The 222,422-nt window shown below is 45.6% G+C and overlaps 9 protein-coding genes, 1 long non-coding RNA gene and 1 other non-coding gene across 26 annotated transcripts; 5 read left to right on the top strand and 6 right to left on the bottom strand.

Annotated features, from left to right (window-relative positions):
- The first annotated feature begins 760 nt into the window (after nt 1-760).
- LOC148757590 (pyruvate dehydrogenase phosphatase regulatory subunit, mitochondrial-like) lies at nt 761-19,220 on the top strand. Its single transcript, XM_088800755.1, has 7 exons — nt 761-910; nt 3,777-3,860; nt 6,215-6,349; nt 11,969-12,086; nt 12,819-12,968; nt 13,976-14,168; nt 17,161-19,220. Exons 1-7 carry the CDS (start codon nt 761-763, stop codon nt 17,192-17,194), a joined length of 864 nt encoding a protein of 287 aa, XP_088656881.1. The 3' UTR covers nt 17,195-19,220.
- PDPR (pyruvate dehydrogenase phosphatase regulatory subunit) lies at nt 14,971-49,374 on the bottom strand. Of its 6 annotated transcripts, XR_012490129.2 has the most exons (19): nt 49,149-49,374; nt 42,105-42,389; nt 40,829-40,962; nt 36,913-36,994; nt 36,652-36,815; nt 35,870-35,991; nt 34,973-35,090; nt 34,088-34,237; nt 32,887-33,079; nt 31,453-31,577; nt 29,394-29,549; nt 29,075-29,208; nt 28,574-28,722; nt 27,980-28,092; nt 26,783-26,877; nt 25,357-25,446; nt 20,889-21,071; nt 16,288-19,826; nt 14,971-16,029 (listed from the first exon to the last, which is right to left on the bottom strand). XR_012490129.2 is itself a non-coding variant. In XM_074314579.2 (18 exons), the coding sequence occupies exons 2-18, from the start codon at nt 42,326-42,328 to the stop codon at nt 19,422-19,424; spliced, it is 2,637 nt and encodes an 878-aa protein (XP_074170680.2). In that variant the 5' UTR covers nt 42,329-42,389; nt 49,149-49,374; the 3' UTR covers nt 14,971-19,421. The 6 variants fall into 6 exon arrangements, 5 of the variants coding, with proteins under 5 accessions (XP_074170680.2, XP_074170681.2, XP_074170683.1 ...); XM_074314579.2 differs by having other exon boundaries at nt 14,971-19,826; XM_074314580.2 differs by having other exon boundaries at nt 14,971-19,826; nt 48,722-49,161.
- A 7,271-nt stretch (nt 49,375-56,645) lies between these two features.
- LOC109433791 (C-type lectin domain family 18 member A-like) lies at nt 56,646-70,145 on the top strand. Of its 5 annotated transcripts, XM_074314588.2 has the most exons (13): nt 56,646-56,663; nt 56,789-57,024; nt 57,648-57,739; nt 59,840-60,079; nt 64,893-64,990; nt 65,405-65,526; nt 65,664-65,771; nt 66,522-66,614; nt 66,991-67,097; nt 67,710-67,839; nt 68,118-68,214; nt 69,156-69,247; nt 69,750-70,145. In XM_074314588.2, exons 2-13 carry the CDS (start codon nt 56,886-56,888, stop codon nt 69,785-69,787), a joined length of 1,356 nt encoding a protein of 451 aa, XP_074170689.2. In that variant the 5' UTR covers nt 56,646-56,663; nt 56,789-56,885; the 3' UTR covers nt 69,788-70,145. The 5 variants fall into 5 exon arrangements, with proteins under 5 accessions (XP_074170689.2, XP_088656366.1, XP_074170690.2 ...); XM_019710308.3 differs by lacking the exon at nt 56,646-56,663 and having other exon boundaries at nt 56,678-57,024; XM_074314589.2 differs by lacking the exons at nt 56,646-56,663; nt 65,664-65,771 and having other exon boundaries at nt 56,677-57,024.
- Nucleotides 70,146-70,287: 142 nt separating this feature from the next.
- LOC109459256 (RNA-binding Raly-like protein) lies at nt 70,288-83,854 on the top strand. The gene is made up of 7 exons (XM_088800243.1): nt 70,288-71,074; nt 74,125-75,114; nt 76,983-77,061; nt 80,522-80,575; nt 80,653-80,798; nt 80,946-81,059; nt 81,403-83,854. Exons 3-7 carry the CDS (start codon nt 76,991-76,993, stop codon nt 81,591-81,593), a joined length of 576 nt encoding a protein of 191 aa, XP_088656369.1. The 5' UTR covers nt 70,288-71,074; nt 74,125-75,114; nt 76,983-76,990; the 3' UTR covers nt 81,594-83,854.
- Nucleotides 79,089-79,159, bottom strand: TRNAG-GCC (transfer RNA glycine (anticodon GCC)). The gene has a single exon. It is a non-coding gene; the product is annotated as a tRNA-Gly (tRNA).
- Nucleotides 83,855-83,973: 119 nt separating the features above from the next.
- On the bottom strand, nt 83,974-85,425 carry EXOSC6 (exosome component 6). Its single transcript, XM_019710295.3, has one exon. It carries the CDS (start codon nt 85,237-85,239, stop codon nt 84,421-84,423), a length of 819 nt encoding a protein of 272 aa, XP_019565854.2. The 5' UTR covers nt 85,240-85,425; the 3' UTR covers nt 83,974-84,420.
- A 933-nt stretch (nt 85,426-86,358) lies between these two features.
- On the bottom strand, nt 86,359-145,748 carry AARS1 (alanyl-tRNA synthetase 1). 4 transcript variants are annotated; one of them, XM_074314578.2, is made up of 22 exons: nt 145,488-145,748; nt 142,934-143,111; nt 103,579-103,743; nt 101,065-101,253; nt 100,562-100,707; nt 98,601-98,792; nt 97,928-98,072; nt 97,418-97,563; nt 96,714-96,822; nt 96,408-96,558; nt 95,607-95,731; nt 95,013-95,157; nt 94,022-94,200; nt 93,241-93,354; nt 91,764-91,970; nt 91,062-91,246; nt 89,601-89,709; nt 88,802-88,915; nt 88,052-88,171; nt 87,836-87,922; nt 87,308-87,421; nt 86,359-86,903 (listed from the first exon to the last, which is right to left on the bottom strand). In XM_074314578.2, exons 2-22 carry the CDS (start codon nt 143,060-143,062, stop codon nt 86,718-86,720), a joined length of 3,057 nt encoding a protein of 1,018 aa, XP_074170679.2. In that variant the 5' UTR covers nt 143,063-143,111; nt 145,488-145,748; the 3' UTR covers nt 86,359-86,717. The 4 variants fall into 4 exon arrangements, with proteins under 4 accessions (XP_074170679.2, XP_019565839.2, XP_019565847.2 ...); XM_019710280.3 differs by lacking the exons at nt 142,934-143,111; nt 145,488-145,748 and adding an exon at nt 107,161-107,250; XM_019710288.3 differs by lacking the exons at nt 142,934-143,111; nt 145,488-145,748 and adding an exon at nt 106,903-107,170.
- LOC141567488 (uncharacterized) lies at nt 110,726-113,809 on the bottom strand. The gene is made up of 2 exons (XR_012490130.2): nt 113,518-113,809; nt 110,726-111,781 (listed from the first exon to the last, which is right to left on the bottom strand). It is a non-coding gene; the product is annotated as an uncharacterized LOC141567488 (long non-coding RNA).
- Nucleotides 113,808-136,279, top strand: LOC109433760 (ATP-dependent RNA helicase DDX19B). Of its 2 annotated transcripts, none has more exons than XM_074314585.2 (12): nt 113,808-114,018; nt 122,521-122,569; nt 123,456-123,509; nt 124,234-124,369; nt 124,694-124,786; nt 127,446-127,548; nt 128,118-128,232; nt 129,968-130,145; nt 130,513-130,750; nt 131,270-131,432; nt 131,919-132,110; nt 132,553-136,279. In XM_074314585.2, the coding sequence occupies exons 1-12, from the start codon at nt 113,845-113,847 to the stop codon at nt 132,612-132,614; spliced, it is 1,557 nt and encodes a 518-aa protein (XP_074170686.1). In that variant the 5' UTR covers nt 113,808-113,844; the 3' UTR covers nt 132,615-136,279. The 2 variants fall into 2 exon arrangements, with proteins under 2 accessions (XP_074170686.1, XP_074170688.1); XM_074314587.2 differs by having other exon boundaries at nt 113,832-114,018; nt 123,456-123,648.
- A 67-nt stretch (nt 145,749-145,815) lies between the features above and the next one.
- On the top strand, nt 145,816-161,678 carry LOC109459251 (ATP-dependent RNA helicase DDX19A). Of its 2 annotated transcripts, XM_074314583.2 has the most exons (12): nt 145,816-145,983; nt 148,518-148,566; nt 149,816-149,866; nt 150,355-150,490; nt 152,826-152,918; nt 154,130-154,232; nt 154,600-154,714; nt 156,268-156,445; nt 156,813-157,050; nt 158,570-158,732; nt 159,222-159,413; nt 159,853-161,678. In XM_074314583.2, exons 1-12 carry the CDS (start codon nt 145,927-145,929, stop codon nt 159,912-159,914), a joined length of 1,437 nt encoding a protein of 478 aa, XP_074170684.1. In that variant the 5' UTR covers nt 145,816-145,926; the 3' UTR covers nt 159,915-161,678. The 2 variants fall into 2 exon arrangements, with proteins under 2 accessions (XP_074170684.1, XP_074170685.1); XM_074314584.2 differs by lacking the exons at nt 145,816-145,983; nt 148,518-148,566; nt 149,816-149,866; nt 150,355-150,490 and adding an exon at nt 150,803-150,858.
- An 8,359-nt stretch (nt 161,679-170,037) lies between these two features.
- On the bottom strand, nt 170,038-213,679 carry ST3GAL2 (ST3 beta-galactoside alpha-2,3-sialyltransferase 2). Of its 2 annotated transcripts, none has more exons than XM_088800242.1 (7): nt 213,301-213,679; nt 181,188-182,577; nt 178,657-178,850; nt 175,356-175,535; nt 173,757-173,802; nt 173,351-173,470; nt 170,038-172,521 (listed from the first exon to the last, which is right to left on the bottom strand). In XM_088800242.1, exons 2-7 carry the CDS (start codon nt 181,524-181,526, stop codon nt 172,348-172,350), a joined length of 1,053 nt encoding a protein of 350 aa, XP_088656368.1. In that variant the 5' UTR covers nt 181,527-182,577; nt 213,301-213,679; the 3' UTR covers nt 170,038-172,347. The 2 variants fall into 2 exon arrangements, with proteins under 2 accessions (XP_088656368.1, XP_019565796.1); XM_019710237.3 differs by lacking the exon at nt 213,301-213,679 and adding an exon at nt 212,715-213,008.
- Nucleotides 213,680-222,422: the final 8,743 nt, after the last annotated feature.

A 222,422-nucleotide genomic window follows, 5' to 3' on the forward strand; every position in this document is an offset into this window, starting at 1 on the left:
CAAAACCTCCCCCACCCCCCACTGCTACCCCACTCCCCTATCATTCCAGGTCTAGCCCAAGCGCCTGGCGGATGATGCTTTCCCCAGCGACCTCTCCCCTTCTTGGTGCCCTCCCATCACTCAGGCCTGTATTCTTCACAGGGTGGGGGTGAGGGGTCCACAGGACTGTGTGTCAGGTGCTCTGGCCCCTGGCCTCCAATGCTCTCCCCAGCCTAAGAGGCCCCTCCTTCATGGGCTCCTAACCACATATATCTGTTGGGCAGCCCCCACCCATATTAAAAAAGGGAGAGAAGAGGCTCAGGACCTGGGGGAAGGAGAAGGGAGGACTCACCTGAGGGAGAGCAGCAGCCAGAGCCGCAGAGCCCACCCAGCCAGGCCCGAACATCATGGCTCCTCTCTGAAGCCTTGGTTGGGTTACCATCTCCATATCAACCCTGGAACAGAGGGTGCAGCACTTCTCAAACTAAGCCCTTCTTGTGGCCCCAGAACCGGGGACTTGGTATGTGCTTCCTCCCTAGGCATGGGGGGGGGGGGCGGCAGACACAGGTGTAGTACAATTGTGGGCCAACCCAATATCTGGGTCTCTCAGCCCCTAGTCTGGGCTCTGGAGGGGAAGGAATGGGACATCTTAGTGCTGGGGTGAAGCGCAGAGCATGACTTCATTTGCAAAGAACACAAACCCAACTGCAATTCACTTAAGCAAAGGAGGCGGTTTATTGGCCTATAAAACAGAAGTCCTGGGGACGTCCCAGCTTCAGGCATGGCTGGATCCTTGGACTTCAACTGTGATGTCAGAAACACATCTCTTTCCTTCTTTCTACTCTGCCTCCCTGTTTGTTTGATCCTCAAGCATGCTGTCTACACGTGGTGGATAGATGTCCACCAGGTACCCAAGACTCGAGTCTGCCAGGTTAGCCACCCCAGGGGAAAAGGAAAGTGTCCTTCCTGTTCCCTGGAGCACAGGTCCAAGGCTGATGCTGGTTGACCTAACCTGGATAATGTCTTTGCCCAAACCAATCATTGGCGCACTCACTGTGGGCAGGAAACTGCCCAGGCCTGGGTCCCTTGTGCCCCTCTAGAAGCTAAGAGGGAGGGGTAAAAGGAGGGCAATGTCAGCTAATCTTTGAGGACTTCAAGTTGCAACATGGTGATTCCCAGAGGGAAGGATTCAATTACCAAAGGATGATGGCAGGCGTCTACCTGTCCAAAGGGACTAATAGAGCAACAGAAGAGGAGACCACCTTCCAAAGAGGCGGTCTCCACCTCACTGCCTCTCCATGTTGCTCCCTAAAGGGCGCCTCTGTTTCCTTATGGATTCTAAGAAGTGGGTAGCAGTTTCTCTTACAGCTCAGGTGGAAAAGCCCCAAGGTCCTGGTCACCAGAGCCAAGACACTCTTCCCTCCCAAAGACCAAAACCTCATGGCTCAATGATAATCAAAATAATAATAATAGTAATAATAATAAATAATTGGCCATCTGCTCATCACCACCTCAGGTGGGGTTATTGGGCGACTCAGTGACAGTACTGTAAAAGCAGCTGCACACACGGTGCCTGGCATGTTGGAAACACTTGGTGAATGAGATAGGTTGTATTTTCCAAGATGGCTGCCACAACACATCCCTCCTACATGCCCTTCTTTCTTTTCCACCCTAGTAATGGTGATTTTTAAAATTGAAATATAATTAATGCACAGTAAACTGCACATATTGAAAGTGTACAATTTGGTAAATTTTGACATGTATACACCTGTGAAACCGTCACCGCTCTCAAGAGATTGAACATATCCATCAACCCCCAAAGTGTCCCCATGCTCCTTGGTCATTCTTCCCTCAGCCCCATTCTTAGCATCTCTAGACAACCACTGGTGTGCTTTCTGCCACTATAGGTTACTTTGCATTGTCTAGACATACATAAATTGAATAATACTGCACATACACTTTTGTCTGGCTTCCTTCACTCAGCATAATAATTTTGAGAGCCATTCATGTTGTTGCATGTAGTATCAATAGTTAATTCACTTTTGTTGCTGAATTGTATTTCATTGTATAGCTTTACCATAATTGACTAAACCATTTACCTGTTGATGGACATTTGGGTTGTTTTTCATTTGGGGATAGTTCAAATAAAGCTGCTATGAATATTCATGTGTAAGTCTTTGTAACAGACATGTCCTTTCATTTCTCTTGGGTAAGTACCTGGGAGTTGCATGGCTGAGTCGTATGGTAAATGCGTGTTTAACTTCCTAAGAAACTGCCACGCCATTGTCCAAAGTGCTTGTATGAGTATCCTCGACAACACTGGGTGTGGTCAGTCTTTTTTAGACATTCTAGTAGGTGTATAGTGGTATCTCATTGTGGTTTTAATTTGCATCCCTAATGATTAACGATGCCACCCAGTCGCTGTCCTAGCAGGAAGCCAAGCAGCTGCGGAAAGATCCAGCATCTAGTGTTCGGCTGACGACCAGCTTCAACCGCCAGACGTGAGTGAGCAGACTTTCAGATGATTCCAATCCCCAACCCCCCAGCCTCCCCTGCTGATGCCACATTGAACAGAAACAAGCTGAGCCCACCAGGCCCTGCCCAAACTGCAGATTCGTAGGCAAAATAGACAATTGGTGTTTTAAACCACTACATCTGGGTTGGTTTTGTGCAGCAGTAGGTAACTGGAACCACAAGTCTGGTAGCTGTGATGTCATTACTACTGACCTAGTTCTGTTGATCCGTGTGGTTTCTATTTGTCCTCAAACGCTCAGGAGATACACGTCATCTCTTTCATTTCTGGAGTCCTAGCCCCAGAACCTTGCTTGTGGCTCTCATGTCTTATCCTTTCGGGTCTTACCACCTGCCCCCTCCATATGGACACCTCCCTCCCCAGTCCCAGCACGTTCTCCGTGTGTATTACATCAGCTCCCTCTTGCTTGCCCAGCTTCCAACCCTTCACGTTCTCTTAGCCACTTCCCCAGGGGACAGAGGCGAGTATCAAAGAGCTTAGGCTCTCCTGCTGGACTGCCTGGATCTGAATCTTGTCTCTGCTACTTCTAAGAAGTTGACCAAATTCTTTAACCTCTCTGAGCTTCAATTTTGTCTTCTATAAAATAGGAACAGTAGCGCCTACCTCAGAGGATGGTTATGAGGCTTATGTGAGGGTCCAAGAACTTAGCAGAGTTAGTTTGGCACCTGCCACTGTGTTTTACTACAGTGTTGTATAAAAACACCCTCTCTCGCTCTCTCCTGGGGAGCTGGTTTGCCCAGCTCGTGATGGAAAGGCATCAGGTCTATGGGTGGGAGGGGTTAATATCAGTTGTTCTAGGAGATTCACAAACATGTAATCACTTGGGTTTTTTAATTCTGGCTTCTCTCCTTTACACGTTGTGTATTGCCAGGCAAAATGTTCTACCTCTCTGAGCCTGCTTCCTGCCGGCAGAACAGGGGTGACACTGTCTACCAAACGGGGGTGAATGTAGTGATGTTGTAAGAAACCATCCTGACTCAAAGTAAACCCCTGATCAGTAGGAGCTCTTCACACTAATAGTAGCTTTTACCCCATAGGGCAAAAGGCAACAGGTTAGGTTACTCAGGAAGGAGAACAAGAGTGGGGGACGACTTTTAATGCATATTTTTTTGGAGCTTTTTAAATTTTTGTATTATCTATATTTTTAAAATTAAGTCCAATTTTAATAAATTTTTATAAATTCAAAAATTATGAATATCAGGAAAAATGTAAATACAATATACTATACTATATACCCGATAACTATTTTTACCCCGTTTTATAGACAAAGAAACCAAGTCGCAAAGAGTGGAATAACGTGCCTGGGATCAAGCAGCCGGCCAGAGCCGGAGCCAGGATGAGAACCCAGGTTTGTCTGAATGTAACACTGTGGCCTTTTCCAGATCTCACTGTCTGGTCTCTGGGTAAGCAGCACTTTGGTGGTCAGGCAACATAATGGATGGGAGTAGCTTCCTGAAACTGGCTTCCCAGTGAGTAGCTGGCCCATGCCCATCCTCCTTAGACTTCTGAAGATGGGGGTCTCCTCTGGAAATCTTCTAGCAAGGTGTCCCAGCTTCCTAGCCCTCCCACATTGGCTCCACAGGGTTCCCACCTCTTTGACAGCTGTGTTTAGAATTGAATAGGTCCCTTCAGAGGTGTAGACAACTGCCTGCGGACCGACCCCCTCTCCCAGGCCCACTAACTCATAGTCTCATATGGGCAACAGTCCAATTCCCAGAGCCCGAGTGGTGACACCCCTGGGGTGGGGGGAAGTTTGGGAGGGCCTTAGAACGCCCATAATCTCCATCAACATCTTCCCCCAAAATAGTGAAACAGCTTCAAAGCAAGTCCTCAAATCTCCATTGCTCAACGCCCCTCATTAATTTCTACTGCATATTCCATCTGTGACTGAAGCCAACTGCTTCCAGAAGCCTGACACAGTGGGGCATCTCTAGGTTTGAGAGCATGAATCCCTCCTGAGCAGCAGAGTGCTGTGGAGGGGGCTGCTGGAGGCTAACACTGGAGAATTTTCTACTGCTATCACTCTGCTGTGGAGAAAAGGAAGAGGGTGAAAACCGTTTGTAAGTGGATTCCAATGTTGGTTTGAACCTCCATCAGTAGCTGTCTCCTAGTTGCTCACTAAAGGTTCATCTACTTTCTAGACAGTATTCAATTATCCTTTCTTTTATTCAGTTACAATTTGTTTCACTCAGCTATAGTTGCAACTTAGAGGAAAGAAAACATGCATTAGAGATCCTAACTGAAGAACAAGTCTCTAAGCAGAAACTGAGCCAGGACAAGCGGACTTTCCTTGGGACTCAGGGAGGATGAAGAGCCAGTTCAAGGATGGGCATTGGTGAGCCTGTAGTGAGGGAAGGGAAGACATTACGGTGGTATTTGAGTCTTCCTGAAAAGGTTAGGTGTAGTCACTTAGCCAGCAGGGTGAGAGACACAGGAAACAACTGAAGAAAGAATTCCCCTCGACCTCTGACTTAGTAGGAGCTTCTCAATGTGAGGCATCCTGTTGTCTGGCGAGGGTAGGCATCTTCAAAGTGGAGGCAAAACAGATTTTGCTCAATGACGCACCATCAACATAACTGTCAGTGTCCCAAAGTGTTCACAGGGGCAGCAGTGAAACGGATTGAGTAACACTTTGAAGGGCAAAGAAGATTCTGAGAATTGACACAGGTGTGACACAGGAAACCACCGCCAAAGGAGAACTGTTCTAACGGATCCATCAGCAGATAAAGCCTCTTGGCTTAGTGTAAACACCTTGATAGTAGGCTGCCATTAGAGAGCTTAAAGCCTAACCCCACGGGAAGGGAAAGCTTTGGGAGAAAGAAACGCAAGAGATTTCACATTGTAAGTAGGCAAATTTTAAAATAAGTATTGCTTTAAAGAATAAAGCATACATATATATCATTATGTCCCAAAAATTGTATTAAAAAGGAAATAGCACACGTTTTTCATTATAAGTAAATTCTACAAAAAAGAAAAAACTAAACATTGAACTCTAGTTAATGATATGAAAGCCTAAGTATTTGAGGCGGGAGCGGGGCCGGCATCAACTTCTATTATGGAGGAGAAAGCGCCTAAAAGATCATCCCACAAACGACAATTAGACACTTTGGACAAAATACAGAAAATAACAACCTGAGAGCTCTGGAGACTGAACATGAGCAGGCAGTTTGGGGAGGGAAGTCAAAACTTGGAGCAAGCAGCCTGAGGCATTTGGCAGCTAAAACTCCAATAGTAAAACCCACCATGTTTCTGGAGACCAGGTAATGAGCCTTATAGGACCCCAGGCTGCTACTGAGTGGGCGGGGAGAGACTCAGAAAAAAGACAGTCTCAGAAAATGAACTCCCGATTTCACATGTAAACTCACCCAAGTCTCTGGGCGACTCTGGAAATGTGCATGGGCTATGCACACTAGAAGCAGCTTGTAACTAAGATTTAAAGAACTGAATTAAAATAGGAGTCACTACTGATCACGGGCATGAAAATCTGCAACTTGGGGGTAACAGAATTCATTACCGGCTGAAAGCAACACATCAACACTCTTTGGAGCAATATCACAGAATTTAGATTCTATACAACACAACAGTCACGGCGCTGACGTCACGGCGCGCGCGTGCGCGAAGGAGACCAGCGGCCGACGTACGCTCGCTCGGTGGCCGTAAAGCGCGGAAGGTCGCGGTCCCCGCTTACCCGGAACTCTTTAGTCTCTCCGCCCCGCCCCCTGCCATTCCCTGTGGGGGCCCCCCTTTTCCGGCCCCCGGCAACCCTGGCAACTGCTGTGGCGGCCGCCGGGCTTGTACCCGCTAACGCGGAGCGCGCAGCCGGTGGGGACCCATGAGGTAAGGCGACAGCTGCGGGGCCGCTCTGGCCTCCGGTCCGCGCGGGCCTCAGCGCCTCGGGACCCGCAGCTTTCCCTCTTTCCACTTCGGTCTCGCTCAGGGGTGGACCCGGCGGTCCTTCGTTCCCGTCGGTTCTGCCTGGTTCCCTCGGGACGGCGCGTCCTGGCGCCAGGACTCCGGCGACCCGGGCCGAGGGCGGTCCGCTTGGTCTCCCTCAGCCTCTGCGGCTGTGTCCTGTCCGGCGGAGGTTGTCCGGGCCTCGGGAATCCTCGCGCCGGGCTGCCGGGCTGCCGCGCACCGGGCCGGGTCTTCCAGGCGTCCGCCGCTCAGCTCGGAAGCCCAGGCGGCCGGGTGACCTAGCTTCTGGCTCCCCACCGCGGCTGGCACTGCCCCGCAGTACAGGCGAGGCTCGTCTAGCCCGGTCCTCCTCTGCAGGTGCAGTTGTTCTCCCGCGTCGAGACGTGCTTTTCTAACCAGTAAGACTGCTGCAGAGTGAAGTTACCTGGAAGAATCTAGGCTGGGCCAGTGCGCTTTCTTCTTAATGTTTGTCCCGTTCGGTCTGATGTGAATGACACTCAGATTTGATTCAGGAATCTTCAAGTCCGCTTTGGACTTGCGTGTCAGCATGACATCATGCGGCGATGCTTTTGTGTGTGTTTGGTGGGGCGCGGGGGCCCAAGGGCACTCTGTTCCAGTGCTAGGGATTTATAATAATTTTTTAAACTTTCCTGATCACCTGGTGCACTTGTTGAAAAATCCAGCAGGATCAGAATCTCCAGACAGGGAGCCTGGGAATGTTGCATTTCAAGAGAGGTGTCCCGGGGGGGGGCCTTATGCCCCGGCAGGTGCGGGAAGGGTTCTCTTACTCCATCTGTACTCGCCCTGTCTTCCTGGGTCCAGCTGCCCTGTTGTACACGGCGCTGTACGATACAGAGGAACAACTGGGAGCGTGTTAGCGCCGCCCTGGCGGTGGCGGTGGTGTAAGCAGATCTGAGCGTAACCCGCCCAGTATTGAGCTTGTTCAGCAGAACTTACTCAGGTAGCAGAAAATATTATACAATCGTCTTATTTTTCAGAAATTTAATTTTTTTGAACCAGGTTATGTGTGGGATTTGCCTTTGAAATCTTCAGTTTCTTCTCTACTGGCTTGGTTTTGCTGCCGAAGCTACTAGAATAGACTCTGGTTCCTTCCCTTCCTTCATTGTTTGCCTCCACTTTGAATTTTCTTTTTTCTTTTTCCTCACTCTTCCCTGACTGTTTGAATGTCATGATGAACACAAGGTCAAAAATCCTCTTCTTGGTTCTTAACATCTTGGGCATTTAACACCTTGAACTTCACCTGGTACTATGTTTCTTCTGTCACCTTTGCAATTCCCTTTTTCCTGCTAGGGGATGTACCCTGTGGTTCTGGCCTCACAGCTACCCTGTCTTTACTCATCCGGTTTTATTTCTATTTTAATTAAAAATCTTTTTTCAACTACAGTTGACATTATTATATTAGTTTTGGATGCACAACATAGTGATTAGACATTTATATAACTTATGAATAACTTTAGTACCCATCTGACACCATACATAGTTATTATATTATTGATTATATTCCCTATGCTGTACTTTACATCCCTGTGACTGTTTTTGTTTGTTTTTATATTTTGTATTGGGGAGCAGTGTGTTTCTCCAGGGCCCATCAGCTACAAGTCATTGCCCTTCAATCTAGTTGTGGAGGGTGTAGCTCAGCTCCAAGTCCAGTAGCTGTTTTTCTATCTTAGTTGCAGGGGGCACAGCCCACCATCCCATGTGGGAATTGAACCGGCAACCTTGTTGAGAGCTGTGCTCTGTGCTCTAACCAACTGAGCCATCCGGCCACCCCTCCCGCAGCTCAGCTGCACCTTGTTGTCTTCAATCTAGTTGTGGAGGGCACAGCTCCCTGGCCCATATGGGAATCAAACCAGCAACCCTGTTGTTCAGATCTTGTGCTCTAACCAACTGAGCCATCGGGCCGCCCCTCTGTCACTGTTTTCATAACTGGATATTTGTACATACTTCTTAATCTCTTCACCTTTTTCATCTATTCCCCCCAAACTTTCCATCTGGCAACTGTCAGTTCTCTGTATATGAGTGTCTGTTTTGTTCATTCATTTTGATTTTTAGATACCACATATAAATGAAATCATGTGGTATTTGTGTTTCTCTGTCTGACTTATGTGAATTAGCATAATATCCTCAAGGTCCATCCATGTTGTCACAAATGGCAAGATTTCATTATTTTTTATGGCTGCGTGATATTCTATTGTATCTATGTACCACATCCTCTTTATCCATTCATGTCTCAGTGGACACTTAGGTGGCTTCTATATATTGGCTATTATAAACAATGTTGTAGTGAACATAGGGGAGCATATGTCTTTTTGAGTTAGTGATTTGGATTTTGGAGGAACCTCCGTACTGTTTTCCATAGTGGCTACACCAATTTACAATCCCATCAACAATGCACAAGAGTTTTCTCCACATCCTCGCCAATACTTGGTTTTTGTTGATTTATTGATGATAGCCATTCTGACAGGTATGAGGTGATATCTTATTGTGGTTTCAATTTGCATTTCCGCGATGTTGAGCATTTTTTCATATGTCTATTGGCCATCTCTGTGTCCTCTGGAGAAATGTCTGTTTGGGTTTCTGCCTATGTTTTGAGATTGTTTCAGTTTTTTTGGTGTTAAGGTCTATGCATTCCTTATATATGTTGCATATTAACCCCTTATCAGATGTATCATTGGCTAATATCTTCTCCCATTCAGTAGGTTATTTTTTAGTGTGGTTGATGGTTCCTTTGCTGTGCAAAAACTTTTGAGTTTTATGTAGTCCCATTTGTTTAGTCGTTTCACTTGTCTGAGGAAATATCCAAAAACATATTACTAAGAGCGATGTCCAAAGAGTTGACTGCCTATATTTTCTTCTAGGAATTTTATGGTTTCGGGCATTACATTCAAGTCTTTAATCCATTTTGCATTTATTTTTGTATATGGTGTAAGAAAGTGATCCAGTTTCATTCTTTCGCATGTGTCTGCCCAGTTTTCCCAATACCATTTATTGAAGAGACTGTCTTTACCCCACTGTGTAGTCTTGCCTCCATTGTCATAGATTAATTAGCCATACAGGGTTTATTTCTGTGCTTTCTATTTTGTTCCATTGGACTATGTGTCTGTTTTAATGCCAGTAGCATGCTCTTTTGATTAATACAGCCTTGGACAGTTTCATATCACGTATCGTGATACCTCCAACTTTGTTCTTCTTTCTCAAGATTGCTGTGGCTATTCGGGGTCTTTTGTGGTTCCATGTAAATTTTAGGATTCTTTGTTCTAGTTCTGTGAAAAATGCTTTTGGTATTTTAATAGGGATTCCATTGAGTTTATAGATTACTTTGGGAAGTATGGACACTTTAACAATGTTAATTCTTACTTTCCATGAACACGGTGTATGCTTCCATATATTTCTGTCTTCTTCAGTTTCTTTCTTCATTGTCTTACAGTTTTCTGAGTACAGGTCTTTTACTTCCTTGGTTAAATTTATTCCTAGGAATCTTAATATTTTGATGTAATTGTAAATGGGATTGTTTTCTTAATTTTTCTTTCTGATAGTTCATTATTCATGTATAAAATTGCAGCTGATTTCTGAATATTAATTTTGTATCCTGCTTTAATGAATTCATTTATTCTAATAGTTTTTTTGGTGGAATTTTTAGTGTTCTCTATAAATTGTATCATGTCATCTGCAAATAATGACGGTTTTACTTCTTCCTTTCCAGTTTGGATGCCTTTTATTTCTTGCCTGATTGCTTTAGCTAGAAATTCCAACAGTGTTGATTATGTGGACACCCTTTTCTTGTTCCTGATTTTAAAGGAAAAGCTTTCAGCTTTTCACCCTTGAGTATGATGTAAGCTGTGGGTTTGTCATATATGGCCTTTATGATGTTGAGATATGTTCCCTCTATCCCCACTCTGCTGAGAGTTTATATCATAAATGGATGTTGGATTGTGTCAAATACTTTTCTGCATCTGTTGATATGATCATATGATTTTAATCCTTCATTTTGTTTATGTGTTACATTAACTGATTTGTGGACATAGAACCAGCCTTGCATCCCAGAAATAAATCCCACTTGATCATGGTGTAGAATCTTTTTAATGTATTGCTGAATTCGACTTGCTAATATTTTGTTCATGAAATTTTCATCTATGTTTATCAGGGATATTGGCCTTTAATTTTCTTTTTCTGTGGTGTCTTTGTCTGGTTTTGGTATCAGGGTAATGCTGGCAGGAACTATGTCAGGAGGAACAGTCTGCACAAATCCTGGAGGTGAAAGAGACAGTTCATGCCTGACATGTTCGAGGAATTACACGTGGTTCGATCTGGCTTGATTAGAGTGTGAGAGAAGAGAAATGAGCCCAGAGATAAGAAATGAGCCAGATAGTGAAGGATCTTGCAGATCGTATTAAGGAGTTTGACTTTTTCCTGAAGGCATCAGAAGGTCATTGAAAGGTTTTAAGCTGGCACTTGAAACAGGATCTTCATTTTAGAAGACTTGCTCAGACGGCTGTGTAAAGAGTGGAGGGGGGAGGGGGGAAGGAGAATGCTGTGCAGAGTCGAGGCTGGAGCCCTGTCAGGAAGCTTCTGCAGTCATCTGAGTGGGAAGGGATGGGGGCCGGTGCTCAGGTCATGGCAGTGGGGATGGAGGCGTGTATAGGCCTAATGGGAATTTCGAGTGTAGCACTGTTAGGCCCTGATGATTGACTGGAGAGAGGAGATGAGAGAAAGGGAGGAATCGGATCATACCTGAGATTCTAGCATATGGTGTCACTTGGGGGACACTGGGTTTCTCATCTAACTTTTAACTCGGGGGTTTTTGGTATAGAGACTTAAAGATTATATAGTGACAGGCAAACAGACGTCAAGGACCACACTGTTCCTCGTGTGGACTGGTAGACCCCGAGTTCCCGTATTCCCAGTCAGACACTGACTCCTCCTCAGATAGAGCCACGGTGACCCTCTCCTTCGTCCACCCTGGGGACATGGTGCTCTCCTGTCAGGCGGGCATTGACACAGATCCCTGGCATTGGAACTCTCGGTGGTGTTTCATTGCATCCTACAGCCTAGCAAAGTAGTAGGGTATTTCATTGTCTCAGTACGTGGATTCACTTTCCAGAACACTGAGCTGTTTCTACTCTTAAGGCAAATTGGTCCCTTCCATCCACTCTACAGTCTTAAGGTGTCCTAAGAATACTTCGTGTCGTGGGAAGTTCATTTATGATTGAGGGGTATTTGGGGTTGGTAGTTGAGCCAGGCATTTTGTTAAGAGGCCTCATTGGCTCCGCATGAGCTCCTTTGACTGGCTAGTGAATCTGTCTTCCTTTGACCTGAAAGGAAGTTTAATGGTTTAAAGAGTACAGTGCTGCTGCCCGTCCAAATAATTAAACTAAAACAGGCTGAAACTTGGCTTCCCATACCCAGCACTGTAGCAAGAGCAACACAACCCACTTGAAATCAAACTTTTTCAAGCGGCTGCACTTGCTCATTTGTCTCTCTGTTCCTCTTCCACCCCCAAATCCATCTGTCCATCCGCAGTGGGCATACGAGCTGGGTCTGTCCAACGAGGAGCCGATCAGTATCCCGTTACATGCCTGCGAACACTTCTACCTTCTGACTCGCCCCTTGGAGACCCCTCTGCAGAGCAACACACCAAATGAGGGCCTGCGCTTTGTTTGTAATCTTGTTTCCTTGCCACTGTTCTGTCCTCTGACGAGGGCTTTCTGCTAAGGACGGACTGTTCCCGGGAGTCTTTTCTAGGGCATGTTACAGGGAGGTGGACCCAATTCTAACTGTTCTAACCCAGTTCGTCCTTTCTTGTGAAAGGATGGCCACAACGGGTGTTTCACTGAAGCAATTATTTGTGTTTGTGTTGCTTTGCAAGCTATTTTAGTCCCAGGCAGAGGTCTAAATTGAGAATATTTAGAATGTAACCTGGAGTCTTTGACTGGAACACTATACATTATGGAAACGTCATAAGTAAGCTTTAAATTAAATTCAGGGTATTCAGTGACCCCGAGTGCGGTAGGAGACGGTTTGGTAGCACTTTGCAGGAGGTCGTAATCCCTGCAATGGGCTCGGCAATCCCGCCTTTTCTTAGGCCGTCCGTGGCTCAGCGGCAGTTACCGTAGTTTGGTTGTGAGGCCTAGTCAAAGCTTCTAGGTAACTGATGGGTTAGGGACGATCAGAGAAACAGTCTGCCCTGTAAGGCTGCGAGGAGGAGCCTGCCCCGTGACCTGGAAAGCTGTGCTCCCGGGATGCTGTTTCGTTACTAAAGCCAGCAGTGGGTGTTTCCCTTTGCTTTTTTCTGTCCACTTAGAAAGCTGGCATACCTCGAAACCCCGTTTTTCTCTTCTACTCCCCACTCCCTTGTCATTTCTCTTCTCAGCTATTGTGGATGCTGATGGAAGAATTTATATTCGGAACTGGCAGGGTGGCATCTTGTCTGGAGGCTTTGAGAAGACCCCAAAACCAATTTTCACTGAGGGCAAGAACCAGCTGGAGATTCAGAACCTGCAGGAAGACTGGGATCACTTTGGTGAGTGAACTAGATAATAATAGTGATGCTCTTATTTGTCTAAGCTGTTGTTGCCTTTTCCAAAGCATTTTCAAGAATAGCAGCTTATTGGCTCTTTGTAACAGCCGCATGTGGAGGTTCCAGAGGGCCGGCTACCGAGTTTGCCTGGTCTCAGGACATGTTACTGGGTGGCTAATTCCGGGGATTAGGTCTTGGTTAACGGACTTTTGGCTTAATACGGACTTTTGGCTTAATACTTGTTCACCTAAAATCACTGCTGCAAATTAGGCCGGGAGGAAACCTCTTCCTTGATTTCATACAGGACTGAAGAAATTTTTAGAAAGCAGTCTTGTTTTGTTAGTATGGTCTTTCACTCAAATTTAAAATAACTTTATTTATTGAATAGTTAATATAGTCACACGCTTCTAAATTCAAAAGATATGGAAAGGTCTGTAATGACGAGTTTCATTCCCGCCCTTAATGGACTTTTAAAAAATAAACGTTTTGTTATGGAAAATTTCACACTTTCCAAAGTGGAGAAAATAGCATAACGAAAGCCCATGTGCCCGGCAGCCAGCTTCAGTCTGGCGTCTTGTTACCACTGCGCCCGGATTCCTCCCAGGTGAAGGATTTCCTTTACCGCAGGCTGAGCGCCTGTCTTCTGCAGCTATTCCAGCCTAAGAGACCTGCCCTCCCCCTGCATCGCTCTGGGGTGCCATGTAAGGGCTTTTGCCCGAGTGCTGAGCCCTTCCCGATTCAGATCTGTAGCCACGTGTGTTTGCTCTTCCATAGCTCCTTTCCTTGCTAAAGAGTGTCTTCTTTCTCATCTTCGTGCCAAGCGCTCCATAGGCATGCCCATAATTCCACCAGGGTTTCCGCTTTCTCATAAATAGCCCAGCTGGCTCTTCTTAGGAAACCTCTTCCAAGAGATTTTATGAAAAGAGAGGGAATCGAAAAGTATGAGGAGTTGAAAGTGTTTTAATTCCCTGAAGCTGAGAACTCCGTTTGGGTTCGTTTCCATTGCTCAGAGCCCCTGTTGAGTTCCCTCCTGCGCAGGATGCCAAAATTGGAGACTCTGGAGATCATGAAGTTGGTGAATTGCCCCGAGACCTTCACACCAGACATGAGGTGCATCATGGGCGAGTCTCCTCTGGTACAGGGCTACTTCGTCCTGGCAGGAATGAACTCTGCTGGCCTTTCGTTTGGTGGAGGAGCTGGAAAGTAAGTCTTTCTCACTCAGACTCAGCTTGCTGGGCTTCTTCCTTTCTAGAGTTACTTATTAATATGGTATGTAGTACACTTAATCGGCTAATAAGAAGTTACGAGTACATGTAATTTGAGAGTGTCCCCTTCAAAGTAATCACTGAGGGCGGCTCTCCCTATACTCCTGAAAAGTCATTGTGCAAAATGGTTTGGAACTCCTCTTGGTGTTAGCTATGGAAAAACTAGGGTGATGTTGTGTAGTCTTTCAGTTGTAACAAATGTCAGTCTATGATGAAATTGGAAAAAAAAGGAGTAGGTTTAGAACCAAGGGCGAGATTGTTATAGACACATTAGCCTGTCTAGGTTCCCAGATGTAGTTGCTCAAAAACAACTGGATAAAACCGAGTAAAGCCCAGTGAATAAGTTTGTGAATGGAAGCTCAGTGTAGTAAAATATCTGAGACTGCTTCTCTCAGATAACGTCCTTCTCTCCCACAGGTGTGACCCAGAATGCACATGGGCTCACAGGTAGTCAGTGATAAGTCAAGCCCCAGGTTCTTACAATGAAGTCAGTTGTAAGGCAGGATATCAAATTCAATGACAGCGATAGTAACTTCAGAAGGACGAAGGGAGGCTTTCTCTCTCCAGCCAGGCCACCCTGCATAATGCCTGTACATGCTTTATCTCAGTTTCCAAATTCTGTTTTACACTTGGTAGCACAGCAATAAACAGGTTTACGTATCATGTTTCTCTTTTGTGATGGCAAATACATACACCGACTTATACAGGTATTAAGAATATTCACAAGCAGACCGACAGGAGTAATTCAAATGTCTGTTTATTCATTGACAAACCTAGTAACATGAACAGAAAATCTGAATTGAAATCTGCCTTGATAGAAACACAGTGCACAATATTAGTACCGTGTTCATGGCGGGCAGAAAGGCTTTAGGCTGTGTGCCTAAAGGCAGCAGGGGTCTTGAGAAAAGATCCCATTTACCTCAGTGCCTGAACACCTTCAGGACCACATGCTAACTCGATACAGAAAAAGGAAGGGGCTGAACAGAACTGCACATTTACAAATGCAGACAACGAGTTACAATTACTGTGGCTCTACGATACATCCCAAGAGTTGACCAGAGTAAAGTGGGAACTGTGCTGCTAGAAGCCCTTCATTGAAACGAGCTGTGGGAGCTTTCTACCCCACACCCATTTGTTCTGGGGAAGGAGGAGGTATACGGGGTGATGGAACCCTCACACTGAAATGGAGTTACTTTCTTTTTCGTCCTTCCTCTCTCCACCCACCATGTGACATTCTGGAGTGTAAGGCACGAAACCTGGCGTGGAGAAAAGAGGTGCTCTGAGCTCCAGTGTGCAAAGGAATTCCTGGCTCACATCTTTTGAAACAGATGCTAAAAATATCCTCCCCACCTCTTGTAATTACTGTCCTTGAGAGACAGAAAAAGGAGATGGCAGAAGAAGGTTTGCAAAGGATAAAAATATCATGAGAAAAACAGCCCATGAGAAATGTGTAATTCTCCAAGGAGTGCCGACACTCTGCTGAGAGAAGTCAAGAATCATATTATACAAGGAACAACTCTAGTGTTTAATGGACAAAGGCAAAGATATATAAAAATACTCAGTCCTCTTGAAAAATAGTGCATTTATAGTGATGCAGGACTGCAAATGTGAGCCCCCTCCTGACAGTGAAGGAGCCGTACAACTGAGCACCTTAGTGTGGAGGCAGACGGGAGGCGCCGACAGGCAGACAACCCTCAGTCGTTCACAGCTCACTGCTGGCCAACGTGGTTAATGCCAAACATCTTATACTTCATCTACCATGTCTTCCTCTCAGCTGTGCTTCTCCTGAATCCATGAATCTGCAAATGACGTGTGTGAGATGAAAATGCTTTACTCACATGAAGATTTCCCCTAACTCATGTTGATAAAATGCTGCTTTTATCAAAACTTATGAGGTATGGGGGCGGGATGAGGGGTGCAAAAAGTAAATGAACAAAAGGTACTTTTCAGTATTAAGCACTGTTGACCAAAACATCTCTCTTAGATACTAAAGAGGATCCTTGCTGAGTACTGGTCAAAAAGCAGTGAAGAAATCTAAACATGAACCTGTAGCTTACCCTGACAGCAAGCCAGTGCAATTCTTCTTCTAGGGCCTGAGCCAAGACCGCAGGTCAGAGAACATTCCCTTTCGTCTGCCTCAGGTTCTGAAAGGATGGTGAAGGATGTGTCCATAAGCCAGAGCCCCAAATCCAGGCGGTGCGTCATCTCTTCAGTGAAACAAAACCACTTTAGAAAGCTGCGATCATTCCTGCCACATAGGTGGGGGGCAGGGGGCAGGTTAACACTGCAAAGGCAGGTAGGTAATGGAGAAGACTGAAGCATGTTTTACATTTTAGTCACTTTCTTGGACACAACAGCCCAAGAGAGAAGGGAAGCAGGTAAAATGCTTGTTCTGTACAAGGAGCTAGAGTCCAGGGACCTCATGCCTCCTCCTGAAGGGAATCAAAGTGACTGTGCTCTCCTCGTGCAGAAATGGGATCTTTGGGCCAAAGTGAAACTGGGTTCATCACTGGGCCGAATGGTCTTTGGGTCCTTAGCCTGAATGGCATCCCACATTTGGGGGTACAGGGACTCCCCAGAAGAACTCTGTGGATATGTAGTGTTCACTTCTCTGCTGGAGCATGTCTGGCCCATGCAGTGAATGTGCATCACACAGACTATCCAAGCAGGTAGTTTTTGTCCCTGTTTGCTCTTCACACTTTCTGGATTAGAGCCTCTGACTTCTGTGACATTATTGTGGACAGGACATCTTTCCGATGCAAGCTGCGGTGGCAGTCCGATGAGCATGGCAGTGCCAGGAAACAGGACTTACATGTGGCATGAGTGACGGGGCTCAGGCGGCATCTTCAGGGAGGCCAAGGCCCCCAGGAGGCCTGCAGCCCTGGCCTTCATCTCTTTGAGGCTAACATACTTGGACTTTTTGCTTCTAGGGTCGAGATGCTTCAGTCGAATGTGCTGACATGACAGAAGTGTGCAGAGCCCCTCTCCCAAGAGAACACAAGAGGTGACAACAGATCATTTCAGAGAGAAAGGTACCAACCACCTAAATAAAACTAAAGTCCAGCCACCCAGTTCGAAGAGCCCAGAACCAGGGAGAGGTGAGTTGTCACACAAGGCAAGCATGTGACCCCACTGCCCAAGGGACGGAAATGACACACAGATGTTTGATTGTCAATTTTGCTAGAGGTAAAGTCACCCCTTCAGATTTAAGACCAAACAGAAAACTACTAGATTTCACACTACCTATATCCGAATGAGCCAAGAGACTTCAGGATGGATTTTAAGGTGCCAAATGATAAGTATGTGTGCTTCAGAGCACCCAATAAAAAAGTGAAGCCTCAGAAGAGTACCAGCTTGCCAGTCTTGGGTATGACCTCTACCTATGGACAAGGTGACATTTATAACTCTACAGTTTCTTTTGGATTCAAACCCAAGTAGATTTTCACGTACACAGAGGACTTTGGAATTGTGCAGAGCACGGATACCCTTAGCTCTAAATCCTGTTTCCTTCTGACACCTGCCTTGGCCAAGGGCCCACTCTCCACTCCCCTGAGCCCTTCACGGGGCTGGGCACCCGTCTCCTTCCTCCTCCGCCTGAGAGCAAGTGCTGTCAGCTAGTTAAGTGTATGTCTGCACCAAAACAGCAAGGCCCCAAGCAGTTCTAGTCACTTGCTCCCTTAATAAACTAAAACCTCCTAAAAAGGTGGACACTGAAGTCAGGAATCAAGGAGGTGTGGTCTGGCTGGGAAAATAGCAAGAAATGTCTGGAACAAAACAAGCCCGTCAGATTTAGTGGGTAAACGGAGATGCCAGACCAGGCAGACACCTGAGAATTTTAAGCTGCTCTAATGAAGTAAGAGGATCTTTAATATATTTATAGATCTATCAGAGCTACTGCTTCTAAGATACCAAGACAAAGGCTACAGTTTAAGTAGTTAAAACCTCTAACAGCAGGTTAGGGCAGCTTATGTCAAGGAAAAAGTAAATGCTAAGTTGGCAAGCACAGCCTGGGATATCTGAATTTCTCCCTTGGAAAACAGAGACACTACATAATTGTGCAGAGCCCTTATGGGGCACCCCAAGGTTTCTATTCCAGAGGATATGGAGAGATGGCTCAATGGGGAAAGAAAGGAAGGAAAGCAGTCTGCTAGGCTCACGTAACATACGCCCTCCACACTGAATTCTCTGGGTCTGTCTGTTCTGTGCCAGAAGCAGCCGCATGGGTCACTCGCTCAAGATGGCATGCCCTACCCTACCCCCCCTTTTTCTGAAGGGGGAGAGACGTTTGCTGAGCTAGTGGGCCTCCTGCTGAAGGGATAGGTGAGGCTGAACTGATGAGGAAAATCAAGGTAGGATGATGGAACTTTGACTAGCTGGAAGAAAAGCAGCACTGTTTTAACAGAAAGCCCTGCATTGTTTGGTGGTGGTACTTTCTCAGGTCGGACCCTTTCAGTTGGGAAAAGCAACACAAAAGGCAACATGGTTTACTCAGCTAAACCAACAAAACCCCTCATTATAGAGATTAAAAAGAGATGAAGAATAGAGGCAGGTGGCCCTGGCCCTATGGTCTGATAACTGGGACCCGGCTTGGCAGGGAGGCTGGGGGTGGTGCCAGGTTAACGATTTATCTCTGCTACAGACAATGTCCACGTGATGCCTCCCATCAGTGAGGTAGATGGTCATCATTTTTGCTAGAGGTATCAGGGTGCCAACCACAGCGCAGGAGAATGGGCTGCCTGGCTGAAAGGCACAGACTGTTCCACAGCGCCGCAGCAAACATACAGCAACCCACCGAAATTAACAGGTTTCTCCGAGAAGACTGAGCCCCACGGAGACCCGCTCTTGCCCTGAGGCCCGCACACCACCAGCTTCCCTTACCTCGAGACTAACATTTATAATCAGACTGTCACCATAAGCCACTTCCACAAGAGGATCATGTTTGTCACCATGAGAATCAGAGTGGTGGAAGGACAAGATGAACAGCCCAGAGTGAGTATCAATGGAAGGGGAACTGCAAAGGGGACGAGGAGAAGATGGAAGGACAAGAGAGGTTGCAAAGCAAGAAGTTTAAAAGAAGGCAAAGTTTAAAATTACATCCAGGAGATACGAGATGGTAGGCAACGGTTAGGGACGGGATCAGCAGGAGAGAAGCTCTTAGAGGATAAGATGGGGAGGAAGGGACTGCCTGGCATTACTTCCCATGCAAGTCACTTAGCTCCACGTCATCCTTTCGGCGCTTATGGGTGTAGAGGGAGGTGACCGGGTAGAGCTTGGCCTTGGCTTGGAACCGGTGTCCTGCGATGTCAATCTCATACTCTCCCCGGTTGATGAAATCTGGGGTCACCACTTGCTCTTCCCCAGTGTCCTCAGAGAAATTGTGCACGAAGCCCAGGCAAACGTGGCGCTCCATGGTGTAGCTATAGGCACTGCTGGTGGTCTTGCCAACGTACTGCCCGTTTCGGTAAATGGGTTCTCCCCACCACGGCCAGAGATCCAGGTCTGTGTCGTGGTCGTCCAGGATGAACATAGTGAGGCGTTTATACACCCCGTTCTGCTTCTGCTGCAGCAGGGCATCTCGACCAATGAAATCCATCCCCTAGGAAAGAAAGGCAACACTCAGACGGCGTCTACTCTCTGGCTCTCAGCACTATGAGCAGCACAATGGGAAGGGTCCCCTGGTGTCACTACAGTGAATGCAACGCTTTTCCCCACAGCCCTGCAGGCTTTGGGGAAAGTGACAACTTCAGAGACTAACAACACAGGTACTCATTTTTCTTTTTTGTTCTATAAACACAGATTTTCATCACAAGACCACACAAAACAAAAATATTTAGGACGAAAAATTACTAAAAAATATTTGCTAGAATTTTTAGAAAAACATTTCTATATAATCCCCACAAAAAGTCAATGCATATATATATATATCTGTATTCAGTGCATGTTTATATATGCATATGTATAAAACAAGAGCATGATCAAGTAAACAGTAATTATCTGAATAGATACATTATGATTTCAATTTTCTTTTTTATATTTTTCCATATTTTCCAAAATGAGTATTTATTACTTTTGTAATTGCTGAAGAATACTGTAGATTTACTGTACTGATACTAAGTGGAAAAAGCAAGGAGCAATATAGCAAGTGTGTGATATCCAACCATCTAGGTTAAAAAAACTGGCAAGGGGAACTACATACTCATCTGTTTGCAACACACTGATGCTCGCTAAAGGTGGCAGTGAGATGGGTGGGTTCAGAGATGAAAAAAAGACTTCACTGAACATCTCTTGAACTACGATTTTTTAAAAATCGTGTTTATATAGTACTTTGAAAAGAAACAAAAAATTAGGCAGTTGAGTGTAAGGTGACTAATTTGTACAAATAATCGTGGCATGCTAACGTATCACCATAATCAATTCAGAAAAACTCCCCAGAAAGCACTCAGTCTAAAAGAGAACAGGATGCTCAAAACAAGTGTTGTGTCATATTAAGATGTTTTACCCCATAGATGCTTTTCATTCTAAGGACATCCTAATTGTCGCTGTTCACCTGATGCTATCGCTGAGGTCTCAGTATGTTTACACTTTTGCTTCCACATCAGCTCTTCTTCCTGTTCTAATGCAGATTTCCTGCTTGGGAAGCTGAGTGACGGACACATACCTTCTCTAATTTCACCCGAGATTCGCGTCCACATTCCAGGGGCGTGGTGAGGGTATTTAAATCCTGACCCCAAAAAGCAAAAAACTTCTCAATTCGGAGACTACGAAGAGCATAATAGCCAGCATTCCGGATTCCGTACTTCTGCCCAACACTCATCACTTCATTGTATACATGCAGGGCATACTAGGAGAGACAAAAGATCGGTAAGCAGCAGACCTTCAAATTTCAACATGGACTGTGTCTGGAGTGCCTGATGGCTGCCACTGTTAACCTGGATGGGACTGCATGAAATTCTCAGGATATCTCAGCCTCAACAAACCAAACTGCTGCAGCCCAGGAGGAATGAACGGGGGAATCACCCTTACTCCAGACTTTGGCACCATGAGAGCAGCATCCATCTCCAAATGTCTAGGAGAGTGACCTAAGTACTGAATATGGCAATGACTGAATAATCACTCAGAAAAGCACTCTTACCACCCAGTAAATGACCAATCTCAGAAATGCTTCCTAAATAGCCCACTCATCCTCTACCAGCTTTGTTCTAGCTCTGGCTTTGTTCTCTTGCCCCAAAGCCCCAACCTTGTCCTTCTCTTATGCGCTGGCCCGTGCTATGAAACGTGTTACACGTAATTCCAGATGTGAGTGTACCACATCTCATTTTTCACACAGATTATAACACATCTTACGAGACCCAGAACGAGTCACAGAAGAGCCAGAAAGCAGCGCTGTCCTACTGACGTCCCACGATATCTGGCCTCTCATATTGTTCTTTTCTTGGTTCCAAAAACATGTATCAAATAAATGAACAGAAAGTTTTCCAAATTGAAAGCAAAAGATGCAGTCCCTATCTAAACATACTGTTAAGTCTAAAGCCCAGCAACAAACTACACTGTTTGCTTTAAAAACTGAATAACAAAAAACAGAAGTAAGTCAGAGAAAGACAAAATACTGTATTATCTCTCTTATAAGTGGAACCAAAAAAGAAAAACAACAAACTCGTAAAAAAGATTTGTGATTACCAGAGTAGGAGGTAGGGTAGATTGGAGGAAAGTGGTCAAAAAATACAAACTTCCAGTTATAAGTAAGTACTAACAATGTATAGCTAACACTGCTGTATGGTACATACGAAAGTTAACAGAGTAAATAAATCCTGAGTTCTCATCACAAGGCAAAAAAAAAAAAAAAATTTGCTCTTTGTTTTTGTATCTATATGAGATAGACGCTAACGGCAGTAATCATTTCACAATGTAAGTCAATCCATTATTTTGTATACTTTAAACTTATGCAGTGATGTATGTCAATTATATCTCAATACAACGAAAAAACAAGCAGAAAAAGTGGTGGTGTTATTTGAGCTTCACTGGTATTATAATTCTTTATCCTGGCAATGTATGTTGCTCTATAAATTACACTACTGCAGCTGATCAGGCATCTACTGAACAGACCACTGCGGTCAAGAAAACTTTAAATGTGGAAAAGGAGAATCAAAGCTATTGAATATAACACTGCCTGTGTTGTAGGTGTGAAACACCTGGATTAGCAAAGGTGGGGACAGGAGACCAATGGAAACTGGCAGGGAAGGAGACTGGTAAGAGCCAGTATCTCTGGTGGGTTTGGTACTTTTCTGTCTCAAGCTGAATACTCTGTACTTGAGGTAGGCAAAGGAGGAAAAACTTAAAGCAGGTGACTAGTCTTAGGCCAGAAGAGAAGAACAAAGGGAAAAGTGGGTCCCTAACATTTACTAATTTTCTCACTAAATGCTGGGGATTTAATGTGAACAAAACAAAAACCTGCCATCTGCCACTATGTTTTGGAAGACATCTCAGAGACAAGTATAAGCTTCTTGAAGACAAAAGCCAGCTTGAAAAGAACCCAGGCATGGCACAGATTACGTCTTGGACTCATGGAAAATCAGAAGGCAGAAACCAGGGCTTCCGAGTAGTGAAGCTGCTGGAGCCACAGAGCCTCCCCTCAGGATGGAGTCTGGCCAATCAATGACATGGTCACCCAGGTGATAACACCTGCATGACCGTATGGCACTCCAGAATTAGTCTGTCTGTACAGGCAAAACACATCATGCTCCATCTTAATACTGTTATAATATTTCCGTGTGGAAAGGCAGATAGAATTTCATGGGCTGATAAATTCGTGCTTTATTCAACAATTAAAAACCTAAGACTATAAGTAATGTGACTAACGCCTACAATCGCTGCTACCTGTCGCAACTGGGCAGGGAATCTGTAGGAATAAAAATGTTAAGAAGAAAAATTTACTATTTGTATATGGTAAGATTGAACCCTGGAAATTCCAGAGAATCACCTAAAAATACAATAAAATAATTTTGTAAGGAATTAGGTTAAATAATTAATATACAGAAAAAAGCTTTCATAAATCACAGTCACCTGAAGATAATGGAACAAAGACACCCTTCCCATTCATAACAGCAATAACAAAATATTATTCAAATAAACTTAAGAAATGTAGAACATCTATATGAAGAAAACTTCAACAGACCTCTGAAGGTCACCAGAAAAACTTGAATAAAAAATGCATACTTTGTGAGATTAGACACTTATTAAAAGAATGTCAATTCTCCCTAATTTATAAATATAACACAATCCCAAAAATAGGGTGTTGTTTTAACTACATGATTATAGAGTTTACAAGGGAAAATAAGGAAACAGGAATTGTTTTTCTTTTCTAGTTTTCCAAGCTATGAGGAAGCTAACACTTCCAAATGTTAAAATATATAATAAAGATTTAATAATTGTGATCCTAGACTATGAATAGATAGGCCAACAGAACAGAGTAAAAGTCAAGAAATAAATCCAAACACATATAGGAATTTAGTATCTGATAAAAGTAGAATCTCAAATCAATTGATTATCCATGTGGAAAAAAATAATTTGATCCGTATCTCATAAAGTACACCAAGAGGAACTGTAAAAGGATGGAGCATTTAAATACTAAAAAAACAAACAAAAAACCCCATAAACCTATAAACAGCAACAACACAAACTATAAAAGCATCAGAAGAAAACTGGAAAAATTTTATACCCCTGGAGTGGGGAAGCCCCCTTCTATGTAACAAACTCTAGAAGCCACAAAAGTGACCAATTCAACTACATAAATTTTTTTTTAAATTTCTGCAACATAGGAAACATTTTCCATAATAAAAAGTAAAATTTAAAAATCCTTCTACATGGCAAAAAACACAACAAATCAAAACACAAATGGCAAACTGGAAAAAAATTTAGAACTCAACAGCAAGGACTGTCTGATTCAGAGAATATCTACAAATTGGCAAAAAGACCAATTACTCAATGCAAAAATGGACAAAGGACCAGAACATTCATTCATGCAACATGTATTAAGTATTTACTGTGTGCCAAGTTCTTCTCTAGGTGCTGGGGACATAAAAGTTAAAACAGACTAATATCCCTGCCCTCAGGAAACTTACATTGAAACGGGTAATCTGTAGAACAAAGTAAAGAAACTATTTTATTAGACTGGGTAAGCACTATGGAGGAAAAAACAGGGAAGGAGGATAGGCAGAACTGGGGGTGGGGCTCATCAAGAAGGTGACGTGTGAACAAGACCTGAAGCAGCTATGGCTGTGAACTTGGGAGCATCCATCTGGGAGGACACGCCAAGGGAAGCGGAAGAGCAAGCGTAAAGCCTGAGGCAGAAGCAGTCTAGCATGTTCAAAGACTAGCAAGGGGTGCGAGAGGCAGAGAAGACATTCGGATGTGATCAGAAGAGAACAAGTGGAGATCGGGTAGGCAGAACTGCAGGCCCTGTACATGGGATTTCACTTGGAGGGCGATGGGTTTTGAAAGTAGCTCAGTCTCAAACACAAGGGAAATTAAAACTGCACTGACAAACTATTTTGAACCTCTCAGACTAAAGTCTGACAACTCCCTGTGTTGGTACGTGCAATAAGGAAAAAGACACTTGCACACTGCAGTTTTTTATCGTTGCAAAGGACTGGGAACAGCACAAATGTCTATTAGTACCAGACTGGTTAAATAAATTATGAATCAACTGTATGATGGAATAGTACACCACTGTTAAAAAAGAAAGGAAAAAAGAAAGAGAAAGCTCTTTTTACGTACTCACAGAGAAAGACCTCTAAATTGTTAAAAAAAAAAAAAAAAATCAAGATGAAGAATAGCAATATGCTTCTCTACGTGTTTCTAAAAATGGGGTTAAGAATATATCTTTGAACTGCTTCCATATGCACAAAAATGCCTGGCACGACATAAAAAACTAACACTGATGGTGGTTGGTAGGAACTGGTTGGGTGGCACTGAATACTTTGGGATTTATCTTTAAATCATGTGACTGTGTTACCTATTCAAAAAAAATCACTTAGTTTAAAATGTGAAAATCTCTTTCAGGCCCAATCAGAGGTGCTGAGCAGGTGGGGGACAGCCCGCACCCCTGGCACAGCTGTCTGGCTGCTCACCTCTATGGGGATGTACAGCATGAAGCCCGGCTCGCCCGTGTGAGTCATGCTCATCACCCGGATCCCGTTGGCATAGCCCACACTCATCTCCTGTGGAAACAAAGGGAGACAGTCAGCACCGAAACTCCTCAAGGGAAGTGGGCACTCAGTGTTTGTTAAAGGAATGGATGCCCGAGGCAAACCCCTCATTAGCTCTGCACCCTGTGACCCTAAAGGAAAGACACGTGAATGAAACAATTTCATCCTCAAAATGGTCTGTTTCCAGGTTTTGAGGTGCTTAGGGACGCAGCACAGCCTTTACAATATCTCCTCTCGTGAATATCCATTTCAGGCGTGCTAGCCAAGCTACTGGTGGGAAGTAGAGGCAGTCTTTGACAAGCATGAAATATTTCTTTTGCAAAGTCCTGCTGAAGATTTGTTTTAGTCAAGGGCATTGGGAGCAATGAAGACCAGACAACTGTCTTCTCTGGGGGACTCGGCAGGGAAGTCCTGCGCACCTGCCCACAAAAGATGCCTGAGACTCACAGAACGCAGTTCACCTGCTACCCTGGGCTCAGAGACCAGGCTTCTAAAGTTCAAAACACGTTCAGAGCAACTCAGTTAACTAATGGTCTCTGATTCAATCACTGTGCTTATAAAGGGCTAGGTCCCAAGTGGCACTAAAGCACAGTTCCACAGGAAGCCCAACACCACGTGGTCCTCTCTAGACACATATATGGATCACTCCTTCGGGAAGCATAGAAAGTGCTGTGAAGGAGCCTGCTAATGGCCCAGTGAGTTTTCTCTCGCCCTCACTCTGCCGTGGAGAAAAAGGAAAACTACAATCAGTTAGTTGGTAGATCCCAACTTTGGTTTGAATATCAGTAACGGTCCCCAAGCTGCTTGTCACAGGTTGACAAAATGTCTGTTAGGATCTCTAATCAACCTCTTACTAGAGAGTATTCAGTTACCATCTCTTTTGTTCAGTTACAATGTGTTTTACTCAGCTATCGTTGCCAACATAAGAAAGAAAATAATGTAAGTTGTTTAATCTAAACCATTTCTTAACCTGAAGATGCCACATACACAGTGGTTACTCCGTGTAGGGAAAAACAGGAAATGCTGCATGGAAAGGGGGGCTCTGACTGGCATTTTGGGGGCATCAGTGTCATAATCCTATAACTTATGATTTTAATCTGCTATAGAAAATAAATATATAGAACTGATATTCAAAGAAGTTAAATCCACTTCAAAGATATCCTAATGCTTATTAAATAAAGAGACCTTGAAGGGTGAAAAATAATGAATTTATTTTGTCATTTGTCTGCTTAATAAAAATCGGAACATGCTGTGTGTGTGTTAATGCCATCATAAGAACATGTAATTGCCATCTCTATAAAAGAAACATTCCTGCCCACCTAAAAACTAGAACTTTACTCTCACCCACCTTGCAAAAGAGACTTGGGAAGTGGTCTGAAGTCATAGGGGCATAGGACAACTCGGACAGCACATCCACAGCTCGAGGACCAATCAGATTGAGGGCTAAATGGAAAAGAACAAGAGATGTCTGGCCACTCCAGGCGAACAGCTGAACCAGTAGGAAAGGTCTGTTGTGGACTTGCTCACCTATGGCCAGGCCTGGGCGGCAAGACCATTAAAGCATCCCTTTGCTTAGGGATGGACAGAGCACCCCAATTCTGGAAAACACTCCTCTCCCGACAGGCCTGCTCAGTGCAGCTACTGACTACTGTCATCAGAGAGCCTGGAGACTGTGTTTCCTCTCCCTAGGCTCACAGGAAGGCAACATTCCATAGCCTCCTTCGTAGTTACACAGGATCAAGAGACCAAGTCCTGGCTTATGGGACAGAGCCCACTTCCAGGGCCAGTCACAATCCCCCAGCACAATTCCTAGTCCCCTCTTCCCGGTGTAGCTACATGATGGGAAAAGCCCAAATCAGGACCAGGAGGAAAGCCCTGAGGGAGAGCTACCCAGCCACCCTGGATTCTGTCATGTTTGTGACAGTAGTGTGTGCTAATGACACATCAACTACCCTCATATGGGCTGGACAACAACTTTGATTCAATAAGATTCTGTAGTTTGCCAATCTAGTAGCGAAAAGTTCATTGTATTTGCTGCTATGATGAATTGAGAACGAGGGCCTGGTGGGGCGAGGGGCAGGAATCAGTTAAGTGCTGGAGAGGGGTTAGACCTGGAATGGAGGCAAAAGAAGAGCGCTGCTCCCCTGACAGAACTGCTGAGATAATCAGGAAATTTAAGTATCCTTAAAAATTACTCATTTCAAAAAAGGGGGGTGGGAGAATCTTGAAGAAAATAAATACTTGGGTAATAAATATAAAAATATTTTTTTTAAATGATTTACTCATTCATTCAACAAGTATCTGCGCTCCTACCTGCTGGCCGTAGGGGACATAGCAGTGAACAAAACAAACTGAAGCACTAACTCGTTCCATGCTTCACTGAAAACACGACATATTCGAGATCAATCTTCTATGACCAGAGAGCCTCTCCCACGCTTCTAATTCTGACACTCATTTTTGAATGTCAAATATAACAAAGGCAAATGGGGAAGACATCTGCACTGGCTGGCCTTTCTGGTTCAGCTGACCCCAGAGGTCACCTTACCAGTGTATTTCCAGGTGACATCCTCCAGAACCAGGTTAGAGTCTTTCGGCATGTGTTTCTTAAGCCAGGCCCAACAGTGGACCTGCTGGTCAGTTGGAGAAATCATGAAGAAACTGGAAGAAAGACGCAAAAGTAATCAAAACCAGGCAGTAGAAAAAGGATCCGGAAGCAATTAAGTTCTCAGCTAGTTTCAAAGCAATAAGTAGAATACTGGCAAACGAGCTCTTAGCATTCAGGGAGGGCCAGTAGCACATAATTCTAGGATATGCCACATAAGGACAAACAGAAGATTCTGGCTTCCTGGTACTGCCAAGAAATTACACAGACCTACAAACATAAGAGAAGGTGTCTTCTCCCAGTAGGGTAACTAATTTTTCCACATCGAATTTTACACCGTCTGGTGAGTTTTAGTCTTTTTTTTCTGGTGATTTCTTCTTGTACTGGGCTGCTAATAAGCTGGCCATACGTGAACGAAATGGTTTTGTCCTTGGTATAATTATGGTTTCCTGGAAAAGTGAGCTGGGTGCTGTGCTGCCACAGTACTCTTAGGAAGCAGTGTGCTGGCGGGAGCAGAGCGGACGGCGCTGCCCTCACCTGCGCTTGTTCAGGCGCGCTATGCTGCAGTCGTTTTCATACCCTCCAGCCTCGTTGAGCATGCCAGTGTGCACGATGTGGCCCACGGGCACGTCCAGGTCATTGGAGAAGAGGTACTGTAGAATCTCTAACGCCTGATCTCCGGTGGACTGTAGGGTTAAGGAACACAAGAGCATTTGGCTAGGTACCACGGCCTGATGAGCAGTACGACTTGCTGAGAAAATTCAGTCAGCTAGCACTCGTGCAACAATTTTTGCAGATTTATGCCACTGCAAGAAGCGCCAGAGAAAGCTAGCTATTGATTCTAATGATAAATGGACCTCTGCAAGCAGATTAAAAACCAGAAACAGAGCTAAAAATTCAGAAAAATGTTGTAATAAAGATGACATTAAAATATACCAGGTTTCTTAAATAATCAGTTTTGAAGAGACATGAAAAAAGGAGACATTCAACAAATACACAAAGTTTCTTAGTCTGTTTTACTGGTTCCCAAATACTTACAGTTATTTCAAACTTCGTGAAAGAAGACATGTCAATGACACACACAGCTTCCTTACAGCACTTGACTTCCGACTCCACAATATCAAACCAGTCTGGCTTGTAGAACGTCTTGCTCTGCTCCAATGCCAGGAGGTCTGCGGAACAGAAAACACGAGAGAGGAAAGGAGGGGATTTCTACGGAGCAGTCTCCCTGTATAGTTCAATGCAGTATAAGAGACTTTTATTATTTATTCTTCCAGGAACACATTCTAGCTACATACATTGAAAAATAAGTTTTATTCTCAGGGCAAAAAAGAAAAATCAGAATGTGCCTTTTTACCCTTGTCTGGTGGCACAAAGTACTTTGGCCTCTCAAATCCATGTTTCTCCATCCATCTGGCTCCCTGTGCATCCAGCCGGTCATAGAGAGGAGATGTGCGTAACTGCCTCCCTGTCTGGAAGTCCCACCGGGGAACCTTCAGATCATACAGCAGAGCTAGAACAGATAATAACAGTCTATGAAAGCCCAAGCCACAGAGCTGAGTACCCAATATCCACTAGACTCTGGAGCTGCTCCTATTCAAAAGAACATCCTTTCCAGGCTCAGGTAGCCTAATTTGCCAAACAGTACCCAGTATAACAGGCATGCTCCAAAAGAAAGAATAATACTGCAAGAGCTGTTTTCATCCCTCCATAGTTATACAGCTATGAGTCACATAATAGCTGTAGGTCTCTGTTCACAATTATTCCAAATTAGTAGGGAGAAATAGGAGAAAGTGCAGAGTTCTAAACTTTGCTAAGCTCCATAGCAGAGATGAAGTTATATTTAAGATGATCACAAGAAGTTACAAAGTGAAAAAGAAGTTAGTTACAAAGTGAAAAAATGGCACTTGATTCTTTAAAGTGCCTGTGTTGTTGGGATCTCGGACCTGTATAGACATTTCCTCTCTAATATTTAGCCCATTTCTGAAGTGAAAGGGCACACAGCATACCTTGATTTAATTGGCTCTGCAATCTGACAGGTTGCATAGTACTATCCCAGTGACATTATTTACATAACAAAGCTAGAGTCAGAATTCAATTCTCCTAATGTCCAATCTGCAACAGCAATGAGTAAAAGCCAGAAAGAGTGTGATCATCTCTAGTCCCTTCCAGAGAGAAGACCTGACACCATTCAAGACAAGAGGACATTGTAGTGAGGGAGGCTGGAAAACTAAAGAAAAGGAAGCCACACTGGTTTCCTTATACTGTGACAAGTTGTCAATCTCTGGTATTTTAAGTTCTACTTCCCCTTTCCCATTTTCTGTCATGTCTGCAATTTCTATTTTATGAAAATCAGAGAAGGCCACCAAACATGTCATATCATCAAGGAGAAATTCAAGCTCAATTATGATTTATATAGGTTCTAGAGTAACTATGGATGGGGAAATCTAGACTTAATGGTAGTTCAACATTTTAACCAAAATATATGCTAAAAATAAAGAAGCTTAGCAGTTACACATACTGCTGCCAGGTCCTATATCTCCCACAGATATGAGTTCTCTGTCACAAGCCAAAAGTGAGCACACAGGTGTCAAAGGTCATCCAAACGCTCATCATGAATGGAACCTCCAATGACTAAACCAGCAGTTCATTCTTAAGAGTGGTGGTCACAGCCAATGTAGAAACTTTACTCCTGAGCATAAATATGCCCAAAATATTTAGATATATTTTGGCAAAATTTGAGAGTACTTCCTCAGTATAGGAAAAATGCAATTACAATCTCATTTGGTTCAATTCCTGATACAAAAGCTGTCCCAAAAGGTTAACTAGAAAATAAATCAGAGACAAGGTAAGGTAACAAATTCCATTAAAATGAAGAGGCCAATCCTTCAAAGTTGGAGGGAAGCAAGAACAAGAACAAAGAGTAGGAATGTATGTTTTGTATTTACATGAGAAGTGGTTTCCTAGCTTGCCAATGTATAATGGGTTAATGACAAAAATCACTCGGAGAAGCCTGAAGCTTTAAGAAAAACTTGGCAAATTCTCTGCCTTGGAAAGCAAATCATGATCTCAAAGACCAAGTGGGAAACGAGAACATTCATTTTGACATAGGGTTTTCCAGGCACAGTGGAAAGCAGGCAATGCTCGGAACGTAAACTGCTAGATGGAGTCTGACAGGAATTACCACCTGTAAGTCCTGTTCTCCTTTCCTGTCCTGTGAAGTAAACAAAGTACGATATACGAAGGAAAACATTCCATAAATATCACATGGGGCAATGCTCCCAACACAGGCCTGAAACAGTCAAACATCAGAAGCCCAAGTGGAAGCAGTTACTAAAGAACTGAGGAAAAACCTGCCCATCAGAATGCTAGTAAGACACCGCAACGAGGTACAACTGGGATAAAGCTGCACTGACGCATGACTTCCATGACGCGATGGCGCAGAAAGGTGCGGCTGCTCTGGAGGGCTCCGAAACGCTTCAAGTCCAACTCCCAGACATTTTCTGAGGGATAGCCATGCACCATCCATTCAGCGAGGTACCTGTTTAGATAAAGGAAGATGTTGGGCCTCAGATGTGATACTCTCAGCGTTATACCACAAATCAAGAACCAACAGAATCAAAGATCCTATCTTGTCAGGGAGTGGTGGAGCAATTCTGACCAATTTCCTTAACTTTTCTGGAAGAAACAAACATGCACCCATCTACTGCTCTCACAAGACCACTAAGAGGATTTTAGCTCTAATAACAAGAATTCCTAGAAACTGTTTAAGACGTGGGCACATATCTGAAGAAATAAAACTAAAATATATATACAAATGTACTCTAATTTATTCATCCAATGGGTCTTGTTTTTGTTTTTCCTGTAGAACAGTCACCTCAGGAGGTTACACAGTTATCCGATCACATCTCTGCTCCAAATGTTTCTGGTAACTCCACTTACATAACTGTTTTCAGAGCCATTCTACAAGTCACTCAAGAAAAATGCCCTCCTTAATTTAAAAAAAATTTTTTTAACTTTTATTTATTTAGGTGTGTTTTTCTAGGACCCAGCTCCAAATCAAGTAGTTGTCTTCAATCTAGTTGTGGAGGGTGCAGCTCACAGTGGCCCATGTGGGGATCGAACCGGCAACCTTGTTATTAAGAGCACCACGCTCTGACCAAGTAAAGTTTTCTAATTGTGGAAATACACATAACATAAATTGACCATCTTAAGCCTTTTTAAGTGCAAAGTTCAGTGTCATTAAGTAATTCACATTGCTGTGTGACCACCACCACTATCCATCTCCAGAACTCTTTTTTTCAACTTCCCAAACTGCAACTCTTTATCCATTAAGCAGTCACTTTCCATTTCCTATCCCCAGCCCTGGACAAACACCCTTCTACTGTCTGTCTGCAAAAACTGGACTACTCTTAAGTATTGCATATAAATGGAATCACACAGTATTTGTCCTTTCACGACTGACTTATTTTTTATTACCACCTATTTTTCAATAAAAACTGGCAATACTCAGCATGATCACCTATCTTACTCACAACACTTGGAAGTTTCCAAATTCAAGTACACAAAAAGGACCCATTTTTGTTACAACTGAAAGAGTACACAGAACATCCATTCATCCTACAGGATCAGTGCCTAACTCTAAAAGACAAGTTCCAAACCATTTTGCACAATGACTTTTCAGGAGTATAGGGAGAGCCGCCCTCAGTGATTACTTTGAAGGGGACACTCTCAAATTACATGTACTCGTAACTTCTTATTAGCCGATTAAGTGTACTACATACCATATTAATAAGTAACTCTAGAAAGGAAGAAGCCCAGCAAGCTGAGTCTGAGTGAGAAAGACTTACTTTCCAGCTCCTCCACCAAACGAAAGGCCAGCAGAGTTCATTCCTGCCAGGACGAAGTAGCCCTGTACCAGAGGAGACTCGCCCATGATGCACCTCATGTCTGGTGTGAAGGTCTCGGGGCAATTCACCAACTTCATGATCTCCAGAGTCTCCAATTCTGGCATCCTGCGCAGGAGGGAACTCAACAGGGGCTCTGAGCAATGGAAACGAACCCAAATGGAGTTCTCAGCTTCAGGGAATTAAAACACTTTCAACTCCTCATACTTTTCGATTCCCTCTCTTTTCATAAAATCTCTTGGAAGAGGTTTCCTAAGAAGAGCCAGCTGGGCTATTTATGAGAAAGCGGAAACCCTGGTGGAATTATGGGCATGCCTATGGAGCGCTTGGCACGAAGATGAGAAAGAAGACACTCTTTAGCAAGGAAAGGAGCTATGGAAGAGCAAACACACGTGGCTACAGATCTGAATCGGGAAGGGCTCAGCACTCGGGCAAAAGCCCTTACATGGCACCCCAGAGCGATGCAGGGGGAGGGCAGGTCTCTTAGGCTGGAATAGCTGCAGAAGACAGGCGCTCAGCCTGCAGTAAAGGAAATCCTTCACCTGGGAGGAATCCGGGCGCAGTGGTAACAAGACGCCAGACTGAAGCTGGCTGCCGGGCACATGGGCTTTCGTTATGCTATTTTCTCCACTTTGGAAAGTGTGAAATTTTCCATAACAAAACATGTATATTTTAAAAGCCCATTAAGGGCGGGAATGAAACTCGTCATTACAGACCTTTCCATATCTTTTGAATTTAGAAGCGTGTGACTATATTAACTATTCAATAAATAAAATTATTTTAAAATTGAGTGAAAGACCATACTAACAAAACAAGACTGCTTTCTAAAAATTTCTTCAGTCCTGTATGAAATCCTAGGAAGAGGTTTCCTCCCGGCCTAATTTGCAGCAGTGATTTTACGTGAACAAGTATTAAGCCAAAAGTCCATAGTAAGCCAAAAGTCCGTTAACCAAGACCTAATCCCCGGAATTAGCCACCCAGTAACATGTCCTGAGACCAGGCAAACTCGGTAGCCGGCCCTCTGGAACCTCCACATGCGGCTGCTACAAAGAGCCAATAAGCTGCTATTCTTGAAAATGCTTTGGAAAAGGCAACAACAGCTTAGACAAATAAGAGCATCACTATTATTATCTAGTTCACTCACCAAAGTGATCCCAGTCTTCCTGCAGGTTCTGAATCTCCAGCTGGTTCTTGCCCTCAGTGAAAATTGGTTTTGGGGTCTTCTCAAAGCCTCCAGACAAGATGCCACCCTGCCAGTTCCGAATATAAATTCTTCCATCAGCATCCACAATAGCTGAGAAGAGAAATGACAAGGGAGTGGGGAGTAGAAGAGAAAAACGGGGTTTCGAGGTATGCCAGCTTTCTAAGTGGACAGAAAAAAGCAAAGGGAAACACCCACTGCTGGCTTTAGTAACGAAACAGCATCCCGGGAGCACAGCTTTCCAGGTCACGGGGCAGGCTCCTCCTCGCAGCCTTACAGGGCAGACTGTTTCTCTGATCGTCCCTAACCCATCAGTTACCTAGAAGCTTTGACTAGGCCTCACAACCAAACTACGGTAACTGCCACTGAGCCACGCAGAGCCTAAGAAAAGGCGGGATTGCCGAGCCCATTGCAGGGATTACGACCTCCTGCAAAGTGCTACCAAACCGTCTCCTACCGCACTCGGGGTCACTGAATACCCTGAATTTAATTTAAAGCTTACTTATGACGTTTCCATAATGTATAGTGTTCCAGTCAAAGACTCCAGGTTACATTCTAAATATTCTCAATTTAGACCTCTGCCTGGGACTAAAATAGCTTGCAAAGCAACACAAACACAAATAATTGCTTCAGTGAAACACCCGTTGTGGCCATCCTTTCACAAGAAAGGACGAACTGGGTTAGAACAGTTAGAATTGGGTCCACCTCCCTGTAACATGCCCTAGAAAAGACTCCCGGGAACAGTCCGTCCTTAGCAGAAAGCCTTCCTTGTCAGAGGACAGAACAGTGGCAAGGACACAAGATTACAAACAAAGCGCAGGCCCTCACTTGGTGTGTTGCTCTGCAGAGGGGTCTCCAAGGGGCGAGTCAGAAGGTAGAAGTGTTCGCAGGCATGTAACGGGATACTGATCGGCTCCTCGTTGGACAGACCCAGCTCGTATGCCCACTGCGGATGGACAGATGGATTTGGGGGTGGAAGAGGAACAGAGAGACAAATGAGCAAGTGCAGCCGCTTGAAAAAGTTTGATTTCAAGTGGGTTGTGTTGCTCTTGCTACAGTGCTGGGTATGGGAAGCCAAGTTTCAGCCTGTTTTAGTTTAATTATTTGGACGGGCAGCAGCACTGTACTCTTTGAACCATTAAACTTCATTTCAGGTCAAAGGAAGACAGATTCACTAGCCAGTCAAAGGAGCTCATGCGGAGCCAATGAGGCCTCTTAACAAAATGCCTGGTTCAACTACCAACCCCAAATACCCCTCAATCATAAATGAACTTCCCACGACACGAAGTATTCTTAGGACACCTTAAGACTGTAGAGTGGATGGAAGGGACCAATTTGCCTTAAGAGTAGAAACAGCTCAGTGTTCTGGAAAATGAATCCACGTACTGAGACAATGAAATACCCTACTACTTTGCTAGGCTGTAGGATGCAATGAAACACCACCGAGAGATCCAATGCCAGGGATCTGTGTCAATGCCCGCCTGACAGGAGAGCACCACGTCCCCAGGGTGGACGAAGGAGAGGGTCACCGCGGCTCTATCTGAGGAGGAGTCAGTGTCTGACTGGGAATACAGGAACTCGGGGTCTACCAGTCCACACGAGGAACAGTGTGGTCCTTGACGTCTGTTTGCCTGTCACTATATAATCTTTAAGTCTCTATACCAAAAACCCCCGAGTTAAAAGTTAGATGAGAAACCCAGTGACCCACTGTTGTTGCTACCCTACCTGACCAGCACAGTTGACAAAATACTGGCATTCGATCTGTCCTTTATCTGTCTCCACGCCGGTGACTTGCCCTTTTTTGACCATCACATGAATAACGCTGGTCCGGTCATAGATCTGAACACCTGTTCCAAGGTAATGAAGGAGTTGCTGCATCCGTCCCCTGAGGGGCCAGAACCAAGGCATCTGCGCCCGATCCTCAACTCTAAGAAACACTGAAAAGGCCTGGTCGCTGCTTTAAGAAAACAAACAACTCCTAGGAACCACATGCTGAGACTGTGAATGGGACTTTCCCAAGATGGGAAACGCCAAAGTAATTTAAACACCGACTTCAGTGCACAAATTCCAGGAATCATGAAAGGGGTAAGGGGGAGAGAGGTTCAAACAAGGCACCTTCAATCCTAATCTACCCACAACACAACAGTTCGTCCAAAGTGCACAGCACCGTGGACACTGACGTGTCCTCCCCTCTCTCATTCCAACACCAGGACGTGATCCAAGCTGTGGATTAAATCTCCAAGGTGCTTGCTAATCTTGGAGCTTCTCAAGTCCAGTGCGGGAGAGGACTCCCTTCAGTCTGAAGTGCACTCATCAGTACTAAAAGCAGCTCCTTAGAACGTTAATAAAACTAACGTGGTCTTGAGGGAAAATATTTATTAACAGATACTGAATTAAAACAAAAATGGTAAGAGCCCGTGTTCAAAACCAGAAGCTGAGCTGGTGTCCCTGCCTGTTATCAGACTCTGTCTCAGACAACCTCTTCCTTCTTCCCCACACCTGCTTACCGTTCTGGGAGGCAGCACTGGCCAGGGCAAGAGCCACGTCGGCAGAGGACACCACCGCATCCTCCGGGACGTGCATGGCCCCCACCAGGTCGTGAACATTGAGGAGAGGGTGAAGTTCGGCCACTCTCTTGAGGGAGATGATCTCAGAAGGGATGCCTATAACACTGCCACAGAACACAAGGGGACAATGACATTCACTGGCCCTCCGGCAGAGGTCAGTGTAACCGCAAAGCCAGGACAGGCTTCTAGCCTCATACGTACTTCAGCCTTGAGTTGACGCGCTTCAGGGAGATCAGCCGGTCCTGATTCTGGGCCAGAAAGATTGAGCCCGTCCTTATGTAACCTGTAAGAAAGACCAGCCCTGACTCAGACACACCAGACCAAACGTAGGGTGGCAAGCACACTAGACTATATGCTGCAGGACCTGTGGTGAGTCCTGGGACTGCCACCATCCTAACATGCGCAGCTCAGTTTGATGAGGAGCAAATGAGATTTTAATGCACATAAAATCCTTCTTAAAAATAAAAGACACCATTGCCAAAAAAATCTCTTGGAGGGAAACGTAACCCAGAATCCATCTCTATCCTTCACTCTTTTTAGACTTTGTCCCTCTATTTTTGGTGGGACTGTAACCTTTCTAGTTTTGGTGAGGACCACTCACTACACCAGCCTCCAGGGGGCAGGACCCTCCCTCTCCTTCCCCAGTACAGCCAGTGGGCATATGACCTAAGCTCAGCCAATCAGACCCCCCGGAACACTTGGTGTTGAGCAAGTAGGTGAATGGCTGGACGTCACTCATCTTAGGAGCAGCAGCATCCAGGCCAGACGGTTCCTGTTCCAGCTGAGAGACTGCCTGCTGTGAGGTTCCCAGGTCCTGGCCTCCACGCTGCCTACAGCTGTCAATCTCTTGCCAACTCTATAAGGCCCCCAGTGGCCTTCCAGCAAACTCCTTTTTACCCAAGGTAACCAGAGTCTCATTTTCTGTTGTATGCAATCAACATACCTGACACAGCAATGATTACACTTGGGTCAATGACAATCCTCCTAAAATGCAATGACTCCAAGTTCTTACCGTGTTTCCCCGAAATAAGACCTAGCTGGACCATCAGCTCTAATGCGTCTTTTGGAGCAAAAATTAATATAAGACCCAGACTTATATTATAAAAACCCATCTTATATTAAAGTAAGACTGGGTCTTATGTTAATTTTTGCTCCAAAAGACGCATTAGAGCTGATGGTCCAGCTAGGTCTTATGAAGAAAGAGTTGAATCAATCAAGCATCTTTTCCAAAGGAAAGTACAGTGAGAATAATTTACTTTCTCAATTTCTTTTGCAATCATCAGATAAATCTGCTCTTCGCTGACATGACAAGAATGTCCCAGCTGCAGAGACCGGCTTTTAAAAGTGGTAGGAGGGGGCTGGCCTGGTGGCTCAGGCGGTTAGAGCTCCACGCTCCTAACTCCGAAGGCTGCCGGTTCGATTCCCACATGGGCCAGTGGGCTCTCAACCACAAGGTTGCCAATTCCTCGAGTCCCGCAAGGGATGGTGGGCTCTGCCCCCTGCAACTAAGATTGAACACAGCACCTTGAACTGAGCTGCCTCCCGAATGGCTCAGTTGATTGGAGCGCAGGCTCTCAACCACAAGGTTGCCAGTTCGATTCCTCAACTCTCGCAAGGGATGGTGGGCAGCACCCAACCACAAGGTTGCCGGTTCGACTCCCGCAAGGGATGGTGGGCTGTGCCCCTGCAACTAGAAAACAGCAACTGGACCTAGAGCTGAGCTGCGCCCTCCACAACGAAGACTGAAAGGACAACAACTCAAAGCTGAACAGCACCCTCCACAACTAAGATTGAAAGGACAACAACTTAACTTGGATAAAAGGCCTGGAAGTACACACTGTTCCCCAATAAAGTCTTGTTCCCCTTCCCCAATAAAAAAATCTTTAAAAAAAATAAAAAAGTGGTAGGAGTTTAGACCGGTACAGCTGATCTAGGCCAGTGATTTGTGGACTAATCACACTCTGAAATTCAAACGAAGGCTTTGGCAGTTATTTTCTACTCACTACCAAAGATTAGATACAGGAGAGTACCACTGTTTATGTTCCTCTGAATCCACTACAGAATTTTTTGTAACTGAGTTGTCACTGACTTGAAAAAAAGGCTCAATATTGCTGCACCTGGGTTTCTACATCTGTAAAAAGAATGACCCTTCCTCATTATGACATCAAATAATATGTGGAATACTTTCAAAATTACTGAAACTTTTAGATTACTATTTCAGTCACTTGACAAGAGTTATGTCACATGCAAACTGAAGCACTGCAGACACCAGTCTTCACACACTTGTGGAATGAGGACTCTTGGCGTCTTTCAGTAAGTCTGATTGAATAGTGGTGAACATACACCTCAAGTAAATGAACTGTTTGCAGAGGAGAGGATGAGCGTGTAATATCTCATGAAATCTAGGTATACATATGTCACTTCATCTTTATTTAGTGACTCAGTAGCAGTCCACTGAATGAAGTGGCCGTGGGAGGGAGGGCACACTGCTACACGAGACTTCTCCATCACGGAGGCCCAGACGTCCCTTTCACAGCACCTCTGGTTGGCAACAATGGGACTGGTTGAGGGTGATCCCCTTACTCTCCTTGGCCTGGCCCCACAAGCATCAAGGAGAAGTCAGGCCCAAGAAGTGTTCCAGACGGTGACCTAGAGTGAAAGCTAAGCTAACTTACCTTACAGAAAACGTAAAGAAGCCTGACCTGATTCCTCGGGAATCCAGCCAGCTGAGCGACGGGAGGCTCAGCAAAGTAGAAATGGAAATGTTATAAAACCTTACATTGTGATCAAAATTTCAAATAATTCAAATCTCACCTTCCAATTTAAAATGTTGTCATTTGTCATTTAATTTGTAAATTGGCTGGCTAGGTAAACCATACACTGTCCTTACACTCTGATCACAAAGCAGAGCCACTGTAGTTGGCAAACAGAAGAAGCTACCATCCTTTGTCATGATTAGTCTTGAATTATGTGTGATTTGAATTATGCAAGGTCTTCAAAAGAGCAACCCTCACATATGGAAGTGTCTGGTATTTCATCGCTGGGCTTCGCTACCCCCTATGATAATTAGTGTACTCACCAAATGGTTTCTATCAGCCATGAGAGCACGCTTGACTCTGGGCTTCTGGCTAATCCATCACCTTACAACAAACTGACAGCCATTCTCTCTACCTTGTGATCGTAGGGGACCATAGTGTAGATTAGTCTTCCTCTTCTTGGAACAGTTCCTACTTATTCCAGTGCTAGTTAGCTTACAACTCCCTGTGTCCTTTTCCCCCTAATGACACAGATATGGAGAAATACAGTTATGCTTTAGAGTCAGAAATATCCTTAATAGCAACTGGTGAAGTTCAGTGGGTCAAACTATAATTTCACTATCAAGCCCCTAAACTGAAGTTCTTCCTCCTCCTTCTCTTCACTTAGCAGCCAAGTCCTACACTTACTGTACTCACTGCACTTACTGTACTCACTGCACTTACTGTACTCACTGCACTTACTGTGCTCACTGCACTTACTGTACTCACTGCACTTACTGTACTCACTGCACTTACTGTACTCACTGCACTTTACTGTGCTCACCGCACTTACTGTGCTCACCGCACTTTACTGTGCTCACCGCACTTACTGTGCTCACCGCACTTACTGTGCTCACCGCACTTACTGTGCTCACCGCACTTACTGTACTCACCGCACTTACTGTACTCACCGCACTTACTGTACTCACTGCACTTACTGTACTCACTGCACTTACTGTACTCCAGTAAGTGAAACAGATAGGAAATGGCTCAGGAAAACTTTCATATTCAAGTGTGAGGGATAAAAATGATAAACGTCTAAGTTTTGCTTTGTCTTGTGCACCTGAAACTAATAAAATAAAATAAATAAATAAATAAAAAGAATTACGGCTTCTGAAAAGGATCTGGGATACTGACTGAATCCCCATTTAAAAATAGAAAAATTGAAGCCAGCTCAAAAGCGAAATGCCTTGCCCACGGTAAGACCTGCCTGACTAGTGGCAGAGCCCGGACTGCAGGTCAAGTCTGAATTACCAAGCACCAGGTAAACTCATGTGGGACCAGGTACAGGACCGAGTAAGAGTGGCCGGTGGTCTGCTTACCTGTGTGGATCCCTGTTTCCTGCTCTAACTGATGGTAGAGCTTGTTTGAATAGTCTGCCATCTTCTGCTCTATGGTCAAGTGCCTGGCGGTGCTTAGGATGCCGGCACAAAACCTCGTAGAGCCAGCCGCCAGCCTGCAGGACGAATCCAAAAGGCTATTAGGTGGACTCACAGAGCTGTGAATGCACCAAATTCAAGGTTCCTCACTACAGCTTTGTTTGTAGTATCAAAAGATGGAAACAATCTATATGTCTATCGACACTCTTATCTCAAATGTTGGCGTTTGCCTGTACAATGGGATACTACGCAGCCATAAAAAAGGAATGAGAAAGTTTTTATACAACAATCTTAATGAGAAAAGAAGGTAAGGAACAGTGTTTTAAGGAATGCTATCACTTATATAAAACAAGAAAAAGATTAATGAACACCTACATAAACATATGCATACTGACCAATACACATTTCCTCATATACGTAGACCATCTGGATGGTACACGAGGAACTTAACTTGCCTCCAGCGAGGGAAACTTGAGGCTGGAGGTCAGGGACAGAGGGACGCTTTCCCTCTACACTGTTCTACAATTTTCCATTCTCAATTCGTGCACATGTACTACCTACTCAGAAATAAATATTAAATCTTTAAAATGCTGTCCAATTTGTGGTGGACAATAGAACGTAAAATGCCTGAAACAGAAAAAGGACACGGGGGAAAAGTGAAGAAAACTCAATAAAGTATGACGTTTAGTTAATAATAATGTATCAATATTATTTTGTTAATGAAACAGTAACACTAATGTGTTATTATAAGTGAAACTGGGGCTGAAGTAGATGGGAACTCCTACTATCTTCTCAATTGTTCTGTCAACATAAAACTGTTCCAAAATAAGTTACGTGAAAAAAAGGAATAGAATAGGGCAGAAGGTAGCCAATTTCATTTCGGCTCCAAGAGGAAGCTCTTGCCCTAAGGATTTCTGTTGCTCAATGACTACAAAAAAGAGAAAACACGATGGTAAGACGTGCTGTGCAGCTGAAATAAATACATCTCTCAGAGACTTGGTTTGTTTGGAATCTGCCAACTCTCTAAAAACCAGAAAACAAGAGTATTAGGCTTCGCCATACAAAGCAAAGTACAGAATTTTCACCTGTGATTCTTCTCGTGCTACTTAGCAACACTGATTCGCTAGTGGTGGGACAAAATTACCCAAAGGAGAGGGAATGAGGGATCCCATACAATGAGTGAGGTGTAGACCCACGTCACGTCCAGTTTGGTCCTTACCTGCCCTGCTCCAAAAGGACAATATCCTTCCACCCCATCTTGGAGAGGTGATAGGCCACAGATGTGCCCATGATTCCCCCACCACAGATGACCACCTGTGTCTGGGCAGGCAGGGCGACAGAATGCGCCTCGGCAGCTGACGCACCGCTTCTGGCTGGGGACCAGTTCTGCCATCCTTGGCTGGTTCTTTGTCTTTGGACCACCGACAGCAACCGGTAAAACATCACGTCTGTCAGCAATGGGAGATGTTCTCTCACTCAGCTAAGGAGATCCCAAGAATTCGAACTAGACAGAGAAACCAAACATATTTCATTCCACTGAGTTCAGTGCATAGGATTCATGAGAAAAGAACGCAACAAAACACAATCATCATTCATTCAGCAAATATGTCAGGACCTACTGAGTCCCAGGCACTGTGCTAGGTGTCGATACAGCTGAAGCCAAGAATGAGGAGGTCGCTGCCTTTAGCAACTTACATTTAGGGGAGGAGGAGGGGAACGGGGGCAGCAATACACGAATAAAACAAGTAACAGGAGTAACTAGGAACATCCTTAATACCAAGGTCAGAAAAGAAGGTGACATTTGAAGAAACCTAATGGATGGAATGCAACCAGCTGCATGAGTGTTCCAGACAGAGGGATGGGCACATCAAAGGCCTGAGGTGAGACAGGCCTTGATGAACCCAAGCACAGAAAGGAGGCCCATGTGTCCCCAGCACGAGGAACAAAGGGGAGACGATCTAAGAAAAAGCCCGAGAGGCATAGGAAAGAATTACACACTATCTTTGGATGCCATCACCAGAAACGGGGATTTTATTCTACTGCCAAGGAAAATACTAAAGCAGAGAACGAAATGACCTGATATGTTTTCCGAAGATCAGAATAGCTCCATGGTGGCGAGTGGATTGTAGAATGAGAAGAAGAACAGAGATGGGTTAGGAAGCTACTGCACTAGTCCCGGGGGACACGGTGGTGGCTTAGACAAGGGTGTTGTGGCAGTGGAGTCAGAGCATGACTGCATTTTCTGGGAAGCAGAAATGACAGAACTCACTTGCCAACAAACTGGATGCTAAGATGGGAACAAGGGAATAGTAAGGACGTTGGCTATGTTTCTGGGTTAAGCAATGGGGGCCACTCACTACAGTGTAAGGACAGGAAAGGGGAGGGAGGCTGGGAATGTGTGTGTGTGTGTGTGTGCGCGCGCGCGCACTCAAATGTTCAACTCTTAGATGTAAGTGCAAGACCCGCATCAGGCACCCACGCGGAAACACCAAGCAGCAGCTGGATACACACACCTGAAGCTTGGGAAGGGGCTTTGGGAGTCCTCAGCAGATACACAGTATTTAAAGCCCTAGTACTTTGGGAACAAGAACTCTGAGGCGCCCCAGCCATTACAGGTTGGGAAGAGAAAGAAAAGACTAGAGACAGGACAGGATAGGATACTATGGCAGAATCAGAGTGTACAGATAAAGACAAGTGGCTAAAGAGACGAATAAGGAGTGGTTGTAAGATGGAAAGAAAACCAGACAGGTGTCACAGAAGCCTAGACAGGAAAGTTTCAAGAGGAGGCAAACTCCAGAAGGTGCTGATGGGGGGCGGGGGGGAGCAAGTGGCCAAGTGTCCACCGGGATTTGACAACAGACAGTCCTTCGTGTGCTCAAGAACGTTTTCAGGGGAATTGTAGGGATAAAGCACAGAAGAGAGCAAACTGAGAGGTAAGTGAGATGTGGACGTGTGGACAGCCCCCTACAGTCTGTCCTGGCAGGGAGCAGAAACATGGAGCAGAAGCAAGGGAGGGCTTGGGTAGAGCAAGGTTAGCTGTTTGTTTTTAAAGACGGGAGCTGTTGAGAAAATTTCGCACTGTGGGATGACCCAGTAAAGGCAAGGAGCTGGGTGAGAAGGAGGTAGTAACCAAGTCCAGTCCTGGGGAAGGAACGAGACCTGGGTTCGCAGTCCTAAGGGAAGGATGGGTGGCCTTCCATAGGTGAGGCGCTGGAGGTTTAAGGCACAAGACATATCTTCTCGAAAGCAGAGGATGACTGATCATGCTAGGCTGATCGCGTACACACACAAGTCACATGCTATAACCAAGCACACGTTTCTGCAGGACAATTAATATTGTACGTTAGAGCAGGAAGAGTATAGGCCACAGCCAGTGCAGAGATATCACACAGAAAGTAGGACTTACGCTGAGCTTTGCAGGGGTAAAATTTGGACAAAGAGAGACAGGAAGCACACACAAGTGGGAGACCCTGTGTGCTTGTGGATGACAGTAAGGGACCTGGCTTGGAGGCTTCAATCTCTATGAGTGTTAGTAGCAGGAGCTGAAGTAAGGTGGATTCAGACCACGGAAGACTCTGGGCACTTGGTCTGACTTGGTCCGCTATACCGTAATAAATTGTGACAGGCTGAATCTGACAAAGGCAAGGTTTGTACAAAATTAATCTAACAGCAAAACAGAGGACTGTTCAAGTTACAAGAAAGGGGAGAAAGACATGCCGGCAGACTAGGAGTCATTGAAGGAGAAGAAGATGTAGAAAAGCAACATCCATTTATGATTAAAAAAAAAAAAAAATCTCTTAGAGTGGTGACAGAAGGAACATCTCAATATCATAAAGGCTATATATGAAAAACCCACAGCCTACCTCACACTCAAAAGGTGAAAAACTGAACACTTTTTCTTTAAGATCAGGAACAAGATAAGGGTGTCCATGTTACCATTTTTAATCAACACTGTTGGAATTTCTAGCCAAAGCAAACAGACAAGAAATAAAAGGCACCCAAATTGGAAAGGAAGAAGTAAAACTGTCATTATTTGCAGATGACATAATACGATTTATAGAGAACCCTAAAGATTCCACCAAAAAACTATTAGAACTAATAAATGAATTCTGTAAAGCAGCAGGATACAAAACTAATATTCAGAAATCAGTTGCAATTTTATACACCAATAACGAACTATCAAAAAGAGAAATTATGAAAACAATCCATTTATAATTACATCAAAATAATAAAATTCCTAGGAATAAATTTAACCAATGAGGTAAAAGACCTGTACTCAGAAAGCTATAACAATGTAGAAAGAAACTGAAGAAGATACAAACATATGGAAGCATATACTGTGTTCATGGATAGGCAGAATTAATATCATTTAAGTGTCCATACTTCCCAAAGTAATCTATAAAGTCAATGCAATCCTTATTGAAACCAACAGCATTTTTCACACAACTAGAACAAAGAATCCTAAAACTTATATGGAACTACAAAAGACCCCGAATAGCCATAGCAATCTTGAGAAAGAAGAACAAAGTTGGAGGTATCACAATACCACATATGAAACTATCCAAGGCTGTATTAATCACAACAGCATGCTACTGGCATTAAAACAGACACATAACGTAGTCCAATGCAACAGAAAAGAAAAATAAACCCTGTGTCGTCAATCTATGACAAAGAAGGCAAGAATATAAGTGGGGTAAAGACAGTCCTAAAATAAATGGTATTGAGGGCCGGCCCGGTGGCTCAGGCGGTTAGAGCTCCATGCTCCTAACTCCGAAGGCTGCCGGTTCAACTCCCACATGGGCCAGTGGGCTCTCAACCACAAGGTTTGCCAATTCCTCGAGTCCCGCAAGGGATGGTGGGCTCCACCCCCTGCAACTGAGATTGAACATGGCACCTTGAGCTGAGCTGCCACTGAGTTCCTGGATGGCTCAGTTGGTTGGAGCACGTCCTCTCAACCACAAGGTTGCCGGTTCAACTCCCGCAAGGGATGGTGGGCTGCGCTCCCTCCAACTAGCAAGGGCAACTGGACCTGGAGCTGAGCTGCGTGCGCCTCCACAACTAAGACTGAAAGGACAACAACTCAACTTGGAAAAAAGTCCTGGAAGTACACACTGTTCCCCAATAAAGTCCTGTTCCCCTTCCCCAATAAAATCTTTTAAAAAATAATAAATGGTATTGAGAAAACTGGGCAAACACATACAAAATAATGAAACTGGATCATTTTCTATACAAAAATAAACTCAAAATGGATTAAAGACTTCAAGGTAATGCCTGAAAGCATAAAATTCCTAGAAGAAAACATAGGCAGTCAACTCTTTGACATTGCTCTTAATGTGTTTTTGGATATGTCTCCTCAGGCAAGGGAAATGAAAGAAAAAATAAACAAATGGGACTTCATCGAACTAAAGAGTTTTTGCATAGCAAAGGAACCATCAACCACTAAAAAATAACCTACTGAATGGGAGAAGATATTAGCCAATGATACATCCAATAAGGGGTTAATATGCAACATATACAAGGAACTCACAGAACTTAACACCAAAAAAAAACCAAGCAATCTCATTCAAAAATGGGCAGAAACCTGAACAGACATTTCTCCAAAGAAGACATACAGATGGCCAATAGACACATGAAAAAATGCTCAACATCACTAACCATCATGGAAATGAAAATTAAAATGACAATGAAATATCACCTCACACCTGTCAGAATGACTATCATCAATAAATCAACAAACAATGTCTTGGTGAGGATGTGGTGAAAAGAGAACTCTCATGTGTTGTTGGTGGGATTGCAAATTGGTGCAGCCATTACGGAAAACAAAACGAAGGTTCCTCAAAAAATTACAAACAGGACTACTGTATGACCCAGCAATTCCACTTCTGGGTATTTATTCGAAGAAATTCAAAACACTGATTTGAAAAGATATATGCCCCTCTATGTTCACTGCAGCATTATTTACAACAGCCAACATATGGAAGCCACCTAAGTACCAATCGATATATGAATGGATAAAGAGGACACATTGGTACATAGATACAATGGAATATCACTCAGCCATAAAAAAGAATGAAATCTTGCCATTTGTGACAACATCGACGGACCTAGAGGATATTATGCTAATTAACATAAGTCAGATAGAGAACACAAATACCATATGATTTCATTTATATGTGGTATCAAAAATCAAAATGAACAAACAAAACAAATTCATAGATACAGAGAACAAAGTGACGGTTGCCAGAGGGGAGGAAACTTGGGGGGAATGGGTGGAAAAGGTGAAGAGATTAATAAGTCAAATTTCCAGTTATGAAAACAGTCACAGGGGTGGCCAGATGGCTCAGTTGGTTAGAGCGTGAGCTCTGAGCAACAGCGTTGCCGGTTCAATTCCCACATGGGCCAGTGAGCTGCGCCCTCCACAACTAGATTGAAGACAACGAGCTGCTGCTGAGATTCCAGAGGGGCGGCCGCATGGCTCAGTGGGTTAGAGCACCAGCTTTCAATAACAAGGTGCAACTAAGATTGAAAACAGCAACTGGACTTGGAGCTGAGCTACATCCTCCACAACTAGATTGAAGGACAACGACTTGGAGCTGATGGGCCCTGGAGAAACACGCTGTTCCCCAATAAAAAATTAAAATAAAAAAAAAGTCACAGGGATGTAAAGTACAGCATAGGGAATATAATCAATAATATAATAACTATGTATGGTGTCAGATGGGTACTAAAGTTATTCATAAATTATATAAATGTCTAATCACTATGTTGTGCATCCGAAACTAATACAATAATGTCAACTGTAGTTGAAAAAAGATTTTTAATTAAAATAGAAATAAAACCGGATGAGTAAAGACAGGGTAGCTGTGAGGACAGAACCACAGGGTACATCCCCTAGCAGGAAAAAGGGAATTGCAAAGGTGACAGAAGAAACATAGTACCAGGTGAAGTTCAAGATGTTAAATGCCCAAGATGTTAAGAACCAAGAAGAGGATTTTTGACCTTGTGTTCATCATGACATTCAAACAGTCAGGGAAGAGTGAGGAAAAAGAAAAGAAAAAATCAAAGTGGAGGCAAACAACGAAGGAAAGGAAGGAACCAGAGTCTATTCTAGTAGCTTCGGCAGCAAAACCAAGCCAGTAGAGAAGAAACTGAAGATTTCAAAGACAAAGACCACACAAAAAAAATTACATTTCTAAAAAATAAGACGATTGTATAATATTTTCTGCTACCTGAGTAAGTTCTGCTGAACAAGCTCAATACTGGGCGGGTTACGCTCAGATCTGCTTACACCACCGCCACCGCCAGGGCGGCGCTAACACGCTCCCAGTTGTTCCTCTGTATCGTACAGCGCCGTGTACAACAGGGCAGCTGGACCCAGGAAGACAGGGCGAGTACAGATGGAGTAAGAGAACCCTTCCCGCACCTGCCGGGGCATAAGGCCCCCTGGGACACCTCTCTTGAAATGCAACATTCCCAGGCTCCCTGTCTGGAGATTCTGATCCTGCTGGATTTTTCAACAAGTGCACCAGGTGATCAGGAAAGTTTAAAAAATTATTATAAATCCCTAGCACTGGAACAGAGTGCCCTTGGGCCGGGCTCCCCCCGCCCCCCCAAACACACACAAAAGCATCGCCGCATGATGTCGTGCTGACACGCAAGTCCAAAGCGGACTTGAAGATTCCTGAATCAAATCTGAGTGTCATTCACATCAGACCGAACGGGACAAACATTAAGAAGAAAGCGCACTGGCCCAGCCTAGATTCTTCCAGGTAACTTCACTCTGCAGCAGTCTTACTGGTTAGAAAAGCACGTCTCGACGCGGGAGAACAACTGCACCTGCAGAGGAGGACCGGGCTAGACGAGCCTCGCCTGTACTGCGGGGCAGTGCCAGCCGCGGTGGGGAGCCAGAAGCTAGGTCACCCGGCCGCCTGGGCTTCCGAGCTGAGCGGCGGACGCCTGGAAGACCCGGCCCGGTGCGCGGCGGCCCGGCGCGAGGATTCCCGAGGCCCGGACAACCTCCGCCGGACAGGACACAGCCGCAGAGGCTGAGGGAGACCAAGCGGACCCCCCTCGGCCCGGGTCGCCGGAGTCCTGGCGCCAGGACGCGCCGTCCCGAGGGAACCAGGCAGAACCGACGGGAACGAAGGACCGCCGGGTCCACCCCTGAGCGAGACCGAAGTGGAAAGAGGGAAAGCTGCGGGTCCCGAGGCGCTGAGGCCCGCGCGGACCGGAGGCCAGAGCGGCCCCGCAGCTGTCGCCTTACCTCATGGGCCCCCACCGGCTGCGCGCTCCGCGCTAGCGGGTACAAGCCCGGCGGCCGCCACAGCAGTTGCCAGGGTTGCCGGGGGCCGGAAAAGGGGGGCCCCCACAGGGAATGGCAGGGGGCGGGGCGGAGAGACTAAAGAGTTCCGGGTAAGCGGGGACCGCGACCTTCCGCGCTTTACGGCCACCGAGCGAGCGTACGTCGGCCGCTGGTCTCCTTCGCGCACGCGCGCGCCGTGACGTCAGCGCTGCAGCCCCGCCCCTGCACGTGAGGCTTGTTTGGGTCTTCTCGCTTTGTCCCTCCTTTGCCTCCGCCAAGGTGAAGGCGATTTGGAGGCTTGGCCTCTCAAGGCCTCTTTAGAACCCGAACCTTTGGACCCTGCTCATTTCTGCAAGTACAGACGGGTCTTCCGAGATGGGTGGCATCCCCGCTGAAATGTGGGGAGCGCTGAGGTTCTCTCTACCCATAAGGCGTGTGGCGAGGGAGGGCCTGCGGGGTCTCTGTTCCCGCTCCCCACATAAGAATGCAGGATATGGTGAGGCCAAAAAGGAACACCCATGGAGCCATAGATAGGGGAGTCATACCGCTATATTCTCTCTGGCGGCTGGGTTAGAGACAGGAAGCAGGAGCCACACAATTTTCAAACCTCATTGCGCTGCTTGCAGGCTCAGCCACCATCTTCTTGCTAGCCCCCATTTTCTGCTAGCGTAGCCACAGCAGTTATATTAGTGGCTAATGGCTCACTGGTTACAGCTGACGGCCAACTAGCCACAGCTGATGGCCATCCAATCACAGTTGATGGCCATTTACTACCTGAGCCAACACCTTTGTATGTGAGGCCGAGAGCCTGGAAACTGCTTTCTGGGGCTCTGTCCCCACAAGGCGCGTTTCCAGGGCTGGCCCCCTGTGTGTCCGCAGCCCTAACCTACTCTAGTCCAGAGCGTTAAAAGGCTTCTTGGACTGACAGTCACTTTGTTTCTTGGAAACCATTGGGATCTTCCTGGGCGAGGCTCTAGCAGAGCGGATTGGAATCTGGTCTGCTGTCCTGCCTCGACCTGGGAGGCAGGGTTAGAGGACCTGAGTTCCGGACCAGATCTTACTCTGCACCTTTTTAGCGTTTCTGGACCAGGGGAAGAGGAATCATTCACTCCCTCATCTGAGAAGTCCATCATGCACCGCTCCCTTTCTGTCACATCGCCCTGTTTCCTTTCCTGTATAGAACGCACACTATGTAGAGTATTTGCTTGTTGAGTGCCTTCCCCGCTGGTTGCAAGCCCTGCCCTCTCACTGCCGAACCTCAATCTAACATAGGGCTGTATTCTCAGCACTTAGGACACTGGCACATCGTCCAGTAAATCTTCCTTTAAATGGATAGCAATCTAATGGTACAGCCGCCCCTGCGTGTCGGGCCACACTTTCCAGTTCCCATCCTTTGGATTGAAGCCCATCTCACCCCACAAGCCAATCTCTTTTTATTGATGGCCTCTTGTGGCCAGGCTCTCTGTTAGGTGATGGGATTCAGCAGTGCAAAAGAATGGCCTTCTGCCTTTAGGGAGCGGCAATATAACGCCAGGGACCCCTGTCACCGTGCCAGGGCACAGCCTGCATACTTTATATACCACACAGTTACCAATTAACTCCGCAAAGCAGCCGACCATGAGGTCTGGCTGCCTGAGAACAAAACCTCTGCCTCCTGCCACTGTGCTTCATGAAAGTTCAAGCCATGCTGGGTTTCTGTCCTAGATAAATGCTGTAATATTTCAACTAAAGGCTTAAAGCCTGGGGTCACCTACCTGCCAAACAAGAAGGACTAGATAAACGCATCTGCGGTATATTCTTGGGGAAACTTTTCCTGATGCGGCTATCTCCCAGATGTGGCAATTTCAGGAGAAAAACTTCACTTTTTTTTTAAAAGATTTTATTGGGGAAGGGGAACAGGACTTTGTTGGGGAACAGTGTGTACTTCCAGGATTTTTTCTATGTCAAGTTGTCCTTTCAATCTTAGTTGGAGGGCACAGTTCAGCTCCAGGTCCAGTTGTCATTGTTAGTTGCAGGGGGCGGAGTCCACCATCCCTTGTGGGCCAGCAACCTTGTGGTTGAGAGCCCACTGGCCCATGTGGGAATCGAACCGGCGGCCTTCGGCATTAGGAGCACGGAACTCCAAACACCTGAGCCACTGGGCCGGCTCCCTTCACAACATTTTTTTGATGAGCCATCTGCCTCATACCATTACCAGCCATGAATTCGGGAGAAACCTAGTTGTGTGTATGAAATGGTAGGTGAAATAAAGTGATATTTAATACATTAATTACATTCTGTGTACACGCAGTAAGTAGTGAAGTAAGTATATAGCTTTATATAGATTTCTGCCTGCTTCCTCACTCATCACTATTTTTGGCCTCCACTTTAAAATGCTAAGTATTAATGCTTCTTTCATTGTCAATGTTGATTTGTACTTTGTATGTTCTCATAATGACCAATGCACTATTTTAAGAGGATTTAGTATGCTTATGCATTTGACTTTTTTTCCATAAAATGTCAGTTATTCTTTGTGAGATTCTAGATTTCTCAGGGCATCCTTTGAAAAATTACACAGTTTTCATGATCCATTTTTCTCATGATATTTAGATGCAGCTATTTTTATCCTTTGCAAACCTTCTTCTGCCATCTCCTTTTTCTGTCTCTCAAGGACAGTAATTACAAGAGGTGGGGAGGATATTTTTAGCATCTGTTTCAAAAGATGTGAGCCAGGAATTCCTTTGCACACTGGAGCTCAGAGCACCTCTTTTCTCCACGCCAGGTTTCGTGCCTTACACTCCAGAATGTCACATGGTGGGTGGAGAGAGGAAGGACGAAAAAGAAAGTAACTCCATTGCAGTGTGAGGGTTCCATCACCCCGTATACCTCCTCCTTCCCCAGAACAAATGGGTGTGGGGTAGAAAGCTCCCACAGCTCGTTTCAATGAAGGGCTTCTAGCAGCACAGTTCCCACTTACTCTGGTCAACTCTTGGGATGTATCGTAGAGCCACAGTAATTGTAACTCGTTGTCTGCATTTGTAAACGTGCAGTTCTGTTCAGCCCCTTCCTTTTTCTGTATCGAGTTAGCATGTGGTCCTGAAGGTGTTCAGGCACTGAGGTAAATGGGATCTTTTCTCAAGATCCCTGCTGCCTTTAGGCACACAGCCTAAAGCCTTTCTGCCCGCCATGAACACGGTACTAATAATGTGCACTGTGTTTCTATCAAGGCAGATTTCAATTCAGATTTTCTGTTCATGTTACTAGGTTTGTCAATGAATAAACAGACATTTGAATTACTCTTGCCGGTCTGCTTGTGAATATTCTTAATACCTGTATAAGTCGGTGTATGTATTTGCCATCACAAAAGAGAAACATGATACGTAAACCTGTTTATTGCTGTGCTGCCAAGTGTAAAACAGAATTTGGAAACTGAGATAAAGCATGTACAGGCATTATGCAGGGTGGCCTGGCTGGAGTGAGAAAGCCTCCGTTCCTCCTTCTGAAGTTACTATCGCTGTCATTGAATTTGACATCCTGCCATGCCAGAGGAACAGCCTTGCATGTCTTATGTCTCAAACTTTTGGAATATTAAAACTGGGCAAAATAACCTTTGGACTGGGCCTGAAGCAACCCTGTTTTCCCAAAGAACTATTTGCAAAGATAATAAGAAAGCAATTATTACAACTACTGGAAAATTTAAAACATTGTTTAGAGTTAACATCACTATGTTATGTTATCTGCACCAATAGAAATGTCTTTCTTCTATTGATGTAATTGTTCCCCTTCCCCTTCTCATAAACACCCATTGCCTTTGTCTCCTAATTGAAACGCTATTTAAGGTTCTGCCTGAATGAATGTGTCCCAAATTCTTATTGTTATCAAATAAGCGCTTGTTGCCTCTCAGTTTGAAAGGCCTTTTTATTTTTAGATTATCAAATGAATTGGAGAAAATGAAGAGCAAACCTCTGTTTGCCCATCTGTGAAATAGGGCTGATGCTGTAGTGATCTCGGTGATCAGATGTGATTCATTTACTGCCTTTGGTCATATTAAGTAACCAGTAGGTGGCGCTGTTGCACATGAATTGAGGTTACTGGGTGCCCAGGGCCCCTCATGAGGAGTGCACTATGAAAGGATTAAATAGAAACCTACATTAGACTAATAAAATTTATCCTTGAGAGGTGATAACCCAGTGTGGCCCCTGTGGCACAAAAAGGTCTAAGAAGAGGCTCCTTTGGTGCAACCTTGAAAAGAGGGATGTGCCCTTTCCCTCCCGCTATGGTACCAAGTGTAAAGGCTCTGTGGAGTTAGGGACCCTCAGACACTTGGATCCGGGGCATATTTGGACTCAAGCCCCTCAGAGTCTGAGAGGAAAGGGTTTGTCACAGTTGGCCAAGAGCATGACTTTGGAGCTGACCTGGCCTGCACTAAACACCAGCATTCAAGTGTTCACGTATTCTCTGCTGACTTGGAAGATGATTTGGTTCTCACATCACACACATCATTTCCCCTACGTGCCACCTATTTTTTTAACTTGCTTTTTATCTTCCTTTTTGGATTAAATCACTATTACTTACATTGTTTGAATTTATAAAAATTATTCTCAGTTGAACCATGTCATGCATTATAATCATATTTCCTTTTTCCTATTTTAAAGATTTCCAATATACTGCCAAGTTACAAGAATTTTACAGTGAACACCCAAATACCTAATGCTAGATTCTACCATTTTACTGAACATCTTTATCACATCTTTATTCATCTATTCATCCTTATATCCATTCATTAATCTGTCTTGGTTTTGGTACATTTCAAAGTATATTGTAGACATCAGTATATTTCACCCTAAACACTTATAGTAGCTTTGGTGTTGGTATCAGTGTACTGCTGGACTCATAAAATGAGTTGGTTAGTGTTTCCTATGTTTGATTGTGTTTGTTTTTTAAATTTTGTTTGTTTGTTTTTTATTGGGGAATATTGGAGAACAGCGTGTTTCTCCAGGGCCCATCAGCTCCAAGTCGTAGTCCTTCAATCTAGTTGTGGAGGGCGCAGCTCAGCCCAAGTCCAGTCGCCGTTTTCAATCTTTAGTTGCAGGGGCGCAGCCCACTATCCCACGTAGGAATCAAACCGGCAACCTTGTTATTAAGAGCTCTCGCTCTAACCAACTGAGCCATCTGGCCGCCTCTCCAGAACCTCAGCAGTAGCTTGTTGTCTTCAATCTAGTTGTGAAGGGCGCAGCTCACTGGCCCATGTGGGAATAGAACCGGCAATGCTGTTGCTCAGAGCTGGCACTCTAACCAACTGAGCCATCTGGCCGCCCTAAAAGAAAATTTTAAATTGTACAATCATGGTTATAGCAACTTTATTGATAATACACAAAAGCTTAAAACAACCCAAATGTCCATCAATAGGAGAATGAACATATAATGAAACACTACCAGCAGTAAAAAACAAGAACAACAAAAATAACCCACTGATATAGACAACATGCATGAATCTCACAGACATTATGTGAAGCAAAGGAATCCAGGCCCCAAAGTGTGCATAGTCTATGAATCTATTTATATGAAATTTGAAACAAATAAAACTAATATCTGACTAATATTCTGACAGAAATCAGAATAATGTTGCTTATTGGGGAAATTTGCCTTGCAAGAAAGGGGATACCCATTCTCCAAACCAACCCCGACCACTCAGCAGGGTCCTATAAAACGTCTGGACCAGGAGGAAATACCATGTAAACCAAGGTGCAATGCCCTGGTGAAGGAGTCCAGCATAGGTTGTCATCCCTGCTTTACACTGAGGCCCAGGGCGGAAGTGACAATCCTAGGGACATACAGAGCATCTGGGTGAGAACCTAAGCCCTCAGATATCTGGTTTGTGATTTATCTACTCAGCTGCTCTTCTGGCTCCTGAAGCTGGGCTCACCCTGACCTCCTCTTATAGTGAACCAGGGCCCCTCAAAAGTTGTTCTACCCCAGGCCCCCAAATGTATTTTCCTCCCACCTATCCCAAGTACCTGGCACTGTGCTATATGGGAAAACTAGCCATGTTTATCTTCGAAGCCCAGAAGCAGGAAATGGGTCTTTTGTTAACAGAATAGAGCTGGGCTGTGGAAATTGAACTCAAAAGGCCATGATGCGACTTATAGCAGTTATGCACCAGTGTCTGGGAATGTGAAGACCCTGGATTAGCTGGCATGAACCACGTGCTCTCTGGGTGAGCCTGGGCAAGTCCCTTATGCACACTGAGCCACGCTTCCTCATCTACAACATGGGTACCACATCTGCTACTGTACAGGGTTGTTGAAACAATTAAATGAACTCACATACGTGAACGTGATTTGTAAGCTCTACAGAAAAATCTCGTTATTATTAAGCATTGCCGGGATCCAGACGGGATAAGTTAAAGGTTGTCTGGTCATACGTTTGAGGGAGAAGAAACTCCTGAGTCCCTGGGTATTATGGGGAGACTGGCAACCCCAGGCTGGCTTAGGGGTCCTTATGGCTGGCCCCGTCTCCACTCCCCAGTGCCCTAGATGATATCCATGTTCTATCAGTGTTTCCCCCAGAAAACAAAGCCCACTTGCATCTCAGCAAAGCTCCCAGGGAGCTGACACCTGGCTCTGACAGGATGCCAGCCTAGGGGTCAGCAGTCACACAAACTCTAGAAGGAGGAAGGAGTTGGCTTGCAAGGCTGTCCTTTGGCATGGCTGAATAACCTTTGATCTGCCCTGAGAGGTATGTAGGCATTTGCCTGTGGCCTGCAGGATAGCCTTTTATTTTCTAAAAGGCTGTGAGCTGTGGTGCAGATCTACTTCAACTTAGTCTAGTGGGCTTGTGTAGGCTGTGGCCAGGCCCTGAGCATCATGCATTTCGCTGCCCCCCTATCTGCACCGCCAGTTTGTCTAGAGGCCAACTTGTTCCCAGCAGGACTCAAGTCCGCCAAGGCATCACGTGCTCTCCTCCCGCTTGCCTGGCGCTTTCCTGGTCCACAGTCACGTGGCTGAAGGTGGGGGCTACCAGGGCTGGGGCCCAGCCCCCCACACTGCCTAGGCAGACTGTCCTACAGCAGCCATTTCCTACCACAGGTACAGCCCTAGCTGACTCCCCTAGAAGCCCACAGCCCTAGCACCCCCACCCACTGGTGGCACCTGTCTGGTGTGCAGTTACCACCTGCCCATGTTTAATTCATGGCTGGGGGTTGGGACCAGCTTCCCAAGAAATGAAAGAACTCCCCTGGGGTCTTGCCCAGTTCCAGCCCGCCCGCAGGGCACACAGCTGAGGCTGTAGCCTCCTGCTCAGGCCTGGGGCTGGGAGTGGAAGCCGCTGATGGGCCTGAAGGACACTGTTCCAGCCAGGGCATAGCCATCATTCGTTAATCCACAGCCCTGGAATGTCTGCGGGCCAATCAGCAGGGTCTCCAAGGGCTCCTGAAGGGCTCTAATAATCCTGCAATGATTAGCAGGGGCCACGGGGTCAGTGCACACCACTTGGTCGGTAGGTCAGTCGGTTGTCGAAGGGGTGGCTGGGATTGAAGCTGTCTGTCTCTTTTCATGCCAGCCCAGATGGGAGGCTGTTTGGACACACCAATTACTCACCAGCCTCCCCCTTTTGTCTGCCAGCCCAGCCTGACTCCTTGACATTGTGAATAGCTCCATCCAGCCTGGGAAGTGAGCTGGACGGCTGCCCCAGGCTGCTCCTGGATCGCCCAACAGGCCCATGCTCCGGCTGGAGCCCTCCTCTGGGCTGGGGGGCCACAGGCCTGGCCTCCTGCCCGTGCTCCTGGCTGTCCTTGGCATGGCCTGGGCAGAGATGCAGCCGCTCCAGCTGCAGGAAGAGCAGGCTCCAATGCCCGGAGGTAAGGGGCCCTGTGTGAGGACACTGATGGAGGAGTTACGAGCTCTGCAGAGGCAGTCTAGGGGGCTACTGGAGTGAGTTTGAGGTCTGAGCCCTGGGCATGCTGGTGTGGTTTAAAGAGTAACCCTTGGACAGTCCAGGGCAGAGACGGATGGGGGAGGCTGGGCTGGGGAGGAAGAAGAATGAAGGGGAGTGGGCCCAGGCTTGGGGGTTAAGGAGGAATACCAGGAACCTGCAGCCGGGGCCCTAGGAGAGACTCAGTAGCCGAGAGGAGCCCCAGCCAGGGGGCTTCTGAAAGCCCGGCTGGCCTCCTCCTCACACCCAACCCAGCCCCCATTCCCGGCTATGACGCCCACCCCCAGCTCTAAGCCCAAGGGCTCCTTTACACCTCAGTCTCTCTCAACCCCCACTCTTCTCCACCTCTCTTAGTCTTCCCGTCTCTCCGCTCCCACACACCCACCATCCTCCTGGCCCACCCTAGGGTCTTGCCCAATTCCAGCCCACTTAAGTCTCATTTCCTAAGGTCAGGGTCGCATTCTCATCTTGCCATGGTGACCCCCACCCCATCACCCAGGGCACAGGCCCAGGTCCCACTGCTCAGGTGGGCCTGACCTTGTCTTCCAGCTCTGAGCAGGAAGGAGAGTTTCCTGCTCCTCTCCCTGCACAACCGCCTGCGGAGCCAGGTACAGCCCCCTGCAGCCAACATGCAGAGAATGGTGAGTGCCCCCAGCCTGGGCTCATGGAAGGGGCAGCTGGAGGACAGCCTTGAAGAGGGCTCAGGAGGCCATGCTAGTACCAGACGCCCTTCCACCTGGGCTGGGCAGAAGGGGCAGCCAGTCAACTTGCTCACAGCTGGGACTGGGCCTGGTTGCTGGCGGCTCTGCAGCTTCCTGCTCCCCAGAAGGGCAGTCCTTTGGCCTTTCCTCACAGCCCATGCCGTTGCCCTGGAGACCAGGAGGCATGGAAGAAGCTGGGAAGGAAAGAGGAGCTTCACAAAGGAGTCCCAGCAGGATGGAGGGGCTGGGGACCAGGAGGGAGAAGCATCCTGCTGAGTGTGTGTGTGGGGGGGGGAACCGGGGTGGTTGTGTGGGACCAGAATCCAGTTCTTCATGGGTTTATCTGGGGTACTAGGAGGGGCCCCTCCAAGTTCCACCCCTCCATGTTCCTGTTCATTCACTTGGAGGGGGGCATCACCCCTGATTGGGCTGCAAGGTTGGAGGTGTCATCCTGAGGCCCAGAAACGCCACCCCCATAGTGAGGGACCCCAGCTGCCACAGTCTATGTTAACAGGCCAGGGAGTGAGGGCGGCACAGGATGGGAGCTGGCAGAGTTCCCCATGGCTGCCTCCCACAAACTCCTCCTAGGCTGGCTAAGCAGTAGTGACCTTGAGAGCTCCCGGGTCAGTTTCCCAGGAGGTGGGGGTGGGGCGGGCAGACAGGAGCGGGTCACTTCTTCCCCTTCCCCTGCTTTGTAGTTGCTCTGCCCTTCCTCCAGGTCCAGGTCCTGGCTCCCACTCCCCACTTCCCACACTCCAAGCCTTAGCGCCTGGTGTGGGGGTACTCCTGATCAACTGGTCAGCAGTTTCTACACCTTTCATGGCCCCTTTTGGCAGTCATAGAAAACAGCCTTTCATAAAAGGTGCAAGTGGAGTCCCCAATCAGTCTCCCTCACCTCTGGCTTTGGCCCTAAGCACCGCTGTGGGCCTCGAGGGCTTTTACCCAGTGGAGGCTGAGGCCCTGGTGGGGGCTTGTGGGGCTGCTAGCAGCCTAGCTGCTCTCAGCTTCAGCCCTCATTAGCAGCAAAATCACTGTGACCCCACACCCCACCCCCAACCCCTGCCAGGGCCTGCAGTGGGTCAGGCCCTGAGCAGAGCACTCTACTCCCTGCATCCATTTAATCCTATCGATTTAATCCTCCCAAGAATTTTAGCCTATAAATACCTTACTGTCCCCATTTTACAGATGAGGACAGTTGAGTGTAGTGGAAATTAGGGGAATACTGGAGCTCACACAACGAGAATGAAGTGGCTAGGCTGGACTAGGGCAAGGAGATGGGGTGACACACCATTATCCTGACTGCTGTGCCCCTCATTTCAGAGGAGGGGGACTGTCGAGTGGGGGTGGTAAGGGGAGGTCAGCTGGTGCCTGGGTGGGAAGAGCAGATTAGACGTGCGCCAGAGGACTGTGCTCACTGGGACCAAAGCATTGAGACTCAGGAAACCTCTAACACCCTCTCTGATCCTGTTTCCCTGTAGAGGCCCTACACACTCCAAAGCCAGGGTGGGAGAATAGGACATAGTGGCATGGCTGCTGGGGCTTTTGGCATCGCAGAAGGGAAACCAAGTGGGAGCAGCCGACATGATAATGGCCAGAGGCAGGTGTGCCTAACGGCAAACACAGAGCCAGTGTACAAGGCTTGGGCACTGCCCAGGGCTGACATTGCCAGGTGGGAAAAACGACTGCAGAAGCCCATCCCATTGCTTGGGCTGGCACCCCTCCCTCGGGAACACTGTCCCTCACAGGGTAGTGGTGCCATGGTCAGGGCCTGAGGGTACCCACACAGGAGTCAGGAGGATGGAGACTCACAGTCCTGGGTGGAGGTGGGCTCGGGGTCAGGGGTCCAACCTAGAGCTCTGGGCAGAGCTGGTCTGACCTACCCTGGCCCCAATTAAGTGGGTAAAACCCACTCAGAGCGGTCAGGCAGCCACGCAGGACCTCTGGGCCAGTGTCTCTTCCCTGCAGGACTGGGCACCCTGGGATGTGTGGGAGATAGGCAATGGAGGGACCCTTGCTGATGTTTGTTTGTGCTACTCCCAGGACTGGAGTGAGAGCCTGGCCCGACAGGCTCAGGCCAGGGCAGCCCTCTGTGGTGCCCCAGCCCCTAGCCTGGCGTCCACCGGCCGGGCCACTCCACAAGTGGGCTGGAATGTGCAGCTGCTGCCCACGGGCTCAGCATCCTTCCTCCACGTGGTGGGCCTGTGGTTTGCAGAGGGCCAGTGGTACAACCATGCGGCAGCCGAGTGTGCCCACAACGCCACCTGCACCCACTATACTCAGGTGAGGCCAGGGTACCAGCTCTGACGCCCCTGTGCTGCCTGGGTCGGCTCAGAAGGGCTACAGTTTGTCCTAAAATCAGTGGCTGCTTTTGTTCCAATTTGTGTAGTTTTACTTTTTTCAGCTTTAAATATGAAATATTTCAAACATAAATCAAATAATGGACTCCCTCTTACCCACGACTTAGATTTAGAAAATGTTAACAGTATTCGTTACTCATCTCTTTAAAAAAACATCTCAACTAAACCATAGCCCTACTCCTGCCCTTTCCTCTGTCCCTCCCCAGAGGTGACCTTCCTGAAGTGCAGGTGGATCACTCCCAAGCATGTTTCCTTTGTTTTTCTCCTATATACCTGGCATTGTTTAGGTGCTAGGGGACAGCGCTGAAAAGCACAGGCAAAATCCCAAGCATGTTTTCACACCTTTACTACACGGGGAAGTGTTTTTATACCCTCCCTCCCTGTGCAGGTGGGTTGTGTGTTATTAAATCCTACATAAGTGCTCCGTTTGTCTCCTTTTGCATTTGTGTTTTCGCTCCAGACCACACTTACAAGATTTACCTCCATCCATCCAGATCTCAATGGGTGATTCACTATGAACAAGCCACAATTTACAGGCATCTAGGTTATTTTTACTTTTTTACTATTAAAAGTCATACCTCGATGCACATATCTTGTTTGGGATCTTCTTGTACGTATGTACCCAGAGTTTCACTAGGACACACTTGGAAGGGGACTTGCTGGGTCATAGAGGGCATGCATCGATAACCTTGCTAGGTATGGCCAAAGTAATCATGCCAATGGTATTCCCACCTGCAAACCAGTTGCTGCTTACTCGGTATTGTCAGCCTCCTTCATCTTGGCCAACTGAAGGCTAGGAAATGCCACCTCACTCTATTTTTAATTTGCATTTCTCTGATTACCTGGGAGACCGAGCATATTTATGTTCTGTTAATTGCCTGTTCATAACCCTTGCCCATGTATAAAATATGCTGCCTCTTTTCCTTCTTAATTTGTAAGCATCCTTTCTATATTTATTAATACATATTGTTGGTCATCTGGGTTGCAAATACCTTTTCTAGCAAATGGCCTGTATTTTTCCTTTGTTTATATTACCTTTCGTGTATGGAAGATTTTAATATTAATGTAACCCATTTTCTCAGTTTTTCACTTTATAGTTCATCCATTTGTTGTATCATGTGTAAAGAAATTCTTTCTACTCTGACATCAGAAAGGTGTCATTTTCTTCCAAAGTTTAAATGTTTTTCTGTTTCGTATTGAAGTCATTAAGCCACCTGGAATTTTTTGTGCATGGTATGACATTGGATTTAATTTTTCTACATAGACAATTTTAACTGAGTACTGAATCTTTCCCCCACTGACTTGTAATGCCGCATCAGTCATATACTAAGCTCACAGATCATCACAATTCTGTTGCTGAGTTCTCTGTGTTATTCTGTTGGTCTTTTTGTTTACCCTGCATAAATAATGTTTTAATTACGGCATTATAAAAAGTTTTGCCAGGAAAATCCCCCATATTATTATTATTCAAAAACTTCTTGGCTATTCTTGGCTCCTGATTCTTTCTATGAATTTAATAAATACCCTTTATCAGGTTACATTTCCTTCTAATCTAAGTTTGTTAACGATTTTAAAAATCATGAATAGGTCTTGCATTTTATCAAATGCTTTTACTGCACCTATTGAAATAATCATATGGTTTTTCCTTAACCATTAAAATGATGAAATACATGAATAATTTTTTTGTGTGTGTACAAAGCTGGTATATGACACTTGATCTCCCTGGTCACATATATTTTAAGTTTTATTATAGAAAATTTTGAACATATACAAAGTGGTCAGAATAATATAATGAACCCCCATGTAACCATCATCCAGCTTCAACAATTATCAACTCATGGTTTCATGGCTCATCTTGTTTCATTTATATCCTTACCTATTTCCCTCTCCTCTTATATTATTTTTAAGCAAATTTCAGATGTCACATATATTTATCCATAAATAAGTAGATCTCTCTAAAAGACAGTTCTTTTTAAAGAAAAACAATTACAATACCAACATTCATCTAAATATTTTTAAATGTTAACTCTTCCTTGCCTTCCTACTTACAGGGCTGTAATTTATCTGTGCACCATATGTTATAACAGTTACTCAAATGCTAACAAACTTATTTGTGAACAATCACTACTCCAAGTTCCCAGAATGCACCTGGCCTAGCCTCTTCCCTGGGACTCCTAGGATTTTTCCTATAATCTAGAGCCAAACAGGGAATGCCAGGCACAGTAGTGGATCTCTAGGATCTTGCTCGAGCCCAACATCTCTTCTGATTGGCAAGTACCGATGCCTACTGGCTATTAAATACTTTGAGTATCTGCCTACTTGGCATGTCATGTGATGTAAAATGTGATGGTGTGTGTGTGTGTGTGTGTGTGTGTGTGTGTGTTGTATTTCGTTTTTAATTCATTGCTGGATTTGGTTTGCTAAATATTTGATAGTAAAATTGTCCTCTGAGTTTCCTCCTCACACTGCCCTTACCTGTGTTATAGCAATGCTGTCCTGACCTCATACGACAACTAGGAAGCTTTGCCTCATTTTCTGTTTCCTGGAATAGTTTCTATAATATTTGCTATAACTGTCCCGTAAAACTATTTGGATCTTGTTCTATTTTTTGGTTGTTGTCTGTGTGTGTGTGTGTGTGTGTGTGTGTGTGTGTGTGTATGCATGGATTCTTAACTACTGATTCAACTTCTAGAAATGGTTGAAATCATTTCAGATTTTCTGTTTCTTCTTGAGAGAGTTTGGCCACATTCTATTTTCTAGGAAATTGTCCATTTTATGTTTTCTAATTTATTGGTCATAATTGTTCTTTTTTGAAAATTTTTGCAACGTTTAGTTTATGAGTTAGTTGTAAATACAATAGTCCAATTCATTATCTTGACTTTTAGAACTCTTAGTCTTTCAGATTCTAAAAAAATAAATTGATAATGGAAATAAAATGAGTTGGTGGCTCGCTTTTCATTAACATTTAGTTTCAAATGTAATACAAGCTACTTGATTCCATACAATAAAATGGCAGACAGATTGTGACAGGGAGAAAAATTAAAGTCAAACTTCAAAATTGTTCATTATTTAACAGAGATTTAAAACTAGAATTAAACAGAGATTTAAAAAGTATTTACTCTGTCTATAGTGAATGTCCTTTTAAAATTCCCAACTTTATTTGTGCCTTCTCTTTTTAATGCTTTACCAATTTTCCCAGAGGTTTGTCTATTTTAACAAATCAGTTTTTTTGTTTGTTTTCATTCTTTTTTCTTTTTATTAATTTCTGCTCTTATTTTTATTTTCTTTCTTCTGTTTTATTTGTTTTACTCTGTTATTCTTTTTATATTCTTTTTTTTATTTATTAGTTTCGGGTGTACAAAACAATACAATAGTTAGACAGTTGACCCCTCACAAAGTGATAACCTCTTTCTGTATTCTTGATATGGGTTCTTAGCTCATTAATTTTTAAGTCTTTTTTCATTTTCCTATATGCATTTAAAGCTACAGATTTCCCTTTAAACTTTATTAGCTGCATCCCATTAGTGTTTTCATTGTCATTTAGGTCTAAGTGTTTTCTATTTTCTATCATGACATTGTCTTTGAATTTGAAGTGTATACTTAAATTTCCAAACTAAGCTTTCTTCTTCACCTACTTCTAAATTACTTACTCTAGGTTTTATTACATTGAATTTATAGAATGTGGCCTGTAGGATACTGGTTCTTTGATATTTGATGAACCTTGCTTTGTGGCTTAGTGAGGGGCCAATGTTTGCAAGCATTCCATGCATTCCTAAAAAGAATGTATATTCTTTAATTATTGGATACATATAGATGACCACATGTTCATCTCTCCCTGCCTCATACTTGTCATTTTTAGTGGCTACCAGAGTTTGCTTAGCTCTTCCTGTGTTTTGACCATTTCAAGTTGACACTGATTCTAAAACATTAAATCTAAGTTTTGAATATGGTTAAAGACTTGTATCCATTACTTTTTGCTACAAGACACACTACCCCCAAATTTAGCATCTTACAATTCTGCAGGTCAGCAATTTGGGTTGGGATCAGCTGGGAGGTTCTTTTGGTCTTAGCAACTGCAGTCAGCTGCTGGGTTGGCTGGAAGCTGGCTCTCCAGAGTGGCCTTAAATGGTTCATCTCTGCCCTAGAAGGTCTTTCAACCTTCAGCAGGCTTGTTCATATGGTGGCTTGAGTATGGTTTTATGAGAGGGAGTAGAAATTGCAAGGGCCTCCAGAGGCCTAGGTTCAAAACTGGCTCAATTTCACCTCTGCTGCAGTCTGTCGGCCAATGCAAGCCACAGGGCCGGCCAGATTCAAGATGTGGGAAAGAGAGTCCTTCTAGTGATGCAAACGGCTGCAAAGCCACATTTAAAAGGAGGCTATAGAGAGAAGTGTGGCCATTTTTGCAATCTGTCACAAGGCCTTTCATGTCAAGTCTTTCTTTTGCTGTTCTCCACCACCCATGCACAATCTCCCCTCCCTTCAGGTACCTGCTGACCCTTCCCCCACCACTCCCTCCCACCCAGAAAACCTTCCTAAACTATTCCCACCCACCCTCATAGCTCTGCCTAGTACAGCTGCTGCTCCTGAGACCCTAGGGAGGTAAGGGAGCTGCCTGCCTGCCTGGTTTGGGGCCAAGTTATGTCCTCCCTCCCCAGGCAAGCATCACCTGTGCTGCGCCCCCAGATGGGGAATGGGGGTGGCCCAATAGGATTTCTGAGCCACTGTGTCTCCCACAGCTCGTGTGGGCCACCTCAAGCCAGCTGGGCTGTGGGCGACATCACTGCTCTGGGGGCCAGGCTGAGACGGAAGCCTTGGTCTGTGCCTACTCTCCTGGGTAAGTTCCCACCACTGCTGGGCTGTAGGGGTTGGGGGGGATGCTTTCACCCAGGGTGTGACGCCCATCCACCCACCCACCCAAAAGACCTCTTTGTCTGCACCCTTGGTGGGAGAGAGAAGAAGGGGGATAGGGAGAGGGTGCAGAGGTGGGCAGCACCCACAATTCTGGCCATGTGAAATGTGGCATCTTCTCAGATGCTCCTTCCTGGAAGCACTACCAGCTTTCAGGGAATTTGTCCAGTATTCCTTTGGGGGTCTTTTCTTTCCTAGGAAATCTCTCAATCTCCACCAGCTCCCTGACTCCCAGGCTGGGCCTTAAGGAGCTGAAGGGGCCGGTGGGGCAGGCAGCAAGGCCTGCCGCTGCCATGCCCAAGGCCAGGTCATTCCAGCCCTCTGGTGCTTGCTCTCACAGAGGCAACTGGGAGGTCAACGGGAAGACAATTGTCCCATATAAGAAGGGCGCCTGGTGTTCACTCTGCACGGCCAGTGTCTCAGGCTGCTTCAAAGCCTGGGACCACGCAGGGGGGCTCTGTGGTAAGTGCTGGGGCAGTGGGTATATGACAGCTTGCTCTGGTGACCCTAGAGGAGGAGGGCAGCATCCTGAGAGGCTGCTGCTGGAAGGCACTGCCTAGAGGAGGCACTCTGCTCGAGTTCCCTCCCTATCCAATCAGAGGTCCCCAGGAACCCATGTCGCATGAGCTGCCGGAACCATGGACATCTCAATGTCAGCACCTGCCACTGCCACTGTCCCCCTGGCTACACGGGCAGATACTGCCAAGGTGAGGGGCACCTGGAGTTCCAGATCATGACAGCCCGGGGGACCCAGCAAGTGGAGTCTAGGCCCAGCTTACATGCAGGCAGCCTCCAGGGGATGAGAGGGACTGAGCCCAGATGTACACACACACATACACACACTTGTGTGGTGTGTCCAGGGGCCGTGTTGCACTCACTGAGTGAGTTTTGAGGGAGTGCCATAGGTGCTAGGGGTGCTGACTGTGTACTTGCTGATCTGCACGTAGCATGTAATCATTCAGCAAGTATTCATTGAGCACCAACTGTCTGCCAGACCCTGGGCTGTGCAGGGGATTCAAAGTGGAATCAGATGTGGCCCTGTAGGCTCTGGGGTAGTAGGAGGAAGATAGAATTACCATGTTTCCCCAAAAATAAGGCGTAACCGGAAATTAAGCCCTAGCATGATTTTTCAGGATGACATTCCCTGAACATACACCCTAAGTCTTTTGGAGCAAAACTTAATATAGGACCCAGTCTTATTTTCGGAGAAACACCGTAGGATCCAGAAGTAGATTCTTTTCCCACTGTCCTCCCTCCCCAGCTCTGTGACCAAACCCCAATTTGCTTCTCTCTACAATGAGATCAAACCAAAGACTCGGAGTGTGCCATAGGTTGGGAGCCCTGGGGTTTCCATCCCTGAGGGTGGCCAATCCTCGCATGTCTGCAGCCTGTGAGGGGCAGAAGGGGGTCCGGGATCTGCCAGCTGATCCCTGTCCCCTCTGGCCCCGTCCTGGCAGTGCGGTGCAGTGTGCAGTGTGTACATGGCCGTTTCCGGGAAGAGGAGTGCTCCTGTGTCTGTGATGTCGGCTACGGGGGAGCTCAGTGTGCCAGTGAGTCCTGACCCTAAGCCCTGGGGTCAGGCCCCTCCCAGGACCCCTGCGATGGAGTACTGGATCGGGTTGGGACCAGCTCGCAGTTGCCCACTATACACATCTCTTCCCAATTCCCTATTCAGTAACATCTCATTGATAGCTTGAAATGGGCCACATGGGGGTATTTACACCACAGAAATTGGCAAATGCTACAAATCACAGACCTCCTTTTGGGAGAGGGAAAGCTGGTTGTTACACATTTACTAGTACACCACTGACCCCAACCACTCTCCAGCTTGGGGCGGGTAGCACCTTGAGCTCAGCTCCCTGGCAGGGCAGGAGGGGTCATGATTCTGAGATCCCCACACTCAAACTCAGGCTTGCCTCTCCCTAGCCAAGGTGCACTTTCCCTTCCACACCTGTGACCTCAGGATCGATGGAGACTGCTTCATGGTGTCTTCGGAGGCAGACACATATTACGGAGCCAAGAGGAAATGCCAGGTGACAGTTGACCCTTGCCTTCCCAGGGACCCCTCTAGGTTCTCAAGCAAGATTCTTAGTGATGGTTCCTTCAATGCCACTGGACCTCATTCTCATCATTAGCATAAAGTAGGGGTCCACTCAGAGGCCCATGGAAGCCAAGAGGTCACTTAATGAGCTGCGGGCCCAAGGACGAGGCCCCTCCTAACCCCCATCTAAGGAGCCATCCTGACTCAGCTCCAGCTGCTGGCTGATGGCAGGAATACAAGTGCAGGGAGGCCAGAACTCAGGATTTTTCAGGAGAACCAGAAATCCAGATTTTCATTGGCATCTCTAGATTTATCAATGTTGGCAACCAATTCAAATGTATTTAAGACACTGAGCAGGTGAAACAAAATCTTTCCAAGAGCAGGACCCTGCCAGTCTGGGCCCCTGTGTACACAGAAAGGAGGTGCAGAAAAGGAAGAGGAAGGGGGACCCCTACTCTAACAGGCAGGAGGCTGTGGTGGGGTGGTGATGACAGCCCAACCAGCACACACATTTGCCATCTATGGCCATAGTGGGGTGGCAGGAAGGGCTGGCCTGAGATCTGGGGCCCTGCCTGCATGACCCAGAGTGGGGAGGGGGTTACAGGGAAAAGGAGGCGTCCTCGCCCAGATCGAGAGCCAGAAAGTACAGGACATCCTTGCCTTCTACCTGGGCCGCCTGGAGTCCACCAATGAGGTGACTGACAGTGACTTTGAGACGAGGAATTTCTGGATCGGTGAGTGACAGGGCTGGGATATCCCACAACGCTCCAGGAACCTGGGCCCTGGGAACCCAGAGTCCCCGCTAACAAGGGTTTGGAGCCCAGAATGGGGCCAGTAGTCAGGCTGGCAGCCCCCTTCCCTGGGGAGAGAGCTGAAGGGAGGGAGCGCCACCAGGGACACTGGAAGAGCTGGGAAGGGGTCTAAGGGCTGGGGCAGGACACACATTAGGCAGCAGGCTCGGGGCTCGGGACTTTCTCGGGTCATGAAGCCAACCTAGGCTTCTGCGGCCCAGGGCTCACCTATAAGACCACTAAGGACTCCTTCCGCTGGACCACCGGAGAGGACCAGTCCTTCACCAGTTTTGCCTTCGGGCAGCCTGACAACCAGGGGTGAGTCTGGGATGCCCTCCCTCCCCTGGGCCCTCCTGCTCACTGAGCTTTCAGACACCACTGAAGAAACTCCACCCAGACTGTGGCCTGGACAAGACCTTTGAGGGTCTGAGCCTCACCTAATACCCAGGTGCTCAGGAAGTCAGGGCACAGCTGGTGTGGGCACGTACTGAGGCGACGCACCCCAGGCCTCCAGCAGCTCACATAAAAGAGAGAGAACCCAAGAAGGTTCCGTCTATCTACCCATCCCCGTGGTCCCCTCCATCCACGATCCATCTTCCGCCTTCCCCTACCACACCCCTCTGCCTGTATCAACACACTCAGTCCGGAATTCTTTAGCTATCCACCCACCTGTATTTGTTCACACAGCATCCAGCCACCAGCCAGCCTGTACTAAGGACCTTTTGGTTATGTGGCTCTGCCCTGGTCTTCAAAGCCTGGGAATGCCCAGGCAGGGGTGGCCTGGGTGGAGGTGGTCAGGATATATGGCCACTAAGGGCTCCAAATATCTCACCCAGCCCTCCCTCGACCTTCTTGATGGCAGCCAGGGGTATACCCCTGGCCCATCACCTAGAGGAAGTCGGCCTGGTTTGGCTCCCAGGCACACCTTCTCCCTGCTGGGAGGGAGGACGTGGGCCTGTCTGCTCCAGGTCCCCTCCCCAGCCCCCCATTGGCTGGCGTGGCTGAGTGCTAGGAGTGGGTAGGTGGAGTGGCTACCCCTGCTAAGGGGTGTGCAGAGACCTCCGGGCTTCTCTGGAAAGTGGCCTGGGGAACAGGAATGGGAGCTCGGGGTTGGGTCTGTCTCGCAGAAGCTCCATATACTGATGTGTGCACTGAGGTCTCTTAGGTGCAGGTGGCCTGCTGAGGTGGAGGGTTTAAGCCTCTCCCAGACTCTTAATTTCATTCCTCTACTCTGAACACCTGACATCCTGTCCCAGCAGGTTTGGCAACTGCGTGGAGCTGCAGGCATCAGCTGCCTTCAACTGGAATGACCAACGCTGTAAAACCCGGAACCGTTATATCTGTCAGTTTGGTGAGGGTCCTCCCATGGCTCCGCTTCTGTGTTCCCTGTCCCCTGGGGTAACTGCTGGCCCAACCCAGGCTGTCAGGATATCCAGATCACAGGCCTAGAGTGTCTGAGCGCTCAGGGCCATCAAGGACATCCTGCTCAAGAAGGGTACCTGAGAGGCCCAGAGGGGGAAGATGGGCCCAGTTTCACGTAGCATGTCCATACAGTGGCAGGACAGGAAGTGTAGCCCGGCTGGGGCTTTCTCCAAGGTCTCTTTCCTCCTGTCACTAACGCTGCTATTTGGAGAACTGTTGAGTTCCTCAGTGTTACCTGACTCCCTAGAGCCCAGTAAACTCTGGTGGGAGCAGAGGTGAAAGCTGGCTGAGAACCGGCTCCCAGCAGCTCCTGCTGGACGGGTCCACGTGGGACCATGGCCATGGGTACTTCTGTACCAAGTGCGGCAGAGTCCCTATTCCAGGACTGCCGGGACTGCCATCAACCCTCACTCTGTTCTGCTTCCTTCCAGCTCAGGAGCACATTTCCCGGTGGGACCCAGGGCCCTGAGGCTCGGCCATGCCTCTGCCCTGTCAGCCTAGGGGTACCAGCCCTGCTTGCCTGTCTGCCTACCGTCTGAAACAAGGGCCTGCCCAGGACCGCAAGCACAATATCCAAAGAGGTCACAGACCTTGCAGGAAATGGTGCAGGGGGTTCAAGTGAGGCCGATAGGGAGCCTTGCATAGGGGGAGGGGAGCCTAGGGCCCCCTCAGCTGGCTTTGGATTGGAAGATGGGCCTCATTTAGGTGCTGAAACAGGGGCCGGGGCCAGTGATTAGAAGAGCCCCCCTCCATGTGAGCCGGGGCACATGCAGGTTCCTTGCTAGCCAGGATGCACCACACAAATGATTAAATTAAGTTATGACTCAGCCAAACTTGTGAGTGCTCATTTTGAAGAAGAATTCAGATGAGCCAGGATGGCCCTGGAAGACGAGAATGTGCCTGCAGCCTCACTGCCATTGCCTCCTGCCTACCCCCGGCCCCTCCCTCATCACCCAGGTAACCAAGGACACCCTCTGGGAATTTTCAGGCCCCTAGTCCCTGAATAATGCATAGATTTAGAAGCCTCGTTTGCATCCCCAATTTCCTGCTCCAGCTCCTCTCACCACTGCCTCTGTTGGCTTTGTGTTTCTGTTCACACTCGTTCCCTTTATTCATTACGCCTGCTCCACGTGTGTCTTCTCTCTTTATGATCATCTAAACTGCTCTGTTGTGGCCCCATCCCCCTTCTTTCCCACAGTGAGAGGGTGGACCCGGGCAGATAAAAGACTGGGAGGTGCTCTCATTGGTGTCCAGAATACACCTTGGCCCACCTGTACACTGCTGTGTGCCCACGTTAAGTTGCTTTGCTCATTGGAGGTAGAAGTATAGCCTGGGACCGTGGAATGGGGAGAAGCATATCAGTCACAATTCTTAGTTGCAACCAATAGAAACAGCTCTGGCTAATCATGGCAGAAAAGACATTTATCAAAAGGACAATGATTTTTAAATGGGCCAAAGGCTTGAACAGACAGTTCTCCAAAGAAGATATACAAATGACCAACAAGCACATGAAAAGATACTCAACATCACTAGTCATTAGGAAATCCAAACCAAAACCACAAGATACCACCTCACCCATTCGGATGGCTGTTATCAAAGAAACAGAAAACAAGGGTTGGTGAGGATGTGGACCGGCTGGAACCCTCACACCCGACTGCTGGGAGTGTAAAATGGTGCAGCCACCATGAGAAACAGTTTGGCGATTCCTCAAAAAGTTAAACACAACTACCACATGACCCAGCAATTCCTTTCCTAGGTATGTAACCAAGAGAATTGAAAACAAGTCCTCAAACAAATCCTTATACATAAAGTTCATTTCAGCATTATTCACAGTAACCAAAAGGTAGAAACAACCCAAATGCCCACCAGTGGATGAACACATAAATAATTGTGGTGTGTACATACAATGAAATATTATCCAGCCATTAAAAGGAACGAAGGGCTGATACATACCACAAGGTGGATCAACCTTGCAAACACTGTTTTAAGCAAAAGAAGCTAGTCCGCCATTCATATGAAATATTCAGAATAGGTAAATCCATAGAAACAAAACAGATTGGTGGTTACCAGGGTGACAAGAGAATGAGGAGTAACTACTTAATGGGTATGTTTTATTTTGGAATGATAAAAATGCCGTAGGACTTAGATAAAGGTGGAACTTAGATAAATCACAACATTATAAATATATTAAATGCCACCGTACTGACAGATTTCACGTTATGAAAAGTTCACCTTAATTAGATAAAAAAAAAGAATGATGGCTGGTCCCAGTATCTTGGGGAGAGTCAGAGAGCCAGGTTGGAGGCCAAAACGGCCAAAAATAGTGGTCCAAATTCTTCTGCAAAGACACTGTGGGTAGACTCCTGTGTCACTGCTGCCAGGATGGGAACTGCAGGGCATATTCCGGCAGCAGCGACCCTGGAGCCATCTTTGTGACAACCCCACCTCTGCTGTGGCAGCTAAGGCTGGCAGTCCAGTGCCCTTCTGAGCCTGAAACCCACCCAACCCCAGATTCCCATTCAGATGCAGCCTCTCTGGGCAGCACTCCTAGTGTTATTGCATATCCCTCACCAGTGTATTTCTCAGTTCTGCGGCAAAGGACACGCCTTTAGGGACAGCTCAGTGTTCATGGGGGGAGGTGGCAGTAAGCAGGTCCTACCTGAAAAGTCCATTGCGACCTTCTCATCTGGAGGCAAGCAGCGCAATGCTGTGGTTCTCCATGCCAGTCCGCGGGCTGGCAGCCTTGGCATTACCTAGGAACGTGGTAGAAAAGCAAATGCTCAGCTGCCCCAAATCTACTTTTGTCCCTGGGGAACTCCGTAGAGGAGGCGGGCTCTCTGGGTTTTAACAAGACCTCCAGCTACTTCAAATGCAGGCTCTCAGGTTTGAGAACCACTAGCAGAGTTTCAATCTTGTGAGGCCATGCTCTGCCACTTAATAACTGAGTGACTTTGGGGAAGTTAGTTAACACCAACGGGGACCAGTTGTCCCAGTTTGTCTGGAACTGTCCCAGTTTTAACACTCAGAGTCCCATGTGCTGGGAAACCCTTCCGTCCCAGGCAAACTATAACAGTTGGTCACCCTAAAAACATCTCTCTGCTTCATCTTCTGTAAAATAGGGATAATAAAATGAGTTAGTACATTAAAGTGTTTGGAACGTGCCAGGTGAGACTGGTAAACACTGATGAATGTTCGCTCACCTGAGCTTGTGCCTTAATATTTTTATTCCTTCATCAACATTATACCGTCTAAACCTCATTTGTTAACTAAATGAATTTTAAATAAGCACAGTGCTTAAAACTGTGCCTGGTGGATAGTAAATGCTCAGTAAGTCTTAGTTATTCTCATTCTTATTATTAGCTATTAGCTAATATCATTTGGCCACAACTGAGTCCAGGTTTCAAGCAACCATCAGAGCAAACCATTAGAACCACCTCAGATACTCAAGCTAGCCCCACAGACTCCTAAATATTACTAATACATTCAACCCCATCTAACGTTATTTTCTTCCTGTCCCATTCTCCGTACTCAGAATGCACTCCCAGATCACTTTGCCAAGTTTTTGCCCATATAAATTAGCAAAATCTCACAGTTCTTTTGGTGATTCAATCCTCCTCCCAAATTTGAAGTCATTGGCCCCCTGGGGCCTGCAGCGACCTGACTCATTATTTCAGTCTGGAGAAAATGAAGGGTGGTGGGGTAGGGCACACAAAGGGACTGCTTCAGGGCCAGGTCATTGCAGGGTGCATTACACAAGGAAATGCTAGCTGCTGGCCATGTTTGCACATGTGCAAGGGGGGAAGGGAGAGCTCAGGCTGAGAGAATCCCTGCCACCTGCAGCCCATGCTCCCAGCTTCCCAGCTCACCCAAGGTGTTAGCACTCAGGTAGCCAACTAAGGAAGCAGGACAGTGGACGGTCACTCAGAAGATGCTATGGGCGTGGAGTGGCACACATTCCGCCCACCCATCATCATTGCCACCCTTCAGACACGTAGCACATTACCTACAAGGCAGGTTGGGAAACTCCACCTAGATGGGTGCCCAGGAAGAAAGGGATATGGATTTGGCAAAGAGCTAGTGAGTTTCTGCCACCAGGACCTTCAGAATGACCAAGAGGCATCACTTTGGCCAGCAAGGGAGGCTGTATGGGGTAGGATACCTATGGTCTCCACATCTACACACAGCCCCATTGTGACGACCTCTGCTCTCCATTCTCCACTCTTTCCCAGAGAACTAGTGAGGGTGTAAAGCCATCGGATGGTGTCATTTTATAACCATTGATCAAGCTTTCAATTTGATTTACTCTCGCTCAGCCTTGTAGCTGCAAGATATAAAAATTCCCTGGTGTTCTAACCATGCGTTGAGGGAGAATTTAGACTTTGAGCTTGTCTTTCTTTCATTTAAGCTGTGTGGTGCCATTAGCCCAGCGCCCTGCCCAACAGAGCTTGACTTCAGGGTCATCTTTATACTCTTTTATGGCAGGGGCCGCCAGGTCCCCAAAGCCTTGCCTTTGATGGAAACTTTGTTCTGGGGGAACCACAGGATTAACTGCCTCACCATAGCATGCCAAGGGCTGCGGGTGTCCTGTCCCTTAATACTAGCTGGATTTTCACTGTCCTCTGACCTGTTGCCAGCCTTACATCACACCACCCAACACCCCACCCCTTTTCTCTCAGGATTTCTTGCTCCGTCCACTCCTAGTCCTATTTTTGTATCAATCAAGGTTCTTAGCTTTAAGCAATAGAAACTGATTCTGGCAACTCTAAGCAGAAAGGGAATTTGTTGAAAGTACTGGTTATTTCCCAGGAGATCCAGAAGGTTGGAGGATCAGATCTGGAAGAGACCCACAGCTTCTGCTGGGCACAGACGTCACAGTTGGCACTACCAACATGGGCTGGAGGTGCCACCACCCTTGAAACCTGGATGTAGCTGCTGCCAATGCCACCATCAATATTGGGGATGATACAGTGACCCTTTCCTTTTTTCCTGGGAGCTCTTATAAACATAAATGAACTGCATTGTGTCCATCTGATGAATTCAGGGTGGATGTGTCTGGGTGTCAGCTCGGGAATTCTGGGGACCTGTTGTTTAATATGTCCACCTTTTTGCTTCTCTCCTTTTTCCTATTCTTGTTCTTCCATCCATTTGGCCTCTCTGTTTCAGTTTTCTGCTTTCTTCCCACCTGATTGCCGATCTCTCTTTTTACATCATCTGCTCTCACTCTTTATGACTCCCATTCATTAACTATCCTACCTGTGTTCCATGCAGTCAAGCACTCACAGCCTGGGGGAATGTTCCTCAGGAAATCTGCGTGGGGGTCTTTGTGAGAGATGAATATGGAGCAAAGACCTCCACCCCACATCCTGGCACTTGGCCCCTGCGATGGTTAATTTTATATGTCAACTTGACAGAGAATGCTTCCATGGGGTGCCCAGATCTTTGGCCAAACATTATTCTTGGTGAGTCTGTTATGGTGTTTGTGGACGAGACTAACGTTTGAATGGATTGGCTGAGTAAAGCAGATTGCCCTCCCTCATGTGGGTGGGCCTCATCCAATCAGTTAAAGGCCTGAATAGAAAAAAGATTGACTTTCCCATGAATAAGAGGGAACACTTCCTGCCTGACTGCCTTGAGCGGGGACATCAGCTATTTCCTGCCTTCAATTTTGAACTGAAACTTCTATTCTTTTTGAGTGTGGCTCCTGCTGGTCTTCAGGCTGGAACTATATCATTGGCTCTCCTAAGTCTCCAGCTTGCCAACTGCAGTTCTTTAGGATTTGTCAGCCTCCATAATCATGTAAGTCAATTCCTTATAATAAATGTCTTTCTATCTGTATATGCATCCTATTGGTTCTGTTTCTCTGGAAAAGAACCATGACTAATACAGCCCCTGAATGGGGGTGGGGCCCAGCCATGACCCCATGCTTGCCTGCTCTGGGTTGCAGATGGCAGGTGCCCAGGAAGATCCCACCATACACTTGACCATGGTTTGCCATTGATGGTGAACTTCCTAGACACTCCACCAGCCCCTCGTGATAACTGGCCCTGATTGGCAACCTGGTGGCCATTGAATGGTTTTTCCCACACAACCCAAAGATTGGTCTCATGATTAAAGCCTCTTGAGTATTTCTAGTTTTAGGGGACAGTGATGATATATAGACCAAAGGAAATGGCAAGCTTATTTTAATGCTGAGCCTTCTACCTTGGGCATAGCAGGCTTTTCTAAGTGCCCATGCACTGTTGCCTGGTATGGTGGACGTGGGTATAGATTTCAGTCCCCTCTGGACACTGCAAATGTGCAGGTGACCACAAGTATGAATATGCTAAAGGGACAGACAGCAGGGAAGTGCAGTTGTTTACCTTGGTGCACGGGCGTTTTTTTAACACGTTCTTGAATGGATGATTCCGAGTCATGAATGGAAGAGTAGGGCCAAGGGTGGGGACGCAGAATCTCCCGTCTGGGGATGCAGAATTAAACACTCGATCTGGATTGTCAGCACCTCAGGGACATTGTTGCAAGTCTCCTAACCACAGCAAGACGGTGCCCTTGGTGATTGTGTTGCAGGAAGTCTTGAGAACAGAAAAAGAAGGCTCACATTTATTACTGTCTTCACAGCCAAGATGAGCCATGGATGATAACCATAGATTTAGGGAAAAGGGGTGCTCGCTTCGGCAGCACATATACTAAGATTTAGGGAGAAGGGGGTGGGATCCAGGAGGGGCATCGAAGTCACAGGTGAAACTCTGGGGTCTGAACCAAACCCACAAACAAAAACCAGAATTGATTTAAGGAGCTCCTTTCGTGTATTCAGGAGACATTAGCTGAGCACCTTCTAAGTGCCAGGCCCTGAGAGGGTGGTAGGAATACAGCAGTGAGCAGGATTCCCCTCCATCTTCCACGGGTATAGAGCTGTTCTCTTGAGTAGTGAATGCTGAAGGAGCCCAGAAACAAGACAATATGCCTGTGACTGGTGCTCAGATGGCTGCATTGTTTGACTTCTCAGCTCTCCTCTGAGTTGGGTTCAGCTGACTCTTGACTCCCCCACCGAGAGAGGGCAGCAGGGTATCCACTCCCCAGCCCAGGCCTGCTGCCCAGTTGGTTTCTCACTCAGAGCACTCTGGCCACTTCAGATGCAGCCAGCCCAGGGACTTAGCCCAGAGGCAGGTGTGGGGCGTGGGCCTGGCAGTGGGCCGGCAAGTGGGTGGGCAGACAGGCAGCAGGGGAACCCTTGAGAATTAACCCGGACCCGGGCTGCGTGTCTCCTCAGAGGACACAACGATCACAGACATCCCCCTTCCTGTCTTTTGAAGGTACCACCCCCCAAATTCCAGGGCCTGGGCACTGTGTGGGGTCTGAAGGAAACAGTAGAGCACCCTCCTCACGCTTTGGGGATCTCGTCTCAACCTCACGCTCCCCTGGGGATGCAGACAGCCCCTCTGGAGGCTGAGCCCAGCTCTGGATAGGGGGCCCAGGGTCTGTAGGAGGCCAGGCCGGGCTGCCCATTACTGCCTCTCAGTGGGCACTGCCTTTCTCAGAGCTGAGGCGTAGGGAAGAGCCAGCCAGGAATCAAGTGGGCCCATGTGAGCTTGGCACTTCCTCCTGCATCCACCCTCTCTCCTTTCCTCCCTCCTCTCACTCTCTGCCTGCTCTCTTGCTCTCTCCAGACTTAGACATGGCTAGAGAGACCAAGCTCAGCCCTGCCCAGACAGGACAGAAGAGGCCGTGGGGCAAAGCCATCTCCTGGTGAGTCTGCTGGGGAGGGAGGCTGCTCCCCATCTTCTTTGGGGCTCCGGGTGCCCCGGGACGGAACATGGACCCCAGCTCAGGCTGTTCATCCTACTCACTGTGGCACCGGAGGAGGTCACGTCTCCCTTGGACTCAGGTTTTGTCTGTAAACTGAGGGAGTCGACCTAGCTCATTCCAAGTCCCCTTCTCACTGATGTAACCCAGCCACCATCCTGGCAGAGGAGGGTGCCCTCACCTCCCCCCGGAGCCAAGGGGCATGGGTCCTCCCAAGGGAGCCTCGCCTGTGGGGCACTTGGGGGCTTTTTCTAGGTATAGATGCTTGAGAAGTAACAAATGGAAACCTTTCTGGATGAAATCTTGGCCCTAACCTGGGACTCTTAAAGAAATTTTCAAGAAACCTTAAAACATTTTCAGAAAGGAGCTCACCAACCTCTGCCAGCCAACGTACCATTTTCATAGGTGTCGTGACGGTGTGTGTGAACATGGTAGCCCTTTTGTCCCTCAGCTGGGCATTTATGACAACAGAGCTCAGCTCTGGGGTCCTTCTGTGGACATTTGGGTGGTTTCCGTTTTGCCTGTGGGGGAGGTGGGGAAGCAGCAGGCAGGTGGTTGCTCTTAGGAACAACACCCGTGTAAACACCCTGGTGCCGAAGGTTCCGGTTTCTTTTGGATTTCGCCTCAGCTCATGTCCCCGGAAGTTGGGATAGCAGGGCAGGGCAGGGCAGGGGGGTGGGGGCTGCTCTGACAAGTCTCTGCATCTCCAGGATGACCTCCAGAGACATCAGGCCAAATCTCTCCCTGCCAGAGGCAGCCCGAGGGTCTGTGGCACCTTGTGAGTGCCAGCGTGAGTGGCCTTTTCACTGCCTTTGTTTTGGGCTAAGTAGATGTTTACTAGTGGGTAACTCATACTTTTTTAAACTTGCATTTCTTCAGTGATGTAAAACTGTATATGTGGCATGTTGGTTGGCTGTCCAATGTGTGAGACTCTTACCTACGGGTATCTGTTGACAGTTTTATAATTATCTGACGGGAGATAAGCAGTTTTCACACGTGTTTTTTTAACACAGCCACTTTGGAGGCTGAGTTCAGTTCTTAGTTCTGGTAACGTTCTTCAGATTTCATATTCCTTCACCAGCACCGCCTTGCCCAGCAGGCTCAGACCCAGTCCTCTTTGGCCCTCTGAGGGGTGCAAGTGTGGGAACAGGGAAGCAATGGGGAGTGATGACAGCTGTCATCATTTAGAGGGGCTCCAGCATTCAAGGCCTGGGGTAGGGGTGACCTTAATACCCGTTTGTCCCCAGGGGACTCCAGTGGGGAGAATGAAGTGCTTCCCCGGTCTCGGGCAGCGTGGGTCTGCGGGCAGCAGCGGGTGGGCAGCTAGGAGGGACAGGTTGGTGATGGGTTTGGTGGCTGCTGTGCTGTTGGATGACCTTTTCATGAAAACTGGTCAAGTCCAGGCAACGTGATTTGAGCCTCAAAACGGAATGTGTCAACCTGGAGGAAAGGATTTGTGGTGGAAGGATTGCCCCAGGTCCCCTTCCCCTGCCCTCCCACCCCACCTTTGCCCCTGGCCCTGAGGACACTTGAGGAGGTGGCCTGACCTTTGCCCACAGCTCCATGCCGAAGGTGCATTTTATTTCTCTTTTTGTAGTAAGTCCCGGCTAGCAGACGGTAACCATTAGCCCAGACCAGGGGACTGAGGCGGCTGCGTACCTGTGACCAGCCCACTGCCCTTTAGGGACAAAGGGGCAATGCCTTAAGCCTGGAGCACAGGCATTCACCCGACAGCAGGGAAGCCCCCAGACCCGAAGGACCCCCCCCACCCCCCCACCCCCGTCTACTGCATGTGCTGCTGTACCTGTGCATGCGGTGGAAACCCTAGCCCCTCTCATCCTGCCTGTCTCAATTTGAGCAGCTCCCAAGTCTGTGCTCAGCGGTCAGTGAAATATCATTTATCATTCATTTTTGGCTACTTTAAAACGCCATTTTAAGAAAAAATTAAGAGAGGACAAAAGTTACACCTGTGCATTGGCCGGGAATCGAACCCGGGCCTCCCGCGTGGCAGGCGAGAATTCTACCACTGAACCACCAATGCTTCGGTAAGATGAAAGTCGCCATGGCAACTCAGGTGGTCAGCCTCAGCGCCGCCACCACCACCACCACCCTCCCCACCCTCCCGGTGACTGGTTTCTAATCCAGTCTTAACCCAGTGGGTAGGAGGCAGCCCCCGGCCAGCCTGAGGGGGCTGGAACAAGCGAAAAATTTCCCTCAGCAATGGTGTTCAGCTGAGACTTGTCACTTTGATTTCTGTCCTTGCTGGTCCATTCCTGGGCGTCAGGGCGCTGCCTGTTTCCTGCATGGCGCCCGGGACCCAGACCCCGAAGCGCCTGGGGGTGGGTACCCGCCCTCCCTGCGCTCCGCAGGCTTCCTTTCCTTTCTCCAAGTATGGGCCGCCCACCGCCGGAATCAGCATCCCTGCGGTTCCCGGGCCGCCCACCCAGACCGCATGAAGCCAGAAAGCGGGGGTGAGGGTAGCCGGAAATGTCACCAGCAAGCCTGGAGACCCCGCGAGATGAAGGGGCAGAGGACCCCCAAATGTCCTCCATTCCGCCTCAGTCTTTGCCCCTCATGGGCTGGGCCTGAGCTGGATTGTGGGCACACAGTACCAGAAAGTTGTTCCAGAAACTGCCATCCCTAGCATATTACCACTCTTCCCCCTCAATTCATAACCCGCCACAGACACCCCTCCCCCACGCCCGCCCGCCCGCCCGCCGCAGGCAGCACCTGAAGCTCCCTTGGCTGTGTCCCTGCAGGGCCTTTCTGGACCCAGTTGTCCCTCTCCACCGATCTCCCCATGCCTCCTGGGTATCAGTTCCCTGGAGGTGATGGTGCATGAGAGAAGGGGGTGAGACCCCACACTGAGAGCCTGGAACCTTCCAGGCTCGTCCTCTCCCTCCCAGCCTGGAGCAAAGGGCAAATTGGCCTGGCCACAGCCCTAACCCTGCCTGGCTGGCCCTGCCAGTGCTGGGCCCTGCATCCTGGCGATTCCCACGCAAGGCTTAGAGGCTCTCACACACCCACAGGGGTTTGGGCCCTGACTTAGCTCTTCCCTTTCATCCTGTGCCAGACTAAGATCCAGAACATCAGCAGTGCCTGGGTCAGGCAGAGGAGCCTTTGGAGGACCCTACTCTGGCTGGTCAGAAACCTGCGGGCAATTGTCCCCCTCCTGCCACCTGGAGCCACCTGGAAGGTGCCTCTTATCAGAGGCCAATCTTAGGGAAGCTGGTTTACTATGGTCTCCCAAAGTGACCTTGGTCAAGTCCCTAGGGGCTCCTCCAGTGGAGATTCCTGGGATTCTAAGGAAAAGCTGCATACCTGTTTCCCCAAGTTAAACTGCAGTCTGGGCAAGGACTCTGGCTGTGGACGGTGACCCCTTCCCTATTTGTCTCTGCCACAGCAGCAGTAATTATGACCTGGACTACAAGCTGTACAGGAACAATGTCCCCTACAGGTGAGTGGGTCCTGCCTCCTTCCTCTGAGCAAACAGGTGGGGCTGGTTGGCTTGACCCTCTCTGTCCTGTCCCATAGGGTGTATGAATACCAGAGCATCCCTCCACTCATCAACCACGTGCCTGTCAAGATCCGGAAGAACCATGTGGGCATGGGGGTCAAGAGCAGTTTCAGTCCCCACAAGGCCCCCAGGAATAGCCACGCGGCCCCAGGGCAGATAAAGTGTGAGTGAAAGTGTACAGCCCTCACCTGCAGGGCAAGGGAGGAGCTGGGTGGTCCTTAGCAGTGAGGGCAGGCCTGGGAGCCCTGGCGCCACTGCCCTCTGCCTCCTGGGCCTGGTGGGACACCAACTCTGGGCCCTCTCTCAACAGTCCAGACGGAGGAGCTGCACTCCATTAGGGGAGAGCTGAGCCAGATCAAAGCCCAGGTGGACCGCCTGTTGGAGAGTCTAGAACGCATGGACCAGCAGAGGGACCAGCTTCCAGGTTGGGCACCCCAGTTAGTGGGCTCCGGCTTTTCCCACTCTTGAAGGTACCAGGGGCACCTGGAGTCCTGCTTTGGGCTTTCGTGTCTGCAGGGTTCCCCACCCCCACCCCCCAGCCCCAGAGTCCCTGTAGCTGGCTATTCCTGTGGCGTGAGGATCTTTGTGGCTTCTAGGTTGTTCTGTGACTCCCACCCACTCAGTAGTTATCTGGAGCCAGAGGAGCGTCCAGCCCAAAGCCATCTTGTCCTCTTAAGCCCTAGATCAGTGACAGGTTTCAAGTGGCCTTTCTGGGGTCAGCTGGGGCCTCCAAACCCAGCGATTAACTGGTGACTCTCCATGCACAGGGACAGAGAGCAATGAAGAAAACAGGGTCCCTGGAAGTGAGGGTTCCTCACGCAGAACCACTGCACCCCAGCAGGAGCCCAGGGGCCAGAGGGCCCATCCAGAAGCAGACAGCTCCAAGGAGGGCACAGACCAGGAGGAAGCAGTGAGTGGCCTGGCGTTTCCCCCCATTCTCACCGTGTTTGGGTCCTGATGCCTCTTTGTGAACAAGGGAGAGCCTTGGATTTGTGCGGGAGGCCACAGTGGTGGTTGGGGGAGGCATGACATCCATCACAGGCAATACCCAGAAGATGGACTATGCCCTGCTTTTCATATCCTCTTAACTCAGGGTTGGTCGGCTCAGCTGGACAGTCCTGGGCTGAAATGCTATCTCCTCCTGGAAGGGGGTGGGGGTGCCTTGAGTATTGTTGAGGGAATGTCACAGGTATGCCTCATGGTCCCAGACCCCTTGCCTAAGAAGCACCTGGTAAGCTTGTTAAAACTCTTTATTTCTGCCCTTTTTCTGATCCTACTTGCTGCCTGTCTTTAAGCTGTCCACGTACCATGCTCCCCAGGAAAACTGGACAACATACCTTCCTGGATGGAGAATATCCAAATCTGGATCTGATAATAGGCCTTTGTGCAGCATTAAAGAGCCTGAATATTCCCTGCCCTACCACATCTTCCTCCTCTCGTTGGTGGTCTCTGAGGTGGGCCAAGCCCCCACTACTGTTTGGGCCATCTCAGCAAGGCTGGGGCTGCTGGGGAGTTGCCAGTGATGTGCTTCCCTTCCTTGACCTGCCAGCCCTGCCCCTTGGTCTGCTGAGCCCCAGAGGGCCCTTTGCTGCTGCCCAGGCCCGAGTCACATCGGGGAAGACTGGGCTAGAGGAAGAGAATGCTTTCTTTTGTCTGGTGATTCTAGGTTCCCAGGTCTCAGGAAGAATCTAGAATAGCATTGATCTTCTAAACCTGCCAAGGGAGGTGGGTGGAGACTGGGGTGTTAGCAGATGGCCCTCCCTTTCCTAGCCATACAATGCCTCTCAGCCCTCCTGGCCAGAGTCCTGCTTCTGTTTTTCCTACAGGTGAAGAATCATGCAGCAGACCAGGAGGGCAGCCAGTAGAAGGTTGGAACCCCTTCAGGCTTCTCTGCTCTAGGCACCTACCTGGGTGGCTCCCTTTATTGCCTTGTGTGGCTTTTTGAAGGCCTCCTAGGGGCACCTGTGCAACCAGAGACACCCATTCTGGAGTGAGGGCAATGGAAGTAGAGGCACCACTCGGCCAGACCAGCCAGGAAGCCTCCCTGCTAACAGTGGCTTTAGCTTTGCAGCTCGTGTTTCCAGATGGTAGTCCTGGGGCTGGCAGGGGTGAGAAGAGGAGGCGGGCAAGCTCACCCAGGACCAGCTCACCATCCTCATGAAGTTGGGGCCCCGTCTTGCAAGGAGCAGCTAGACAGGGCCCCCAGGAACCCTGACTGCTCTTCTCCCCTCACGAGGCCCCACCAGTCCTGTCTGGGTGTGGAGCAGAGCACAGCAGCACGTCCAGGCAGCTTTTTCCAGCCACAGCAGTGTGTACAGGAAATATCCTACTGGCCCTTTGTCTGAAACTAAGCTTTAAGGTCCTCAGCTTGTGCCCCACATAACCCTTTTGGTTCCAGATGCCCCAACTACCCTGCAAAACCATCTTTCAGGATAGGGGTATCATTTCTACATCCTGCTTCTATCTTGTCTCTTGCTGGTGATACGTTGTATTTCAGATCAGCTCTGGAAATATGTATTATGCCAGAAGGGGAAAAATACAATTTGTATTTTCCCTGGTCAGGGATGCTTGGTGTGGTCTGAGCCTCATTCTGGTCCTTGGACTGCGCCAGGCTAGCCCTTCCTAGAGAAGTAAGCATGCCCAAGACACTCAAATCCAGAAGCTCCTATCAAAGTGGGACACAGAAGGGACCAGGCTGCCCTGCCTTCCTCCAACCCAGACCTGAGCACAAACCCGTGGGGTTCAGGAGCCACACAAGGACAATCCCACCCTGACGGTCAATCAGCCAGGCCGGCTCTGCCCTACAGAATAGCTAGGGTGCTGGGTTACCAACATCCAGAAGCTCTTCCTCCTGGCAGTTCATCTGCCCTCTCCCAGAAGCCGAGACTGGATAAGAGACACCAGGTAATGCAACCAGCCACGACTCCCACTTCAGTACAGGAGGCCACTGGCTGTGTTGCTCTGCCCATGGCCAAGGATGAGATCTAGCTTTCACCAAGTCAAACCCTTTCCAGCTTCCCAATCTTGAGCTGTGGTCTTGCTCAGTACCAACCTAGATGCTTCTGGGGCCACACAACCCTCCCTACTCTCTTCACACCTCAGCACTGGCCCTCTGGTGTATGAGGGGCAGCTTCTCCTCCAAAGCACCTTTCCCTATTATCACCCCTGCAGCTCCTTCCGTTTCAGCCTGTGTCTTCTGCTCATGTTACGCTAAGGCACAGGACACATTTAAGACAATGCTGTCCCTAGCCCTTGATACCAGGAGTCCAAAAACACATTACCCAGCTCAGAAAAGCCTTGCTCTTTTAAATCCTGTACCAAGAACCACAACGGAAGGCTTTTTCAGATATAAAAATACTTTTGTTTAAGCTCAGATATGTGAGAAGGCCCAGGCCCCCATTCTCTCAAAAGCAGCCCGATTACATAGGAGGGAGTCATTGGCTGGCCTGCATAGGGTCCATCCCTTACAAGACAGGAGTAGCTCCTAGACTTAACAAGTGAGTCCAGCTGAAGTCCTTTCCAACTTGGGTGCATTCATTCGCAGGTTTCTTCACCTGGGTCGGAGCTGGGAACCAGGTCAAGTAGAAAAATATCTTTAACGGAACAGTTTGTAAGAAATCATTCCAACACAGCTGTCCAGTGCAGCAGTTCTGTGAGCGCCTCTCAGAGGCTCTCCCGTGCTCTGAGATCTCAGTGCAGCGCAGTCTGGAAGCCTACGGTGCAGGTCCTTCCGGGGCGGGGGGACGGCACGGTCCTAGGTGTCTGTCGTGGCTCAGACTTATGGTTCAGGGCGGGGCGGGGGTGCCCCTCCGGCGGGCAGCCCTCACCAGGCACTGCTGCAGTACGGGGTAGAGGCGCTGGCAGCCTTCGATGCCCATGCGCACGGCATCGGCCCAGCTCTCGGTGGAGCTGCCCTCCCCGCTGCCCAGCAGTCCGGCCACCTGGTTGAGAACCGGCATGAGCGCCACGGTGAGGCCGGCGGCGGCGCGCTCCTCCTCAAGCCGCGTGGGGTCCAGCAACCAGGTGGACGGGGACCCCAGCACGCGGCTTAGGCCGCAGCCCACCACCAGGTCGTACATCTCGACTCCCGCGTCCGCCAGAGCGAGCGCGGCGGCCGTGAGCGCGGCGGCCAGCGCCGAACCTCCATCCTCCAGCAGGAGCGCCGACACCTCGAGCTGCGCGCGCGGGTAGCGGCCCAGGCGCACCGCCGGCTCGAGCGCCTCCTGCAGGGCCAGCGCCAGCTCACGTTCTTCGCCGCCGCCCGGGGGCGCGCGGCGCCGGCGGCCCGCAAAGGGCGCGCGGCGAAAGTCACAGACCAGGCGGCCCCGCAGCGCGGCAGGGGCTTCGCCGCCCGCTCCCGCCGGGCCGCCGCCGCGCTCGCCGCCCTCGGCCTGGCGCGGTCCGGACACGGCGCACAGCACCTTGGTGCCTCCCGCCTCCAGGTAGGCCGAGCCCTTGGCCTGGCTCAGCAGCCCGGCGCGCGCGTACACGGGCCGCAGCCGCGTCGGGTCGCGGGCGGCGGGCTCTTCCTCTTTGTCCGCTGCGTAGAGCTGCGGCGGCTGCGACTCCTCGGGCCCGCGGATTCGGCGATGGTCCCCGGGCATGGCGTCTCCTGGCGTGCGAGCCGCTTCCGCTGAGCCCTCGTGAGGGCTGTCGGGATAGCGGCGGCAGCGCCGCCCCGCCCCCCACCGCTTTGGAGGGAAAAGGGCGAGCGTTGTAGAGCCCGCGGAACAGCAGTGACGGATGTCCAGGGTGATACATGGATTGATGGATGCACCGGGCAGGCCTATAAGTGGGACCTGAGCTCCAGCCTCCCGGACCAGGGCAAATGTCTTCTTCCTTTCACTTATAAAGGTTGTAATTATTTTAATTTGACACTTATTTGTGTGATGATTTTATATGTTCCCCACTGTCTTGCCCAAGAGGGCATTGTCCTTTTGTCTTGGTCACTCCTGTACCCTTAGTGCCCTGACTGGCATAAATGCTTGTTGAATGATTGGAATGATATCTCTCCTGCGCAGGATTGTGTAAGCGCTTTGTATCCCTAACACTCACCTGGCATGCGCTTGTCGAAGCCAGGACCTCAGCACCCTCCTTCTGTGACAGCTAGCCTCTGCTGCTTCTCCCAGCATAGACCTGTTTTTCCTCCTCCCTCTACTTCAGCAGGGCTGTGACCCTGGACCCCAGAGCCAGCCTGCTATACCCAGGGGACAAGAAATCAGTTGGAGCTTGTACAAGTTAGCAGTACTTTTAACCTCCCCGCACACCACTGTTTCCACACCCAACTGTCTTCAGATTTGGGTGAACGTGTCTCAGGCCCAAATCTGGAATGATGATTCCTTGGGGTCAAGGAATCAGGAATGACGGGCAAAGGTGTCGGGGGAGGTAACTGAATACCTCCTGCATCAGAATGCCTCAAAAGAGAGGGGAAGAGGGACATGGGCCTTAGAGTCCAAGAAAGGAGCGTCTCTCTCTGCTTCGACAACCCTGTGGCTCATCTTCTACTGAGTGATTAATGCCTCTCTCCATCTCACACTGCCAATGTGGCCTCTCTCCACAAATGTCTTGAGGCAATCCTAGGAGCCATTCCCAAAACTCAGGGGTCTGGGTCTGGACTCGGCCAGGACTGCAACCAGAAGCCACAGCATTTATTCTACAGCCAGGGAGCCACAGGCACTTATGGAGGTTTGGAGGGGAGGGTAGAGAATTCATGTATCATCAAATATTGCACGTGGTCCTTTTATTCTCTGCAGCAAAAATGATTCCTTCCTGCAGACCCACAGCATCGGGTCTGCAGATAATTATCTATAGACACGAGCATGACAATGATAAATAGCAATCCAAGGATAGTGGTTCTAGACAGATGGCGCTGACATGTAGGGCTCCAGGCGGAAGTGTAACGTAGGCATCGAGTCACAGGCCGCACCCAAATGAGTTCCAGTTACTACTGGGTTAGGAGGACAGATGGGGCTATTTAAAGGTCCCAAAATTCAAATGTCCCTGTAGTGGGTGGAGAGCTCCTAGCTGGGCGGATGCTTCCAGGTGTGGGGGAGATACTTCCCGATGGAAGCTGCCCCTCCCCTCAATTCTTCACATCTCCCAGGCGGAGCTGGGCAAAGGAAGTGGCCAGCTGCAGCGCCTCCTGTAGGCAGCCCACGTTCTTGCCTGTGGCCTGAGCGGACACATCTTTGCCACCACCTTTGCCATCCATCAGACCTGACACCTGCTGCACCCACTCACTGGCTTTCAGGCCCCGGTTGGCTGCATTCTGGAAGAGAGATGGTGAAGTGGGAGTCAGGACAGAGGATAGGACCGAGGGAGGCATGGAGTTAAGGAAAGGAAAAGGGTAAGGGAAGCACGGACACCCACTCTTGCCCTGGGTGGTACTGCTGGAGGCTGAGGCAGACCGTACTGGTTTCACAGCCAGGGCAAGGCATACCAAGTGGCAAAGCCAGGTATCAGCCAGCACAGTTAAATACATCTACCATGAAGAGGGCCACAGGGGAAGAGGTGCCGGAAGTGACCAACAGGTGGGCAGGAGAAGGGCATTGCTAACGGGTTGCACAAACACACATGGGGATTGTGAAAACAACTGTAAGAACCGAGCTCCCTCAGAAAGGCTACAGACACCACACCACTTTCTACTGGCACAGGGATGCAGCATATTCTGACCTGGGGAACTTGACACAAGCACGTGATCTTGCCAGCCTCATTATCCACTGTGAAGAGCATGGCAGACGTCTGAGGAGAATGTGTCTTGAAGAGCTTCAAGGCTTCGTTCAGGGCCTGTGGGGGAATCTGGTGTCAGGCCATGTTCCTGGGGGAAGGGGCCATGCTCTCCAGCGAGTTTGCAGAGCTCAGTTCTCAGAGCACTCCCGGGCCCCCATCCCCAAGTCCCTCCCAAGAGCAGGTGCTGGTCCTAGGAGCCTACATAGTGAAGGACCCAAGCACAGGGCCTGGCCCGCACTCGTGACTCTAGGCTTTGCCTTCCACCTCCAGGAGCCGTAGCTCTCCAGTCACCAGATCTCTCCCTCACTCAGCTTAACCTCAATCCCAGAGAGTGGGACCTCAGGTGACCACTCCACTTAGAGCCACAGAGCTCACACTTCAGCCACGAGAGGACTGATGAGCCCCCGAGAGAAAAAGACAAACAGCAGAACAGGCATAGAGCAGGGTCTGGAGCCCCATCCCCTGGATTGCCTTGGCTGAGGCGCCGCTCTCCATCTCCAGGATGACAAGGGGCTGGTTGGGATTGCTGTCAATGAGCTGCTTTGTCTTCTCCAACACCTGCAAGGAAGGAAGTCCAGGAGAGAGGTCTCAGGTCAAAGGCCCAGACTGAAACAGAGCAGGCTGCACTGCCTTTGCTGGGTCAATGCTCTTGATTCCCTTCCAGCCAGCAGCACTGCCAATACTCACTCGCTTCTGGACATCGGCTTTGCTAGCCCGGTCTAGGTCATCCATGATCTTCTTCAGGGATTTGAGATTCTCCCGGAATTCATCCTTCTGCCACTGGGGGATGACTGCTGTGGCCAGGGCCTGGAACCAGAACCAGAAAACCATTCAGATCTGAACCACAAGGAGCTGGGATGTGAGGCTCCAGCCCACCCCACCCTCTGGCTTTGAACACTAAAGTCATCCCTGACCAGTGTCCAGGAGAGAAAACAAAAAACAAAAAGGTATCCCTGTCCTGGAGATCAGTCACTATGCAAGTAACTACAGCAGTTGTAACGCTCAGGGCTGGAGAGAAAGAGACAGAAAAAAGAGCTTGGACTCTTGTAAAATCTGGCCCCTACCAGGCAGTGAATACAGCCCGTGAAGGGCTTATGGGAAGCCCCCAAATATTAACAAACACCAGAAAGCCTGGAAACTGTGGGCACCCATCCCATGGTACCTCCCCAACTCCCTCAACACCAGTGCCCACTCATGCTTGGAATGCGCTCCCCTGCCATTGGGCAATGGGGGCAGTAGGCAGGTTCCAGGGCTCCATCGGCCAGGATCCATTGAGTCCCCTTTGCAAGACTGCAGGACAATACAAGTCAATCCAAAGGCCCATTGCACTGAGAACCAGCACTTGAGTGTTCTTCAAGAACAGGTAGTGTTTGATTCCTCAGGCCCAGGATCCAGCACTGAGCAGGCCGAGACAGGAAGGAGGCTGGCTGCTCCTACCTCACCGAGGTCAGCAATCTCCCTTTGCACGTCCTTGTTTGGCGCAGTCTGGGCCTTCACTTTGGCCTCCATGACAGAGAGAGATTTCTTCAAGCTTTCCGCTTTCCTGAGGGCCTGGGAGGGGGATAATCAGCGTTGCAAACTACAGGTAACTTTCAGCTTCACTAGTCTGTCTATACACAACTGTGGCAAACACGGATGGCAGGCTATGAAACAAACACATCCCTAGGACACCAGTTTCTCTTCCTTCAGGGAGGCAAGTGTTTGCAGCCTCACACCCCAGAAAGGAGCACCTTCCTCACATGCCTGGCTGGTAAAAAGGCTGCACTAACTCAGCTTCAGGGCGTAAACAAGAACTCATGAATCAGGAGTCCTTCTTACCCAATGAAATGATCACCCCTCAGGCTTCAGCACACGTCAGGTGCAAGCTTACAGTCCCCACCCCCAGAGCAGCTGTCCCCATACTCCATGCATTTCACACAAGGCATGTACCCCAGGGAGAGGTGGGTAAGCCCTGAGGGCACAGCAAAACTCTGGCTTATCCTTCTAGACACAGGTATATTACCAGGTAGAAGGCAGGATTTACACACACTTTTAGACATTAAACATAAGATAGCTATGAAATTTTGTGCGTTGGTGGCTTTCTTCTGCCAGGCAAGGTAACTATACGACATTTGTGGGTAGCCCTGTACTTCCGCTTCTGACTACAGCGGCCACATTACCATCTGCACTATGGATTTGCAGATTGAACTCCTCTTGTCTTGTTCAAATAAGCCACAAATTAGTGTGATCTGCTCACCTTCTGGGCTTCAGCACCTGTGACGGCCACAATCCTCCGGATGCCCTTGGCAATAGCTTCTTCACTCACAATCACAAAAGCTCCCGCGTGACTTGAATTCTGCAGGTGCCTGATGGCAGAACACAAAGTCCGTGGGGATGAGGAAGTCCAGGCACGCGGGTCCCCCAACTGCCTCCCGAGACCCCTGGCTCCCCAGCCCTGAGCCTTCTGGGGTAAGTCGCTCCTACAGAAGCTCCCTCAAGGGGATGGTAGAAAAAGGCCCTTCATGTTTTAGGGTAATTTCAGAATCCAGCTCTGGCCAGGAAAAGGAAGAGAAGGCTTGGGGCTGAGAGCCCTGACACTAAGCAAGACACCAGCTTTCTGAGCTTCAGTTTCGTCATGTATAAAATGGGGGTAATGCTCCCTCACAGGGCTGTTGTCAAGATCCATGAACGTGCTTTGCAGTCCCTAACACCCAATACAACGTTACTGCTGCTGGGCTCTACCTTCATGCATGTTTTTGATTCGCTCTGGTGCAACATAAACTATATTCTTCTAGCCCAGCTCACTGGAGGTTGCCTTTAAAATCTTACCACAACTCCTTAAACAAATAGGTTTTTATTCTCCAGTTGCTCAAAGAACCTCAAATGCTCATTACCTCAATCATTTTGTGAGAGTGGCATGAAGTTGTTGAAAGCTGTTTTCTTGTGCCTGAAGAGTGTCATGCAAAGAGTTAAGGCAGAAGTGGGACTCATCTGAAGGCCTAATTTAGCTGGACAGAGGGAGGCCTGGAACCTGGTCCCTCAAATTACATACCCCACCTCCACAGGCCCTCCTGCTCCCTGCCTGCATGAGGCTGGCAGTAGGTCCTTGGTGGACTCTGGTCTTAAGAATGTTTTCACCAGGCTTCCTTCAGAAGCAGGAATTTCCCAGGCCACTATGACCGTCCCAAAAAGACCCTATGGAGGTTCCAAGTGCTATGGAGGAATCTAAGTTGGCAGAAATAATTGGCTATCCCACGCAAAACTGAGCTAGGCCTTCTTGGGGCCTGCCTCAAAGGCTCTGAGACAACGGGGTTAAGTCCCCAGATGCCATTCAAACTGACAAAGGTTGCTAAATGAGGTCCCAGGAATGGAAAGGGGCTGGGTCAGATCAGGAGATGGTGAGCACTCCTAGGCCTTGCTGAATCCTGAATTCACAGGCCAAGAATCCTGATTCCTGTTGGGACCAGCCCAGGGAACAAGAGCAAACAATGATGTGATAAGTGCTTCCTTTTCCTAGGAAGAACATTTCATCACAAAGCCAGGGAATGTTCAAGTCAGACACAAGCACTTGGATGCTAAGATTCTTGGGAATACTGTTTGCCAACTGTACTTCCGAGGACTTCATTCCAACCTTAAATAAACAAGAGTTGGTCTAGTACCCACATCCTCCAAGGGTAATGCCGATGACCCCCTTTAATGCTCCCCCTGAGGTACTCACGTTCCCCCACAGAACTCAACAGAAGTGAGTGAGCCAGCAGGACCGGAGGGGTCATCCAACAGCTCAGACACTGGGACCCCAATGGAGACGACTCGCACAGGGTCTGGGTAAGTTTCATCAAACACAGCCCGCAGGCCCTGGATGGCTTTAGCTGCTGCCAGGGGACAATCCTGGGTGTAGACGGGCTGCATGGAAAGAAGACAGAAAATAAAACCGGGAAAAGGTCTTCTCTGGAGGTGCAGCAGGAAGCACCACGCAGAGTGTGGTCTTGCAGGCAGGACTCTGCGTTTCTAATCCCAGCTCTGCCTGTCGTGTGCCCTACGCCTCCTGAAAGAAGGCGATGAAATAAGAATGTCCACCAAATATTTTGTTAAACTGTGAACTAAATCTTACGTGGCTGCGCTAAATGTAAAACAGACTTACCTAGAAGAGCTCTGGCTGTCCTAAGCAGGGGGTGGAGCAAAGACCTCTCTCCGCTCCTCCCCAGAAGCCCTCAGGCCCCTCCACTGAACACCATCACTGCCCCCTACCCAGTGCAGTTTGAGAACCATTGTTGTAAGGAAATCTGTGTGCAGGACAGAATATGGTATGACGGGCTAAGAGCACTTGGGCCACTGAAGCTCCGTGGACAGAAAGTGATGGTGTGGGAAGGGGTGACATGTGAAGTTCATGACCCAAGAGCTTACACATAACCCAACCTACCTTGGCTGCCTCAATCATCTCGTTAGCAAGCTCCTCGGCCTTCTTGATCTGTTGGCTGGACATGGCTCCCTTGGCAGTGAAGTCAAACCGAAGGCGGTCAGGAGCCACTAGGGAACCTCTCTGGTCAGCTTCCCCAAGCACAGAGCGCAGGGCGAAGTTCAGAATGTGAGTAGCTGTGTGGTTGCTCATGACAGGTCTCCGTCGGGGCTGTAAAGGGCAGAGCCGACTGGTGGAGAGGTTTGCAACAGACTACTAGTTGTTTCCCAATACCTGCTCTCACCTTCTTCCCAGGTACTAGAATTTTTAGATGGACACATAGCTTCCTAGAATAAAGACTACATTTCCCAACTTCCTTTGCAGCTAAGTGTGGCCATGTGACTAAGTAAGTTCTGGTCAATGGTTTGTGAGCAGAAGTATATCCTAAAGGGAAGGGGCATGCCCTCCCTTCCTCTTTCCCCCTGCCTAGAACAGGAGTTGGCAAACTATGGCCCATTGGTCAAATCAGGCCTGTCATCCATTTTTGTAAATAGGTTTATTAGAACACACCCACACCCACGTGTGTACATATTGTCTATGGTGCTTTTGTGCCACAATGGCAGGGTTGGGTAGTGGTGATAGAGGCTATTTGGTCCAAAATTCTAAAAATATTTACTGTCTAGTCTTTTATGAAAAAAGTGACAACCCCTGGCCTAGAAAATGGATCTGACTACCTTCTTGGACCATGAAATCAAGGGCAACACCCCAGGAATGATGGCAGAGCAATAAGCAAAGAAAGACTGGGCTCACTGACTTTGTGTGGCAGAGCCTCTGTATTAGTTTGGACTTTTAAGTGAGAAACACATTTCTATCTTGTTTTAAGCTACTGTGTCACACATAACAGAATCTATTTCTTAATTAATACAGGCTGGCTCCTGAAGAAGTAGTTGAGGTTAACCTAGAGAAAGGCAATCTCCAGGTTCTGCCCTGTGCAGCCCCGACAGAGACCTGTCATGAACACAAGTCTATAGGATCTCAACCGATCATTGTGGTCTAATAGGGGAACATACAGTTTTAACTCTCAGTTACATCCCTCATAAAATTTACTCCTGCACTCTACTTATAAAAGTCTACTTATAATTTTACTTGGGAGTGACAATATGATTTTAAAGCCAAGGAGGACATGAATTCTTTTTACAATGTATAGTAAGTATATCAAATCACCATGAGGTACATACAGTCATGTGCTACACTGACGATTTTTCCGTCAGTGACAGACTGCACATACGACAGTACCCATACAGCCCAGGTGTGTCGCAGGCTAGACCATCTAGGCTGCGTAAGTGCGCTCCATGATGTTCACAGTGACGAAATCGCCGAACAATGCATTTATCGTTAGGTGGCACATGACTGTACTTTAAATATCTTCTATATGTCAAGTGTACCTCAGTAAAGCTGAAATGAAAAAGAAAAAAATGCTAACCAGCAAAATGCAACTCACCTCATCAATAAACAGCCGGACCTGATCCCCCACTTTCAGGTTGCCATAGATTGTTCCTATGTGGAGCACATACCCGCCTCGCACCTGAGTATTCTTCACTGTAAACTCGGTTTTCTAAGGGGAGTCAAGGAGGAGACCAATACATAAATAAACCCATAGGTATGTAAATATACAGAGGGTGCCAAAAAAATGTATACACATTTTAAGAAAGGAAAAAACCTGTATTAAAATTGTAATGCTCAATATATACCAACAACAAAAGATGAGTACAAGTCATGTGTATATATTTTGTTGGCAGCCCCACTATATATACACCATTAATACCATTATGCATATATCACATGCACCACTATACACACGTATTTACCATTATATATATACACTACTTTACACGTGTATGCATATTTTGGACTAGGTCACTCATCTCAGACCACAGAGTCCGCAATGCCAAAGCTAGCAGCCGAGTTTTCAACAAGGATGTCTGCCCTTCAGAGAGCTGCCTCTCCTCATTTACGAGGGAAGCGTGGAGGAACTGAGGATCAACCTATGCAGCCCAGCTGCAAGGATCCTGCTACGAGGGGCCCCAGTGGCTGTGAAGGCAACACGGTGCAATAAGCAGCTCCCTTGGCTTCAGAAACACTGACCATAGAACACAACCCAAAGGTCAGTCGTGTCTGCTCCCCAAGGCCTGGATTGTTGAGAAGCCAGAAAAGTTACCCTGGTCCAGGCCTAGCCCTTTTTTGGACCCCCCTCTCTGGCTAACAAAGAAGTATGGGCTCACGTCTTCACTGCTGTCATCAACCTTCACCAGGTAGCCTTCGTCATAGATCTGCCCTCCTTGCTCAGCATAGAAACAAGTCTTGTCCAGCACGACTCCACACTCCTGGCCCGTGGACACCTCTCCCACGAACATCTTATCCCTGCGCAGAGCCAGCACTGTAGCCACTGCACTCTCAAAGGCTGCATAGAAAGGGGGAAAACAGGGTCAATGACTTCATTCACATGCTTAGCTGGCTTTTGATGGATTGTATTTCTCAAACTCTCTTTAGGGCCTAAGTATCTAATTTTGTTTTGGAAACAAACCCACTAGACTCCATGAAAGGGCTCCACCAGAGAATGCAACACTTGGTAGGGTGTCCAAACTGTCCCAGTTTGCTTGGGACCAAGGGGTTTGCCAGGATGCGAGACTTTCAGTGTCAACACTGGGACAGTTCTGGGAAAACTGGGACAGTTGGTCACCCTAACTCTGAGCTACCCAGCAGAAACTTGGTGGTAAATCTGATTAGGAGGTCTTTAAGAGTAGTAACAAATTCCCTACTTCAAGGTCAATTCACAAAGAATGTACTGAGCTGGCCTGGTATCTCTGCTGGAGCAAAAGAGTAAAATAAAGATATGTATTGCCTGTTTCTTTCAATTCTTCTTAGCTTTAGAATGCTACTATTGCCAATGCAAAATTCAATGGCCATGCAGATTCTATCAATGTCAATTTCCTGGTTTCCTACAAGATGTTACAAGGGAAAACTGGGTAAAGAGTACAAAGAATTGTCCCGTAAACTTCTGTTTAAAAAACAAAACAAAACAAAAAAAACTTCCTGTGAATCTATAATTATATCAAAATAAAGAGTTAAGGAAATCAATCGCCAAGGGTCTCTATGAGTATAAAATTACACAGCATGACTGTACAACACTACAGGAGAGGCTACCATAGATACCCCAGGTACCTAATCGTGAGGCCTGTCTCAGAAAACCCCCACTTGAAGACAGTAACATACTATAGCTCCCACTGGAGTCTGAATGGTAGTTGTACTTGGGGGAATCGTCTGTTGCCTTCAGACTCTTTTCCCGGAGCTCTTCAATAGCATAAATGTCCAGCATAATGTGGTCTTCCCCACCAGCTCCCTTGCCCTGTGATTTCAGCTGCCAGTAAGAGAAATAAGCATAGTTATCCTCATGTAGAAGAAAAAGAACTCTGACGTATTTCAAAACTGCTAAACTATGCCTAATGTAAAGCTCCCGAACAGGGTTTATCAATCTGGGCACTACTGACATTTAGGGCCAGATAACTCCTTGTTGGGGGAGGCTGCCCTGCGCATTGTAGGATATTGGCAGCAGCCCTGGCCTCTACCCACCAGATGTTACCCACTAGCTGCCAGCAGCATCCTGCCCCCACTTTGGAAACCAAAAATGTCTTCAGACATTGTTGCCAAATGTCTCCTGGGGGGGCTAAAATGCCCCTATTGAGACCCACTGGTCTAGCGAAAAACAGAATTTCAGAGACTTTAATGGAAGGAAACTCTTGCTTGCTTTGCAACCAAGTCCTGCCTTGGTAAGTGTTGGGTTTCCTGCTCACTCCCCAAATTCTTTACCTGGGCCATTTTCCTCTCTTCTTCAAAGCCATCCATATCTACCACCAGGCCCTTCTCTTCAGCAATCAGTCCAGTGAGATCCACTGGAAAACCATAGGTGTCATAGAGGAGCCAAGCAGTATCCCCTACAGCACAAAGGAATTGTGTCAAGTAACATGGACGACCCCATTCTTTTCCACCCCAAACCTTTCCCAGAAGGACACTGACAGTGACAGAAGGGATTAAAGAGACAAGACAAGTCAGTATTAGTTCTGTGCCCTGGTCAGAAAATCCATCAAATCTTTTGGAGATGACTTGGAGAAAGCACAAGAGGTCTCTTAGTAAAACTGTGTTTCTTAAACAAGTGTGTTCAGTTTGTGAAAATTCACCAGGCTTTTTCCATGTACATTATATTATATTTTGATAAAAGGAAAAAAGCTTTCAAATTTAATTTTCCTGTCTGGTAAAAAATAAAGCAAATTGCAAAAACCAGTATATACCATATGTTCCCATTTTTGCTTGAAAACACCTACACGCAAACAAAGTCCTGAATACTCCGAGCTCTTAAGAGCTATTACCTCTGAGAAATGTGTTTGGGAAAGACACTTTTCACTTTTTCTTCTACGCTGTCTGAATACTTTACCATAACAATGTATTTTATAATTTTAATATAAACCCCATTTTACACCAAAAGTGGTTTAACTAAGTTATGTTCTGCCTTTGGAGACATGGGAGTCCACTCTCAGTTTGTGAAAAAAAGGGCTTGCCTCTTCCAGAAAGATCAAACAGCCTGGATGGAGAAAGGAAAAAACTAGTTCTTACCGGGAATGGTCTTGCTATCTCCCAGGCTCTGAATTTTCCTGTCCAGGATGCGACGCCCTCTGCTGAGAGTCTTGAGAAATTGCACTTCCTCTTCATTAATAATGTCCTTCACCATATCTGGGTCCTTCTTTAACTCAGGAAATGCATCTCCCTGTCAAAAGGGAAACAGAGATGTGGGCCCGATGAAGCCAGGGACTATTCCATGATCCACCTAAAAATTCTCATTAACAGTATGCTATCTCCCACCCTAGCCCTCTTACGGTATGCACGTTAGTGCAGAAGAAGCAAGCAGGGAAATAGACCTACCAGGGACTGGACGACAACATCTACTAGTGTAGCAAAGAAACCCTTGCTGGCGTTGAGTTTCTCATGGGAGTATCGAACAGCCCGGCGGAGTATCCGTCTCAACACATACCTGTAAGAGGCAGAACCCAGTCTCCTGCTAGACAGCATTCCCAGGTAAGCATTTTGTAGCAGTTCTTTGGAATTTGACCCAAAGCAACATGGTCAACTTTTTGTCTTTCTCTTCCAGAGACTTTCTCTTATCCTATGATTGCTTCTTTTTGTATTTCCCAAGGTCATTAAGATGAATTCCAGCATAAAACTCAGTAACATACCTACGAATACTCATCAAGGGATGACCTGGGGTAACCCCAGTTTGTTTTCCTAATCCAGTGATGAAGGCAAGAAGGTACAGACCAGATGGACTTGATGCCATGATCCCAGACCCTGCCTGTCAGTAATGAAGTTGCCCGGGGCTAGTCAATACCTACCCCTACCCCGCCCCTGCTAACCGTCTATCAGTCCTTATCATCCTGTACTTCACAGCAAAGATTTAACATAGTGACAACTCTTTAGTGTGACCTGAAACTCCCTTCACCCCTAAAGAAACAAGGGCTCCCTCCAACTATTTAAAAGACAGAGAAAACAATACTAAAGTGCAGTTTTAAGTTCCGACATCATAAAACTCAGTGTCAGTCCTAACTCTGCCCCATGTATAGCACACTTACCCCCGCCCTGTGTTGTCAGGCCGGCCGCCATCAGCTAGAGCCACAGTGATGGTCCGAGCATGGTCAGCCAGCACCCGGTAGGCCATATCGATCCCATCAGCATCATCAGCACCAACTTTCCCACTGTATGGCCGAGCACCTGTGCCCTGCAGATAAAATCCAGGAGGCCTCTCATCAGGAAGCAGCCTTTCTGGCACTGCCGTGCCCTAGGAGGTTCTGAGAGGCATGGGGGTGGCGGGGCATTAGGAGAAAGGACAACCCTCTTGCCAGATCTTAGAACCCCAAGAAAGGTGAGAGTAGTGGGAGTAAAGAGCCTCCAGTCAGCCCCTTACACTCAACAAATCACAGTGCCTTGTGCCTAGAGCCTCGTATAATTAACAGTAAAGTTGGCAGATGGTCACATGTACCCTCAGCTGGCAAAGCACCTGGTTACTATCTTTGACAGCACTGCTAAGAGTCCAGCCTGGAGACTTCCACAGAAATTTGCAATGTTTGCAAAAGGACCAGTACCTTCTGAATGGCTTCAAAGTAAGGGACAAAAAGGTCAGTGTCATAGTTCGACATCTTATTCTGCAGCACAGACACCAGTCGCTCCAGGCCCATCCCTGTGTCAATGCTTTTCTTAGGAAGAGGTTTCAGAATTCCATCGGTTTCCCTACATGATCCAGAGAAAGAGGAAAATGAAACAAGGACTCAGGCTGCCATGTGTCCCTGCGATTATAACTCACTGACAGAGCAGTTGGCAGGCTGTGACTATTCGCCATTGGCCTCTGTTGGTTTGGTGGAAGGAGGGGAGTGGAGGGAGAAAGGGAAGAAGTACTCTGAGGTCCATTGAGGAGTGAGGTCAAGCTTCAAGGAAATGAGCTTTAGAATGGCAGTCCAAATTACAGCAAAAATGATGTTACAGGAATAGGCCTTAAGCAGGTATCACAGGGAATAAAACTAGTTTATAAAAGAACAGGCCTAGCCCTAATCCAGAGATCAGAGGGAAAACTTAAATAAAATTCTTAAAATGTGCCACAAGATCCCATGATGCCTTCAAGTGCCTGCTTTAGCACTGCTCCACTGTCCCCACAGACAAGAATGAGAAGACAGCCATGCGCTCTGAGGGCCTCTTTCTCCACTCAGCTCGAGGGAAGGTGCTGCTACGGTTAGCAGGAAGGGTGCAGGACCCCAAGGCCACCTGTTGTACTGGATGAACACGAGGTTCCAGATCTCCAACACATTGGGGTCATCCTGGTTGACAAGATGTGCAGCATCCCGACCACCAATCCGGTCATAGTGGATCTCACTGCAGGGACCACATGGGCCTGTGTCACCCATCTCCCAGAAGTTATCCTTCATGTTGCCAGGGAGGATTTTGGTCTCATCCAGCCTGTAAACAGCAGGGAAGATAAGTAGAGTTAGAGCTACTGACAAGGATTCTGCATCTACCAAAGATAAGCACCAGGTTATTATCTTTGACAGCACTGCTAAGAGTCCAGCCTGGAAATTCAAAAGGAGATCCTTATGAATTTGTAGAATGATGACACACTCTTTGGCAATTAGTAATGCTAGGCCTGTATACAAATCCTGCTAAAGAGGCAGAACAAGAGTGACAACAAAATATAAAATATACATATGCTCCAATCATAAATAAATAAATCAATAGGAAAAGATACACATAAAGCCTAGAAACACATAAAAATGAAAAAGTTTATGCTGAATATCACCAGAATTTAAGCAAATATTTTTTTGCAAGTGTTTCTACATTATATGGCAGTGTGTTAAAAAAAAGCTGCTGATTATTTAAAATTCACCTCAATACTGCAACTTAGTCGTGTCTTCTACCTTACAATGATACCAAAAAGAATTCCATAAGATTAAAACATTTACAAAATAGTTGACTCTGCTGAAAGTTGCTAGATAACAAAGCACTCAAAGCCAAGTAAAACAGGTTCAAAAAGTCAAGGTTAGTATTTAAGTTTTGCAGTTACCACCCAAAATGTCCAAGTACATTTAGACTATAGAGTGTAACCAAGCAGGGGGTTCAGACCAAGTATTATACAAGGGAAAGCTGGACTGGAGTAATATACTTAAAGTAAAAGTAATAAAAAACAAACAGAGGGGCCGGCCCGGTGGCTCAGGTGGTTAGAGCTCCATGCTCCTAACTCTAAAGGCTGCCGGTTCGATTCCCACATGGGCCAGTCGGCTCTAACCACAAGGTTGCCGGTTCAACTTCTGCAAGGGATGGTGGGCTGTGCCCCCTGCAACGAGAAATGGCAACTGGACCTGGAGCTGAGCTGCGCCCTCCACAACTAAGACTGAAAGGACAACAACTTGACTTGGAAAAAAGGCCTGGAAATACACATTGTTCCCCAATAAAGTCCTGTTAAAAAAAAAAAAAAATCATAAAAAAAAAAAGCAGAGAAGCAGCACTGCTTAAATATACTAAAAAGCTATGCATTAAAGGACAAGAATAAGTAAAAAGAATGAGAAAATGAGACGACATTGACTATCCCAGCTGTCTATAGGGTATATCATCCCACAGTCAGATTCCTTTTGATGTACCATTTCATGAATTCTATTCAACTCAAAGCACAGAACTCATACAGCTCATCTATCATTGTTACCTTTTCTGCTACAGGATTTTACTTTAGAAGTATATTACATAAAAGAAAAAAACTTCCCTTGTCCTAGACCTGTTTGATGCCATTACATTTCCATAAAAAATAAACCATTTCATATAAAGAATACTATTCTGTTGAAAAAGACACACACATACCACACAGGGACATACAAATATGAAAAAGGCCTGGAAGACTATATATGGGGTATCAAACTACCAACAATAATTAATCTTAGAGATCTTCTACTTCTTATTTTCACATTTCTATATTGTTTGAATTTTTATAACATGTGCCTTATATGTGCAATTTCTAAAAATATATAAAAAGAAAGAAAAAAAAAAGACAAGAGACTTGTTGGCTTTCAAAACCAGAATGATTATGCAATGAATGTACCAAAGGGTAAGTACTCCCAGTCACCCCCTCCTCCATCTCAAAATGTACATCCCAAATTGGGAAATGGCAGCGCCCACTCTGGCACTAAGTTTAGGAATCATTTTGTTCCCCAATACTTTGCACGTGTAACCTGTGTTCTTACCCCAAGTCTTGCCAGATCTGTTTGCACTCCAGGTCCGGTTCTAAGCCAGCTGCTTCATCCCCACCAAAGTAGGTAACATAAAGTCTTTCAACGGGAATGCCAAACTCTTGTGTGAGAAGTTCCAGAGCCATTTTACATGCCAATTCCTACAAAAGAACAAAAAGAAAAGATGTGGAGCATGGCCAAACCAGTGTTTGGTTTATTATACTATTTAGTATGAGTACAAGAAGTCCAGATCCTCGAAACATGGATATAAAATTACAATATCTTCACTATAAACTCAGCTGAATTCAGGATCAATTTATGCAAGAAATCCAAATGTGAACTGAACTCAGCAAATTATAGGTACTGCTTCCAGGAAGTCACAGAGTCAATAAATGCTCTTCACTCCTGAATCTCCTAAACGATATTTCATACTTTAAAACAAGCCAAATTAGAACCCACTTCTCTCAGTGGTAAGGACTATTTTGCACAAAACCCCAACAGATCTGCTTTGAGCTTACCTTAAAGTAATCTCCAAAAGACCAGGAGCCCAGCATCTCAAAGAAGGTGTGATGATAGACATCCTTGCCCACGTCGTCCAGGTCGTTGTGTTTGCCTCCAGCCCGGATGCATTTCTGGGTATTGGCAGCTCTGCTCAGCTTTGCCATAGGGTGAGACGGGTCAATAGTGTTCAGGAAGATGGGTTTGAACTGAAAAAAAGAAAGGGAACATTTCAACTTTTAAAGAGCTGCAGGTGTATCAGGTGGTCACACACTGGCAGGAAAAAGACCACACACAAACTGTACAGTTTGTGATTTAGCCTGGAATACCGAAGCTTATCAGAGGCAGGTGGCCCTACAGGGCTGCAGCACAGGCAGCCTATCTTGGAGCAACTTCTCCCTGGTCCTAGTTCTCCAAAGGTCCCCACCACTGCCAGTGACACCACTTGCACAGGGGACAGGTCTGCCAGATCTGAGAGAATAGCCAAAGATTGGATGCAGTGAAACCTGTGCTTCCTTGCAAGTCTCTTGACAGTGAGGGCTTATGCCATCTTTCTGGAAGAACTTAATCTAAAACTGATGTGCTGGCTTGATAGTAAAGGTGATAAGGAAGAAAAACGTTTGAGATCTATTAAAGGAGTAAAATCAGTATAACTTAACGAATGACTGGATGCACTAGGGAAATAGTATTATCTTGCTCTGAGGAGTTATCAACTTATACTTTGATATATCATTGTTATTTGTGTAACTTTACCTTATTTTTCCCACTAGACCTATCTAATTTGGTAACTGCTAGCCACTTGTGAATACGTAAAATTAAATTAATTAAATAATTAGTAATTAAAAATTTGTTTAAATGAAAAATACTATTCCTCATTCACATCAGCTCAATAATTACACATGGCTGGTAATTATTAGCCATAGTGGGCAGCACAGATATAGAACATTTCTATCACTGTAGAAAGTTGGACAATCCTGTGCTAGACCATGAATTCCTTAAAAGCAAAAACTATCTTACTTATATCTCTGTATATATCCAGCACCTACCATAGTACCTGAAAAAGAGCAGATGCCTAACAAATACTATTGAAAAAAAAAAAAAAGCAAACAAAAAAGTCTAGGTATTTAAATCTAGGTATTTAGATTAAGAGGCAATATAGCACAAAAATTAAACAAATGACTGCCTGGGTTCAAATCCACACTCCAGCATTTATCAGCTATGTGAACTTGGGCAATTTTCTTGAGCTTTCAGTGTCTCAGTAGGATGGTATAAAGTGAGGATTAAATGAGTTAATATACGTAAAAGCCATAGAACAGTGCCTAGCACATAGTAAGTGCTACATGTAGGGTAATAGTTACCGTTATTCAGAGAATGTTTATAAACATTGGGCTCCCATGGTTCTTCTAACAAGTATAGTCAGGACATATGGGAGAAGACAAACAAGTATGTAGGTATATCTGAACAGAACAGAACCTTTCCAGTATTCTAGAAAAACCATCACCTTGAAAGAGTTCACCTAAAATTAGTGCCCCCAATTCCAGGTATATGCATAGGACTCATACATAAAACTGAAAACATTTTTATAATGCCATAGTTAATGTTATACAAGATGAGAAATGTTCCATTGCCTTTAATTTTCTATGCCAGAAAAGAGACCTGAGAGAAAAGATGTCAAGTTATCCCAGAATAAGGTGCATCCTGAGGGCTGGTATGTACACTGGGCTAAGTAGGGCTCCTAGAGAACAGCCAAAGGAAGGCCCTGAGGGCACCAGCGAACCTGAATCCATTTCCAGTCCAGGACCAGCCTGGTAAATAGTTTTCAACATCACAGGCACAGGTGGAAGAAAGGGGGGAAAAAAAACAAAAACAAACAATAAAACTGTGCATGGCCTTGAATGGGAATGAAAGCAAAGCTCTGAAAGAACCCTAAAAAAATTGACTTGTTTTATAAAGAAAAGATAACGACGAGATGAAGGAGAATTGCAATAGCCAAGTTAAGAAATCTCTTCAGGGCTCAGCAAGATTAACTCAGCTTCTGATGCTAATAAAACATAGGTTTTTCCTTAGGAACAAAAAGAAGGCAAAACTTTACAGACTAGACGCAGGCTGTATTTTTCTTGAGAGGCATACAAGTTTTAGCTGTGGGTATCAGGGTCTTTCATCACAATTAAAAATAGTAATAGCTAATGTTTGAGTACCTACTCAAATAACGAGCTAAACTTTTTTAATGCATTACTTTATTTACTCTTCACTGCAACCTAAAGGCAAACACTATTATTATTATTCCTCAATTCTCCAAGAAACAGAGGTTCAACCACATAAAGTATTAGGTTGGTGCAAAAGTAATTGTGGTTTAAAAGGTTAAAAACATTTGCAAGAACTGCAATTACTTTTGCACAAACCTACGAAGTTCTGTAATGTCACACAGCGAGTGACAGAGCCAGGATCTGTCTGACTCTAGGAGCTTTGCTTTCACCACTGTTCCACTGCTGCTTCTGTGAACAAAGAGCCAAGAGGAAGGGACAGATCCTTACCTGGTTCATGCCTGCGTTGGCAAAGAGCAAAGTGGGATCATCCAGTGGGATGGTAGCAGATGAGTGAACATAGGTGTGCTCATTTCTCTTAAAGAAATCTATAAATCGCTGCCGGATTTCACTGGCTGTGAGGGTTGAGTCCATCTTGAAAGCAACTCTACAGAACTAACCAAAGGAAAAAAAAAATTGACAGAAAATTAGGGAAATTGAAACTAAGAAGTAAGTAGGCATTACACAACACTCCTGGCTTTTCAGGCCAAGTCAAAGGACACGGATGAACAGTTTGATCCTAAAACCTATGTCCTAATGTCCAAGGCTAAAGTCATCATCAAAGCAAAACTTGTTGCACCAGCAGACAGCAGCCGCATTTATTCTTCCTTCCCATGTGAGACAATACACCATCACACCAAGTAGAGCAGGAAGTAGTTTCTTCATGTGTTTATTCATGAACACAAATTGTATGGAGCATCCATTCTGTGCCAGGCCCTAGGCCAGGAGTTAGGAAATGGGAATAAAAACACTCACAATTTATAGTCTAGCAGAGAAGCCCACTGAGGATGGGGGCAGGCCCAGGAGACCTGGTTCCAGTCCTACCTCCAAGTCCTTAAGAGAGTTACTTCACTTCAACAAAGGAAGTGCTCAAAGTAGATGAACTCTAAGGATGCTTCTAGTTCTGTCTACATGCCTAGAAATGTGAAAAGTTTCCTTATCCCCAAAGCCAGGGTCTCTAGGTTTGGCCTGACATCTTGGAGAGGTGCTGTCAACAGCAGTGGACATGGGGATGGGCCTATCTATACAAGGGACTGCCTGCAAGTTGCAGGAATTTACATACCTCCACCTAGCCTCAGCACCCCCAGAACCACAACTGGTAAACTGCTGACTTCCCAGCAATTAGATTAGTAGGGAGTCAGGATGTCATAGCCACACTGAGGAGGTCAGTGAAAGAGAAAGGGAATCAGAAGAGAGGAAAATTAGGAAATATCACAACTTGACAATTTCAAAGCTCTTTCACATATGTTAAAAGTTTCTGAGAGGCAGGTTGGGAAGAAGTGACAGGCCTTGGTGGACGGTATCAATTAATGGCATGTGCTGTAGTGCCACACAGCACTGGGCATCCAGAAAAATGGGAACCATCTCATTCACAACATTATCTAAGTCTCTAGAATTCTTGAACCAACTCTAAACTTTAAATAAGTCACTTTGTCATTTGTTTCCTTTTTGGTAAAAAAGTAATATCTCCTCTGCCTACTCCATCGGGAAGGAAGGGGCCGTTGTAAGGCTCAAAAACCATCCTGTATTAGGAAGCAATTTGTAAACTGGAAAGCCCCAAAGAAACAGAATGAATTACTATTACTTTCAGTCACTTAGGTCAAAGTTTTCTTCCTTCTTATGAGTAACAAGAAAAAAAAAGTCTGAGTTGTTCTAAACTAAATTATAGCAGGCCAGAGAGTGAACGAGCAGTCAGACTATTAATACCTAGCTGGGGGCCAGCGAAGACTGCTCACATTCCTGAGTGTATGTTGGAACTTCACATTAACTTTTGGGTAGCTACTTCTGAAATTATCTCAAAAACAGAAATGCCATTCACCATCAAAACCCCAGCAGGCGTTTGCTTCTTGTTTACTCATGAATTTTCCAGACTGTTGCCCACCACCAACCCAAAGGAGCAAACACTTCTTTCTTACGGACTCTGCACCTATCCCAGACCTAGTCCCACTTCACCTTCTCCCACCTCCTTTATCTACAGTCAATGTAAATTCTTTCGAAACAACGTACATCTTTCTCCCTCACCCCCCACCTGATGTATGAAAACGCTTGCCAACTCCAGGACGGTGGACATGTTGCCTTTTCCACCTGGCACTGCTGCTGGTGGTTTAGACTTCATGCCCCAGGACCTGGTCTTTTTTTTCTTGCTAGCAATGGCCCAATAAACCCTTTCTTTTTAAAATATTTTTCAGCCAAGAATGTTAAAATTTTAACATAAAAAAGATACAATAAAGATGTATACAGTCATGAGACTCTGATTCTCAGATTTATGTTTAAACACAATTTCAATTGATTTATTCACAGCTCAATGAACTTATTCAAACAAAAACCCTTTGGGAGAAAAGATGGTGAAACTGGCTGACTAAAATTCCCACAGATGAGGACTCTGCGTCCATGCTAAAGAGGCAAGGGTTTTTGGAAACTTTGTCACACTGTCTTCTTCCTCATCCCTTCTCATCATGGCTCTCAGTGAATCTCAATAATGGTGGCAAAAATAAATTTACAGTGGTAATTCTAAGCAGCACCATTATAGCTATTTCAGAATGTTCACTGTTCCTCCTTTAAATGGGCTAGTTGAGGCAAATAAGCAGTTAAATTCTGAGACATGTGAATTTTCCATTTTTGCTTATTCATCAACTTATTGAATGCATACTCCGGTGCTAGGAACCAAGGTGAAGGAGTCTACGTCCTTAATGAGGAGACAGTCATATAGAGAAATAACTGTACGATGTAAAGGAATCCAGTATATTGACAATAAGAAGCCCAATGCACGCTGGGACTATTAAAAGCTGTGTTACTACCACCACTCATTCATCTATTCAGTATAAACAAACTGGCAAGCTGTATGGGATACAGAGGTAGCACAAAGGAGGGACCTCAGATTCCACTTCCCAGCAGGAGCTGTAAAAGTCTTGAGCTTACGTCACACTGGCCTTTGGGTTTAAGGACCTTTCAACATGCTCTTCATTTGCCAGGTAGTCTGTCTACTCTACCCCCACTCTTTCCCTTTTCCTAGTTAATTTCTCACTTTTGCTATCTCAATTTCAAAAAGACGTATTTAAGGAAGCATTCTTCTTCTTGATCAGATTCTTCCTATTTTATGCTGAAAGCCCCAGGTGTCTTCCTTCCTAATTTCATGCATTCGATGGCTTGTTTAATGTCCATCTTCCCATCAGGCTTTAAGTTCCATCCCAGTGGGAATCACGACTGTTCTTTTTGCTCACCATTATAGGTATAGCTTCAGTATCTGGTACACTGGTTGCTAACAATAATTTCACGATTAGATATTAATCCTCTAAGAGCAAACTCTGAATGAAAAAGCACACCAGGAAGTACAGACTGTATGAAAAAGTAACAGTTAAACATGATGGGTAATGGAAAGTGCTTCCAGGTGGTTCTGGACCAGTATCAGTTATTTATCTAATTTTAAGAATTTAAGGAATGGCTCACGGAGGGATTCCACCCATCTTCACCACCCTCCCCCACTTCCGCTTGCCCCTAGGAGGTTAAAACCAGGGGAAATAAAACCTCAGTTTTGGGTGGGTAGTCAGTGGCAACCTTGATCCTCCCAAGGTCTTGGTCTTCAGCGCTCCGGCTGCCGTGTCGCCAGGCGGTTGCTCTGGCCCTGGGCTCCAGCCCAGAGTCCGGTTCCTCGCGAGGCCTAGCCCAAGGACCCAAAGTGGCCGCGGCACTTTCAGACCCCGGGCCCAGCCACTTTGGCGGCACCGCAGAGCTTTCTGAAGCCCTCCTGCTTTTCCCGAGGGTCGCAGTCCTTCAATCCTCCCTCTGAGCCCACCGCCAGTAGCCCGGGATTACCTGTTCCCGCAGACACGCAGATGCACCAGCACCAAGACACAGCGGCCGCAACCCGCCCCGCCCCGCCCCGTCCAATCACAGGGAGTCGATGGAAAGTGCCCCGCCGCACATTACCTCTATGAGATATTATTGGTCAAGAAACAAGCCAATCAATCCAAGCTTCTTAGTTGAGTTCTGGGAAGGCAGATCTAAATTGGCTGATGCAATGGCGGGGAAAGAAGGGATGGGGTGTGTCACGTGACAGGGTAGGACCCGGACTCCGGAGACTGACATTTTGGTTTCCATGTGCAAACTCCTAATAGTTGACATGGTTAATAAGGGTAACATGTATGTGGTAGAGGCCACAGCTCTTGGTATAGTTTTGTTCATTTTAGTTGCAGAATGGTATGCAAACCTGAAGATTCAGATATATTGTGTCTATGGATACACTTGTCCTTATCAGATCTTGGTTTTAGTGTGGAAGTGACATAATCGTTGAGGGACAATTGATTTGGCATCTGGCCCTCGATTTGCCTTTGAAAAATAATAGTTAATATTTATATGCGAGTCATTGTATTGTAAACATTTCACATAGATGACTTCATTCAATTTTTAAACTGTATGAGGCTGGTCAACTGGCACGCCCTTTCAAACTGAAGAGTAAGTTGCAGAGCCAGGATCCAAACCTACGTCTCTCTGATACGGGAGAGCCCCCTCACTATAGAAATTTTAAGTCTCCTTTTCCCTAGTTTCTTAGCTCCTTAGCCCCTGGTCTTAATCACTTTTCTAATCAGTTTCTTAATCCTAAAGATTGCTCCTAACCTTAATCACAGAATGTCTCTTATTCCTGCTTAATAATTACTTAAAAGCCTATGAGCTATAATCATTGTGGCCCAACATTCCCCCAAGCCATTCCAGACCTATGTCTTGGATAAATAAACACCATCCCATAGACTACCCTGTTTCCCGGAAAATAAGACCTAGCCGGGCCATCAGCTCTAATGCATCTTTTGGAGCAAAAATTAATATAAGACCCGGTCTTATTTTACTATAAGACCGGATATAATATAATATAGTACAGAATATAATATAATATAATATAATATAATATAATATAATATAATATAATATAATATAATATAAATACCAGGTATAATATAATATATATAATACCGGGTCTTATATTATTTTTTGCTCCAAAAGACACATTAGAGCTGATGGTCCAGCTAGGTCTTATTTTCAGGGAAACACGGTAAACAGATTTTAACACTCGTCCAGACCTGGGTTAGTCCATACCTAACCCCTGGGTGAAATTAATATAATTGGGTTTCGAGTCCTATTCCTGGAGTCAGTGCTTTTAATTTATTAACTAACATTTGTCTCTCCTCATCTAGGGGCTGTCAGGGTACGAGTTGTGTCCCAGTAAGGCTTCCAGTGCACCCCAAGGCAGAAATGAGACCCCATTTTTTAAAAAGATTTTTTTATTGGGGAAGGGGAACAGGGCGTTATTGGGGAACAATGTGTACTTCCAGGCCTTTTTTCCAAGACAAGTTGTTGTCCTTTTAATCTTAGTTGTGGAGGGTGCAGCTCAGCTCCAGGTCCAGTTGCCGTTTTCAGTTGCAGGGGGCGCTGCCCACCATCCCTTGCGGGACTCGAGGAGTTGAACCGGCAACCTTGTGGTTGAGAGCCCACTGGCCCATGTGGGAATTGAACCGGCAGCCTTCAGAGTTAGGAGCATGGAGCTCTAACCGCTTGAGCCACCGGGCCGGCCCTGAGACCCCTTTTTTCATTTAAGATCAGATAGGGTGAGAGTTTCGTGAATTCTCATTAGGTAGGGACAGCTCTACCCCCTTCTCAGCTTGAAGCAGATACAGAAGAAGAGACCTCCCATCCCTCAACTCCCCACAGAAATTTATGGAGATTACCTCTCTCAGGAAAAATAAGACAGGCAGTTAGAGACAGGTAATTGGGTCTCTGCATTCCTGCACATCAAACATAATCTATGGGGAGCACAGGCTGGAGACCTCCTGAATTTTTTCTTATCTGCTCTAGCCATTAGCCACTGTGAGGATGTAACTAAATTGGACCAGTCGCTCACACCTGCATGGTAGAAGGCCACCACTTCCATCTCACCCTACCCTCATTATACCATCATTGTAATGCCACACCTATGCCCAGTAGTTCATTAATATCATTATAACAGACTGAACTCTATGAAGGGACATGCACAGTCTAAGAAGATGAGGTAATGGCTCCTTATCAATCACAGGTGTCAATCAAGTGGTCCCACACCTGGAGAGGAACAACCCATCCTGGAGAAAAAAAAGACAAAACCCCTACGCTCCCATGAGCCACCGCCCTTGAGCCCTTTGAGCCTTTTGAGCAGCTTGTTTTGTACCCTTTGGAGTGTACTTCTGCTTCTAACAATGGGCTTTGAGCCGCTTTTCTTTGTGCTCAGCCCACTCCTAATTCTTTGGAGTGTACTATCTCTTCTAATAAACTTATTTCACCACTTTACGTCTGTGTCTCATTCAATTCTTTTCTTGAGATGCCAAGAACCTGGACACCATGCTGAGGAGGGCCCACCCTCTGGTAACGTAGCAGCTAGGATTCCCAGTTTTCCTCCCCAAGGCCCGGGTTAGACCCTCAGTGTGAGAGACAAGCCCAGACACTGCCAGGTTCGACCCCCAGTGTGGAAACCAAGCCCAAGCATCTCACCAAGAAGGGCCGGCCCCCTCTCCAGCAACAACTCCAAACCCCATACTCTTACCCATTCCACTATTACTTACATCATCTTACATGTCAAAACACATGGGTATAAAATTGCGCTACTGGTCATAACAGGGTTAAAGATATTGCAGAAAAATATTGACTTTCCTTATGTAAAATATAACAGCATCCTACTCAAATAGAAAATCAAGCTCAAAAGCCAATGAGAAATAAATCACCTGAATTAACTTCCCAATTCACAGCAACTCATTAATAATTATTATTACACCTAACATTTGTTGAGCACTTCATATGCAGCAGGCACTGATCTTAGCTTTTGATCCGCATAACAACCTTATAATGAGTTACTGTTATTATTGTTTTTAACACTGAGGAAACTGAGGCAGTAAGGTTAAGACAGCTAAAGGCAAAAACCAAGAGAGACAAGAGTTTGTTCTGATCCAAATGGGCCCCAAAATGTTAGGCATATTTAGCCTAAACAATCTGAGAAATGGGTCAGATTTATGTGCCACCACAATTAAAATGGAAAGCCAAAATTGTACCAATTGTGATTTCAAAGTAAAAGAAAAGAATATAGATTGTAGTCTCAATAACTTTGCTATGTTGCCAGAGTTGTTGCTGTTAGCATAGCACCTTCACTAATGAAAGACTTCGAAACAAATTAAAAATAGCTTTTTTTCATTCACTCAGTGGCATATGAGGAGAAACTATAATTGAGGACCCAAAGTCACATTCTTCCAAACATGAATTTTCTACAGGAATTATTCAGATAATTATCCAGTTCTCCATGATATTTTTCTCTCATAAATAACGTCAGCTATGTAATAGAAAGCTACCTTTTTTTTCTGGTTTATACTTAATTTTTTTAAAATGAAAGTTTATTGGGGTGACGATCGTTAGTAAAGTTACATAGATTTCAGGTGTACAATTCTGTATTACATCATCTATAAATCACATTTTGTGTTCACCACCCAAAGTCAATTCTCCTTCCATCGCCATATAATTGATAATCGAAAGCTGTCTTAATGCATCATGCAAATTGCATATTTTAGGAAACTTCTTATTCTGGACTAAGCAAATGGGCCTGTTGGTAAGAGTGAGTGCTACACATATGGCTTGCTTGGCAATAGAACATTGGTAGAACCTCACCTTGGGGCACGAGCAAGATAACAGGGGTTCAAGATGGTACAATTAAAATACTTCGTTTTGGAAAGATGTAGTCCTAGTTCTAACTCTCCCATGGCACCTAAGCTACTTTTAGCATCTATAGAATGGACTTAGAATGTTCATTTATTTGCTATCAGATCAAGTGGGGTTGACCGAATAATTGTTTTCAGATCATAAGGTGCTATAGGAATTAGCTGGGATCCTGATTTAGTAGGTCTGAAGTGGGGCCTGAGATTCTACATTTGTAATAGGCTCCCAAGATATGTTATCTATGCTGCTGGGGGATCACACTTGGAGTAGCAGGGCTGAAACTGGAGCATGAAGTTTTTCATCTGTTTGTTCAAAGACAAAGATTAAAAGGTTTGATGGGGGAAGGGGTGCGGAGGGGTTCGTTCCCCATCTATTTATTCACCAAATGAGTGTCTGTTATGCGTTAGTCCCTGAAGATAAACATTAAAGAAAGCAGACACTGCCCTGCCCTCATGGAGTTCCCAGCCTAACCAGTGAGAGCTACATTTAGTGAAAAATGACAGAACTCACACAAAGGCACCCCCCTGCTGGAGCCTAGAATTATCCATTTGCCCCAAGGTACCTGGGTGCGTTGATTGGCTGGCGGCACTGGCTTCCAGGCTTCAGCCAATGAGGCTCGGGCGGCTGTTAGTGGAGGTAACCGCCATGCACTAGGGCGATGGCTGGGGATGCTGGCCACGTCCGCGATCGTGCCCCGGAGCGCTTTCCGTTTGCCCTACCGGTGGGAGATGTGAGTATCGTAGAGGGTGGACATGAGATCCTTTTTTCTACATTTAGTTATGGTCCTTGCCCCCACCCCATTAACTGTTAATAATAACAGCTAATATTTATTGAGTCTTCGCTATAGACCAGGCACTGTACCAACGGCCTTAACCTTGTGATCTCACTGAATCCTCGAACTGTGAGACAGATACTTAGTGGTTTCAGAGGAGGTGGAGGTTGCCTAAGGTCATGTGGGAATAAATGCTGGAGGCTGACTTGATATCCAAGATGCTCTTATTCCTGAGTCCTCTTCCCGCACTCCACTTTGGAGACCAGATTCCTCCTTAACAGGACTTTCACATTGTGCAGGTGTGGGGGGTGGCATAGGAGGGTCTAGAATCCTGATGCTTATTTTTAAGCTTTTTTTAAAATAGAAAAAGCAACACATGCTAAAGGCATTTATGGGAAGGAGAGCTGCTGTCTCTTGGGATAGCTATGCAGGCAACTTCATTTGAGTCTTATTTTATTTCTTAAACCCTGAGGGGAGAACCTAGATGTTTGTTATATTATTACCTTTCTTATTTGTCTGAAATACTCACATGCACATGGAAAATAAATTTCAGAGTATAAAGTGTACACAACAAAAAGGAAGTCTCTCTCATCCCAGATTTTCTGAAGCCCCTCACTAGAAGCAGCAGCCACTGTTATCAGTTTTGTGTGTAACCTAAACATTTTGTATAGTAGGTACAAGCATATACGTGAGTTTGTTTTGTTTTGTTTTTGCACAAGTGGATCCTATTATATACATTCTAGCGCCTTGGCTGATTTATTTTTTAACCTCATTAAACTTGAAAAAATTCATTAATTTCCTTTAGCCCTGTGATCAGTATAATTTCTCTGGAAAAATATTCCCGGGGTTGCTTCTGACATGACGAGATGTAGGTCACGGCTTCCCCAGCTGTGCGTTTGCCTTTTTCTTTTTGCAAATCCTTACCTATAGGTTCTAAATAAATCTTCCCTAAATTAACCCCTAGAGGGTGCAGGAGAATAAGAATCACGGCAAGTAAAGGATTGACGGTAACTGCTTTATCCTTTCCCAAACATTTTTGCTAATAATCTCCAGGTAAAATTCCACATAGAGCTCACTACTGCTTGAAATTAATTTATCATAGTGGAATATTGGCAAAGTGAGAGATGTGGGGATTAATTTTTCAAGTTGCATGAAAATGCACAGCTTCTTTCTAGTGAAATAACAAAGGGAGAGAAGCTTGTATGATTAATGTTAGAGAAAAGCATCTGTCATACTTAATCCTATTTTCACCTCTTCTAAAAGCATAAGGTATTTTTGCCTTTTTAAAAATCCTCCCAGTCACACAACCCTTACACAGGAGAGCTGGGATTCTAACCTAGGCACGGTTAACGTCAAAAGTCATGCCCGATTGGGAGGGGTTCCCTGGAGTGAACTCTGCTCGTTAAGCTTCATTGACCTACCGACTTCGTCATCCCTGGCTCTTGTCAATCCCTATAGAAATTCAGTTGTCTGTTCAGCTCCACAAACATCCCTGCTCTTTTTTGTCACCGATCCTCTACCTGGAACACATTTCCCAAGTACCTTCCTGGAGTATTTCTCAAGGTGAAATTCCTGTAAGTCGTGTGGCCACATACTCTGTGGGACAAACTTTTAACCAGTGTCTGAGACGACTGACTCCCAACACCCTGGCCAACACCAGGACATTTGAAATTACCAACCTGAAAAGTGAGAAAAAAAAGATCTCGTTTCAGTGTGCGATTTGGTGACATATATTCAATCTATGTGAGCTGCTTCTGTGCCACTGTGCTGGGCTCCGGGAATGGGGTTGTACTCTTCGGTTGGAGAGCCAGTTTACAAGAGCTTAGGCACTTTCAGATAACTACCTCAGCCTGCGGTTCTGGATGTTGGATAAGAAAGCGTGAGCCAGGCAGGGGTGAGGGTGGGGGTCAGAAGGCGACAGAAGCGACAGCCCCAAGGGGGTCAGGGCCCGCGCGGCCTCCGACGTCACTGCGGCGCGCCGTTTCCGGTCCCCAGCGCCGAAGCGAATGACTTCCCCCTCGGTGGCGCCGAAGCCGGGCTTGCTGCGACCCCCGGGAGCCCACGATCGCGCAGTGCCAACCGGCGAGTCCGCCAGCACCAGCGTCCCACCTGCGCCTGGGACCATGGCCACCGATTCGTGGGCCCTGGCGGTGGACGAGCAGGAAGCGGCGGCCGAGTCGGTGAGTTGGCTTCAGCTGCAAAAGGGTCAGAGGGCCAGTTTTGGCTGGGGATCAGATCTCTGGGAAAGGACGCTGCCTGGGCTGGTCAGGGCCGGGGCGGGGTGCGGGTGGGGATGGAGCCTGGACTCTGAGCTCGCTTTGTTTACCCATCCGCTTCCCAGGTTACGTAAGCGCGGGTAAGTGCTCCCACGGATAAAGAGCCCAGCCGCCTGCCTGTCTTCCTGTAATCCCGATTGGTCGAAGGTTGATTGCACTCAACGACCTGGATTGTAATCCATTTTGTAGGTGTCAGTTTCCACCTCCCGATTCTGAGCTTCTTGGGTTTAGGGACCATGGGCTATTCAGATCTGTGTGCTTCCTCAGCTTACTTAGTGATGATGAATGAACCACTCAGTAGGTCTGGCAGTCAGTAAATCCTCTCTTGATCTGCTTAACTTTGTTCTGGGCCTGACACCCAGTAAGCAAGATACGTGTTAAACGTTACTATCTAGAGTTAATTTCTCCCACGTAGGCATTCTCAGTTCTGATAGTGCTTTGAACTTCTGTTAGCACTTATTTCTGTGAATTCCTGGAGAATAGGGACTTTGTCTTATTTTCTATAACTGATAAAAAATAAGTGCTAGGCACGGCTGGAGGAATGAGTTGGAATGAGTTGCGGGAGACCAAAATTGGTCTATCAGAATTTATTTGGCATGTCTGAGCTGCGGGAGGTCAGGCTAGAAAAGACCATAAACTTCCTGAGCAAAAAGGGGTGTGGAGTTTTACAGGAGGGGGTAAACGAGGCTATTCACCCTTCAGTGCTTCAGGGGGGTTTCAGGGTAGGATCAAGCCCTCAGGTTCCACATTCTAGCCCCCAGGCCTGCTGATCCTAAGCCCCTAGGAGACAAACAGGAGCCAGCAGGTACAAAAGACAAAGCAAGACAGATGGCTTTTAGGATAAGAAGGTTTCTGCTCCTGGCCTAAATATGGCCTAACAAGTAATAGGCACATAGTTCAAAGAGTCAAAACTTTTAAAAACTGGTTCCCACCAACACCACCAATTTTTTTTCCTTCCCAGAGACAACTGCTGTTTCTCTTGAAACTGATTTACAATATTGACCTTCTTGTTCCCTAAATAACATGCTTGTTTTGCTACTTCTTGAATTTGTAGCTCTAGTTATTTATTGATTTTTGACTCTTTCCTCCATCCCACCACACAAGCACACCTTCCCATTCCTTATCTTTTCATTATATTATATTTTAGTTACATCAGTATTTCAGGTTTATATTAGTAATTTATGAATATTTTCACTTTCCTGTAAAACTTTTTGTTTTTCCTTGGAATTTATAATTGCCATGTGTTTTTGCTTTGTGTTCTCTGTACTTATCACCAAATTCAACCCCAAGCTCTTTGCTAGTGAAACAGGGCCCGACTGGCACCCCCATAGTAAGGGCCTCTCCCGACCTTGGCCTCACCTTTCCTTGACCTACCTATAGCTTACTAACAATAGATCAACCCCCTGTGGCTGGAGCCCAGAATGTCCCCTGTCCCATCCAGTTCCCTGTTTTAAATTACCCTGACCCTTAGGCTTATTGATCACAATCTCAATTGTCTAGTATTCTTTCCAGGCTAGTCCCATCATTGGTCCTGGGTTCCTGACTCCACCGGAGAATATCACAATAGCCTCTGGAAGAACACCCAGATTTTCCTTCAAATACCCACAGCCGGACTGAGAATGTTAAGGTAGTTTTTGGAGGTGTTAACCTGCTTCCTTCTCAGACCACAGGTGCTCTGATAATAAACGCTTATTCTATGACCCAATTCCTGTGTTGGTCTATTGGCTGAGCGGTCTATTGTCTGAGCGGTGCACGCCGCACAAGCCGCAGACTTGTTTAGCCTCTGGTTTCACTACCGTGTTTCCTAGAAAATAAGCCCTAGCATGATTTTTCAGGATGACATCCCCTGAACATAAGCCCTTAATGCGTCTTTTGGAGCAAAAATTTATATAAGACCCAGTCTTATTTTTGGGGAAACACGGTAGTTCTCTATCTTAGGATGTACAGACACAGCAAGTATTTTATCAATTCCACTTTTCCCAGGTCTTTTAGCCTGCTTCATATTGAACTAGTTCCCCCTTTGTTCAAAGCACAATGATTTTGGGGGATGGAGGGGAACAGGGCAGATTTCCCTTTGCCTTCATTCTGGGGATTCTCTCCTCTTCTGTTGTATTGTAGTCCCTCCTTTCTCTATCCCCTCTCTTCATCTTTCTTGATTTGGTGGAGCCATTCATCAGCTTTCTGGAGGTGTATCGGAAGTAAACTTTTTTGTTGCATTTCCAAAAACATCTTATTTTGCCCTGTCATTTGGTTAATAGTATGGCTGGGTGTAGAATTGTAGGTTGGAAGCCATTTTCCTGCCAAATTTTAAAGGCATTTTTCCATTGCCTTTTAGATTTCTGTATTTGATGTTGAGATGTCTGAGACCATTTTGATTCCTGTTGTGACCTGTTTTTCCCTTTCTAAGCTTGGAGAATTTTCTGTTTATTTCCAGTATTCAGAAAATTCATGATGATGTGTCTTGGTAGGGGTCTATTTTTATCCATTTTACTGGGCACTGAGTGGGTCCCTTTCAATCAGGCAAATTCTTGGCCTCTGTTATGGGAAATAGTCTTCAAAATTTCATTGTTGATTTTTTCCCCCATTGTTTTTTCTTCATTCCCTTTTTCAAGAATTCTTATTAGTTGAATGTTGGATCTCATGGGCTGGCTCTCTAATTTTTTTAAGTCAAACTTATTGAGGTATAATATATAGTAAAATTTACCCCTGTTCTGTGAATTTTGACAAAGGTATCCAGTTGTGTAACCACCATCACAATGAGATTGTCTCAACTACTTTATAACCTATTTCATGTTTCATTTCTATCATGTCTTTAATTTCAAGAGCTAACGATTTTCTTTTGTTGAAAGAAAAGAAAACTGTTCTTTTTTTTTTTTTTACAAACAATACCGTGTTGCTTTCATGGCTATAATATCCTCTCATCATTTTGAGGATATAAATATTAGTGTTTTTTTCTCTTTCTCTCTGCACAGTCTGTTTTCTATAAGGTGCTTTTATCTATTTCATATCTATTTTTTCATGATGAAGACTTCTTTTGTCTTTTTTTATATGTTTAATTCTTAATTGTCTACTCATATTTAAGAGTAGGTGATTAAAAAGGTAAGTGGAAGCTCTAAACACATGAATGGGGCTTGCCAATTTTGACCTTAACACTTTCACTGCGATGTTCATCTCTAGTGGAATGATATTTCCATGCTGCTGACTGCGGCGTTTGACTTTACCCCACGAGCTCAGTGTTCCAGAAGGGAAGTTTAGGAAAGTAGATTTACATTTTTCCCTATTTTTGTGTTTTTCAAGAATGAATAACAATATGAAATGTTATACTTTAAAGTAATCATTTAATAAAATATAGCACCTTAACTATATTTACTTAAAAATATAAATACTGTAATTATTTTCTGTGGATTTTTGACACATTTTGGAGAACAAACTTGAAATCAATTAACACAGTGAAAAGGTTAACTGTATCTCGTTAGTGTCCTGAGAACGTTCTCCTGACTGGCCAGATTTTGCAGAGAGGGATCCTCAAATTTCCTGCTTGGAGAGTAGGTATGTGCTTGGAGAGTAGGTAGCTCCCTGAACTGAGTGGAAGGGGAAGGTGGAGGCCTCAGCACTCAGTAGACATGTTTCCACTTTTAATGCTGCCATTTTCATTATGGCATCCCTTCCCTCTACTGTGGCCTTTAGCTTAATTGAGTAAATGAGTGATAGTCTGTTTTTCCATTACATGGCTGTTGGAAAGAAACTTTTGGACATATACTCTCAATATACACATTATTTAGAAATTGCATACTGTACTATTTTGTTAACTATATTACGTACATTATAAAACATACACAAAATAAAAGCTGAGATAAAGATAAAATAAACAATGTTTTATTGTGCTTCCTTGTGCTGGCTTTACACTTTCATTAGCTAATATCTCAAGGCACAATATATACTTAGAAAAAAAACATATCATTAGCCACTGTATGAATATATATTTCAAGTAGTTTTAATAGTTTTGAATTTTTTTGATTAACTTCTTGTCAAATCAGATTAGACTGTCATTCTCTTAACCTATTAATTATCTAAGAGTTTGTTAGGAGTAGGTAGTTTTGTCATTTTCTTTTTTGCTTGCATTAGCATTGTTAGAATTATCTTTAAGATAGAATAGAATCCCACCGTAGGCCCCAGCTGACCATATGGATGTGAACCAGCTCAAGAACACTACTGTAACTACTAATCAATAAAACCCAGGGTAAAAAAAAAAAAAAAGGACAGAACAGGAACTCATAATATCATCCTGTCTAATGAAAATTCAGGTATAATATGATTAGCTCTTGTCATTTTCAGCAGGTCTATACTAACCATTTTATTTACCTTACAACAAAAAACCCATGTATTTTACAAAACTGAATCTTGGCACCCTATTTTTAGAGCATTATGATGGGGTTTTGCCCTATTATCTTTTTCTACATAACAGCTTTATTGAGATAATTACGTACCACACAATTTATTCATTTAAAACTTACAGTTCTCTGGGTTTTGGTATATTCAGAGTTGTGCAGCCACGACCACAGTTTTAGAGCCTTTTGATCACCTCAGAAAGAGACCCTGTATGCTGTTGCTCCCCATTTCCCTGCAACCTTCCAGCCCTAGACAACCACTAGTCTACTTTGTCTCTTTAGATTTGCCTCTTCAGGACAGTTCATATAAATGGAATCATATAATATGCGGTCTTTTGTGTCTGGCTTCTTTCACTTAGCAAATGTTTTAAAGGTTCATCCATGTTGCAGCAGGTGTCAGTATTCATTCCTTTTTATTGTCAAATAATATGCCAGTGCATAGATGTCCCACATTTTATTTATCCATTCATCATGTCCACTGATGTTCATCATTTGGATTATTTCTACTTTTTGGCTATTATGAATAATATTGCTACGATCATTTCATGTACAAGTTTTTTTTCTGTAGACATATATTTTCAGTTCTCTTGGGTATATATCTAGAAGTGACATTGCTGGATTTTAGATAGTAACTCTGCGTTTAATTTCTGTTTTTCAAAGCAGCCACACCATTATACCATCCTTAGATTATTATTTTCTTTGAGATTGTCTCTTGAGAGGAACTATTGTGTAGAGGTTAAGACCTCAGACTTTGTAGCCAGAGTTGGATTTGTATTCTGGATCCCTCATTATTGCTTAACTTTTCTGCGCCTCAGTTTCCACATCTGTAAAATTGGGATAATTATAGTACCTACCTCACTGAGTTATAGACAAGTGCTATGTAAGTGATAGCTATTATTGTTATTATCCATAATTCACAGTTTCTTTGCAGGAATCTTTTAAATACTTATCCGTATTGTACGGATTAATTGAACTTGCATAAAATCTGTGAATCTACTTAACCATGCACAGGTAAGTCATAATAGATCACAATATTCTAAAACTGGACAAATAAGTAAAGACACCTCTGTTACCCTCTACCTTTATAGAACTCCTGCTGAGGATCCCCACAGGCATTGCATGACAGGTGACTATGACGTGTACCGTGCAAAGTGACTGAATTTTAAATATTCATTAAGCTTCATTTCTTATTCATTTTAGATAAGAAAATTATTAGAGTCTATTTATTTCCTCATTCCCCAGTGGCTCTGCTTTGTTCCCCTTTGTTCCATTGGAGATTTCAATTTAGAGGCTAGTAAACGGATTAGAAAACTAATGGAGTAAGACTCCTACTTCATCATTTTGCCTAAGGCAATCCCTATTCAGTATAGTTCACTTAACATCAAATCTTACTTCTGTCTCAAGATCCTTTTTCAAGTTGCTTTTGAATAAAATGCAATGTGTTAACTCTATAATTTTCAATTATTTTAACATATCTTAAAAACTGAAATATTAATTAAGGGCACTGAAAAAATGTGGGTATTATAAAGTGGATGTTTTTGCTTTTTTGCCTTTTGGTTAATTTTCCGAATTTCAAAATAATTTCTGATGAAGTTGCAAGAGAAATTGGTTTCTCATTTTCGGTCCAAATAAACAGAGCAAAGGAAGGTAACCTGAACTAACTGTGCTTTCAACCTAAGTTTCAGTGTTCAGCTCACTCACACACCCTGCGTGGGGTAATACAAACTTCACTGTTCTGATGCTTTTGCCTTATGGGCTTTGAAATCCTTATAAGTCAAGGGAGGGCTGAGTATATTTTTAGATTCTGCTGGAACCTCTCCAGAATTATGATACATTATAATCAAAATACCTATTTGTTTCATTTATATTGTTGCTATCAACTTTTACTACACATTGCATTTTAGTTAATTTAACTATTACTTTATTTACTCTGTTAACTTCCATTTGAACAATGTATCAACAAAAGAACGGTTTGTCTTTTTACCACTGAATATTAAAATGCTGTACAGAATGGATATTTCTAACTCATTTATACCTTATAACTCATTTATACCTCAGCCTTATCGTTTACTTTAGGTAGTATTTATCACCCCAGGAGTGAGTACTATTAACATCACTCTTGTAAATACTGCCAATGAATCAGTCAGTCTGTTTCTCTTTTTTTTAACAGCCCTGAGTACTACTAGATTTAAACTAGATTCATTGGCAGGATGTGGAGGAGGAATGCTTTAGTGAAGAACGAAATATATTGAACAAAACTAGTATATATCATGCACTGTGCTGGTTGCTTCATGCTCAGTACCAGTTAGTTCTATCCTTCAGAATTAATGAAGAATTTTTACTGCTCTATGATGACTTCCTTTTTTGCAGATTTCCTATCTTGCCAATTTCTCCAGCTGCTTCCCCCAACACCAAAGCAAGCAGACATTGGAAACTCCCCTTTTCAGTTTCCATCAGTAGAAGTGAGGTTTCTCCATCCCTAACTAACCACCCATTAAAACAATAATTTTTTAATTGCTCCCTTCTCTTTCCCCCTTCTTGGACTTAAGAGGAAAGACAGAAATGAACCTCAAGAACCTGTGTGTTGGGTCGGCCGGATGGCTCAGTTGGTTAGAGAAGAGTGTGAGCTCTGAACAAGAGGGTTGCCAGTTCGATTCCCACATGGGCCAGTGAGCTGTGCCCTCCACAACTAGATGGAAGACAACGAGCTGCTGCTGAGCCCCTGGTGGGGCGGCTGAATGGCTCAGTTGGCCGGATGGCTCAGTTGGTTAGAGCATGAGCTCTTAACAAGGTTACCGGTTCAATTCCCGCATGGGATGGTGGGCTGCGCCCCCTGGAACTAAGATTGAAAACAACGACTGGACTTGGAGCTGAGCTGCGCCCTCCACAACTAGATTGAAGGATAACGACTTGCAGCTGATGGGCCCTGGAGAAACACACTGTTCCCCAATATTCCCCAATAAAATTAAAATAAAATAAAAAAAGTACCTGTGTGGGTGGTATTTTAAGAAATAGCCATTTGTTCAAATATATGGTGATGGAAGGAGAACTGACTCTGGGTGGTGAACACAAAATGTGATTTTTAGATGATGTAATACAGAATTGTACACCTGAAATCTATGTAACTTTACTAACAATTGTCACCCCAATAAACTTTAATTTAAGAGAAAAAAAGAAATAGCCATTTGATTGGTGATTTTCATTCTTTCACCCTGTATTAGGTAATGTCTTAGGCCCCACAAAGATTAATTAAAAATAAAAATATCTCCAGTCTTTAAGGTATTTCCCTTTTCCCCCCAGCTTTATTGAGGTATAATTGACAGATGGTATTTTACCTAAAAAGGTGTCTTCATTCTAATAGTAGAGATAATTCCTGCCAGGATATCTCTAATTTACAGTGTTTGATCAAAGTCCTGGTAATTCTTTCTTTGAAATGTCTCTTTGCTCTCTGCCTTCCTCTCTGTTCCTACTTCAGCCTGCTGGATATTTTGATTACAGTGTGCCACAATGCTCCAGGCTGTTCCCAATTTAAAATACCAGATGTCCAGCACAAGGCAACCTGAATGTGAGGCTGCATATATCGGTATACTGTGGTCCTGTAGCTCAAACATATCCTGCGACATAACTGATGCATTTTCCAATATCTCTTTAAATTTCCTCTTGTTTGGAATATGAGAGAATGACAACTCAAATGATATTCTACTGAGTCTTTATAATCAGAGCATTAAGCAAACTCACAAATTATAATTCTCTCTAGGGATTGTAATTAGGAATTTAGGTATTATGATTAGGATTTTTAGCTATTGTGTAACCCACTTTTTTCTACTGTATTTATGGGAAAGTTTGTTTATTCTCACTCATTTAGTAAACAAAAGAAGCCCAGCAGAACAACCTAATGAATAGGTCTTGAGAGTGGCTCATTTCTCCCCAGCTTCATTGGGGTGGCTCTGTTGATTCAAAATCTCCTAAGTAATTTTCCTAACACTTTTTCTCCCCCCCCCCATAATTCTCCATTTAGTTGAGCAACTTGCATCTTAAGGAAGAGAAAATCAAACCAGATGCCAATGGTGAGTAACTAAAAGCTAGTTTGAAAACAAATGTGATTTATTTCAGTATTTCTGTTTTGACATAACTATCTTGAAAAATATTATATATGTACCAGACATGAGGCTGGCACATACTGGCAGTAATTAGATTTGGAAATCAACAAACTGAATTGTTGTATTTTATATTGTGCTTAATGTAAACATGAGGACGCCTAATTGGATTATAAGTTATTATATTTATTACTAACTATGAGACTATACTGCCAAAGATTATTTGTTGTTTTTAAAAATATTTCTCAATTTGAGATGAGATAGACAAAGTATGAGCAACCTGAGAGTTAACCTATTGTAATTATTCTGAAAGCATGTATCAAAAATCTAAGATTTTCAGTTTTTGTTGATGTACTTAATTTTATGGATGGGGGTGGGGGTGGAACTGTAACATTCACCTCACTCTGAATTCACCTAAAATCTGTTTTCTGTATATTTTTTCATAACTACAACATTGTTTGAATATACATTTCTATTAATCAATTTATATACGTAGAATCTTAATGGCATTGAATTCATATATATTGATGAGATTGGATTTGCATAGATATTCCTCTATTGAGCATCAAGGTGACTTCTGATCATTGACTTCTATAATCATCTTTCTATAATATTTTATAAGTATTGATGCTGTGAGGGAAATCAACATTAATTTTTGAGGTACGGTGAGAGGACTCCAAATAGGAAAGGATTAAAATATAAGCAACAGTGTTCATACCTTTGTTTATTTAGGAACAATAACATGTTTTTATCGTGGCTTGGTTTCCTCATTGTTTTTGTCTCATAGAATTGAATTGTCTCAGCTGTTGGGTATAGGATGTGATTTTGAATGACAGCCACTTTGTGTCTGATAAAGGTGCTGTTGTCAAGACCAATGCTAATGCAGAGAAGTCAGATGAAGAAGAGAAAGGTAACACAGCCTGAGAGCTATATACGTAAGGTTCTACAGTCTAAGAGAATGGATTGTTAAGAGGCTTCATTTTTCACACCCAACTTGGCTTGACTTTAATGGGAGTCACAGTGCTAATAGAAGTTCAACATAGTCATTGGTGAGGAATTCTAATTGTTTACATTTTAGAGAAATTTTACTTTGAACACTGATGAACTTCAGCAGCAGCCGGAAATATTCCTTATGAGTATCTTGTACAAGGCATTATAAAATAAATTTAAATTGTATCCCCATTGTCTAATAAAATTAAACCTAATGATATTTTGACACATTTAACATGAATAACAAGATGCGAATAGCTTATATGATGTCAAGATATAGACTTTGTTTTTTTTACATTGTGATATGTTTGTTAAGCTAATCATTTTAAGTTTATATTGAGTGCAAATTGGGGAGTAGATATTTGGTTCTAGATAGGAAGAATAGATAACCTCAGGAAAGGAGGGTTGTTAGGAATAGTTCTGAAGAAGAATATGAGGCCCAAGTGGATGATATGAACATCATAACCTTTGTCTTTAATACAAACGATTTTAATTATATTTATAAATCAAAACTATGATATACCTTGAATTAGAAGTCCCAGTACAAATGTTTTTGCTTAAAACACCAATGGCATTTGAATTCAAATGAGCTCATGATGGATTTCATGGACTTTTAAAATTCTTTGCTTTCTTTTTTTGGACAGAGGACAGAGCTGCTCAGTCGTTACTCAACAAGATGATCAGAAACAACCTGGTCGATAATACAAACCAAGTAGAAGTCCTGCAACGGGATCCGAACTCTCCCCTCTACTCAGTGAAGTCCTTTGAGGAGCTTCGGCTGTGAGTATTGGTTTGCTTTCTGACTCTCCCCTTTGTGTTTAGATAGCGATGTAGCCTATTATCTTTTTTTCATCACAGCGGAACATTTTTAGCTAACACAAGTTTAATAAAATAAAAATTAGCTGCTTTGGGCCATTAATTAAAATTTCCAGGTAATCTATAAAAATTTTCTCTGCACTTACACATTGTGCTTAGCACACTTCAAGTATTATCAGTTATAAACTGTATGCAACAGCAGTTAAAAAGAGAGAAAAAAATCTCCCAGATATTTGGTTTCTTTCCTCAACCAAAGAGATTCACTTTCATTGTTAACTCTTTTTCTAGGAAACCACAGCTTCTCCAGGGAGTCTATGCCATGGGCTTCAACCGACCATCCAAGATACAAGAGAACGCGTTACCCATGATGCTTGCTGAGCCGTATGTGCCCTGACAGGACTCTGTCCCATTTTTAATTTTCTACTTTTTAAAAACCTTTATTATTTTAAAAAACTATACTAGTATTATATGCTCATTTTAGAAAAGTTAGGAAACAATGAAAAATGAGAAAAAATAAGTCATTTGTAATCTCCCTCCCCCACACACTATTAATATTTGGAGTAGAGACTTCTAGGCTTTTTTCTATATAAACGTATATATATACATATATATATATATATATATATATATATATATATATATATATACTTTCTTAAAAAATGGAATAATATAAAATAGAATAATATAATATAAAATAATATAAAATGTTTAAATGCTTTTTTAAAATTATATGACCCTCTTTCTATGTTGGTAAATATACATTTATATCATTCACATACACCATGATTTCTTTATATGGATATACAAAATTGATTGTGTTGAATATGGCAGGCAAAAACCAAACAAGGTTCTAGGAAACCAGAACAGTACAATAACTAAGGCTGCTTTCTGGTGCAGTGCTTCTCACAGTTTCATAGTATATGAATCTCAGGAATTTAATAAAATGCAAGTTCTGATTTTAGTATATTTGAGGGTGGGGACTGAGGTTCACCATTTCTAGTAAACTTCCATATGCTGCTGCTGCAGCTGCTGTCAGACCACTATTTAGAGTAAAGTAACAAGGTTCTAAAGCGTAACAAACTTTTAATAAAAATCTATCCCTACATTATATATGATTATGTAAAATTGCATTGCATTTAACCTTTAACTTGAAACTTTGAGCATTCTTAAGATGAATAAATGGAATATTTATGAGATTGTTTCTCATAAGTCATTTGTATTTATGGATCTTGATGCTTTCATAGATGTTCATTTTTAGATGCCAATGTAACAAAAGACCTGAGAGAATTATCTAGTACTCTTTCATTAACAAATATTTATTAAGTGCCTGGTTTGTAACAGATACTATTCTAGGCACTTGGATACATTAGTGAACAAAGCAGATCAAAATTCCTGCCCACAAGGAGCTTACATTCTAGTTTGGAGTATTGGAGTATTCTTAAAAATAAATAAAATATGTAATATGTTCAAAGGTGATAGACTGTAAATATATACCACTGAATTGTACACTTAAAAATGGAAAGTTTTATGTTATATTTTATAATTTTAAAAAATTAATATATCAAAAACCACTGAATTGTACATGTTAAATTGGTGAATCATATGGTATCTGATTTCTATCTCAATAAAGTTTTTTTAAAAGGTGAGAAGTACTAAGGAGAAAAATAAGGAGAGCATGATGGGCGAGATTGGGAATACTAAAGACCTGAATGCAATTTTATCCCCAACATTTTATTGTAAAAATTTTCAAACATACAACAAAGTTGAAGGGATTTTACAGTGAACACCCAAATACCCACCACCTAGATTCTACCACTAACATTTTACTATACTTTATCACATATTTTACTATACTTTATCACATATTCATCTACCAATACATCTTGTTTTTTCAGGCACTTCAACGTAGGTTGCAATTTTAAATCAAGTGGTTAGGAAAGGAATCTAATCAAGTAGGTGATATCTGAGCAAAGGCTTGAAGGAGAGAGTTGACATGTCATCTGGGGACAAGTGTCCCAAGCAGCTTACAGCAGATGCAGAAGACCTAAGAGGGGAGGAGCATGGCTAGCATGTTTTCATAGCAGTATTGGGGCTACTGTGGTGGGGTGAAGTAAGTAAGGAAGAAGGTAGTAGGAGATGAGAGCAGAGAGGTAATGGGGAGCCAGATCAGGGTATGACCTTGTAATGTGAGGGAGATTTTGCTTCTCGGGATATTGATTTTAAGCTGGTTATTAAGAAACAAAAGACTGAGAAAGAACCTTTGACCTTCCCCCCTTACCTGCCTAAAGGAATTCAGGTAGAAAAACCTGCTTAAAGGAAGGGAACCTCACCTTAGCATCATAATATAAACTAAATGTTGCAGACGGAGAAATCTAGCAAAGCTTGTTTGTTGAACTTCCTTCTGTGTCCCATTGTTTCTGGGTGGCCCAGCAAGAATTTGTTTGCCACATGTTTATACTTTCTGTCTACCTGTGAGTTGCCTACCTTTCCTTTGAAAGCCCAGACCTCTGCCACTCTTCTGCTTTGTCCAAAATGGCATATAAAACTCAACTGCCCAATGTGTGTTCAGGTTTCATATTTTTTGGCACCTCTGAATGTACATCTGTAAAAATTTTGGGGCATTTGCTCTTGTCAATTTGTCTCATGTTGATTATTATCCCAGCTAGAAGAACTTAGAAGGTGGGAGGAAAGTTATTTTTTGCACCCCCACAAGGGCATTATAAGGTTTTTAACTTTTACTCTGAATGAAATCAGGAGTAATTGGGAGGTTTTTGAGCAGAGAAGTAATATGAGCAGACTCACATTTTATAAGAATCCCTGGCTGCTGTGTCAAGGCTAGATTAAAGATAAGGAGTGCTTTAAATCCTACCATAAAAATCTCTCTGTAGTGCTCTGTACATATAGCTAGCACATGTAACTCTGCTACAGAATCTAGGACCTCCTGTAAATTCTGAATACTCTTTAAGCTTTACTTTTCATTTTTATTAACTGAAAGGATAATTGAGATTTAAGCTCCTAAACAGTTTGTTTTCTTGTACAGCCCACAGAACTTAATTGCCCAGTCTCAGTCGGGTACTGGTAAAACAGCTGCCTTTGTGTTGGCCATGCTCAGCCAAGTAGAACCTGCAAACAGATACCCCCAGGTAAGGGCTTGTGAATTTGGGTTTTCTGCTAACGTATAGCTGGCAGGGAAATGCTATTGGATGGATTAAAAGCTATGTTTTGTATTACTTTTTACATAAACTAGGACCCCTTAAGTTGAGCACAAACAACACAATTGATCTTCTAGTAACAATAAAAATCCTGTTTCCCCTTCCATGGTTGGCCAGTTCTGGGATACTGCTGATAGGCTTGGCTCCTTTAGCAGGAAAAACCTCCTTCATCTACAACTATTAGCCATTAGAAGGTTGAGAACTTTCTAAAAAAGTGAAAAGGAAGCCAATCTCCAAATGGAATTTCAGATCCTTACATGTAGGTTTTGGTACTCCAGTGGTCAATAGATGTTTCAAGTGTCTTTACCTAGCCAGAGTTCTAACCCCCCAAGAATTCTAAGTTACGACTTTTGCAGGTTAAAGAATCCAATGGTGTGCACTTTATATATTCTTTCCTTCAGCCTTAGTTGGAGGAATAAATAAATCCTAATGGTATTATAATTCCCCATTGCAAAAGAGGTATTGTCTTGAAGTCTCATTCTGCACTCTTTTTCTATCAGTGTTTGTGCCTCTCCCCAACGTATGAGCTCGCCCTTCAAACGGGAAAAGTGATTGAGCAGATGGGCAAATTTTACCCTGAACTGAAACTAGCTTATGCTGTTCGGGGCAATAAATGTGAGTATGAAAATGTGATTCTAATTCATTAATGTAATAACTTATTTTTATTTTGAAAAATGTAATACATACGTAGTAGTTGAAATAATACAATGAACACATGTGCCGTCCACCTAGATTTGAAAACTTCACATTTTGCCATATTTGCTTTACATAAACAAACTATTGTCTGTTTTTTTGTGCGTGTTCATTAAATACTGTAGTGATATCCTAACCTTTCTATAAAATATTAATGCAAACATCAAAACACTTGCATTTGTATATGTATGTATATATTTTTGGTGAACCATTTGAAAGTAAATTGCAGACATTGTAGCTCTTTATTCCTAAATACTTTACTATGTATCTCATGATGAGGACATTCTTCGGCATACCCACAGTACCGTCACAACCAAGAAAAGGAACAGGTTCTCTAATAACTAACACCTAGTCCATTTTAATTTTTCCCAGAAGTGTTTCTTTATGGCTGTTTTAGAACCAAGATGGAGTCAGTGTATATGCATTGCATTTGGTTATTATATCTGTTTTCTTTCAAGCTAGAATAGCCCCCTCCTCACGTTTCCCTCCCCCACACCATTACATTTGACTTTTTGAACGCACCAGACCAGGTGATTACACAATGTTCCAAATTCTGGATTTGTTTAATTGCCTTATTTCTTTTTAATACCATTAGAACAAAAATGTTCTAGAATATTCATGGCAATTATAATAACTCTGGGAGCTTATTTTTATTTTTTTAAATTCATCTTTTCTACTTTTGTTTGTTTTACAACAAACTGACAATATTTAAGTAATTTATATTTTGTTGGAAGTCTGGTTGAGTCCTATGGATCTTTAACACAAACCTGTGACTTTATGACTCACAGAAATCTACTCTGCATTCAATGTCCTAATGCCAACTTGAAATCATTTCTGAAAAGAAAAGTAAGACACTAAAACTTAGTGAAAAATTATCATAAGACATTTAAAATACTGCAGTTTGGATTTGAGTTAGAATGGCAGAGGATTCTGAATAATTTTTTATTTTTTGTTTGGGGCAGTAATTGTTAACTGAAGTAAGAAGCAGCATTTGTTAGCTTTGAAGTGACTCAACATTCACATTTGGGCAAAATTTTGGCTGTAACTAGAGGGACCTTGTATATGTCTGGTCAAGATTCCAATTAAAGGACTAAAATTTGAATCAATAAGTACCATCTAATTGAAAATGAAGAACTAAATTTTCAATTTCAGACTGTGCAGGGCCAAGAACATGCCATGGTCTGGCGGGCCTAGTCCGGGAAGCACTTTATCTAAGAGAAATAGTTTGTGTTTCTTTGAAAAGACAAAGCCTTTCATAATGAATCCTATTTACTGACCCCGGGGGGCATAGGGCATGTAAAGGCCCTGACTTGTTTGACTCAGACGGGAGAGCTGAGGGCAGAGTGCACTGGAGTGAGAACTTTGAAAAAGTCTACTTGTGAGGAAATGCAAATAAAAAAGAATACCACTAAGAGTTCTTCATTTTCTCGTTATTTATATCCTTACTATATCTTTTCAGCATTATTGTCTATTTTTTTGTGCGTGTCCATTAAATACTGTAGTGATATCCTAACCTTTCCATAAATTAATGCAAACCTCAAAATATTTGCATTAAAATGCATCATAAAAAAAATACATCTCATAACTTTAGAATTTCTGAGAGAAGAGAATTGGCGTTGCCATGGAAATACCCCCAGAACACATCTTGTCTCCACAGTGGAAAGAGGTCAGAAGATCAGTGAGCACATTGTCATTGGCACCCCTGGGACTGTCTTAGACTGGTGCGCCAAGCTCAAGTTCATTGACCCGAAGAAGATCAAGGTGTTTGTTCTGGATGAGGCTGACGTGATGATAGCTACTCAGGGCCACCAAGATCAGAGCATCCGCATCCAAAGGTAGGAATCTGGAGCCAGGAGGCTCTTCTCAGCCTTCTGATCAGCAAGAAAAACAGTCTTCCTCTTCTCTGTGTCTCCTCTTGCTGGATCCAACTCCTGTTCTCTCTCCTGCTGGGTTCTTTGCTTCAGAACCTTCCAAAACATTTATTTGATGGGCCACGTCAGCCTGGGTGGAGGAAGGAGACTCAGGGAGTCTAAGAGCACACTGTCCCTGCCCCATGTCTGCTTCTGTCTCCTCTCCGAAATGCTCCTGCCCCTCTGCCACCTTGCTGGGGATGGAGACCATCCAAGCCTGGGGAGGCTGTGCTTCTGTTTGTTCCAGTGAAAAACTCAGGCTCATGCCAAATACCTGGGTCTTCCCTTGCAGGATGCTGCCCAGGAACTGCCAGATGCTGCTTTTCTCTGCCACCTTTGAAGACTCTGTATGGAAATTTGCCCAGAAAGTGGTCCCAGACCCAAACATTATCAAACTGAAGCGCGAGGAGGAGACATTGGACACCATCAAGCAGTATTACGTCCTGTGCAATAACAGAGACGAGAAGTTCCAGGCCTTGTGTAACCTCTACGGGGCCATCACCATTGCTCAAGCCATGATCTTCTGCCATGTGAGTAGCAGCAGGAGCAGCAGGTCTCCTGGGGGAGGAGCGCCACTGGAGGGTGTTGTCCTGCCCCCCCTCCCTCTCCTTCCTCTGGGAAGGACCAGATTCCCTCTGTGGGACTAGAAAGAAGTTGTGTCACCTCTACCTGCCCCAGGGCATATTCTCCTCATAGTGAGTTATAAGGGGAAGACTTCTGAACTTTCTCTGATCCCACTTCTTAGAGATAACGTGGAAAAACTCCAAATAAAATCCAATGAAATAATGTTAAAACATTAAGAATATAGACTGTTTAGGAATGAAAACCTTTGGTTAAAACCATACTTCCTAGATGAACACTAAGAGATTTAAGTAATTCATCCCCCCCAAAATCATGTGGCTAAAATATTTGAGAAATTTTAAGCCTACCCCTGTGGCTGAACTCAGGAGAGACTTCATGTACATTATTGGCAACAAGCCACTTTTCTGCAGGTGTCTTCATTTTTTTCTTACAGGTATCTTCATTTAAAACAATTCTTTTCACTCCAGACCCGCAAAACAGCTAGTTGGTTGGCAGCAGAGCTCTCAAAAGAAGGCCACCAGGTGGCTCTGCTGAGTGGTGAAATGGTGGTGGAGCAGAGGGCTGCAGTGATTGAGCGCTTCCGAGAGGGCAAAGAGAAGGTTCTGGTGACCACCAACGTGTGTGCCCGTGGTGAGCAGAGAATGTGTCCTGGTCTGCCAGGCTTGGGATAGCAAGAGAAATCCACACATATGAAAAACTCAGATGGTTTGGGGGAGATCAGGTGGGGTTGGTGGTGACATTCTTTTCTAGGGGAGACTGGATTCTCTCAGCAGGTAAGCACTTTCAGAGGAGCCCCGAGTCCTGACTTGCTGGAAGGAAACATACAGGCTGGTTTAGAATGGCGCCTGCTCTTCTTGGGGTACCCACTGAGGTTTCAGCTGCATCTCCAGATACTAGTATTTAGCAGAGGCTCTCTCACTGACTTCATCATTTTGTTAGCGCCCGCCAAAGTTCTGTGGTTTTCCTGTGGGTTCCGTTACGTCCCACTTGTCCCTGAATCCCAGAGCTGGCCCACCTAGACTCTTCCTTTCCCCCAGAGTTGATGTACGTGGCCTGACTGGGCGACAGTGAGTTTTGTCTCCCGTCCTTACTCTTCTCCAACCCTCGTTCGTGCAGGTATTGATGTTGAACAGGTGTCTGTCGTCATCAACTTTGACCTTCCCGTGGACAAGGACGGGAACCCAGACAATGAGACCTACCTGCACCGGATCGGACGCACTGGCCGCTTCGGCAAGAGGGGCCTGGCAGTGAACATGGTTGACAGCAAACACAGCATGAACATCCTGAACAGAATCCAGGAGCATTTTAGTGAGTCCCGGGAGTGTCCTCTGCCAGGGCCCTTTCCTCAAAGGGCAAGTCCGGGGGCTGCGGGGCATGGTAGGTTTTCCTGTGGCCCCGAGAAAGGCTTTGGAGAGAGGCTTGTCCTTGTCACATTGCCCTCCTTCCGTACAATATGGAAGTTCTTAAAGAGCACACCTGGAGAGTTTCAGGGTCAGGGACTGAAATGACACTTCCCCGTTGGTCAGGCTGAGGGGGCCTGGGGCTGACTGTTGCTGTCAGTGCTCCCTTCTCAGTCCCCAGAAGCCTTTGCGGTTAAATGAAGGATGGATGTAGTCAGAGGCAGAGCTTGTTCCTAGGTACGGCAGAGACCTGTGTGTCTCCTCTCTCCCTACTGTGCTGTCCTTTCCCTAGATGTGTCTTTCCACGGTAACTTCATGTTGACGTCTGTTTGAACTGTTTTTTCTCCCAGATAAGAAAATAGAAAGATTGGACACGGATGATTTGGACGAGATTGAGAAAATAGCCAACTGAGAAACTCCACTGGTCAAATGGTGCCCGCCCTTGGCGCTCCCCCTGCACGGGAGACGAGTGCTCTCCTGTCCAGGCCTCGACAGTCACCACCAACACGAAGGCATGAGTAGAGATAAACTACCTACCTCATTTTAAATTATGTTTGGACTTGACGAAAATTTGCAAATGATGGAGGAAGGTAGAAAAAAATTGTTTACACAACTTTTGAAGATTAGGCGTGAATACACAGAAATTTACCTTTTGGGAATTCCGTCCCTTTTTTTGGCCAGCGTTTTCCCCATTGTTACACTAATCTAGATGCTGTGGCTAATCACTACTTCAGGATCTTTGTGGCGGCCCCTGCCTATTCTCTGGCTTGAAGTGTTCTGGCCAACCTGAGCCCTGGTGGAAGTGACAGAATAGAGGTGAAGAGGGAAACACAGAGGGAGAGAGAGAGGCCCCAAGTAGGATAGGAATGTAAACCACTCATTGTGTTTGGATTATGGCATGAGGAGACCTGCGAGCTGCTGCTTTGGATTTGGGATGGGACAGCACATCTGAGTGTTGTCAGCCCACTCTGTCCTGATACCCACAGCAAGAAGGGATTTGCTAAGCATGGACCAAAATGACAGCCTGGGATCTTTAGTGTATGCAAGTTTGTGTTGCAGGACCGTGACCTATTCTCAGCAGGTGCAGTCTGTGTGTATGCACATCTGTTAACTGGTAGGTCCCTTGCTTGAGCTTGAGCAAGTCCTGTAAAGAAGTCATTGTGGAGATTTAGTGGTGGATCTAACTTGCAGCATCTTTTTTACATCCCTAACACCATCTTGATCCCTTAGTAGCCCCAAGCAAATAATACTCAGTAAAAGTTGTGGTTTCAAGTTGCTAATGGTCAGCCTCAAGACAGCTCCAGAAGTGATCCCCAGTAGTCACAAATCCTTGCTTTATCTTCAGATCCCAGAAGGCAGATTTTGTCAGAGCTGGGGAATGATTTCAGATATTTGGCATCTTCATTGTAAAGGGATTCTGAACGTCTGTGTTCACAGTGCTTAGAATACAAACAGGTGCAACTAAGGGACTAGGTGGACTACAGCCATTCATCTGTGCAAGTCAAGAGTGATTGCCAAGGCCTTTGCTCCATCCTGACCTGGCATCTTTGTGCAGAATAGTCAGAGCAAATAAAAGTAATGGACATTTCCTCATACCTGGCCAACGCTATGAGTACCCACAAAGTGACAGAGCAAAGATGAGATGAAACTGAGTTGCAAGAGAAATATGAAACGCCAGCCAAAGGAGTCCTCTTCAGCACTTTGACTTTGATACAGAATGGCCACTTAACCTAGGACCAGGCCTGGAAGAGGGATTTTTCAGTGATGAGAACTATCTAATTCCACACCTTTCTTGTAGACATTTTTGTGTTTTAGGGCCAGATTTGTCTCCTGGGAAGGGAAGGGGCCACTACCAGCCTCCGGGTGGTTTCCTTAATCTGACATTACAGATAATGCAGAGAGACTGACAGACTGCAATCTTGCCTCATTACCCCAGTGGGCACTTGACTGTGTAGAGTCTTCTCTATGCTTCTGGACAACTGTTGGGAATCTTATAAGAAGAGAAGAAATTTTATGCCCCACCCGCAAAGTCCTGTGGACCAACTCTGAAATAACTACAAACAAAGGCAATAATTAAAGGACTATAGACTCTTCATGAGGCTGCAGGCCAAGCACACCCCACCACAACATGTATAACCCATCTACTGAGTAGCCCTAAATCTGAGCGGGAAAATGGAAAGAAGTATGCTCCAGTAGGGGGAGTAAATGGGTATCTGGTAAAAATCTAGGCCAACAGCTTTTAATCTGGGGGGTTGGACCCCTAAGAATTCACTGGGTGGGTCTCATGAAGTATATGCAGTATTTTGAGTTTAAATGCATTTTCCGGGGGGAGAGACTTCCTCCTTAAAGGAGTATGTCTTTTAAAAAGGCAAGACTCACTGTTCTGGAGGGCTCTGGACTGTCATCCCAGTATCACTGCATCCATGTTCCCTCACAGACCAGATACATTCCTGTCAGTGCTTGGCGCCAAGGGCTCAATGCACCACAGCTGCTGTGGCTGCGACCTTGTGCAGGTCTGAGGCATCAGTGATGTAAAAATGCATTGAGCCCTTAGTATGAGCTCCAGTTCCTAGAGTTTCTTTTACTGTTTTTAGTAAGTTTCTATATATGGAATGATAAACTGTGTCCTAGAACAGAGAAGCTCACTTGAAAAAAGGAGATTTTGATCCAAAGGAAGATTCTGGATATGTTCATTATCCATAAACAATGGATTTTATTGTTTTTGTTTGTTTGTTTTTTAGTGTCATTCATTGGCTATCTGCATAAGAACTAATCAATTGTTGAGGTATTCTTTATTGATGTTAACTGAAGTTAAGTGACGCGTTCATGTTACTAAGACCTCATTTATGACTAAGAAGAAAACAGCATGTTTGGGTTGCTGCTATTAGTTATCATATAAGTGAAGACTCACATTGTTCCATAAGCCAGTCAGCGCCTGATATGACTATTCCATTTCAGAGTTGACATTGCTCTAACATGAACAGTCGGGATGTCTCCATAAGCCAAGAGCCCTACTCAGTTGCCAAAGGGCTACTCACACTCCTTTTTTCCCTGCTGGGAAACCAGAGGACACTGGCGAGCTAATCAGAAAGTAGGTAGATGCCAGCAAATGCAAAGTCCTTACATTCTATTTTTCTAGTCCTGGAAAAGGAATAAAAATAGGACTTGAAAAGATGTCTTCTGCCTTTGTTGTTTTCATCTCTTGTTTCTTATTTATCTGGAAGGCTATTTCATTCAAAGTGCCATTGGTATTCAGCGGTAAGGATTTCTAAGGTTAGAGATTTCATGAAGAAGTCGAATTTGCTTATGAGAAAAAAGTGAGATTTCAAGTGACAAGAAGAGTGCCCCAGGCAGACTGGCTATATGAAGACGAAAGCAACTTCACCAGGATAAACAGTATATAGGAAGAATATTGAGGCGAATGGCCGGTCCATGTGGGCAGGGAAAAGTCTCATTAGGTATAAAATGAAGATCTGATTGTTTGGACAGGATTTGGATTTAGTAGTAAATTGTCATAGATTCTTAAATCACAAAAGGAAGTGATGAAATTTTGGGGGTGGGGTGGGGAATTGGTCTAGCAGAGGTATACAGGATATATTGGAGTTGGAAAAAGCTTACATTTTGAGAAACCAGTTAGAAGATTACCAGTCCCATCACAGCAAGTGCCAGGATGTTGTTGGTTGTATTGAGAAAACAAGAATAAATAGACTGGAGGAATATTACAGAGAAAGGATGATGGGCTTTTATGCTTACTGTTATTTCAAAGAGGATTTGTGACTCTTAGTAATTAGATGTACTATACAACATAACCCTGGGAAAACCAAAGTGGAGGTTTGGAAAGAACAGATGGCATCAGGGTTGAGTTTCCTACACAGCATGTATAATACCAGGCCCATCACCTTTGCAAGAAGGGTCTGGCTCCTTGCCTTCACCAACACCACCCAAACTGCTGTCCATTTCAGGGGCCCTCTTGAGGTTTCTCTTGGTCCTTGACATAGATATCAGGTTCTTAGGAACCCCCTGCAGTTTTACCTGACTTTGCTTTTCTACTTGAGAATAAACGTTCCTTATTCTGTTGACTGACTCAGATTGCAGTATCTTCCAAAAACGACACAACGGAGGTGAGGGGGCCTGAGGGGTTACTGCTAGCAGGCTCCAGTACCCTGAATCTGGCACAGGACTTCCTCAGAATAGCTTCAAACACCTAGTGGTGAGAGGCCAGGTGGGGATCTGCTTGGAGGATGTTTGTCACACTCCTACCTTATGCCCTCTTTCTCCAGCCCCGTTGTTGGGTGCTCCTGCCTTCGCTTAGAAACTTCATCAGAGCAAGGGTCTCGTGCATAGTAGTTCTCATTACATAATAGCTCTAAAAGTAAAATGGGGGATTGGAGTAGGTGGAAGCAAAGAATATTAGATGAAGCCTGGCAGTGGTGGCTGTTTGGTATGTCAGTGGCTCAGATGAGGTACTTAACGCCTCTGCTATATCAATAATAGGCTGAGGTGGTTGGATGGCAGACCCTTCTTTTGCGTAGCTCTATAGCCCAGGACAATAGTCAGCTTCTCCAAAGAAAAGAGGGGGTGGGGTTGTTTAGATGGAACTCTGGAAGTACTAGCACACATTTTGTGAGTCTTTACAACTGTTCTGTTATATTCTCATCTATATGCTTCCAGCATCCTTGGAATTCTCCACTTGAAGAAAAACCAAATGGTCTTAGGTTCTTAGCTTATCCCTGAGAGCAAATGTCCCCACACTTAGACTTGAAAGGACATGAGTTAGCCACAGTCAGGTAGTGTGGTCAAGTGTGCTAGGTATATTGTTGTTATCTGGTCTTTGTTCCTTTCAGACGCCAACAGCTTGGGTGACTTGCACAGAAATCATCCTGATAAACCAATGTCATTTGAGTCCGGGTTTAACAACAAAACAGGTCCCAGTATTGCTTTGTTAATTTCTAAAACAAGTAGGGTTATGCTCGAGGGGCAATTAAATATTGTTCTGTTTGTCTGATTTCATATTTTACCTCAATGGAGGGGATAACTTCAGAAAAAGCTGCAGTGCCTCTAGCCTCATGGGTCATTAATCCTTTCTGGTGAACTCCCAGCTTTTCTGTTCAGCGACCATTTCAAGAGTCATTCACCTCTAACTTTCAACTCCATTATCCCCCTCAGCTGTCAGCACATGATCTCCATAATCTAAGCAAACAGCTAACAAGGAGATGTCCTCAACCTTTGCCACCAGACCTACCTTCGAGCACACCTCTCCCTCCCCCTTCCTGTTACAATGGCAGAAGTATCCCTATTGTCTAAACTTCATTATCAGTGCAACAAAGTCCCTCCTGTGGCTTTTTAAGGCCTTGCTCCATCAACCTTTCCTACCCTATTAGCAGGTTCTCCCGCCCCCTACTTTTCCAGTGCTTTTTTTTTCTATTGTGGTAAAATACACATTACAAGATTTACCATCTTAACCACTTGTAAGTGTACAGTTCATTGGTATTAAATACATTCAGAATATTGTGCAACCATCACCACAGTCCATCTCCACAACTCTTCATCTTGTAAAATGGAAACTATACCCAATAAATAATATAATTCCCTGCAATCTCTCCCAAGCTCCTAACAACCATAATTCTACTTTCTGTCTCTAGGATCTTGACTATTCCTAAGTACTTCATATAAGTGGGATCATATAGTATTTGTTTTTTTGTGACTGTCTTATTTCACTTAACCTAATTTCCTCAAGGTTCACCCACTTTCTCAGTGACATTTTAACATTTATACTATCTATCTGCTATTTAAAATGCAACCCTCCCTCTATTCCTCATCCTTCTCCAGCCTTACATTTCTCCTCGATGGCCAAAAAATTTTATAATAGTTGCTTCTGCACACTGAGTCCGACTCATTACCCCTCTGCAGTCTGACTTCTGCCCCACCACTCCTGAGAAATAGCCTTCACCAAGGACACCAATAACCTTCATGTTACTAACCCAAGAAAACACTTTTTATCATATTTGACTCCTCAGCAGCATTGAACACTTGGACATCCCTTCTGCCCACTCTTCTGGAGACTAAAGTGACATACCACACCTCCTGGTCTTCCTTCTCTCTGGCCACTTCTCAGTTTCCTGGGCAGGCTCCTTCTCTATTCACCTCTTAAATGTGACTGTTCCTTACAGCTCTGTTTTGGGCCATTTCTTCTTTCTCTACTGAGGACAATCTTTTCATTCCTGTGGCTTTCTTTCTTTCGCTGGCAACTCCTGAATCTATACCAAGACCCAATCCTTGAGCTCCAACATCGTAGAAACAGTGTCCACATGAAATCTGCACTTGGGATGTCTTGCACTCAATATGTCCAAAACCGAATCCATCTATTAAAACCGCCACTCCAAAAACCCCATGTTCTGCTGTTGGCTCTTCCCTTTATCTCACTGGCACTACAACTGCTTGTTGCTCAACCCTGAAACCTGGATTTATTGTGACTCTTCCTTCCTCCCAATCAGTAATCACCAAGTCCTTTCGTTTCTATTATCCATTGCTGTATAACAAATCACCCCCAAAACAATGGCTTAAAATGACTTAGTCTTTTTCACAATTCTGATGATTGTCTGGGCGGCTCGGCTAATCTCTCCCAGGCTCACTCATGCAGCTACATTCCCCTCACTGGTGTCTGGGTTCAGCAGAGACAGCGGAGTCCCTCCACCTGGTCTTTCTTCACCGCATGGTAGATGGTCTCCAGTTTCCAAGAGAAGAGAGCAGAAGGTGCAAGTTCTCTTGAAGCCTTGGCTCAGAACTCCCCCAGTGCTCTTCTGTCACATTCTTTTGGTCATAGCAAGACCAGCCTGGATTCCACGGGTGGGGAAATAAACTTCAACTCCTGATGGGAGGAGCTATGAAGTATCTGTGGCCATTTTTAATCCACCTCACTTATCAATTCTACTTTTTGTTGGGTTGAGCCTAATGCAATTGCCACAATTTGACCACCGTGGAACTTCAAAAATGGCACTTTTATATGGTTCAATCTAATATTTCTTGAATTCACAATGGTGTAGATCACCACTGTCATCTGGTCTACTACACTAGCTTCCTAACAGGTGCTCCTGCCTCCAGTTAGGTTTTCCTCCAGCTCATTTGTCTACAGCAGCCAGTGTGACCTTTGTAACATGTGAGTCTGATTATCCCACTCTCCTACTGACTTGCTATTTTCCTTAAGGTAAATGCAAATGTACATATACAATCTCCAGATCAGGCACCCACTTAACTCTCCAGCTTCTCTTGCTCTACTTTCCCCCTCGTAGTCTCTGCTCTAACTCCACTCTCGCTGAAATTACTCTTATGCTGGACTATGTCTCAGAGAAGTTGGTGATCCTGTGCATTTTCCTCTCCAATTTCTCATCTTGAGACCATGTAATCTCCCCCGGCCCACTTTGAAGCAGAAACAGAAATTCAAAGAAACCGACAGAACTCAAGGGTGAGGTGAAGTATTTGCCTCTCAGATTCTAGCTAAGATGGGCATGCGGAAACACAGAACGAAAAGTGGGAGTCCTCTGGTGTTGCAGGCAGCCAGGGAGCGGAGCAGAAGGAGTCAGAAGCTAGTCCCTTCACGCCACTCCCGGCATCACCTGTGTCCAATCTGCTGTTCAACAGTCCTTATCTCTCAAAGTCCCCCTCTCCTCAACAGAGCACAGAGACTTGAATGTGTGGGGAGAGGAGCCTGAAGAGGGAACCTTACCCCTCCACCAAGTTGCCCCCAAATAGCCTGTGACCATGTGCATCTGCTGCCATGGTTATATCTCTACTTCGAACTCTTCTCCCAGTCCTTCCCTTTCTTTTGTCTCTTCCTAATCCTATTTCAGTGGTAAAATCATGTCTTCAGGAAGGTGTGCCTCCCCTGACACAATCTCCCATAGCGCCCTGTACTTCCCTGAGCGACATTATTGTGTCAGGCAACCTTCTAAAGGCCTACATAGCTTATTTACTCCTCCCAATAAATATGTTATGATTCCTATTTTACAGATAAGGAAACAGGCACAGAGAGGTTAAGTAATGTGCCCTACAACATACAGCTCGGAAGTAGTAAGCCAGGTTTCACACCTGGGGACTGGCTCCAGGGCCCACATTCTTAACCACTAAGCTTCATTTGCCTCACACAAATATGTACATGTTTGGGACTGTTTGTTTAGCTCCTATCTGCTCTTATAGTTAAGTCCAGGAAGGGTACAAAGTATGTCTAACTCAATTATCACTGAATTTCTAGCTGTCAGCAGGGTGTGTTGCAGAGAAATCTGCTGTTAATGTTTGTTGAATGAAAACATGGAATATTTTTACATATTTTCTTTAGAAAGTATCCCCAATCACTTTTTCATACAATTTAAAAAATTGTTTTATCACTATAAATTAGTCCTTAGACTTCTGTGGGCCAAATACAAAGTTTTCTGGCTCCTGTCATTATTCCTAGATTACTTTGAGTCCTTACACCATGCCTCTTTCCCTTCCCCTCCTGTTGCTTCTGGTACATAGAAACATCTCGAGGGAGAAGCGGTAGCTCCCAGAGCAGAGCCGCCATCCTATCATGCCCGTCCCCACTGCAAACACAAGCAGTGCGAGTCCCTGCACTCATTTGCTCTGAACGAATGATGATGCCAGAGAATGACCATGAGAGATGTTTTTTTTTTGCCAATCTCTAATTCATTTATTGATTCATCACTCCCGAATTCAACAGATGTTTAATGTGCCTTTATAATGGATGAGGTGATGGGGAGCCAATGGTGAGCAAAACAGGTAAGGCCTTTGCTCGCCGGACTCACAGTTGAGTGAAGATGACGAAATCATCCTGTTACAAGGCAACAAGTCGCATTTCAAGTTCATCCAATCAGCATCGCAGCAGAGATTCAGGCCAAAACAGCCAGGTACAAAGTACCCTGGGAAAAGCTATTGCACTCTGATGATTGGTTGGCCCCCTGGCCTCAGCCAATCAGAGACCAGCTGGGCTCTTAACCAAAAGTTAAAAGTCAAGTCCCAGGTCACAGGAAAGCCGTTTATCTGCCCTTGGTTTTGGGTTTGTCACCCATTAGTTTCTGGAATTGGGTTGCCCTGAATGCAAATACTAGATTTGCCACTTATTAGGCCATTTGATCTTGCGAAAGTTAACTTCTCTGAACCTCAATTTCCTTATTTGTACAATGGAGATAAAATAGGAAAGTTGTGAGAATTAAATGGGGGGTGATTCAAGTAAATCGTGTAGGATGCATTAAAAAAATGTTAAGTCTTTTTTATCTTTTCAGTCCAACTGAATACGAATCAGGGCAGGAGGGTGTTTATCTAGTCCGCAGCTTCAAGAGAATGTGCCCTTCCCAAGTCTTGGTCTGGAGAGGAGTGCGATTCTCACTGACTTCTGGCTGGATACCCGCCTTTTGGAATAGAAACGCTAGCTGAGGGGGAGGGAGTGGTAGCCCTAGTAGAGTGTGCCCTATTGCCCCGAGCTGCCCCAAACAGAGGGGCTGGTTTCACTGTTCTAGTTGGAGCCTCAGCCTGGACCTCCCTGAAAGCACTCACCTAGATTAAATAAATTCCAATGAGTCTTCCAATAGGTGCAGGCAGTGAAATAAATAAAAAGAAATTTCAGCAAATGCCCTACAAATCCAATGCAAGCAAAAATCCTATCCTAAGTTCCCCAGGTGACCATGTTTAGCTCTAGGAATTGTGTTTCAGTGGAAGCAATGTAGGCATCATCCTATCAGTGCTAGAGCAGCTGCACTTTGTAATGAAATAGCAATTGAAAGAGGGCACCCAGTGGGCACCCAGACTTCAATTTTTGCTCTAATGACCTCTACCACAAAGGACTTACAATTGAGTCTTTTAGTGTTGCTGCTTTTGATTTTGATGAAAAGCTTTGCTGTGTAGATGGTTGAGTTAAAGAGTAAGAGGGTGAGGTGCCTCAAAATCTAGTTTTTATCTTTTTTAAAAAAGGGATTGCTACAAAAGTAAGACAGAAGGAGCATTATTCCTCAGAAAACCAATTTGCAGTGTCCCCTAGGGTTGCAGCCCAACAAGGAGTTAGGCCATGGTGCTATCTCCCAATAAACAATGTAGTCTCCAAGCAGTAGCTCATTGGTGCTGAGGATGCTGGGAATTAGACTAGTCCTTTGGAAAGACAGTATGGTGTTTGGCATTCTCACTTCTGTCACATAGTGTGTGCATGCCCTGTTTTAAGAAAATATTCTTACCCTTCCTCCCTTTTTATACATTACAAATAAATTTATTACTACCTGTATTTTTTAAACTTCGATTTTTAAAATTACATTGCATTGTCTGTTTCATTTTTAACTGACATATATGTAGAGTGCAATGCACAGATACTAGGTGTACAATTCCATGAGCTTTGACAATTGTATACACACGTGTAACTACCACTCTAAGATACAGAACATTCATCAGCCCTTAAAGTTCCTTTGTGCCCTTCCAATCAATCCTGCTCACCCCAGCCCATCCCCAGGCAACCACTGTTCTGATTTCTATCACTATAAATATCTCTTTTTAACTTATGTAAATGGAATCATGTACCATATATTTTTTTTGTGTCTGGAATCTTACACTCAACATAATGCCTGCTATGGCAAAGCTCTCATTTGTGTTGTTGCATGTATCAGTAGTTCATTCCTTTTCTTTTGCTCTTTAAATCAATGTTATTGAGAGGGGTAATTTATATAAAATAAAATGACGTTTAAAATACAGACATACCTTGGCGATATTGTGGTTTCGGTTCCAGACCACCACAGTAAAGCAAATACAGGAATACTTCAGAGATACTGCAGGTTCAGTTCCCGACCACTGTGATAAAGCAAGTATTGCAACAAAGCAAGTAGTCATCTTTTTGCTAATCGAGTGTCTTGCCTTCAGTTTGTAAAAAACGCAACACCTGTGAAGCACAATAAAGTGAAACCTAGTATAACGAGGTACACAGTTTTTTTGTTTTTGTTTTTTTTTTTTAAAGGCAAGGATGTGGTTTTTATTTTTTTTATTTATTTTTTTTAATTTTTTTAAGGGGAACAGGACTTTACTGGGGAACACTGTGTACTTCCAGGCCTTTTTTTTCCAAGTCAAGTTTCAATCTTAGTTGTGGAGGGTACTGTTCAGCTTCAAGTTGTTGTCCTTTCAGTCTTAGTTGTGGAGGGCACAGCTCAGCTCCAGGTCCAGTTGCCGTTTTCTAGTTGCAGGGGGCACAGCCCACCATCCCTTGCGGGAGTCGAACCGGCAACCTTGTGGTTGAGAGCCCATGCTCCAACCAACTGAGCCATCCGGGAGGCAGCTCAGCTCAAGGTGCCGTGTTCAACCTTAGTTGCAGGGGGCAGAGCCCACCATCCCTTGCGGGACTCGAGGAGTTGAACTGGCAACCTTGTGGTTGAGAGCCCACTGGCCCATGTGGGAATCGAACCGGCAGCCTTCGGAGTTAGGAGCATGGAGCTCTAACCGCCTGAGCCACCGGGCCGGCCCACGAGGTATACAGTTTTAACAAATTTATACATCTATGTAACAGGACTTCAATCAAGTATAGAGAACATTTCTATCACCCCAGGAATTTCCCTTGTCTCCTGCCCAAACTTCCCCCCTCCAGAGGCAACCACGGTTAATTTTTATCATTATCAATTTCGTTTTTTCTATTCTTGAATCTCATATAAATGGCTCATACAGTATGTATCTCTTGTGTCTGGCTTCTTCCTTCAACATATTTGTAAGATTACTCTATTTCATCTCGTGTATCAGTAGTCTGTTCCATTTTATTGCTCAGTAGTATTCCGTAGAATAAATACGCCATAATTTGTTTATCCATTCTCCTGTTGATGGACACTTGTGTTGTTTCCAATTTGGGGCTATTATGAGTAAATCTACTATGAATATTTGTATAAAAGTCTTTTTGTGGACATATATTTCATTTCTCTTGGATAATAAGTAGTAGTAGAAATGTTGGATCAAACAGAAGGTGCATGCTTAACTTGAGAAACTGCCAAAAAGTTATATAAAACCACTGTGCCATTTTACATTCTTTCCAGAAGCCTATGAGTTCCAGTTGCTCCAGACAAAGTTTCTTTGCTTGGCCGAACTTTAGTCAGGCTCTTGAGCCTTCTGCTAGGCCAATCTGTGCACTTCCTTGTATATAATGTTTTAGCAAGAACCCTTGATATCTGATCACCCTTAGTATCTGATCAGGTTCTTCATCTTCCACCATCCCCTACCTTTGATGTCTGATCACTGTGGGTTGTCTTCAGCAAGAACTGTGTTAGGCTGGTTTAACCAGAACTCCTCTAATGTTTCCTCTTAGTAACTGTTCATCCACTCATACCACCTCCTGCCTCCTTGGCTATAAATTCCCACTTGCCCATTGATGTTTAAAGTGAGCCCAATCTCTTTCCCCCTCTGCAAACATCCCATTGCAATGATCCCTATACCTATTGCAATGGTCCTGAGTAGTCAGCCCTACCATCTTTAACAAATATGATTGAATATTTTTTTTAACAGTCCATATCCTTATTAACACATGGTGGGTCAATTTTTAATTTTAGCCATTCAAACGGGTGTACTGTGATATCTCATTGTGACTTTGGCTGCATTTTCTTAATGATTTCGAGCTCCTTCCACGTGCTGACTATCCTCTTTTGTCAAGTATTCAAGTCAGTCATACATTTTGACATAAATGTTGCAATGATTAGAAATGTATCCTAGAGGGATACATTTTGAACTAAAATCTGTTAGTCTATTCATACATATATACATTAAAAGATATTTATTGAGTCTACTATGTGCCATGAACTTTTCTAGGTTCACTAACCAGCTGTGTAACCAAGATATTTAAGGTCTTTGCTTTTGTTTCGAGTTCATATTGTAGTGGGGAGACAAAAAGCAAACTGGCGACAAATAAGATGATTTTTGGTGGTGTGAAGATGCTCACCGAAGTGTTATCAATTGATGATAAAACATCAGAAACAACTGCTATCCCCAAGGGATAGAGTTGGGGAGTTAGGCAATTTATGTGATATGAGCTTGGACTATTATAATGTTATTAAATTGATAATTATTACATTAAAAAAAACTTAGCCATATAATAAGGTCAAACGTTAAATTGTGTATCTCTTGTTTAGGACTTTTGTTTAGGACTATGTAAAATACCCGAGCTATGATGTGTATGGACAATGACCGGAAGAAAAACAAGAAACGCTGTTGTATTTTTTGGACTGGTGGAATCATGGGGAAGCGGGCTTAAGGGCTTTCGGTTTCGTTTTGTTTCTTGTCGTCTTACCTATTGTCACGTTAAGAGTAGAAACTGGCACCACCTAGTATTCTCACGGGACTTTCTTTTGTGTAAGGCTTTAGAGTTCAGAGACACATTTGAGACGAGGCAGGTTTAAGAATAAAACTTCAGTGTGAAGCACGGCACAGTGAGAGCTAAGAGCTTCACTTCGTACGGCTTAGAGATTTTGAGGAACGAAGAGGCTGCGCCTCGGGCAAGCCACAGCCGCTTCGGGCGCGCGCCTGACGAGAGGCTGCCAGACCGGGAGGCCGGCGCGGCGCGGCGCGGGATGGTGACGTCTCGCGCCAGGCAGGAGCTGACGTCACTTTTCTCACCGCCGCTTCCGGGCCGCGTGAGTGTCGGTCTCGCGCAAGCAGGGGAACTAGGGCAAGTGTTGGCGTGCGGTGCGGTACTTTTTTTCGCGAGTCGGCCTCCCTCCCTTGGGACCATGGCCACCGACTCGTGGGCCCTGGCAGTGGACGAACAGGAAGCGGCTGTCAAGTCGGTCAGTGGCATCAGCTCCGGGCGGGGAGAAGGGGCGGGGGCGGGCCAAGTGGACCCTCTTTCGAATCCAGGGAGCCCCACAGGTGGGGCAGGCCCGGGGCCCAGCGGGGAATCAGCCCTGATTTGCGCCTAGAGAGACCAATATCGAGCCTTTTTCTTCATCTGGGCCTGTTAGAGACTTTTGTCCTGTGGCAAATCTGACCCCGTTATATAGGCTGTCTTTTCCTGTATTGCATCTCCATTTCTGTGGGGCTTGTAAGGAAAGGCGTTTAGATGCTGATTCCCTTTCTCATCTGTTTTCTGAACGATTCTGTGCTTATTTTAACATTTTTTTAGATCCATGCTTAAAGTGGTTGGCAGTTTGTAGCTCTTTGCAGAATAACAGATTCAGGTTTATATATATTTCAGTCTATTGCAAATATTGGCGGGAGGCACGACAAATTGTTTCATTGATGTTTAAAGTAACATTTAGTTTCGTATACTGGTTCTTTGATAAATGAAGATCCATTCAACTGGAATATAATTATAATTAAACTGCAACTTTCTGTTCTTATGTCTAAGTTTAGATTTGTTTAGTGATAATGGACTTGATTTTAGGAATATAGTTTGCTGTTTTGGTGGGTTTTTTTTTTTTTGGTTGTTTCGTTTTTGTAGTCTGAAATCTTAAATAACTTTTTAATACCTAAATTACATTCTTCTCCAGTCACCCTTTATTGCTTTGGGAGAATTGTCAGTTTGTCAGCAGATATTTGAAATGGGCTTAATTCCTTGGAGAATAGGAAGAAACTTTACAGTCTAGTTAGGAAGGCTAGAAAGTGGAAAGTGCTGTGAAAATGGTAAGAAGAATGTGATAAGTGAACTCTGACAAGGGAGAACACATTAATGAGTAAGGAAATTCCTTTTCAAGTAATTTACATTTCAACTGGATATTAGAGAATGAGTCATTTAAGGTAGAGATGGAGGTGAAAGGCATTTTAGGAAAATAGGATGCACAAAAGTGCTGCACTTGCTTAGAGTACAGGAATCATAACTAATTTTTGCTGAGTTATTGGGTTGTAGTAGAAGTAGTATAGAAAATATTGTAGGGAATATATTTTTGGATCTTAACTAAAAACTTTAAGAGGAGAGGCTTTATTTGGTTGGTTTGGGGATTTTTAAGGATATTGACAAAATTAGATGGAGTGCTGGCAAGATTTGTTGGACTACAGAGAACATAATATATTAGAAGGAATGAATAGTATCCAAAGGAAAGGAGATCAGTGTGGAAATGATGCCAGTAGCCCAGATAGAAGTCATATGTTGGGCAGTAAAAGTGAAGATTAGATTCAAGAGATAATTGTGGAAGTATAACAGAAAGGATTTAGAAAATAGAAGAGAAGGGAGAGGAAGGCAAAGATACTGTTTTCAACTGGATCCTAATAACAGAATAGGGGAGTGGGAAGAAGGGCAGATCTGATATGGAGAATGGTGAGTTTACTTTTGACCGTTCCGAATTTGAGGTAAAGAGGACATCTTGGTAAATACTTGTGTTGGGAGTTCCCAAGAGTTTTCCAAGTTTGATAATTTCCTAGGAGAACTCACAGACTCAGCTTATAATGGTACTCACAGCTATGATTTATTACAATGAAAAAATACAAAGCAAAATTAACAAAAGACAAAGGCTTATGGAGCAAAGTCCTGAGGAAACCAGGCACAAGCTTCTAAATCCTCTTCCAATGAAGTCACATGCTCCACTTAATGTGTGCTTAATTCCTCCTACAACAAATTGTAACAACACGTCAAGTATTGTCAGGAAAGCTCATTAGACACTCAGTGCTCAGAGTTTTTGTTGAGGGGCCTGTTACATAGTCATCCTCGGCTGAGCCTATACCCAAATTCCAGACTCCCAAAAGGAAAGCAGGTCTTAACATAAACCACATGTTTTTACAAGCATAGGGAACCCCTCAGAATTTCTGAGAATGGTGGGAACCCTCTCAAAATCCATATTCCCAAATGCCAGCCAAGGGCCAACCTTGCAAGCTGACTTTCCTAAGGATAGTAGTCTGCCTTGCTCTGTTAACTCTTTTCTGCACAGCACCCATTAGACATTTGGAAATGTGGCACTGGAGTTCTGGAGAAGAAATCAGGGCAGATGTATAAAACTGGCAATTATCCACAAAGAAATCAAAAGGTATTATCTAGTATGTGGTTCTGGCACTCTAGAGTTTACAATCTAGTGTTTAGCATCAGATCTTCCCTAAAAGATAGTTACCGAGAATTGGTTTCAAATCTTTTTAAACCTATGATCGAATCTAGCTGTGATATGTCACAAACATAGGCCTTAACATACTTGGTACCTGGTTCTAACCAATCTGTTTATCAGAAGGGTGGTGTAATTAAATGTTTTAAAACACTGCTTCTTAACAGTTGGAGAAAACCCTCCCCCACCCCCATTTTATTTTACCACATAGACTTGTGTACATTAACTTAATAAATAATTCATGGTATTATGTTAGCCTGTGGCTTGCTCTCAAGTGTTTTTAAATTTTCTTTCAGATCAGTAATTTGCAGATCAAGGAAGAGAAAGTCAAACCCGATACTAATGGTGAGTTACTAGTAATTGTAAACTGGATACAAGCTACAAGTTTGCTTCAGTTTTGCACTCTTAGCTGCATTGCGGAAAGGAGCTTTCATTTAGCATGTTTGGCAAATGTCAGCATTGGATTTGACAGCTAGTAAAGTCAGTTTCACACTGAAAGGGATATATTTTTCCAGATTTTATCTAGCTTGTGACTCTTTAAAGTCAAGCGTCATTATTGGATTGTACTGTCACTGTTCACTTCATGTTTCTTTAAAATTTTTAAATTTAGTTTTTAAAGTTTAATCTGGGTTAGAACTCAGAAAGTATAATGAAAGACCTCCTTCCCATCATAGACCAGCATTTACCCAGTTCCCACTCCTTACCTATATTAGTTTGCTAGGGCTGCCGTAACAAAGTATCACAGATGGGGTGGTTTAAGCAACAGAAATGTATTGTCTCACAGTTCTGGAAGCCAGAAGTCTTGGATCAAGGTGTTAGCAGGGTTGGTTCCTTCTGAGGGCTGTGAGGAAGGATCTAAACCACCTCTGCCTAGCTCTTGGTGGTTTGCTGGCAATCTTTAATGTTGCTTGGCTTGTAGAAGCGTCACCCTGATCTCTGTCTTCATCCTCACATGGTGTCCTCCCTGTGTGCATGTCCATGTCCAGATTTCCCTTTTATAAGAACATCGGTCATATTGGATTAGGGCTCACCCTAATGACCTCATCTTAACTAATTACATCTGCAATGACCATGGCTCAAAATAAGGTCGCATTCCAAGTTACTGAAGTTTAGAACTTCAACATATGAATTTTGGGGGTACACAATTCACAATTCAACCCATAACACTACCTTATCCCATAATTAACCACTGATTTTTAATATTCTTCCAAAGTTTCTGCAAATACTTAGTCCTGCAAGTTTATAATCACGTTCTATAAAAAGTGGTCATTTTACCTCTCCCTTTTAATTTTTAATATCTATATTTTCTTTCTCAGTGTCTAATTATATTTGCTAATATAATGCTATATTTTATATTAGGATAAGTAAGTCAGGGGTGACATTTTGATCAGTTGGAAGTCAGCCAAATTTCTAGGAATTTGAAATTTTCTTATGCACTTAAAAATATCCTGGGAATAAAAATCCATTAAACATAAAGAAATGTCAACTATTTACATTTTGATCTCTTAAATAAGTTTTAGTGTTTTCATTGTCCCACCTTTTGGGTCGGTTTGATATTTGCCTTTCTGATTATGATATCTGATTTCTTGTGTAGGTGTTATCAAAACCAATGCTACTGCAGAGAAAACAGATGAAGAAGAGAAAGGTAACTATTCTTTGAAACTCTGTAGCAAGAGACAGAGTATGACCCAGGACTTGCCTTTCTGGAACCAGGGGCACTCTGAATTACAAGATAAAGGAGAAGAGGAGGAATCTGCAAAGGAGATTGAGGAGATGCAGCCAGTGAGATAGAAGGACCAAAGGAAAGTGATGTCTCAGAAACCAGAAGAAGGAAGTGTTTCCAAAGTAGGGAGTCAAATATAGATAAAAAGTTGATTAAGAGAAGAACTAAAAATTGACTGTTGGATTGATTTAGCAGTGTAGACGTCATTGGTGAGCTTGACGGGGCTGTGGAGATCAAGTGAGGAGGTTAAATAAAAACATCTATTCAACAGAAGGGGAGGAGAGGACGTAGAGGTAAATATAGGCAGCCTTTGTAGGGAACGTTCCATAAAGGGGACAGGATGGGGTGTTTCACAGGGATGGGGTTTGCCCTGTGAATATGAAGAAAATCTACTGGTTTCTTCCTGACAGAGGACAGAGCTGCCCAGTCCTTACTGAACAAGCTGATCAGAAACAACCTGGTTGACAATACAAACCAAGTGGAAGTCCTACAGCGGGATCCAAAGTCCCCCCTCTACTCAGTAAAGTCCTTTGAGGAGCTTCGGCTGTGAGTATTTGTTTCTTTAAGCTGTTCCTTGCCAGTCCCTCCTTTCTAGAACTTAGCCTCTCAGAGATTCTTGTGGGAATTCTGTTTTTTACTTTTTATTTTTAAAAGTCTTAATGCATTTACTTCTTTGACTAGTTAATAATTCACATAATTCAAAAGTTAAAATGTATGAAAAAGTTTACAGTGATGGTCTCCCTCCCACCCAGCCTTGTATCTTGGCTTCCTAGTTCCTCTTCTTGGTAGGGATTTTTCAATGCCACAGATTTATTCATCATAGCTGAAAGTCTTTTTTCTTTTATGCTCTTAGAACTTTCAATAAAATATTGGCTGACAGGTGATTTCTGGATATCAGGAACATTTCTTATTAGGTAAGCCCTTTTGTTAGACTATAGGGTTTACGGTCTTAAGAACAGTTTATCTGCTTTTATAAAATCTGTCAAAAGAGCCTGTGCAGGAGTCCCAGTACCTACAGTGTGGAAAGCAGCCTTCAACATTCTGAAATTTTTTAAAAATCCAGAACCCAGAATTAAGTCTTAAGGGAACACACGTATGGCGTTGTGCTAAGAATGACTTCTAACATGTTGCTATTTTAAAGAGAGAATTATGTTTTCTTCAGTAAGTTAGTAAAGAGGTGTTTATGAACATTGGTTTTTGTACACCCACTGTGCTGGGTGTTATGAGTAACACAAGACATACTATCATTCTTGCTGCCCGCCAGGACTCAAATCATAGACAGAAAATAGCTGGTGAATAAAAAAGTGGTGGGATAAATGGATTTCTTGCCTTTATTCAGCAAAATCTATAATATGCCCACTATGGGCAAATAGGGGCCACATTCCTGTCGACTGTTACCACTGCTTTAGAATAATAGACACTTAAAATACTAGAGCCAACTAGACCAAATCAAGTTGTTAAAGAAGTAATAGCTAAGAATAAGTTTTTTAAAGTGTGGCCTATTTTTTTTTTTTTAATGTTTTCAGGAAATTATACTTTTCTATATTATTTCCTCTCTCAAGGGCTTCATTGAGCAAATCTGTCGTCTCTGCTTCTGTTCATAAACTATATTAGGGCAGCTAGATGTGTTCTGTTGTTTCCTGAACTGACAGTTTGCTTTTCCAAGTACCAATAGTTTTTTTAAGTTCCTTTCATTTAAAGGACTGGAACTCTCAGTTCAACCAGTGATGAATTGTCCTCTTTGAAAAGGCAAGCTCTTTCTGATGTAGTTGCTGGTAGCCAGAAGGAAACCTAGGTTGCCTAATATACTTGGTCTGTTTTGTACTTAAAAGATTTGAATTAATCTGCAAAATAAAAGAAAAATAATGAGCCATTGGAAACTCTTCGATCACTTGAATATCTTCATTTGATAGTGACTTTGTTTCCTTGGCGATCAAAGCAGAATCTGCTGATCTTACAGCCTTTTCTTCCAAATGAAAGGCACCAAAGGTTATGTTTTCCAAGTTCTTTGTGTCTGAGAACCAACATATGTCAGAAGAATTTGCCTTTTAGACTCCAAGGAAGGCTTAGAGAACTAGAAGTCTTGACTTGGTTTGACTTTTCTTTAGAAATAATCTAGTGTGATTTTTGTTAAACACCCTGTCAATTTAGAGGTAGCAGAGAGCTTATTGTAAATGTGATGTAAGAGCGACTTTAATTGATATTTGTTGTGTAGCTTTATAAGAAGTTGTTGCTTTTCTGTTCTTGATTTTGACTAGACCTAAGTAAATCTGAGCATTTGTGAAGTTCAGTATGATAATTGAACCTTTTTTACCTATGTACTACATAAATCAGCTGCTAGAAACTGGCTGAATCAATTTTCTTAGCTCTTGATTTTCCCAAGTATTTGCACAGCTGGCTTTGGAAGGACCATAGAACATAAAATAGTTCAATTTAACATCCGCACTGAGAAATTAAAACTTATATCCCTTTCTCTAAAGAGACTTCTATATCTTAATATAGTAAGCAGTGTTTATTTTTAGGTATGTCTTTTATAATTATTTTATACCATGAATGGATAAATACCACTCTTGCAGTATCCAGGAAATACTTGTCATCCAAGGCCAACCATATTTGTGGGTCTGCTGAAAGTATGAATTTCTCAGAGAAAGGAAACTAGTATGTATTTTATGAATTGCATACTAGTTGCAGATTAAGATTTAGTGGAAAAAAAATAGTAGTTTTGTTTTGCTTTAGGTGGCGTTTTTTAAGGCATAGGAAAATATGTCTGACAGAGATAGGAAGCATCATTCTTTGCTAGATATAGGGAAAGATAAAATGTGAGGCCTTTAAAACAATCTCAAAAACTAGGAATCCATCTTCTCTCTCCCTGTCCTTCTAGGAAACCACAGCTTCTCCAGGGAGTCTATGCCATGGGCTTCAACCGACCATCCAAGATACAAGAGAACGCGTTACCCATGATGCTTGCTGAGCCGTGAGTATGCAGACCCCGGGCGCACCTCTTAAGAATTTGGTTTAACATCATCCACCAACAGCTGTTACTGTTCTTGAGAACAAGACGGGATGTTTGGGGCAACATGTTTCTTTAGGGAAACAGTTTGGGCAAATGCAGAGTCAGTCAGATGGAATTCAACACAGTTTCTGCTTTTCCCTTTTAACAATAAAAACTGATAGAAAAATGCTATTCTATGTGATTTTAAAAGTTGGGTTTTTCCAGATTGTTTTGGCATTTGTGAGACCTGCAAAAAGGTGTCAAGAGCAATACCAAAAACATCTGTAACTCTATCCTGCCAAGAAATAAAACATCATTAATCTAGTTGACCCCTGTGTACCCTTCTCTGTTTATATCCCCCTCCGCCACCAAAGTAAGCGTCTTCCTAAAACGGGTCATCATTCTTTCACGTTTCTTTATACTTTTACTACATGTCTATGTGTCCCTAGGAATCTAAAGAAGAGTTTACATATTCTTAAATCTTATATAAATGGTATACTTTATGTAGCAATTCTTTTGTTCAATTGTATTATTTTTCTTTTTGAATGACAAAAATGCCACCTATTTCCATGGCAATGGGTTACCTGAAGTGAAATGTGAAAGAAAGATCCCTCTAAAGCATCTGACTTGGTATCATTTTTTTTTTAAATTAAAGTTTATTGGGGTGACAATTGTTAGTAAAGTTACATAGATTTCAGGTGTACAATTCTGTATTACATCATCTATAAATCCCATTGTGTGTTCACCACCCAGAGTCAGTTCTCCTTCCATCACCATATATTTGTGACTTGGTATCTTACATTTTCCATAAAGATGGAAAAAGAGAACAAAGAAGGAACTAGGTCCTAGAGACACAGTATAGCTCAGCAGAAAATGTCCTTGGGGCTTTGTCTTGGCACAGATCTTACTCTGCAGCCTTAATTTCTATGAGGCCATTAGGATACAAAACTAGGGCACTCCAGCTGTGCTAGAGTCTAGAATGAGAATTTCTTGGTGTGAACCCATCTTAAACAATCATTTCCCATAATATTTAAGCAGTTTTTTAAAACAACATATAAAAAATTGTTACTGTGCTCGGTGAAGAAAACCTGAATTAAAAGGGGAAAATCCATATTCCTATCACCCAGAAAGAACATTTTGATACATTTTGGTGTTTAACCAATATTCTTTTCATCTCTTCTTTCTTGATCCAGCCCTCAGAACCTGATTGCCCAGTCTCAGTCTGGTACTGGTAAAACAGCTGCCTTTGTCCTGGCCATGCTCAGCCGAGTGGAACCAGCAGAGAGATACCCCCAGGTGAGGGCTAGGGAATCCTGGGGACCTTGGCTTGCCTGTCCTGGAAAGGGCAGCGCCATCTGATAGGGGATTAACGAGGGTGGGCCTGGAGGGGTCTGAACGTTTCCTAAGCCTCAGACTGTGGCTCAGGCAGAGCAGGTTCATGCACCAGGCCTGGACCTGGGTATAATTCATTTGGAAGCAGCCTTGAATAGTAGCTTCCGGGGGCATCCACCCAACCAAGCTGAAAAGGATGGCCTGGTTGAAGAGGATGTGGTTCCCTGCATTGTTCAGGTGTAATAACATCAGCATCCTCGTTGTGTTAGAGCCTGTTGTCTGTTACTAAAAGGGTCTCCTAAACTCATCCTTTATGATCTCCTGGTCACAGTGTTTGTGCCTCTCCCCAACATATGAGCTGGCGCTTCAAACAGGAAAAGTGATTGAGCAGATGGGTAGATTTCATCCGGAACTAAAGCTTGCTTATGCTGTTCGAGGCAATAAATGTGAGTATAAAGGGGTGAGAACTAACCAGTGAACAGGGTAGGGTGGTTGGGTGTTTGAATTTTGAAGATGTGATGACGATACTCAACTTTGGCTTCAGTCTGACCTTGAAGCCCAACTGTATTGCTTTTAGCAAATCTATTTAAATACTTGCTAATTTAATGAACAGTTCTCTCCATTCTTAAAATAACATTTTGCATTGTTAGAAAATCCCTGCATGGGTCCTGGAGTTCTTCACTGAGAAGACAGGGTTTTGAATTGGGCATCCAGCGTTCTGGAAGCTGCTTACTAGAGAGGGATTAGCAGCACTGAGGATGGTAGGTTGAGGTCAGATCCCTTTCTTTAAAAGGAAGTGCAGCTTTAGCAAGAGTAAACTAAGAGCATGTATAGCTCACTTGGTCTTACCAAATTCAGAAATCCTTCCTTCCAGCAGTTCTTTCTTCCATGTGTTTTGCAGAATGTAATGTAAAGAATATGGATTAAAATGGGGGAGGAGAAGCAGGTGAGAAGTGGGTCATTAGAGGTTATTGGAATACATAAAACAAATCATTAAGAAAAAAGGAAGTAGTCCAATAGGAAAATGGGCAAATTAGGCCCAGTTGAACAGACACTTCACAAAAGAAGGAATTCAGAGAGCCAGTAAACATGACAAAATGGTGAGCCTCATTAGTCACCAGGAAAATATAAATTGAAACCACTCTATGGCTCTCAGATGGGCAAAAATGAAGTCTGACAATTACAAGTTTCGATGAAGATGTAGAACTGGAAGGCTCCTGGTGGGGAGTATACACTGGTACAATCACCTTAGGAAACAGTTTGGTGTTACCTAGAAAAATTGGAGAGAGATAACCCTTTGGCCCAGCAGTTTATAATTACCTAGAGCAGTGGTTCTCAAACTTTCAGGTCTCTTCCACTCTTAAACATTATTGAGGACCCCAAAGCATTTTTGTTTACACAGGTTACATCTACTGATATTTGCATATAGAAGGTAAAATTGAAAAAATTTTAAGGTACTTACTTTTGAAGAATATTAAAAAAACATGGCCTTTCAGGAAATTTTAGATAGTCTTTTTTGGGGTGCTATACCAAAACTTAACAAGTGGTAATTACTTAAAACTTAGTTGCAATGTGGTATCTGAAATCATGTTAATGAACTGTTCATACTGTTACATTAAAATTCCTCTGTTTCTCTTGCACTTCCAATGCATCATTTGCCCCAAAAATGATTTTCTAATATCATACCTTGGTCATTTGGAAAATACTGTTTTAGTAAGTTAAGCCGATCTTCCAAATGTTGACACATTTTATTATACAAAATACTTTAATTGCATGCATTAATATCACCACCAAACTCATCAGAGGCATTTATACACATCCAGAAACTTTCAAACTTATAGTGGGACATAAAAGTTTTCCAAAATTCTAATTTTCTCTTGAAAGTTTAAATATTATCATGGCAGCAAATACAGGCAATTGTGTTCATTAAAGAGATAGGCATTCTTTGTTAATTTTCAAGAAAGTGGAAATACCCCCAGAACACATCTTGTCTCCACAGTGGAAAGAGGTCAGAAGATCAGTGAGCACATTGTCATTGGCACCCCTGGGACTGTCTTAGACTGGTGCGCCAAGCTCAAGTTCATTGACCCGAAGAAGATCAAGGTGTTTGTTCTGGATGAGGCTGACGTGATGATAGCTACTCAGGGCCACCAAGATCAGAGCATCCGCATCCAAAGGTAGGAATCTGGAGCCAGGAGGCTCTTCTCAGCCTTCTGATCAGCAAGAAAAACAGTCTTCCTCTTCTCTGTGTCTCCTCTTGCTGGATCCAACTCCTGTTCTCTCTCCTGCTGGGTTCTTTGCTTCAGAACCTTCCAAAGCATTTATTTGATGGGCCACGTCAGCCTGGGTGGAGGAAGGAGACTCAGGGAGTCTAAGAGCACACTGTCCCTGCCCCATGTCTGCTTCTGTCTCCTCTCCGAAGTGCTCCTGCCCCTCTGCCACCTTGCTGGGGATGGAGACCATCCAAGCCTGGGGAGGCTGTGCTTCTGTTTGTTCCAGTGAAAAACGCAGGCTCATGCCAAATACCTGGGTCTTCCCTTGCAGGATGCTGCCCAGGAACTGCCAGATGCTGCTTTTCTCTGCCACCTTTGAAGACTCTGTATGGAAATTTGCCCAGAAAGTGGTCCCAGACCCAAACATTATCAAACTGAAGCGCGAGGAGGAGACATTGGACACCATCAAGCAGTATTACGTCCTGTGCAATAACAGAGACGAGAAGTTCCAGGCCTTGTGTAACCTCTACGGGGCCATCACCATTGCTCAAGCCATGATCTTCTGCCATGTGAGTAGCAGCAGGTGCAGCAGGTCTCCTGGGGGAGGAGCGCCACTGCAGGGTGTTGTCCTGTCCCCCCTCCCTCAGGCAGCCCCACCTTAGTGCTGAAGAGGATCAGGTTCCATCAGTGTGGCCAGAGGGGAAAACAGTTTGTGAAGATGTAAAGCAATTTCTTCTTAGTGTCCTGAGGTATATGCAACCTAGCATAGAGCCCCTAAACTTTATATTATTTGTCGGAGGTATATTATTAGAAAACCCAAGAGAAGCAGCTGGCATTTGTAAGAAAAATAAACTAAACAAGATGGTTGGTTATAAAATTAATATAAAATAACTAGTTCCCACTCTCAAATAGTAAATACTTAGAAAATGGAAAGATAGATTCTATTTATAATAGCAAAAAATACTAAGATCACTGAAGAAAACTTCAAAATGCTGTTAACAGATGTGAAAATAAGACCGCTCTTACTCTGTTGTTGGAAGACTTGTAGTTTTAGCATGGCATCCCTCCCCCAACTTCAGATTGAGACTTTCAGAAAAGGAAAAAATAAAATGAACACTTTATGCCCTTCACCTGTTATCAACATTTAACCACATTTGCTGTATCCTTATGCTTGTGTGACATATCTGTACTTTTTCTTTTTGCTGAGTCATTTCAAAGGTAGTTGTAGACATCATGGCAATGCACACCTAAGTATTTTCTAAGAATGAGACAGGCTCCTACATAACCACACTACCGTTATCTCACCTTTAACCATGATACAACTATGTTATCCCCTATACAATTCATCCATATTCCACCTTTCCCACTTGTATCACAAAGGTTCTTTATTGCTTTTGGTTGCTGTTGTTAAACCTAAGAGCCAATCAATATTGTTGCATTTAGTTGTAAGTCTCTTGAAACTCCCTTAATCTAGAACAGTTTCCCCACCTTTCATGACATGGACATCTTAAAGAGTCCAGGTGAGTAAGTAGAATTCCTGATTTCCGCCCTCCCCCAACCCCCCGTGATATAGGTTAAATATTTTTGTAAGATTATTCTACAGATGACATTGTTACTTCCTGTTACATCATCATGTTAACAATTTCAGGAAATTTGACCCTTAGCTGCTAAGGTTCAGGTAGAGTCTTTCAGACCAAAAATATTCTCTTCAGGTACCGTGTTTCCCCGAAAATAAGACCTAGCCAGACAATCAGATCTAATGCGTCTTTTGGAGCTAAAATTAATGTAAGATCCTGTCTTATTTTACTATAACACCCGGTATAATATACTATAATATACTATAGTATACTATAATATACTATAATATAGTATACTATACTATACTATACTATACTATACTATACTATACTATACTATACTATACTATACTATAATATAATATACAAGATATAATAATGTAATATAACATAATACCTGGCCTTGTATTAATTTTTGCTCCAAAAGACGCATTAGAGCTGATGGTCCGGCTAGGTCTTATTTTCGGGGAAATACAGTACCTTAATTTCTCAAATGTTTTCTTCCTTCCAGACCCGCAAAACAGCTAGTTGGTTGGCAGCAGAGCTCTCAAAAGAAGGCCATCAGGTGGCTTTGCTGAGTGGTGAAATGGTGGTGGAGCAGAGGGCTGCAGTGATTGAGCGCTTCCGAGAGGGCAAAGAGAAGGTTCTGGTGACCACCAACGTGTGTGCCCGTGGTGAGCAGAGAATGTGTCCTGGTCTGCCAGGCTTGGGATAGCAAGAGAAATACACACATATGAAAAACTCAGATGGTTTGGGGGAGATCAGGTGGGGTTGATGGTGACATTCTTTTCTAGGGGAGACTGGATTCTCTCAGCAGGTAAGCACTTTCAGAGGAGCCCCGAGTCCTGACTTGCTGGAAGGAAACATATAGGCTGGTTTATTTAGAATGGCGCCTGCTCTTCTTGGGGTACCCACTGAGGTTTCAGCTGCATCTCCAGATACTAGTATTTAGCAGAGGCTCTCTCACTGACTTCATCATTTTGTTAGCGCCCGCCAAAGTTCTGTGGTTTTCCTATGGGTTCTGCTACATCCCACTTGTCCCTGAATCCCAGAGTGGCCCACCTAGACTCTTCCTTTCCCCCAGAGTTGATGTACGTGGCCTGACTGGGCGACAGTGAGTTTTGTCTCCCGTCCTTACTCTTCTCCAACCCTCGTTCGTGCAGGTATTGATGTTGAACAGGTGTCTGTCGTCATCAACTTTGACCTTCCCGTGGACAAGGACGGGAACCCAGACAATGAGACCTACCTGCACCGGATCGGACGCACTGGCCGCTTTGGCAAGAGGGGCCTGGCAGTGAACATGGTTGACAGCAAACACAGCATGAACATCCTGAACAGAATCCAGGAGCATTTTAGTGAGTCCCGGGAGTGTCCTCTGCTAGGGCCCTTTCCTCACAGGGCAAGTCCGGGGGCTGCGGGGCATGGTAGGTTTTCCTGTGGCCCCGAGAAAGGCTTTGGAGAGAGGCTTGTCCTTGTCACATTGCCCTCCTTCCGTACAATATGGAAGTTCTTAAAGAGCACACCTGGAGAGTTTCAGGGTCAGGGACTGAAATGACACTTCCCGTTGGTCAGGCTGAGGGGCCCTAGGGCTGAATGTTGCTGTCAGTGCACCCTTCTCAGTCCCCAGAAGCCTTTGCGGTTAAATGAAGGATGGATGTAGTCAGAGGCAGAGCTTGTTCCTAGGTAGGGCAGAGACCTGTGTGTTTCCTCTCCTTGCTGTGCTGTCCCTTCTCTAGGTGTGTGTCTCCACAGTAACCACATGTTGACCTCTCTTTGAATTATTTTTTCTCCCAGATAAGAAAATAGAAAGATTGGACACGGATGATTTGGACGAGATTGAGAAAATAGCCAACTGAGAAGCTCCACCAATCCCTGGATGGGACACTAGTGCTTTCATGGCACAGGCCTGGACATTCACCAAAAGATGAAGGCAGGAGTAGAGAGAAACTACCTACCTCACTTTAAATTACATTTGGACTTGACAAAAATTATGCAAATGATCGAGAAAGGTAGAAGGAAAATTTCTCATTTTGGAAAATTCAGTCCTTTTCCCCCCGTTTTTTAAAGCCACTGTTTCCCCCCCCCTTTATAATAATCTGGTTGCTATTGGTAATTGCTTGCTCCAGGATCCTGTCCCTGTTTCCTGGCTACAGCTGTTGGGACCAGCCTCCAGCCCCTAAAGAAATGATAGAGGTAGCGTGTTGGAGAGGCCCACTGCATAGATGGAACGTGGGGAGGGCTAGCAAAGAGGTCTGTGAGCTGCCCCCCTCATCTGACCCTGACTGAGACCTGTTACAAATGTCTCGTGCCCTTGCAAACATCTTCCTTCTAAAATCCAGAGACGTTCCACCTGATCCCTTTTCCTTCTGTTCTCTGTACCAGAGGATATCCCTGTTTTCCCCTGGATGAGCATCTTGGCTCCTTTTGTAAACCTGATTGGGGGAGAAACACTGAAGTCATTGACTCTTCAGAGGAATTCTCCTGGCAAGGGTAGAGGAATCCTTCGGGGATCCGGCCAGTCCTATAGTTGCTCTGTCTGCTCAGGCACCTGCTAGTCAGTTGTGGCCGCCAGGAGACACAGGGCGGTTTTCTGACACAGACTTGGTAGAGTGAGTTGGTTCTTGTCCTTGGTTGTCACACTGTGCCTGGAGGTGAGACCAGAGTTTGGAAAGGAAGTGATGACCAAATGAAAACTCTGATTATGCTGTTTATCCATAATAGTGGTTACTTTAATTCATACATTGTTTGTATGAGTAAGGACTGATAAATTAGACCTATACCCATCATTCATTATGTTAAGGAATTTTTAAATAATTAGGAAACATTTTACTAATCATGATTTGTTTTTATTTGTGTTTCTCTGGGTTTAGACTAAATATGCTCATTAAAAATAGGTTCGGGTGTGTACGTGAAGTCCAACTGCCCTCTATCCCCACCTCTGGGGGTCCCCGTCACGAGCAGCTTGGTGACGTTCAACATGCTGCCTTCTGTTTGCGTCCGCCAGCCCACTGTTTTACAAAAATGTCAACACTCTCCTCACACTCTTGTGCAACCTGCCTTTTTACTACCAGCACACATAGTCGCTCTCGACAGTGGCATCATTCCAGCACGTAGCTGCCCAGCATTCATGTCACAACTCCTCTAGTGACAGGCGTATGGTGTTTTCCACTGTGGTGTTGCCACAGCGCCACAGGAATGTCCTTGCTCATCTCTGGGCCGTGCTAAGACTCACACGAAGCTGTATTCCTGAAGTAGAGTTGTTGGGTCAAAGAGTGGGGACATTTAAAGGTATAATACATCGCCTAGTTGCCTGCCCAAATGTTTTGACTGATTTATGTTATTGCAGTGACACAAAAATACTATTTTCTTATCTGCTTGCCAACCCTCTACATTATGAATTTTTAAAACTTCGTGAGTCAGAGTAGCAAAATAGATTACATCATTGCTGTTTTGTTTTGTATTCAGTGAAGTCTGGCAACTTTTCAGTTTATTGGGTATTTGTATTTTCTCTTGGGGTGCTACCCATGTTTGTCTCACCATTTTACTGTTTGATTGTCAATCTTTAATGATTTTTAGGCACCTTTTTATTGTAGGGAAATTAAACTTTGTCTTGAGTGGTAGATGTTTGCCTAGTTTGTCTTTACAAACTCATTTTTTCGTAATACGACACAAAAGTTTAATGTTACTCACATTTCATAAGAAATCTGGATTTTATGTCATGGCTAGAAAAGCTTTCCTTATCCCAGTATTATAAAATATTTAGTCCTGTTTCCTGTAATGGCAGATCTTGGACTGTAAATTTTCTAAATTCTTGTAGGTCTTAAAATATTTTGTCCTGTCTATTGGCTATGAGTGATTATGGTTACCTGAGAAGGTGAGTGGTGGCAGGCCTGTGGGTATTTGGGCCTGAGCCATGGTGAGTGAATGGGAAGATACAAAGGGTCAAGATGGGAGCAGATGGGAGTGAAAGTGCAAGACTGAGTGTCTGTGAGGGTGAAGCCAGGTACAGGAGAGAGGGGCTGTGCAGGTGTATGTGTGAGGGCAGGTGCAACCCACAGCTGGATGTGGGGGAAGGGGTTCTGAGAAGAAAGGCTGGGGCTGAGAGGGGAGCAAGGTTCCAGAAAGGCAGGGGACTGGGTGAAGTGGGGGAAGAGGGAGGCAGTGTGAGGTGGATGTCCCTAAAGGAGAAAGGCAGGGCATGGGAAGAGGTGGAGGGGAGACGGAGGAGGCGCAGTAGATGGAGTAGATGCAGTAGAGAGCCAGCACTCCATTAAGTGATGCCCACTCGGACCTGAAAACAACAGCGATATGGAAAACAAAACTATAAAACAAAAAACACACCGCCTGACCCAAAAACAAGACGAATATTTCTATGAACTAGCAATGGGTCAAAAATACAAAGTGGTAAAGCTCGTCTGAAGCCAAAAGCTTATTGGCCTCCAGTCCAGAAATGGAGTAGCTACAGGCTGTTAGGGCCTGTGGAGTAGAGGGGACTGGAAATGCTGTACACAAGACCAAACCAAAGCCCGGCTTGCTGCTGGGGCGGAGTTAGACTGAACTTTTGCCTGCACCCTGACTGGACATGAGACTTTTGTTAAGACTCATGCCCAGAAAGGCAAAGGCAGTGGGGGGACTTGGAAACCCTACCACCACCGCCAGTAACTGACACAGTTCTGTTGCTTTTGCCTGCCTGATCTGCGATACCCCCGGAATCACAAAATGTCAGCAGCCCTCGTTCTAGAATAAGGGCCAAAGGGGCGGGGAGCTGGATGGAGCCAACTGCTAAACCCATATGTGGATTGTGGGGAGAAGAACTCTTAACAGTAAGAAAGACTGCAAATTATCAAAACAAATTTACCTCAGATAAAATTAGTTTTATGGAATGGCCTGTTAAGAGACTTTATGTATGTTTGGATGCTCAAAGAGAAAAAGAATTACATTTCACTAAAAAAGAAATTTTTAGACAAAAGTAGTGGCGTGCTGAAACTCACAAGAGTTAAATCGTGGGTAGCTTGAAGCTGGCCATGCTGGGAGTATTTACACCACAGAAATGAACTACAAATTAGTTTTTTGTTTTCAGAGAGACAGTTTACCAGCATATCATTGAGCAGAAATAAAACAAGATTAGAAATTTTAGAAATGAGAAAGGTCATTGAAATAAAAATAAATAGGAATTCTAGATTTAAATCCTAATTATACTCTTGATTTAAGAACAAGAATAAAAACAACCTAAGTTTCAGTAGATTCAGATAATCAAACTTTCTTGCTCTAATGAAGTCGAAAATGGATGTTCGTGATAGGCTGGCTCTACTGGACACTCCTCCCTGACTCCCTCCATTTAAAACATATTTTATAGACTTTATTTTTTAGAAGAGTTTTAAATGTACAGAAAAATTGAGAAGATAGTGCAGAGGGGTCCTATATATGCCCCCACTCCCACACCCAGTTTCCCCTATTATTAGTGTGATGTATTTATTATAATTAATGAGCCATATTAATTATTCAGATTTCCTCCGTTTTCCCCTAGTGTCTTTCTGTTCCAGGGTCGCATCCAGGACACCATATTACATGTAGTCGTCATAGCTCCTTAGGTTCCTCTTAGCTGTGACAGTTTTCAGACTTTCCTGGTCATTGATGACATTGACAGTTTTGAGGAGCCAGGTTTGGGTTTTTTGTGGGATTCTCTACTGGAATTTGTCTGATGTTTTTCTCATGATTAGACTGAGATTATAGGGTTTTGGCAGGAAAACCACAGGAGTAAACTTTCATTTTCATCACAAGTCAAAGGCACATACTACCAACATGACATCAGTGTTATCAAGGTCACTGATGTCAACCTTAAAAGCCTGGCTGAGGGGTGTTTGTCAGGTTTCTCCACTGTAAAGTTACTCTCCCCCGCCCCTTCACACTACTCTGCTCTTTGGAAGGAGGTTACTATGCACAGTGCACATCTAAGGAGTGGAGATCTGTGCTCTCCCTCCTGGAGGGCAGAGTAGCTACGTAAGTTATTTGGAATTCTTCTGCGTGGGAAATTTGTCACTTCCCATGTATTAATTTATTCAATCATGTATTTATATATGTCTAGACTGGTGATGTTAAAACCTTGATCATTTGGTTAAGGTGACTGATATTTTAAAAAATCTTTTAAGTAAAAAAATCCTATAGTTGAGTTATTTCATTTATAGCAAAGAAGGCTTAGATTCCAGACCCTTTCCTTGAGTGGTCTTTAGTGTTTCATGGAGACAGGGATTCACAGTGAGAGCGGTGGAGATGCAGCCCGGGACACTGAACATCAGTCCGGGGGCGGGGGAGTGCACTGGGATCTCTTTCCTTTTAATGGGTCCCTTTATACGTTTCATGACAAATCATAGATACAAAAGAAATATTGCAGGAAGGCCTTCCATGATTTACTTTATATTCTTATGAATTGTTTGAATTATTTTTGTAATGATTATGTATTACTTAATTTTAAGACATTATTTTATAGTAAAGGAAGGATTGAACGCAGATCCCTCTGAGTGCAGACACCGTATGTTCTTTCTACTTCACCAAGCCTTCTCCCTAGAGAGAAGTCCTGCTGCCAGAAAGAGCCTGTATTATTCTCAGGAGCAGAAACAGTGGTTAGATGAAAGGTGGGAACTCTATATTCTCAGAAGAACAGGCTGGTCCTGATACCCACAGTATAGCAAGCATGGGGGGAAGGGAAATTTTCTTGCATTTGTGTAGGTTGTCACCCAGGCATAGACTTGCTGCAGAAGCTAAGGTTTTTCTGGAAGGGTAGTGAATAGCAGCATTGATTCCTAATTCACACTCAGGAAGCAATAATTTGATTTTTTCAAAATATAGTTTTAGTATTTTACCCTTCCCTCCACCTAGCTAGGAAGGATGTTTTCTTACCTTGCCAAACACGTCGCAGGAAGCAGTTCCTTGCCTGCTGAATGGTAATCCATAGCTGTTCCTGTGATGGGTACAATATTTCATCACTTCCTTCCCTTCCGCTGGCATCTATCCAGTATGCCAGCCAGGTGTGTATGCACTCACGCCTGTCCAGGCTATAAATCCAAGCATTTCTCTCCAAAGAGCCCTCTGTATTGTAGACTGTTACTGCTCACCCCAATATGGTGCCTCTCCCAGAGGAGGTTTACACATCCCTGCCAGACTGAGGCATAGCCACGGGATTTCTTTGGCATCAAGAAATGTGAATTTCTTGACAGAAGCTGTAAGAGCCAGCGCGTGGCTCACCAGATTCTCTTTTCCTGCTCTTGAGAGCACAGACCCACCACAGAAGGCGCCACGGTCCACCTGAGTCCCTGAGGGACCATGATGCTTAGAGCCCCATGATGGAAATGTGGCTTGAGTGAGAAATAAACTTTGTTGTTTTAAGCCACTGGGAGCTTTTTTATTACTGCAATATAACCTAGCTTTTTGTTACTCCCCACCCCACCCGCCATGGAATGCTGTCCAGCCACCCTAATGCCAATGCAGGTGGTAGGTAAGCCCCATCCCATCCATGTACACAAAATTCTCAAGCAGTTTCTTGATTCACTATTTTAGAAGAGAGAACTGTTCAACTACCAGTTATTTAAAAAGCCTTCATCATGATAGAGAAAGGTTAAGTAAGCAACCACAAAAAAACCAACTCTGGAGACAGAAATCAAAGAAGAAAATTATTCTAAGCAATGATTAAACATCACACTTACCTAACTTTCCATGACCTCACCAAAGTTATAAGGAAGGAATGAAAGAGGTATAAATTCACACAAATAAAATGGGAGCAATTACATCAGTAGAAGAATTTAACAAAATATTTGGAACACACACAAAAAAATGGGTGAAAAAAACTCACATTTTAGCAACATGGGCAACTATAGATGAAAAAAGTTCAAGTCCAAAAACCAACTGCAAAGCTGATATACTTGATTTGTTTGACTATATCAAAGAGCTACCACTTTTAGGATTTTTTACATTTAGTTCTGATTCATGATTCATTTGGCATTTTGGTGAATGGTTTAACGAATGCATCTAATTTTATCCTTTTCCAAATTGTTATCTAATTATCCCATAAAACTTATTTAAACATCCATCTTTTCCTAAGCGATTCGAGAGGTCTTTATTATAAACTCAATTTCTAAATGAACTTGGGTCTACGCAATCAGACTATTGAAACAGAATAGAGTATCCAGAAATAGGCTCAAGTGAATATGAAAAATCAGGATAGAGGTTACCTTCAGGGGAAGAAGGGTTAGGCAAGAAAGACGGAGGGGGGAGGCTACTGGGCTTTTTGCACAACCTGAGTGGTGGTTACATGAATGCTCATCTTAAAATAATTCATTAAGGAAACTCTATACTGTTTTCTATAGGGTAGTACCAATTTGCATTCCTCCACATTCTCACCTGCACTTGTTAGTTCTGGTCTTTTTGATAATAGCCATCCTAACAAGTGTGAGGTAGTATTGTGGTTTTGATTTGCATTTCCTTGATGATTAGTGATGTTGAGCACTTTTTAATGTACCTGTTGGCCATCTGAATATCTTCTTTGGAAAAATGTCTATTTGGATCCTCTGCCCATTTTAAAATTGGATTTTTTTTTTTTTTGCAATTGAGTTGTAGGAGTTCCTTATATATTTTGGATATTAACCCCTTATCAGATATGTGTATTGCAAATATTTTCTCTCATTCCATAAGTTGCCTTTTCATTTTGTTGATTGTTTCTTTTGCTGTGCAGCTTTTTAGTTTGATGTAATCCCACTTGTTTATTTTGCTTTTGTTGCTTGTGCTTTAGGTATCATAGCCATAAAATCATTGCCAGACTAATGCCAAGGGGCTTTTTCCCTGTGTTTTCTTCTAGGAGTTTTGTGGTTTCAGGTCTTACATTTACATCTTTAATCAATTTGGAGTTAATTTTTATGAGTAATGTAAAATAGCGGTGCAGTTTCATTCTTTTGCATGTGAATAAAGAACTACCATATGATCCAACAATTCTATTTCTGGGTACATATCTGAAGGAAAAGAAATCACTGTCTCAAAGAGATCTGCATGCCCATGTTTACTGTAGCATTATTTATAATAGCGAAGACATGGAAACAACCAAAGTGTCCATGAGTGAGTGAGTGAATAAAGAAAATGTCACACACACACACACACACGAATATTATTCGGCCATGAAAAAAAGAAATCCTGCCATTTGGGACAACATGGATGGAACTTAAGGGTATTATGCTAATGAAATAAGTCAGAGAAAGACAAATGCTGTATGATCTCACTTATATGTGGAATCTTAAAAAAAAACAAATCCATAGAAACAGAGCAGATTGGTGGCTGCCAGGGGCAGGGGGATTGGAGGGGTGGGGAAATGGGTGAAGGTGGTCAAAAGGTACAAACCTCCTGTTGTAAAATACATATTAAGTTAGTGCAAAAGTAATTGTGGACTTTGCAATTATTTTTAACCTTTTAAGCCACAATTACTTTTGCAGCAACCTAATAAATAAGTCCTGGGGACATAATCTATAGCATGGTGACTATACTTAATATTTTATCATATATTTGAAAGTTGCCAAGACAGTAGATTTTAGGAAGTTCTCACCACACACACAGAAATTTAACTATATGAGGTTATGGATATGTTAACTAACCTTATTATGATAATTCTCTTGCAATATATACACATATAAAATCACTACATTGTACATCTTATATACTTACGCAATGTTATGTCAATTATGTCTCAGTAAAGCTGGAAAAATAAAATTCCAGCTTTTCTAATTCTTTCACATAACATGTTCAACCGCCTCTTCTCCTTTTCTTCAATTCCTTTTGGTATCCAAATGGCAGTGGAAATTGTTTTCCTTTACCACAGTAATTATATATATATATATATATATATATATATATATATATATATATATATAATCCTGTCTATATCGGTTATATATAATATTCTATCTTTGCCTTGCCAAGTAAATTTCTATTATGGAGCCTTTAAAAAATAGTAATTCATTAAGTTATATATTTTTGTACATTTATTTTTATGCTCTTTTCTGTATATGTATTATATCTCACAACAAAAATGGTTTAAAAAATTAATTTAAAAAATGCATTACTGATTGGGAAACCAACATCTTTGAAGAATTCTGGTGTCTGTCATCTGAAAGTCAGAGAATGGGATTCCAGTATGATAAAGGCCAGAAAGACGTGCCGAACTACCTGAGATAGGTAGGCACATTTACCACAACAAAACACAGTATGGTAAGTAAGAGCTTTGACCTATGATGACTTGGGACAATAATTAATTGACCAGTAGGGTCCCTATAAATGAAATAGGTGCTGGGCAGCCTACTAAATTACTTGATGTATATTGGAGGGAAAATTCTAGGAGTGCTGAGAAGAAACCTGAGTCACAGTGATGGGGATTCACAGCTTCTTATCCAGTTCCCAGATGTAATTCAGGTCACACACCTGAAGCTTCTGTTTCAAGAGAATTCCAGGATCTGTCAGGAGCAACCTTCTGATATAGCTCAGATGTGACTCTTCCCCCAAGCCGTTCCAGAGGGACCTACTTCCCGGAGTGACAGTGCACTGGGGAAGAGGAAATACCAAGACCTTCAGGAGTTACCAGATACTGGCTCTGAGACCCAAATGCCAGTGTGGTCCATTCGTTAGAGTGAGCTTATTATGTCAAATGATAGCTGGAGCTCTAGTCAAAGTCCATTTAATGGGAGGTCTAATGACACCACAGACCCATTTTAAGGTAACTTCCTCAGTCCCAAAGGGAAGAGAGATTTTATTATGTGGCAGAATCCCCATATTGGCAAACTAACCCATGGGGTGAAGGTGATTATGAGGGGATGGGCCAAATAGAAGTCCCTGGGACTCTCTATAAGATAGTAAGTCAAGTCAATACCACATCCCCACTGGATTTGCAGATGGTGCTGCCATCAAACTTGAGTTGTGCAAACTTTCTCATCCCATTTACTCACCATCTGAGTCATGGAGAATGACAGTTTATTGCAAATGTGATCAAGTGTTAATGCCAACCTGTGGTTCCAGATGTGGCATCTTTGCTGGATCAAAGCAACACAGTCCTTGGCCAACATGGAAAAGAAAAAAAGACACACTATTTGGTGGAACTCTTGATTCTGGGGGCAACAGGTACATTCGGGAATGCTGATGCAACCAATTATGATGGCATGTAAGGCAGCCCACTTTGAATAGGGGACCTGAACAATAAATGGTTCTTAGCAGTCCAGGATGTGTTTGCCTGCCACTGGGCCTTATGACTCAGCCAACCAAATGCTATTGGAGTGTCTGGCAGAGAGAGACATATGGAATCTCTGACAACTCCAAGTTAGGAGAATTACAGCCCAGAGTTCTAAGGTTTAGATAAAGACCAATGTTCTCCACCAAAAAGTAGTCTCCATTTGAAAAGCAACTCTTGGGCATTGGCAGAAACTGAATCGTGGGACACCGAGTGACTGGACTGCAAGTGGTCCAATGTAAGATCCATATTACCCGATTGCCGAACTAAAATCAATTCAGTGGTGTTCCACTGAATAATGTACGTAGGCTCAAGTGGGTCCAGATGGCCCAATGAAACAGCATGGGTAGATGCCTCAGACACCCATCGCACCTGCTCCTATCATGCTGTCGATTTCCTGCCACCCACACCTATGGCATCATGATTTCCACAGAACCTGGAAATAGAAGGGGAAAATCCCCATCCTGGTGCCCTCTGGATCTACATGCTATGCTGGCCGCAGCAGTAGACAGTCCCTGCCCTGCTGATCCAGTTGGGTGTTCTGAAGGATAGAGGTGAAGGATCACCCTTCTGGAGGGCACAGCTGGTGGTCCAGGGTTGGGAAGCCTCATGTGTAAGGGGAGGGTGTCTGGAGTCATTCCCTCCCCCCTTCATACATTCCCCAACATTCTCAGCGATTGCTTATTGACGGCTTCCCATTGATACATTTCAAAACAGACAAAGGATTATACAGTTTTTTTGTTCTTTTTAATTCAGAAAGAAAGGGAAGAAAATAAAAAACGTTTGTTTAAATAACTATTGCAGAAAAGGAGATCTGGGCTGGATGCTGGGACCCCCCTCTTCCAGACTGGCGATTTATTAATGTTTTAAACAAAAGGAACAAAAAAGAAATAAATTATTCTGCTCAATACTGTTTGGCATAATTGCATTGTTTTTTCATCTTCTAAACACTCAAAACAGCTTTTCAGGAAGCAATGAGATGAGACCGGCATGAATGGCTGGTGCCTTGGCTCTCGAAAATGGTGTGTGGGGGACCCTGAGAGAGGCATTCCACTAAAGGCCCCCCAAATCCACCCCCATTCTTTACTCTGCCTACTTTTGTAATTAGGAACAGACTCAAGCTAAGTTCTCAATAAATTAACTTTTGGGGTGCCCACTGCCTTGTCTTGACCCTCCTCTATAATCGTCCTGGTTACTGTTTCCCCAGCCAGCTGCAGGAACTACACCAGTGGCCGGGGGGCTGCTTGGTGGTATCAACTCACTAAGAAAAAAGGTGGCATTTGTGTTCGTCACTGTTGGGTAGGGGGGTCTTTTTAGTGGTTTGGAAGCTTCACAGAAGCCCTTTCCCCTCTCCTAAACTTCCCTAACCTTGAAGGGTGAGAATACCATCAGCAGCTTCCTCTAGGGATAAGCTGGGTTCAGTCATGCAAGTAGCTTCCAGTTGGTAACCTCTGGTTGTTAGCTTCCCAGCCTTTTCCAGAGCTGGGAATAGAAAGTGAGTTAGAGCGAGGAGGGAGGGAGCATGGGGCAGCGGAGGAGGCATGCAGGGGGCAAGTCTACTCCTCCCTAGCCAGGTTCGCCGCTATTTCCATGGCCAGCTTAGAATTTTAAAAGAATCTTTGTTGGTCAGCCAAACCTGGTAACGTCAGGTTAACTAAATTATGAGCCCAAAGCAAATCCTAGCCCAAGCAAGAGGTTTCCGACTCTTCCTTGGGGTGATGGGTGAAGGAAAAAGATGCACGCACCAGGCAGCTGGACTTCCCATCTCCAGCCTTCCTGCCCACGTGTTGCTCCCTCTCCCTAGAGCCAGCCAGCCAGTCGTGTGTGTGTGTGTGTGTGTGTGTGTGTGTGTGTGTGAGAGAGAGAGAGAGAGAGAGAGAGAGAGAGAGAGAGAGAGAGAGAGAGAGAGAGAGAGAGAGAGAGAGAGAGAGAGAGAAAGCAGCACTGCCCCAATCAATCCCAGGGCAAGTTTTGATTATTTTCCAGAGCAACAAGTACGCTGGTGAGGAGGCCCAGGGCCTAAGGACAGACTGAAACAAGTGTGGCAAACAATAGGGGCCAAGTGAACACGTGAGCGAAAAGCACCTTACATTTGATGTGACGGGGCTTCCTTGTCCCTTGCCCCGTTCCTTACACCTGTCTATGTTCCAGAGTTAGGCCCTAGGCGAATTTCACCCCCAAGCAAGGGGTAACATAATTCGTTTTCTGGTGAGACACTAAATGCCCTGGTCAGAAAGGCCATTCCATAGGGTGGCCCAAAGTGGGTAAGGAGGAAGGGACCCACGCGCCCTCTGGATTCTCACTGCATTTCTTTGGTGGGTTGACACCCATCTGGGCCTGACCGATAAAGGAAATGTGGGGTCTAGAATTCCCTCGGAGGCATGGAGCGGTTTGGGAGGGCTCCGGCCTTTCCTACAGGTTGAAAGCGCGCTCCCTGGAAACCACCTGGGTCGTCCCTCGACCACTCGGAGGTCACGACGGACGCCCGGGGAAGGGAAGCCAAACTGCCGCTGCCCCGGCCCTCCCCTGCTTTTCGGCGCCCCCGGCAGGGTCAGGTCCGCAAGTGACTGCGACAGCTCCGACCGAGCCTGAGGAAAGTACTTCTTTCAGGACAGAAGCAACCTCTACTTAAAAAGCATGAAATAAAATCCTACCCAAAAGCATAGGGGTCAGGGGATTGAGCGCTCGCTGGCCCGCCTCTGAAGGCCATTGATTGGAGGAGACGGGGCCCAGCGCCAGACGTTGCCTCAGGAGCTGAGTCGCATAATAGGTTGATAAAAAGAGGCTCCGCCCGACTGCAGCGTTGATTGGTGCCAGGCACCCAGAATCTTGTGATTGGCAGGGAGGAGCCGGCGCTCGCTGGGCTGCAGCATGATTGGTCCAGTCCACCGCCCGGCGTCGCTCGGAATCGCGTGGAGACGCCCCATTCCTGGCACCCCGCCCACGCCTAGGCCACCGCGCTGGGGCTGGCCTCGAGTCCCGGCCGGGACCTTGCGCTGGCGCCTCAAGGCGGAAGAGTCTTCGCCACACCTGGCTCAGTTGCCTCGATAGACCTCGATCTTGCTGGCCTTGGCCAGCATGTCGATGATGTGGGCCTCGAAGTCGGCGTCGTGCACGCCGGTCTTCCGGAACTCACCCGCGTACCGGTTATTCTCCCAGTAGTGGTGCCAGTTGCCCCGGCTGTCGGCCCCGAACCCGTACACGTTCACCTGCAGGGGAGGGCGGCACAGGTCACCCCACGTCGGGGACAGTGGAAAACTGGTCGCGGGGGAGCCTCGGGTCGTGGTGTGGGAGGAGAAAGGAGCCGCAGCGACCCGACCAAAGCCCGGGAGGCCGGCAGCTAATCCATTCCCAGAGCGCGGGCGGCACAGGAAGGCAGGGGACACCCAGGCCTGATGCTAAGGACACTGGCTCACAGAGGGAGGCTGCTGCTCCCTTTCAGCTTTCTTTCCATCCGTCTGATTGCATCAAGAAAAACGTCCCAGTTTAGGGCTAGTCCTACCTCTACTAACTTTCTTTTTTTTTAAATGGAGTAGTTTCATTTGAAAGCTGGTCAATACCATACGCTGAAGAATTTACTGGCAAAAGTGGGTGTGGTGGGCGTGAGCACTGAAGTGTATACAGCACAGTAACTGCTGGCTAGCCCGATGCGGCTCCTTGAATGGCAAACCTCCATTTTTAATACACAAGGGTAGGCCTGGTGGGAGACAACCATCCTGCTGAAACTTGTTTCCATTCTGTTTGCTTTTGGTTATTTTTTCTTTATGGTAAGTAATATCAATTAATGGTAGTAGTATTCTACTTCCTTTTTAAATAAATAACTTCAATGAAGTGATTTTCGATTTGGTAAATCATAAAAGTAGTAAGTTTGGGAAATGTAGATCTATACTTTATGGCCTAGAAATGGGGGGAATCAAAGCCACTTGGTTGCTGCCTACAAAAGCACATTCCTCTTCAGGCAGTGCTAAGCCCAAAGAAGGGTTGCTTTCCCTCTGTCCCATGGGTCCCACTATTTTACCCCCCGATTTGGCTACCTACCTCATCACACACGTGCAGGGCAAAGAAGAGCACCAGCATCCCTGTGGAAGGATACCGCCCGTGATGCTCTGTCCATCTGTCATGGATGTACTTGAAGAAGGCTGGGTTATAGATCTGGACCTAGGAGGAGAAAATTTAACAGGCACATGAGGGGCTTTTGGGGCTGAGACAGGCGAGGCTCTGAGCAGCTTCTGCCAGCTCCACCATGCTTACTAGTGGGCCTGTTCATCGTGTTCCCTGGTTCCTGCAGCCTCTGTGGAGGTCAGGCATATCAGCAGATGGGGAGTCTGAAGGTTCTGGAAGGGCACTAGGGCACAATTGAGCCACTGGACCCGGCACACCAGGAGTCAGGTCTCCACTGTTTCCACTGACGTGGGGCTGAAGTTGAGAGGAGGAGGAAGCTTACCTTTTCTTTGTCCACTCGAAGAAAGGACTTCACTGGGGCATAGGTGCTACAAGCAAACAAAACAATAACATTTAGATGGCTCCGTGGAACCCAGGGATGCCTTTCCTCCCACTCAGGTCTGCTTCCAGACTGCTCACCCATACCACATCCCTGTAGTATCTCACTCAGAAAACTTCAATGGCTCCCCAGGTCCTTCAGGATAAAATAAGGATGTTTTAGACAAGCATTGGCGCCTTTCATAAGCCAGCGCCAACTTTTCTTCCCACAGTTCTCTGCTATGAACTCTCCGCTTGAGTTAGCCGATCATCTCAAATCCACCATGTGTGTGCTCTTACCTGTGTCCATAATGACTCTCACTACTACTCACATTTAGCATAGATGCCTCCTTCCCTATTAGCTAGCCATGGTACTCATGATCTATACTTCCTTTTCTGGGAAGCTGTGGGACTTAAACTCTGTAGCACTAATTTTATGTCTCCCCAACATAAGATAAAGTCAGGAAACTACCTTGTACTTCTGTGTTTAAAAATGCATGAGGACAACAGGCAAAAGGTGGAAATAACTCAGTTGTCCATTGATGGATGAATGAATAAACAAAATGTGCTGTATCCATTCAGGGGAATACTTAGCATTCAGTCTTTAAAATGAATGAAATCCTGACACATGCTACAACATAGATGAACCTTGAAACACTTGCTAAGTGAAATAAGCCAGATGTAAAAGGACAAACTGTATGATTCCACTTACATGAAGTACCTAGAATAGTCAAATCACAGAGACAGAATAGTGGTTATCGGGCTGAGAGAAGGAAGGAATGGGGAGTTGTTATTTAATGGCTACAGAGTTTCCATTTGAGATGATGTTTTGACTATGGGTAGTGGTGATGTCTGCACAACAATGTGACTGACTGTACTTAATGCTACTGAATTGTATGATTAAAATGGTAAATTTTAAGTTACATACATTTTGCCACACACACAAAAACCATGGTGAGACAGCTGATTAGTGATTGCCTATGATTGGAAGGTGGGGTGATGGCTAAGGTGTGCAAGGGTATCTTTAGATCTTTATCTTTAAAGATTTTCATCTTTAGAACATGAAAGTGTTCTAAAATTGATTGTGGTGATGGTTACACAACTCTATGAATAGACTAAAAGCCACTGAATTGTACACTTTAAATGTGTGAATTGTATGGTTATACGAGTTACATCTCAATAAAGCTGTTAATAAAACACTTGGTTCCTGAGGTTCCCAGTTGTGACGTCTCTGGCAACTTTGCTCAAAGAAAGTTCTCAGAAGGAAGCGCTCCCATAGTCAGGAGCCACCTCCTGGAAAGGAGACCAAAACCAGATTGTCCTTTTCTTATCTTTCCACCACCAACCAGTATGTTGGCTGTCACCATTCAGGAAGTGACACAGAACACACTCTGGCCGACTCAGCTAGTATACTATTTGGGGCCCTCCTTACCGTCTCCCTCCTTACCAGCCCCTCTTGGCCAAAATACTCATTAAAGGAATTTTAAGGTCCAGTCCCCAGGCAGACTCCTCCCAAGGTGGTCCTGTCACCCATATTGCACTCCCAGTCAGCAGAGTGGCTCACAATCGGATCTGCCCTGTGGACAGGGCGCTGGCGATCCACAGCAGGTCCAGAGCCTTGAAAGGCACCAACACAAAGCTGACATTGGCGGGCAGGTTCTTGGCACTCTCTGGGTACATGAAATGGTGGGTGGTTCGGCTGCCAACATCCTGCTCAAAGCCCACAGTTGGCGCCTGATTCATCCTGCAGAGACAAGAAGGTGACATGAGAAGAGATTGCCGCAGAAACTGGTACAAGATTTTTAGAGGACAATTTGGTGTTAGCCATCAAAAATAGAAATGGGTGTACACTTTGACCCAGCAATTCCATTTCCAAACATCCAGCCTATAAAAATGGTTGTGTAAGTGTACAAAACCGTGTACACGGATATTCACTGCAATATCACAATAGTGAAAAGTAGAATGAATCAAACAAAGAACTACGGAGTTAATACAGTTTGGCCCATTCAAATAATGGAAAACGATGTAGCTATCAGAATGAATGCAGGAGATTTACATGTGCTGTAAGAAACACGTCCAAGAGCTATTCAGTGAAAAAAACCAAGTCGTGTGCGGTAACCCACCTTTTCCTTATAATACATATTCCTTGAATACCTATTGTGTGCAACAGGAGGGAATTACAACACAGAAAAGGAAAACTTAAAACTACATAGTGTGTAATTCAAGTTAGATCAACACTGAAAAAAACCCCAAAAAACTACAGAGTGTGATACCATTTTTTGTAAAAAATAAAATAAAAAATACTTTAGTATATAAATAGAAAAAAATCTGTACTAGTATTAAAATTGTTGACAATAGTTACTCTTGGGGATTGGGAAAGGGTAATTTTTTTATTGTATACATTTGTTTGGTTATTTTTTTTCCTTCAATAACACCTCACCTCTGTGAGGAACACAGCAGGCTGGGGAGAAAGGCTTAAGAGGGACGGTGTTTTCCAGCTGCTGGAGTACAGAAGGAAGTAGCAGGCAGTGGAATACTTGTTTGGTAACACTCAAGCCATTTGGGGCTTGGGCTGGGCAGGTGCTGAGGTCAAGGTTCACTCTTGTGAGGACCGTCGAGTTAAACCTCACCTCACTCGAGATGAAGAGGCCAGGCTGGTTCTGCAGATAGAAGAGCTGTAGCTGCCCCAGGTTGGCTTCTGCAGACAGCCACTGACGGGGCAGCCAGAGCGTTCCTAACATCCCTTCTGAGACCCATCAGCCAGCATCACTCTGTTTCCTGCCCTTCAGTCAGCCCTGCTGCAGAGTCTCTACCTCCCTCAGGTCCCCCCACTTGCTGGGCAGGCACCAATTTTCAAAAGATTGGGAATGAATGGAGTAAGAGGTCCAAAAAGATGTTTCAGAGCTCTAAGACAAAGGGAAGAAACATGGCATGCTTTGGGAGACAGGATTTTGCTTTGAAGTTCTGATTAATTCTGGAGAAGTCAAGCCCTCGAGAGGGGCAGAACAGGATAGAGGATGAGCTGGGTCCCTGTGTCTCAAGGGCAAAGTATTCTAGAATTCTATCTGTCCCTGGTTGCCTCCAGCCACCAAAGCAGCACGTGGGGCCAGGACACAGGCAGGGTGGACATGCATTCATGCTTAGAATTTGGTGTCTGGCTGCCTAGTCCTTTTCATTCATTCATGCCTTTATGGTAAGCCTACGATCTGCCAGGCCCTGCTCTAGGAGTTCCGGATGTATCTGTTGGCCAGCTAAGGATGGACCAGTTCAACTCCATTTGGCTCAGAACATATAGGAGGAGGAGGCAGCTGGGGATGGGGGTAGGTGGGGAGAGCCATCATTTCACTGTAACTCGGCTTGGCCCTCCCAGTGGGGTCTTAACATTATTAGTCCTGCTTCCAGGAAGTGAAGTCCCACACTGATTTCAAACCAAGAGATGCCTATAAGCAAAGAGTCACCTCCACCGCCATGAGACGCCTTATAAGTCAGCAGACAGCCAATTACCATCTGAGTCACCCCTTCCACATAGCGATTCTGGGGTCCACTCTAAAATACCACAACTCCTAGGCTGGTCCCTGTGAGGGAACACATGTGAATTCCTGTCTGAAGCGTGGACTGACCAGGTGCTGCCCAGGTGTCATAACAGCCAAGCCTTTTTGTCTGTTGTGCTTCTACCCTGGAGCTTCCAGCCATCACTGAGGTGCAGGTGGCAGGGCAAGGGAGGCAGGGGCTTCAGGCAATCTAGAGCATTTCCCTGGACTTCTCAAGTGTTCCAGGGCTGCACTGGAGTGATGGACGCTTCACTCCCCAGTCTCAGCCACTATCTGGGTGGAGAGAAGCCCCTCTCCAGCTCCTAGCTTGCCTCCCTTGCATTCTGGGTGCCAGCAATTGGAGGATGGGGAGAATCTCAGGTGGTTCTGGGTTCCTGGATGGGGCCTAGCATTCCCCTCCCTCCTCCATCTCCTACCATTCTCAACATGAGAAAGGTTTTGCAAGGAATGTGGAAAGCCTGAGACGTATTGCTGCCTTGGTGTTGCTATGGAGACAGCAACAGTTTCTAAGACAAAGCCCTTCCTTCTGCCTCCTGGGAAACCTGGTCTATCTGCAATGCTCATCTAAGAGATGCTTTGTGAAAACAGGGCATTTTCAGTATCTTTACTCTTAAGGCTCTTCTTCCACCAAGGAGTGGGGCAGCATTTCCTGTCCCGAAGTCTAGAGAAGTCAGAAAACAGGTTCAGAGCAAAGCAGCAGCCCATGCTCAGGTTACAAGTCCGCCCTTAGTCCCTGTTCACCCCCAGGCTCCTTGCTCTGTGTCTCTGTCTGGAATGAATGCTCTCCCAACCCTTCTGTCCTCAAGGCTGGGCACCAATGTGTGTTGAATGAATGAGCCCCCACATAATCTAAACCTCGTGAAATAAAGGTAAGGGACAGCAGCCCAGAGCAAACATGGCATATCACCTTTTCCACCCATGACATCTGTCTTCTATGAGTCTGCCAGAAGGAATCACCTGTGGCTCTTAAACAAGATGCTAGTTTGGTTTGGGGCCCTCACTCCTGGCCCAACTACTGAGGGGACCAGGCAGAAGGAAGGGCCTCTGATGGGAGTTTTCACCAGCTGTCAGCCAGGAGTCCAGTTTCAGCTCTTTTCAGAGTAATTCAGAGTTGGAAGCTGAGTGCAGGCCTCAGGAAAAGTCTAGAATGGGAATTCTACCTCTCCACCCACCAAACAAACAGAGGTAAGAGCCTGGCAAGAAGGTTCTGGGTGTCAGAGGCCCAGAGTAACCCTAGCAGTTGGCAACTCCTATACCGCCAGCCAAGGCCAAGGAGGCTTGTCCTGGGCCTAACCTCAGGCTTCCACGGCTCACCTCATGATGAAGTTGTGCCCGTCCACATCTGGCCCATAGCCGGAGCCTCGCAAGTTGCCAGAGTTCCCAACCACAGCACAGCGCCGGCACTGCTGGGGGTCCCGGAAACGGTAGGGGTTCTCGCCTGGTACAATCTGGAACAGCTTCTCCAGCACCTCATTGGTGTTGTGTGACTTGAACTGGGGCTGTAACATCTGCAGAGAGCAGGGAGAAAAAAGGACAAGCGGGGAGGAGAGCAGGTATGAGCAGGGAGGGACTCCTGTGTGCCTCCCCTCCCCGCCCTCACCCTCCAGGGTCCAAGCCACACAGGACTCCTAACCAGGCTCTGTCAGGGAGCAGGGGTTCTCAGAGCAGTGAGGCCCCTCCCGTCCCCTCTACAATCCTGAAGTCTCTCTTTGAGGTGTTCTGATGCACATGGGGGTGGACTGGGAGTGGGGGATCAGGGGTCAAGGCACACTCTCCAGGGAGCTGCAGGCCTACACCATGAAGCAGAGAAACCTCCTGGGTGGGCTCGTCATGCATGAAGAAACCTTTGCTCTGCCATCCCCTCAGGGCAGCTGAGTCACATAAAAAGGTGATTTTGAGGTACGGGCCATGCGGAAAGCCCTGCTGAGCTCGTTCCCTACCAGTCTACAGAGGGTGCCTCTTTTTTAGGATGGAGGTGACAGAAGCCCTGTCAGCAAAATTCACAGGCTACCTGGGTCCACTCCATGAGCCCTCCTTGGAAGGGGGAGAAAGGCACAGAAATTCCTTCAAAGCCAAAATAGCCAGAATGAAGCTGGTCCCCTGCATGTGACGGTGAAAGACCACAAAAGGAGGCCGGGGCAGCACTCAATTGCCTAATGGGCCAGGCAGGTGACACACAGGAATGAAATGGAAGGTGGGGCCTACAGCAAACAGGAGGCCCCATCAATAAGGGGCAAATTCAGTCAATGGTTGCCACGTGGGATTGTGAGCCCACAAGGACCAAAATTTCTAATTTTTCAAGAGAAGCTTATTATATGGATTTCATGTGAAATATCCTAATTCATAAATGTTGGTAACTGATGCAAATATTTTAAGAACACTGAGTGGGCTGGCCTTGGTCCAGGGCCACCAGTTGGTAAAGTCAAAACTAAGGCTTTACAATGCTCTGTGGTGTGAGCCTTAACGCCACGGGATTATGGCTGGGCAGGAGCTGCTCAGGTGACAGAATACATGAAAGGGATGGGATAGGCTGGCCTCTCTGCCTCTTCTGAGCACAGGAAGGACCCCCTGAGAACAAGAACACAAACTCGGTGTGGAGGGGGAGCTTAGCTCTGAGATGAGAACTCCTAAGTTCATGGTAAAAGACGGTGGCTGTGGGGGACCAGGGAGAAGCGGTTTCTGCTGTGTCTCAGCTGAGGAACATGTCTGGTACTTAACAAGCCCTGAGCTCCATCCCGGCAGGCAGGAGGCCTGGCCTACCCACGGTCTACCCCTGCCCAGAGTCCTGTTCTGGCCCTAGATGGGACCTGAGACCTTGGGCAGGCCCTGTGCACTCTCTGAAGTTTGATTTCCCCCATAAAATGAAGGTTGAAAGCTGTGACTATGAGCGGCAGGCAGGACCCTTCAAGAGCCCCGGGCTGTCCTGGGAAGCGCCTGTGGGGTTCCTGCTGGCCCGTGTAGACCTCCCTGACCTTAGGAACTCTGACATTCTGGGCCAGAAAGCAGGATCTGAGAGTTGTTCTGATTAGCCTGCTCACAGGAGCTCATCCTCACAGCTTCCCTGAATGTGAGAAAGGTGGGGAGTCACCATCCTCCCCCTTTGCCAGCTGGGGAGACCAGGGACCATGAGTTGCCCCCCAAGTCCCCCAGTGCGGAATGCTGGCAGTCTGTGGGCCCTGGGGTTAAGTACTGACGCTGCTCTGCCCTTGACATGTGTGGCAACCAGGTGGCCCTGGCAGAGTCTGGGAGTGACGCTTCAGGGAAGACGGGGACGAGGTAAAGGGAGTTATGAGTAAAAGCAGCAGAAAGGGGATGGGACCCGGAAGAGCGGGAGGCTTGGGCACACCTGTTCTCTCATCTCTTCCCCTTTACCTCCCTTAGTCCCGAGGGGAGTTGACAATGCTTTCTTATCCCATCCCAGAAGAACCAAGTGAGTGGACCGCACGGTTTTTAAAATTTAGGGCCAACATTTATAAATTAGGACACTGAGCAAAAAAAAAAAATCAAGACTTCCAGGTTTTCTCAAAGGGTCAGAAGATCCAGCAGTGACGAGTTGCACCCAGGCATAACAACAATCCCTGGAGCTGAGTGGCCGCCTCTTCTAACGGGAAGACCTTCTAGACAGTATTGTTCTCTCTCCTTCTAGGCCAAAGCTCACTCTGCCCTTTGGAATCTGTGATCCTAGCAGATGGCTCTGGTCAAATGGGCCTCTCACTTTGTCAAGGCTCTGGGGGCCAGGAGGCAGCCCAAATCCAAGAGGGGGCTCTAAGAGTAACTCCCAAACAGGGGGCACAGACCCTGAGAGGGGCCACAAAAGGAGGCAGGAGGGGCTACGGCTCTCTCACCATCCACCACCTCTGGACATCCGGGGGCAGATCCATGTTCTCGCGGGTCCAGACAGGGGAAATGTTGCTGTCAAAGTGGCTGTCAAACCAGTCGGAGGCGCCGGCATCACCCATGCAATGGCGGCAGGTACAGCTCTTGCCGGCAAGCCCTTCCTTGCTGAGGCGCTGCAGGCCAGCGTAGCCGGGCAGAAGCTTCACCCGGTGGGTCCCCCCCAGGACCCCCAAGTCCAGGTAGGGCAGGGTGGCCATGCTGTGATGGGAGTAGGTGACGAGCAGTGACATGATGAACACCAGCAAGAAGGCCACAGAGAGGAACCACACCCGCAGGGAGCACTTCATGGTGTGAAGCGCCAAGAGGTCCGGACCACCAGCCCGGCGGGTGGCCGGGTGTCACTGAGGCCACTCCTTTCCCAGTCCACCAGTGGGCCAGCCACAGCGTAGCCTGCTTGTTCTAACACGGGGTACAAAGGGCATAAGGACGTGTGCCAAAGAGGAGACAGCGCAGGAGTCCCAGGCCACACCCTCTTTCAGTGGAAGGAGAAAGCGCATAGGCAAGCGTGGCTCCCCTCTCCCTGAGACACTTGGGCTCCTGCTTATGGCTTCATTGGGTCTCTCCGTCACTAGCTGGGCCACAGATGCTCTGCCTCTCCCGCCGCCCTGAGGAGGGGAAGGTCAGTCCATTCCAGCCTTCTAGTCCCTTGGAGTTGCTGGCTGCCAACTCTGGGGGCCCCCCTTTTTGGCGGCTTGAAACGGTCCAGTCTGGAGCATTCGGGGTCCTTGTGGCTCATGAGCAGACGCCGAGGCAGCCCCCCGTCCCCTGCAGCGGGGAAGCCCTTAAACCTCAATCACAACAGAGAAAATGTGGGCTTCAAGCAGCCTTGATTCCATGCAAGAGGTGTCCACCCCTCCACCAAGGGAGGGGAACCAGGCCCCAACCCTGAGAGAAGAAACCCAGGAAGCTCTGTGGGTGTCAGAAAACTCTGCTGCAGAGACCAAGATCCTCCTTTTGTTAGGTTCTGCCCTTCCACTTCCCGTCCGAGGTGTAGGTCCTTTCTCCTAATGGTCACAGCCCCAACTGCAGCTGTGTAAGGGGTTACAGACCTCCTGCTCCAGCAATGGGGTCCTCTGGGGCCTGGGCGCAGCTGCTGCTCAACGAGGTGCTGCTTCGAATGCAGTCTGGGTCAGCGGAGCGTGTGTCGATCTCCCTGCCAGGGCCCAGGCCTCTTTCCTGGTATTGCTGGCCCGAGCTCAGAGGCTGCTCTTCCCATCCCCACTCCTCTGACGCCAAGCCATCCAGCTGTCCTGCCGTCTTGCTGTTAGCTCCTGCTAGCAGCAAGCCCCCCTCAGTTTCCCCCTCACTTCTCAGGTGCGGGGCTGCTGTAGCATGACCCTGAAATTGCAGAGAAGAAAAATAATGAGCAGATAAATTGTGCACGTGCGCACATGTTCTCCCCAAGCCCCACCTCCAAGTCCCTGAGGGGACAAAGCTGGCAGTAGAGGTAACACCCCCTTAAGCACAGGATAAAAGAAACGGCTCTCGCCTCTAACTAGCCACAGATAGTTAGAGCATTGCTCTAGCAAGTAGGGCCGCAGAGGATGAGATGAGCCCACCTCCTCACTTATTAGCCAGAAGGTAGACAATGACAGTTATTTCCCTAGAGCCACATGGCGAGTCACTGAAACAACAAGGTTTAGGAAGTTCCTAGTCCAAGCACGTGACATTAATTTCAGGTGAAATTTAATTAAAAAATAGCCCACAGATCTCAGAGGACTAAGGATATGACTCCCCATCCTAGTGCTCTTGTGCCCTCTGATGCTGTGAGAAGGCCCTCTATGTAAGACGGGGCTGGGCCTGGGCCCTGAAATTTGCCCCCTTCTCTCCTGGGTTAGCTTGGTGAACCATTAACAATCCTTCCAGCTCTGGTGTCAGGGAGAGAACCTGACTGTGTCTGGACACAGGGGTACCAGGCACTCGGCCCTCTGGGCTGTTGCATTCATCTGCAGGTTATGGACGAAACGAATGCCAGGGTCCCTGGGGGCGCTGACAGCCTAAGGCCCAGTGCTGCCCTGGCTGGCAGAGCAAGGAGAAAAGGCCGCCTGATCATGGTTTGGGGCTGGACGCTAAGGAAAGGAGCCTGAATCCATGCCACACACAAAGGAGTCAGACCAAGGTGAGAGTGGAGGCTCCAGGCCCTGGCCCCACACCACAAGGATTACTTAATTTTGGATGCCTGCCTCTCCCTTGCCAGTGCTTGTCTGAATCTGGCGAGCCCAATTCTGCCTGGCCCCTGGGCCTTACAGCTCCTAACTGAAAGCTCAAGCTCCAGCCAGCCCTTTCAGGGTCCTCTGGCTGCTGCCAGCAGCTGCAGAGAAGGCCTCTCCAGCTCTATGTTCAAGAACCTCAGCTGCCCTTTCATGGCAGTTCAAATTTCTGGGGCCAAGCCAAACCACAAAGCCATCAGGGAACGGAACTAGCATGTTCCAATAAGGATGGCATTATTTGGGAGAAAGGGGGACAATGCTCACAGAAGTGAAGGAATTTGCATAAGGTCATGACCTCAAGAATGGAGGTGAGATCTGAGTCCAGGTTTATCTGGTTCCAAACCCTTTGACTGGCCAAGGCACAGGAAAAGGCCAAGAGCGCTGAACTACCCAGGGACTCGGGTGAGAGACAAGGAGACACAGAAGCTGGCTTCCCAGGGTCACCCACACGCCTCACGCAGCACTCCTGGCTCTCATCCATAGGGGCCCCAGCAGCACTGGCTCCAGTGTGCTCCTTCCAATTCTCTACGGCTATGTGGCAGGCCAGACTCCAGGCGTGGCATTTGACTGGTCTGTAAACAGGAAGCCTGGTCATTGTCTCTTCCAGTTCTCTCTTTGCCCATTTCCATGCCCAATATCTAAGAAGAGAACTTGGTTTTGCAGGGTCTGGCTCCCACCGTCCTGTGTTCTGAGGAGGGCTAGGTGTGAAACAAGTGGCCCTGGGAGGTGGTGATTTCCTAGGCTGAGCAAGGGGCCTTGCTGGGGAGACCTGGTTTCTGGTGGGCAGCCTCCTGTGGCCACTGAAGGCAGGGGCTGGGCAGGAGCTGGCTGGCACAGTAGGCTCCAAAGGAAGCATCTCCCCGATCAGGGATGTGAGGAACTCCTTGGGACCTGAACTCAATGAAGGGGCGTGTAAGGTAACTGACTACTTTGCTGGGGAGAGGAAAAGCCCTAGTTTCGACGATGTGTTTGGGAAGAGCACAGAAGTAGAGTAGCTGGCAAAAGTCCAAGCTTTGGGAACCCCATGGATGGCTGTTCCTGGGAGCTTGAGCTGCCCAACTTGCATTGAGGGCAAATGGAGGCACAGGGAAGCGTTGTTGCTAATTGGGACTAAAAAAGATCAGAAGCCCCTCGACATGCATTAAAAACCCCGGAAGTCATCCACTGTGGACCCCTACAAAGCGCTTTCACGTGTCTTGTCTTCTCCTGTGAACTCCCTGTGCCCTCCAGGTGCCCACGGCCTAATTCAGATTTTTCCCCTTCACAGCTGCTCTGACCATTCATTTTAAGGCCATGCATACCCCCATATAAAAAGTCGGGGGGTAGGGTGCACACTGTGGCATTCGCCTCCCCCCCACACACACACCTTGTACCCACAAAGGGAAGCAGGCCAGACTTCCAGGGTTATCTGGCTGGTGAAGCTCGTTTATTCATTCAATAGATACTTTAAGGGCCAGAGCTGGGCTAGGGTGATGGTGTGGGACAGAACATACCCATCCTGTCTTCATGGAGCTTCCAGTTTTGTGGCAAATACAAAGGCACAGGTGATTACAAAGTGCTATGGGAGGGAAATTACAAGGAGCCATGAGCGGGAACAGGAGCACAAAGGGCTGAGAGGAACAAGCCTGGCCTATTACAGACAGCAAGAAGGTCAGCAAAGCAGGAGAGCGTGTCCAAGAGGAAAGCACAGAAGCCTGGCCACAGAAGGCTTTGAAGGGATTAGGATTTATTAGGAATCTGAAGGGACAGTCTTGAGCAGAGACGTGTCATGGCCTGATTTATATTTTAAAATGAATCCTTGGAGCAAATGTTTTAAAACTAACAGTGCCAACAGTTTTGAAAGGATGTAGAGTATAAAGAACACTCATGCACTCACCTCTGGTGGGAAAATAATTAATACAATGCTTTGGAAGAGCCTTTTTTAATTACTTAATAAAGATGGACCTGACGATAGGCCAGTAGTGGTTTCTTTGTTTTTAAAGAGAAATTAAAAATCACCTTTCTCACAGAAAATGTGTCTTGGGAAGAGAATGAGAGAATAGAAAGTTCTCCCAGTCGTCCTGATAATTTATTTTAAGACTTCCCATGTGTATAAATAGCCTCAGATTGTAATCTTCCTCAGGTCTGGGAGGGAACAAATGGTTTCTCACCCAAAGGCTGAATATTTATACTCCCTGAACTACGATTCTAAGAAAGACCATGCGTTTTGCCTGCTTGTCATACTAAACAGATTTAAAGCTCAAGTTGAACCCTGACAACAGGTTGAATATACTGTTTCATTTCCCCCCAACACCTCACCCCAACTTGGGACAATCTCTTTTTTTCAATAAGGTTTAATTCATATATAATAAAGCACAGAAATCTTTCAATGTAAAGTTTGATGAGTTTTTACCTATGTGTATAATACAGAGCATTTCCATCTCCCCAGAAAGTTTCCTCCTTTGTTCTACTGCTCCACCACTTTTCTGAGTTCTGTCACCATAGAGTAAATTTACTTGCATTTGAAATTCATATAAACACACATGTACCCTTGGGTCTGGCTTCTTTTGCTCAGTGCAAAGCTTTGGAGAGTCATCCAAGTTGTTTGTCCTTTTCCATGCCTGGACATTTGAATTGTTTCTAGTTTTTCGTTGTTAAAAATAAAATTGCCGTTAATTTCTTGTTTAAGTCTTTTTGTGGACACATACACACACACTTTCTCATTTCTCTTGGGTAAATAGCTGGGAGTGAAATTACTGGGTCATAAGTTAGGCATATGTTTAACTTGACTAGAAATTACGAAATAGTTTTTCAAAGTAGTTGTAGCATTTTACATTTCCACCAGTAATGTATGAGAGTTCCATTTGTTGCATGTCCTCAATATTTGCTATCTTTTTAATGTTAGGCATCCTGGTGGGTGTATAGTAAACTCTAGTGTGTCTACTACTAGGTACATATGAACATGTGTACCAAGAGACATACAGGAATGCTCATGACAGGGAGCAGCCGGATGGCTCAGTTGGTTAGAGCGCGAGCTCTGAACAACAGCATTGCTGGTTCGATTCCCACATGGGCCAGTGAGCTGCATCCTCCACAACTAGATTGAAAACAACAACTTAACTTGGAGATGATGGGTCCTGGAAAAATACACTGTCCCCCAATTAAAAAAAAAAAAAAAACAAGCAGTTCTGTTTGTGGCAGATTACATTTGAGATGTCCTTCAGATATCCATGTGGACAAGAGGAAGTTGGACACACATGTTAGAAGCTCATGGATGAGGCCAGAACTGGAGGGATATGTTTGAGAGTCATCAGAGTACAGTTTATTTTTTTAAACTACAGGATCAGAAGAAATTATCTAGGGAGAGCCTGACATAGTTAAGAGAAGGTGACCCAGGTGAGAGCCTTGGGGCACTCCAATGTCTAGAAGAGGAGAAGCCAGTAAAGAGACAGGAAAGAAATAGCCAGTGAAGCAGGGGGAAAACCAGCCCTATGTCTGGGAAGCCAAGAGAAAAATGTGTTTCAACCATGAAGGAGAATTCACTGTGTCAATTTTTTTTCTGAAAAAGTAAGTAAGACAATTGTATAGCCATAGGTATGGTGGAGGTGAAAACCTGACTGGGTGAGAAATGGCTAAAAAAGAAAATGAAAACACGCTCAACATCAGCTATCAGGGAAATACAAATCAGGACCACAATCAGATATCATTTTCCACCCACTAGAATGGCTATAATCAAAAACATGAAGAACCCTCATTCATATATTACTAGTGGGATTGTAAAATGGTGCAACCACTTTGGAAAACAGTCTGGCCGTTCCTCAAAAGGTTAAACATAGAGTCACCAGGCCAGCCAGGTGGCTCAGGCGGTTAGAGCTCCATGCTCCTAACTTCGAAGGCTGCCGGTTCGATTCCCACATGGGCTCGTGGGCTCTCAACCACAAGGTTGCCGGTTCAACTCCTCAAGTCCCGCAAGGGATGGATGCTGGGCTCCGCCCCCTGCAACTAAGATTGAACACAGCACCTTGAGCTGAGCTGCCGCTGAGCTCCTGGATGGCTCAGTTGGTTGGAGCACGTCCTCTCAACCACAAGGTTGCCAGTTCGACTCCCGCAAGGGATGGTGGGCTGCGCACCCTGCAACTAGAAACGGCAACTAGACCTGGAGCTGAGCTGCGCCCTCCACAACTAAGACTGAAAGGACAACAACTTGACTTGAAAAAAAGGCCTGGAAGTACACACTGTTCCCCAATAAAGTCCTGCTCCCCGTCCCCAATAAAATCTTAAAAAAACACACACAAAAAAACATAGTCACCATATGACTCAGCAATTCTACTCCTAGGTATATACCTAAAACAAAAGAAAACATATGTCTACACAAAAAGTTGTACATAAATGGTTATAAGTAGCATTATTCATATTAGCTCTAATGTGGAAACAACTAAAAGTTCAATCAACCCATGAACAAACAAAATGTGATCTAGCCATACAATGGAATCTTATTCAGCCATAAAAAGGAATGAAGGTCTGATACGTGCTACAACATGAATGAACCTCCAAAACCATTGTGCTACATGAAAGAAGCCAAAGACTACATATGATATGATTCCATTTATGTGAAATGTCCAGAAGAGGCAAATCCATAAAGTAGATTAGGGGTTGCCTAGGGCTGGGGGTTGGGGGAGATGGACGCGATTGCTAATAGGCAGAGAGTTTCCTTCTGGGGTGATGAAATGTTCTAACATTGTTTGTGGTGATGGTTGGTTGCATAACCATGTGAATAAGCACTGAGCTGTACACTTGAAAAACCACTGAGCTGTACAGTTGAAATGGGTGAACTGTATGATATGGGAATTGTATCTCAATAAAGATGTTACCAAAGAAAAGGGGATTGGGATGAAGTGGAATGGAGGTTAAGTTGGCAGATATTAAACAATGTTTACATACTAGTGGGAATGATTCAGTAGAGGGAAAAGTCAATGCTGCGGGAAAAAGAAAGGATAACTGAGAAGCAAACTCCTTGAGTAGCAAGAAGGGGTCGGAGTCAGTGCCTACATGGAGGGTCTACCTGTGAAACAGGAAGCAGCGCAGAGCATGGGGCACAGACACAAGGAGTGATACCTTTGGTGGTAGGAAAATGAAGAGGGTCTTCTTAATTGTTGGGCTTGGAGATTTAGAGAGAGCTGATGTGAAACAGTCCTCTAAGAGAAGGGGAGTAATGAAGAAAATTTAGTGGGTGGCGAGGCAATGCTATGGTTTTCCATGAGGTTTGTGGTCCCAGCTTAAGCAAATTTGGTGAGACCATTTAACAATAAACGTCTCCTGAATGGCTGGATGAGCTTGAGATACTGAGAGAGAACAGAGGAAGTGGCAACCAGAATCAAGAAGGTCAAGGGCAGGGGCAGCCGGATGGCTCAGTTGTTGAGAGCGCGAGCTCTCAACAACAAGGTTGCCGGTTCAATTCCCACACGGGATGGTGGGCTGTGCCCCCTGCAACTAAAGATTGAAAACGGCGACTGGACTTGGAGCTGAGCTGCGCCCTCCACAACTAGATTGAAGGACAACGCAAGCCCTGAAGAAACACACTGTTCCCCAGTACTGCCCAATAAAATCTTTAAAAGAAAAAAACAAAGGTCAATGGCAGCAAGGCCCTTGAAGAATGGATGATTTTCCTCCTGGGACAGCCTTCTATCTATCAGGGGATGCTCCCTTGAGCAGATACAAGGAACCAATGGAAGATAAAGATGGCCCTCACCAGCTCACAGGTAAAGGAGAGGTGAAGCAGGCATATGAGATTGAGCAGCAAAGGCGGCCCCAAAAGAACAGCATGGACTGGGTTTGGGAGGCTAGGGCGGTTTTAGAGCCATTTTCCAGTCAGTTCCCAGGAGATAAGCCATCTAATTAACCTAATGAAGCACAGGATAGCACAGCCGCAGACCAGAGCAGCTGAACACAATCTTCTTGGCAGACAGAGAAATGAAATGTCAAAATAAGGCGCAGAGGATGGGAGTAGGCGGGGTGGGCTCTTAAATCTGGAAGGGATGGGGAGAAGGAAAAAAATTCTAGCCCAATATGCTAATAAAGCACCCTCTTTCCACCCACTGACACACAACCTGAGTATGTGTCCCAGAGCCACAATGTAGAGACATCAAACCACAGATTATTACTCACACACATGATGCTTTATGAGTTTCTGAGCATTTTCAGGCAGAGCCTCTCATTTGATATTCCCAGAAGCCCCATGACTAGCTGAATGAGGTCAGCCAGGCGGTAAGTGACGGAGCTTTAATGCCACTCCAGGTCTGATGGCTCCGAGGCCACTGCTCCTTCCATGAATGCCCACTGCCTTCCAGAGAGGCTTTTCTCACTGAGTTACAACCATTGAAGTGTTCCCAGTGCCTTAGATCCCTGCCAACCTAACAACTCCAGCAAACTTCCTGCCTCCTGCAAATGGCAGAAGGTGCCGTGTGTGTGTGTGTGTGTGTGTGTGTGTGTGTGTGTGTGTGTGTGTCTTGAGGAAGAAACCTGACAGCCTCTCCCTCACACACACCTCAAACCCAGTGAGGCATACATGCCCTTGAAGTGGCTGAGAACTGGTTGCTTCACCTCCACATACTTGGCTAACTGAAGTCATCACATTGCAACATCCCGGCACCAGCCCTGACAGACCCTCATACTGTGTTTCCCCGAAAATAAGACCTAGCCGGACAATCAGCTGTAATGCATCTTTTGGAGCAAGAATTAATATAAGACCCAGTATATTGTATCATATTATATTAAAGACATGGTCTTATAGTAAAGTAAGACTGGGTCTTATATTAATTTTTGTTCTAAAAGATGCATTAGAGCTGATTGTCCAGCTAGGTCTTATTTTCGGGGAAACACAGTAATTATCCTAGTAACTCAGGCCTCCCCACTCCCCTATTACAACCCCTCAGGTAGTGTCTACCCTCTCGAGCCCCTGCCTTCTCGCAGAACATCTTGCCGTGACTTGACATCCTATCTGAGATCTCAGCTCTGGTACTTCTGAGGCTGCACAAAGTTAGCAGCCAGGAAACCAGAAAGTAAGAGCTAACAAAGTTCTCAAAACCTATGATCGTCACTCTGGCTAACTATCAATTAAGTCCTAGAGAAATAAGCGATCGGTCTTCACTGAGACAGGATCAATGTTGCACCCTAAGAAACAGGTCGTAAGGGGAGGAATGCTGGGCTCTGAGGCATGGGGAGGAGGTGGAGCAGGGAAGAACTGAGATGTGGGGTCCCTGCTCTGCTCCACACCTGCCCCTCCAGGAGTCCCAGTGTGGTTTGTGTCTTAGTGGGGGAAAGTCCAGGAATGTGTTATGTGTATCTACTCTAGGGCAGGAAGCAAAGTCTAGAAAAACAAGGTTATATCAACAGCTACGCAGATAAGGCTGACAGAAACAGTTGGGGAGAGACAGGGAAAGATGGGGCAAGGAATACAAAGTCAGTTAAAGAACAGAACCACCTGTGATGAAGGCCAGGGCGATTCCTGTTAAGTCCCCGCGTCCTGCTGACCAGGTCTCTCCAGGCTCCAGACCATTTCTTGCTTTTTATCCAATCTGATAGTATTTTTAAATACATGTGTGTAATGCATTACACTTATTACATATTTGGACTTACGTTATTATCATACTGTTTTCTCTTCACCAATTTTCCTTCAGTTCTTTTTTCTTTTCCAGCTTCTATTGGATTGACACACTATCCCAACTCAGACCACATTTTCTTTTTCCTTCTGGCTTGGAAATTATATTCCTCTTTTAGTGGTTATCTTAAATTGTTAGCATGTATACATTTTTCTAATAAAGTCTACCGTTTTCAGCAGTGTTATTCTCTTGAACAAGGCAGAAAGTTGGTGTGGCTTAACAATGAAATTCCATACTTTATTGTACCTTATTCTTCCTTGATAATGTGGTCAACAATTTTATTATTTTTGTGAATTAAAACACAAATTAGACACTGAATTTTTGTTCGTGTGTTTTGCTATCTGTGGCAGACGCTATTGGATGCCTACCAGCGGCCACTCCCCCTTCATTCCTGCCAATAGAATCCTGGTTTTGTCCAGGGAGCAAAGGACCCAGTTCCAGGAGATGAGGCAAGCCTGGTTAAAGCCAACCGTAGTACGTCTGTTCCCTTTTACCAGGAATTACTCTAAGGATGGGCCAGCTTGGGCCAATGAGACATAAGGAGATGTCGGCTGGGACATTCTTGGAAAGATTCTCCTTTCAGAAAAAGAGGCACATTAGAAAGCTTCCTTTCTCCCAGCATCTCCCTGCTTCCCACTTGGGATGCTATACAGGGATGACATGATGCCTGGAGCTGCAGCAGCTACTTCACAACCATGAGGAGGGAGTCCTTACACCTGAGGTTGGCAGAGCAGAATGACAGCATGATTCAGTGTCCTTCATGTCAATACTGGACCACTGCCCCAGCCCTGCAACTCCCTACCGCTGTACTTATTATAGGCTCGTTAAATATTTTTTTGAGTGTAAGTCACTGTGGGTTATTCTATTACTTGTAGCAGAAAGCATCCCGATATACTATCTATAGTTAATTAAATTTGCCCAATGTTGGTGCTAGCAACCTGCTCCTTCTCCCAGGTTTACTATTCTTCTTACTGAAGTACACTGTTAGAGGTTCTTTGAGCAAGGGTCTGTGAGAGACAAAGCTGTCTTACGATGTCCAGAAGTATCTTTGTTTTACATCATTCTTGAATGATAGCTGGATATAGAACTCTAGCTTCCCAAAGATACTCTTCTATCATCTTTCGGCATCTACTGTTGAGATGTTGTCTGTCAGTCTAATTGTCAACCTTCTGAATTCTTTCTTTCGCTTGTTTTTAATATTTTCTCGTTATTCTTGCCTGCAGTTTCACTACATTATGCCTAGGGATCTATTCTGTTAGGTATTCATGCTGTTTCTTCAATCCTGGAATTCTTAGCCATTGTCTCTTCAAATATTATTTCTTTGCCATTTTCTTGACTCATACCTGAAATTCCTACTAGACACATGCTAAAGCTTGTCAATCTGTCCTCTGTGTCCTTCCTGCATTCTAGAGGAATTCCTCAGTACTAGCTTCCAATTTATGAATTCTCTGTGTTCAGGCTAGAGTTCTGTCTACTGTATCAAATTCTAATGACACTGTTTTTCACTGCTAGAATTTTTAATGTTAAATTTTTAGAACCACATATTCCTGTTTCTTTTTCTTTCATCACTTCCCTTTATTTTCTTTTATGGATTTCATGTTTCCTTCTCTCTCTCAGGGCCCTAAACATACTCAGTAAAGACTTTTCTGATTACTCTGTTATTATTTATTTATTTATTTTTATGAGTGATTACTCTGTTATTTTCATTTCTTCTGGGGTAAAATTTTCTTTGATTCTGTTCTTTTTTTTTTGCATTTGTTTTCCTCACGTGTTTCTGAACTTCAGTGTGTAAGCTCATCTTATCTCTTATATTTTACTTTTCCCTCCCTGTCTAGGGGTTTTTACCTTTGCCTTCTTAGGTCCTTTGGGTCTCCCAGTCTAGAGTCTAATCTTGCAGCAGCACCTCAGCGTGGGTCCAGGCCGAGAGGTTCTGTCATCCAAGGTAAACATCTTTATAAGCCATACCCCCAGGGAAGGGTTGGAAGCAACCTTTTTTCAACCTACTTTTCCAGCCCCCGGGTTAAAGCAGTGTACTAGCTCTAATTCCATGCTTCATGTGGAGCACTTTATAGCTGTTACCCCAGATTTCCAGCTGCTTCCACCTGCTTTCAGACTCAGAGACCAGCGGGCCTGCAGCTTCAGTCCTGCTTTCTTCCTTGTATTCCTATCCCATTTCTCATCACAAGGTTGTTTATCATTGTGTGTGGGGGTAGGGAGGAGGAGTGCATGACTGTTTTTAGAATTTTATCTTTTTATGTATTACTGCTATGTGTTTAGAGTATAAATTTACGGTGCCATCTTGACTGGATGAGTTGGATTAAACTGTTTGTACCAGGGAACTAGGGATCCCTGCCAATACCGACGTCTCCTGGGAAAGCATATCAAACCATCTCTAATGAGATTCATGGAATCACAGCCAGCACACTGAAGAAAGCAGCCTGATATAGCCTGGGGTAAGCTGATCAAAAGTCCCAATTAAAACTGCTCTCCCATCCCCACCCTTCTCTTCATTCCAGTGCACACAGCGGTAAGGGCAGCGGTGAGCAGACATGCAAACAGCATCTTTCAGATGCGGTCTGAGCAGCCCCCCCTTTCAGCCCCTCTTCCACATCACTGGACTATTTCAGTCTCTTACCTGGCCAGGGAAACACGCACACTGTCCATATGGACACTCTAGATGAAAGGCCCATCTGCCCCTCTTCAAGTCCCCAGCCTGCCTGCAGCAGGCCCAGCCTTTAGTTTCAATCACATCAGAAGAACAGTGGATTCAGGAGCCAAATTCTAGTCTAGGCTGTCACCAGGCAGCAAGCCATTTTTCTTTCCAGGCCAAGATTCTTTAACAATTAGAAGGAAATCCTCCCTCCACCCTCTGATTATCTCCCGTGTACTCCTGTTGACCACTAGTTTGACTTCCAAGTCTCCAAATCCACTCTCTGGACCCAGACCTTCCTTATTTCTTTGAGCTGCTAAGGCATCCTGAAGGGTCTGCCCTCCGCCCTTTTTGCTCCTTCGCCTCTCCACTGTGCACCATCCCCCTCCGCACCTACGAGCTTGCTCTTCTACCCTGGGTTCTAGACCTACATTCTCAACTACCTCTTTAGCATCTACAAATGACACTTCAGACTGAATAAACTCATTATCTTCCTGCATACGAGATGGGGTCCCCTTATTCATTGGGCCAAAGTCGGGCTCCTTAATACAGCATCTAGAGAGCCCCAAACCAGGCCACTCTCCGAAGCCTCATCTCTCACCATATTTGATCCTCTCGGGGTTATGAACTAATTTGGACCATAAGCCAAATCTGGCCCATATTTATCAAGCTCCTACACAGAACCTAAAAATACATGTGCATGTCTATCTCCTTCACTTGAAATATAAACTCTAAGTGTAAATAATAAGTACAGAAAATACTTATTATTCTTCATTTCTGTATCATCATTGTAGGACCTCGCATTGGCCTCCATATAGTAGGCATCGAAAAATATTTGTCCAACTGAGGATCATCTCTGTACATAACCCCAGGGTTACAAGAATCAGAAGAAATGATGGTGATGAAACAATGCTTTGAAGCCATTTTTATAAATCGTTGTGTAAGCATGCAGATGAAAGGGATCATTACATCTTGCCCCTACTCTTCCAGCTCTGACATTCTAGAAGTGAAAACTTTCTCCACCTTCTTGTGGATCACCAAGAAACACGAGACCTCAGGTGCAAACCAGATTTAACAAATCGGAGGCAAAGGGAAAGGCGTGTGAAAAAGTCACAGAAGCTGCCTGGACCACAGGAATGGTCAAAGGATCCCGCTCTTAATTTTCTGTCAACAGAGATGCCTCTGGGCTGCTAAAACAGCACTCTCCCTGGTTACTTCCCTAAACACCGCAGGCTACTGGCTGCAACCCTCCCTAACTAGGGCTTTTCAGAGCTCTCATCTGTTCACCTCAGCTCAAGGCACCTTTCCAGTCAAGCGTCCCAAAAGAAGAAAGTGCCTAGAAAAACTTGGATTCACATTCTGGCACTGCCACTTGCCAGCTATTAACCATTTAACCTCTCTGATCTGTGTTTTTATATGTAAAGGGACTATCACCCATCTTGGAGGGTTTCTGTAAGAATAAGGGGCATAAGCTCCTAGATTAGTGCTACGCTTCCAGGGTTGGGCTGACTAAGAACCAGAATTCTGTTTGTCCAGCCCCAGCAGGGGCAGCTCTTCTGGGCTGGAGCCCAGTGACACTGGATAGGCCTCATGGCTCCTCAGCAGCCCCAAGCCCTCTGGCCTCCCCTCGGCCAGCACTGCCAGGTCTTGCTCCAGAGCCTCCTTTCCTGGCTAACCACAGGCACTGCCTCCTCCCTCCCTCTAGGGGCAGGCAGCCACTTCCAGGGAGGAGAGGTAGACAGCACAACCTGACCTGACCTCTCAGAGTCAGCTCTGCTCGGTTGACCTTTAACCCCCAGGCTGCACAGAGGGGAGTGCTATGCCCATCCTGTGGCAGAGCTTGTGGGTCGTGGAGCCTGTCACCTCTTCCCCGGCTGCCACTTCACCAAATCACACAGAACAGAGGCCTCGCCTGAGCTGGTTCTAAACAGCTCGCCAAGACCCATCCCACAGTGGCTCTATAGCCACAGTTAGGCAGCAAGACTCTAGAAAGGACAAAGTTAATAAGGGGTTTCTCCGTAGGCCTGAAAGCCTCAGACATTAAGAGAGACAGGATACAGGTGGGAGACCCTGAAGGTAGGAGAATGGTAAATAAATCTAAATTTCTTTGGGGTCTTTTAGAGGAAGCAGAGAGTGGGATGAATGAACGGTGGCCCAAGGCAAGCCAGAGGGGAGTCTGGAGAGCTGGGTGTTCAGACCTTATCCCCAGCTCTGCCTCCCAGGGTCAGGGGCTTCGGGCCCTAGTGGTCTGCTCTGATTTCCTTTAAAGCTAAGGTTAGAGCAGCAGGCGGCTTGGCTATCCCTCATCCTGTATGATTCTGACCTCAGTCATACCACAGAGCTGCAGAGAAGCTGCAGGGCCCTCCTTTTCCTTCTGCGCTTGTCTGCATGTCTGGGCTATGTTTGAATCTCAAGAGAAAAGCAGAGGATGTGCTCATTCAACAAATATTTATTGCCACCAGGGAGTGGCAGACAGCATGAGGGCCCCAGGCCTGTCCCTCCTTGTATAGCTGCTCACTGCCCCTTAGCACAGCCGCTTTCAAGTGCCTCGCAGCTCCAGCTCTGTCAAGGAGCACGGCAATGGGTGTATCTGTTTTGAGGACTGCCCCTAGCCCCTCCAGTCTGCCCACCCCCAGGGCTCCCTGAGGAGGGCTGCTCTTTTAAGGGTATGCCAAGGGGCCCCTGACCTCAGAGACTGGCATCCCAGATCCTAACTGTAGGCCTTTCCCTCTAAAGAGATGGGAGCTGGTGATGTGACTCCATGGCCTATCCCAGAGGCCTTCAGAGGGGCATAACCAGCCAGAACACTGGTGAAGGGCAGAGCCGAGGGCTTCAAGAAAAGGTGAGCCAATCCTCAATTTACAGCCCCCCTTGGGGAAAAGGACCATGCTCCCCATCAAACTCACTCTTATCAAAGGAAACTCTCCTTGCTCTCCTCAGAAACACAGGTTAATCCAATTCTCCTCGACGTAGGCTCCGAGCCCCAAACATATACATCCCCTCCCCATTGGGGTGGGAGGACCAGCGTGGGTGGAAGAGAAGATTTAGAAGAGTCTCATTGCACTGCATCACCCTCACAGGAAGCGGGGTGAGAGGGAAGAGTAAATGGTTTTTCCAGGTAACCTTCAACCCTCTCTTCCCAACACATGCGCCCACTGGCAGGGAATTGGCCAGTGAAAACAGCCAACTACACCCAGCTAGCTCCCTGGCACACTCCTGCACAAGGGCGCACAGACTGAGCAGGAAGCTCCAGGGCCTGGGGCAAAGGACAATGCTCTCCTAAAGGAGCTGTGGCTCTTACAAAATGGCAGAGAAGAGCAGGGCTTTCCCTCTCTAACTTCCAACCAGCCCTCTTTCTCCCAACCCTTGGAAAGCAAAAGCAGGAATTCCTGAATATGATCATTCTCGCCCTCATCTGGGGGAAAGGAACAGGACTGGTGCTTCTGCTTTCCACCATTGCCCTCTCTGAGCCTTCCCAAGCCTGGACCTGGGCAAGGGGTCTGCACTGGGTTCTCCCCTCCCTCCAGCTGCAAGTACTGAAAGGATGGCCGCCCTGAAGAAGGCTCAGGCCTGCTAGAATCCAGCAGGGGCTGATGGACAAGGGCTGAGCTAAGGTACATACAAGTCCTGCCAAAACACACCTAGGAAAGGGAGAAGCTATACTTCTAGAAGCTTCCAGGCCACAGTCTCTGTGGCTCAAAATCCAATCAAGCCTTGGCCCAGGTCCAGAGTTGAGGGACTCAACTTAAAACTCTAGTATCTACCCCCACGTGCTCTGAGGAATGGGAGGACAAGGGGAGAGAATGCCAGGGAAGAGGTCACAAACCAACCGCCAGCACTGGGAACCTGCATGAAAGGGGCCCAGGAGGGCTGCAAAACTGGGTCTGTGCAGTCACTGCACACGCTCAACCCAACAGGATTCCAGGCCCTCAGCAAACCAGAGAGCAGACGCCACTTAGTCCTGGGTGATACACTGGGATGGGCTTGGCCCACAGGATAAGCTACTGCCCTGAGAAAGCTGACGGAGCTTCTGGAATGTGAAGGTCCAGAAATGCCCCTCTCTCAGAAAGCAGCAGCCCGGGTTCTGGGATTCTCCCCTCTCCCAGCCCAGCGACGGGAGGTCAAGAGCAGCACATTCACTCAGCTAGGGCTAGAATCTCACTTGCAGGTGCAGGTGAGAACGAGGCTCCCTGCCATCCGCTCCAGTAATGCACCACACTTCCACTGGGCTAGTAAGACCCCTGGCTGTAACTTTTCAGTCCTCATGCCCCAGCCAAGCCACCCAGGTGGAATGTCTGCCAAAGCCTCTGGGACCACAGCCTGGTGACAGCCTGGGCTGCCGGCATGGAGGCTTATTCTGCAGGGGGCAAATTTCTCTAAAGGACTCCAACCTTAGTAGGGTAGGGACAGAGGGATGCAACGGACGACAACCTCCCTTTTTCTATCCATGCGGCCCACATGTCCTTGTGAGGCAGTGGTGCTTTTGGTATTTTGTGGCTTTATCTGAACAGTTGGTATGAAAAGGCAGCATCGTGTGTGCTGGCAGGCAGTGGTTTGGAGCGTGGAGACCTATTTGGCTCCTGGGCACCACTTACATGCCAGACAGGACGCAGAGGCGGGCTGCTGGCTGGAAACTAAGTTTTATGGTCAGGCTCTTATCTGCTTCCTTTATTAACATTAGATGACTTCAAAGTGTTCTTTTTAAAAACCAAAGCAAAACAAAACAAAAAACACAGAACAATCTTTCCCCCAACCCATCCAAAAACTTCCATCAACCAGGCCAACTTCTTATCAGTTTCTATTCTTGTGGCTCAGTGGGAGGAAGGAGCCAAGTGGGGAGACTTGTACAGTTCCTGCCAAGATCAGATGTTGGAGAAGCATCAGCCCTCCTAGGGCAGCTTGTGGGCTAAGCTGCGGTCTGAGCACTGCATCAAGAGATGGGTCCTATTACAAGGCTTACTTAGATTAAGAGAATTCCTGTAAGGGACAGTCATGTAGGTACCAATCCTCCAGAGGGCCTAGGGAAGGGGCCGTACCCCCTCCCACACGTGGGTAGAGAGGAGGGTAGCACAGGTACGTGACCAGGAGGTGGACCGGCTGTCATGGAGAGAATTCATGGTGGTATGACTCTGGCAGAAGGGCATACAGAGGCATGCTGGCCCTAGAGGTAGTGTCTCCAGTGGAGGGAGTACTCTGAAAACCCTGGAAACAAACCAGTTAGCCTGTGCTTTGTGAGCCAGACAGTTTCTATTTTTCATACACCCTATCTTTAGCTTTCTTTTGTTCTTTTATACTTAGTCATTTGGAAACTAAGTATTTTGGAAACATCAGCCTGTGGCAGCGATGCTAATGGAAACCCAAAGGTGTCTGCATCCGTGCTTGGACCAGTAGATTAAAGGGAAGCAATGTCTCCTCTCTCCCCCAGGAGTGGAGGTAGAGAGAAGTGAAGTAAAAGGATGGAGAAGCCCAGAGTCAGCATCTTGCTCAGTTGCTGTGTTCCCTGGTATCGTTTTTCCAACAGAGACCTTGGAAATTCCAGTTGGAAGCCCTAAGCCTGTGCCCAGTCTGGTGCCATTGGGTAACTTCCAGCACCAACCCCACAAGTGGCTTTGGGAAGCACTCCTGCCCTGTTCCCCCGCTTTTCTAGTGTTCAGCTCCAGGAGGCAGAGAGCAGGTGAACTGGAGAGGCCAGCAGCCCGGAAGGGCCATGCCCAGCACACACCTGCTTTCATTTCTGGCTGAGCAATCCTCCTCTTCATGGAGGAGCTGATAATATGCCATGACTGACTCAAGCAGGGCCCCTGAGAGGAACACATATCCCCAAGGTTGCTAAGTAACCCACTTCACCACCTCTGAAAAGTGGCAATATCAGTTACTGTGAGTAGGCACAAAGGGAGCCTTCCTCTTGCACTGCCTCTGACCCTCACCCCCAGGTGAAGGGAGCTAGGGGAGGATGGGGGGCAGCAAGGAACCCTCCCAGTACCCTTCTCAAAGAGTGATTCATCCTCCTGGAGCTGGCCTACGTTATACATTCCCTGCTAAGATGATGTCCATCGTGACATGCATGGGGGGACGTGGAGGGAAGAAATACACAGACCAGGGTCCATTATGGAAGTCCCTAGGGAGTGGTCTCTGTTGTCTGGCTTTATTATGTATCTTGGGGTTACATGGGGATGGCCAACATGATGGTGCTTGTTGGGGCTGTGCAGGGGTGGCCTGGGGACTTTAAGAGGTGGGGCCCAGGGCCTGCTTTCAAGCCCTTGGCCTTCCTGGTGAGACCGGGGCATCCCCACCCCACACTTGCCTACCATATGAGTTAACATTTTATAGTGAACTCTAGACTAAACCCACAGGACGTCAATTCCAGAACTGGCTCTATGATGTGACAGTTGTGTCTCTGGGGAAATCATACCTCTCTGGACCGCAGGTCCTCCACCTTTAAAACGAGTGTGCGAATGCCTGCCCTACTTCTCTCAGTCTCTGCCAGATGAAATAAGCGATGACTGTGAGCTGCAAAACACCATGTATCCGAGGTCCCATCAAGTTGCAGCCTCACAGAGAAGAAAGAGGGAGGGCCACGAGCAAATGCTGTGGCTAAGCTTAAAGGAACAGGGTGGTCTGGTCCAGGCTGATGAATCACTTAGAACACGGCCCCAGCCAGAAACAGGCAGACCAGGGGGCTTCTGGGAGCCGAGCAGGAGGGGCAGACAGAGCATACTGGTCAGTTTGAGCTGGCAGACAGTTCAGGAGAGAAGAACTGGCTGTCAGCAAATATCTGAAGGGCAGGGGGAAAGATGGCTGAGGAGATGGTCAAAATGAAAAAGGAATTCAGTCCCAAACTTGGAAGAGCCCTACCTCACTTCCTGGGCACTGAGGAGCTGGTGAGGACTGCACACAAGCTTCCAGGACCTCCAGCATCTTGTTAATATATAATTCACACTCTCAAGTAGCCCAAGGACCCTCACAGGGACAACTTTCTCTTTCTGGACCAGAGGCCCACCCAAGGCAAGAAGTGTGTGTCAGACTGAACTTAAGGTCTCCTCTTGCTAAGTTGGAGGTTCGAAGCCTAGAGCTCTTTCTAGAACACCCCATTCCTAGCTCTGCCAGCCTGGATCAAATATCTGGACCCTCACAAATTGGAGGTGATGAGAACTGAGGCCAAAATCATGCTATTTGTTGACCTGTACCTGAAACTGGCACGACTGTCCCGGGCATTCTCTCCCAAGGGAAAAGACAGAGGGGCACAAATCTCCCTAGCAGGAAACACTCCAACATAATCCAGAAAGCTCAGCCGCCCTGGAGCTACATCCTTATCCAGGCCCCAGCAGGAAACACACAGAGGAGGGTGAGCATTCAGGAAGCCAAGATGATAGGAGAAATGGAGAGGGGACAGAGGCAGCATCTTGCAGAAGCCAGCCGCACAGGGCCACTGCCTCCAGTTTCCTGGGACTGGCTGAAGTCACAGTGAGTGTCTCCCCCACCTCAGGCAGACCCCTGCCTAACACCAACCACCATGCAGATGGGCCACCACGAGGAACGGACCATTTGCCATCACCTGCCCGTGTCAGCTCTTTGTCTTGCAGCCCAGCAGATGAACGACTTCTTGTGGATGGCAGCTGGGGTGCTGAGGGGGCTCCTCCCTAAAAGATGCCACTTCATTCTGGAAAAAGCCCCTATCCTGCAAGTCAGATGACCTGGGTTTTGGTCTCCATTCTTCTATCTACTGGTTTGAGAATATCAGGCAAATTTCTTAATCTCCACTTCCTGATCTGTAGATGGACTGACTCAATGAATCCAAGTTCCGTTCTACATTCTAGCGTTTAGTTTTTAACAAGGTAAATTAATAAATGGCAATAGATCCTTATTAGTTTTTCTACATGGGTGTTTCTGACATATGAGTCTGGCCAGGAGCTATGAAAGGTTTCTAAGGGTCCAAATGCACACCTAGCACTGCCTGCTGCCTCAATACATGACGTGTTTAGATTGGACAATATCCCGTTTTCCTTTGGGGAACAATCTCTATGCCATGAAGCCCAGGCCTGAACAACCAGAGCACTAAATGCACTCAGCCACAGTACCTGGTCTAAGGTTGGGCATGGACCCCAAATCCAAGTGCACCCAGACTCCTGTGGGAATCCTGGGAAGGGATACTGGGAGGACGGAGGCCTGCACTGGGGGCAGGCGACTTCTACCACGTATCGTGTTTCCCCGAAAATAAGACCTAGCTGGATCATCAGCTCTAACGCGTCTTTTGGAGCAAAAATTAATATAAGACCCGGTCTTATTTTAATATAAGACCAAGTCGATAATATAATACCCGGTTTTATTTTAATATAAGACCGGGTCTTACATAATATAAGACTGAGTCTTATATTAATTTTTGTTCCAAAAGATGCATTAGAGCTGATGGTCCGGCTAGGTCTTATTTTGGGGGAAACACGGTAGGAACTGAGTGTCGTCACCATAGAGAAGGGCAGAGTGAGCTGGATGTGGTTTGAGCCCCTTACTTTCCCTGCATGAGGCCAGTCACACCCTCAGGTGTGAATCAATGGGTTCCCTTTTATCAAAGGGCACCCTGAGTTGGATTTTTGGCCTTCGTAATTGAAGAAGTTCAACTAATACAAACTTGCACACGTGTATAACCAGTTTCCATTTCATTTAAAAGAATTTTTAAAAGTTACTTATGGTATCGCTTGTTATCTGATGCAGAAAGGCTGCCCTAAACTTGTCCCTAAAACCCTGTTCTTGATAGGTCAACCCAGCTCAGAGGCCCACCGAGCCAAAGAAACAGAAGTGGTTCTGGACTTCCCAGCAGTGGTTCAGTTCTGGCCAGGACCCAAGTCCATCTCCCCCCAGGGACACTGCCCAACGTGCAGATAGTGAGGAAAGCGCCAACATGCACAGCCTTCCTGGGTGGCCTGGCGTCAACACTGCGTACCATCAGAGTCCCCTAGCCACGGGGCAGGCTCAGCAAGGAAGGGCACCATGCCGTTTGCTGCCCAGCCTGGCCCTGAACCGGCTGAAGCAGTCAGGGAAAGAGAAGATGCCCCTGGACATGGCATGCCATGGGAAGTCAGGACCCTAGTTCCATTCCTCGTCTGGCAATGGATTTGGGGGGAACACTTTTTAAAACTGTCTCTCAACCTGTCAAAAGTCATACCTGGCTTTGCAAATGATGCCAGACATTCTCCAGAACTCCAGACCCATCTATCCCACTCATTTCTGGATGCTACCCCTAGATGATGTATTTTACTTTATTTATTTATTTATTTTTTAAAGGCTTTTTTTTTTTTTAAAGATTTTATTGGGGAAGGGAAACAGGACTTTATTGGGGAACAGTGTGTATTTCCAGGACTTTTTTCCAAGTCAAGTTGTTGTCCCTTCAATCTTAGTTGTGGAGGGTGTCATTCAGCTTCAAGTTGCTGTCCCTTCCGTCTTAATTGTGGAGGGCGCAGCTCAGCTCCAGGTCCAGTTGCCGTTTTTCTAGTTGCAGGGGGCACAGCCCACCATCCTTTGGGGGAGTCAAACCGGCAACCTTGTGGTTGAGAGGACGCGCTGCAACCAACTGAGCCATCTGGGAGCTCAGCGGCAGCTCAGCTCAAGGTGCCATGTTCAATCTTAGTTGCAGGGGGCAGAGCCCACCATCCCTTGCGGGACTCGAGGAATTGAACTGGCAACCTTGTGGTTGAGAGCCCACTGGCCCATGTGGGAATCGAACCGGCAGCCTTCGGAGTTAGGAGCATGGCGCTCTAACTGCCTGAGCCACCGGGCTGGCCCTAGATGACGTATTTTAGAGGTACCCCAAAATAGTGGGTACCTCTAACCTACCCCAAACCAAACTCATGCATGCTCTAACCCCCCCCAAAACCAGTCCTCTTTCTGTATTCCCAGTTTCTGGGAAAGGACATCATCTATCCAACCCTGAAACCTGGGAGTCATCTATGCCCCCTCCTTCCTTTGGCCTCCCTGATTTTTACCACTTAACTCACTCATCTTCCTATTTCTCTCCATGTCTACCACCATCACGCTATCCAAGGAACTGTCATCCTTCACCTGGGTTAGCCCCCTAGCTGCTAAAGTCCCAGATCTACTAAAGAGACCTCTCTGATTCATCTTCCACAGCAAGGCCAAAGCGACCTGCACAAATCCCATCAGACCCCACCTTCCCTCCTCCCAGTGAAACAGCGGACCTCCCAATGCTCTGGGGCAAAGGTGGGACTCCCCAAATGCTCCGTGAACCCAGGTCTGGCTGGCTGAGCTGCAGGGTGACCCTGAGACCAAAATATACCAGGCAGTCCTGGGAGTTGCTGCTCAGCCCAGAGCCCTGGCCCCACCCTAGTGGCTTCCCACCTCAAGGTTAGGTTCAGAATTGGCTCGGTCTTGCCAGAACTGACCCTCCCCCAGTGCAGACCTCATCTGACCACATAGGAAGGGAGCTGGTGGCCAAGCAGGGGAAATCCAGCTGGGCTGAAGCCAGGGCCTGTATTTCAGGAAGGAGAGAAGATAGAGCGAGAGTAGTGACACAATAGACTGTCAGTGTCTGTGGGGCCGGCTGAGAGAAGGCAGCTGTCGGGAGGATAAAACTCAAGGAGTCTGTCTCCTCCCTCTTATCAGACTGACCCTTGGCAGCCTGCAGCCTGTGGAGAACAGTCATTAACAACCCCTCTCACACTTCCTGCAAGCACAATCCTGTGACCAGCCCTGCCCATGGCGGAAAGCCTGCACCTTCCTGCCTGCCAGGGGGCATCTTTGAGCCCCTCCCTGGGTCTGAACCCCCTTCCCATCCTGCCCCTCCTTATTGGGCAATGATCCAAGAAACCTTATGCTCTGCCCAAACTGGTCTCCTCAAGGTCCCCAGTCGTCTTCTGCCCTTTCAGTTCAGGCCTTTACACCCCGGTCTGTGCTGCCTTTTTCCATGGCCTTCTTTCTCTCCTCTACTATGAAACCCCGCTACCCTCACCCCTTTCCAGGCGTGTTCTCAATTTCTAGCCGAACTGCCAGTGTCTGTGCTACTGACCTGTCCTGTCCTGTGATCAGCCTGTAATCCCACCTCCCACCCTTGGCTTTGGGAAAAAACCTGGCTAGAGCAGAGCCCAGGGTATATGGGGATGGAGGCTCTGGGAGCAGAAATGGGAACCCTACAAACAGTCACTCCAGGGCCTAACCATTGGTCAGTGGAGGAAGGGAGGAATGTGATGAGAGACCAGATGGGTTTTTCTGCCTGAACCCAGGACAGAGTCAGCATAAGGGCTGAGGGGATTAGGACAACAGGAGGCCCGGGGACAGCTCCCTTGACTGCAGGAACCCAAGTTCTCCAGAGAGACCAGAGCAGGCTGGCTGCTATTCAGTGCTTCCAAGGTTAGGAGAAAGCTGAAACTGATTCCCATGGGCGTATGGACTGCATGGTGGCATCCTGTGCCCCAGCACCACCTCTCCTCCCAGGATATGGCATTCCTCTGGGTCTATCAGTGGTTTGAGAGTGGATCCCTGAACAGGTTTTCAAATTCTATATTCACAGATGAGGACTATGAGGCCCAGAGAAGGGCAGTGACTTGCCCTGGGTCACACAGCATCCATCCCCCTGTGGGTAGCTAAGGCAGCAAGAACCCTGTATGCATCCAAGCAGACTGGGCCCTGGACTGTGAAATGGAGGGGTCCCCTGACCAAACAAGCTGTTTCAGTTTGCAAGAGCCAAACAGTGCTGCCCCTGAGGCTTGTGGGCCCTTGGCCAGTGCAGGCCTTACCCCGGTCTCGCTGGCTGCCAAGGGAGGGCCTGCTGGCTTCTCTCCCTGTTTTGCACAGGATGAATAGCAGGGCAGGCCCACAGATCCGGTCCAGGATGGGCAGGAATCGCTAGGATGGACAGCCTGAGTGGAAGAAGACACCCTCCAAAATACCTCACCCAGGTTTGAAGGGAGATGAGGTATCTTCTGTGTTCAGCACAGGAAATGCCACTTGAGATTTAAACTCACATTCATCCTAGAAGTTTGCTCACTGCTGCTTTAGGGTCAAGTGTCAATTGCTTTTGAGGCACTGAGGAAATTCCTTCATCAAAGAGCTGCCACTTTGGTCTTAGGCGCACCTCCCTGATGTAAACTGTTTACCCTGCTCCCCATGTCACAGCATCTTCTTGTCTAAGGAAGTATCAACATTAGCTCCCAACACTGGGAGAGCCTGAATGGGGTCCTCATTCCTCCCTTCGTCCCTTTGGGCTTTCCTATCTCTCCCTACATGGAGTACCGGGCAGAAGCTTGACAGGCGTGGGTCCAGGGAAATACCAAGTCCTCTGGGACTGGACGGAACAGAGAAAGGGCCAACCCCTGGAAACTCCCTGGTGGCCTGGCAACCCCACACTCACAGGTCTTCCCAAAGAACCCAAGAGAGACAGGCGCCAGGAGGAGTTCGGAGGCTCCTACCCCTCCCCTGCCTGATCCACACAGCCTCCTCTTTGGCTGCTGTTTCTTCTACGTGCCCAGCCAACGGACTCAGCACAGGCCTGCAGAGGCTTTCATTTCCTCCTAACGCTGGTTCCAATTCACCATCAGCACCAGATGATTGGTATTTTGTCTGTAACTGAACTTGGGTGGGAATGAAGGTCACGGGGGAACTCCACTTATGGTGAGGGGAGATTCAAAGTTCCACCTTACCCATTCAGGGCTTCCACCTTTACAAAGACAGTCACATGCCCCCGAAGGAAAAGCTGGCCTGAGGATGGTTTTCAACATCCTATACCAGAACTATTTGTTTTGTTTTAATATTACTATTATACAAATAAAAATTTAGCATTGGTACCAAAATAAAGAAATGTCCCTTTCAAACCCAAAGGAACCCTGCAAAGAAGGAAGGAGGGAGTAGGAGTGGAGGAGGGGGCGGTGTGGGGGCTGGCAAGAGCAGGAGGGGGAATCCCCACCCTATTCCCCAGTTTCTTCACCTATGCCTCTTCCTGCAATCACCTCTCAGCTTCCCCTTTTCACTACCTCTCCAAATTCCCTTTGGCCACACAAATAAATAACTTGTTGATTTTTCCTCACCAGAGCAGTTCCCTCTAGACCAATTAGCTATTTGTGTCTGTTGCTGATTTTCTTCCTCAGAAGGCTGCAGATCTACTCAGGCTGGGAGGTTGTTGCCTGCCTGCAGCGTTCAGACTTTACAGCTGAAGGACTCCAGGACAGAAAGAGCACAGCAGGGTGAGGACTGCTCTCTGGGGTCCCTGGGTCATGCCCTGCCACCTCAGGGCCCTTTGCCTTTGCCCTGAAAGGCGGCCCATTTGGGAGTAGAAGGGGCCTCACACCCTGACCACACAGAGCTGGCACTGCTTTTTGTGTTCCCATCCTGATCCTAGAGAAGAAGAGGACAGAAAAGGGAAAAGGATGCTGCTCATGAACAAAGATCATAACCCAAGAAGAAATGAGAAAAAGAGGAGAAGAGGACAGAGAACAAAGCCCATCAAGGCAGGAGGCCCACGTGCTGCTAGCTCCCCTCCCACCTCAGCAGCCAGCGGGGTGAGGTCAGTAAATCCGTACCCTTTCAGGGCTTCCTCATTTACAAAGAAGTCACATGCCCCTGAAGGAAGAAACTGAGCTGAGGATGTTTTTCAACATCCCATGCCAGAACTATTTGTTGTGTTTTACTATTACTATTATACAAATAAAAATTTAGCATTGATAGCAAAATAAAGAAAAATTGCATTTTTCTCTATATTTCCCTTGTTCCTGGCTCACCTTAGTGTACATGGTAGTATGCACTGCATTCATAGATGGCAAAATATCAAGTACATTTGAATGCCAACAGCTGGAATTGAGGGGAACAGTCCTTTCCACCCCAGGAAGATGACCTTCTGTCTGAGAATCTGTGGGGATCAAGGGCCTTCAGCAAAGCTCCCCCTGCCCCCACCCCAGCGAGGACCCTCCGCCCTTCCTCCCATTCCTGTGAGAGGAAACTTCCCTGGTTCTCAGCTAGAAAGCTGGGGCGGCCCAAAGTCCAGCCATGCCCTCAGCCTTAGGAGAGATCTGCAATGGCAACACGAAAGCTCGATTGACAATATGTTGTAATTACAATAATGAGTTATAAATGAGCACCACAAAGTACTCTAGAATGGCTGGTTAGGGACACACACACACGTGTCCCTGATGAGCATGGCATAACTGGGGGAAAAGCATGTTTTCCCCAGATAGCAAGCAAAGTTCACACCCTCTCCTTACTTAGGAAATGTCACTTGGAGATGTTTACCCCAATAGTTAGCAAAGACTTATTGTCAACAAGCCTTCTGAACTCAAAGGGCGGAAAACCTAAGTTTCCAGAGAGCTGGGCCAAGGTCTTTTAGTTGGCAAGGGCTTCAAGAAGTGGAACATGTATCCGTGGGGGACATTGGGACATGGGAACTGAAAGCAGGAAAGAAGCCCACCCCAGGCAGAAGTGTGAGGAGACAGAAGAGTGAGGAGCAGGCATGCTGAGCCTGGCCCACAAAGCTGCAGCTGCTTTGGGGATGTACAGAGCTCCTGGGGCTTTGGGGCCCCACCTCCACTAGGCTGAGGCCTCAAACCTCAGGCAGCTTGGAGTCAGGAGGAATGAGCTCATCAGGATTGCGCTGTCAGCGTCCTGTACGCAGCTCCTCCAAAGTACGGATGCATCATCTTCTCCTGCAAACTCTTCCTCCCCCAGACTGGCCCATTTCAGCTAAAGGAAGCAACCCCATCACCCAGACACTGAAATGTCAAACCTCATCAAGTGTTGGTTCCAGAAGATGGTATCTACTTTCACAATCTCTCTAGAATCAGTCCCTTCTTTTCCATTCCTAGTGCCAAGTTGCAGCCTTCATTAGGTCTCACCTGGACCCTAGTTTTCCATTCCTCCCTCCCTTCTTTGTTTGTCCCCTCTGATCCGGCCAAACCCTGCTGTCAATCTGCCCTCTGTCTGCTCAGAAACTTGTCAGAACTAAGTACGCCCTTTGCCACCAGCCAATTCAAGTCCTTGCCTAGCACCTTTCTGGACTGGTCTCTTGCAGTACCCATTTCCTCTTTTTCTGGGAACTTTAGTTTTCAGATACAGTTTGAACGGGGCTGCCTGCTATGCCACCAGCCCTTTCCTGACCAAGAGAGGGGTCATGGTCCAGGCTGAGCCAATCAGGCATTTCCTCCCTGGGAAGTGCATTCCAAGCTGTGATGACAAAATTACCAAACACAGCTGGAGCAGATTTATCCTGGCGACAGTGGTACGCTGAAGAGACTGGCCTTTGGTTTTTGTCATACCCACTCCAAGACCCTGAGGGGACCTGGCTCCTGAGTCATCTCTCTGACCCACAGCCTTCCAAGGAAATCCTCTCCTGCCAAAGTCAGCTATGCTGTTGCTTGTAACCAAACAGGATCTCCTCATTGCTTTTTGAAATATCTCTCCTAAGCTCTACCCAAAAGGGAAAACTCCCTAAAAGTGCCAGGATGGCCGCTGTCTGCACATGTTAGCCTGCACACCCCTCCAGCCCACGGGCACTGCTGGAACTCTACCTGCCCCCTCAGGGCCCAACCCAAGGCTTCTTCTGAACCCTCTACAGGGATAACTTCTACGTCCTTCAAACCTACAAGCCTCTGGCTGTCCCTTCTGTGTACTTGTCTTATCTCCCCCCCAGAGGACAGTGACTATCTCCTCCATATCACCCAGCATAATTCCAAGCTCAGTCAAATTCACCCGGCTCTGGGGACAGACAACCCAAAGGACAATTACAGGTTTGCGGGGCAAGGCAGACAGTGAGTGACAAAGAGCATGGGTGTGACATCAGAAAGACCTGAGTTTGAATTCCTGGTTCTCCAATTACTAGCTCTCTGAGTTTGGGCAAGTCTCAAAAGTTCTGTAAGTCTCAGAACAACAGTGCCAACCTCACAACGTTGCTATGAGGATTTGACGAGCTAATATGTCAGAGCATCAAGCATGCTGCCTGGCTAGCAGTAAGCACTCAGTAAAAAGCAGCCATTATTCTAGCTGTTAGTAGCTACTGGTTTAGCACAAGCTCTGTGAGAAGGTTGGAATCAGGAGTCCTGGGGCTTGCTGTGCGACCCATATGTGCATCTCTCGGTTCCCCAGTAAACCTTACGTGGGTCTATACCTGCCTTATAAGCCTGAAAACCAACAGGTGGAAAATGCTTTGGAAAGTAAAAGCACAATGTAAGGGGGTCCGCCCACTTTTCTAAATTTCAGAGCTTCCCAGGCATCCTGTCCAGTGTGTGGCCATGGCAGGACTTCACTTTGCAGGCGTCCCAACCTGCTGGGTCTGAGACAGGGACACGGCAGGTGAGGGCCTGGTCCAGTGTCTGCTTCAATACCACGCAACCATCCCTTTTCCAAAGCCCTGGTTCCTAAATGTTCTGCTTTTGTGGGACCTTCCTTCAAATAACCATGGGGCAGTGTCTGCTATGTGGTTACAGCGGGACTCGGAATTCAGGGACCACAAGTCACCCCTACCATTAACCTAGCCAAAACTGGGCAGCATGAGATTGAAAAGAAAAAGGCAAATACAGTGCAGCTGCCAGAGTAAGACTGGGTGGGGACGCGAGGTGGAAGGAAGTCTCTCATAAGACTTTACATCTGCCTGGATTAATCTCCCAAGCAACGACGGATGGCTCCAAACCAGGGGTTCTCAAAGTGCTATCTCCAAAGTACTGGGCAGAAAAGCAAATTTTAGGCCCCACCCACACCAGCTGAATCAGAAAACTCTGCTGAGTGGGGCCCAGCAATCTGCCTTAAAACAGCTCTCCAGAGGATTCTGATATCTGGTCAAGTATGAGGAATCCTACCCTAAATCTTTAACCATAAGACCCTCAACTATTTACTGAACACCTACTATGTGCTAAGGACCAAACTGGGTTGTGTCATTTCACAAATAAGGATACATTTGAAGAACTTCCACAGTCTACTGGGAGCCAAAGTCAAGAACACAAATACACAAGGCAGGATGTGGTATAGAACAAGGCAAAGGAATCAGTTTCCCAGGCCTTTCCCCAATCCCCTACACCTTGGATCTATTCTTGCCGTGACTGGGGAAAAGAGAACACAGTTCTGGGAAAAACCCACCCCTGCTGCTCTTTTGGACTCCTCAATCACAGGTAGTTTTCTTAAGAGTGATTCTTGCCCTGAGGCATGTCTTGGGTCCAGAGGCTTGGCAGGTGGGGAAAGGCTCCCATGAGGCCACACCCACTTATTCCTAGGGGCTTGGAAATTGGCCCTATCTGGGGTTCGGGCTCAGAAAGTTCAGAGGGCTGTGAGCATGCCACAGCACATCACAGCAATGCATTCCCAGGCAGGGTCACTCCCTCAAGCTTGCACGCGAGTGTGCACATGCAGACATAAACACACACACACACAGACAGTTGGCCCCCTGGCCTCCCTTCCTCCATTCTCAAGTTACAAGGTTAAAGGCATCCTATTCACAGCCAAAGGGGCGGGATGAAAAAAGGGGTGCTGAAGCAGGGAACCATCTGGTTCAGATCAAGATTGCTCATTCAGGACCCCAAGAACTCCCAGAGCCTTCCCCGCCCTCTTGATGGCTCAGATTTCCTTCCCTCCCTCCCCCTGACTTCCCACTGGGAAACTGAGGATTGGGCTAGACAGGGACAACCCAAAGGCAAATCTGTCGAAGGAAGACAAGAAAACAAAAAAATGAATTACAGGCAAGTCTGTGCCATCTCTTTGAGCCCTGGTTCCCTTTTCCCTTCAAATCCTGAACATAAGGGCTAAACTTGAGATCACCGCCTACAGACACTGTGCCTTCCTCCAGAGCTCAGGGCACCTGGCAGGCAGCCTTCCCTGAACCGGGAACCCCCTCCAACTCTAGCAGCAGAAGCAAGATGAAGCTTAGGGGTGTGGTCTCCCAGCCTACTCTTATGCTACCATCTCCACCAAGGTAGGAGGTTCCCTCCATCTCAGAGGGACTTCAGAGACCACCAGAGGAAGGGCCAACCAACCAGCTTCTAGGCAACTGTCCCAAAGACAAGATGGGAGTGTGAGTTACTGGCAGCTTTGGCTGAAAGAGGCTGCCAGTCCCTTTCTGCCACCAGCACCTCTCTCTCCCCTTCCTCCTATACCACCTTAGACTGTTCTACAGTGCTTTACACAGCTGTAAAGCAAGAAGCAAGATGGGAGATGGATGCGGTTTGCAAGAAATACAAATCGGAAGATTAACTTGAGCAAACAAGAAATGGGTGGGTGACTCTCTACAGGTAGGGAGAGCCAGAGGTGGGATATTGGAAGGGGGAAGGGGAAACAGAAGTGGTAGAAAGCTAAAGAAAGGGGAGACTAAAGTGAGCTCAGCCCAGAGCTGCAGCAGGGGGCTGGGAAGTTTGGTCCAGTCACAGACAAATGACTGGAGAAAAGAAATGACTATTCCATTCCAAGGCATGGGCTCAGACCAGCCCCCACAGGCCTGGGGTATGGCCTTGGCCAAGTTCCTGGCTTGTGCGGTGCCTCAGTTTCTCCAAAGGTAAGGAGGTCAAGCTGTTAGGTCTTAGCAGAGAGAACTGGGCCACTGGGGATGGCTAGGAGGCAGTGCCAGGTGGGGGAAAGAGGAGAGGTGCTGATGGTGCAAAGACAACCTCTGGCCAAGAGGAGCGAGTCAGGGGTCTCCAGATAGTGCAGAGGCCGGGAGAGCGCGGGGTTGGGGGTACGAACTAGGTAGTGGACTGGAAGCCGGGACTGGGGCAGGGAGTGCTTCCCAGGGCTGGAACTGGGGGTCTGCCACCAAGCGGTCGCGTCTGGAGGGCTGGGAGCAACATAATGTGCAGAAGCAGAAGGCGGGGACGGGGATTGAGGCCAATGCAAGCGGACCTCCGCCGCATGGGGGGAGCTCAGTGCCCCGACCCGGGGGAAGTTGTCCGGGTGGACAGGGCCAGTCTGGGCCATTGGGCCGAGCCAGTTGCCCGCGCAGAGGGGGTTCGGAATAACTAGGGGCCCGGGGCGCCTCGCATTTCGCCCGCCCTCATCCCGCCCGCGCACCTCAGTCAGCCCTGGGCGCCGCGCGGGCCATGCTCGCCGATCCTGCCGCCGCCTCCGCCCGTGCAGAAAGCCGCCGCAGCCGCCGCCGCTGCCGCCGACGTCCGGACCCGTTAGCTCCGCGTCTCCCTCGTCCGCCCGCAGCAGGCCAGTCCCGCCCTTGCCGGCCCTGCCCTACCGGAGCGAGCCGCCACCGCCTCAGCCCGGCCCCTCCCCCCACCCCAGCCCAGCTAGAAGGGAAGGGTGGGGGAAAGGGGGGCGACTGCCCCCTCCCCACTCACATCCTCCGGGGCTCTCCCCTACCTCCCCTTTCCGCACGCTCGCGGGCATGCTGGGATGTGGAGTCCAGCCTGCGCTGAATCAGTAGGGCTACCCCGCATCCAGGACTACCACATCCAAAAGACAGCGCGCACGCCCTAGGGATTGTGGTCTTTGTAGTTCATCCAGGGCTCAGGGGGTCTACAACGCAGGAGGGGATGGTGGTGGTAGTTGGGGGGGAAATGGGAAATCTCCGTTCCCAGGAGGCCGGGTTCCCCGCGTATGAAACATGGATGTGAGCTGTACGGTGCCCCGGGCCCAGGTCGAATACCTGAATTCCCAGGAAAGTGCAAACTAATCCAGGATGCCTCTCAGACGCAGCTGTGGCCAGCTGCAGCCGAGCCGGAGGGAGGAGAAGCCTCCGCCCAGCGAACCGCACCCCGGGTACCGTTTTCACTCGCTCCCGCGAAGAGCCATGACCTGAGGCCAGCTTGGCTTCATGCCCGGACTTTGCAAGCCGAGCTGTGGCGGGGTTGCTCCATCCAGGCCAGAGGAGAGACAGCTCCGGGAGCTGCGTGGGTGTGGGGTTTTCCCTACCCGAGAAAAGGAAGCGAATGTCTCTGAGTTTCCTGGTGCGCTCACACGCTGGGGCACCTTCTCTTTCCAGTCTCACTCTTCTGTTAGATGCCCTTAGCTTCCTACTGTTTAGAGTAAAGAGCACACATTTTCCATGTCTTCTTTCCCCACTTCCAAACCTAGCTCAAATGCTCTACGAAGCTCCATGTCGACCGTAGTTTCACCCTCTAAGCTTCATGCCCTCTGGCAGGAGAGGCCTGTAAGTCAGTGGTTCTCAAACTGGCATGTAGTTCTACTGGAGCGCTAGTTCAAACGTAAATCGCTGCCCCCACCCTCAGTTTCTGTTTCATCAGCTCTAGAGTGGGCCTGATAATTTGCATTTCTAGCAAGTTCCCAGGTACAGCTGACAACTGCTGGTCTGGGGAACCATTTTGAGAACTGCTTCTGTTGGTGTTTGTTAGGTAGAGTCGCTCTCCCCCCCCCCCCCCCCCCCCCAGGAACTGGTATTTGGTATCAAAGTCCTATTTGATGTCAACTATTAGGTAGAGTTCTGACAGGGTCAGCTCAGTAGAATCTGCTGCCTCTGGGTGAGCTCTGACCTAAAACAGGCAGGGGAGTGCAAGGTGGGGAGATGGAATCCTGATTTGTCAGGTATCTGAGGGTGAGGCTCTCATCTACCCAGTAGACCCTCCTTACCACCGGCTGTCCTGATATTCTGGGAGCTACAGACCTCTGAAGAGGAAACTTGGTGACTATCACCCTCAACCATGATCTCAGACTCTTCAGCTGTGAGGTGACAAAGATTTTTTGCTTGACCAGCTCCTCTGAGATCTCTTCTCCCATAGGCCTCAACCTTGGCTTCTAAAAACTACACTCTCAACACAAGTGATTTCACCACCCTCCTCCCTCTACATTAAAAGACTTAAACACAGTAACATAGTTTCTAACAGCTCAAGGTGACATCCCTAGGATGACCCTAGACCTCTTTAAAGAGCCTGCCTGATAAACCTCAAGGCTGCCAAAAATATTTACTGTTTGTTCTAGCCAACACCTGGTGACAGCCCCTAACCACCCCTTCTTAGAGCATTTATTAGAAAGGGCTAACAATTGTGACTCCTTCCACTGTCCCTTTGAGATATATATGTGTCTCCTACAACCCAGGAGTGTCTTTCCCAAGGACCTGAGAGCCGTTCCTACCAGGAAGGATAGGGCCTCTGTCTCCCAGCCTCTGTGGGAGGATAGAGTCCTAACTTCAGTAATTGCCAGCTAACAGACACAGCTGGCCTAGTCGGCAGTTACACTGACCAACCCTTTGTCATTTTTCACCTCCCTGACTCTACCAAGCCCCTGCTCACCTCTCTCTGTACTCTCTCATTCTCCCTTTAAAATGCCCGGTTACCTATGGACAAGTCCAAGTTGAGTTCAGTTCACTCTGGACCCTCTTCCTTATTGCAATAGTTATTACTGGTTAAAATCTGTCCTTACCACTTTAAATAGTACCTGGCTTTGTTTATCTTTGACAAATAGGATATCAGCTCTGAGTCCTGGGGGCCCAGGCTGTAGCCTTGCTCCCTATGCACCAAGGGCCAAAAGGATGGTTAAGTTATCCCTAGGTCCTTGGGCAAGTAGTCAAATGGCCACCAGAGGCATTGAACCCTAAGGTTGACTCTAGAATACTTTTCTACTTCCTTAGATTTTTGTCCCTGTCACAGGCTGTGGGAGGCTAAGTGATCCACATGCCACCATACGGTCTGCTAACAAAACCAGCTGCCAGGCCCTTCCTGCAAGGCCTTTGCCTCTGCACCTGAGTCTCGTGCAATGGCAACATTCCTTCACAGGTAGAAGGTAAATGAACATTTTTGAATTTACGTCCACTCCCAAATATCTGTTAACAGATTATTCAGGGAGAATTAAGATACCCTTTCATGGGCCGAACAGAGAGACCCTTTCTATCCTTCAGCTCCAATAGGAACCCCCATCATCACCCTCACTACTTCCAAATTAGATATTACGTTGGTTTACCCATTTTCCTTTGCGGGTTGTGCTTTCTCATCTTCTCCACCCATCCAAATTCGACCTGACTGTCCAAAGTCTACCTTGAGTTTTCCTTCCTCCAGAACGTTCTCCCCAGTTGTCTCAACCCCATGTGAACCTCACCCCTTGTGCAGCACTTGAATTTGCATCATTCATTTAAAAGCCTAGCTTTGTGCTCGCTTCGGCAGCACATATACTAAAAGCCTAGCTTTGCTGGTGAACTTTGCAAGAGAGGCAGTAAAACAGGCAGGAACACGGTGGAGGAGAGCACAAGGCTTTGGAAGGAGATGGCTACTAAGTAGAAAGGAGCAAAGAGGATCTGGCTCCCTCCTCCCTGGGTTTCTGTTTGGGGACAAAAGCTTCAAGTCAGACCAATCTGGCAACTTTCACACCTAACAGTAAATGTAACCCAGAGCAAGTTACACAGTTCTTTCATCTGTAAAATGGGAATAAGAATGATACACCCTACCTCTTATTGTTGTAAAAATTAAATGAGGAAGAAAAAAAAAGATCTTGGATAGGATGACTGTCAAAAAGAAATCAAGTTAGTCTATACAGTTAATATGGTCCCAGTACAAATACCAGCAGGTTTTTTGTTGTGGTTGTGGTTGTTTTGGGGTTTTTTTGAGATGGGAGAGAGAAGTAGATCAATTGATTTTTAAAATTCATTTGGAAAAATAACAAGCAGGACTAGTCAGGAAATTTTTGAAAAACAAACAATAGTGAAGGGTATTAGCCCTCGCAGAGATTAAACATATTATAAAAGTACAGTTAAAATAGTGTGATAGATCCATGACCTACATCTACAAGTCTAGAAATAAACTCATATACCCATGGAAATTTGGCATATAGTAAAGATACATTTCAAATAAGTAAAGGGAAAAATGAATTATTCTATACATGTGCAGGGACAATTGGGGAACCATCTGCTAAAAAATTAATCCAACTCTGAATAAATTAGTGAATCTAGGCAAAAATCACCAATGGCTACCAATATCATGAAAAATGAAGACAACTGGAGTCATCTGAAGACAAAAAGATAGCTGACCCCCATGGAAGTATGATACTCTGAGAGTCAAAAAAAGAAATCTGACAATACCAGTGTACAGAAAATACAGGTGTCAGAGGAACATGCTATTTGAAACCATGGGGATGAAATCAACAAAATTCAGAGAGAAACTGTATAGGATAAATGATCTGGTTTCTTCAATGAATACATTGTAATAAAAAAAAAGACATAGAGGAGAACCTGTAAATTTTAAACAGCTGTATCAACCAATTGCAATGTATAGACTTTATTTGAATTCTGATTTAAACAAACTGAAAAAATTGTATGAGAATACAGGAAATTTGAACACTGACCATTGGATACTAAGTAATTATTATTAATTTTAAGTATGCTAATGGTGTTGTGGTTAGTTTTTTTTTTTAAAGACCTTATATAGTGATATATTCTGACATCATATTTATGGAATGATAAGCTGTCTGGGATTTGCTCAAAATAACCCAGGGCTGGGTGAAGATATAGATACAACAAGGTTGGCTAAATTGATTATTGTTGGGGCTGGGCGATGATGGTTACTTGGGGTTCATCATAACATTTTTTCTATTTTTGCATGTACTGAAGTTTTCCATAATAAAATAGTTTAAAAAAATTTCAGTCAGAGTTCTACTTCATACCTAGCTAAAAACCCCAAACCAACAACAACAACCAGCAAAATCCAAGTCAATGGGAAAATGGAAGAAACTTTTACAATTTATATCAGAAGTAAAAGGCTAATACAAAGTGCTTTTGCAAATCAGACCAAGAAACCAATAGGACATGTGAAAAGGATATAAATAGTCAGGTCACAGAAAACAAACCACAATGGTTCTTACATGAAAGATGCAGAGCTTCATTTTTTTTTTTTTTTGGTAAAATACACATATGAAATTTACCATCTTAACCAATTTTAAGTGCACAATTCAGTAAGTACATTCATATTATTGTGCCACCATCACCACCATCCATCCACAGAACTCTTTGCATCTTACAAAACTGAAATTCTGAACCCCTTAAACAATAACTCCTCACATTCTTTCCTTCCCCAGTTCTTGACAACCACCATTCTACTTCTGTCTATGAATTTGACTATGATGTCATATATATATGAAGACAGTCTTTGTCCTTTCGTGTCTGGCTCATTTCACTTATTATAATGCCCTCAATGTTCATCCATACTGAAGCATGTGTCAGGATTTCCTTCCTTTTTTAGGCTGAATAATTTTCCACTGTATGTATATACCACATTTTATCCATTCATCTGTTTATGGACACTTGGATTGCTTTCATCTTTCAGCTATTGTAAGTAATGCTGCTATGAACATGGGTGTACAAACATCTCTTCAAGTCCCATTTTCAATTCTTTTAGTTATACACCCAGAAATGAAATTTCTGGATCATAAGATAATTCTGTTTTTAATTCTTTGAGGAACCACCATAATGTTTTCCATAGTGGCTGTACCATTTTACATTCCCACCAACAGTGTACAGGGAGTCCAATTTCTCCACATCCCTGCCAACACTTATTTTCTCAGAGCTTTACTGTTAATAAAAGAAATGCAAATTTAAACCACACTGCGATATCATTTTTCACCTATCAGATTGGCAAAGATCAAAAAGCTTGATAACTATCTTGGCAAGAGTGTGGGGAACAAGGATTTTTGTACACTGCCAGTGTGCCTGAAATCCATACAGCCTCTATAAAGAGCAACTTGGTAATATCTTCCAATTACACATACACACACCATTTGACCTAGCAATAAAAAATAATTTTAATTTAAAACATTTTTTCAATTACAGTTGACATTTAATATTATATTAGTCAGGTGTACAGCATAGTGGTTAGACATTTATATCATTTATGAGGTGATCCCCCAGATTAGCCTAGTACTCACCTGACACTATACATAGTTATTCCAATATTATTAACTATATTACCTATGCTGTACTTTACATCCCCATGACTATTTTCTAACTGCCAATTTGCACTTCTGAATCGCTTCACTTTTTTCACCCAGCCTTTCACTACTCTCCCATCTGGCAACCATCAGTTTGTTTTCTGTATCTAAGTTTGTTTCTGTTTTGTTTGTTTGTTTATTTTATTTTTTAGATTTCACATATAAGTGAAATCATATGGTATTTTTGACCTAGCAATTTCTAAGAAAGTATCCTATTTGCCCATGTTCTTAGTTACCTACAGAGATAGTTGTTACACCATTGTAAGAGCAAAGATTAAAAACAATCTAAATGTTGATGATCTAAATTAAAGATTAAATGAATGAAATGGAAAGAAGCTTCAACTGGTGGTGTCTTTTGTTATCATTACTTGACTGGATAATAAACTATTTGAGAGCAGGAGACTGGCCTTTGTAAGTCCAAATGGACCTTCAAGAAATATTGATTAAATTAATAAAATTACTTCTTAGCCCCTGGTAGGAACCCCTATTGAACGGGGAATTGGCAGGCAACTCAAGGAGGTTAAGTGGCTTGGCTTGTCCAAGGTCATTCATATAATATGTACTACCTATTCCTTATGTGCAAAGCACAGTAGTAGGCACTGTGAAATATACTGAAATTAAAGAATTGGACCTACCTTCTAAAAGTTTGGGATCTAGTAAAGCACTCTTGCAGACATTGAAAATACCAAGCTTTTAAAATTGTCTTTTCAATGATATCAATGGAGGATAAATTCTGGTGGATAAATTGAGGCACAGATCAGAGAAGCAATTTCTCAAGGGACATACAAAATGGCAGAAGGAAGGTGCTGATTAAAGCAGAAGTTACACTTCCATTTGTGCCCCATCTTTAGTGCCCTAAGAAACTCATTTCAAGGGACCCACCTCCCTCCAATGTCCCATATGCTAGATCAGCCTTCTCCAAGGTGTGCTACATTACAAGTCCTGTGAAATGCTCCTCTAGAAAAGGATTCCCTAATCTAACATGTTTGTGAAATGCTTTACGTATTAGTCTGCAGGTGCCCGTGCATATAGGTATTTTGTTTTCCTATCTTTGTCCACTGAGAAGTCTTGACGGCAGTGACAGTCCATTAGCACACTGAGCTTTAAAAAAAAAAAAAAATTGAGGTGAAATTCACATATTATAAAATTAACATTTCAAAGCATACAGCTCAATGTATTTAGTACATTCACAATATTTTGTAACCAATACCTCTAGTTCCAAAACATTTTCATCATCCTGGCAACCAACAAAACCGGTATGTTTTTGGTCTCTATGGATGTACCTATTCTGGGTATTTTATATCAATGGAATCATATAATGTATGGTCATTTGTGTCTGACTTCTTTCACTTAGCATGTTTTCAAGGTTCATCTGTGATGTATTAGTATTTCTTTTCATAGCTCAGTAATTTCCATTGTATGGATTGATTTTTAAAAGTTGTAAGAAGAAAATAAACCTGTCTACCTTTGTTTAATCATTCAAGCAACACTTGTTAACATCCTTTAGAAGCACTCTTTGGAAAACACTGCACAAGATATTTGCCAATGGCAATGGTCAGGCTTAAGTGAAGAGGGGCCATTTAATGGTAAAGTATACTTAATAGCTCCCCCGGAAGTGTTTGCTGTTTGGTTATTCTTTGGTAAGTCTGTGTTTTAATTTTTAAAAACCATAATAGCTGTTTCATTTTCTCCTTGGAAGACCCAGCAGGAGGGTTCAATATCCTCTCTTCATCCATCTCCTTCATCCAGTTCCCATCTCTTCACCAGTGCCCCTGTAGTCAATGCTGTTGGTGACATCCCTTTACAGGGATGGTACAACCATTTTCCAGCTGTTGTATTGGCTGCTAATGGCTCACAGCGTCACCCTTCTCCAGAGAATTGTCCTCAGTCCATGTAAGCTGCTTCTCTCAGAGATGCCTGGGAAATTATGCTCGTCCCTCCTGACCTCCCAATGGCCCCCCAGCCCATGAGTGACTGAAGTGAGAGACAAAATCCAGCTCTCTTGCTTCTGAGAGGGACACACCTTGTGGTACATTTTATGTTCCAGAGTTCCCTGTAGGAGCAGACTGAGGCTAGACTTAGCTGAACCCACATCTTTGCTTGGTTTCTTCATCTGCCCTATTCTGCTTCCCTCATTGCCCTAATAAATCATTCGCACAAGAATCCCTGTCTCAGGCTCTGCATCTGGGGAACCCAACTTAAAATATCCCTGTGGGCAGTCCTGAATCCCAGAGAGACTTCCTGCTACCACCAGCAGCCACACATCTCATCCAGGGCCCTGCAGATGGCACCTCCTCCAAAAAGGCTTCCCAGACCTAAACTCTCACTCACTGGCGGCATATTAGTTTGTTTAATAATAAGGAAGTTGGATGCCTACTCTGGCCAGGCACTGTGCTAACCTCCTTATGTGCATTAGCTCATTGAATCCTCCCAACATAGATGAGGTAAATACTATTGTATTCTTACAGATGAAGAAACTGAGGGTCAAATGGCTTGCTTACACAGTAAGAGAGTGATGGGAACTGGGGAGGATTAGTATAATTTCACATCCTTGTATTTAACCACTAGATTCTAACCTATAATACAACATCAGAACATTTTTTTATGGCTCTGTCAACCCCAGACAGTGGGACCATATACAAAGCAGAGAGCTACGTGTTTTTGTGTCTGCTGCTGACAGATTGCACTGAGGGCTTCATCTTATTAAAACCCCTCTTTGAGTATCTTTGTTTCTCAGGCTGAGAAGTGCGAGTGACCAGCGTGCCTGCCTTAGGAGTTTGGGTGAAGCCTCTGAGCTCCCTGGGGCATGTTGTTTTCCTTGAGCTCCTGTCAAAGCTGCAGCTGCAGGCATCCCTGCCTCCCACTTCACTGCAGAGCGGGATCTGCATTGGTGAGAACAGCAGCAGTGGGAGGCTGCTCCTCACTTCCCTGGAGGCCTTCTGGGTTCACAGAAGAAAGAGCAGGCACTGAAATGTGGGAAGGAGGATGAGACCTGGGCCCAGTGAAGAGGGGGGAATAACTTTAGTGGGAGAAGACTGAGGGAAGGAGAGAGATTTGGGGGAGGAGGTGGAGAGCTGAGCAGGGAACTGCTATTCATTCATTCATTCATTCATTCATTCATTCAACAAATTGTTTTAACCACCTACAATGTCCTAGGCACTGTTCTAGTGACTGAGGATACAATAGTGAACAAATCGAAGACCCTGCTTTAATGGGGCAGCATGGGAATGACAATAAAAAGTAATCATAATGATAGGCTAAACAAAACCTTTGCAACCCAAAAGTTTTCTGAAAGAAAGGGTTTAATGAGCCATATGCTAACCAGAAAAGAGGACTACATCCTAGAACACAGTCCGAACCACCAGAAGCAGGGCTAGCTGGAGAAAAGCATGCCCACAGTCCTGGAGGGGCAGGGGGACTCTTTTATACAATGGGTTTGGGGAAGAAAGATGCACATTGTTTTGAGAGAATTACATTGGCTATAGATGGGGGTGGAGGGTGAAGCGAGGGCAGTCCTAGGATGGCCAGTAAGTAAGAAATATTACTTACTGGTGCATAGCCAGTAAGGAAGAAATATTTCCTATTTCTGGCTGGGTTGTGGGCAACAAGCCAGAAAACTCATGCATAAGCAGGATGGAGTAGAGTCTGGTGGTTTGCTATTTTTTTTTAGATAGTCACCAGGAAGTTGAACGTTTTAACATACATTCAGGAATGTGAGCAGTCGTCTTTTGTTGGTTTTGGCCTGTGGGTCTGTTAACATATGAACCTCTTACTTCTTCCCCCCACCCTCTGGCCTGTCATAATTTAATTTAGGACATCTCAGAATTTTCCTCTTGTCAAATG

Source organism: Rhinolophus sinicus, chromosome 8 (assembly GCF_057876585.1).
Source record: "Rhinolophus sinicus isolate RSI-liver-muscle chromosome 8, RSI-T2T, whole genome shotgun sequence".
Classification (NCBI taxonomy): domain Eukaryota; kingdom Metazoa; phylum Chordata; class Mammalia; order Chiroptera; family Rhinolophidae; genus Rhinolophus; species Rhinolophus sinicus.

Bases quoted from the DNA above. Each gene is read 5' to 3' on its own strand.
- LOC148757590 (XM_088800755.1), top strand. From the start codon at position 761: ATGGCTGGATCCTTGGACTTCAACTGTGATGTCAGAAACACATCTCTT. The intron at 6,350-11,968 runs GTAAGGCGACAG...GTCCATCCGCAG, and splicing joins AGCCGGTGGGGACCCATGAG to TGGGCATACGAGCTGGGTCT. The intron at 12,087-12,818 runs ATGAGGGCCTGC...TTCTCTTCTCAG, and splicing joins TCTGCAGAGCAACACACCAA to CTATTGTGGATGCTGATGGA.
- PDPR (XM_074314579.2), bottom strand. From the start codon at position 42,328: ATGTTTTACCGGTTGCTGTCGGTGGTCCAAAGACAAAGAACCAGCCAA. The intron at 36,995-40,828 runs GTAAGCAGACCA...TCTTTCTTACAG, and splicing joins GGAAACAGGGATCCACACAG to GTTACATAAGGACGGGCTCA. The intron at 26,878-27,979 runs GTAAGGTGACCT...TTTTCCATTTAG, and splicing joins TGTCACCTGGAAATACACTG to CCCTCAATCTGATTGGTCCT.
- LOC109433791 (XM_074314588.2), top strand. From the start codon at position 56,886: ATGCTCCGGCTGGAGCCCTCCTCTGGGCTGGGGGGCCACAGGCCTGGC. The intron at 57,025-57,647 runs GTAAGGGGCCCT...CTTGTCTTCCAG, and splicing joins GCAGGCTCCAATGCCCGGAG to CTCTGAGCAGGAAGGAGAGT. The intron at 67,840-68,117 runs GTGAGTGACAGG...TCTGCGGCCCAG, and splicing joins GACGAGGAATTTCTGGATCG to GGCTCACCTATAAGACCACT.
- LOC109459256 (XM_088800243.1), top strand. From the start codon at position 76,991: ATGGCTAGAGAGACCAAGCTCAGCCCTGCCCAGACAGGACAGAAGAGG. The intron at 80,799-80,945 runs GTGAGTGAAAGT...CTCTCTCAACAG, and splicing joins GGCCCCAGGGCAGATAAAGT to TCCAGACGGAGGAGCTGCAC. The intron at 81,060-81,402 runs GTTGGGCACCCC...CTCCATGCACAG, and splicing joins GCAGAGGGACCAGCTTCCAG to GGACAGAGAGCAATGAAGAA.
- EXOSC6 (XM_019710295.3), bottom strand. From the start codon at position 85,239: ATGCCCGGGGACCATCGCCGAATCCGCGGGCCCGAGGAGTCGCAGCCG.
- LOC109433760 (XM_074314585.2), top strand. From the start codon at position 113,845: ATGACTTCCCCCTCGGTGGCGCCGAAGCCGGGCTTGCTGCGACCCCCG. The intron at 124,370-124,693 runs GTGAGTATTGGT...CTCTTTTTCTAG, and splicing joins TCCTTTGAGGAGCTTCGGCT to GAAACCACAGCTTCTCCAGG. The intron at 132,111-132,552 runs GTGAGTCCCGGG...TTTTTCTCCCAG, and splicing joins CAGAATCCAGGAGCATTTTA to ATAAGAAAATAGAAAGATTG.
- AARS1 (XM_074314578.2), bottom strand. From the start codon at position 143,062: ATGACTACTTGCTTTGTTGCAATACTTGCTTTATCACAGTGGTCGGGA. The intron at 98,793-100,561 runs GTAAGAACACAG...TGCTGTTTACAG, and splicing joins CAGATCTGGCAAGACTTGGG to GCTGGATGAGACCAAAATCC. The intron at 94,201-95,012 runs GTATGTTACTGT...CTTTCTATGCAG, and splicing joins AGACTCCAGTGGGAGCTATA to CCTTTGAGAGTGCAGTGGCT.
- LOC109459251 (XM_074314583.2), top strand. From the start codon at position 145,927: ATGGCCACCGACTCGTGGGCCCTGGCAGTGGACGAACAGGAAGCGGCT. The intron at 150,491-152,825 runs GTGAGTATTTGT...CTGTCCTTCTAG, and splicing joins TCCTTTGAGGAGCTTCGGCT to GAAACCACAGCTTCTCCAGG. The intron at 154,715-156,267 runs GTGAGTATAAAG...TTGTCTCCACAG, and splicing joins TGCTGTTCGAGGCAATAAAT to TGGAAAGAGGTCAGAAGATC.
- ST3GAL2 (XM_088800242.1), bottom strand. From the start codon at position 181,526: ATGAAGTGCTCCCTGCGGGTGTGGTTCCTCTCTGTGGCCTTCTTGCTG. The intron at 178,851-181,187 runs GTGAGAGAGCCG...TGCTCTCTGCAG, and splicing joins ATGTCCAGAGGTGGTGGATG to ATGTTACAGCCCCAGTTCAA. The intron at 173,471-173,756 runs GTAAGCTTCCTC...TTCTCCTCCTAG, and splicing joins TTCGAGTGGACAAAGAAAAG to GTCCAGATCTATAACCCAGC.